The sequence below is a fragment of the Emys orbicularis genome, chromosome 7 (genome assembly GCF_028017835.1).
Source record: "Emys orbicularis isolate rEmyOrb1 chromosome 7, rEmyOrb1.hap1, whole genome shotgun sequence".
NCBI classification, from domain to species: Eukaryota; Metazoa; Chordata; order Testudines; family Emydidae; genus Emys; species Emys orbicularis.
In genome coordinates, this window is record NC_088689.1 from 108,370,102 (window position 1) to 108,652,807 (window position 282,706).

The 282,706-nt window shown below is 41.9% G+C and overlaps 2 protein-coding genes across 2 annotated transcripts; one reads left to right on the top strand and one right to left on the bottom strand.

Annotated features, from left to right (window-relative positions):
* Positions 1-57,555: 57,555 nt before the first annotated feature.
* Positions 57,556-234,535, bottom strand: EEFSEC (eukaryotic elongation factor, selenocysteine-tRNA specific). The gene is made up of 7 exons (XM_065408075.1): positions 234,229-234,535; positions 178,838-179,045; positions 173,039-173,135; positions 168,854-169,018; positions 132,862-133,503; positions 110,057-110,213; positions 57,556-58,551 (listed from the first exon to the last, which is right to left on the bottom strand). The coding sequence occupies exons 1-7, from the start codon at positions 234,533-234,535 to the stop codon at positions 58,367-58,369; spliced, it is 1,761 nt and encodes a 586-aa protein (XP_065264147.1). The 3' UTR covers positions 57,556-58,366.
* Positions 234,536-243,451: 8,916 nt separating this feature from the next.
* Positions 243,452-265,585, top strand: RUVBL1 (RuvB like AAA ATPase 1). The gene is made up of 11 exons (XM_065407997.1): positions 243,452-243,592; positions 244,797-244,883; positions 245,682-245,814; positions 249,718-249,869; positions 251,412-251,501; positions 252,382-252,531; positions 254,249-254,312; positions 258,311-258,509; positions 260,927-261,029; positions 264,535-264,626; positions 264,972-265,585. Exons 1-11 carry the CDS (start codon positions 243,452-243,454, stop codon positions 265,129-265,131), a joined length of 1,371 nt encoding a protein of 456 aa, XP_065264069.1. The 3' UTR covers positions 265,132-265,585.
* Positions 265,586-282,706: the final 17,121 nt, after the last annotated feature.

The window sequence follows — 282,706 nt, forward strand, 5'->3', positions numbered from 1 at the left end:
AGCATAAGCTTAATAGCAACAATAGCACAAAATGAAGTTACAGGCTAAAAGGGAAAGGTTGCCCTCCAACTTCCCATGCCAATGTGCCTCATTCATAGTAGCGTCATTCATAGTAGCCACAGCCAAAGACAAATGGAGGCCAGCTTGAGGCTGACTGAACGTTTGGCCCAGTGTGCGTGATGCATGCGGATAGCATGTGTGAGGGGATTCTGGGTGTAGGTGATTCTGGTGGGGAAATGTGGGTGCCAGTGCTGGTGTGGCAGGTGTAGAAGAGAGGTTATGGGCAAGTGTTTTATGCGGGTCATGCATGTGTAACATCTCTTTCCTTTGTAGGATGTTTTTCTTAGTCAGTCTTCAATACGTTTCGTGCACAGTATCAGTATCATCTCTGCGGATCATGTGGACGATGAACCAGCCTCCAAGGGAACTGGATTGGGCTATGTTCTACTCATTTCTGTTCACCAGATTTTGCACATGCAACTGACATTCTGCGCACATAAACCCCTCTGTGCATTCAATTGGGGTGCCTACTTTCATATGCACAGTCACAAGACTTTACTGCTTTGGTCAAACACAAGTTACTAGGATCAATAAAGGGGTAACTGGATGAAATTTAATGGCCTGTGATATAGAAGAGGTCAGAACAGATGATCTAATGGTCACTTCTGGCCTTAAAATCTATGCCTATATGCCATGCTGGGGCAAAAACAAAAACAAACAAACAAAAACAGAGGACAGGGCTGAACATTTGCCCTGAGGGTGATTTCAGAATTCACCCTAATGGGAAATAAGAGGGGGGCTTGATTATCCTTAAAACATGGTTGTGACAGGTTCCCCCCAGGATGCCACCTGGAACTGGGGTACCACTGAGCCCTCTGACCCACCAGCCTGGGCTCCCTCTCACACTGTGCTGTTGTGACAAGCTGAAAAGCCCTTCAAGCCTGCACTTTCACCAGCATTCACACAGGTAGGGACACACCCAGCTGCAGTTACATGCAGGCTCTCAAACCACCAGCCTCCCAGCCTAGGACCCCAGAGTAGTACCATCCTGCCCTGGTCAAATCTGGCCAGTATATGGGTTTAATACCCGGTCAGCCTCTCCCTCAATGTGAAGAGGACCATGCACACTTGTAGTAACCAAGCTGAGATTTTCCCCAGACACCTTAGTCAAATGCACACTGGTTTGGATTAAAACAAAATAAGTTTATTAACTACAAAAAGATAGATTCTAAGTGATTATAAGTGATAGCAAACAGATCAAAGCAGATTACCCAGTAAATAAACAAAACCACAAACTGAGATTAACATACTAGATAGGTAGGAGATAAATTAGCAAATTCTCACCTTGAGTGATAAACAGGCTGGCAGATTCTTAAGGCACAAGCTGCCTTTGCTTTGCAGCTTGGATTTCCCAGGTTTTCATACACAGGCTAGAAATCCCTTTAGCCTGGGACCGTCACTTCCCCCAGTTCAGTCTTTGTTCCTCAGGGTTTTCCAGGTGTGTTGTTGTAGGGAGAGTGACGTATCAGCATGGTATCATTGCCCCCTTTTATATCTTCTCCCCACTTGCTGGAAAGCTCTTTTGCTGTGACCTGGGTCAAATGGTTCCCATTGTGTAGAGCTATCTCTGAGAGGTTTCTATTGCACACAGTTCCTAGGGTAAGCCTTGTGCTCCTGTGCATTTCCTCAATAAGCCACTAACATTGTTTGGCCATTTTACTGTTGTACCTGAAAGGCTGCTTGTGGGTGTTTTCAACCTCACATGTTTCAGTAACACATACATAGCCAAACTTCATAACTTCACATACGACGATAGCACATACAATCCAATGAGATATTAATGTCTAGCAGATCAATACTTTTAGAATGAGACCTCACAAGGCATACTCTGTACAAAACATAACCTAATTACAGGATAGTGGTAAATAAAGGGGTGCCAGGGTGTCACAGTGGCATTGTCAGTTTATGGGAATCCCATTTCTCTCTATGCACGACACAAACAGAACATGAGATATAGTAGACACCAGGAACCCACCACGCCCATCCACTCTCCCACCAACTAGTCAATGTTTGGTGCCAGTGAGTACTGTAGTGGAATTTCTCCACTGCTGCTGCTATGTCTAGACTTGTAAGGCCTCGTGGGCCTGTTATTAAAATGGAGAGGAAGGTACCCAAGTTCCATTCCCAGCTCTGCCACATACTTCTTCCCTGTGTGACCTGGGAAAAGTCACCGAACTCCTCTGTGCCTCACTTCCTCAACCATAGAACAGGGACAGTACAACTTCTTTTGTCTGTCTTATCTCTTCAGTTTGTAAGCTCTTCAGGGCAGGGACTACATGTATGTACACAGGGATCCGGATCTCAGCTGGGGCTGCTGGGCACAACATACCCCAAATAATTAATAATAAAGTTCTGGCCATTCCAAACGCTGATCCACAACTGCTCACTTGTTTTCGTTGCGGGTTGGGATATTATTCTTCACTGCAGCCCATGTCTGTGGGGGAGGGAGGAGATTCCCTATAATTCAAAAAAAAAAAGTGCATAAAAGACAGTTTGAGTCCTTGTGGCTGTATATTTCCTTTAATTAGTTTATGCACAGTGCATTTGCATGGAGGATGCACAGCATGTGGATGGACTTAATTAGGAGAACAATGCGTTCCTTTTAAGATAATGACTTGAGGATTAGGAAAATTATTATTCCAGATCCATCCATGGGTCATTTGAGGTTCAATATCCGATGAACTTTTAAAATACATTAAGGTCAGCAGTTTGGATACAGTTAGTAAGTCACTTGATTTTACTGTTGCTTAAATAAGTAATTATAAATAGTGACTGCATCTGTCAACCAAATTACAAAACAGCTTGGGACATGATAGCATCAGAGAGAGACATACACATATGCTACTATACTCTGCAAAGAGACAGACCTGCCAAATTGATCTACTGGACCTGCCGGTAGATGTGCCATTTATTTGAACTTGCACCTGCACTTTCACAAGTACATCACCTGCTGCTATGGTGACCAGGGAGGAGAGAGATCACTTGGTCCTGTCCCCTCCACTGGACTTTCATCTCAGACGTGAAACTTCTCCTTTGTAGAGATGTTCAGTCCCGAGGTACTGAAAGACAATTAGAGAAGCCATTAGGAGGCTGTTTGATTGTCTACATGAAATGAGAGTTGGTCCATTTCCTAGTGAACAGGTGCCCTCTTTCCAAGGTACAAGTGCTAACCAGCAGCCTTGTTAGGAGACTCACTAGAGAGGACAAGGAATGAATGGGCACAAACTTACCTCTCCTTCCATCAGGTGAGCAACCTAGGTCAATACAGAATCACAATGGGAGGTGACAGAGCTCACCCTGCTGCTGCCCATGCTGCACCTGTTCTGGGGATGGACAGAGGACTTCAGTCCCTGGGCTTGTGGTGGCTAAAAGAATGCTGGGACCATGATTGGGCTGGTAAGGTCAAACAAGAATCCAGACGTGGAGTAACTACAAATGAGGGCAGTACCCAAACCTGAATAAAACAGTAAACGGTGCAAAATACATCATTAAAATAAAACCAGTGAAGCAAACACTGCAATAACCATCCAGACAAGCAAAACGGAGGCCACTCCGAAAGCCTCCCCCCAGCTTTACCACTATAGGTTTCTGTGGATGTCAGATGAAAGCGATTTTCCATTGTCTCCCCCTTAATATCACTCTGCTCTCATGGGCATGGGAGATCTTGTTTATAAAGGAACCCAGACGTCTCCCATTTCTCAGCATGCCCCAACCAGGGAAAGAGGCCCCTGGTATAATGACCATCTTTACAAAGACTGAATTTCCCAGCCTGCCTTGATCTACAGCTGAACTAGCAGTAGTCTGGGAGCAAGTCCTGTCCCCATCAAGCTCCAGGTAACAGCTTTCCCACCAGAGGTGAGCTCCCATGTGTGGGGTGACCCTTCTCCCTCAAACTCGCAGAGGAGCTGGATGTGAAGGCCATATCAAAAGATGACAGAAGTGGAAAATTCAGGGTACTTCTTTTGGCTTGCAGCACACGGTGACTAGAGCAGCTCTCCAAGTCTTGACCACAATGAGGAGCGTTGACCCCTCAGATGCTGTGAGAAGAGGGGAGAGAAGCCCTGTCCTGGGTCTTAAAAGCAGAGCTGAGAAAAACAGGAGCTGTTGACAAGCAGCACCACATTTGCCAGCGACCACACTCTCCCTGTCAGCGAGGGCCTCCCAGTCAGCTCTCAGCAGCATAAACCTTCACTTTAAAAGGAGAGAACTAATTTGGAAGGAGGACGAGGTTGGCTCTTTCGACGGCTTTAAATGGATCCTGTTTAACAAACATGGTAATTACACCCTGGGTATTGCTTCTCTTCACTTGCCCTGGAACGATAAGGAAGTTTTCTATTCAAATGCAATGAGTGTGAATTAAGCAGGGTGTTTCAGAAACACAGACAACAACGGCTTGGTGAAACCATTACACACAATATTACTGTTAAAGTTAAGTAAAGAGCAGTTCTGGAGGGAGGCAGACAGGGCTGCTTCCGCACATACCTCCCATTAAAAGCCTTTGGCTTGGAGCAGCCATCTATTAACATGCACACGAGTCTGCATTTCATATGCAGGGAAAAAATAGGAGAGAGAAAGAACTTCAAAGCAGTGTTTTGTGGTTTTAGGCAACTCTGCCCAAATCGTCCAACTAAGTGAAAGGAAATGACATCAGCCCGGACTGACCTACATCTTGGCATCGAGGAAGAGTCACATGGGTGAAAGGAAGAGGCTTTGGCTGGACCTAGAGGGTTCATAGGTTTGATGGAAGGGTGACGGGAGAGAATACTAACATCAGTGAATTTAGGCTCCATTGGCTTTTAGATGAGACACAGAACCCCAACCACCTGCAGCGGATGAAAAGAAGCACGGTAATTTCTGCATGAGCCAAAGCATCAGCCCTGGTTTCTCTGTGTGGCCGAATTCTGACTTGAGTAGTTATCAGCTAGCACCCTAAGTTCCCCTTGTTGTTTCAGTTGGAGATGCTGTCCCCTGCTTCATTCCCTGCACTGAACTAATGGGCAATAATGCTGGTGCAAAATGGCTGCCCCACTCTGGCCTACAGGTAGCTGCATTTCAGCAATGGGTAGTTGAACTCCATATATGGTGTATTACAGACTTATCTATATAGGTTTTCATACAGACGCATCCCTGTAGCACTCCCCTCTTAGAAAGGAAGGGGGAGTGACATAGGGTCTTCTCCAACTCACAGGAGGGGCAACAAGGCCTCCTTACCCTCAGGAGCAGCAGAGGTCCCCTGTAACCCCAAGAGAGGCAGGGATGGCAGCACATGGCTTCTCTTTACTTAGCCCAGCAGCCAGTGTTGATGGGTGGGGGATGCTCACTTCATTCTTTGACTCTGGTCACACAAAGACCCTGGTGGTATTGGTGTCCCTGGCGCCCCACAGAGCAGTGGGTCCCGGAGTTAACACCCTATGGAGGTCCCTGGAGGAGTTCACATATCTCAGAGTAATTGTTTCGGGTTCTCTGTAGACTCATGCAGAGAGTGCATCAATTACGCCCAATTCACATACACTTGTGAAAGGATGCCATGAGATCAACTAGTAACCACGAGTGAGTAGGGCCTCTGTCTTGTGACTCATCTAAAAATGGCACTTCCACCAACATAGCACCAAAACGCCATAAGTGGGCTATCATACAGTGGAAAGTGTACGACCTACTGAACACTCCCTGATGCAGCACCTGGTCCCAGCATTGCTTAACTTACATGATCCAATAACCTCACAGCCTGAGATAGGACAAGACGCAGAGATAACAGGCTAGCAGTCTGCACAGTATATTAATGTGTGTGTCTCGTTACTACTGGGGGACATCTGACAATATCATGCCAATTTTCTGCGAAGTGCAAAATTGGACAAAATTGGACCCATGGACAAACATGGGTTTGGGAATAACCAGGGACTGCTGCAGAGAGGCAGTTTGGTTGTGCCATCCATCACTTCTACTACCAGGAGCTGCGGCTTTGATTATTAACTGGGCCAGTCAGCTAGCTATTTAAATGATTCCCAAAAGTCATTAAAAGCCCAATCAGATATGCAGAGCCTGACTAGCGTAGGAATGCAGAGAGGGAATTATTTGCATAAACTATACTTTAGAGGAAAAACTCTATGTTTCCTCATGTTTCAGGCTACGAGGGTACCTGGATTTAATGGAGTATTTCAATAACCAGAGCCTGAGCAATGCTAGGCAGCACATTAAACATGGAATGGAATAAAAACCAAAATGTTAAACAAATCAATACAGGGAGGAGGAAAAGCACAGCCATCCCATACAATGCACTCCATAGCTGTCAGGCTGCAGCTGGGTTCTCAGTGAATCCCATCTCAGCAGCCAGAGTCCCTGCTGAAAAAGTTTCAGAGTAGCAGCCGTGTTAGTCGGTAGCAGCAAAAAGAACGAGGAGTCCTTGTGGCACCTTAGAGACTAACACATTTATTTGGGCATAAGCTTTCGTGCGCTAAAACCCACTTCATCGGATGCATGCAGTGGAGAATACAGTAGGAAGATATATATACACAGAGAACATGAAAAAATGGATGAAGAAGTGTAGCCAAGAGACTTACTTTACATACCATAGTAATCTCCTGTCCTTATTCATAGCTTGCAAAGGTGAGCTGATGAAACAAGTGAAGATGTGGATACACACAGCTGTCAGAATGTGTCTGCACCCAGCAAGGCACATGGCAAGCTCTGCTCAGAAACACATAGCCCTCTGATACACAACCATGCATATACTTAGAACACAAACATCTGCTTTAGCCCATATAGTGTGGGGAACAGAACTCACAACTTTCTGCTCTAAAAACACTGACTCTTCCCTTAGTTATCACGAGTAAAAAATCGTATGATCTTTTTTGTACACTGCAACTATTGGAGGGCAAGAACGCTAGAGAGTTAAGCAGGTTTGATTCCATTCAGTAGAGGGCAGTGCTGTGTGCACATACCCCAAAATGGTACATCATGACAGATCTGTCTTATTGGTGCATTTGTGGCAATCACAAAGGGGTCTTGACTTGATGCCTTCCATGCAGTACTCTAGGGTGAGCAGACAGCAAGTGTGAAAAATCGGGACGGGGGTCAGGGGTAATAGGAGCCTATATAAGAAAAAGACCCCTAAATCAGGACTGTCCCTATAAAATCGGGACATCTGGTCACCCTACGTACTCCAGCTGTCTCATGAACAATACCGTGTAAGGTCTTGAATCCTGGTGTGGAACTTGACCCCACAACTACAGCTGTCTACTGTCATGCAGGTTAGGTCATGGTGGATCAGGGGGCGGGAATTCTGACAAACTGTAAATCCCTCCCCAATACCCACAACTAGGAGTGCTGTAACAATTTGTACAGTGGGGTGCTGACAGCTATTGAACCAAACTGTAAACCCTGGATATGATGGAAACCACTTCAAGCCAGGGGGTGTTGCTGTATCCCCAGCACCCCTAGTTCCAGCACCTATGCCTACAACTCAACCATGGTTTCCCGAAAGTGGGCCAGAATTCACGACTAGAAAGCTGAGCTTAGTAACAGAATATGAAGGCAGGTGGACGTGACCTCTCGTCATCCTGTGTAGATCTCCACGAAGCACCTGCTGGGTTTAGAGGTGAGAGCTATCAGTTGACTCACACTGACTTTATGGCCTTATGGTTAAGACAGACGACCAGGAGCCTCCTAACCTGACTAGGAACCAGTAGCCAAGGTACCTTGGGGCTAGTCACTGAAGCTCTTTATGCCTCAGTTTCCCTGTCTGTAGAGAACGTATAACTGATCTATTTCACATGGGGGATGAGATTAGCTCACTCGTGTTTGTAAAGCACATGGAGATCCTCAGAGGGAAGGTGGTATAAGGAGGGCAAAGTATTATTATTATTGGAAACTCAGCTCCTCCTGGGCAGTTATTTAATTAAAACAATAACGCCACTGGGCAAGTGTCTAATGAGCCAGCTCTACACAGAATGTTTATATTCCTCTAAAAAGAACAATGCTTAAACTAGTGGCAAAATAATACTCCTTTCTCCTAGCCCGGCTCTCCGTGCAACCGCGAATCAGGCCACACAGTAGTTTGCTGACAAATTGGTTCATGTTATAAAGATAATGAAGGCATCAAATTACTTTGCACTCCTTCCCCCTGGAAGCAGTGAAGCTCTTGCAAAAAAGAGTGATTAAAGGGTTTTATTTGTGCGTGCGTGTCATTTGTGGAAATACAAGCCCCAGAGACCTATCAGCCAAGACACGGATGGCTCTAGCCACCGCTTCCTGGCAAGTTCAAATTGCTGCACCGACCTCACTGCTATGCTCTCATCAGTTTTTTATGGCAGGTGGCTATGGCGAGACCCCCCGTGCGTCCAGCAAAGTGTTGTCTTCCTCTACCTGGAACTTTATCACCATACTGTGCTGCCAGGCACCATGAGAGAGAGGCACTGAGATGTACCCATGGCTCTGTATGGTCTGACATTCGAAGTGTCACAGATGGAGATGAAGGCACCCTCAGAAAACCTTGTGCATAGGGCAGATGGGGAGAGGGAGCCAGTGAGTGGCCTTTACTACAGAGGGGCTCAGACTGCAAACTCTGGATCAGACCTGGATTTCCAAGACCCCAGCATCAGTGAGTGTTTGGATCTGGGGTTTTGGAACCATAAAAATGGAGACCACTCACAAAACTCAAATCCAGACCTACCATTAGCTCCTATTTCCATTCTACTCTGCTCAAGTTTTTGTCGTGTGTCCACCACTGAAATATCTGAGCAACTCCCAAGAGTTAAACGCCATTCAAGGTGACTTACATCAGTCAAATTTCCTCTCCACTCCATCCCATGAGGTACGTGGGATTGCATTTGTTCCTGAAGTGACAACAGACTATTAGCTGCTGTGTAGGAAAGCAAGGTCAATGACGCGGGATTGACATTTGAACCTGAGGGTGGAGAGCTCTGTGATTGTTCTGAGCTCCTATGCAAGTAAATGACAAAGCCTCAAGAGAGCCTCACATCCTGCTCACAAAGCTCCATCTTGGAAGCAGACGGTCCCATTGTTCCCAGGGAGCAGAGCTGTGACAGGCAGTCGAGGTTCTGGAGTGCAAGACAGCCTTATAGACATCCTGAACCCAAACCACTGGGGCCTTAAAAATAAGGATAGAAACCTTAAATCTGACTCCTTTGTCAAAGAGAGTCCAGAAGGACTCCTAGACTGACTGCAGGCTAACCTGACAACTATGGGCACATACTTCCTTGATTGATGGAGATTTCAACAGCATGGCAAGTTCTTCAAACTCCTTCCCCTCTACCTACACACACAAAATCTCCATCTTGCTTGGATCTTACTTCAGCCAAAATTCTTTCATTCATGGGCTGGTTTCAGCCAGACCCTGTCATAGCTGGGTGACAGTGGTGTTTATGTCAGATATGAAGAATAAACTGAATACTGTCTGCATATTTTTGGCCTTTGAGCCCATGGGTTGTGCATTTTTCCCCATTAGCTGCATGCAGATATTGAATAAAACAGGAGAGAAAACTGAACCCTCTAGAACGCCAAAGGTGAGAGCAGAAGAAAAGTTCCTTATCACAACCTTCTGGGAATGGCCCCGGAGGAAGGATTAAACCCATTTCTCTTTACCCCTGCCACATCTCTTAGGCCAGACACTGGAACTGATGTTGCAATGCATGCATGGAGGACCAATGCTGACATTCAAGCTTATCACTATCATTTCTAAATGCACGGAGGTGTGAGGATCTTACAGGAGGGCTTTTGGTTTGGCCCACTTGCAAAATTCAGACCTAGATGGTGGTGCAGACTTCAACCATCCCCTGTGTTTGGGGAGTTTTGAAGCTGGGGTTTGGTTTCAGACCTCTCATCATTAAAGGACTATGATTTTCAGAGACATGTCTGCTGGCTCAACACACAGAAAAGCATTGTGGCCCTTCTTGCTTCAAGTGCCATGAGTTTGGATCCTGAAAGAGACTTGCTTAAGACTGATGCCCCTGAGCTTCCTAATTGCCCGTTTCCCAGGTGGTCAACAGTGACTCTGCGCACACCAACCCCTAGGAACAAATACTAAGGTCTGACCCAGCAAAGCACTTAACCATATGCTTGATGTCAGTGGGACTACTCATGTACTTTGCTGGATTGTGGTATTTGTGGGCAACAGCTGTTTGGGAGTTTGCAATTGTCCCTTGCCTGTTCCTCCTGGGATACAGGGGGTGTAATTCCTTCCCAGGAGGTGACTACAGAAACCTAGGGGTAGAAGGATAATCAAGAGAGAAAACATTTCCTCCCAAACCAGTTATCAATCATTACATGATAATTCATCAATAATACATTCTGAGGTCAGATTTTAATATACTGGATCCAAACAGCTTTTTTAAAGCCCCTCCAGCCCCTGTGAGCTTCAACAAGCCCAGCAAAGCTCTTTAGTGATCGTAACAAATGTGTCAGGCTCTACCCTGCTATTGACTCACTTTCGGAAACGTAAGTTAAGCTTTAAATCTATATTTCATATATAATCAAGCAGACAAATCAGCCTTTTGATATAGAACCCAAACCAGCCGCCGTGTCTTTATCTTGGAAAGCAGCAGGGCCAACAAAGCGACCGCCAGGGAAGTGACAGTTCTTCTTTATTATCCTCCCTGGTAGTGCCCATCTCCTCATCTCCCCTATCAAACTTTCTGGGCCTTTTTGATAAAAAATAATTTGAGAGAGAGCTCTGCAGGAAGCGCGGGAAGGTTACAGATTGAGCAATTGCCCTTTGAACCCCTCCTTAAAAGGTGCACTGGAGAAAGCATCTGAAAACAGAGCACATGTTCGAGTCCTGCATGTGCAACATGAAAGGGACACTATCGGGTTAAATATCCCATGAAAAATTCCCTTCCCCTGGTGACTAACAATATTGCAGATCATTAGAACTGAAAGGGGTTGTTAGAGATCTCATTGACTTTGCACCATTTCTGCTGCGTGCTCCCCTCTCTCTCTCCCTCCCCCCCACTTCGCTCTTCTCCAGACAATAAAGCCAAACTGATCTGTTCCTAGTCAGTTTCACTTTAGGACTCCCATACACTAGCACACTTTTTAGTGAGAATTTTTGAAATAAAGGAGCCATGTTTAAATAACCTTTCCACAAAAGTGTCTCTCCTACTGATGCTCACCAACCACTCACTCTCTCCCGTGTACCCGTCAAATGTTTGTTCTCTGTCTTGTTTTGCTTTTGTCTGTATCGATCCGCGTGTAAGATCTTTGGCGGCGCAAATGTGTCTAACTATAAATGCAAAGCAAAACTAAAGGCACTGTCTTCTGACCCATCCAGAGTTTTGGTTCAGCCCATTATAGAGTTTGGGATCCAGATCTGAGCTTCCCCAAACTAGAGAGGGGTTTAATTTGGGGCTTTTGGCTTGGATCCATCCTATAGCCAGCTACAGAAATAAAGAAAATTATATCAAAACTAATGAAAGGTCAAATGGATTTATGTTTAACTTTCACCGTTTAGCCTGGTACGAATGCCCCACAAATCAATGCGTTTTTCTCTGGTATGAATATCCCACAAATCAACAAGAGACAGGAAATTTAAAGTTGAGGCCGGCACCGCCATCCATAATTCACGCTGTCATGGAGGAAGAATGGGCGGAAAAGACCCAAAGGGCAGATTCTAAGTATTTGGAAAAATTTGGGCAGAAGGGGTGATTCTAAAATTTCTGCCATAGTCACTGGCCACCTTATCCCACATGGACTCTGGCTATGTTACAGACCAATACTTCACTGTGCTCACTCACAATGGACTTTAGTCACAATTGCCAGGGTCCTGGAAACCAGATCAGCAGGAAGACAAAGGTTTTTATGTTTATCTGCTGCTTCTTATGCCAGTCTCCCATTACTGCAAGTTCCTTCCAAGCCATATGGCTGTCACTTTGGAAACTTTTTACCTTAAAGGTCTGATGTCAACTCAACGCCACACTCAATCACTGGGTACCAGAAACATAATGTTATAAGACTGTCATGTCCCCATCTCTGTATCACAATGTCATGATGAGAGCACATGAGAGAAGCTAGTTAGGGGTGATCTAATTAATGATCACAAGGTTTCATTCAGAAAAGCTGACTGCAAGGAGCTTAACCTGGTTTCTCCACTTAAGTTAACTCACAAAAATGTAACAGCTTCACCGCCATACTTGCCCCAAGCAATTCCCCAAACTTTATGTTCAGAAAGAGCAGGGTTTGTTCGGTTGTTGTTTTTTTAAAACATGTCTCTTGGTTCTGTCTGGGAGTTGAAGAGGAAATATCATGTAGAAGGATCATTTGACTGAATGGAAATAGCTAAACCACTTGCACAATGGACTGTTCTGGTGAGATTTCTCCAATTTGGATAAATCCCAAAAGAGATAAAGCCCTGGTCAGTATGAAAGTAGGAAGCTGAATACTGAGGCCAACGTTTTTCTACTTCAGTTTTTGGGTCCCCAGACCTCATTTTCAGAGGGCAGGTATAATATAGCAATTTTTTTTTTGCAAATCAGGCCCCTTTATGGTGTCTCAAGTAGGGCCCACAAAAATCACAGCCTAGAGAGAGGGCTCTTACAGAACACATTTGATCATAACCTTTTGCTCCTATTTCCATAGCCCTGCTATTTCAGCCCGGGGTACCCCTAGACAGCTCAGCCAGTGCACCTCAGTCCTGACTCCACAGCACATTCTACTCTTCCAGCCCCCTCGCTGTACCACCACTATTCCAGGCCATGTAGAGTCATGAAAAAAAGGCCACCAGTTGTCTTGAATGGTGCCCTGGTTTTGTGATGTGCCCAGCAGGGACTATTAGCGTATGAGACTGTGAATCTCACTTCAGCGGAGATTAAACAAAATAAAGGTTTGACCCCATGCCTCCTGACCATGCAAACAGAGGCCATCAGAAGAAAAGAAACTAGAACTAAAGGACACCTATTTGGTCTTGTTCACCCCTGGCCATTACAGGATTGTCCTGCACAGTGCTTCACCCAGGTCAGTCTATAATAGTATTTGTGCACCAGGCACAACATCACATTTTGTCCATCATTTACCCCTCTGGTGTGTATTGTTAAAAGTCATAAAGGCTGGTTAATTAGCCCCTCATGTCCCTCTTTGTAACCCATTGCCTGTCTGGTAGCAAGCAAGGCCAACTACACACACATGCACGTCCTCCCCTCTGCAAAAATAACAGAGAGGTTCCTCCTATGCAATTACAGCTGGGTGCCCCCTAATTCTGATCTCTTGAGCATTTAATGCTCTCTCTCTAGGGTCTACACAATCCTGCTCTAATTTTGCCAGAGGCCTTTGTATCAAAGGCCTGAGCTGTGTGAAAGGTGATTTAGCAGAGATGGAGTTGGTGATTATTTTCAAAGGAACTGCTGCGGCCCCACCACGAGGGACACTGCAGCGCCTAGATAGGGGGCCCTTATCATAGTTTCTATTCTGAGATAAGATTATGTTTCCTTTTTTCATCCTCCTTCCTGAATCTTCTTGATAACAATTGGGGGCCAGTATAATCAAGGAGGTTGAAATAACCAAAAGGGTCAGAAGGTGATGGTGGGGTGGACAAGGAACGGGGCCAGAAAAATGGGGAGGGGTCGGGGGGGGAGCTTACTGGTCTGGAAAGTTGGGTCAGTAACTAAAACAGAAATCAAGCTAGCAGAAACAGGGTTATTTTGATGGGAACAGCTGTTAAACTGCAACCAAACGAAAAGCACATGCAGCCAATGTTCTTGTGGTCGATCGTCAACAACAAAAACAAAGCAAATTGTTCACATGCCTGGGCCGCGGCCTAACCAAATTAGAGCAAAACCTGGACAAGGACAAGGTGGCATTCCACCTCACAACAATGGGCTAACCCTTTTGTGAACCTGTCCTTTCATTTTTTTTTTTTAAACAAAAATAATTTCTATGAGATAAACAATATCAAATTAGGTGAGGGGGAGATTTGAGGCAGAGAGGCAGTGAGACTCCACTATGGGTTTGAGTCGATTTGGATAAGCCGTCAAACTAAGAAACGGGAGGTGAGTGATGATCTCTCTGCCTCTCACAAAGAGGCAGGCCTGAACTGGGAAGCTCAGATCTGGGATCATGGGAGCAGTGGATTCAGCTTGGTGCTCCAGTTGAGCCGTTCATTAATACCCACTACATGTATAGTTTCTGTGTGGCCATATTATACCATATCCAGTAGTTGTGCCATCGTGGGCTGCAATCTCCTTAGCTTTCATAAACTAATCAGGATCAAGCTTGATCAGTATTTGGATGGGAGACTTCCAAAGAAAACCCAGTCTTGGCTATCCCATAGGCAGTACTCTTTCCTCTGAGTCAACACTGCACCAGTGCCCCAAACATTGTGTTAGAGAATGCTGGGCTTTTTGCGGGGAAGCCAGATTTCAGACCGGATGCAAATCCAACGTCTTAGTCATTTGTTGTCATTAAAGATCTCACTACATCTCTCTCAAGAGCAGGGGTGCTAATCCCAAGAACCTAGTCAAATTCAGCCTTGTGTAAGGAAGAGTCCACCTCTCTACAATTACCTCATGGACCTCATTTCCCCTCAAACAACCTTGTTGTGTAGGGCTGCTGTTGCTAACACTCCCATATGCCACCCCAGAGGTGGCTGCATGAGTGATCTCTATATATCCCAGGCCATTGTACAGCGTTTTTGGATCCTTTGTGCTGAAAGGCACCATGTAAATCCAAAGTCTTTAGAACAATACGGAAATCTCACCGGGGTGCCCTTCTCCAGCAACGGTTTGTAAAACAGGAGGACGAAACCCCAAGCTTCTCCTTCACTGCTCTGGCCTTGGCCCATGGCAGCTCTCTGGCCTGTGACAGCCCCCATTGAAATTTAGCATAGACGATTATGGGGGCTAGAACTGAGGCCTGTACTTCCATGGCCAAAAAACAGCATACACTGGGAATCCTCAACCTCACTACTGGGGAGGGGGGCTCAGCTCACTCTCAGGGGCTACACAGTTTGAGTGCATTGTCTGTAAGAATCCCCAGACCAAGGAAGGTTGCTGCCTAAATCACAAGTAAACCCTTACCTCTCTTCTACAGTATGTGCTCAAAAGAAAAGGCTTGTGACATGAGTGGGCTGGAGCGGAGGGTGGATTGTGAATGTTTGTCAGGCTACTTTTGGCCACTATTGCTCAAGTCCTCATTTTCTGCGTCGTCTCTCGAGACAGAGACAGACCAGTGAAATGGTGACCCAGCTCCTTCACAGAGAGACAGTCCACACAGAGCCACCAGAGAAGAACTCAGGTCCTCCAAGGCACCAGCGCGTGGAGTTCAAAGTCAGGCCTGTCTGACTGGAAGGCAGTGGATGGCAGCTTAGCACAGGGCTCTTGGTAATAAAGTCTATTTGAAGACTCTCAGTGAAAAGTGTGTTCCTAATAAAGGATAACATTTCATGGTCATTATGCGATACACTTAACTTTAAAAGGAACAAAAATGCTGAGAAAGTCATTTTCTGAAAAGGGCTCTCGGATTTCATTACTGTGGGTCAAGAGCCTGGGGAGAAGAATTAAAGAAAAACACGAACTTGTGCACAAATTAATTAAAGATATTTCCACTAATAAATTGTCCCTGTATCCCAAGGCAGAGCCTTCAGTTTGCGAAATGTGGTAATATTCAAGTTGTGGTTTTCTCCGCCAGGCGAACAGTTCAGCAACATTTAAAATCAAATGAACGGAGCCTTGTGATTCAGGGTTTGGGGGTTTACTTCCCCCCTTCTTCAGCCCATAGAAAATTTCTGGTATTTGAACATATTTCTAAGGAAGAAAGACAAATGCCCGTTAACCCCCGAGAGAATTAAACTGTTATGACCTTTTCTCCCCCCCCCCCATGCAGTCTGTTTCTCCAAGCAAGTTCTCTTTCCCTCCATTCCCACCAAAAATGTGAAAGATTCAGTTCCCTTGTGATGCAAGGATAGTGCCAATTGCTGTAACTTGAGTCAATCTGCACTACAAGTCTGGGGGTCAGCGGGAAAACAAACAAAGGAAAGAAAATAGAATTATTGAAAGCAGCATTGCTAGGACTGGGCGGCGGGCCGGAGACAGTCATATGTGGAGGGCCCCTGTTTAAGAAGGGACAGCTGAGCGGAGAGGGAGTGCACTTTAATAGTTAGAAAAGAAGGACTCCTAGTCAGAACACCTAGGTCTCGGTCCCTGTCCTGTCATTAACTTGCTGCGTGACTTTGGGAAAGTCCACGTCAACTCTTTGTACTACACTGGCCCCATTTATAAACTAGGGATAATGCTTACCCCACCTCATGGGGACTGACCCTAAAGCACTTTGAGATCCTCTGCTGAAGAGCAAGCATGATGGATACAAGGTACTGTGATTAGAAGCTGGGCTCTTTTTCTTTACTCATTTGTTTCTATAAAGAGGTGGGGCTGGATGGGTCAGGGGATTGGTACCTGGCTACAGAGCCTTCTGTCTATAGATCCCAGGTTCAGAGCAAATGAGAGTTGTTGCTATCATCGATGGCTGTTTGGTGGCTTGTGAAAGGAGTGAGGTGGGGCTCAAGGCCAGTTCCTAGCAGACAGGCATGCCCCACATTTGGCACTAATGTATCCTGTTAGCAGACTCAGCACAGGCAAGGGACTGAGTGGGCCACGGAGACTGAAATACTCTCTTATCCCGCAAAGAAGGGCCCCTTCCTGGTTGTTGGGGAATGGTCAACGTTTGTGCTGCCACTGCCCATGCTGTACCTGTTCTGTGGTGATCTAGAAACATTCCGTTTCCAGGGCTCTCAATCCAGTGTTTTTCACCAGGAGGAAAGTCACAGAGTACATGCAGATATTTAAAGGGCTTGTTTCAGTTTGGTATGTATTGACCTGATCCCATTTGGCCATCACTGGTTCTCACACGGATGAGAGGCTGAAAAGGAAGGAAACTGCTTCAAGCAGTTTTTTTTACCCCCTCCCCCCACTTACATTTCACAGGCACCTGAATCTGATCATGGCTTCCTCCGTCCAGTGTAAAGTTTAGTCTGAGAAAGCGCGCATACCACAATGAGTTGGGATAATATTAATGTATAGTATTCGAAGCCCCAGGGCCTGTATGTTTCATTAATTTCCTCCCCATTAAAGTAAAACGAGGATATCCTGTAGAGAATTGCAGTGAACCATTCAGACTGCAAAACTCGTCCTGACCCTGCTAAGAAAAACAGACAGAAGGGGAAGGAGCAGCTGATCACAATATACAGACACCCAAATGAAATACACTAGCTCCTAGCTCAGCTCTCTTTGCACTAGTACTACTGTGCAAATATTTAGCTTAACAGGATGTGAAGAGATGGACAGCAAGCATTACAAAAATCAGGTTTTTTTTTAATTGAAACATTTCCCGTAAATTCTTTGCAGAGTGGTAACCTTGGGTGAACTTTCACTCCAGGATCGAGTAGCCAAGAGGTTTGGGTTGCACACGAGTCATTCACATGGCTGCCTCTCTCTTTATGGTTGGGGCAAATATGCCAGCCAGCCAGCTCCATCTCAACTCAACCAACCCTACATGGCTTGGGTCCCAAGAGATTGCCTTTCTCCACTCATGGTCCATCATGGCAGATGATGTCTGCCAGGACACTCCAGGGAACAATCCATTGTTTTAACGGCTATAAATCTCACAAAAGGCCAGTCAGTTCTGGAATTTGCTTCCGTTGATAGCCTGGCACAATCCAGGGACTTTAAAGTGCAGTGCTGTGGCCTTCACAACATTTCTGTAGGCCTCCCACTTCTTTTCTGTCCCAGCAGCCAAACAGGTTGTCCATGGCCTCATCTCTCACCTAGACCTCTGCAATTTTCTCCTCCTTGTATGTCAGCAGGTACCCAAGTCACCCTCCCTCTCCTAGCCCTTGCTCCTAACATCGGAGTCAATCTACTGGGTTCACATTGTCCTGCACATCAAGTTCTAAACAAACACCTTCTTTGTGCTTCCCAGGCCCATCATCATGCAGCTTCCGCCTGCACGTCAGATTCGGTCTCTTTGCATTATCCCCTGCCCACCCTCCCTTCTCTGGAAGTGATACTCGCTTTGATCCCCTACATATCTTCCTCTCACAGAAGAGGGGGTCTCTGGGCTTTTGTTCACACACTGCGCCCCTTGTATTTGGTGCACGCTGCCCTGAACCTGTCCTCCAAGTTCCCTCCCTTCTCACATTCAAATCCCTCCTAAAAACTCACTTCTGCCATTTGGCCACCCAGAAGGGGAGGGAAGGTGCATAGGTTATTCAGGCTAACAGAATCACCAAGATGTGTGCACACCTTACTGAATAACCAGGTGGCCATCTTATCATCCCCTTGCCCAGCTCTGGCCCGTTTGTGACCTGAATTGGTGCCAGGAAAACTTTACAAGCTAGTCCAAGGGTACAAAATCCATTCAGCTGAAGCCCTCCCCCTAGCCAGTCCATCCATGGACTTTTTAGAGTCACAGCTTGATGGGGCTCCCTTTGAACCTTGTGTCCCTTGATTTGGCAGCCTCAGCTGACGCTGGCCCAAGTGCACCTTCCCTATTGCTCCAGGGTGCTCAGTGCGCACCAGAGAGAGAGGGACTGAAGAGATTTAAAAGGGGTCCCACGTCTGGCAAACTCTGAACAACACAGCAAAATTCAGGTAAGCTGCCCGCAGCCCTGCCTGCTTCTGCCTCTACTGGGACTACAGTAAATCATTTCAGGCAATTGTTGCCTACCTTGTTCTGCTAGTTTTTCCGTTCTATTTGCCCTACATTCTTGAAGTCCCATCTGATGTGTTCCAGGGCAAGGCAGGGGAAAGGGCAGAGAGTCTGGGAGCTATCTTTGCCGGGTGCCACTGCCAGCAAATCAGCCACGGCAGGAAACTGTGGACCCAGGCTGAAAAGGGCTAAAAGGCCCTTCCAAATGTAAGGGGACTGTTGCCCCCTTACTAGCATTCAGTGGGGGTTAGGGTGACCAGACAGCAAAATCAGGACAAGGAGTGGGGAGGTAATAGGAGCCTATATAAGAAAAAGACCCCAAAATCAGGACTGTCCCTATAAAATCGGGATATCTGGTCACCCTAGTGGGGGTGTTTTGGTTGGCTAGTTCCCAGTACTAAAAGATTGGGGAGAGGCCAATGCTCCAGGTCAGCCTCAGCCTCTGAGCCTGATTGACAGGGCGGGCAGGCTAATCAGGGAGTCAGGATGCCAGGGGGGTCCCGGCCTCCGTGTGAGCTGGAATTGCCTGGGCCAGACAGAGTGGGGCCGAGCTAAGGAGAGAGCAGGTGCCCAAGTTGAGCTGGGGAGCAGAGCCGTGCCAGATCCAGAGGGGCCAGAAAAACAGCCACAGAGCCAGCGACACAGCCCAGGGAGAGCAGATCCTGTGCTGGGAGCAGAGCTGCAGCCGCAGAGCCAGGTGTGGTGAGCAACTGGGGCCAGCCAAGGGGGGACCTTGGGCAAAGGGCCCAGTGCAGAAAGATACCCCCAGCCAAGGGTCCTTGCAGGCCAGACCAGGAGGGGGATCTTAACCCGACGGGGCAAAGCCCAGAGGTATGTGGCCACCACCATTGCAAGTGTTCAACCCGCAGCATAGCCAGGGCCTGAGGAGGAGACCTGGGACCTACAAGGGACAGACTGTGAAGTGCCCTGATGTCCAGAAACACTGTTTGTGATGTTCCCTGCCACAGAGCAGGGTGCTGTGTTTCCTTTAACCTTTCCCATTTTTCCTTATTCTTTTTTAAAAGTAATTGTTAATTAACAACTTGTATTTGCTTTAAATTGTATGAAATGATCAGTGGGTCAGGGAGGTGCCCAGTGCAGAGAGAGTACCCCGGAGTGGGGACATCCTAACCCCTGTCCGAGATGACCACAGCAGGATTGGGGGTCGAGCCCCCCAGGAATCCTGGGCCCAGCCTTGTCGGGGTTACGAGGACTCTGCCAGACAGGAGAGAGCAAGGGTAGTCCTCGAGGGCAAGGAGGTCTCTGGGTAAAGGAAGTGGGAGCGAGGACTCAGATCCTTTCACTAGCTCATTTCACTGGGGTAGTGCAGAAGCCAGGAAAGTTTCCCACAATAGCGGGACCATTCCCCCGCTTACACAAGGTTTCTCTTTGGCTAATTGGTTATTTGCATTAAATGTGTTCGTTGGGAGAAGCACGGCAGCTGGATGGGTCTAATCTAACCAGTCACATGAACCAAGAGCCACGTGCCAACAACAGCCGAGAATCAATTTTCTCACTAGGTGGCCACCACCAGAACTGCCTTGGTGGAGACCCAATTCTGATCCTCAGAAATAACTGTCACTTGCTTCTGAGTTAGCAGGAGAAAAGGGTACTGGGGAGGCTGGCAGCATGTCCAACCTCTGGAAATAAGGGGCAGCTCAGATACCTCTGCACTGGTCCCCTTCACGCTGTTAGCAGACCTGCACAGGCAGATTCCAGAGGGGACCCCCACCCTCAGCTGCAAAATGCAAGGTAAGTGGGAAAAGGGAATGGGCAATACTCAGCTGGACTGTGGAGGTCCCCTCCACCCCAGGTATGGGAGAATGTTTATTCACTGCCTTTTCCCTACTCACTATTTTTGCATCAGCGGGTCTACAGAGCAGCGAGTTACACCCAGGGCCAGCTCCAGCATTTCTGCCGCCCCAAGCAAAAAAAAAAAAAAAAAAAAAAGCCGCGATCGCAATCACGACCGGCGGCGGCAATTGGGGGAAAAAAAAAAAAGCCGCGATCGGCGGCGGCAGGTCCTTCGCTCCTAGAGGGAGTGAGGGACCTGCCGCCCCCGAATTGCCCCAGGTGCCGCCCCTCTCCCTTGGCCGCCCCAAGCACTTGCTTGTTAAGCTAGTGCCTGGAGCCGGCCCTGGTTACACCCCAGAGCAATGGTTATTGCTGAAGGTATTAGGACTTTGGTATCTGCTCAATGAGACGGCAGCTAAGGAGGACGACAAAATTATAGCCTTACAAGCCTAAACACTATGAGTGCTAGTTAAAATATTCCTTGTCCTACAAACCCCTTGGGATAAAAATCACAACTGACCTGGACCTGATGATCAAAACAGTTCAGTTAACTGCCCCCCAGAACCCTGAACTGAATCCCTCAGACCTTCACCCCCAAACCAAGCCCCCAGTCTTCACCCCAAAACTCTGACCAACCCGCCTCCCACCCCAGAGCTTCACCTGAACCTTGGCCCATTACTTTTTTATTTGTTTGAGGGTCAAAAATTACTCAGTTTAAATACAACAAAATTCCTCCATTGTCACAGCTACCTCTGAGCTTCCTGGCTTCAGTTTCTATCTCTTACTCCTTCCTGGCCTGCTCCCTACCCCTTCCCCTGCTTTCAGCTTCATGCTTCCCTTAGTTTGGACCTCCCTCCCTTTCCCCTTGGGCTAGACTCTCCCCACCTCGCATATACACACTTAATTCACATCCCCCACCCTGCTTAAAACTAGAGACGGGCCTGAACTGTGAAGTTCATATCTAGAGTTCCCAACGTTTCAGTGGATTCTGGACTGTGGTTTGGGCGTGTCTCTGCTTTAAATGCCCTAATTGCTAGAAGAATGTGGCCTCTGAGCATTACAGTAATATATATGATAATTAATAATGAAAGGGTCTCGGTATACGCCAGCGCTCACATTTGCACCGCTTAGATTGGAGCATGGACGTCATCCTCATATTCACCTGTAAACTGCCCAGCCCTCATTTGGGACTATCTAAATCATATTTTCTCTCTCTGCATAGAACTTTGCCTCCAGCCAACTCTGGGTTGGGGAGGGGGTCAGGACATGCTTGTGATATGAGACACCTTAGATACAACCGCCTGATGCTGCTAACATTTCTCAATAAAAAACAGCCCACGGCTCTTGATTTGAAAAAGGGGGAGGGAAGAAGGTGTGGGGGGGAAATTGTCTTAATTAAAATTCTCCCTTTCATCCCAGTAATTACATTCAAACAGGCAACAGCAGCATCGCCGCTTGTCACTGTGCCAAAAAAAAAAAAAATTTGATTTGATCGCCAGGACATCGTGTTGCATAGAAAATAAATTTAAAAAAAAAACCTGCCAGCAATTAAAAAAATGTAATTATTTCTGAAATGCTGCAAAGAAGGGAAAAAACAGAGAGAAAAGCGAGGAAGAGGAGGAGGACAAGGAAGGGGACCCACTGGCAGATAATGTGCAACTAAGGATGGAAACACCTGTAAGCAAGTGGAGATCTAGCAGGTATCAGCTCTGGCTGCATTCCATATCCATTAGCTACAGGAGGCTGCTTGGGTTTCGGGAAAGGAGAGTGTTAGCTCTGACAGCCGGTGAAAAGCTGATGAAAACGTACCAAAGGGGCAGTCACGGCGCTGCCATTTGATAAGGGGGGGGGGGGGGAGAACAGAGAGGAAAGGGAGAGAGAAAAAAGCCAGGAGTAAATCAGTCTAATTAATGGCTTTGCTCATTTATCGGGGGCAAATGCTAATTATTCTTTTTAATCACTTTTCTGCCGCAGTTGCTCACTTTCTCTCTCTCTTTTTTTTTTTTAATCCAGCTCTGCTTAGCGTGAGGGGCTGGTGGAAAAGGAATTGAAGCTCCAGGCCTATAAATAAGGAAACTACAGAGAGAGAGAGAGAGAGAGAGAGAGAGAGAGAGAGAGCGCTCCATTGAACACCATCAGATCTCTCCCCACTATGTGTCTCAGCAGTAATGGCAGTGCAAGGGGTGAGGACTTCAACTGACTCCTCGACCCTACCCCCATATGCTGTCCGCCCGCAGGGAAAACATTGCGCAGCATCACCTGTAGGGGGAGAGAGCAGGGGAAGTGTTCACCCCTGGAAAGCGGAGGCCCGAACCCTTTGTCAGGAGCAGACCTAAGCAAATGCTGCTAGACAGTGCTTGAGAGAACATCCCTTCGAACTCCAAACTGCTGCTCTAGTCAACCAGGTTTATGCCCCTTGTTATTCACTATCATTTGCATGAATGGGCTTTTGTTGAAGCAAATGTTTAGGGAATGGCTGCTCTTTCCAGGAAAATCCAGATTTACATGCATACAAGATCTGTGCATGGACATGAGTGTTTATCATTTCCCTGTTTAAAAGGCTCAGGCCAAGAGTGTCAAAAACAACGAGTGAGTTTGGATGTTCATCTGAAAACACCTTAAAGAGGCCTGATTTTCAAAAAGAGGGCACTCAGCCCTTTCTTAGATCCCTTTATGTTGGGCACCCAAAATCACTAATTACTCCTGAAAATCCTGTCCTCATTCACCAAGTGGTGAGCAAAAATGTACCAAATGACTTTGGTGACCAAGGAGACAATGAACAGAAGGACTGAACAATCCACAGAGAAGCCCCATAGACTCAAAGTGATTCAACAAAACCACCAAGCAAGTACTAATGAAGAACAAATCCACATGCAGAAGTCAAGGTCAATTTGCAAAATAATTACCAATAGAAAAAGGCTCAGTTCATGACAGATATTATTTGTAGCAAGTAATTTGAACAGCATTAGTCAGGAGAAAGAGACAGACTGGGAAGAACTGCCCTAGCTATGTAAAAGCTAATATTATTACAGATTGGACAGAACTGGTTTGGGGAGTGGGGTACAAACCAAGCTGCTCTACACACAAAACCCATAACAGCATGCAAAGTCCAATCTTGCCCTCTTCCTGGGGTTTGGTTTAATTTAAGAAAGAAAACAACAATAAGGTAACTAAGGTTCATCCTTCAGGACTGCTCAGCCCACAACTTAGATCCTCTCTCTGTAGAGAGCCCTTGTACTTGGGTGAGATAATAAGCCCCCAACTCCAGAGAGTCAGCAGAACCCACTTAACCCTTTCCCACCAGGCTAAACATCTGTTACCAAGGTGAAGTGTTTCAGGCAACCATGGGAATCCTCTTACAGGGGTATTCTGATTGCACAGCAGCATTCTTAGGTCACAGATTAAAGGTCTCACATAAGAAAGTAATTGAACAATCCAGTTACTGCACAATAAATCCCCTGAGTGTTAGAAGTGTGTCCATGATAGCTGCTCAACTTTCGTAAATGAGTCCTTAATCATTCATTGGTAATTAATTAGTAAATAATTGCAGCTAGATAACTGTCTGAAGAAATCTCAAAAGCTATTTTATATTAATTAAATACAGAAGTCTGAATTACACAACTTCTCACCAAACACATTCAGATTTTTAAATGTATTTTGTTTCAGCTTCTTTGAGTTCACTTTCTGCAAACATTCCAGTGACTGAGACTCACTGGTGAAAGTGTTCAAGGAAAGCACGTTTCAGAGTAGCAAGTAATTGCAAGAACTGGATTTGTAATTTGCACACTCAAGTGCTTCCACACTCATCTAGTGTAGGAACAGAAAGGACCCACTGTGACTTTTCTGACTAATCACAACTAAGAATATTCAAAACTCAAGAAGTCAACACACGGAGCCTGAGCTTCAACAAAAGATTAATCAAATAAATACAAACAACAGATACATACAAGTTGGGAGGGGTTGTGAGCACTTTGGAGGACAGGTTTAAAATTCAAAATGACCTTGACAAATTGGAGAATTTGTCTGAATTCAACCAGATGAAATTCAATAAAGACAAGTGCAAAGTACTTCACTTAGGAAGGACAAATCCAATGGGTAATTACAAAATGGGGAATAACTGTCGAGGTGGTAAAGAAAAGAAAAGACTCTGTGGGTTACAGCAGATCACAAACAGAATATGAGCTGTCAAAGTGCTGCAGCTGCAAAAAAGCCAAATAGGATTCTGGGGTGTCTGAACAGGGATGTTGTATGTAAGACACGGGAGGTAATTGTCCTACTCTACTTGGCACTGGTGAGGCCCCAGCCAATTCTGGGCACCACGCTTCAGGAAAGATGTGGACAAACTGGAGAGAGCAACAAAAGCTTCATTGGAAGCTTTTAAAATCAAGTTGGGCAGACACCTGTCAGGGATGGTCTAGGTTTACTTGGCCCTGTGACAGCGCAGGGGGTTGGACTTGCTGGCTTCTCAAGGTTCCCTTTCTAGAGGTGTTCTCTCATTCTCTCACGCGACAGAGGGTTGGTTTGAATCAGAGTTTCTCAGACCTGCAGAATCCTTTTGTGTATCCTGTCACAAAACACTTATATCCTCAAAGAACCAGGAACTTGACTTCAAGGTTGACACCACTCATAGCCCTTTCCAGGCAACTGTAACCAACATGACATTAACAAACTGGCACCCTAGCACCAATTTATACAGGTGTTTTATATAATGTCAGATAAGGATACTGCAGATGTATCTGACTATAGGAGTCACAGGGTTGCAACTGAAGGGGAAGTAGCTGGATGTCTGCAAGAGATGGCATTTCTGGTCACAATAGTCCTGATCTGGTCTAGTTTGCAAAACTATTCAGTTTGGGTCCTGATTAATGCTTAGATGGGTGACAACCTGCTTTTCTAGGCTTCATCCTTCTTTGTGATGGACATGGCTGTCCTAAATGAGTTTATGAGTTTTTTGGGAGACCTGGGTCTCAGTCCTTCCCTCCTGAAACAAAACAGTCATGCAGTTTCACCAGAAAAAGGAAAACATCATGCCAAGGTTGAAACAGAAGGTTAAAGGAAGTAATATTTGGTGGTGGTGGGTGTTGGAAGGCAAAATGAAAGAAGACGAGAGTTATAGGGTTGGATGAGACCTCTTCTGCAGCACTTACTCCTTATCACCTCAGCCCTGTCCTGCTCAGAGATGTTCAGGCCAGAAGGGACCGTCACCATCATCTAGTCTGACCTCTTGCACATCGCAGGCCACAGAACCCAGCCACTCCTGGACTAGACCCAGAGCCTCTGGCTGAGTTACTGAAGTCCTCAAATCTTGATTTAAAGACTTCAAGTTACAGACTGCACCATTTACTCTAGTTCAGACCAGCAAGTGACCCTTCCCCATGCTGCGGAAGAAGGCAACCCCCTCCTCCCCCCCAGGACTCTGCCAATCTGACCTGGGGGAAAATTCCTTCCCAACCCCAAATATGGTGATTAGTTAGACCCTGAGCATGTTAGCGCGACCCAGGGACCTGGGAAAGAACTCACTGTAGTAACTCAGAGCCCTCCCCATGTAGTGACTCATCTCCGGCCGTTGGTGAGATTTGCTGCCCCTACAGGAGCTTCCCTGCTCTGTGCTCCCTAGGTCAGGCTCTACTGCAGCACTGCATTAGCTCCCCTGCTGTGCTAAGGTATTTTTTCCTCCTTCACCCCATGCCTGCCTTGCAACATTACAGAAGCCTCACAGCTTTCCCCTTCTCTCCCTATGCTTTTCTCCACAGCACAGACCTGACCTACAGTGTTATATTTGCCTCCCCACCTTACAGCCTGGAGGGCTCCATACCCAATCTTGGGTCTGTGTTGCAGTATTAGACAAATGTCCCCTTCTGTGCTATGCCCTCGATCAGCAATGCAGAATTACAAAGGCTTCCCCACCTCCCTGTCATGACGTGCTGTGTAGCTTAGATGGCAGAAGCTCACAGGCAGGGAGAATAACGCGGGGGAAATATGCCTGGGGCTTGAGGGGGAAGAGAGGAGAATCAAGGGGGAGTACGATGTGACAATTGTAATTTAGAGGTACTACTTAAAAACAACCAGAAAACCATCAGTGACCCAGGAAAATGGTGCCGGAGCTCAGCGCTGGCTTGGGCTGCACGGATACTGTACTACGGACAGTAGTGAGATAATTTCGTCCAAATGTGCAAATATGCAAAACAGATCACGCAATGGGCTCAAGCTGAAACGCAGTCGGTAAAGTGACGTCCCAAACTCCCCTCTAGACTAAACGAACAGCAGGACTTTACTGCCCAAACTCCTCCAGCAGCTGGCACACGACTCATCTCCAGTCAGGGCAGGGGGGTGGGAATCCATGCTGCACTGCAACCTTTGGTCACATTTACCCGCCTCGACAAGGACTGGATTTGAGCAGAACTGGAGGGAGAAAGGGTTAGATTTTTCATCCCAACTGGCAGACAACGGCAAATTTCATTTCAACCGGTTGCCTCTTATACAGGCTGCGCACATTGTGTGCCTGTTTACAAACACACAATGTATATACAGTACATATATAAACCACCCGCGCGCCACATGCGGGGAGAGAGATTTAAAAAGAAAAATGTGTCTCTCCCCAGATACTGTAGGTTCCCCCAGCCTCTCATTTTATTCTGCTTTATCTATCAAAAATATATTAACCCAAAAGCCTGTTTCCATCAAAGTCTCGATTCCACGAACATTTAAAGATAAGCCTTATCTTATTACTGGTGCATTAACAACAGAAATCTAAAGGGCTACTGCCAATCATCTGCTTTTCTCTCCCCCCCCTCCCTTCTTCTCAGAAGCTGCTTTGCAGACAGCTTGGCTGGGACCTCACAGGAATTCAGGCAGCGCCAGACACACACACACACGCAAAGAAACCCTAAAGGCACAAAATACATGGTGGCGACCTCATGGGGATTCAGGCAGGGCCTGGCACACATCCCCATAACTCCCCCAAAGGCACCGAGAAGCTAAGAGAGCTTACAGGGATTCAGGCAGGCGTGCCCAAAGAGGCAGAGCGCGCCTGGCTGGAACCCCAGAGGGATACAGGCAGGACTGGGCACACATTCTCCTACAAGCACAGAAAGGGCAGCTGGGACCTCACAGGAATTCACATATACACACACCCTACTTCTATAGGGTATGCCCTTTTAACAGATGATCTCAAAGCACATTTCAAAAGGGAAGGATGAGGAGACAGCCACAGGGAGAGAAAGTTCATGCAGTTGATCAGGGGCTGAGAGTGAGGAATATAACCCTAGTCTGCTTTCATTGCATCTATTTTCTATTATTACCTTTTCCTCACTGCCCATATTTCTTCTTTTCCCCTGTATCTAAACCCCTTCCATGTCTTCTGTTTAAACAGTAAGAGTATTTTTTTTTATTAGAATGGTTGTCTAAAGTTGTGCACCATCCAAGTGTTTGGCAGGGATGTTTGGTTGAGTTTTTAAAAATTAAAATATTCTAGATATTGTAAGGAAAGTCCCTGCTGTAATGCAGGTGTCTTAAGGGGCAGAGCTAAGATTGTGGTGGGAATCCTTAAATCTGAATTCTCTGCTTTGTTCACAATTAAATTATCCACCTTAACTTTGCAGCAATGTGGCTTTTGCTGTTTAATTAGAAGTTTTAATTCTGCAAGGAGTGTCACTGGGAACCCAAGCCAAAAATAACACAGACCGTTCCAAAGGCCCTTTGAAAAGGTTTTATATAAAAACCAGAGCAAACAGCTGATCCAAGAGTGATAAATCTAGGGCTTCTGAAAAGAGTCTAGTGCACCCAGAGTGCAAGGAGTCAAGGCTACGGATGAACAAAAGGCATGATGCAGCCCATATCAAAACAAAACAAACAAACAGTGTCTCCGGGACAGGGCTGGACTCTGCACATAGAAGTTTCTGCTGGACACATTACTGGATACCTCTGCTAATGTATTGTGAAATGGTCACCATCAGGGAACGCAAGGCCCAGAAGCTGACCTCTTTAGTACTTGCTCTAATCTCAGTGTCTCCTGAGTTAGGTTGTTTGCCACCTATCTGGATAGCTCCAGGATTGCAGAAGCTTTGAAGTGCCTGTTTAATTTGGGCCAGCACACGTCATCCTGTAACACAGAGGTGGGCAAACTACGGCCCGCAGGACCATCCTGCCTGGCCCGTGAGCTCCTGGCCAGGGAGGCTAGCCCCTGGCCCCTTCCCTGCCGTTTCCTCTCCCCCGCAGCCATGCCGCCGCGTGGGCAGCGCTCTGGACGGCGGGGTTGTGCGCTCCTGCTGAGCAGCATGGCAGCATGTCTGGCTCCGGCCGGACGGCGCAGCTGCCAGACATGCTGCTCTGAGAGGCATGGTAAGGGGGCCGGGGGGTTGGATAAGGGGCAGGGGGTCCTGGGGGGCAGTCAGGGGACAGGGGGCGGTTGGATGGGGTGGAGGTTCTGGGGGGCAGTCAGGGGATGGGGGGGTTGGATAAGTGTGGGAGTCCCGGGGTGTGTGGATAGGGGTCAGGGGATGGGGAACAGGGGGGTTTGGATAGGCGTGGAGTCAGAGCAGTCAGGGGACTGGGAGCAGGGGGTTTGGATGGGGGTGGGGTCCTGGGGGCGGTTGGGGCGGGGAGTCCTGGGAGGGGGGGGTTAGGGGACAAGAAGTGGGGGGGGGGTTGGATGGGTCGGGGGTTCTGAGGGGGGCAGTCGGGGCAGGAAGTGGGAGGGGTCGGATGGGGGCGGGGGCCAGGCTGTTTGGGGAGGCACAGCCTTCCCTGCCCAGCCCTCCATACAGTTTTGCAATCCCAATGTGGCCCTCAGGCCAAAAAGTTTGCCCACCTCTGCTGTAACAAGACTGTGCTGTGACTGGGCATTGTGGCATTATGATGCAGCAAACACTACACCGAGATGAAACAAGGCAATCTTCACAATGGCGGCCATCATGTGGCCAACCAGACTTACCAACATTATATATCTGCTTTATTTTCAAGGAGGTAGGAAAGAGGTCACATAGGGCTTCACGCTTGTCTCTTTCCTGCCCAGCATACCACTGCAAACGTCAGGGATGGTTCAGGAGTTTTGGATCAAGCCCAAACTAAAATGAAACCTTCCAACCTCCAACATCTTTTGGAGACACTGCTACACCTCACACAGCATCTCTTACTGCTTGTTCTTCCCTGATTTCCTGAGATGCTCTGCTCTTCAAGCCATAATCTTAATGTAAGAGGGCAAGTCACAGAGATGCTAGAACTAGAACAGATATAATACACTAGGCCATCTTGTCTTTCCGCACCTCTGGCCAGTGGAAACTTGTTCCCCATTGTGCATATTTAAATACTTAGGGCAGTCTGATCATAACCTCCCAAATAACCAGCGCTTCCACCTTCTCTCTCTTCCACAGTCTGAGAGCACGTTGGTTGGAACCCATTACTGAGTCAGTGAAAAGCAGAGCAACCACAGCCTATGTCCGATTGAATTTTTACAGATGATGAAAAGGGCATCTATCCACACATGCCTTAAAAAAATCCAACAACATTAATCCCCAAAACAGGACTAAACTGCAGCCACACAAATCAGCATAACCCACTACCAGCAAACAAGACAACCCAAAGTTCAAACCCTGTCCCCCCTCCCACAATTCCACATTTGCAAATGCCTGTGAAAAGAGATGAACTGTGCAGCGTACCCTGAAGGACCTCAGACTCTGACTGATTTGGACTACCGTGGGGAGTGAATTCCAAAGCTATGGGGCCTCCAGAGGATGCCCTGGAAGCAACCCCTTCTCATGTGAGCCATTGGGGGCTTCAGCTTAAGCATCTCTGATCTCAGCTGTGGCAGCACTGCAAGGAGAAAGAAGGGTGGGGTGAGGGGGGGAGTGTCTTTGACGTAGGCAGATGCAAAGCATGTAGGGCTTTATAGCTCAAACCATCTGTAAAATGGGGGTAAACACTCACTGCTCTCAGGCACTGCTGCCAAGCATAAAGTCTGCAAAATGCTTCAAGCAGGAGGTGCTAGAGAAGGAAAAAATAGTTACCCTGGATGATCACACTTTGTTAACATCAGACCACCTCAGTTTAAGGTAAATTTGTTTACAGTTGACAACAAGACCCAGCCACCAGCCGGAAGCAGAATTCAAAATAGGCCGAGTTTTATGGCTGGGGGGAGAATGTAGAAATAAACTGTAGCACTTGAAAAAATATACTGTAGGGATGTGAAATTAACCAGTAAAACACTATAGATGTTTGTGTATGTTGGGTGTTTATTTTTCAATCAAGTGCACATGTCCAGATAACGACAGGATGTTTGAACTGTGCAAATCAGGTCTTTACTCGCTGCTTATATTAATATCATTCACTATCAGACCCTAGTGGAAGATAAATAGATTGAAGGGAGATGGGGAGGTATCTGAGTTCGACATCGCTTCCTCCTCATTCTGTTATTGATGCTTTAAGAAACAAAATCCACTGGCCTCATCATGAGGGGAGAGAGACAGACAGACAGATTCAAACAGACAATAGAAGGTGCAGAACTGAGTGATTCAGAAGCAGCCCCAAGATGCTTGGACATGGGCACTGTTGAGACTGTGGAAGAATTAAAGCAATTTCTTGTAGTCTGAAAATGACAAGCACACAAAGTAACTGAAGCTGCTCAGGCCAAAAGGGAGGAGATGATCCACTTACCTGTCAGGCATCATGCAGCATGCGTGCCAGAGAATCTTAAGGGGATTGCCGGGCTGCCAAATCCTTCCTAATGTTCACATCGCTGGACTTCTTCACCACTCAGACATCTTGGAAAACTCTGTGCCAGGTGGTAGCCATGGGCCAAGCACATAAAGCAGGGAGAGGGGGTTACAAGCAGAAAGGTGGATGCAAGCAGTAACAAACATTCTAAGGTCAATCAAGCAAAAGCACCTGTAATGTCTCCTCCTCCTGCCCCCTCCTTTAGATTGTTGGCCAGGACTCTAGAACAGGGGTGGACAAACTACGGCCCAAGGGCCGCATCCAGCCTTTCAGACGTTTTAATCCGGCCCTCAAGCTCCCGCTGGGGAACAGGGTCGGGAGCTTGCCCCACTCTGTGTGTGCTGTGGCTCCCAGAAGCAGCGTCATGTGGGGCAGCCTACGCGCCACCCCGCAGCTCCCATTGGCTGAGAACCACGACCAATGGGAGCTGCAGATGCGGCGCCTGCGGACAGGGCAGCATGCTGAGCCACCTGGCCGCGCCTCCACGTAGGAGCCAGAGGAGGGACATGCTGCTGCTTCTGGGAGCTGCTTGAGGTAAGCGCTGCTCCTAGCCTGCACCCCTGATCCCCTCCCGTGCCCCAACCCCCTGCCCCGGCCCGGAGCACTCTTCCGCCCTCTGAAACCCTTGGTCCCAGCCCAGAGCACTCTCCTGCACCCCAACCTCTCATCCTTAGCCCCATCCCGGAGCCCCCTCCTGCACCCTGAACTAATTTTTGGCCCCACCCCAGAGCCCTCACCCCCTCCTACAGCCCAACCACCAATTTCGTGAGCATTCATGGTCCGCCATACAATTTTCATATCCAGATGTGGCCCTTGGGCCAAAAAGTTTGCCCACCCCTGCTCTAGAACCACCAAAGGAAACACAAGTCCCCAAAGAATCCTTTTTAGGTGCCAAGTCCTCTCCCAGCCTGCACAGCGCCCACTGCAGGTGAGGACAGGACTTGGGAGTCGCCAAGTCTTCTGCTTTGGGTTATATTTTGCCATACAACTCATTCATAAAGCCACAGATCCTCCTGCTGAAGAGATGCAGACTACTGCTCAATTTGAAAGTCTCTCGTTGCGGATTATCCAGAGATCTGGGACACAACAAAACACCATGACAAAGGTGCCATGAACACTGAAGCTGGGTCTTAGGCTACAATCTATTAGCATTTCTTGTGGATTCTGCCTCCTCTTCCTCCTTTCTGTTTCTCATGCAATTGTAATTAAAGGACAATAGAAACATCCCCATGCAAAGGGAGCGGATGTTTGTGAAAGGATTGGGCACCATTTATCATCCTCACTCAGCCTGCTCCCCTTTCTGTTCACTCCACACAAGGACACCACATCTCTTTAGGAATGCTAGCAGCTAGATGCCCTATGGATTTGAGCTGGGATTCCCAAAAGTGCTCAGCATTGCCCTACATTCTGTTCGATCAAAGTCAAAGTAAAACTCCCATTCACTTCACGGAAGCAAAGTTAGGGCTATGCTGAGCACTTGTGAAAACCCATCCTAAAGATCTAAGTTACCTCCAAAAAGGTAGGACATTCCTGCCCTGCTTCTATTAAGTTGATTGGGGGCTAGTGGGGAATTCCACTGGTGTCAACTGTCTTCAAGCATGTCTCTTGTGCCACTCACTATAGGTCAAGAGATTTAGTCGATGTGATCTGTTGTGGGAGTGAGCTCCATAATCACGGGGGCTACACTAAGGCTTTTCAGCCCCCAAGCTGTCATTAGTTCAAACTTGGGCTCCAACAGTTGAAGTGCCTCTGTTGCATGTAGCTGACCAGGACAGGAGTGGATAGAGAACAGCCATTGAAACAACTCGGTCCTGATCCATTCAGGACTTAGGAGGACCAGAAATAGGCCTGACATTTGACTGGTACCTAATGTAGGGTGTAAAAGAAAAAGTTACAGTGTATTTGTGCTGCTCAGCTCTACTCACAAGCCTTTGTGACATAACAAACCACTGTCCTGATTGCAATTGGGAGATCCCCGTGACTAGAAACTCCATTGAAGGAACCAAGAAGCAGGAGGAGGCTGGTTAGGAAGGAGACACACAAAGTACCTTGGTAAATCAGCTGTGATTGAGGAAGAAACGAGATTATGCACAAGTCCCAAGGATATCCCCAAAACCTAGGGTTGCTTTAAAACAGCCCACATATGACCCAGACAGTCGTGCTAATGGATGGCAATCAAAGAGAAGCAATGACCCAGACTCTCAAAGAAAGTGGCAAATGACTATTAAATACTATCACTGGGTCAGTGTACAAAGCATGGCCTCGAGGTATCCAAGACACAGCAACTCACTGGCTGCCCCACGTGCTAAACTATTGATTATACACCCAGTATGTGGAACAAAGGGATAGCGTAGCAGTGAGCAGAACACAGGTGTAACTGCAGCTGAATTCTTGTTAGGTCCCCAGCCAGCCACCTCCCTCCCGCTAACAGAGACACATACAAGATTGATATTTGAATTTTAAACTCATAAGCCCCTTCATTTTATTCTACCGAGAGATGCGCCTTGGTCCATCAGAACTAACACAGCTATAATTTGGATAGTCTGAATATTTGCCAGCAAACTCCTCCTGGATCTAAACTCTTCGGGGTTGAAGGACATTTGAAAGGCCACTTGCCCTGGATTTGCAATAATCAACACACAGACACACAAACATGGCAGTTGTCCAATTGCTGGAATATTACTTCTATACAAGGATAAACTCAAAGCCTTTCAATTCTAAAATTTAGTCATGGATGTGGATTATTCAGGTTTCTTAGCAATTCAATTAATTAACAGCTCCCCACTAGAAACATATATAGTTCCTTTCTGTTTGGCAGCTACAGGGTTAAAGAATCAGATAAGGTAATGAACAGTCACCTGTCTTTCTGACAGAACAGGTCTGTTCATTTTAATGACAATCTTTACTGCAAGAGGGTGCGTGGGGGGAGGGGAGGGGAGAGGATTAATTCCTTTTCTTTTGTTTAAGACTTTGAAAGGAATTAATCCATGGACATAGCTGAAGGGGTGGGGGCAGCATAGGTTACTGCCCCCATGTCCTCCATGTTTGTAACTAGAGCAGCAATTCCCAGGGATTCTACAATGTAGACACTCATGGTTCCCTAATTTCTGATCATCAGCCAGGGCTGGGGAAAGAGCTATGCATGCTCATCCCCATCAGTACTCAAAGGTTAGCCCTGACCCAGGCTTAATGCATTGCTCTCAAACGAGTTTCCCACCGCTAGGCCCCTGAAAAGCAACCTTGTGTCTCCACTCCTCACCAGTACAACAGGTGCAGGGTACGAGCCAGGAGTCCTCGATTCAAGCTTTTTGTTTCAGTCTCATCATTTCCCATCGCGAGCCGGGTGGGGGGAGATAAAGGCCGTCAGTCTGTCTGCAGAACAGGCTGGCTCTGTTTGCCCTGCGCCCCGGCGAATAGAGGCTGCTGAGCTTTAATGGAGCACTCAGGTTTCCGTCGATGCCAGCTGCAGATAGAACGGCCCAGTGGCAAACAAATTCAGGTCCCCGGGGGCTGCTCAGATTCTCCCCTCATTTGTTAGTTTATGTGTAAAGTACAGTCAAGCTAATTCCTGCTTGCGTGGCTGGAAAGATACATTTTCCTGCTCTTTGGGTTCACTAAAAAAAAAAAAAAAAAAATGAACAAGTGCAGCAGGGCTAATGGAGTAAGAGCATTTCCCAGGGCTCAAGCAGCAGCAAACACCTTCCGCCGGGGATTCTCTGAGGAACACTCCATGCGAAGGTGAAGTTGTGCAGCTCTCTATAATAACCAAGAACCATTTGTTACACAAAGGGGCAGGAGCTGTCTTAATAGCTACATGTTCAGATGGGCTTAAATCCAATAGCTTCTTGTGGCATCAGCTGTTGGATTTATTATATGCTTAATAACGTGCCAGTAAAAAAGGAAGGCATGAGTGGTACTGGTAAGGGCATTATTTGCTTATAAAATATTAATGAAGCCATTTAAATTGGGGCTGTAGGCATCACGTCAGGGAAAAGGGTCAGACTCACCTTCACTTCAAATCCCAGCTTAGAATTCATGTGAAAATGATTCCCAGCAACACTGCACCACAGCTTTGCACGGAGATACCACATCTAGTTGAAATTGCAGGGGGAAATTTAAGTATGTAGACTGCAAAGGGTAGCTGAATTGAACTGCAATTGTATCTGTCTAGCTAGATACTTATGTGGCCCGTGTCACCACTGTATCTGAGTGCCTCAAAATCATGTAAATCCCTACGAGGCAACCACCCAAATCAACAAACCTTCATGCAGTTTAGCTGTAAAATGTGGATCCAGATCCAAGTTGTAAACCCCTCACCCCCACTTTAAAAAAATGTTCAGGGTTGTTTTGATTTAGGCTTGATAATAGAGACAGCAGAGATGAAATTCGGGTCCAGAATGGGGTTCAGATTCCAGTCTCCCCAGAATTTGGGGATGTTGGGTTTAGGGTTGTACTTAGTAAGAGGGACAGCCCACTAGAATGGCAAGGGGTGCTACTTGGATTTGATTTTTATGAGTTCAGGATGACAAGGCACTCCAAACTCCTACATATGACAGAGAATTTACAGGCAGGAGCCACGAGGTATTTACATTAGAGCATTCCCAACATGAACATTTAAGTATCAGTCCACTTTTCAATTGTGGTTTATTTTCTACATCACACTTCATTTTCTATTTGTTGCAAATAAATGAACACTGCGATCTCCAGTTCTCCAGGGTTCCTCAAAAGCAGCAGGCTTTAAATTGGGTGTTGTTTTCACAACCTTATGCCGTGTATGAAGACTTGTGTTGATGTCTGTGCCAGGCTCTCTCTATGATTTTGGACTTGCCTCAGTCACTGGGGATGGTGACAATCCCAATAACATAAGGTACCTGACAGCTCTTGCTTTAAATTACTCCTGTTACTACAAAGCAAAGCAAGGAAAAGAAGAGTCTGGAGAGTACATCAAGATTCCAGTCATTACCTTTCTCCACCTCAACTTTTCCAAAGGCCAACAGATTCCCTAGTCACTCAGAGAGAGGCTGCATTCTTGGATGAGTGATGGACGTATACTTGGGTCACTAAGTAAATTGTGACCAACCAGAGAATAATGAAGTTAAACAGCCTCAGGGGAAGGACTGTACCAAAAACTATCACTGAACTATACTTTAAAAAAGGGGAAATTTAAGGACAAGCATAAGGAAGTTAATCAAAAAGACCATAAAGTTAAAAAGGAGACAATTAAAATCCTTTGACTCAGTATGGAGACTACTTAAGCAAGCCATAGAGAGTCCCAGAATGCACGGCGTACCCCTATATGAACAATGAAAGTAAGACAGCAAGGGGGGGGGGGGGGGAAGAAACCAGTAGCAAGTTTCAAGGGATTATTAGAGCCAAATAAGTAGCCTTCAGAAATGGAAATACAATCCTATGAAAGGCAAGAGAAAGGAGCATAAATTATGTCAGGCAAAATGTAAGATGGAAATTAGGAGGGCTAAAGGTGAATTTGAGAAATAAGTAGCTAAAAACATAAAAACAAATAGCAAAAAATTATTTAAATTGGTCAGCAACAGGAAGCTGGGTGGATCAGCCAGACCACCAGGGAATAAAGGCAGCAATTTAACAAGGATAAGGAAATTATGGAGAAGTTAAATGATTTTGTTGCAGCAGTCTTCACCACTGAGGATGTTGGCGAGATACCTACCCAAGCCCTACTGTTTCAGGTAATAAGATAATATACTGTCAACAACTGAGGTGTGAAACCAAATTAAAGAATCAGAAGAGCAACAAGTCACCAAGAATCGATGGTCTATATCCAAGAGACAAAAGGAATGAGCTGCTAACAAAAATATGCACTCTCATTAAAATCAGCTACCATACTGGCAGATAAGAGGGTAGCAAACGTTGTGCCTATCTTTAAAAACAGGGCTATGGGTGATCCTAGGAATTACAGGCCAGCGAACCAGGTAAACTGGTTGAAGCAATAATCAAAACCAGAATAATAGAAAACTTAGATAAACCCAATATGAGGTGTGCCAAACCAGCAAAGTTTCTGCAAAGAAAAATTATCTCTCTCTAGTCTACTGGAATTCTTCCAGCATAGCTGCAAAATAATGGATAACTGAGGACCAGCTGACAATTTGGGCTTTCAAGTAGCATTTGACAAGTCCCTCACAAGAGGCTAACAAAATAAGTAGTCACAGGGTGAGAGGTATAGTCATGTCATGGATTAAAAACTGGCTAAGAGGCAGAAAACAAAGGGTAGGAATAAATGGTCTGGTTTCAATGTGATGAAAGGTTAACACTGGGTGCTCCAAGAGTCCATACTAGCATTGGTATTGCTTCTTAATTGATTGGAGTTTGGCAGAAACTTCCCCACTGAGAAGGTTTATTCCATAATTTTCCACTATGGGTTTTTTGGTACCTTTCATGGAAGCATCTGACACTGGCCCCTGACAGAGACCAGATACTGGTCTAGATGGACGACCACTGATCTGATCCTCTCTGGCAGTTCTTATCTTCCTGTGAATCTGCATTGAAGCAGTGGGAGGGAAGGCAAATGAAGAAAGAGAGCCTGAGGAACATGTAAAAGCACATCTATCCTCAAGGGATGTTCACACCCAACATGCATGTCATGTGCTATGCACTGTGTAATAGATGGCTGACATCAGCAGATCAAAGAGAACAAGAACTCCCCACGCAACTCTCTTCTAAATTGCTAGGCAGGACTGAAAGCTGGAATTGCAGCAAATATAGCAACTGACTCCAAAGATAGGAAGGGAGTCCTGTCCTGCCTGGCAGTAAAACGCAACAGCATTAATCAGACAAAGGGAAGGCTGATCCAGAGCCAGAGTGAAATCAACACTTCCCCCCCATCTGCCATTCAGTTCTGAAACCTGGTCTTTCCAATCTGAAGATTTCTATAGGTTTCATTTAAAATGGAGAGAGAAACCCAAGCACCTTGGAAGTGACAAGGGCCAGCCTGGAAGATGCATGTTATTTAGCAGAACGTTTCTGATGACCTGGCACAGCAAGCAAAAGATAGCTGCAGGCAGAAGGGTGCGAGCTAATCCCTGCCGTGTGGCTGCCCTGTAGAAACAGTTGATCCTTCTGCAATTCTGAACTGCCAGTCACAGCTTCAACATCTTAATACACAACATGTAGTAATTAAAATTTCCAATTAAGAAGAAAACTAACCAGCAAAACGAATGTTGTAAATCAGCAAGCTTTATGTACAAATTGAAGAAGGTTTTTGTTGCTCTTTAAAAGAGCACGTTATGTTAGCATTTGAAGTAAATGATTCTGGACAAAGCTATTGTGACATCCCTTGTATCCATTTTAGTAATGTGATACAAGTAATGGTCTCCCAACAAGTCTCCTTTGTTAGGGAGCATGGACTCCAATAAAGACCTCATCTCATCATCTGCCTATGAAATCAAACAAGAACCGAGCATAAATGGACAGATTCTTTATGCATTGTCCCAGCGAAAGGGGATGCCACTTCAGACTTGCTTCTACTTTCATCCCAGGAAAGAAAGAAAAAAGCTTTGAAGGAATCTGTAGGAACAACCCTTAAATTTGGCAACAGTGAACACGAACCTGGGCTTGAGTGTGACAGGTAAATGAAGGGACCCCTGCACAAAGGAGGGGGGATGGGACTTGAGGTCAGAAGACTCACTCCCAAATTCCCACCTGACCCATGGAGTAACTTTGGGCAACTCACTCAGCTAACACGGGTCTTTGCCTCCATTTCCCCATCTCTACAATGAGAATAGACTCAGCTGTAGAACATGGGTTTTGTGAAGTTAAATTCATATAAGTTTTGTAAAATACTCTGAGTTTCTTGGATGGAAAGTGCTATAGAAGGGCAAAACATTATCAGCATCTATATACTACAGTGGAAGAATCTTTAAAAACATGGAGAGAGTGCATGCCTGCTGGGAGGTCTTTCAAGTCTAATCACATAACAGATTGTGTTTAAAGGCATTTTTCACATTAAAGACGACTATTCTGCGCAAATGTTTGTGTCTAATATGTGTTTGTTATTAAAATAGCATTACTTTATTAGATATATAGGAGCTTGTGCATGTGCATGTGTGTAGGCAGGGTAATTTTCTTCAACTTTCAAAATTTTTGATGCTCATAAAAGCAAAGGATTCATAGCCCTGGCTAGTACCAGGCAGAGCAAAGTCAGATGCTCTCTAAGATTCTTCTACACAGCTCAGCCAATGTATTTCAATCCTACACTGCAGCTATCTCTGTTATTTCAATCTTGGGCCACAGCAGGTCTACAAATGCATCTCAGGCTAGACCTGCACCATCCTCATTTATCAGCTCTGCTATTGCACCTCATCCCTGACCTGCAAGCTCACTTATCCAGTCATTATTCTAGTCCTACACTTCTGCCTAAGGTTTCAGAGTGGTAGCCGTGTTAGTCTGCATCAGCAAAAACAACGAGGAGTCCTTGTGGCACCTTAGAGACTAACAAATTTATTTGGGCATAAGCTTTCGTGGGCTAAAAGCCACTTCATCAGATGCATGGAGTGGAAAATACAGTAGGAAGATATATATACATAGTACATGAAAAGATGGGGGTTGCCTTACCAATTCTAATGAGACAATTCAATTAAAGTGGGCTATTATCAACAGGAGGAAAAATCACATTTGTAGTGATAATCAGGGTAGCCCATTTCAAACAGTTGACAAGAAGGTGAGAGTAACAGTAGGGTTAGCGTTTTTGTTGTGTGGTACTCACCAGCAACTACACACCACAATGCCCCTCTGCCACGTACCTAGGCCAAACCGGACAGTCTCTACGCAAAAGAATAAATGGACACAAATCTGACATCAGGAATTATAACAGTCAAAAACCAGTAGGAGAACACTTCAACCTCCCTGGACACTCAATAACAGAGTTAAAAGTGGCAATTCTTCAACAACAAAAAACTTCAAAAACAGACTCCAACAAGAAACTGCAGAACTGGAATTAATTTGCAAACTGGACACCATCAAATTAGGCCTGAATAAAGACTGGGAGTGGATGGTTCATTACAAAAACTAAAAATTAATTTCCCCATGCTAATTTCCCCCTACTGTTACTCTCACCACCTTCTTGTCAACTGTTTGAAATGGGCCACCCTGATTACCACTACAAAAGTGATTTTTCCTCCTGTTGATAATAGCCCACTTTAATTGAATTGTCTCGTTAGAATTGGTAAGGCAACCCCCATCTTTTCATGTACTATGTATATATATCTTCCTACTGTATTTTCCACTCCATGCATCTGATGAAGTGGTTTTTAGCCCACAAAAGCTTATGCCCAAATAAATTTGTTAGTCTCTAAGGTGCCACAAGGACTCCTCGCTGTTTTTACTTCTGCCTCAGACTGCTAGTCATGCTGTGCTTTGGCAATTGGTGTGGTAGTTCTGGGGGATGGCACTAGACTGAGTCCAAATAATTCACTTGTTAAGATCGGCTGTAATAGAGATCAGATCTCTGGAGTTTAAAAGGCTACTGCAACAACTGAGGTATGTAGCACCCTGCGGTTCCCTCCTCCCACAAAGGTTGTTTTCCCTTGACAGAGTTTCTGGACTGCAACATTTTAGGGAAGGCAGAAATCATCTTAATAGCAGCTCAAAACCACTTAAATGCCTTTGAAGAGCGAGAACATTTTTAACAGAATAATTCTCTTTTGCGTAATAACAAACACATGAAACATGCTGGAGCTCTTCCAAATAAATATCCCTTCAAATCCATCCTGAATACTTAATTCTTTTGCTTCACCTCCCAAAGCCAACCTCTGCCTTTCCTGCCCTCTAACACGACATAGACTCTCTGCTGTCTAGTTTCTCCCTTGCACATTTATCAACAGCTTAAACTAATCTTAATTCACCAAAAAATTATATTTAAAAAGGAGCCGAGATGCTTGTATGACAAAATATGTCTCACATTTGGAGATGGATGGCAGGAGAGAGATCGCTTGATCATTACCTTTTAGGTTCACTCCCTCTGGGGCACCTGGCATTGGCCACTGTCGGTAGACAGGATACTGGGCTAGATGGACCTTTGGTCTGACCCAGTACGGCCATTCTTATGTTCTTATGATCCATCACTCTAACTTCCATCCTTCCCATACAGCCAGCCCTTGTGTTTCTCACCCTTCACTTTCCTTTGGCTAATTTAGGCCTCATTTCTATGAACTGCTGAGTACCTTCAGCTCCCACTGATTTCTGTGAGACTGGTAGTCTTAATTTGTTATGAGGTATCATACACACCTCCAGCACTATATAAATTATGAACAACAAACAGCATTGTTAATTCAACATCACATCACTCCAGTATTAGAACTCTGATGAGTCACTGCTTTAACTTTGATACATTGCCCTTACACGAAGTTGCGGCAGGGTACAATAATCAATGCAATTAACAGACACGCCCCCCCCCCCATCGCCTACATTTAGATACAAAGCAAAGGGTGGTGGGAAAAGCTTTCCATTCAGATCTCCCCTTCAGTCCAGTATTCACAAGCCTCTCATGAAGACACCACAAAACTGCATAAGTAGCTTCTTCAGAGAGCATCCAGGTACGGGACGTAAGCAGTGCAGGTCCCATTGCACTGAATTATTATTGTCTAGGGAGTTTAATTATTTTCCTATTCTTTTTAAATAAACTCTTCATTCTTTTCTAATCGTGTTAGAGAGATAAAGAAGAAACTGAATAGAGAAATGACGAGATGGCAACGTGGGCTCCATTTGCCTCGGAGATGGATAGGGGCATTATACAGAATAATCCCCAGGATGTGGCTTCTGATCTAATTAGACAAACATTAGCTCAGCTCAATATACAGTACCCACAGATGTACACAAGCTCAGGGAATGGACATGTCACCTGATCGGAACTTCTTCATCATCCCAGCGGGGATGTCGGAGAAGATTTTGACAGCACAGTACAGCTGCGACATGGAAACATAAGGACAAATTGCAACTCAATGATCCATTCCTGTTTGTTAATGATAGGCAATAAGGGCTGGAATGTAAAATTTGGACAGAGGGTCTCCCTGAGACCAAAAACAGTTGTATCCTAGAACCACGTTAACTGGGATACCAACCCCAATCATTGTGGTACTGATCATCCCAGCATTTGGGCTCTGGAAATGTTTAGTTCAAAAGTGCCAGAGCAGTAAGTAATATTGGTGAGCTAAAGATTAAGTTTCACAAAAACTGACAGCATATACCAATTTCCCCCCACCCCCACAAAAAAACAAAAACACACACATTCAGGACATGCAAAATTTACAGGCAGACTGCCATACAGATCAACACTTTTTCAAGGGTCTCACACACCTAACTCAGCCTCAAGAGGAAGTGACCTACTAGGTCCAGCAAGCATCTGGTTCAAAGCAGGTTATACACCAGTGGAACATTACTATGCCATCTTTTAGAAGAGATTTTTATGCTTTGTGTGATAGAGTACACATCTTAAACAGGGTCCTGATGTAAGCTGCTTGCCTTTTTGCAGGGGCATTATACTTAAACCTGAAGATTAAAATCTATTTCCTTTCCAAAAGACAATGGCTTCACAAATAATTGAAGCAGAGCTGAGGTTTCGTATACTCGCACTTTTGCTTTGGATACATGTGATATCTTCATATCAGGTCAAGGAAACAAAACCTCAAACTCAAGGCTCAGATGAGCAAATGAAGAAAGAATGGTTACTTACTCTAGAGTAACTGATTCCTTGAGATAGGTTGTCCACATAGAATCATAGGACTGGAAGGGACCTCGAGAGGTCATCTAGTCCAATCCACTGCACCCATGGCAGGACTAAATATTATCTAGACCATTCCTGACCGGTGTTTGTCTAATCTGCCCTTAAAAATCTCCAATGATGGAGATTCCACAACCTCCCTAGACAATTTATTCCAGTGCTTAACCACCCTGACAATTAGGAAGTTTTTCCTAATGTCCAACCTAAACCTCCCTGGCTGCAATTTAAGCACATTGCTTCTTGTCCTATCCTCAGAAGTTAAGAACAACAATTTTTCTCCCTCCTTCTTGTAACAACCTTTTATGTACTTGAAAACTGTTATGTCCCCTCTCAGTCTTCTCTTTTCCAGACTAAACAAACCCAGTTTTTTTCAATCTTCCCTCACAGGTCATGTTTTCTAGATCTTTAATCATTTTTGTTTCTCTTCTCTGGACTTCCACCAATTTGTCCACATCTTTCCTGAAATGTGGCGCCCAGAACTGGACACAATTCTCCAACTGAGGCCTAATCAGCACGGAGTAGAGCAAAAGAATTACTTCTCGTGTCTTACTTACAACACTCCTGCTAATACATCCCAGAATGCTGTTCGCTTTTTTTGTGACAGTGTTACACTCTTGACTCATACTGATGTGTATTCCACTTCTGGCGTGTATTCACCCCATGAGTGCAAAATGGGATTGTTTTGGCCAGCAGTTTCTTTTGGGGCAGTGCCTGTGCCCTGGATGACCCGTCTCCCCTATGAAAGGGAATAAAGGGCAGAGCGGGCCCGACTACCCCTCAGTTCCTCAGAAGCCAGGTGTTATGGGACTCAGTAGTAGTGAGGAAGGAGGATGGATCATAGAGTACACATGGATAACATATCTCGAAGTTACTGTACAGTAAGTCACTGCTCTTTCTTCTCTGAGTGTTTGTCCATATGTATTCCACTTCTAGTGACTCACAAGCAGTGATCTCATAGTCAGGAGGTATGTGCTCAGAGTCTATTTAAACAATGATCGCAGGACAGAAAGAAAGCGTAGAAGCGTATGTGAAAGAAAGCGTAGAATCAAATAAAGTAAAAATCTTAAATGAACCAAACTGTACCACAGAATCTCTATGGATAGAAATTCCATGCTTGATAATGAGAATATAGCAGTAGGGATATAATACAGACTACCTGACCAGGATGGTGATAGTGACTGTGAAATGCTCAGGGAGATTAGAGAGGCTATTTGTAGCGGGGTGGATACCCGCTCCTGCTTGGGAAGGGTTAAAGCCTGCCCTGCAGAGGGCTGGGGCTGTGGGAAAAGCTACCTAGTCTGATTGGGGAAGCAGCCGCAGCTGGGCCACTCCCCAATCAGAGCCCAGCTGGCCCTATAAAGAGGCTCAGAGCCAGGAGCTCAGCAGTCTCTCTCTTCCTTCAGAGAGAGAAGGGCCTGGCTGCAGGGAGCCAAGACAGAGTACCTAGGTGGAGCAGGGCTGGGGAAAGGCAGAGGAGCTGGGGAGCTCCAGCCTGGAAAGCCCCAGGCTGCAGCCTAGCATTGGGCCAAGGGGTACTGGGGTTTGCAGAGGGCAACCCAGGTGTAGGCCAAGGCAGCAGGTCCAAACCCTCCTTGCCAGTGATGAGTAGGCTGATACTGCAGTCTGCCCCAGGCGTGGGGCTAGACGATGACTGGCAGTAGCCTGATACTGAGGCGAGGTGGGGTTAGTGGGTGGGGGTTCCCCTGGGAGGGGAGATGCAGCAGGTGTGGGTACTACCAGGGGGCAGCACCCAGAGCAAGAGGCACCGGGGTCCTGGGAGGGACACGGGAGCCAGTACTGACAAGGCGGATCACCGGCCTGCAGAGGGCGCTCCGGGCTGGATGGAGCTGATTCCCCGGAGTAACCAGCAGGAGGCGCCGCAGGGGTGAGTCCGACCCCTTACACTATTAAAATAAAAAACTCAATAATAATGGGAGATTTCAACTATCCCCATATTGACTGGGTACATATCACCTCAGGAAGGGATGCAGAGAGAAAGTTTCTTGACACCTTGACTGCTTCTTGGAGCAGCTTGTCCTGGAACCCACAAGAGGAGAGGCGATTCTTGTTTTAGTCCTAAATGGAGCACAAGATCAGGTCCGAGAGGTGAATATAGTTGGAACACTTGGTAATAGTGACCATAATGTAATTAAATTTAACATCCTTGTGGCGTGGAAAACACCACAGCGGCCCAACACTGTAGCATTTGATTTCAGAAAGGGGAACTACACAAAATGAGGAGGTTAATTACACAGAAATTAAAAGGTACAGCACCAAAAGTAAAATCCCTGCAAGCTGCCTGGAAACTTTTTAAAAGACACCGTAATAGAGGCTCAACTTAAAAGTATACCCTAAATTAAAAAACATAGTAAGAGAACCAAAAAAGAGCCACCGTGGCTAAACAACAAAGTAAAAGAAAGAGTGAGAGGCAAAAAGGCATCCTTTAAAAAGTGGGAGTTAAATCCTAATGAGGAAAATAGAAAGGAGCATAAACTCTGGCAAATGAAGTGTAAAAATATAATTAGGAAGGCCAAAAAAGAATGAAGAACAGCTAGCCAAAGACTCAAAAAGTAATAGCAATTTTTTTTTAAGTACATCAGAAGCAGGAAGCCTGCTAAACAACCAGTGGGGCCAATGGACTATCGAGATGATAAAGAAGCACTCAAGGACAATAAGGCCATTGCAGAGAAACTAAATGAATTCTTTGCATCTGTCTTCAAGGTTGAGGATGTGAGGGAGATTCCCAAACCTGAGCCATTCTTTTTAGAGTAGCAGCTGTGTTAGTCTGTATCCGCAAAAAGAACAGGTGTACTTGTGGCACCTCAGAGACTAACAAATTTATCTGTAGGCCATGAAAGCTTATGCTCAAATAAATTTATTAGTCTCTCAGGTGCCACAAGTACTCCTATTCTTTTTAGGTGACAAATCTGAGGAACTGTCCCAAATTGAGGTATCATTAGAGGAGATTTTGGAACAAATTGATAAACAAAACCGTAATAAGTCACCAGGACCAGATGGTATTCACCCAAGAGTTCTGAAGGACCTCAAATGTGAAATTGCATTACTACTAACTGTAATCTGTAACCTATCATTTAAATCAGCTTCTGTACCAAATGACTGGAGGATAGCTAATGTGACGCCAATATTTAAAAAGGGCTCCAGAGGTGACCCCAGCAATTACAGGCCAGGAAGCCTAATTTCAGTACCGGGCAAACTGGTTGAAACAATAGTAAAGAACAAAATTGTCAGACACATAGATGAACATAATTTGTTGGGGAATAGTCAACATGATTTTTGTAAAGGGAAATCATGCCTCCCCAATCTACCAGAATTCTTTGAGAGGGTCAACAAGCATGTGGACAAAGGGGATCCAGTGGATATAGTGTATTTAGATTTTCAGAAAGCCTTTGACAAGGTCCCTCACCAAAGGCTCTTACGCAAAGTATAGAGGACTATAAGGTGGATAGAAAGCTGGCTAGATCGTCAGGCTCAACGGGTAGTGATCAATGGCTCCGTGTCCAGTTGGCAGCCGGTATAAAGCGGAGTACCCCAAGGGTCGGTCCTGGGGCCGGTTTTGTTCAATATCTTCATTAATGATCTGGAGGATGGCATGGACTGCACCCTCAGCAAGTGTGCAGATGACACTAAACTGGGAGGAGTGGTAGATACGCTGGAGGGTAGGGATAGGATACAGAGGGACCTAGACAAATTAGAGGATTGGGCCAAAAGAAATCTGATGAGGTTCAACAAGGACAAGTGCAGAGTCCTGCACTTAGGACGGAAGAATCCCATGCACTGCTACAGACTAGGGACCGAATGGCTAGGCAGCAGTTTTGCAGAAAAGGACCTAGGGGTTACAGTGGACGAGAAGCTGGATATGAGTCGAAAGTGGGCCCTTGTTGCCAAGAAGGCTAAAGGCATTTTGGGGTGTATAAGTAGGGGCATTGCCAGCAGATTGAGGGACGTGATCATTACCGACATTGGTGAGGCCTCATCTGGAATACTGTATCCAGTTTTGGGCTCCACACTACAAGAAGGATGTGGAATAATTGGGAAGAGTCCAGTGGAGGGCAACAAAAATGATTGGGGGCTGGAGCATATGAGTTATGAGGAGAGGCTGAGGGAACTGGGATTGTTTAGTCTGCAGAAGAGAAGAATGAGGGGGGATTTGATAGCTGCTTTCAACTACCTGAAAGGGGGTTCCAAAGAGGATGGATCTAGACTGTTCTCAGTGGTACCAGATAACAGAACAAGGAGTAATGGTCTCAAGTTGCAGTGGGGGAGGTTTAAGGTTGGATATTAGGAAAAAAACTTTTTCACTAGGAGGGTGATGAAGCACTAGAATGGGTTACCTAGGGGGGTGGTAGAAACTCCTTCCTTAGAGGTTTTTAAGGTCAGGCTTGACAAAGCCCTGGCTGGGATGATTTAGTTGGGGATTGGCCCTGCATTGAGCAGGGGGTTGGACTAGATGACGACCTGAGGTTCCCCCCTTCCAACCCTGATATTCTATGATTCCATGAAAGTAAGCTGCCATGGGATAAGAGGGAAGGTGCTCTCATGCATTGGTAACTGGTTAAAAGATAGGAAACAAAGGGTAGGAATAAATGGTCAGTTTTCAGAATGGAGAGAGGTAAATAGTAGTGTCCCCCAGGGGTCTGTACTGGGACCAGTCCTATTTAACCTATTCATAAATGATCTGGAAAAGGGGGTAAACAGTGAGGTGGCAAAATTTGCAGATGATACAAAACTACTCAAGATAGTTAAGTTCCAGGCAGGCTGCAAAGAGCTACAAAAGGACCTCTCAAAACTGGGTGACTGGGCAACAAAACGGCAGATGAAATTCAATGTTGATAAATGCAAAGTAATGCATATTGGAAAACATAATCCCAACTATACATATAAAATGATGGGGTCTAAATTAGCTGTTACCACTCAAGAAAGATCTCGGAGTCACTGTGGATAGTTCTCTGAAAACATCCACTCAATGTGCAGCGGCAGTCAAAAAAGCGAACAGAATGTTGGGAATAATTAAGAAAGGGATAGATAATAAGACAGAAAATATCATATTGTCTCTATATAAATCCATGGTATGCCCACATCCTGAATACTGAGTGCAGATGTGGTCGCCCCACCTCAAAAAAGATATATTGGACTTTAAAAAGGTTCAGAAAAGGGTAACAATTTTTTTTAGGGATATGGAACGGCTGCCGTATGAGGAGAGATTAATAAGATTGGGACTTTTCAGCTTGGAAAAGAGACGACTAAGGGGGGATATGATAGAGGTCTATAAAATCACTACTGGTGTGGAGAAAGTAAATAAGGAAGTGTTATTTACTCCTTCTCATAACCCAAGAACTAGGAGCTACCAAATGAAATTAATAGGCAGCAGGTTTAATACAACAAAAGGAAGTATTTTTTCATACAACGCACAGTCAACCTGTGGAACTCTTTGCCAGAGGATGTTGTGAAGACCAAGACTATAACAGGGTTAAAAAAAGAACTAGATAAATTCATGGAGGATAGGTCCATCAATGGCTATTAGCCGGGATGGGCAGGGATGGTGTCCCTAGCCTCTGTTTGCCAGAAGCTGGGAGCGGGCGACAGGGGATGGATCACTTGATGATTGCGTGTTCTGTTCATTCCCTCTGGGGCACCTGGCATTGGCCACTGTCGGGAGACGGGATACTGGGCTAGATGGACCTTTAGTCTGACCCAGTATGGCCATTTTATGTTCTTATGACAGCTTTGGGTGGATACAGGTTGACCTTTCACCCTGTCAGAAAACGCTAGAAACAGACTGGGAGAATTTCTGAAGGATCTTTTCCTGTTCATATAGCAGGAGAGGGCTCTGATGACCTCAAAAGTGTGATGTTTAACCTCTCCTTTATTACAATGAGGCACAGCAAAGAAAACCATAAGATGGACCACTTGGTTCAAAAATTTTGGCTGAGGTCTTAGTGGCATGTCCTTATGGACTACTGTATAAGGCGGCTCCGCTATGAGGGCTTAGATCTCTCCTACTTGTCAAGCTGAATTTATAGCCACTAAAAAGGCAATCTTCAAAGACGTACGTGTGTGTGTGTGTGTGTGTGTGTGTGTGTGTGTGTGTGTGTGTGTGTGTGTGTGTGTGTGACCCTATGATCCCCTCAATGCCTACTGGCAAAGGGTTCACTGTCATGTAACAGCAACTCCTATCAGGCCTGACAAATTCACTACACCTAACTCATTGCTGTTGTGGTATTTATCTATAAAGAATGCTGTGTAAGGTGCCAAAGGAAAACTTGTGTCATACTGGTCAGCATAATCATTGTGTGATGTATGTCTGGGTAACAATTAAGAAGTTGTGTATGCCGAAGAGATGTTTAAACCAAGCAATCCAGGCAGGGGTGATAAACAAGGTTTTCCTAGATGAAGGAATGTTGATTTACTTGTCTGCCTAGGCCTCTGACAAACTGAGAATTGTGCAAGTCAAAGCAAGCTTCATTTGCATAGTAAATCCACAGAGAGAACAAATTAGCAGAAGGATGAGAAAACAGCATCGGCAGCACAGTATCTGCACACCAGCAGGGGAGAAGGCCTTTGTCTGGGGGTACACATCAAAAGAATAAATTACAACTGTTACCTGGACTATAATAAGGGGAAAAGACACTGTGGTTGTCCATCGGTGAGGGACCAAAGAACAGAGGTTTTTGCATCAATGAAAGTTGGATCCTGGCCCCGGGGGATGGGGGGTGGGGAAGCTTGTGACACTGAGAGGAAGCTTTAGGTGAGAAACTGCCTTAGATAAGGATTGCAGCCTAAGCTAAGTTTTGGTCACCAGAACGCACTTTATACTTTTGTTGTGTTTGTAACCATTTGTTTCTATTATCTTTGTTTAGTATCACTTACATCTCTGTCCTTTATTAATAAACTTATTCTTGGTTTTACTGTAAGTTCATCCCAGTGTGATATGTAAAGTGTGAATTCGCTGCTGTATACTTTCTCTTTGGAGACAGCAGACTTGGTAATTCCTGTGAACGTCCAGTGACAGGGACTCAATACTGCAGAAGAATGGTCTTCCAGGAGGTTCGGGGACTATGGAGTATTAAGCATTACCTGCAAGGCAAAGAGGGCTGGCAGATTCCTAGGGAGTTTGGGTGGCTAACAAACTGGGATGACAGGGAGCTATCACTCAGTTTAACATCAACAAATCTCTCTTTTGCTAAGGCAGCAACATCACCCATAGTTCTGGATACCCAGAGAAAGTGTCAAAACATGGTATAGAGTAAAGGTTGCTAGATGTTCGAAGGGGGACCCAATAACCATGATAACACAGCACTGAAGTCGCAGAAGGGTGGGGTGTTTCTGACTGGAGGAAAGTCATGAATGAGTGCCTGAGAAATCTAGCAACTGTTGGGTATAAGAAGACTCTGACCTGTGACAGGAGGGTGAGGAGCAGATAATTGGACTCTTATCAAGCTCATGGATAGCTCAGAGTGTTTTAGGGCTAACAGGGATTCCAGGATAACTGCTATAGAGGTTTCTAAGAGAGGTATGTGTTTTTGTAGAGCCCAAATAAAGAACTATTTCCATTTAACGCCACAAGTTACTCTAGTGGAGTCTTACCTGCTACAAGCCTAAAGGTTACAGACTTCACCAGAGCAGGATCTGTCTGTGCAGGTTAGCCAGCCAGCTTCCAGGCTGTCAAGTGCAATAATAATTGGCCCAGGAGCAGGATCTCTCGCCCATTCTGAGTGATCATGTTGTGTTGACCTGGAAACGTGATAGGAGGTCAGTGTTGACAGGTTCATCAGAACTGAATACAAGAACTGCCTGGGTCACGCTGAGGCTGCCTTCTGCCCAAGTTTCCTTAGGCCTATTGGCATCAGCGCAATAGATGGGTAAACATACATAAGTACTGGTATTCAAGGGATGAGGAAGGTGTCTGACAGACAGCCTGGACTTGATCCCCCTCTGGAGTAAAATAACTGGCTCTTCTAGTTCTGGTCTACAGCAAAACAGCTCTGTTGTTGAATATTTCCTCTTGCAGAAGATGCTCTGCAGAACTGAGTCTGTGACAGACCACTTTTGATTGTCTGAGTACTGTCTATTGAGCCAATCCACTAGGGTGTTCTACACGCTTGGAAGATGCAGAGGCACTAGTATGATGTGACGATGAATGCACCAGTCCAATAGATGGATTGATTCCTGGAAGAGTGGAATTGATTGTGCCCCTGAAGCCTGAGTGAGGCTCTGACTGATGTGTTTTTGGGTAAAACTTGAGTTGACTGATAAGGGTGAATATAGTGTGGGGCCTATCCTGTAGGAGGTAAATTCTTGATGCTGTGGAATCCAGAACTGTTCTGACAAACTTTGAATAGGAGTGAGATTGGATTTCTCTCTGTTGATTCTGAGACTAAGTGAAGGAAAGAGACCCCGTTACTTGGATGGAATTGTTCATTTGTTGAGGTGATTGTCCCTGAGTTAGTCAGTCATCAAGGTACGGGTAGATATATATCCTTTGTCTCCTTAAGTGAACTGCCAAAACCACTAAACACTTGGTGAACACTCTTGGAGCTGTGGAGAGACCTAAGGGAAGCATTCCGTATTCATACAGTTACTTTCCCACCAGGAATTTGAGTTATTTTCTTTGGGCTGGGTGAACTGCCATATGGAAATAGGCATCCTGAAAACAAAGCCACAAATCAGTCTTGAGAATCAAATATGGGGATTATGAAAGCTAGGGTCACCATCGTGAACTCGAAACAATGGAAGAATTTGTTGAGATGTCAAAGATCCAGGATGGGGTGTCAACCACCTTTTCTTCTTTGGAATTAGGAAATAATTAGACTAAACCTCCTGCCCCAGAACTCCACGGGCACTTCTTTCATTGCTCCAAGTTACCGAAGGGAATCTCTCTCTCCTTCCTTAGCAATATTTTGTGAGAGGTGTCCCTGAATGGAAACAGGGAATGGGTAGGGAGGGACTGGAACTAGGTAGAATACTCCTTGTCTATAATCTCCAGGATGCATCAACTCCAAGGTTATCCAAATCCATTACCCCCCCCCCCCCAAATCCGCAAAAGGCAGTTGCCAAAAGGGGAGAAAGAGGAGGATAGATCCAGCATTTCTAGATGGCTCTTGACTGTGGCATCAGACCTGCTGACACAAAGTCAATGAAAAGTGTGTGGCAGGAAGGTCTCTTTCTCTGGAATCTGTCTCTCTTCCTCAGAAACTCTGATGATCTCTTCTGGCTATAGTAGTGGGAGAAAGGCCTGGAAACTACCCTAGAGAGAGGCAGCTTATACACTGCTTTCTCCTTGGGGCAGTGTATATAACCCCCGACAGTGCAGAGTCAGCTCCCGAGTCCTTTAAAGTGTGCAGGGCTTCATCAGTACTTGCACTAAAAAGGTCATAGCCTTCACAGCTCCCTGATGATCATTTGGACCTCTTTTGGTATTACAGAAGACTGCAACTGTGAAGCTCTGCGCATCATGATTGAGGTTGCCAAGGAACATGCTGCTATGTCTGAGGTGTGCAGATCAGCTTGCAGGGAGGTATGGGCCACTAGCTATCTCTCAACTACTAGAGACTTCAGCTTCTCTCTGTGCTCCTGAAGGAGCTTTTCTACACACTAATACCCTGTCCCAGTTTAGGAAGTTGTATTTATCAAGGTATGCTTGGTAGTTTGATAAGTGCATCTGCAACCTACTAGAGGAATAGGCTTCTTTGCATCCTTGTCCCGTAGTGTCATTTTGGTCCCTCCTGCTTAGACCTCTCATGAACTGCCACAACTGCAAATCCCAGGGTCAATTATAGAAACATTCGAACCCCTTCGAGGGAATCTAGCAGAACCTGTCTCCCTATTCTGATGTGGGTAACACTCAGGATAGACTCTGCCACAGGTCTTTAGCTGGCTCATTTATTGGTACTGCCATTCTCCCAGGAACAGAGAAATGCAGAATCTTTAATAGTTTGACACTCTTCCTACACTCTCTCTAATGGGATTTCCAGGATTTTGGCCATTCACCATCGTAGCTCCTAGAAGACATGGTAGTCAGCTGGTTGGGCTGGAATAGCAGGGGTGACAGCTTCACTGGGTGAAGAGGAGCATATTGCTGCTGGAATGAGCTGATCCTCTGCTTCTTGCAGACATCCTGCTCAATGTCTTGCTCCTGTTGCTGTAAAATGTGTTGCAGAAGTGGACCCTCTTGAGATGACTTATGAGGAGAGAGACTTGACTCTGAGGCAGGAGCAATGGAAGAAGTCTTCCTGCTGGGCTGCATGCCACAGGGAGCCCGGAATGGCCATGACTGCAATTTATATGGATATGGGATTGCAGGCCATGGAGGAGGTAACCAGAAAGAATGTTTGTCTCAAGACTCCCAATGCCTTCATTTATAGAAATGTCCCTGGGATTCCCTGACAGATCAACTTGGCTCACAGGGAGGGGAGCGTGACAACAGATAAGTGATATCTCCCTGCTTTGTCAGAAGCAGATGAAGAAAAGATGTATATTTCTTCCATAGGTGAAGTCACTCTTTCATATGTTCTCGGGACCTCTGAAATATTCTCCACTGGTACCAAGGTCATAGTTGCAGGTAGTACTGAGGGTAGGTGCTTCTTAGCGTTAGAGAGCAACGGTGACGCCGGTTGTTGGATTATCATTAAATAACTTGGTACGATAAATCTCTTCAGTACTGAAAACGTCAGAGCCAGAAGAATCTCCAGCACATCAGTTGAAGAGTGGTGGGTACTACAGGTTGTGAATGCTGCGGTGCCAATGTGTTGGTACCGGTAGAGGTACGGACAATGTCCTTAGATGGTTCTGTGGTTGTTCAATGACCAGCTAAGGTCAAGGCATCAGCAGAACTTGATCTGTGCCTTGAATTGCCTCTTGGTTAAGAAACATGAGTTGGAGCATATACATGGTAGGATTTCTGCTTTGATTTACCAGGTCTCAAGGAAAGAGACCTGTGTCTGCTGTCACATTGAGAAAGATGCTCTTTCCTAAGCCTTTCTCCAAAGATTGGGCAGAGGTGAGCTTAGATGCTCCTCCTGACTTGGTAGTTGAAGAACGTACCTTCCTTCAGAAAGAGCGAGCCTAGTAGCGAAGAGCAGGCCTGCGGCGTACTGGAGCACTTGGGGAGATAGTGTGATCGAGTTTGGTAGTCTTCTTTCCCTCAGGTTCAGAGGAGGACTTATGGAGCGTTCCAAGAGGAATATTTTAAGGTTGGATTCCCTCACTTTTTGTGTCCTCCAAGAAAAAGCACAACATATTGAGCACTGATCTGGCATATGTGCTGCACCAGAAGTAGTACTTAGAGTGACCATCATAGATAAGAATAGCTGCCTCACAAGAGGAACAGGATTTAATATTGGAAACTTGGGTTCCATCATCCCAGAGAAGCTCTGACACTTGGAACAATTGAAGGATGGTTAGGCACACTCTACCCTTGATGCCCATGGGTGGGATGGCATGGGGGCATTAGAGGTGCAGGTGCAGCCCAAATGGATACTGCTATTCAAAAGAATCCAATCTCATGCACATGGGGTATATGCACACCAGAAGTGGAATACATGTGGCCATTAGTCAAAGAACTGATTTTCCAATATTTTGCTTTAAAATTTATTCTGGGTCTTGGCTCCACACAGACTAATATTTACATAGATTTTTCCCATAGTGGAGTCTCTACTTTCCCTCTTCCAGGTTCAGTAGCTTAGAATATTGAGTTTATATTTATTTGAAAATTTTGAGTCTTAATGATTTCAGATCTTAAACTCATTTAACATTAACAGGGAACTGAAAGGCTTTTTATTTAAAAACCAAACAAAAAAGGAGATAAAAATACCTTAAAATACTATTAATAAAAATCAATTTCTCTGCGGTCTTTCATCCTTCATTTCACAAGATCCCACATTTCTTTACATAATGTAAATACAGGAACTGACCTCCCATCACTGAAATGCAGCCATCTCTGGAGTGGAACATGGCTACTGTAGGTGAATGCAGAGTCCTTACAAATTCCTGTAATGCTATGTTTTCACTTTTAGTCTGCCACCCTGTGATTACTCAATGTTACTACACTAATGTGCATGTAATGTGCTTAGTGCTAATAAAAATGAACAAACACATTGCTCAAAGGATCTCCATACTGCATCAATATGGATGTTTCTTTTTTCCTGCAGTCACCTAGCTGCACTAAATTAACACCACGGGCAAGGGGTGAAGAAAAAAAACCTGTACCCATGAATGTAATATGTTCAGGATTTTCTCAGCCTCTAACACAATCTCAGCAATTTCTTAAAACCTCCCTTTATTTAGTATTTGATTTTTGTGTTAGTTATAGCACACTGTCTCCTATAAAATGTACTAGTATGGTACATTCTGCAACATTTAACCCCTTTTCCCAGTTGTCATTCGTTAGCTTCAGAGCTTAATGACACAGAGTCAGTAGAGCACAATATGACCCTGTTAAAAAAATTTTAATGCCATTTTTACAAATTACAGCATAATGCACCGATTACCAGGATGAAAGCAAAGTCTCGGCGTATGTCTGGAGACCAAATAAAAGAACGTTTGAACATCTGTTCATCCTACAAATGCCTTTAAATGCTTTGATTTTCCCATAATCATTTTGTTCCACCATTTCACCCTTTTCTGAATGTGTATCCAACAGCCTCAGGACAGCAGCCAGAGATCTGCAGTAATAGCACATTATAATCAAAGTTCCTGGGCACACTTAAGTTTTCCTCTTAGAGTTACTAGGGGGGAAAAAACCCCAGTTCTCAGCATATACCACCAACTCTTGGTCCTATAAAATACTGTACTCTGCTAGATGAGCAAAGTGAAAGGACAACACACTCTTCAAAAGGGGTTTATAATACAGAATTATAAAGCACTAGAATACTGTTCAGCCAAAGAGAGGGTTATATTGACTCAGTAAGTATTCCTAATCTGTATGTTTTCAGATGGATCAAGTTCCAGAACAATTGATTGGCCCATTCAGACTGCCCTGAAGAATGCAAAGCGAATGGGTGGAAACAGAGAAGGAATTCAGAAAGTTAAACAGAAAATGCTATGTAACAATACATACCTTGCACTGATTGGCTGCCTTCCATCCAGGAGTATCAAAACGTCCTTTACAAACTGTACAGTCAAGAATCACTTACCCCTCACCAAAATGCTACCACCTCTGGTGTGGAATGCAGCAGCGAGCAACATTAGTACATAGCAGTTTAGGATAAAACACAAAAGACTATCATGTCCTACTGAAACTCACATGGGTATTTTAGGATTGGCAGTTAATAACCCAGTTTGGTATTTGTTGAGGACACCAGAGCCAAAACCTCTGCACTTGTAAACAAAACAAAACAAAAAAAACCCAAACAAAAACATTCTTAAACATACTACAAATTCTTTAGTAATTGCAAGTGATCAAAATTCCCCAAATTATACCAATAATTCTTAGATTAAGCGGATATAATACACAGGCATTCCCTCGGTGTCATCTATTTAACAGTTTTCTATAACACCCATCACCATAGTATCTAAGTGCTAAATGGGAGTGCAGTATTGAGTAAAGGATGCAATATGGGATTTGATAACGACTTAACAGAAAGAGAATGCAATAAATATTCTATGAAAGATTGTCTTGGGGGGTGTATATGAGAGAGGAGGGTGGGAGAGAGAGGACACATTTTCCTTATAGGAGGATACATTTTCCAGCAGGGCTGGCAGCACAAGTCATATTAAGCCGTAACTGGAGTTGCCTGTCTAATTCCTCATGGATCACACTGAAAGCGAACCCCATCATCTTAAAGGATGTGCTAAAGCTTTGGCTGGGACTCACTCACTCAGCAGAAACTGTTTGGGATTATTCCACAAAGCACTTCCTCTGATCTGATTTAAAGGGACACTGTGTCAAGCTAGTTTAGGCACCAAATTTGCCCTGCCTCAAGAATGTTTAGCGGGAAATGTTCTCTGGATATCAAGTTTTTTGCTCCTTCCAGTTCATCCCTGTCACCAAATAAATAAATCCTACAATATTTTGCTCTGCTGAAAAAAAGCCACCCAAGCCAGCAGAAAGGGCACAACCCCTATTCCCATTACTGGATGGCTGATCCATAATGCTTTGGCAAGCAAGAAGGTAAATGATCTATTATGGTTATTTGTTTAGCATTCTATGTGATCTAAAGAAATATGCTGGCTTGGTGCACGTGGCCCCATCTCATTCTCATGGCTGGTCCCAGCAACCACACCACTTACTGACAGCAAATAGTGTTACTCCTTTTGATCAAATGACAGGGGTGAATGTTTTGGTGTTGTAAATCCTTAGTTCAATCCCTGCTCAAGAGTGCAGCATCTGAATGGGTACAACCATTGTTAGTATCTGTGTTAGGGTGGCTTATGCTCTACAAGAAACAAAGAAGGGACACTGGAGAACTGTTATCCCCAGCTTTTATGAGGTTGGGGCAAGAAATCAGAAGTACCACCTATGAGAGCCTTTCTAAGCCCCTTAGAGATCTTCAGTTTAAAAGCCCTTATAACTGCAATATGGTATCTTAATTTAATGAAATAAAGCCAGTCACTATTTCCACAGGCAACTTTGTGTTTCATTCTCACAAAACAAGCACTTTGGTTACAAAAATGAAAGCAGTTCCAGCACATATTTTCTTAGCAATTATTCAGAACAGCTTAGCCTTCCAATTTCCTAAAGAATCAAATAAATAGCCAGCAGACTCACAAAAGCTGTGTGAAATATTGTAGAAAAGCAGTTCTGAACTGCCAGACTAGCAAACATAACAATACAGACCCTGAAATTATGTGCATATGAGGATGTTCTAACACTGTAGACTGTCAAGATATAAATCATTTATACAAAACTTCCATACCTGTCTCTCAGACAGCATCTCACATTATTAGATCTGAAAGAATCTAAAACATCTCTTTTAATTTTCACCATTTACATTGGGTATTTTTTGCCCCTCACTCAGCTTGGGGCGTGAAAGTAGACTGGTTAGTTTCATTTCCTGGTTCTCATAAAATTTCCCAAATGCTACTGGGTTTGGATTTTCCACCTTGCTGCAGAATGCTTAAAAGAAACTTAAAACATTTCATGAAAACATTTCTATCAACTGTAAAACACAACCGTACAAATTGGCAGGTGACACTTGCCAAGAGGGACAGCAGGGAGATTCAAATAGCAAAATCAGAACAAACAGATTCTGGAGGCCAAGCGTAGTCATGGGGATAGGAGGACTTTCCAGCTTCAATCCAGGTAGAAGGCGCCCTTATAGGATGTTACTGAGATAAAAAGCCTTTCAAAGTCCAAGGTTTTCAGACAAGAAATACGTTCCACCTGAATTCATTTTGGTGTGTAAGCCTTTTAAGGACACTTCAGACATCAGCTAGAAGGCCTCTTCCGCCTTCTCAAGATTGAATCATTTTCTTCTGTGTGTCAAAGACATATCTTTTAAAGAGAAGGTTGATAGTAACAGGCTGGGCTGAGTCAACCTTGCTGCTTTCATCCTCTTTGGCTGCATCTCCCTTCCCTGCCTTGGATTTCTTCTTGGAGGGGACAGTGAGAAACACCTTTGTATCTGACTTGAGTCCATCTGAAAAAATCAAGAACATACATGACAAAAAACTGCCTGTCAGCATTTCAATATTACAAGTGTACATCTGAAAACAATGAATACGTGAGTTCATCATTGCAATATACCTCATTTCAAGGATTTATTGGCTAAAACTAAAATTATGACAATCCTTCAAAAGTACAGTTCAGAATAGTTATTCCCTGCAATCCAATATAGTCTCCTGCATCCTCATTCCCAGATCCATGTTCTTTGCAAGCTCTAATACAGTTACCCCCCAAGCCATCTCCCTTCCAAAGTTCTGAAGGGATAAATAGTAATGGATTTTTAACAAATCAGATCAAATTGCCTGATCTAGGCCTTTAAAACTCTACAGACTTCCCTCTTTATCCTGAATGGATGCTTTCCAGCAACCTCTTCTTTCTTGTGAGTGGATTTGGGGACTAGCATTTTAAAAAAAATCAATAAGAGTCACATTTAACCTTGCTCTATTTCTGAGAAGCAAAACCAACTTGTCCAAAAAAATTCATATAGAAATCTCACAAGAACATAAGTGACAAATCAAAGATTAAAATCCTGAAAAAGTGTAGCTCCATAGGCACCAGAGGTCTTGAATACCTTTGGTCCATTACCTAGACTGGCCAAAAGTACACTGCTCAATACACCACAAGTAAAGCAGTGTTGTTTCTGGCCAAAGCACCATATATGTTAACCGGTTACAATTTTTTTTACGTGGCCAATCCTTAAGAGGATCAGAATTTGGGGGAGCACGACTGGAAGTTTAAACACTATGCTCGAAAAGGATTTAAATCTTTTGTGTTCAAACAGGAATATCTGCCCTTTTCTACCTAAACAGCAGGGGTTTTATTTACCATTTTTATGTTATTTTAACGGATCACATTGGTGACATTTCAGATAAGAGATACAAGGTAGCCAAGTCCAAATAAATGCTGCAAAACAGGGGAGATACTGCTCCTTGGAGACTGCTCTTGAAGCCTTTTCTTTCTTAAAGCAGATGACAGAGAACCTCTGAGAAGCATATTCAATGCCACCTATCTGCATACTCCAAAATGTAGCTCTCAGGCATTTGGCCAGTTTCAGTTCAGGTGTTTTTAACCTGTGGTGTCATGTAACCTTATCTCAAACACTTAATCAGCTTCTCCCACCTCATTCTGAAATTCAGAGACGGAGTCTCGTATCATGGCCTGACAAAAAGATTGAGATGCTTATGATTTACTGGAGACAGGAGGTCTACAAGCACATGTGATTTGCTCCATTACAGACACATCTAGTGGGTATTTACAGCTGATTGTGGGGACTCAGCACCAGAGCCACCTTCTCTTCTTGCTAAATCAGATAGTAAATTGCTCCAAGAGGCATTCACAATGTGCTGCAAAAGTGTGTGTGTGGGGGGGGGGGGGAAGGGGGGGGGGAGAGAGAAGAGGAATCACAACAGCAAGAGAATAGGAAATACGCAGGTCCTGCAGCAAAACCATTACACTGTCAGCTATTCCCCTTCAATTCCTGTAACGGAGGTTCTGAAAACACTGCCAAATCCTTGATACATAGCGCTCTAAGGGCTAGTCTACACTACCCGCCCGGATCGGCGGGTAGAAATCGATCTCTCAGGGATCGATTTATCGTGTCTCATCTAGACGGATAAATCGATCCCCGAATCGACGCGCATACTCCCACCTCGTCAGGAGGAGTAAGCGCCGTCGACAGGGGAGCCGCGGCGGTCGATTTGCCGCCGTCCTCACAGTGGGGTAAGTCAAAAAGGATACGTCCAATTCAGCTACGCTATTCGCGTAGCTGAATTTGCGTATCTTAAATCGACCCCCCCCCCCCAGTGTAGACCTAGCCTAACAGGCAGACCACTCAAATGCTCCACGTTGGGGGGAAGTGAGGACAATCAGGTGCTCTCTCCAAACACAAAGGGACGTGGGAGTATGGGAGAAAAGGAGCACATTATATAGGTACATAATTTAAAAAATACATAGCCTAGGGTTGGGGAAGTCAAATGTCAGCATTAACTTTGCATACATTCTACAAGACCTCCTGAAATGTATATGAATGACCAGTAAAAAGTTTTCTTCTTTTATCTTCAGATATTGGGATATAAAAAGCAACACTTATTTCATGTGAAAGTGACTAGGTTAGTTTCTCCCCAGCGGTTGAGAAGTTTAATGATAATTATCCTTGTATGTGGAAGATACAATTAATCAAGTTAGATAATATAGTAAAACCTGACCTCAAACACGTACTATATGCCTCCACTACGCCGTACAATTGTTTTTGTTGTTGCTGATTTTTATAAAACCCAAACCCAAGTGCTGTCCACATAAAACCTATTTTAAAAAGTTTTTACTTGCATTACGACCACCTTTCATCATTAAAAATGAAAGAATCTAATAATTTCATATAAAGTACCTTCTTTTACATTTGGAAAGTATCTAGCACATTTTGAATCCTGGAAACAACAGCAATAATAATAGAGATGGGAAAAAAACTATTAGCTGATCCAGTGTAGCTCCCTGCCTGTGCAGGATTTGTTCCCTATTGTACATTTCCACTCTTTTGACCGATCTCATTGCAAATGTCCCTAACTTACAGGGCTTCCTGTACTTCTCCAGGGAGACTGATTACTTTTCGGACTTCGCCCAGTTTAGACAAGGAAGCTATGCGGTTTAGCTTCACTTCGGTTACTAGTCAGTTTCCCTTTCTTGGTCTCATCACTAGTATTACGTTGCTGCTGCTGGAACACTGCTGCTATTAGGAAGATGTTTAAATCCAAATCATCTCAGAAAGGCCCATTTTCATTAATTACAAAAGATCATGAAATATTTCAAGCCATATTACTAGGTTGTGCAAGACACATTTTAATTTAAAAAAAAATATCTAATTTGGGGGGTTAAAACTTGACAACAGTGGCCAACATTTTCTATCTTGGGTGTCAGAAGCTAGCTACCTAATTCCATACTCAGGAACCCTTCCTCTTGGTTTATACAGAGTTTAGCACAATAATGCCCCCAATCCTGATTGGGGCCTCTGGGTGCAATCACAATATTTAACATTAAACAACCGGAATAGGTAACTGGCTTGAGTTTCAGAGGTGCGGTACAATCACCGTTCCAAACGGGCAGAGCATCCATAGCGCCCACACAAGCCACTGAGAGCCTGGGGTGCTCAGCACCTTTGAAAGTCAGGCCACTCATACAGGCCACTGCCTACATTGAAGCACCCACATTTGAAAATTTTGATTTCAAGTAAAGATGATGAAAAAATGAAAATGGAGCCACACAAAGTGTAATGAACTGCGGGGGGGGGGGGGGGGGGGTGTTAAAGCAACCTCCTCTCCAATCCATCCAGAAAAATTGAAAAAGAAAGAGGCAAGACTTGACCTCGCCTGCAGGCTCCACACCCATTCAGATTCAAACAAGGCATTATGTGCAAGAAGAGTTAGCAGGAGAGATGGAAGAATGTGGCAGTTCCTACAAGTGAAATCATGGGCTGCCAGCCAAATGCAGCTCAGGTATTATTAAACTTGCAAGGTATCTAAATTACTTAATCAGATCCCATGGCCCTCATTTTGCAAACAGATTAGGTGGCTGGCATCATACCCTGACAAATGGCAGTTGCTGTTTTTTTCACTCTGGTGCCAGGAGGTCTATGGCTGAAGAGGCTCTATGATACAAAGCAGCACAAAGGAGCAAGCAGAGGGAGACAGGCAGAGAGGCACAATCTAGGTTTCATCTACCTCCGTGGATTTCTCGCGTTACACACAATGCATACTTTACATTTTACAAAACCCAGGAAATGAAGGGAAATATATCTGTCACCGAAGAAGACATCAGCCCTTTAATAGCTGAAATGACGGATATTTTTAGATGAAACTCTAGTTTAACTTACTTACATTAGAGGTCTAATCTCTCCTGAACAATGACTATGTTAGCTTGAATACATAGTGAGAAATCTGTTCCATTAATTAAGTGCTGCCTGTACTAGGATTTGTAGCAAATGTTAATAGATTTTTTTCCTTCCTCTGTTGGACAATTACTTTATTTTGCCAAGTTGCTAATGGATTAAATTTAAAAGGTCTGTGTGTTAAAAAAGACTTTAGCTTCAAAGTTCTAACACGCACCTTGCCCACATTGCTGGGAAATACCTACATATTAATATTATTAATGGGCAGTCCTCAGAGGCATAGTAGATAGCTGAAAGCTTAGCAAATTCATTCCCACCCATCAACCTGCTTTCACCACTAAGTATATAACATAACTCTCCCAGCCAGACCTTATTTAAAATGTATTTATACTGTAGACTAACCTAGGTTAGAGAAGTAAATGTGAATATACAATAGCTCCTATTATTACTCTGTTGTAAATACCATGTCAGGACTCTCATACTAACTATAGGATTCTTCTATTTTAGCAAGGACTAAAGGATTCATCCCAGATTGTATATTTCACAATTCCAGAAAATGCAAACTTTGCATGCAAATGAAAAAAAAATCCCACCAGGAAAATTAATTTCAAAGCCTCAGAATGGCTTCATACAGCAGAAAGATAAAGATTTTTTGGAACAATTTTATATTTTCAACAATAAAATAGGTTTTGCCCTAATTTATGTTACATTAGTTTTAGTTTATAAAACATTATTATAACCCAGATTTTTACAATTGCACAGGCAAAAATTCTTGTCTAATTGCAGAAAATATGCAATCACAACAATTTGGTACACCGATAACATGCAAAGAAATTCTGGGCTTGTATTTCTTCTTCCTCTTCTCCTATCAAATACCTGATACTTAGTATCTACCCAGTCAGATCTGGCAATAATTCAAAGGCTGTGCCAAATGGAGTTTTAAGGTTCCCCTGATGCTTCATCATGGCATGATCATTTGCTTCTTCATACCTACCTGATCCCTCTAATAGGGTCTGATCCAAAGCCCAGTCACATCGATGGACCTTTTCTCATTATCTTCAATGATCTTTGGATCAGGCCTATAGGAAAGAGATGACTTCACTGCTCCTAGCCAGTAGCCAGGATAGCAGATGAGCATTTTCCCCCCAATACTGCTCTGCAAGTGGACCAATTAAGAGGTGCTGGCAAAACAGGAATCCTTCAGATTTCCCCTCTTCTTTGAGTTCAAATAGAAATACCATTAAGTAAAAACAAAACAAAAGTAATCCTCTCTTGCATACAAGAGTTCATGAACATTTTTCATATGTTCATTTATGATTTAGGTGCTGGCTAATATGAGTCAAACAGGTGGCAAACTCCTTCCAGAACTCTCATGTTGAGAAGATACGTGAGGAATGAATGCCAATTCCTCCATGCAAGTGATCCTCCCTCTGCCTCATCAGATCCTCTCTCCAGCTTGACCCACTGCCTAACTCAAATCAATTGCTTCACTTCCACTTGACTATATTCACTCCTCTATCTCCTATCCCCACTGTTGTATATTTTTAACCTACTAAGTGTAAAAGACAATTACTTGTTCCATAACTGGTGTTGTTGAGATGTGTTGCTCATCTCCGCTCTCTGTTAGGTGTGTGTGCTCGCCACATGCACCAGTGCCGGAAGTGGTATCCGTAGGGGACCGGCTCTGGCACCCTCGAGTGGCGCGCACATGCCATGGTATACGGGGCACCGCCGGCTCCCTCCACCCTCAGTTCCTTCTTCCAGAAATTCCTACAGTGGGGAAGGAGGGTGGGGCATGGAATGGACATGAGCAACACATCTTGAAGAACACAAATTCAAGTGCTTGCTCATGTCCATTCCATATTAGGTGACTCCCAAGCAGTACCAACCGAGGCAAGTAGGAGTTCATGGATGTGTAGATTGCAATGCAGCTCTGCCGAACCGAGCGTCAACTCTGGCCTCCTGAGTGATGGCGTAATGCGCTGTGAACATGTGAACTGAAGACCATGTCACGGCTCTGCAAATATCCTGGATGGGAATGTGCGCCAGGAAGGCTGCCGAGGATGCCTGGACTCTGGTCGAATGGGCCCTCACATTCGGCAGTGGTGGGACCTGTGCCAGCTTGTAACAAGTCCAGATTCAGGAGGTGATCCGGTTGGAAATCCTCTGTGAGGACACCAGAAGGCCCTTAATCCTGTCCGCTGTCATGATGAAGAGCTGGGTCGACCTGTGGAAGGGCTTGGTACACTTCAGGTAAAACGCCAGGACATGTCTGATGTCCAAGGCATGCAGCCTCCTTTCCTCACTAATAGTGTGTAGTTTGGGACAAAACACCAGGAGGAAGATGTCCTGATTGACATGGAAGGAAGATACCGCTTTCGGCAGAAAGGCCGGATGGGGTCGCAGTTGAACTTTGTCCTTGTAGAACACCATGTACGGTGGCTCTGATGTCAGGGCTTTAATCTCCGACACTTGTCTCGCCGATGTGATCGCCACAAGGAAAGCGACCTTCCATGACAAGTGGGAAAGGGAGCAGGAGCCCATAGGCTCAAAGGACGGGCCCGTGAGCCTAGAAAGAACCAAGTTAAGGTCCCATTGTGGGACAGGAGCCCAGACTGGCGGGAAAAGCCTCGCAAGGCCTCTCAGGAATCTGCTCGACGTGTCATGCGAAAAAACTGTCTGACCTTGGATCGGCGGGTGGAAAACGGAGATGGCCGCAAGGGCCAGCCCCTGGTTCTTAAGATGAAGCAGGTAATCTAAGATAGATTGTAAGGAGGAGTGTGATGGAGAAGTGCTACGCTCAGACGCCCAGTGGGAGAACCTCGTCCACTTGGCCAGGTAGGTTGCTCTGGGGGTACGGGGGGATACTGAGGCCGATCGCTTGTCTGAGGCCCCCATCACCGACCTGAGCCCTTGAGAAGGCTGAGTAAAGCTCCATGAGTACCAGGCAGCTGGCCAGTGGCCCTGGGTTAGATGGCGATACTGCCGACACCGAGGGTACCGCCGGTGCCGGGTTTTGGCCCGCTGGCAATGACCCCTGTCCAGTGCCGGAGCTTGAGCCCAAGTGGTTGCTCTCAGGCGACCACGAGCGAGTAGATCAGCTATCCCGGTCGCTGCAGTGCCGACTGCTGCACCTGGACAGGGAGCTCTCCACTCGGGATGAGTCCCTTCTGTGGGTCCTAGGAAAGCAGCGGCGTTCGGCGACGGCGTTACAATGATCTACGCCTCACGCTGCTTGACTGGTACCGGGATCTGGAGCGGATCGATCGCCAGGAAGACTTTCTCTCTGATCTTGGGAGACCAGCGAGGGTTTCGCCAAGCCTGCCTCTCTGCTTTCGAGGACTGGTTGCTCCATGCGCGTGAGCACTGGTGGGATGTCCCCCACGATGGGGAGCAGTGCCGCTGAGACGGGGACCTATTTAAAGGACTCAAGGTGGGTTTACTCCTAGACCGGGGTAACACCATAGCCAGTGTGGGCGGCACTGGTAGCGCCAGGATATCCTACACTGCTTGCAGGGCCTCGGGAGTCAACGGGACCTCTAGTTGGCAAAGGCCCCAGTCACTGTCCGGCCTGGCAGGCATGGGTTGGGGTGGGCTGGACCGCTTGACCTGAGCTCGTGCCCGACTCCTGGAAGGAGGTATCGAGCTGTCCTCCTCAGGCCCTGGCTCCCCTCCTGCCCTCTCCTTCCCCTTGCAGGATGTAGGAGATCTTCCTCTCCCAGTCTTCTTTAGCCGCTTGGCAGGTGCCAGGGAGGGGGAACGGCACCGGTCTGTCGACGGTGGGGTGCTGCATACTGATGCTGCAGTGCTCGGGGCAGATTCAGACCTTGACTGCTCCGGTGCCAGAGTTAGCGCTGACTCCACTAGGAGCGCCTTGAGACGAAAGTCTCTCTCCTTCTTAGTCCGAGGTTTGAATGACTTGCAGATATGGCACTTGTTGCTTATATGCGACTCTCAGAGACACCTTAAACAACTATTATGCGGATCGCTAATGGGCATTGATTTCTTGCAGCGATCGCATGGCTTAAAGCCTGGGGACCAGGGCATGCCCCATCCCTAGGCTAAGTCCCGTTCGGGGCCAACCAAGTAAAAACACTAACACACTAAGGGAAACTGTTAACTACGTACAACTGTTTTACAAGAAAAGTTCAAAATACTGGCTCCTTGCTCCTTCTTGTGGATCCCAGTCCACAGCTTCAAATAATCCTTTAGCCCATTCATTGCTCCATTTCTCCTATCTACATAGTCTATTGTCCTCCCGTGTTTTCTCTCCTTTTGTTTTGCTGTCTTCTGCTCCTCACCATTTTCTCTGACCCTGAAAAGGTCTTCTAAGGTGGACTTGGCTATTTCCCCTGAAGTCTAACCCGGTGGTTCTCAACCTGTGGTCTAAGACTTCCAAAGGGGTCCGCACCGCCTTTCAAAATTTTTAGGGGTCTGCAAATGAAAAAAGGTTGGGAACCCCTTCCCCCTCCAGCTTTCCTCTGCTTTCTGTTCTCTTTCCACCTAGCCATTTCTCTCTACCCCATTCCCTGCTCCAGCTTTCCCTCTTTCCTTTCCCTCCTCATTCCTACTCCAATCTCAGAGGTCTCCTTTACCTCCAGGAATGGCTCATCTCCTTTAGAAGACTAATGAAATGCTGAGTGACTGGAAAACTGTAAAAGGCTGAATGCTACATACTTTGGAGGAAAGTAGTAAAACAATGGAATAACTCCTGTGTGCCTAACCAGAGAAGGGAGTAACAGCCAAGGCACTGACTAATCACAATATTGTGAACAGGTGGAATGATATACATATGGGGCATGCCCTCTAACCCAGCCTAAAGAGAGGAAAATGTATACAGCTGAACTTCAAACCCCCCTCCCTGAAATAGGCCTGGGTGCCCCCTGAATTAAGTAACAGTTCCAATTCTTTACTGCAATGACAATTACAATGACACCTAGACCTGATATCACAAATTTCAATAGTTCCTTTCATGCTTAAAGATCCCAACATGTTTTATATACTGCATACTACCTATTACAGTTATTGGGGTCCCATAAATATTTCAGTATCAGTAATCTTTGCATTACTGGAACATAGCTGCCTCTGGATTGACGTGCAACAGGGTGGACAGCCAGCAGGCTCTACAATTGGGTGGGGTTGAAGAGTGTGAAATTTGAAACAAAGAGACAAGGGCAAACATTTACATTTATGTTCATGGGAATTTTAAATCTAATCAAATACCTGCACACATTAGAACAGTCTACTTTAATGTATTAGTAGGAACTACTACTAATGCTGCAACTGCACAAGTAACAGCAGTGGTGCAAGTGGTACTGTAGATATGCCTCGGGTGTTTTTACCACCATGTCATGGAAGTCTGCTCTAAGCCAGAGCACTGTCTACACTAATGGCTTAATACTAGTGCATCTGCACCATTACTAGCTGTTACTGGAATATGGGTATTACTTATTCTGGTGTAGGTGCATTTATCAGTGTTAGAGCCTATCCTTGATTTGTTGCTGGCATTTGCAAACATATTATCTGACTCCCTTCTGGAATTCACAGCATCACTTTTGTTAAGAGATTCAGGAGGATGAGAGACAGCTTTTTCTGTTTAGCAGATCTGCCAATATCACTTTGTGCTGTGGCCCCATAGATCTCACAAACTAAACAAGATAGGGCAAGAAAGGCCCTTGGATGGGAGACCTCCAAGGAAAGCACAGGAGCTGCAAAAAAGCATCCTGGTAATTTAGTGAGTGGCAATCTTCCCTCGGAATCAGTATTGAATGAATGCCACAGTATAGTACCAGGGTCTACATGCTGCTAGGCAGGACCTGTCTTTTGGAAACATAAAACCAAGGTCCTAACTGCCTGCGGTGATGAAAAATCTCACAGCACTTTTCACAAGAATAGGCTGCCCCAATGTCCTCACCAAATCATGACTTGGCTAATTATATTCTGCCTACAGCAGCTAAATTACTCCTGAAGTTCCAACTGGATACAGTATCACTACATGTCCCCAACTACTGTACAGTTTTGCTATGCACTGCTGAACAGCTGCTGTGTTCCACCGCTGAGCATGCTGCATTTCAGTGGTGAGTGAACTGAGAGCTTGTGTGCAGGCTTCTGGAATGAAAGGCATTATTATAAGAGTTGTTATACTGGAACTGGAATTACCAAGTGGATTTCATTATGGTCTTCTGATTATTAGGAAAGAGCTGCTCTTTCTTGATGAGGAAGAAAGAAGCTGTTTTAATTCGGGAGAATGACCTAGGTGAAGTTCAGGCCAAAGCTGTATTTGGAAAACTCTCACATAAAGCTGGACACAACCCTTTCATGCACGGTGCCAATTCTACACAATGGCTTGAACTGCACTCTCCGGCGGTCCTTAAAGGCACATTCTGTATCTTGGCTTTCACTGCTAGCAATCAAGAAAGAATTCAAGAAAACAAAACTGTTTCCCAAGCACTGTTTGCTGGTGCCATAATTAATATAATCAAACAATTCCACAAATTGCTTCCAATTGCTGGCGTCACTTTCATGTTCAGAACCAGACTTTCAAAGAAGGGCCCTTCTTGTCCTACACCCCTACAGAGGTAACTCTTGGTTCACACAGTGGTAACAAGGCCTCGCTAAATAATATAGGGTAATTTGTACTGTAATAGGTCCCTAAGGCACCATGGACACAATTTGAAATGCCATCTAATTTTTCTTTTTTAATTAAAAAGCAGTTACTATATTTAAATGACAACACAAAAAAAGTTCAGAGGGGACAATTTGAAGGTTCCCACAGCTTGCTGGGGGTCTTCTGAAGGTCAAGAAGAGTTTTATGGGCTCAATTGTACACAGTAGGACTATTTCTTTAATTAGCTCAGCGTCCCCTCTGCATAAAGTCAGCATTTTGATTCATACTGCTAAATGGAACTCAGGCCCTAGTACTGCAAGCCCCAGACCAGAAACATTTACAATATTTACTAACACCTCCATGATTTCTGGCTGCCCTTTTCTCCCGCCCCAACAGAGTCCTTAATTTACCACCTAGATCAAGCAGAGTGTATCAAGTGTGCATTCAGTGTGCCACTCATCCATAGGTTTACTGGTCCACCCCATAGCCAGCAAGCTGAATCTGCAGGATGATCGAAGTGTGCCAACTCAAACTTCCAAAATCAGTGTAGCATCATCATGATGCCCATCATCAAAATACAATACAAATGACAAGATCCAGCATCAAAATTGATTTGTCTAGAAGGATGTTTACATTCTGGTGACCTGTGTAAGCATGTGGAGTCTCTGCTGCCCGAAGCACTGAGATGGGACAGATTTTTCCATCTATCCGCTCCATTGTGCATTGGAATTTTGCTCCTTAAACCCTACATAAACCACTTGAACAAGCCACATGTTATCCACAGCCAGTGAGACAATCTAAACGCTCTCTACAAGGCCATCTGTGGCTGCCAAAATATATTCCAAAGGGCAGCCTTATCCTCAGTGCCCACCCAGCATCTTCTCCAGCCCAAACTCAGACCCCTGCTCTGAAACAACAAGTCAGAGCTCTTCTGTATTTCTCAGGCAGTTAAGCACACACTTTCAGAATATAAAACAGGGTCATGTTTTTTATACACTAAAAAAATCCATGGCCACCTCATACTTCACAACTGTCCGTGCGCTGCACGGTGTGCCTATTTGTTGACAGTGGGACACAGCTTGGATCCTCTTGTTCCAGAGGTAGGCCAGGTTAATTTTTGGGAACATGGAGAGGCAAAGAGGAGAGTTTATGATGTTTTATATCTGGCCCATTGACCATGCACTGTTTACTTGTCTATTCTTGTATTGTAAGCTCCTCAGAGCAAGAGCCATCCGTCTTGAGTGTTTGCACATGTTGAGCATTACTGGACTAAAATAAAATAACGAGGACAATACTATTAATGTGAAGGCTGAAGCTGCAGCTTGATGTCTACAGGGACTCTTGACAGAGTTTGACAATAGAGAAATTATTGGTTGACCAGCTCTAGCTTCACCATCATACTGGGAAACATCCCAAGTTATTAAGAACAGCCAGCCTGGGAACATAGTATTTAAAAAAAATGATTTTTCAGAGCAATTGGTCACTATTATTTCAACCGCTGATGTGCATTTGTTCCCACTCTCCATGGGCCTGCTTCGTGATCAGAACACTCCTGCTAAAGTAAGGCCGACCTTGTGTTGGTTTCCTTTAATCAAAGATCATTGCTGTCTCATATATCTCTAGCCAAAAGGATTTAATTAGCAAGATAAATATTGATAGTAAAACAATGACAATGAGCCACAACTTGAACTTTGCTGTTTGCTTAACTATACAGCACAGTCTTTCTTCAATTTAATAGATCTTGTGCACTCTTGTGATGGCTCTGGTGCTGGAACTGGTTTTGAAGCTTGAAAATCCATGCTACTTAAGGACCATGCATCAGTCATGGAGCTAAAAGTCTCCCCTCCCTCTCATCCCCACCCCCTGCACAAGTTCTGCCTCCGACATTGTCACAGTCCCATTGCTTGTCTTCGTTCAAGAAAATGAAAAGTGAACAAGAGCCAGAAAACGTTCTTTCTGGTTGAACTGTTCTTATGAATACAAGGAAGAGCAACTTCTGGCCAGAACACCAAGCACAGTTTAGGCAGGAGGGCAAGCTTATCACTCAATTCCAGTTCTGCCAATACACATCAATCCTGACTGGCATCACTCCTCCAGTTCTATTCTGCACACACAGCTCTGTCAACGTCCCACATTCTTGTCCCTTAACTCCCACTACTATTCCTAGCCCTGGGACCAGGCACATCTTTGCCACTGGATCTCAAACCATATCTAAGAGCCTGTCTCGCATAAACTAAAATCTACTTTCTAATGAGTGTATAGGCAAACTGAATTCAGTATGGTCAGGGATATTTGGGACAGTCTCTTAAAACAGGAGATTTACTTAATAACGAAGGACTCTTGCGCAGGTTTCACTATAGTAGGGTCTGTAATGTTTAAACTCTCATATCTGTAGGGAAGCAAGTTCCGAAGAGCATAACTTCCCATGTTCTGAAGAGCATAACTCAAATTTCCATGCAGATTAAGGGATACAGTATAATTCCAACCCAGTGCATGGGGACTTTATCTGTGAGAGTTCATAATTCTAAATCCTTGGTTGCACTGAGTTGGGACCATCTTTAACTCCTATGTGGGTGTTTTGAAGCTAAAGCACACACTGGTATGGGCCAACAGATGCCTCAGTTGACATAAGGTCAACCCCAGTACCATAAAGAAATCAATACCTCTGGTCTGCACTAGGATGAGCAGCAGTACAGCAGGAAATCTGGTTTGAATTCAACAAAAGGGGCTAAAATTTCATCAGGGAAGCCTAATGAAAAGCAAAAAAATACAAATACACAATCTTACACCAGCCTTTCAGAAATGCATACGAGGCAGAAAAAGTTCAGGTTAGCAGATCTGACACAGAACCAAAGGCAATTCATTACAAAGCTGCTCCAAATCAAAGTGCTAGATCCGTGGACCCATAATCCTCCCATCTTGCTTGCAACTCTTGATGTGGAGTAGGCACCACAGAAGCCAGTTAAGCTGACCCAAGTCAACTGACTTATACTGGGCATCTGCTACTTAGTGCTGGCCCAGAGTTTAAGTTGTGCGATATTCATCGTCCCATGGGCTGCCTTTTTAAAGCAATCCTGAACAATGGGACTTCAGAATAAAGACTAAAACAGTTATTTTAAAAAAAAACTTCTAGGCAAAGGCCTTTAATGCGATTAGTAAGGGGAGGAGGATAGGGTAGCAGCTTTTTCTTTTTTATGTTATGTATATTGTGTGTAAACAAATATGCAATTTGCTTTAAAAAGATAAGGTGATTAAATTTTTATCAGGCTTGTACTCTGTTGTCACCACAACAAAGAGAATTAGGAAGAGGAAAGAAAGGCCTTTTTATTTGAATTATGCTCTTACCAGAGGTTCTCCACAGCACAGCTGAAAAGCCACTCAATGTTCTCTAAACAGGCCCTTTGATTGCATTTTATTCAACTTGTTTGCATTTGGAGCAATCGAAAGGAAAAGAACGCTCCACATTTTGATGTCTTAATGTTCCTTAATACCTTCTTTAATTTATATTAAGCTTCTTAACTAGGGTGATGAATTCTTCAAAAACAATAAAGACCTAGTACAGAAATCTTTCACACACCATGAAAATTGAAATTATAATGTATTCACGGCTTTTTTTGTTACAAAAAAAAATATTTAGAAGAAAGATTTAAAGCATACACAAAAAAATCCTGAAAGTTGTATGAAAAATGACTTGATCCACAGAACTAGATGAAAGTTCAAACTAATTATTACAAGGAAAAGAAAATGGTTGGGGGGGAGGTGTGGAATGGAGAAAACTATAACAGAATGTTTTGTTACTATAAAGTTTTCAGTCTTAATATTCTATAAATTCCTTCTCTATCACTTTCTATAAAAAAGGACTCTGGAAATCTTTGTATTTTGGTTTTACACAGAATAAATTTGAATGTTTGCCATTCCTCTCTCTCCCCATTACTATTATTCGTAGTCTTATTTCCTAAAATGGCTTTTAAACTTTAAACTTCCACAATATATTTCCATCTATTTCTATCTTTTACAGAGGGCCAAAACCAACAATGCACATTTAATTAGTGGACTTAATAATGCCTCGAAATGCCAACATACGCAACAGTTTTGCGGCTGCCTGGGTAAAGTTTCACAGACTGAGTTGTCATTCACAGGTGGATCTCAGTCAGATGGGAGACCGGGTTTATGAGAAAAGCAAGGATAATGTAGTAAACATGGAACTAAAACAGGCCACCCAAAGGACAAGACTCAATGGATTTGTTCTTGCATGTACTGTACATTTTCCAATTATAGTTAAAGAAACATTCTAAAATTGCTTAGCCTACAACACTGATTATTTGCCCCATGCTGTAAGTCTTACCCCACAGGATCCCAATAATTAAAAAAAAAAACTTTACAGCAGCAATCCATCATAGTCCATATGTTCCTAACAAGAAACCATTAGGTTGGCATAATCTCAATTTAGCTCTTTTTCCACAATCGGTCTTACTGGCTTGCACTTGCACTTTTCTCAGTATTTGTTGAGAACTACAAATATATGTATTTGTGTGTGTGTGTGTGTGTGTGTGTATACACACACACACACACACAAATACACATATTATATATATATATATATACACACATATACACACACACATACACACACAAATACAAATACACGCACATACACATCAGCCTATTCATTGCTCCCACTCCACAAAGAAACCCCCCAAAACAAACAAACAAGCAAACAATTCATGGTATTGTCCTATTATAAGCCAAAACAATACCTAGATATTGCACTACACTGATTTGGTGCATTAGAAATACAGTAGGAGAGACGAACTTCCAAGATACTCCCTACCCCTGAAGTACATCAAATCACCCTAGAAATCCCTCTGAAAGAAGCATGTTTGAAAAGGAACACGGATTTGTTATTTTCTGTCGACATTCACTGATAGCTCACCTCCCTTGCGTGAGTTACACTTTTATGTTAGCTTCCAGGAAAGCTAAAATTAAAACCTTATGACAAAGCTTCCCCCACTTATTGAGTGCTTGTGAAAAAGCTCACTGAGCTGTTACAGCAGTCAACTGGTCACAGTAATGAAAACAACACTGGGTAGATTTAAAAATCTGTACACTGTATGTTTTTGCAATTTTAAAGTTAAACAATACTGACCTTAATCCAATAAAGTGGGATTGTACCATGCAATCTGTGTACTGTCTGGAGTAAAATGACACATCGCCCCTTCCTAAACTGAATCAGACACATGCAAGTACAATAGCATCAAACTCATGGCCCAGGGCTATATGTGGTCCATTGCAGCAAAACTTACAGCCATCCCTGAATGGCACTCCTGAAGTCAGAGTGAGTATTTATGAGAAGGCACAAAATAGCTTTTCAACCAGAGAAGGTGCCACAGGCCAACTCCTACCCTGGTATCCTGTCTGCTCCATATTTGTCTGGCAATCCTAATCTCTGTTTTTTCAGGAGACAGTAGAGAGGAGAGAGAAAGAGAGTGCACTATTAAAGCAAAAAGGTGTTCAAGCATAACAATCAGTTTTGAACCAATGAAGCCTACAGTACAAATCTGCCCAATTTTTCATTATTGAGTAAGCACATAATTTGCATGCACAATCATAGTAAGTGTGCACATAATCAACTAGTTAGAAATCTTAACTGGTTGCATGCAATTATGAAAGTTTGGGCCTATAAGTATCAGTGATGCATGAATTTTTATTAAAGGAATTTTGTTTAAGAAACCCATTCCAGGAAACTGATTCAATGAGTCATTGAAAGATCAAGGAATTTGCTCTATTTGCATCTCAGATAATTTAAAACCCAGAAGTCCACAGGCATCATGATGGTCCACAGATTTTACCGTGGCTGTGTGGTATTTTCCTAATACCTAATAGCTAATTTTCCTGCATTGTATTTTCAAAAAGTCAGCCACTCTGCTCCACCCTTCCAGCACACACCAGCTATCCAAGAATCCTTTCTTCATTCTTGCTTAATTCTCTTTGTGTACCCAGCAAATATTAGTTCAATCAATATTATAACCAGTGTTCTAATAAGAAAGAATCCGCAAAAGACAATGGAAATTTGCAATATTGGCCCCTTGATTGTTTGAAAACCTTTCCCACAATGCTGGTTCAGTATTGCCAATTTCAAATGTCCAAAAATCATGAGACTTAAAAGAAATAATAAATATTGGGTTCTTTTTTGCCTTCTGAATTTGGGATCCCTAGAGTTCACTTTTTCAACCTTTTCTTCACATCAGGGTAGAAATTTACCTTTTTTAAATTTTAATCAAAGGTGAGATTCTCACAGAGTAACATGACTCCAATAGTTGGGGCTTTAAGGAAAAATTACCTTATATTGTGAAACTCTTGATAAAATCTCAAGAGACAGCAACACTAAAGGTTGTGCTTCCTTCCCTTACCACATTGTTCCTGGCTCCTGGAGGCACTGACGGTTCCACAATTAGTTAAGCACAACATCAGAGAATACAGTACAATCTCCTTTATCGGATATTGAATTCGCAGAAGATTGGTCATGTTCTCCAAGGACAACTTCCACTAAGCATTGTTCCCAAAGCCAAATTATCTTTCACTTCCTGAAGTTTCCAAGTTCTAAAATACTTTAAGAAACAATGTCTGTAGTGTGTATAATTTGGGAGCACTGACTGTAAACTATTCAAGTTTCTAGCGTTATGGTACCAGGTATGAGAGGTCCATGCACAATAAAGGACCCATTCCTGCAATATTTCCATAACTGATGTCAATGAAAGTTCCCTGAATGGGAGGCCTGTGGATTTAGACCCCCATTTGTTAATTAGAGGAACAATGTAAAGGCTAATGCAATGGCACCGTCGAGTTCTAATGAATGAACCAGTGACCTTCTGAACCTCGCTTGGATTGAGAGAGTCTCTGGGCAGTTCCAAAACACAAGCTCAGTCAGAATGGCATTGCAAAAGACACAAATTAGACTGGTATTTTGAGTGAGCTCAGCTGAAGGTAGCACTGAAGGAGAGAGAAAATTAGATTATGGGGGATGTAACATGACCAGCCAAAATATACAAACATGTTAAAAATAAATTAGTCTCATTACCAAAACCACAAGGGCAGCATCTCACATGGCTCTCACTCAAATAATTTAAATCTTTGTTTATTTGATTAAGTTTGGGTCCTAGTATGATCCACTTCATGAGCAAGGGTTCCAATGTCTTAAGATTTATTTTCTTGCTGGATAATTCTCTAACATTTATCTTGTGCTAGCACTTTAATGGTTGTGGCACCCTAGCCTATTCAAAGTCAACAGATGAATACAGTCCAATATATCACCCAGAAACGCCCAACCTATCTGTCAGTCATCCCTGACATCATACACTCCCCGTGTGACAATTAGCTGCTGCCATTAAGTGTAGGGAAACTATTTGGCAGCGGCTGAGTTTCTAAGTTTTGGAAAGAAAAGAAATTCCAAACAAAATCTAGAAACCTGTTCTTAATTCAGTGAAAAAAATTGGGGTCTTGCACTTTCAGGAGAGGAGAATCATCAACGGGATGAAAACAGTTTCCATTACAACAGAATTAGACACCTCAGCAAAGTAACAAATATCTTTCCTACTTGCTCATTTATCTTTCGTTGGGAATGCTGCAGAGGGAATGTGTTCAGAGTGGCAGAAGTTGAGAGAAGAGTTACATCACTTATAAGCATTTCCCTTCAACTGGCCCAAGAAAGGAATGGTGCACACCCGTTCCAACATATTCTTGACTGAGTTTTGTCAGGATATGGGACCTCTGAGAAAGGGAAGAAAATGAAGGAGAAAAGTGAAGATTCCTGGCTTAAGCAATGTTCACATTCAAATTAATTTTTTAAAAACCTACTCCACGTTTTCCTCTTTTTTGGCTTCTCTCATTCACTGAATGATAGCGCTTCAGTCACCTTTATACTCCATAAAATCACCTAAAACACTACCAATAAAAAACACATTGTCCCTTCAAATATCAGCTTGTGGCTGTGTCCTCTATTTAGATCCCTGCCGTAGGGTTTTAATTCCCTCACCCCCGGTTTGGCTTAGTTGTCCTGATGTCTCCACTTATTGTTGAGGGCAGGGCTGATCAATTGTAGGCTCCTCTGCCTCCGAACTCAACCAAGGAGTGACTTATAATTCCAACAGCTATTGCTGATTTTGTAGCAGAACCTTGGGAATTTTGTGCATTTGAGGTCCATTCTCCCTCCATCCACTCTTCTGTAGAGGAAAGTGAAAGGGAGGAGAGTGGCTACTGACACAGCCCCGATTGATAAGAGCTTTCCCCCAGCAGATGCAACAACAAAGGAACTGCTATACTTGAGCAGGCCTGAGGTTCATCTACTCTTGTATCCTGTCTCTCGCAGTGGCCAGTACCAAATGTTTTGAAAGGAAGGTGTAAGAACCCTGCGCTAGACAGATGTGAAATAATCCACCCCTCACATTAGGTCTGATCTTGATCCTTAGGAGTTAGAGATTGGCTTAAGCCCTGAAGCGTGAAGTTTAATATTCCTTCCAAAATTGCATTAGTCATTAATTATGATACTCCTGGATATTCTTGATATTCTTTTTGAAACAACCTTTAATCCAGTGGAATACATCCAATCCCAGCCCAAAAAATCTTCCTTAGCTGACATTTGGCAACGAGAAGTGAGAGAGCCAACGTTTATTTGCATTGGTGGAGCAATATGACAGAACATCAACAGCCTACTACACTGCCATGCAAAGGCACCTGAAGTCAACTGTTGTCTCCCAGCTTCTTCTTCCCTAAACTGCAAGAGATTGCAGGAGTGCACTTAGATCCTGGGGGAAGGTACTGCTTCATGGCACTCATCAGTGACTCCTGCAGCTGTTGGAGAGGCAATGGTTCTAAAGTAGAGCACCAATCATCTCTCCTAAGCAGAAAGGTGGCAGGTGACTTGAGTAGCCATAAAGTCAGAGGAAATGGTGGACTCTGAGACTTTAACAAAAAATTCCAGGGGTAAACTCAAAGCCCATCAACATGGAAGGTCTCAGCCTTAGTTTATCTAAAGCATGAAAAGAACCCTATTTTAGCCTTCCAAGATTATAATGAAGGCACAAGATGCACTCACCGCTCCATACCACAATGATGATGAGAAAATATACATAAACTTTTGTTTATTAAAAAATATAATTCTCACTTTGGGTGACTGGAATTCTGCAAAGCTATTGGTCCTGGAACTACTTTCAATTATTTTATTAAAATCTACATTGTTAAAATTGTATTTCTAGAAAAACATGACACTAAGAACAGCAACGAGCGCCTGGATCGTTACAAGATATGGAGACCACAAAATACACTCCCTTGCCTATAAGTTGAAAAGAACTGGAGAAACAGACCTAAACAATATTGTCTGAGGACATTTTCTTGAGGAAAGAATGTGTGTAAGGGTGGGGCTGAGCTGTGGGAAATGAAGAAGGCAAGCGAGAGGTTAGTTTAACTATTAAAGGGAAAGGGGGAAATGAAAAAAGATTGCCTTCAATTCCTTGCCTCAAAAAAAATAAAATAAAATAAATGGTCCCCATCGCCTAAATACTTACGTCTGAAAAAATAAATACGATAATTTGACTTCTTCAATGGGTGTAAGAATACAAATCAGTTCATAGACAGCAATGAATGGTTCTTTTAATTACTATATTTGGCACATAATAAATATCTAAGATCGTTTCTGTAATGAGTAACTCAAGCAAGTGGCATGTAGCAAATGTGAGTTTTATATATGTTTCATGTTTACAGCAACTATTCTTTGAACCACTGTATATATTTTACAAAACAGGCAACAGATTTCATATGAGAAATACTTGTAAGATTCATGCTGGACTTGTGAATCACAAAGTATTCTGTTAATTTCATCAGTACAAAAAACCTCCTTAACATTAGAAGAACCTATAGGTCAGCTTTGCTGACTTTTAATGAAGGTTAGTTTGTGCTCTGTGCTCTGCAATCTAAAATTATAATGGTCAGACTGCACTATTCCCATCTTTTAATGAGTCCTATTTTAATACTCCAAATATATACTACCTAAATTTGTATACTCTTTAACAGTAGTTAATCTTCAATTAAAATACTTAGAGCAGAAACTAAGATAACTGGTTTAAAAGGTAAAAGCTTATTGACAAAAAACGGTATTCTTCATATTGCCTTTTTTAATTCTGCATATTAAAAATGCCATTTTTAGGAGTTGAGAAAAAAACTTCAAGAATAATGAAGGCTAACAAAAGACTGAAGAGCAGTAATTTAAAAAGCTCCATATGTAGCATCCTGATTACTGTATCAGTCCCATTTCCATAACGAAGGGAGGTCACTGAACTGCCGCCTGTCCTTTCTGGTGACAAAGAAAGGGCAAAGAGGACAGAATATTTTCAAAGCATCACCCTCAAGAACTAAAGGAAGAACAAGAAGTCTCCTGCAGTACAATATGGGGTGTCAATGTCTGCACTTTTCTGGAGTATGGTAACCCCAGCTCTGGTTGTCCCTGCACATGCACTTAATTTGGAAACAGCTGGGTTCAAAAGTTTATCCTCACTTTTTGACCGGCAAGGGTTTAGTGTGTGGGAGTGCATACGAGTGTATACATCATACCACACAAGCTGAGGATGGGCAGCCACAAGATACACTGTATGTGTGCGCATGTGTGCATGCAGGACACTTTGTATATTTACAAATGTTGTAACATGTATATATTATCCAATATACATCAGGCACATACCACGCATTGTGTAGGCATTCAACATACAGCCAGCCAAGGAAAGGTTGCATTTTAGAGTTCAGTAAGTCACTAGAGTCTGCATTTATTTGCAGTTACTTTTTTCAAAAGAAAACACATAATAGTCAGCATATGCTGCTAATTACAATACCACATATTTGGAAATCGCATATTTCCTGGAAAGTATGCCAGCACAACTTCTGTAGCTGACTAGACTAAGCATCATATCCATGTCTACTTTAAATATACCATAATGATGTATGAATTAGCAACAGATCAATCTATCAAGTTATTTACAACATGCACGGTATCTGAGCACCTTAGACTGACAGATGCAGAGAGATGCAAATGCAAGTACTATAGATATAATAGCTAATTAAAATAGCATTGTAGATGCAGTGGGGCTGGGTGATGTAAGGTACTAAGTAGGGCATGGTTCAGGGAGGACTAGGTAGGGATCACGGAATCTCGGAGGCTCAGAGAGCAGTAGTTTTACTTACAGCATGAGTGAGAACATTAGCAGTCACAGACCTGGCAAAAGAGTCAGATCTTGCAACTCCTTTATAAGTGTTGATGTTACCATCAACACTCCCAGCAAATCATTTTCTTGTACTGCTTTAAGGCAGTAGTGATATCTTAAGCTCTTGGACAGGAAGCCTACTATCCTGAATTCAGGTCTTGGAAAGTAAGCAAAGAACCAACCAATTTCCAATTATTTTGTTCTTTCTTTCTTTGACTTGTATAACAATTGTGTTATTTTGGAATCTGAAGCAGTTGGATTACAAAAGCTTTCCATTTTCCATTTGTAACACTGAAGGTTCTAAATAACATTGAACTTTTAATAATTTGTAACATGCAGTAAGTATAAATGGTGTTGTACTAAAAAACACACAGCACATATAAGGTATAAACAGAGGGTGATGGAATAATGGAGAAATGGAACCAGGACTCATTGTGACTGATAAAAGAAAAAATTGTGAATGAAAAAAGCACATTCTGTCATTGGTAAATTTGTACCACTTCACTCACACAGAGTTACACAGAAATGCATTATTATTCAGGGGTTTCAAATATAACAAGAAAGGGGGGGGGGGGAGGGACACTGAGAACACAAGGCAAATCAAACAACACATGTAGACGTTGCACAGATATAATGGTGTAGAAAAGTTGTTTAACAGAACAGCCCATACATTAGCTATTGAAAATGGGAGTTGAAACACAACTCAATGCCCTGGGGGAACATTCTGCACAAAGACATTACAGAAGGCAAATCTATGAAGACCAGACTACTTGACCGATGCCAAAATATGAGAGTCTCACTCTTCAAAAGTCTCAGGGATACAAAGTGAAGTTATCAGTCATAGCCATTGTGTATTTCAAACCCAAAAGTCCTAGCTAAGTGCAAGAGTTTCCCAGAGGAAATGTTTTACTTTTATATTAACTTCCAATCTGAACTCTCAAGAGTTGGAACACTTTAAAAAAAAACCAACAGGATTGTGTTTATGCCATTTCTGAAAGCTGAAAACAAATGGTAGAGCTTTGGAATAGGGGAATCAGAGTAATCCAAAAAACAGAATTATGTGGCTTGGTGGCAATGTAATAATTGCAATGCCCAATACTATAGCTGAAGGAAGCATTTCTAGAACTGTTAGCATAATACCAGCCAACAAGCAGTTTCAATGCTACCCAGTGGTAGTATGGGGAACAGCACTTTTAAGCATTCTCTGAAGAACAAAGATGATGCTGGCCTAATGGCGAGGAAGAGAGATGGTCATGATGCTTTTTGGGTGGTACCCAGACAAGAAGATAACATTGAGTCCTCACACTTCAGAGAGGCCACTGGGCTGAAAGCAGTGTGCAGGTGATTCCATCAGTTTGTGTCGAGGGTTAACAGGAAGTGGGAACACTGCATTTACACTCTCAACAGTGAGCCAGATTCTGTACTCATTTTTACTAGTGTAAAACTGGAGTAACTCCATTACCTTCAATGAAGTAACTTCAGATTTTCAATGAATCTGACCCATTAACTGCAGGGACATAACTAACTTTTTATCATTACAATGAGAGGGAATGGGTGCTATCGTTTAGCATCTCTTTCTCTGTGGTCCAATTTGCTCTCACTAAAGCAATGGACTGGGACTCAGAAGACCTGGGTTTAATTCTTGACTCTGCCACTGGTTTGCTGGGTGACCTTGAGCAATTCACAGGCACCTAGTGCCTTGGTTTCCCCATCTGCAAAATGGGGATGATACTGACCTCCTTTGTAAAATGCGTTGAGATCTATGGATAAAAGTATATAAGGGCTTATCTACAAGTGGAGTCGTGCACTCTACAGGAGTGTGATTTTTGAAATGCACTAATGTGGGTGTGCATTAACTGGCCTGTGCAGATGCTTCTGGTGTGCACTAAAGGTTCCCTACTGCCATCTTTAAAGCGTACACCAGCAGGGACTACATGGACCAATTAATACGCAGCACATTAGTGTGTTTTAGAAATCACCCTCCAAGGATGTATCACTCCACCATATAGACAAGCCCTAACAGTTAGATATTACAGTATACTCCCAATTATCTGAATAACATGGGGTACACAGATTTTATTTGGATAATTGGGTAATATTTGGATAATATTTAAATAATCGAGAGGACAGGAGCCATTCAGCAACAAGGTGGCCTACCCCGCAATCAGAGGCTTGTCCTCCCACTCATCCTTGCAGTCCTGGCTGGGGAAATCTGCTCTGCCCTGCTCGCTCACTCCCATAACAACAAGGCTACAGACGGCTTCCTGTGCTGGCACGAACCATTCACGAGCAGAGCGGCCTCCCTGCAACTGGGGGTTCCTCCTCCTCACAGTCCTGGCTGGGGGTCTCTGCTCTATTATCTGAACCTTCACATTATCCAAATCTCTTCCTTGTCCCCCAGCATGAGACATACGGAAGACAAGGAAGGGATTCCGACAAGGACGGGATTTCTGTAGTTCAGATAATAGGGTTTCAGATAAATAGGAGTATACTACATTACTATTACGATTACAAATCCATTTTTAAATGTGTAAAGTGTCATGGCTAGGGCAGGAACATGCGTCTCTGCGGTGCATTTTTATATTTAAATACATCAACACCAAACATAAGTAGAGTGATCTGGATTAATTTCTGATTTTGCTAATTTAAAAACTACTTAGCATTTTCTTGGAGGAGAATGGGATTTGGGAGTTTAATATTTCATCAAATATGCTTTTGTTAAGTGCTGTTGAACAGGAACATTGCTTAAGGTCACAACAAACTTTTAAGTCAAATCACAGGCAACTAAGGAGCTCCTGTCCTCTTTCCACGACCTCCATGTCTACCACAGAAGGCCAATTATTTTAGAACAAAATGTGAGAAGTACATTCTCTCCCCTAGAGCAATATTTGTTCATTGTTTCGCTTCCACAATATGAGTTCATGTCTGCAGTTCCCATGTTCCAAACAGAAAATGGTGCTTGATCAGTATCCCCATCACCACCACAATTTTTTTTTTTTCAAGTCGAAAGGCTTATTATGTCCTTCAGATGCCTTAGCCTATGGTCAAGGCCAAATTCAGGCTACGTATCAAAGAAAGTTTAGACATACAGAGTTCAAAGGTCTACTGTATTCATTAGTGTTTGGGGTTTGTACAACTTTCTCAATTTACCTGAACTCTGTCTTCCAAGGTTCCCTAAAAGTAATTCAGAATTGTTTCACCAGCTTACTTAACTTTCTATATTCTTGATATTATCAAGCAAAATGAAAATTCTTTATCTACTATCAACTTTTTCTCCTGAGTTCTAATCCTGGCTTAGACACTGACTCTTTCTGCAGCCTTGGGCAAGTTATTCAACCTCTCTGTGCCTCACTCTGAGAGAAATTTACCAGCCTGTTTCAGGTTTGCTATTTTGGGAAACATGCTGAAAGAAACTTTGGTATGTGCATTGATGTAAAATTTTGTATTTTCCCCCAGAGATTTTAAAGAAGAGGCTGAAATCTTGCCACTAGCTTTGTATTTGTTTATTTTAATCTTAATTTTAAAAAAATTACTAACAAAAATGGTATATAACACCAAACATCAACTACATAATATACAGAATTCCAGACGCACTGAGCATAAGCCCAGCCTCTCAACTACTCAGACCTCTATAGTGGGATGGTCAAAGTCTAGCCTAAATTATTTACAATTTTAAAAACTACACTTAAATCTACTTCTAATTTATGTCAATGTATTAGGTATGATATAATTTTATCACCATTAATACATTTATAGAAAAACAGCTTTTCCAAAAGAAAATAACTTCTTCATCTAAACTGTAATAGAATAATACAATTATACATGGAGAACTAGATGACTAAGGACTGAGAATGGGTAGGGCTACAATTATGTCACATCCATTTTTAGGTCAAGTCCCTAAGGTGCTGGCGTACAAGGTAGAAGTCTTGGAAATACAGAAAACAAAAGTCTCTGGCAATATTTTGTACCCAAAATAACCACGATTTTTCTCTTTTTAGCACAAACAAGAAGAACAGTGCATGTGCTATTGAACAGTGAGTGGTTTAGAAGAAAAGGTCCCAGACTGCAGATGGACTTGTCAATCTCACCCAAATGTTTTTTAAAAAGATGGTTGCTTGTTTGTTTTGTTTTTTAAAAATAGAGGTGGAACCCCATGATCCTTTGGGGAATTAAAGCTCCTACTGTCTGTTCTGGTTTGTTGTGTTGTCCTAAAGCTCCTGTTCTGCATTAGCCACCCATGCAGTCTAGATTTGTTTTCACTTTGGAGCTGTCAATGAAGTTTGGTGAATAGTTTCCCATCACACATCCAAATGCTCACAGAAATACCATCAGGTCAAAAATCCTGGCTATTCTTTAAAAATGTGAAAGTCATAAAAGAAATCCAGGACTTATGATGATTGTGACAAAACTCCCCCTCTGGCAATGGGTTGCATAATATCTACTGCTACTTTTGTTATTACTGCTGTTCTGTGCATGACAGAGAACTTCAGGCTCCAGCTCCACAGATCCAGAACCTAAGAACTACGTCACTGGTTCAGATTTAACCAAATCAGTAATGACCAAGTCTTTCTGATCGAGCTGTTCAGTAGCCTATGAGACGTGAGTCAAGCATCATAATTCAGCTCCTGGTAGGGAGATGCCAGATCACCGGGGTACCCACAAAAGTGACTGGAATTGACACTAAATTTGGCCTATTTGCTGGTAATTAGGAAAGGGCAAGGACTGACTCACCTAGGAAACTATATGTTGTCACTCCAAAGTGGTATCTACACTAGAATTTTCAGGCACATCAAATATGGTCCACTAGCATAGACAAGGTCAGCTGAGTTGAGTATGCCATGCTGTGTTGAAAAGGGGCTGAATGATACACATTGGCCCACTATGAGCTGCACAAATGAAGTGGACAAAAGCATCTCGTGGGACAAGGTTGAACCTGTGGATATTCAAGAGTGACCCCTAGTTGACACACAAAATAATCCTCCATCTGCCACAGGTAGGTTGTTCCATTCAACTGGAAAAGTCTGAAGCAACACAGGAGTCCAGTAATTGGCTCACTCCAGCTAAGCCCCAGCCTATAAAATACCACGAGTAGCTCAGTGACTCAGCACTAGGCAGAAGCTCAGAACTGCAGAGTACCAAGTCACCAGTTTCACTTCCTGGTTGGAAACAGCTGCTCTATTCATTCTGCAGAAAAAGGCTCCCCTTCCCAAAGAGATTTAGGAATGACAATGGTTTCCATAGACACTCCAATGTGACAATAGATTACTGCTGGGAAAATGTGTGATCAACACAATCTTATGATATACAGAGGTAGGTGTGTGTGTGTGTGTGTGTGTGTGTGTGTGTGTGTGTGTGTGTGTGTACACTATACATTCCTTCTAGCCCCTAAAATCACCCCGACAAGAAGCGGGAGAGTGTGTGGAAACTAGGATATGTGGAATAAGCGGCACAAAACATTGATCGGTGGGGGAAAAAACCTCTACATACAACTCTTGGACCCACTACATACCCCAAGTTGCTCCCTCAGGGCAGGCAGAGTGTACCCACTCTCTTGGCCCATGGAATAGCCAGGGGAGAGAAAGCCGATGATGAAATTCATGAAATCACTTCAGTTGCAAAACGATGAGATGAAAAAGAGTGGATGTTTGAACTGTTGCTCCCATTCGTCTCTGAGTTTCACATACAGCATTCCTTTGTATCACCCTGGCTGCAAGCCCACTGGTCTCACCACTGATTGCAGAGACACACTGTCATGATTTTATGTTTGTAGGAATACATTGAGACACAGCATGGAAATTGCCCCAGGACAAGCCCAAAGTGGCACCAATATATAGTAGGATTTTTAACTAGATATTTTAAGAGTAAAAATATGTATACGCACACAATTAAGATGCTAATAAATGAGACTGTCTCATATGATAATGGAAACTGGAATAAAATTATACTCATCTTCACCTTTTTTTCCCCATCATGATGACCAGACATGAAACATTGGGTCAAATGATCCTGAACAAGAGCTGGGGCGGAGAGAGGACTATTTAACAGTTGGTTCCATTATTGTTTCAAAAGTGAAGGAGGGTTAAAGGGCAATAGTTTAGTAATGAAGAAACTCCAAGGACCTAGAAAGCATGGCAGCCTCCAGAGGTGGATTTTGCCAAAAGACTATAAAAAAGCTACAAAGCTGCTATTAAGATCCAAACCCTAAAACAAGCCCATAAAGTCAGAAAATATTTATCTGGAAGGGTGGTAGCCCAATAAAAGTTTTATGAATGTTTTACAACTGCCCTGTCAAGAGGCTGGCCGCTCAGTCACCTCCCTCCCCTTCTAAAAAGCAACACATACAAAAAAACCTTGCCCATTGTGTCATGTTCCAAAGTGGGAATGACAAGGCTGTTTGGAAAATGGAACTACATCTCTCCCTCTCCCTCTCGTAAAAGCCAGCAGAATGTGCATTCCTTTGATCCCACTCCCACTGTGTGTTATGTATAGGCAGGGAGAGAGGGCAATGGCCAGTTTTCAGCCCCAAGAAGGAAATGGGAATCTCTATAAGATATCACCTGCCTCCACTATTTTTTTTGCCAGGCCTCCTTCTCCTGCCCACTAAGCTCTCCTACCTGTTTGGGAGAAGATTTACATGCACAAGTACTAGGGATGACTGGAACTCAGCAAAAGATAGTCAGATCTTATGAAAAGAAATATTTGATTTGCAGGGTACATTTTAAGATGTTCAGCACTGATGCTTGTGGGCACTGGAAGGTAAAGTTGATGGCAGGAGAACACAAAGCAGAAAAAGAAGCTTTTGGATGGACGACGTGGTATCCTGGGTGGATCATAAGGACTATTCATCCACCATGAGATTAGCAGAGGATCATACAGAATGGGCTACCCGGGTTGCAAACCTCCAGTAATGGAGATGCCTAAGAAGATGATGATGATGATGATGATAAGGACATTATCCCCATTTTACCAATTTAATAGTTCATTCATTACTTTTCACCTTCTAAGGACAAACCCACCGAAAATAATCCCACATAGTTTAGCGGTGGACAATGTGATCCAAGTGTAAGGAGTTACACTTTTTCATCTTTAATTTTCATGATTCTCATCTCTGGTAAAACATTTTAGGACCTTCTACTTTAAAAAATTCAAAGCAATACAGACAAACACTGTACATTTCAGTTACATTAAAGGGATATTTATTCCTTTCATTACACACTGAGAGAAATCTGGAAATTCAAAAAGGTAAGATGGCTGCTACTTCATCCTCCATCCATGCCACTATGTCTTCCCCATCAATCTCCTTCCTGACTCTCAAATCTCACCCCAAAACAATAGAGCAAAGGAAGGGGAACAATCACAATATGGTGAAATCAAACTAGTTAGGGATGGAAAAGACCCAGCACTTTATCAGCCCCCAGACAGTGAGAGATTGTTTGCTACAGTGATGTCTGCAGAACTTCATCAATCATTTTTAAATGACCTAACCAACCAGGCTTCCATCAATTCCCTTTGGATTCTTTTCCACGCTCTATCAGGTCTGACCATTGGGAAACATTTCCAGAAAATTAATCCCAACTTTAATTTGTTTAAGATCATCTTATTACTCCTAGGTATGGCCACCCTAAATGATTCTTCTCGTGCTGCATCAAGCAAAATGGATGCTGGATTTATTTTAAAAGATCATCTGGGTGGAAAAGCACCACCCACTCTTGTGACTGAGCAACTGACATTCAATGATGTAACACAGCTTAAACATGACTCCTCCCTGGCCTCTGGTGAAGTAGTATTACGGGGCCATTCCAGTGGATTGCTGGAAAGACAGATGTTTCCCATCAGCCATGTCATGTTTGTGTTAAATAACAGATATTTTTAACATATTGTGTTACTCCATCCATCTTAGTGAATTGCCCGTCTTGTAAAATTCTTTTAATTATGTTATTTTCTCTCCACTATCTTCATCATCTACAATTATTTATAGTATTATTGTCTTGGTTTCAAACACTAGTTATAAACATTGTTGCAACAGTTCCTAAATGGGGGTTTTATTTATTTATTTGTCTGTGTGTGCGCGCGCGCGCGCTCAAGAATAAAATAATTATTTGAAATGTTTCGACAGGGGTTTCTTGCTTTCACACACACCCCTCCCAAAAGGAAAATTTTAAGGTAATGTTGAGCAGATCAAGTTTGTTTTTCATTGGGGATCTCAAAGAATCAATCTTCCAGAGGATGGCACAGCTCCGTCCTGGGCCTGAAGCTCCGCCAGCCACTTATTTCTGGGGGAGCAGAGCAACCTCTGAGCCAGAGTTTGGCAGGAGTAAGTGCTCTGCTGGATTAAGTTTCAGCATAATGTTCTCGATAGGAATCAGAGCAGCATCCCTAAAGTGCACTGGGAGGCTAAAACGCCAACCATCAAGATGGATGGTTTGTTTTTATTTTTATAGAGATTTTCTAAACCTCAACTTTCACCCCTAACCCCCCTCTCTCTCCCTCCTCCCATTCCCAGCCACCTCCAAAGGCCCATCTGTCTGTTTCATTTAATAGAAACCTATATTTCCTAGCTAATGGATGCACTTGGCTAAGAAGAGATAATCTCTTTGTGTTCGCTTCAGTTGTCTCACTCCTGTTATCATATTAATACTGATTAAATATGAAACCCAACATTTAAGACAGACCGCACGCATTATTTAAAAGGGACAAAATCCCATGAATTTGGACTTGCACATGTTAATCTACATGGAACGTGGTCCCCACTGGAAAGACTCTCCTTCGTGTTTGGATGCCACCCATATTGATTTTCACAGGGCAGTACTGCTTTGTTGGAGCTGTCCTATGTGGGATCACAGAACATCAGAGGTTTCCTGAAATAGCTGTGGAGTTGATACAGCCCCTACATTAGGAGAGTGGTCCTGCTGTCATACCATTATAATTCAAGTAGAAGGGAAGTTTAAGGTCAATCCTTGGCTCTGTCAGGAACTTCCTGTGGGCACTTGGGGAAATCACAATATTTCTTTGTGACTCAGTTTCCCTATCTGAAAAAGATAATACCTATGTCAAAGTGGGGTCGTGAGGCAAATTCATTAATGCCTATAAGGTGCTTCACATCGCATTTTCAAATATCATCAAATAAGCAAAACTCATTCAACAAGTTTTAGGATTCAAGCTATTTTTTAAAATGGGCTACATTTTTTAAGAAGAGGGGGAAAGGCTCCAGTAATATCTCATGAGAAGGATAAGATTTTATCATAACACTGAAAGGAAAAAAGCCATCTTCAAATTCCTAAAAATAATGAGACATGCCCTACTCCAAGGAAAAATCAGAAGAAATTTTCAAGAAATCATCAATAAATTAATATGTCAAGTGTACCATCCTATACCTGATCGGAGAGGAACAGGGTGGGAGAGAACAGTTGTGGAGGAAATTCACTATTCAAAGATAAATTAACAAATTACTAGAATAATGTGTCTCTTCTGTTACAACTGCCTGTGAAAACTAGCAGCCAAGCAGGTGGTTGAGGAAGGAAACAAGTAATACTTAAACTTCACACACAACTTATTCTATTCCGGTTTTTATATTACATCCTTCACTGTGGTATTTAAATGTCCCATTCTTTTTACTCAGTTCTTTCTTTGAAAACTCTGTTGAATAGTATGTGCAAAATGTGACAAACCTTTAAAAATTATCTGCTGAGGTACATTATCTTTGGATTTTAATATTGTCTGTTTAAATACATGACAATCACCACTTTTTAAAAGAGTTATTAACACTGCCACCTATTTTTGTAGGACCTATTGTATTATCTTTATTGCTGTGTCACACCAAGTCTGCAGAGGGATGCAAGTTCATCAGAATTATTCCCAGAGCTGTGCTGACATCAAGTACATTGGTTTATGAATATGGAGGTAATCAATTCGAGCATTGTTAGCATCTGCTCCGTTACAAAACAAAAACAAAACCACCACACACATAAACAGACCAATATCCTCTACCCAAATATTTGCTAACTAAAGTTAGTCCCTTAAAGTAATTGGAAGTGTCCACTTAAACTATATCCACATTCCTTAGAGACTGAAGACTGGTCAGAGAGTTCCGGGCATCCCTATTCTTGTGGTACCTTTTCTGAAAAGGGATGCTACGTGTCCTGCACAACTTTGGAGGAGATGAGGTTACACTATGGTCAGGAAAGCTCCCTTGAGATGTCAAGAAGGCTAACCTAACCTTGTGAGATCCATATAAACAAACAACTGAACATGGAGAGCCTTGAACTGAGGGACTGCTGTTTACCTAACCCCTGAACTGCAAAAGACATCAATCCCTGCCTTATTAAAGAAATGCATACACTAGCTTGGCATGCCTGCTCGAGAACTCTCTCATATTCACAGCTTCTCAGGGGTTGAAGGAAGTTCTAACGGGCCCTGTCCCATAAATAAAATCCTTCTGGCGTGCGATAGCTAAATTGTATTAAGACAGGCTGAGACAGTTCCAGTTAGAAGCCACGGGTGGGGGGTGGAGTGAAGTGCCCTATATAAGTTCACTTAGTGGGTTTTTTCCCTTTTCCATTCCAAGTCAGCTCTAACTACCTGGTAAAATGAAACTAGCGGGGAACCCAAAACTTCCCTCCATCAGCAGTATAAATATAGTAGAGCTGTATCAAAAAACCAAACATGCCTACATAACCTGCGTGCATACAGTTTTAAATACAGAGAGATGGAGGCTACATCTACAGCAGGGATCGACAACCTTTGGCACCCGGCTCGCCAGGGTAAGCACCCTGGTGGGCCGGGCCAGTTTGTTTACCTGCTGCATCCACAGGTTCGGCCGATCACGGTTCCCACTGCCGCGGTTCGCCGCTCTAGGCCAATGGGGGCGGCGGGAAGTGGCGGCCAGCACATCCCTCGTCCTGCGCCTCTTCCCGCAGCCCCCATTGGCCTGGAGCAGCGAACCGCGGCCAGTGGGAGCCATGATCGGCCGAATCTGCCGACACGGCAGGTAAACAAACCGTCCTGGCCCGCCAGGGTGCTTACGCTGGCGAGCCACGTGCCAAAGGTTGCCGATCCCTGATCTACAGTATGGGGATTATAACAGCATAGCTATGGTGGTATAACCCTGTAGTATGGTAGCAAAAGAAACAAAACATTTCAACATAATTCAATTCTGCCTTTGCAGAAATGTTTCTGCAAGTGATTTGTTTACAGCACAGGGAGAAAACCATGTATCAAGCAAACAAGTTTTTCTAGTGGGGAAAAAGTCCCAAATTGAGAAATTACTGACCTAAAAAAAAGAGCCAGTTCCCATTTGAACTCCAGAAGAACTATAATCTATGTACATCTTCAGAGGAGAAACTTGTTAGAACACTTAATAGCAATGAGACATGAAAAAGAAAATCCACACTTCAGGATACCCAGCTCCCTTCTGTCAGCAGAAACTTTTGTGCTTTGGCACATTTCCAGTTCTTTAAAAATGTCCTCTCCCCTGCACTAATAGGGTTACCCTGCATCCATTCTAACTTCTCCACATTTATATCTCTCTTTGCATAGGCTGTATCACCATTACGCTAGGTTAAGAGAGAATTAATTATTCCTAATCATAGTGATTATGACTGGAGGAACACTATCAAAACTTCACAATAACAAAGACCAAATTTGTATTTTTTCTGGTAATATTTTTATTATAGTAGCAACCATAATGTGCTGGGTGCTGTACTGATAAATAGGAAGAGAATCCATACCGCAAAGAGTTTATGCTCTAAATAGACAAGACAAAGGGAGTATTCTTTTCCTTAATTTATAGCTGGAGAACTGAGGCAATGAGAGATTAACTGATTTACTCAAAATATATAAGAAATCTGTGGTGGAGCCAGGAATTAAATGAAAATCCCTGAATGCCCAGAATAAGAACATAAGAATTGCCACACTGGTTCAGACCAAAGGTCCATTTAGCCCAGTATCCTGTCTTCCGACAGTGGCCAATGCCAGGTGCCCCAGAGGTAATGAACAGAAGAGGTAATCATCAGGTGATCCATTTCCTGTTGCCCATTCCCAGCTTCTGGCAAACAGAGGCTGGGGACACAATCCGTGCCCATCCTAGCTAATAGCCATTGATGGACCTATCCTCCATGAATTTATCTAGTTCTTTCTTGAACCCTGTTATAGTCTTGGCCTTCACAACATTGACCTCAACCACAAGACCATTCCTCCTCATTTACATTCTAAAAAGACCAAAGCAGATGAAAGATGCGGCAACAGGTAAAGTGATGAAGGGGATGGTAGGCATCCAGCTCGTTTGTTCAGTATTTAATATTAGTTTTATTTATTTTATTAAAAGCAATTGTTTGGGGCTGAGGACAGGATTTGAAGCTAGCAAGAATGATTGACACAGAAAGAGATCATAGAATCATAGAATATTAGGGTTGGAAGGGACCTCAGGAGGTCATCTAGTCCAACCCCCTGCTCAAAGCAGGGCCAATCCCCAACTAAATCATCCCAGCCAGGGCTTTCTCAAGCCTGACCTTAAAAACTTAGTTGAAAGCAGCTACCAAATCTCCCCTCATTCTTCTCTTCTGCAGACTAAACAATCCCAGTTCCCTTAGCCTCTCCTCATAAGTCATGTGCTCCAGCCCCCTAATCATTTTTGTTGCCCTCCGCTGGACTTTTTCCAATTTTTCCACATCCTTCTTGTAGTGTGGAGCCCAAAACTGGACATAGTACTCCAGATGAGGCCTCCCCAATGCCGAATAGAGGGGAATGATCACCTCCCTCGATCTGCTGGCAATGTCCCTACTTATACAGCCCAAAATGCCATTAGCCTTCTTGGCAACAAGGGCACACTGCTGACTCATATCCCGCTTCTCGTCCACTGTAATCCCTAGGTCCTTTTCTGCAGAACTGCTGCCTAGCCATTCGGTCCCTAGTCTGTAGCAGTGCCTGGGATTCTTCCGTCCTAAGTGCAGGACTCTGCACTTGTCCTTGTCGAACCTCATCAGATTTCTTTTGGCCCAATCCTCTAATTTGTCTAGGTCCCTCTGTATCCTATCCTTACCCTCCAGCGTATCTACCACTCCTCCCAGTTTAGTGTCATCTGCAAATTTGCTGAGAGTGCAATCCACGCCATCCTCCAGATTATTAATGAAGATATTGAACAAAACCGGCCCCAGGACCGACCCTTGGGGCACTCCACTTGCTACCGGCTGCCAACTAGACCCGGAGCCACTGATCACTACCCATTGAGCCCAACGATTTAGCCAGCTTTCTATCCACCTTATAGTCCATAAGGTTGTGGGAGTAAGAAAAGTGAACGACCAAAGGGAGAGGGAAGTGTGAAGGTGGGAGGTGAAGAGAGATGGAAGTGTAATGCACAGGGAGAATGAAGTTGAGTAACTGAAAGGTGGCTAAGACTGAAAGCAGATTCCTGAAATTATCTAAAATGTTACTGTCCAGCAGTGCTTCTTGACAACCCATTCCAGAACAGATTAAAAAGGGGGATTATAAACGCAAAAGAGGCAAAAAAAACACATTATGTTAAAATCCACAGCACATTACTATGTGCAATAAGTACTCGTCTGGGACTCGAGATCCTATGACCAAGATTATAAACTCAGCCATTATATTAAGAAAATAATTTAATATCAGAATGGTTTGTTTGTTTTTGCCTTTTTGACAATAACCGTTATTCCATAGAAATATGGGCTATGCTTCCTGCAGCCATTTTTATAGCTGAAGTTTGGCTATTAATCACAACTGTTATACTGTAGTTATATACAGGAAATGCTTTAGTTACTAATGTACAATATTGTAACAGAAGATATACTGTAACAGAGAGCCAACAGTACAGGTCTATAGAAGCTCTGTTTATGATCTATTCTTTGTTAAGCATTGAAACCATGATGAGTTCTGTATAAGATACAATCTTTGTAATATAGGCCTGACACACAAGAGTACCTGTTAGGAAACAAACTATTTCCTGGTCCTATACAGACAGCCTGGGTCAAGGTTCCAAAGGTTAGTATCCCTGTCACATGACAGGGGTCAACGCCCATGAAGCAGCGATTACTGTTACAGTCAAGTATCAGAGGGGTAGCCGTGTTAGTCTGGATCTGTAAAAAGCAACCAAGAGTCCTGTGGCACCTTAAAGACTAACAGATATATTGGAGCATAAGCTTTCGTGGGTGAATACCCACTTCGTCAGATGCATGACTAACGAAGTGGGTATTCACCCACGAAAGCTTATGCTCCAATACATCAGTTAGTCTTTAAGGTGCCACAGGACTCTTTGTTGCTTGTTACAGTCAATGTTCCAAACAGCTTACAATTAAAATACCACAAAGAAATGTGCCCCAAGGAAGTCCTAATGACATACACCTCTAAAATGTGCCCAGACTTTAAAAAGACATCAGAATAAATGTTAGTGGGAAGGGAAGGTGAAATGGAGGAACAATCAAAGTCAAGGGAGCACAAAAGACTTCTTTACGGGAAGTAGAAATATTTAATTTCCATTGCTCACCAGGCCTATCCTTATGGCATTTAAATTCTGAATGCAATATCTGTATTGCTAAGCTTCTATTTAAACATTTTATAATCACCACTTCTACTTGTGCATATGTGTAAGTCACAGGTAATTTTTAAAAAAAATTATTGAACGTTACTAAAGAAAGTTCCTTCTTGGCCATCATCTGACCTAGGCCCCAGTCCAGCAATTGGATCCACATAAGTAGACCCTTGCACACACGTGTAACCCCACTGAAGCCAATGAGGCCCTGTGCAACCACAAGGGTCTTTCCTTCCCAACTATGCAGCATGTATACAAATGAGAGATGCTGAAGATTTTCAAGGCTGTTTAAGATAAGTTATAATTTTTATAATAAAGATTAGTTTTATGAGAAAAATATGTATTGTTAAATTTCTGTAGAATCCTTCTTTGCCCTATCATGATCTTTTAAGGAGCACTGAATGAGTTAAATATAGTATAAACTATATAGGATCTGATGCTGAATTATATTGAATATCACAGAATACCACAGAATCATAGGACTGGAAGGGACCATGAGAGGTCATCTAGTCCAGTCCCCTGCACTCATGGCAGGACTAAGTATTATCTAGATCAGTGGTCCCCAACCTTTTTCATCTGGCAGGCGCCAGACGACGAACCACGGAGGACAGTGGTGGCGGACAAGCATCCGCCAAAATGCCGCCGACAAGCGGCAACGTCAATAGGCATCGCCGCCGAAATGCTGCCGACAAGCAGCGTCATCCAGAGGCGTCGCCGCCGAAATGCTGCCGACAAGCAGCGGCATTTTGGTGGCAGTGCCGCCTCTGGATTTCACTGCTTGTCGGCGGCATTTCAGCGGATGCTCGTCCGCCAGCCAGTACACGGGCGCACTTAGACGCCCCGGCAGGCACCATGGTGCCCGCGGGCACCGCGTTGGGAACCCCTGATCTAGATCATCCCTGACAGGCATTTGTCTAACTTACTCTTAAAAATCTCTAATGATGGAGATTCCACAACCTCCCTAGGCAATTTATTCCAGTAATTAACCACCCTGACAGTTAGGAAGTTTTTCCTACTGTCCAACCTAAACTGTCCTTGCTGCAATTTAAGCCCACTGCTTCTTGTCCTATCCTCAGAGGTTAAGGAGAACAAGTTTTCTCCCTCCTCCTTGTAACAACCTTTTATGTACTTGAAAACTGTTATGTTCCCTCTCAGTCTTCTCCTCTCCAGACTAAACAAACCCAGTTTTTTCAGTCTTCTCTCATAGGTCATGTTTTCTAGACCTTTAATCATTTTTGTTGCGCTTCTCTGGATTTTCTTTTTGTCCACCTCTTTTCTGAAATATGGCCCCCAGAACTGGATACAATACTCCAGTTGAGGCTGTGACATTGTGCAGTCTATATGGTTTTATAAAAACTTTATAATAAGTCAATATAATGTAACTGGGATAGTTTTAGAGAAAATACGGTAATAAGTGAATGTAACGTAACTGGGATATGCTTCATGCAAAAGGTCTCTTGTAAGGTATCATTACAAAGCTTATAATCTACTGAGTATGATCATCTGATTTGTATAAATGTACCACTCTTGTATCTAAAACTAGAAATATAAAATGTAACTCTGAGGGCCTATTGTAATTATGTAAAGTGTGGGCCATTAATGATGGTTTGGAATCTTGATGACTCCCATTGTCTGCAGATGGCTGTTTACCTGTGAGTCTCCCTGTATATGTGTGTGCTGGCAAGTGAGTAATGAAGTCTTGCAGTGACATGTGATCATGTCACCTGAACTGGAATCCATCTTTAACCTGGTGCTTTTCCAGTGAGGGGGGGTGGAAACCCAGAGGGACAAAGGGTTCCCGCCTTATGCAAAACATATATAAAGGGGTGGAACAGAAGAGAGGGAGAGGAGCTGGAACAAGAGCTGTACCAGGGGAAAGAATTGTGCCCAGGCCTGGAAGGTGTCCAGTCTGAGAAAAACTTACTGAAGCATCTCTGAGGGTGAGATTATCTGTATTCAGTTTGATTAGGCATAGATTTGCGCATTTTATTTTATTTTGCTTGGTGACTTACTTTGTTCTGTCTGTTACTACTTGGAACCACTTAAATCCTACTGTCTGTATTTAATAAAATCACTTTTTATGTAGTAATTTACTCTGAGTATGTATTAATACCTGGGGGAGCAAACAACTGTGCATATCTCTCTATCAGTGTTATAGAGGGCGAACAATTTATGAGTTTGCCCTGCATAAGCTTTATGCGGGGTAAAACGGATTTATCTGGGTTTAGACCCCATTGGGAGTTGGGCATCTGAGTGCTAAAGACAAGCACACTTCTATGAGCTGTTTTCAGGTAAACTTGCAGCTTTGGGACAAGTAATTCAGACCCTGGGTCTGTGTTGGAGCCAGACTGGAGTGTCTCGCTCAGCAAGACAGGGTGCTGGAGTCCTGAGCTGGCAGGGAAAACAGGAGCAGAGGTAGTCTTTGCACATTAGGTGGCAGCTCCCAAGGGGGATTCTGTGATCCAACCCGTCACAGAGGCCTAATCAGCGCTGAGTAGAGTGGAAGAATTACTTCTCGTGTCTTGCTTATAACACTCTTGCTAATACATCCCAGAATGTTTGCCCCCACCCCCACCCTTTTTTTTTTTTTTTGCAATAGTGTTACGCTGTTGACTCATATTTACCTTGTGATCCACTATGATCCCTGGATCCCTTTCTGCAGTACTCCTTCCTAGGCACACTCATTTCCCATTTTGTATGTGTGTAACTGATTGTTCCTTCCTAAGTGAAGTACTTTGCATTTGTCCTTATTGAATTTCATCTGATTTACTTCAGACCATGTCTCCAGTTTGTCCAGATCATTTTGAATTTTAATCCTATCCTCCAAAGCACTTGCAGCGTCTCCCACCTTGGTATCGTCCGCAAACTTTATAAGTGTATTCTCTATGCCATTATCTAAATCATTGATGAAGATATTGAACAGAACTGGCCACAGAACTGATCCCTGCAGGACCCCACTCGTTATGCCCTTCCAGCTTGACTGAGAACCACTGATAACTACTCTCTGGGAACGGTTTTCCAACCAGTTATGCACCCACCTTACAGCAGCTCCATCTAGGTTGTATTTCCCTAGTTTGTTTATGAGACATTTCTGTGAGACAGTATCTAAAGTATGAAAATTCCTTTTCTTTCAATTGGATATTGTAAGAGGCACAGAAACCATTTTGTTTTTTTCATACAATCTAGCCAACTGCCTAGGCAATAAAATGAAGACACTGCTAACTGTTTACTTTTTTTTCTCTAAAATAGTAAATTCCACACAAGAAACTACAGAAGAGTGTTAAATTTGCAAAGTGAAACACCTGAAAGTCAGGAAATGCCAAAAGCAAGGTTGCATGTGCAACCTTCGTCTGCTCTTGTGCATATGTGTTAGTATATGGTTTTAATTACATAAATTATTTCTATGAATAAAATACACCTCTACCGCAATATAATGCGACCCGATAGAACACGAATTCGGATAGAAGAGGAACGCGGTAACCGTGCTCCGGGGGGGGGGGGGGGGGGGGGCTGCGCACTCCGGTGGATCAAAAGCAAGTTCGATATAACGCGGTTTCACCTATAACACGGTAAGATTTTTTTGGCTCCCGAAGACAGCGTTATATCGAGGTAGAGGTGTAGTAAATAAAATATATAATAATAATAATGTAGTGAATTAAAGAGAGGGTTCTGTAGAGCCGTATCACATCTAGTTCAAACTCTGTTTTCAATTACAGCAGTGTAAATCCAAAATAAATCCACTGAAGTCAATAATTATGTGCAGAATTTGTCCCTTTAGTGCACAGGATATATAGTTGAAATAAGAATGCCCACTTACCTTACCGGTTTTGAGCTAAATGCAAAATCGCTTCTTCTCCCATGCTTTCCTTTGATAGTGCTTTACTCTCACGATCACACTCCCATTTTCATATCTAAATACCCCCCACCCCAACCTGCCCTTGCCAACCAAGGAGGAGGAAAGAATTCATTGATGCCATTTTGGCTTTTCAGAGGTTGCTAACGGTACTATTATGATGTGTTTCAGAGTAGCAGCCGTGTTAGTCTGTATCCGCAAAAATAACAGGAGTACTTGTGGCACCTTAGAGACTAACAAATTTATGGCGGACTTAGAACAACGCTTCCTTAGCTCTCGTCCCCTAACGCCCCTACTCTACTTGCGCTACATTGATGACATCTTCATCATCTGGACCCATGGAAAAGAAGCCCTTGAGGAATTCCACCATGATTTCAATAATTTCCATCCCACCATCAACCTCAGCCTAGATCAATCCACACAAGCGGTCCATTTCCTGGACACTACTGTGCTAATAAGCGATGGTCACATAAATACCACCCTGTACCGGAAACCTACTGACCGCTACACTTACCTACATGCCTCCAGCTTCCATCCAGGACACACCACACGATCCATTGTCTACAGCCAAGCTCTAAGATATAACCGCATTTGCTCCAATCCCTCAGATAGAGACAAGCACCTACAAGATCTCTATCAAGCATTCTTAAAACTACAATACCCACCTGCTGAAGTGAAAAAACAGATTGACAGAGCCAGACGAGTACCCAGAAGTCACCTCCTACAAGACAGGGCCAACAAAGAAAATAACAGAACACCACTAGCTGTCACCTTCAGCCCCCAACTAAAACCTCTCCAGCGCATCATCAGAGATCTACAACCTATCCTGAAAGATGATCCTTTACTCTCACAGATCTTGGGAGACAGACCTGTCCTCGCTTACAGACAACCCCCCAACCTAAAGCAAATACTCACCAGCAACCACACATCACTGAACAAAAACACTGACCCAGGAACCTATCCTTGTAACAAAGCCCGATGCCAACTCTGTCCACATATCTATTCAAGTGACACCATCATAGGGCCTAATCACATCAGCTATACCATCAGTGGCTCGTTCACCTGCACATCTACCAATGTGATATATGCCATCATGTGCCAGCAATGCCCCTCTGCCATGTACATTGGCCAAACCGGACAGTCTCTACGCAAAAGAATTAATGGACACAAATCTGACATCAGGAATCATAATACTCAAAAACCAGTGGGAGAACACTTTAACCTGTCTGGCCATTCTTTGACAGACCTGCGGGTGGCTATCTTAAAACAGAAAAACTTCAAAAACAGACTCCAACGAGAGACTGCTGAGCTGGAATTGATATGCAAACTAGACACAATCAACTCAGGGGCTAAATAGGGATTGGGAATGGCTGAGCCATTACAAACATTGAATCTATCTCCCCTTGTAAGTATTTTCACACTTGCTTCTTATCAAACTGTCTGTACTGAACCATCTTGATTATCACTTCAAAAGTTTTTTTTCTCTTACTTAATTGGCCTCTCAGAGTTGGTAAGACAACTCCCACCTGTTCATGCTCTCTGTATGTGTGTGTATATATATCTCCTCAATATATGGTTCACTCTATATGCATCCGAAGAAGTGGGTTGTAGACCACGAAAGCTTATGCTCTAATAAATTTGTTAGTCTCTAAGGTGCCACAAGTACTCCTGTTATTATGATGTGGGTTATAAGTGCCTGAATAGGTAGATTAAAAAACCCAGGAGTCTTTACTGAGTCTCCTGCTCTAATCACTAGAGTTCGTCACCACATCAAATAAGTGTAGCTGGAAAGCCAAAGCTAGACTCAAACTGCAACATGTCTAAAAAAGGCTGCTGCCTCACTTCCTATTTCTAAATTCAGCTGATCTTTACTGTCTTAAGTGTTTCACTCTCTCTTCTAGCTTTGCCCAGTTTAATACAACCATCCTGCATTCTGAAAGCAGTTCACTAAACTGTTACCTGCAGAAACTTGTTAAATGAATAAAATTGTCATATACAATCTCTATTAATGAGTTTATTCCATCATCTGGTATTTGGTCAGAAAGGCTTTGCTGTTAGATAAAATGCAGTTTGCACAGCATTGAGAAATAGCTTCTCGGGGACAACCCAGTCCCCCATAGCCTCCACAAGCACGGAGGAACCTCTTGCAGCAAAATCAGCATGGTTCCGCTGTGCAAGTGAGGGGAAGAACCTAAAAGGGGTTGCACACCTCAGTGCATCAGAGCCCAGCTCTGGGCCTCCTCACACCCTGATGCACAGCAAAAACGGTTCAGCTGTTTCTGAAAATGAGATGAGGGGAAAATATATAGTTTTGCCCATATTAAAAAGATCTTACAACCATTTTGTGGGGAAGCTCTAGTGCTTTGGAGCAAGCACTTCACATACAGCAAGAGGGGTGGCGCCTTTGTGTCAGGGATATGTCCTTTGCTGTCCCAGTGAAAATCCACCAAAATTTGGCCAAGTTACAAGCCTTTGAATAATATCAGTTTACGTATTTTCAGTAGAGACTTGTTAAGATTTTGGAAGCTAAATTCCCTGAAGATTACATCTGCTCTGGGTATACTCTAGCCTTGGGCTGAGTGTACTTTTCCTGTAATTGTTCCTCCAGGCTGTTGCAGGCTGCTGTGGTGTTGGTCATCGGAACTAAGAGCAAGGATACTGTCTCTCTGTGCCCTCTGGACTCCCCCTGCTGGTGCCAGGCCTGAGGGAAAGAGAGATGGCAGCCACAGAGGGAGTACATTGGGACAAGGAGCCCTGGGGGACTGGAAGCTGGCCGGAGTCAGGAAGACAAATTGGGACTCACTGGACAGAGAAAGGGAGCCAAAGGGGGGAAGGAGACTTAGACTGGACAAGAAGTCTACTTGGAAGTTATTCTGTTAGTTCAAATAGCAGAAGTCTGTGCTATGAATCTTAAAATTTGGTTCGAGGATGAGTACATGCATATTTTAGCTTGTACCAATAGGATGCTTTCACTCTCTCGGGGAAAAAAGGGTGTTTCAGCGTGTTTTGCTCTTTGGCACCACCTAATGGCTATTGATGGAGCAGCAATTTTTTTCCAGAGACCACCGAGATTCCTAAGTCCAAGCTGAGTGCACCGACTACCACTGATATATAGGGGAGAGTAGGGGAGAAGGGTAAGAATTGTACACGATGATCCAGGACCAGTAGCGAGAGGAAATCTAGAGAGCCTCCAGTTAGACTGGCTAACTCTTTCTTGTAGGAAGGCGATTATCTTTATGGGGATGATTTATATGTTTTTGCTGGAGGTGGATAACACTGTGATGTCGGGGTTCCTTTCCCACAAAAAGGAGTATAAGGGGAGAAAGGAAGGTGGCTTTATCTAATTCTGTACAACTGTTCAAAGAAATGTCTGTTCACCTGCAGAAAAACCAGCAGGCATTCTGTAGCACACACTAGTCTACACAGTACCCAGCTTGTGGGCCTACCTAGGAGTTCGGTTGTTGGGCACATTTTTCAGAAGCACAGGTATGCACTCAATGAATACTATATGTCTCATGGTGCTTTATATTTCCACCCTCAATGTTCACTCAGTCCTAGAACAGCAAACTGCTAAGCAAACGTTCCAATTACAATCCAATACTTGAATAATGGTCCTAGAATCCTCACAAACCCTATTAACGTTAGCCCGCAATGACCAGCTGCCTGTCAAGCCAATCTTTAAAATCAATACATCACTCTTCAGTGCTCCAAGTTTAGCGAGAACCTACTGCACTTCACTCATTACTGTCAAGAGGTAAGATGTTCCAGATACTAGCACAGAAGAGGAGGAGCACCAGATAAAAAAATTACACATATTTGACTTCTGTTTTCAATCAAGAGGAAAGTGTATAAATCCTGGCTTTGTCCCAGCCAACAATACTCTCCAAGGTCAATAAATCTGGATATTCAGCTCTTCAAAGGTCAATGTGTGCTTACAAAGTAGGCTAGACTCTTTCTGGCCAGCTTCTCCATGTAAATGCAATCCAGACTTCTAGTTCCTTTGTGGTCAACAGGACTTTTACATTGCCACAGTTTAATCTGCTCAAGAGAGGATCATAAAGGGAAGTGATGCTTCCCTGGCAACAATCCTCTCTGAGCCTCTGTCCATACTACACTAGCCAACTTTCACAAAGAGGAAAGGAGATTTATGCTTGAAGTATCCCTTAAGGATTTTAGGTTTTTTGTTTGTTTTAGAGGGTAGGGGAAAGAGGACTTTGAAAGAACAAGCAGAACTAATCTTCAGCTTTTAAATAAAATGCAACTTACACAGATTTCTTGCCCTTGGGTTTTTGTGTTCTCCTCTCAACTGAAAAGCTACTCAGCCGCACCTGATGCTGACAGTGAAGGCAACCCATGAGGCTTAGTGGCTTGCAATTTTTTATTTTATTTTAATAAAAGGGGACCCAGATTGGGCAGGCATGGACATAAAAAGTGCTTGAATTCCATTTGCTTAGAGAGGAAGATTATCCTATTTTCATATAACAACACAAGAAAAGGATTCCAAAAGGTGGGATCCCCCACAAAAAGTAAGCATGCTGGCTAGTTTAAAGGCTCTCTAAAGCTATACTTACATGTTCTCATGGTGCCAGATATGTGGGGATGGAATAGGAAAAGGTCTATACAAGATGTGGATACCCAACCTGTTGTTGGGATACCAGGACGATAACATTGGACAACCTGGAAGGAAGCCTGGCTCAGCAACTTGGGGTGCTCTCCACTTACTTTTCTTCTATCTTTGTTTCTAATGGTCTTCATAAGATTGTAAATATGCACAATGTAAGATTAAGTATAAACAATGAAGGAAACCACTTTACTGTACTTATCTTTTTCTTACACTAATGTATATTGATTTTTCTATGATTTCAATTATATTTGTCTCTATTTAATTAAAGCTCAAAGTTTGCGCGTGTTTCACCAATATCATCTTAATTAACTCTAAGTATCCATCTGAATAAAGAACCTGTCACTTGTAACTAGTGCATGGTGCACACCAACAAATAATTTTATAATTGCAATATTCAATCAGGCTACAATTGCCAAACCAACTAAATGCAAGTACTCCAAAAGTACCAACTATTAATAGTGTATGGGAGTCTGGGAGACCTGCAAAGAAACCTCCTGATATTCTAAGTAGGCATAGCATAGAGTAGTCTAGATTTTCAGTAAGGATCCAGGGTGAATCTGTATGGTAGATAGACTATTTTTCCATTATAATTTTTCTGACTTTACATTATTCTAGTCTCTATTATTATTATTTAAATTCTTTCCACTCTGATCCCTCTGTCTCCTAAGAAGAATGTCAACCAAACAACTGACAGGTGTCCAACTTTCAAAAGCACAATGTTCATATGGGACTGAAATTAGGCAAAACATGGTTGTGCCCATCCTTAGTTCTTAGTCACGTCAACGACTTCTCTCTACTTGGTAGGCAATTTTATGAATCAGCGTGGGAGGTCCATTCAATGAATGTGTGGCACCCTCTGCTATCATAGGTGGCTACCGAAGTGTCACAATAGGAAGATAACATTTTTTATATGCAAGAGACCAGGGCAGAATGAAACCAGGAATCCTGCAACATCTAGCTTTGCACACCAGAATGTAAGATCTCTAGGACAAAGAACATCAGCTAGTTCTTATCACTCTTCCACATCATCCTCTACCAATACAACAGTATGACAGACAGCATTCTAGGAAAACACACATTCTGTCCTCTTAGCCAAAGAGCAAGCACAGAGCATTAGTCAATAGTGTGGGTATAAGTTAGATCTTTAACTTTTTATGCTATCCTCTAGGTGGTTTAACCCTTCTACTAAAGGTCTGGCTGCAGATGTGGAATATATTAGCTCGTTCATATGTGCCAATACTTGGAACTGGAAGATAAAAGGGAAAAAAAAAAACCCTTGGGAACAGAAGGCATGCCCACAAATAAATTTGGTTTTGTCTTCATCAGCTGTCAGAAAAGAGGAACACAATCACCCTGAATTGGTACAAGTAATATCAAAGAAAAAAGCCTGGTATTTCCATGCTTGTTTGTGTCTTCCTATGAAAAGTATGCATTTTATATATTTAAATCCACTTGACTCATATAAACTCTTGTGAATTTACTGAATATGCACTGCTTCTTTTGCATTAAGAAACAATGCAGCTTTTTAACAACACATATGTATAGTAATTTCTACTGTAATGAGAAGAGGGAAGAGAAGAACTGCAGTCAAATGTGCCACAGAGCAAGAGAAAGGATAAATTCTTTCCTAACAATTAGCTCAGAAATGAGAATGAACTATGCCTGTGATATCAAGCGTGCTCAAATTGGATAAAAAAAAGCCACCAAGTTTTAAGACCATTACATGTGACAATAACTTTATACCAAGCCAGAAACAATGGAATGGGCATATCTACAGCTAATCTACTGATTGATGACCTGAGCCACACCAACCCACATTATGAACTCACAAACTGAGTCTGAGTCTGACAGGGTCAGTCAGTATGTGGATGAGAAACCTCTAAAAAACAAAGCAAAACAAACCCCAAAGGGCAGGTGATTCACACTCCTTTGAGTTGCTTATTGATTCCATAACCCACCTAGGTCTGTACTGTTGGAATTACTGTCTTCCAGAGAACATGAACACAAGGTCATTAAAGATTCAATGACACTTTGCTAGAGTAGGGCAATTGGTTACATACTTTCTGCTAAATTTGTTCATAAGTTTCAACAAAGTTGCATCTGATGAAGTGGGTTCTAGCCCACGAAAGCTTATGCCCAAATAAATGTGTTAGCCTCTAAGGTGCCACAAGGACTCCTCATTGTTTTTGTTGATACAGACTAACACGGCTATCACTCTGCAACAAATACAGAATTCTTCACTTCCTTTCCACTAACTGAAGTGTAGTGTTACTGTGCACTGTTAGAACAGTTGCCATGTGTCACTCCCTTAATAGATGCATTTCAGTGGCAATTCTCTTCACACAAAGTGTATAATTTGCAAAGCACTCTGGGATAACTTTGCACTTATAATGTTGCTTATTTTTCAGAAGCCCACTAAATGTATCTTATAGAAAAGCACTGTACATAGTACACATTTTATGCATTTGAAGGACACTGCAGGATGGTTTGGAAAAATATAAGTGCCACCCTGTATACTTGTATCTCCTATCTCTTCCACAGTTAAACCATTACATTTACTTGCTGCAAAATCCATCCGCACAGAATAAAAAAAAAAATCTGTCAGCAAATGCATATCTATTTTTGCTTGAAATGCCATTACCACCAAGCAGGGATGCCATATCTTGCCATTCTGGGAATAAATTTTGTCCTGATATACTCTCAGAAATCAGAGATGCAAAAGTGTGTCTTGTTAAGAGTGTCTTGTTCTTATACCTCCCACCACCCTGGTTTTTCCTTAAAGAGCATTCACAAACATTTGGTCTAATCCAGGGGTCGGCAACCTTTCAGAAGTGGGGTGCCGAGTCTTCATTTAGTCACTCTAATTTAAGGTTTCGCGTGCCAGTAATACATTTTAATGTTTTTAGAAGGTCTCTTTCTCTAAGTCTATAATATATAACTAAACTACTGTTGTATGTAAAGTAAATAACGTTTTTAAAATGTTTAAGAAGCTTCATTTAAAATTAAATTAAAATGCAGAGCCCCCCGGACTGGTGGCCAGGACCCGGGCAGCGTGAGTGCCACTGAAAATCAGCTCGCGTGCCGCCTTCGGCACGCATGCCATAGGTTGCCTACCCCTGGTCTAATCTATATTTGAATAACTTGAGTGATCGAACATCCACCACTTCATCTGCAGGGATGATTCTATGGTCCCATAAATCTATGTTAAGAAACTTTTATTGATAGTCAAGCTTCATTTTCCTTTGCTTCATTTCATACTATTATTTTTAGTCCTACCTCCTTGGACCACCCGAAAAGATTCCTCTCCATCTTCAGTGTTTATGCGCTTCAAATATTTGTAGCTAATCATCTCTCCCACTTAGTCATCATTTAGCCAAGTTATATGTATTTCTTTTCATCTTCTTTCCCTTGCAAATCAATCCCTCCAGACCCTTAATCGTTTTTGTTGCTCGTTTGTGAATTCCATCCAATTTGCTGACAGCTTTCCAGAACTGAGCCACTCACAACTGCATGCAGTATTCTAGGTGTGCTCTTATCTAGAGGAAGGAAATAAATCCTCTTTGTAATTATATAGTGATGTTAATCCACAGACCCCAAAGCGATTTACCTCAGTAGATAATTAGTATCTGCATTTTACAAAGGGGGAAAGTGAGATACAGAGAAAGGAAGTATCTTGCCCAGTGTTGCACATAAAGTCAGTGGCAGAATCAAAAGAACAGGTGTCCTGATTCCCAATGACCTAGTCATTCCAACAGACAACAACTGCCCTTATCTCCCTCAATCTTCTCCCAGCTAGTTAAGCTACCAACCTCTGCTAGCTATATCTGAGATTTAACAACAAATCCCTGCACAACAAAACCAATCCAAAACAATCATAGGTTAACTATCCAACCAATCTGCCCATTTCCACAAATTACATTCCAGCAGTCAAGACTGGTTTTCAGTGATTCAGAAGTAACTGTTGTGCATGTCAGGTTGAAGCAGTTTTCATCTTGTAAGGTTTGCTTGTTTGTTTTTGGTTCAGATGTCTTTGTTAAGGAATCCTCAATAAACTAACTAAAGAACTTCAGAAAGGTTGAGAATAATTCTTTATGGAAGGAATCTATAGGGGGAAAAGTCTGTAAGGGAAAGCCAGGCTGAAGGCTGAGGGGGAGAAGAATCTGACCAGTTAAATTTAATAATAAAAAAAAAAAACTTGGAAAACCCATAAACAGGATGCAGACACATTAAAAAAGCAACACTGACCTAACACAGGAATGTGAACTGTAGTTGACTTAAACAGCATCATACCCATTAGCCCTCCCTACACACACAAATCTTGGAAACTCTTAAAGGAACCAAGTTATTTAAAACTTTCCAAACCATCTACTTTTCACTACACATACTTTTCACCTATGAGACTGCCTTGCTTTGGCCGCTGCCCCTTCTTTCTGGTTGGCAAAGCCCCCAAACTTGCTTCAGGATAAAGAAAAAAATAGCTATAATATTCTCCTTTGTCTTGTAAAAATATTAAATTCTAACATGACCGGAACACAAAGACTCATTGGAAGAAGAACAGGAACTGAGAGGATTCTCTGTTCTATGATCTGATCTACTGTTCAACTTCAGAAAATACCAGCAGGAGTAGATTGTAAGCACCTTGGAGCAGAGACTATTTCTTCCTACTTCTGTTCAGAACTCAGAACTCTGTTAATACACAATAAATAATTTAAATGTTTGCAGAAATGGGGAACACAGGGTGGTAGTCATTCCTCACACTCTTACTTCCTAAAGGATGGCACAGGCTCACTTGGCAAAGGGAACCTAACAGACTCCATCCTGTCCCATATGGGACTCGTTTTTTCTATCAAGAGTTTGATCAAATTATAGACACAATTTTTCTGTTATTTGATAAATGGTAATCACCACTGACAACACGTAACAGTGCTCACTAAATTTTAATGCCTGAATTCATCTCTAAGTTTCCATCTGCATCAGCAGTTTTATCAAAGAGGTCGATTATTGGACTCATTCCCACATGAGCAGCTGATCTGTCCACCACTCAGGCTACCCTTTGATCCAAAAAAAGGCTATTGAAAGAAGGCATCAGAACAGTGTTATTTACAAATACTTTACCTCGGTTTTCCTCTAGAGCTCTTTGGAAAGACCTATTCACACGTTTTTTTAACCTCCTACCTTAAGCAAACCTATGCTTGCAGCACTATTTTTGCCAACAACCCAATGCTGTGTGTTAGCAGGGTTTCAAGTTCCAAAAAGGGCAAAGTAAATTCATCTACCTCCATCGCAAATCATTTTTAAGTCTCCATTGTGTCTCCAACTAGCATCTCAGACCGATTGGCAGAGTTTCCCAACTGGTGGTTAAACTGGAATTGTGAGTGTCCAACACATGACCCCGCTCAAGACACAAATGGGGAGCCTTTTAGTCTAGTCACCACATTCACTAGGTAAGCCAAAAGGACAGAGCCTTCCACAGTCTAACCAAATAGGAGCTGCACTAAACTGGCTTTAGCTGTAAGTTGAGAGTAGGGTGACCAGAGAGCAAATGTGAAAAATCGAGACGGGGGTGAGGGGTAATAGGAACCTATATAAGAAAAAGACCCCAAAATCGGGACTGTCCCTATAAAATCGGGACATCTGGTCACCCTAGTTGAGGGGGAGAGTGGTCAGTCTTGAAAGAGGGACTGAAAATCAGGAGACTTCAAGTCTTTTCCCAGATCTGTCAATGAGTTGCTGTGTCCTTGTGGCAATGTCACTTAACTTCATGTTAGTTTCCCCATTTGTATAACAGAAGTAAGCAACACTTACCTCATTGGGGGTAGTAAGGATTAACTAGTTAACATTTGCAAAATACTCATAGATCTTTGGATTGAAGACACTAGAGAAATGCAAAGTATTACTATTATTAAGTCACTCTTATTTTACGATTTGAATTTTAAACGCAGCACTTATTGGTGTCATGACCCAGAACAACTTTTGTCATAGTAGTATGCTGCCAAATTAGGGAAGCAAAAATCACAGTGACAACACAAATAAATCATAATAAGCCATAATGCCCACCATCCAATGTTGTGAAATTAAAGGCAAAAAAAATCTTTGTTGTGATTCACCAAGGATTAAAATTACTGTAGCATAAAATAGTATAGAAGTAGAAGATGCAAAAGCAGTTACAGAAGGTACATATACATTCAAAAACTCTACAATCCACGTATCAAAAGAGATTGCCGTTTGTATTTCAAGGCAGGTTAGATAATAATACGCATAATATGGAGTATTGTTAAGGAAACTATATCCTGAATTTGTTGTATTTGATAAATAACTACAAGTAAAAATGAATGAGGAGACACTCTCTCTTGCTACGTTTTAATTCCACATCACTAATCTTTTGCTCAGTGTGATGCTACCGGAAACTTTACAATTAAACCCCAAAAGTACGTCCAATGTTGCTGAGCACTAAAGGGGAAGGGACTTCAAGCCCTGAGTTTGTTGATAGATAGCAGGGGTGGCTGCATCCCATAGAGTTTGATAACATAATGTCATGGCCTCTGCCACTTAATTACAGGAGGAGCAGCCCACTGAGAATAAAGGACCCACTAACTGTTGATACATCTGGATCTGAACTGATGCTGCAACTGGCTCCCTTTTGTGACAATTAGGATCAGCCCTCATTTGGACAAAGTTTCGATGTCTTCTACACTTGAGATTTCTGTTAGCCGAAGGGATGAGAACTTACTTGGAATTCGGATTTTAAATTTGCCACTCTGCCCAAAGCCACCCTCTATTACTCCATCCTCTCCTGTAGATAGTTTGACTTTTAGACCCACAAAAATCTGGATGTTGGTCTCCTTCTTAAACAACGAACGACCAATCACACTATAATCATCCAGCACCTGCAAAAGAAAAGAAATATGTATTTTATATATATAAACATATACACACACACACACATATATGTGAGCCTAAATCATAAAATAACAAGAACAATTATACATATATGGAATACATTATAATGTGGTGTGCTTTAAAGCTTTCATCAGCATGAATTTGGGATGGCCACAACTCTCAAATGGCATAGTATGTATATAAATACTTATTCTAAGTGAGCACAGGACTGATAGCCAGGATTCTAACCCCAACTCTTTTCCAAAACTGCAAGGGAACATCTATAAGTCATTTTCTGTGCCTCAGACTCACCTACTGTAAAAACAGGGGGAATAATACTCACGTGCCTCATATAAGTGATGTGAAGATTAATTAGTTAGCATCTATTTAGTGCTTTGAAATCTTTCCAGGAAAGGCAATGGAGAAGTGCAGTTGTTATTGAAGACCCTCACCACAAAGCAGTTTATTCCATCACTTACCCCAACATCACTTCTATAGCTACTCCACTTCCCTCAACATCAGTTCTGTACTCATGTCACCTTGGTTTCAGTCAAGCAGGTGATTACTCAGAATTCCTCAATACAACCCTTTAAATTTTTATTAGAGAATGTTTAAAAATAAACGGTACAAAAGATTTGAAGAGTCAGTTGTCGATCATTGGGGGAACATACAGAGTATGGGGGGGATGTTATGATGTCGGGGTTGGCAGCACACATAATACATACAGACTGTGATGTCTCCAATGGGGGGGTAAGCGGTGGGCGAGATCAAGACACAGTTGGTAAGCGGTGAGGGTCAATCATCCACATAGGGGGTACAAATAGTCATGGGTACAAGTAGGTGGGCTGGGTAATGGTGATGGGGCGACCCTCACGTGGTGGGATTCAGTTAGGTTGGGTAGGTTCGGGGTTCAGGGAAAAAGGCCCAGCGGGGGGGGGGGTTAATAGGTCCCTTCCCCCTTGCGGGTGGGCGAGGTCTCCCCGGCTCACTCTTGGCATTGGCGGTGGCCGGTGAGGTTGGGTGGGTTCAGGGCTCAAGGGATAAGGCCCATCGGGGGGGGGGGGGATATAGGCCCCTTTCCCCTTGCGGGTGGGCGAGGTCCCATCGGCTCACTCTCGTTATCGGCGGTGGCCGGTGGGGTTGGGCTGGTTCAGGGCTCGGGGGGGGGGGGGGGGGATATGGGTCCCTTCCCCCTTGCGGGTGGGCGAGGTCTCCCCGGCTCACTCACTGAGTTGGCGGTGGTCGGTGAGGTTGGGTGGGTTCGGGGCTCCGGGGGTAAGGTCCCGTAGGAGGGGGTTTAAAGGTCCCTTCCCCCTTGCGGGTGGGTGAAGTCTCCCTGGCTCATTCTCGGCATTGGAACTGGCCGGTGGGGTTGGGGCTCAGGGGGTAAGGTCCCTTCCCCCTTGTAGGTGGGTGAGGTCTCCCCGGCTCGCTCTCGGAATTGGCGGCGGCCGGTGAGGTTGGGTGGGTTCGGGGCTCAGGCCAAGTGGGGGGGGGGGGGAGGGTTAGTGAGTCCCTTCTCCCTTGCAGGTGGGCGAGGTCTGATCGGCTCACTCCTGGTATTGGCGGTGGCCGTTGATGTGTTCCGTGTAGATGTCCCGGGACCAACGGATAGTGTCTGAGACCATTAGGCGTCTCATGAGCCGTGCGTAGTGACGGCCCACTCCACAGGTCTTCAGCACTCGCTCGTTGCACGGGTCCCAGGCACCCAGGGCCCCGACAAGCAGAGCGTCTGTGTGTTCCTCGTAGCCCTTTGACCGCAGGGCGTCAGCCAGGGGGGCGTATTTTTCAAGCTTGCGGGCTCGGGCTACACGGAAGGCCGGGGTCCTGTTCTCGAACGGAATCGTTATGTCGACCAGGATGATCTTTTTACCAACCTCGTCCGTGACGACGATGTCTGGGTGCAGCGGGCTGTCGGTGCCGGGGACGGTGCGGTTAACGGTGACTTCCCCCAGGCGCGGGTCGATGGCCTTCACCAGGCGGTCCTGGACGGCGTTGTGCCGCAGTTGCCAGGCTCTGGCGTGGGGCTTGCAACTGCATAGGACGTGGGGCAGGGTTTCGGTGACGTACCCGCACTTCCTGCAGCGCTTGTCCCGGTTCCCGTGGCGGATGGCACCGTTGAGGGGGACGCAGTTCAGCTGGGCGCGGTGTATGAACCGCCAGTCGGCGAACCGGGTGAAGCTGCCTGTGGGGAGGAAGTGGTTGCTGGAGTCCCACTTGCTGGTTACTTCGAAGGCCTTACCCTGGTCCGTTTTTTTCTTCAGGGTGTCCACGTAGAGCGCGTGGACGGCGGCCTTCAGGGATCTCTCCAGCACGCCTCTGGCTCTGGGGGCGACGATGGTGTTGTCCTCCGTTCCGATCTGCGGTATCAGGACTCCCAGCTCCTGACGTTCCTCGTTCCATTCCCAGCGGCAGCCCAGTCGCTTCCCCAGCCGGCGTGTGGCATTGCGGGCGCGGGACCACAGCGAGGCGAGATCGCCCCTGTCCCGGGCGAAGTCGCCGTCCAGGGAGCCGCTCAGGAAGGTGGCCACATCTCGGTCGGAGGGAGGTCTGCCGATTCGTTTCTCGGTGGCGGCGTGCAGGGCGGTCGTTGCAACGTTCTTCACCTTGGTGTCCGGGCACGTCAGGAGGCGGAAGGCGTGCGTGATGACCGCGATGTCACATAGGTCTCCCATACGGGGGACGCCGGCACCACCGTGCCTGTGCTTGATGTAGATGAGCTCGTTGCTGGCTCTCCGGGGCAGGGACAGCCATTCCTTGACCAGCCGCTGGATGGTGTTGTCCGCCTTGTTGAGGGGCACCTTTGCCACGGCGGATCCTCTCAGGATGAAGGCGATGCGGGGGATCAGGAAGGTGTTGAGGGCGTTGATCTTCTGCCACGGCGCCAGCAGGGATGTGTCGATCTTGGTGGCGTCCTGCAGGATCTCCCGGATGGTGTCCTCGGGGGTCTGCCGGACGCGGAAGCCTGTCGGCGTGCCGAGGTGCTGGTACGCCTGCCCCTCCGCCAGGGGAACGACGGACTCGCCCTGGATGAGGAACTCTGTCATCAGTACCGGGTCCCTCTTGCTCCCGTCAACATGGAGGGACGCGCACTTCTTGGCATTGAAGCGGAGTCCCGTCCAGTCCGCGGCTCTCCCGAGCCCTCTCTACTAATGCCCTGGAGCCTCTCGGGGTCATCCGCGATCAGGACCAGGTCATCCGCGTAGGCGAAGACGCTCACCCTCTCGCCGTGCAGGTCGAAGCCGTCGGTGCCGTCGGAGATCGCCCGCAGGAGCGGCTCCATGGCGAGGTTGAAGACGATCGGGCTGAGGGGGCAACCCTGCTTCACGCCGCTGTGGATCGGTATCTCGGCGGTCTCCCCTTCTACCGAGCAGATGGTGGTGCTGCAGCCCTCGTATAGTTCCCGGATCAGGTGGAGAAAGGCCTCCGGCATCCCAAACTCCTGTAGTGTGTCGAAGATGTGGTGGTGGGGGATGGACCCGAAGGCGTTGGCCAGGTCGAGCCACACTATCGCGCACTGCTTCCGCGTTTTCCTGGTCGTCTGGATGACGGTCTGGAGCAAGAAGTTGTGCTCGTAGCACCCCTCCGATGGCATGAAGCCCTTCTGGGCGGGGCTGATGGCTCCCCCGGTCGTCGCCCACTCCGTGATCCTGGCTGCCAGACAGCTGGCGTATAGTTTGTACATGGTGGAGCAGAGGGAGATGGGTCTCCAGTTGCTGGGGTCGTCTCGCTCGCCCTTCTTGTGAATCAAGACGGTCATGGCCTTCTTCCAGGAGGTGGGAGATCGGCCAAATCGCTTGCACAAGTTGAAGATGCTGGATAGTACGAGGCAGCCAGGGTCCCGCTTCTTTAGGAGGCTGTAGGGGATGCTGTCTTTTCCAGGCGCAGTGTTCTTGGTTCTGGAGAGCCTGGCCGTCACCTCTTACTATATGTAGAAGTGAATTTTTAATCATGTTGATTTGTTAAACCAAAACTCATATGACAGTTGCACTGAATTTTAATTTCAAGGTTTGTAACCAAGTAGGAGGAGCCATTCCAAGTTTGGATTCTTAATTAAGTGATCAGGCACAAGAACCAGCAAGCTTGGTGGGTAGGGTGAGATAAACAACCCTCCCTAAGGCATTATGAAGCATAAGGTGCAGCCAACTGAGCCTAATTCCCAAGGTGTGAATATCTTTGGATGCTACTAACCCCTGGAGTTCCTGTACCTCCCTCACTGCAGTAACAAGAGTCTTTATTTGTGGGAAGGAATTAGGAAGCACTGCTTTGTTCCTTTATTACAGTGGAAGTTGCAGCTGGCTTCAGCAACTATTTCTTCATTGCACCTGAGTGGTCATTTTAGCCAAGCTATTCAGAAAAACGTTTTGAGAGCCACAAATTAGTCTGAATATTCCCTCAGTCCACAGTTTGATACTCCACAGCATTATGACCCATCAGTTACAAGCTACTCCGATTTCTTAGAAACTTCTGTTCCATGGGCAGACATTTGCCGAGCCTGAGGAATTACAAGCCACCAATGTTCTTTTTCATGTTTTTAAATTAAGATGCTTTTAAAAAAAAATACACTACTCTATTCTAGTTCCTGACATTTCTCAGGTGTCTAGTTAAGCAATCTAATACCACAGTCCTAAATTTTTAATTGTTTAAACACAAAAATGAGCAAGAACAATAGAACATCCCGGCGGGAAAAAAATCTAGAGTTCTTCAATACTGTAGCTCCTAACTTTTAAATGGTATGTGAAGTACTTTAGAATCACTTCAGTGGAGTGAATGAAATTTCTGAAGTAGGCATTTCAAAAGGTGACCACCACTATGCTACCTAGGCACTTCTCACTCTTTCATTTTGAATACAGAGGGTCTCTCATGCCCCAATGTGGAGGCTTCCATATACCAAACTTTCATTGTAATTGCCTTTAAAGGGGGAAGGGAGATCAGCTTTTAAAAAATGTAAAATGATTATTTTAATGCATTTTAAGAATATTCCAAAGTTATATTTCATTTAATTATTTAAATAATTGAATTATAGGGTGAAGATCGTGCTAGTGTGGTTTCGTTTTGACTTATTCAGTCTGGCAGGGCTGTCGGAACAGCTCGGAGTAATTCCTCTTTGTGAACAACGGTTAGATGCACTATTATATAGTTCTGTTAAAGGGAATGGAGTGATAACCTATAATTAATATATGGATATTGGAAAAAACACTAACAATTCTGAAAGTGTAGCATTCACTTATTACAACTGTCCTGAAATATACTTACCCTTTTAAAATAAGTCTATTCAAGTCCCACTCTTGCACTCACTTGAGTGATATGTTTGCAAGATAGGATCTTCAAATTGTAAGCGCTGGGGCAAGGACTCAGGCTTCCAGATATTTACAGTGCTGAGCAACAATATTTAATATTCCTCCTCTTCTTCTAGTTATTACAAATATTCAGCAGATAGCAAACACCTTTTATGAGAGGTCCCTAAAGCGCTTTACAAAAAACTAAGGCTATGTCTTCACTACCCGCCTGAATCGGCGGGTAGAAATCGATCTCTCGGGGATCGAATTATCGCGTCTCGTCGGGACGCGACAATCGATCCCCGAATCGACGCTTGTACTCCACCAGCGCAGGTAGGAGTAAGCGCCGTCGACGGGGGAGCCGCGGCGGTCGATTTGCCGCCGTCCTCACAGCGGGGTAAGTCGGCTCGGATACGTCTAATTCAGCTACGCTATTCGTGTAGCTGAATTTGCGTATCTTAAATCGACACACACACCCCAGTGAAGACGTAGCCTAAGTACCACAACATCTCTCTGAGATGGGAAAGCAATACCCTCCTTTTACAAATAGGAGAAATGAGGCATAGAGTGGGTCAGCAACTAGCTTAAAATCACATCAGTGGCAAAATGTGGAACAGTACCCCCTAAGGTCCTGACTCTCAGTCCCCCCACACTAACCATTAGACTGAAATTAGAAGAAATTAACTTCGCACTGATTTATCCTTGAAGACAGACAGACTTCTGAGAGGATGCCCAGCCTCAAGGTGAAAAGAATGCTGATCACACAATCAAATAAAATAGATGTGGAAAATAACACATCAGCTTTTGAAAGGTATTTGCTTAAAAATGAACAATCATTTTTCAAGTCCTGGATCAATTTTTGTAAAAAAAAAAATTAAGACTATTTTACAGCCTTTTTTTCTTTAAGAAGCTACAGAAATGCACGTTCTCTCCCACTGAAACTCAACACTTCCAATTACTTTAACAGCAATTTAGCTCCAATCACTAGATTTCACAGTAATCCCCTTTGAGTTCTCAGAACATCTACTATGGCAATCACTTTGCCTATTAGCTGAATAGCCTTTTGAGAGATCTCGCTCTCTTTTTTATGAAATATTAACTTAAAAAGCCGAATGCTGCAAAGACAGTAAGGGATATGTAGTCTGTTCTGAAGCAGCAGCAAGGGGCCTAGCAATGAGGGCAGACTAATTTTATTAACTTCAGGGAAACTTCAAAAAGCTTTAGGGCTTTAATGCCAGACAGAGACGACCCCAAAAGTCAGTTTAAGTGCTGCATAAACAAAGGATTAGGGCAAGAAAAAGCTGAAGGCTCCTTGCATTTCTTGTTTATATTGTCATATGACCTAGTGGGAGTGGGCGAGGGCTGCCTCTCTGACTTTAATCCCCCATAGTGTACAGTGGCGTTTCAGTTCACTGACCTACATTACGATAATATTTTTTTAAAATTTATGGGCAGAGGTGCAGCATCAAACTCACTTAAGGACTTAAAAAAAAAAGAAAAGAAAAGAAAAGAAAAGAAAAGAAAAGAAAAGGGGGGAAAAAAGAGAAAGAGACCAGAAGTGTTTCTGGCTGCTATATTCTCCCTCTCTTACTTCGGTTAGATCAGCAGCTTAGAAAGGGATTTCAAGTTCAAAGGGAACGTCTCTGTTACTCTTGTTTTATGGCTTAGTCCAGAGGACACAATAGCATTGATTTTATGAAATATCCCCTCCTTCTTCTTGGCTTTTGTGTTTGCAGAAAAAAGTAAATAGTACTTTATCATCATAGGTGAAGAGTGTGTGTGTGTGTGTGTCTCTCTCCCCCCCCCCACACACACAAACGCTCTCTCTCTAATACCAAGTACACACACACATAACCACACACACACACAACCACACACACAACCACAAACTCCTTGATCTAAACGCTACAATATTATTAACGCTGCAACTCTGTAGTTAAGGTTATGTGTGCAGGCATTCAGTGCAAACCCATAATTTAACTCCAGGAAAAATAATTGCTAGTTCCTCTCAAGAGGGGAATCTGGTAACTACACTGTCAAATCATCCTCATTTATAGGGTGACACAAACAAATTCACTGTCAGCTGAGCATCCTCTGAAACAACTCATCATGGACATTTGGAGGGCAAACACAGCCCATGCTCTTATCCCCCATCCCTAAAGAACCAAGGGGAGCAGGACAGAAATGGATGGAAGAAAGGACAAAGGGGGCTGTTGGAACGAGGGGAGGGAAATAATGAGAGAAAAGTTGGGACCAAGAGAAAGCGAGAGTGTGAAAACATTGAAGGTTCAGATAGGTAGAAGGAGACAGACATTTTTCTTTTCTGATTTAGTCTAACATGATTGAAAATGTGATAGAAAAGTAGTCTGAGGGTTTCACAGATCCTGGGAAAAGACTAAAGAAGGGATACACTGACAAGTTAGGAAAAATGGAGAATGAAAAATGAAAGGAAAAATAAATAAATGAGGCACTAAAAGTGGAAAGATTTATGATTAGAGTACATTTATTATTTTACAGAAAGTTCACTTTAGACAACATTGTAATCTTGAAGTTAGTGGCAGTTTGGCTGTTTCTTGCAAAAAGTTTCAGAACATGTTCCCAGCTCTGGAGCGGAAAGAGGACAGGGAAGATGCTCCCCACAGCAAGTGACCCTCTATGGATGCTACAGATCCTCCTCCTTTTCTTTTTTTTAAAAAGTTGACACATATGTATTGGAGGAAATAATCCTTCACTGGCCCTTGAGAGGATGGAGGAGATGGAATTGACAGAGATCTCCAGATATAAAGTCTAATTTTTTTATTCCCAAAATATGGTTTTGGTTTTATTATTGTGAACCAGAGGAATTACTCAGCAGAAAAAAAAAGTAATTTCAGTCAGCAAGGTCTTTACCTCATGAGTTAATGTCTATAACAAGGAACCAAAAATAAGTTAACTTAGGCAGAAAAGGAAACAAAACTCACAGCTTAAGGATCTAACCTGTTCTCTGAGCAATTTGTTTGGAGACCAACCTTTGCGAAAGTATTCTCCCCACTCTGTCTCCCAAGCAGACAGACAATTTAACCTCTCGAGTCCCCTTGTACCCTGCCACAGTTGTTTTAGTAAAGAGAAGAACACATAAAAATTGTGTTTTCAGGTGTCTCCCCTGTAACTCTGAGAAGATCCCCAACCTGAGGCATATTTTTCACATCCCATTCTTTGCATTCCACACCCTAGAGAAGACTAGCATCATGACACCCATCCTCCTGATTCTGTCCCAGTAAAGTTGGACAGGATTCCATTTGTTACCTAAACCAGCCTGAGGGGTTGAGTGCTACTGGGCGCTTCCTCCTAGGACAAGCACCTTGCCATGACAGCAGTCTGAGCTCATAAACTTTAAGGCCAGAAGAGACCATCATCATCATCTAGTCTTACCTCCTGCACATCACAGGCCACAGAACCCACCCACTCCTGGAATAGGCCCAGAACCTCTGGCTGAGTTACGGAACTCCTCAAATCTTGATTTAAAAGACTTCAAGTTACAGGAAATCCACCATTTACTCTAGTTCAAACCAACAAGTGACTCATGCCCCATGCTGCAGAGGAAGGTAACCCCCCCCCCCCCCCCCGGTCTCTGTCAATTTGACATGGGGGGGAATTCCTTCTTGACCCCAAATATGACAATCAGTTAAGATCCTGGGCATGTGAACAAAACTCACCAGACACACATCTGAGAAAGAATTCTCTGTAGTAACTCAGAGCCCTGAACCAGTGAGAAACAATGAAAATGGGGAATCAAATAAATAAGAGAAATAACGTGATAATTATTTAGATTGCTTTGAATTTTAAAAACCAACAAACAAATTGGGATCTCCATGGCACATAGAGAGCCCTATAGCACACTGGACCACTTATACTCCTTTGTAACGCAGGTTTTGTTCACCTCTACTTAAACTCAAGTCTTGAAAAGTCACAGAAAGCTACAGGTATTATGTTTCTGACATATCCTGGTTAAGAAAGATATTTTTTTTTACTCTTTGCAAAGAAAGTGGTCGAGGGCACAGCTTTATTAATCTTTTGCTGTTCCTCTTCTGCTAAAAAAAATGACATAAGAAGATATGGTAGGAGACCAGAAGGGGATATGGACTATTATTATCTGTATTACCATGGACCAGGACCCCATTGTCCTAGATGCCCTATGAACACAGAACAAAAAGATGGTCCCTACTACAAAAAGCTTACAAACTAAGTATAAAAGAAGAGACAACAGATGGATACAATAGAGGGGCGGGGGAGTACAAGGAAACTGAGACAATATTGGTCAGCATGATAGGCAGTGGTATCAGTGCATCAGCAGCCTAACTGTTGTCAAGTTTTTTTGTAGTCATCACAGCAAAGGAGAGTTGTGAGGAGGGATTTAGAGAAAGATAACGAGGTAGCTTTCTGGATGCTCACTGGAGCTCCTCTCAAGCATGAGGAGCAGCATGAGAGAAAGCATGAAGATGCTCATTTGAAAATTTAACAAATGGGTGATGGAAGCTGGCCTCATGGGCCTATCAGAGACAGGAGTCGACAATTCGATAGTGATGATAAGTAGGGTGGGAATGGGCCGTGAAGGGTTTTGAAAGTGAAGACTAGTAGGTTATGTTTGATGTGATAGAGAAGGGGGAGCTAGTGCAGGGATGCAAAGATGGGGATGACAGTTAAAATGATGGGTTAAGAGTGTTCTTTGCAGTAGCATTTTGAATGCATATGAAAGGGCAAAGATTACATTTGTCAAGGCCACAGAACTGGATGTTGCAGTAACTGAGCGATGAGACCTTGGGACATGTCTACACTTAAACCACTACAGCAGAGCCACAGCGCCGCGATAGCGCATCAGTGTAGACACTACCTATGCTGACAAGGGATTCTCCCATTGGTGCAGGCAATCCTCCTCCCCAAGAGGAAATGGAAGAATTCTTCCATCGACCTAGCACTGTCTACACCAGGGGTTAAGTTGGTATAGCTACATCTCTCTGGGGTGTGGATTTTTCCTGAGAGACGTAGCTATGCTGATGTAAATGTCTAGTGTAGACCAGGCCTATGAGAGCCTGGTTGAGTGTTTTAGAAGTGTGGCTGAATAGGAAAGGCCATATTTTAGGGCTTATCTACACGAACAATTAGACCAAAGCAAGCTGGGGTGTGAATCCACTTTGCACTAGCCTGCTACAGTCTAGTTAACAGCTCTTTTAGAAGAGGAAGTTACTCACCTTGTGCAGTAATGATGGTTCTTCGAGATGTGTCCCTATGGGTGCTCCACTGTAGGTGTATCTGTGTCCCTGTACCTCTAATAAGAGATTTTAGGTAGCAGTGTCTGTTCAGCCCGCACACGCGCTCTCCCTCCCATGTGGTCTGCCTCAAGGCTATCTAGCGCTGCGCAGGCGAACCGCCCTCAGTTCCTTCTCTACTGCAGAGCCCCTTGTCAAGAACTCCAAAGCAGAGGGGAGGAGGGTGGGTTACGGAGCACCCATAAGGACGCATCTTGAAGAATCGTTGTACTGCACAAAGTAATTAACTTCTTTTTCTTCTTCTTCTTCTTCTTTGAGTAGTGGCCCTATGGGTGCTCCACTGTAGGTGACTCCACAGCAGTATTCCCCCAGGGAGGGCTGAGGCTTAGGAGTGGAGTCTGTTGTTGATGATAACACTGTGGAGCCGAAGATGGCATCAGAGGTTGAGTCTCGGGTAATCGCATAGTGTTCTGCGAAAGTATGGGCAGAGGCCCAGGTTGCGGCCCTGCAGATTTCAGAGATGGGGGCATCTTTAACAAACGCGATCAAAGTGGGGACTGCGTCTATGGCTCCTAGGCATAGCAGGTGATCTATTTCCTGATGCAATAGTCTCTCGTGAGAAGGGTCCCCAAAGAGGGAAGGGCATGGACATGAAGTGGATGGAGTAGCCTTTGGAAACAATTTCCAAACCCACTGGTTGGAGGTGATGTTCTTCCAATGCTGGAAAAAATGACTCAGGCTCCCAAATGGGCATGGAATCAGCTATCTAGCAGCTGATCATGTCACAAGGAGTGGTCACTTGGGGCCTTGACCAAGGTGTCAAAATTGGTGTTTAGACGAGAGGTCAAGGGTTAAGAAGCCGATGACTTCCTCTTCTGCATCCTGGATTTCTTGCATGGTGGTTCGCACTAGGGCTGTGATGGAGGGAACTGGGGTGGTCAGGATCTGTGAGGTGGTTGTAAGGTTAATTTCCTCTGATGTCCCCATGTATAGATGCCCAGGGAGGATAGTGTGGCCCTCAAGTAGGGTGACCAGACAGCAAATGTGAAAAAATCGGGACAAGGGGTTGGGGGGTAATAGAAACCTATATAAGAAAAAGACTCAAAAATCAGGACTCTCCCTATAAAATCGGGACATCCGGTCACCCTACCCTCAAGTCCTTCAGGGTGTGCAGTGACGCATCCATCTTGTCGCTGAAGAATTTGGGCCCTTCGAATGGGAGGTCTTCAACCATCGTCTGCACTTCTTTTTGGCAATCCTGAGAGGTGTAACCAGGATGCCTGCCTTATTACCACTGCCATTGAGACTGAGTGGGCTGCTGTGTCAGGAGTGTCCAATGGGATTTATAGTGCTGTTCTTGCTACTAACTAGCTCTCTTTTGATGATGGCCTGAAATTGTTCCCTTTGTGCTTCCAGCAAGTGGCAATGAAAGCATCGAATTTGCCATAATTCATATTTGGCCATTGATTATTCATAATCGTATTTGACCATCAGGGCCTGGTAGTTTGAGACCCTGAACTGTAGTGTCACAGAGAAGTATGCCTTCCGCCCAAAGAAGTCTAGCCTCTTGCAGTCTCGATCATAAGGGGTGGATTTGGAATGATGTTGCCTTCCCCATGCATTAACCGCATCCATCACTATAGAAATAGGCTGAGGCTGTGTAAAGAGGAAGTCTGTCTCCTTAGGAGGCACGTAATACTTTTTATTGGCCCTTTTCTGTGTTGGTGCAACGGAGGCTGGTGTCTGCCATATGACCTTAGCTGGGTCCAGAAAAGTCTCGTTGATTGGGAAGGCGAGTCTAGAAGAGGAGGAAGTATGTAATGATGCAAGTCTTTCACCTCCTTAGGGAGAATTGGTAGCACATCCAACACACTCTTACTGAGGTCTTGGGATAGCTTAAAGTCATTATCCAGTGATGGAGGAGGGGACACCACCACTTTGTCTGGTGAGAAGGAGGAGAAGTTTGCTGGTGGGGTAGTTTGCATCTCTAGTCTGGCCTCCTGCTCCTTGAAAGTGTCTTCCTCTGGTTCTGCGGCCCTGGACACCAAAGTCGTAAGGGAATGTCTAGTGGATCCCCTATGGGAGGTACTCGATGCCCAAGAAATGTGGGGCCTGTGGACTGCTCACGGATCCCAGTATGGCCACTGGGAGGGAAAGGGATGGGTGGTGGTACACCGGGGTAGTGGCAGGGACAGGTGTAAGAGGAGGAGAAGGCAGGAAATAGAAAGAAGGCCAGGGTGGGGCAAATATCACCAGAATTAAGGGGAATGTGGATGAGGGACCTAGATTTGTGCTGGAGGGTGGGGGGAGATTGGGAAGAAGAAAAGAAGAGGAGTAGGCAGAGGTGGTGGGAAATGCAGAGGGATGAGGATAACCAGGAAAGGTAAATGGGGTGGAGGGAGGAGGAAGAGAAGAGATGCCTTGATGCAGAAGAGAGATGTGTAAGAGCCACGGGTGAGCAGCAGATGGACAAGATTACCAAAAATCTCCCACAAAAGGTTTAAAGGTATGCTCCCGGCCCTAAGGCTGAGCTGGCTGGGAAGACACCCCGCCATCATAAATGGGGCCTCACCAATAGCAGTCCCCAGGGGTGGTGAGGGGATGGGATCAGACTGAGATAACGGTACGTGCAGTTCCTTGCCCCAGTGTCGAGACCAAGCTGGCTCGGAAGGGCTCCCTGTCATAGCCAAGGCTACCCCCAACAGCAGCCCCCGTTAACTGTCTCAGTGGGTGGGCTGGCAGCTTATTGTCATCATAAAAGAAACCTGATTTCTGCACTGACATTGGCAACTTTTCACATGCTTTCTGGGTCAGTTAGTTGAGAAAGGGAACATGAGGTGACAATCTCTGTTTCCAAGGCAAGAAGAGGGCACTATCCAGGTCAATTTCCATCAGCCCCTAGCACTGCCGCACTGAGGGATGGGTTTGTTTGTACAGCACGTCACATGCTGTTCTAGAAAGATATTTCTACATACAGGATGCTTTTAAAACATTTTATAGTTATTCCTAAAACTTCTCTGGCCTCTCTGCATCATTTAGAGCCACTGAATATTAACTACCATACATACAGGTACCACTGACCACATCAGTAATCTTAGACAATAGGATTCTCTAACACAAAGATTTAAATTAATAATGTTTCATACAGCTATGGATTCTATGCTCATTTTATACACACAGAACATTTAAAAATGTTAAAAGTATGTTATTTAGGTTGCAAATCTGACACTCAAAAGTTAAGAAATGTCAGATGTCCATTCAACCTTAATTTTAACCTCCTGCTGGATATGCCCTATGATACATTCTTTAATTACATGATCACATACTATTTTCTCCACAGGTTGCCTGTCTTATTAAGCGCACAGGATGGAAGCCCAAGGTTGCATGGACATTTAAGATTTCATGGGCCACTGTAATTCTGGCATTTCCTAACTTTCAAGGGCTTTAATTTGCAACCTAAATAATGTTTTTGTAATATGCTTTTGTATTCAATGAATAAAATGCCTTATCAAATGCTTTACTCTCAAATTAATTCAGCCCCACATGCAACTCTGACACAACCTCAAAACTCAAGTGCAGCTGTCTATACCCTTGTAAGACCCCAAAACATGTCTGTATTTTAAATTTCTTATAAAAAATAACCATAGGTGCTACGCAAACCTTGTAAGATTCTACTGCCCAGTCATATGGAGCAAGTAATTTTTGTTGCGTGAGTAAATTATCAGTTTTTTCATAAGAGCCAGTGAGTTGATTTTGTGCCTCTGATGGTAAATTTCTCTCAAAAATTTACTAAGGCTGTGTTAATCCATATATTGTAAAACATCATTCTTCCCCTTTATCAATAATCATCACCACCATTTTCCTCTCTGGCATTATTTAACAAAGACGTCTTTTCAATTTAGAAGTTTATTACCCCCACTCGCCCAACCTTCACAAAACTCCTCTTGCTCAAAAACAGAAAAAGAGCCGACAAATAAAAACATCTTTTATATTTATATTTCACTGTGCATTTTTACCACTGAATGCACTATGCATTTTTTATTCACCTGATTGCCTTCATCTCTGTGTTATTACTGTATTTAGCATACCATCAGCAGCCAAGCAGAACCAAACAACTCCATGTTCAGACTTCAAAGCAGGTGAAACATTAATTGTGGCGTCTGCATGTTTACAGTAGATGGAGTGACGTCTACCAGTTCTCCCAGCAAGAGTCACAGAAGGTTCTGCAGACAGCTCAGGTCTCTGCTGCGCTTGTGCATCACCATATGGTTTGTTCTCATTACTTACTCTGTGTATACCCCATCTTCATGCCATATTAGTCATCTGGATTTATTCTCCAAAGAGTATCACTACCAGACTGATGCCCCCATTTGAATCTATCGCTCAACTGTATTCTAGTTGATCTCCAAAAGGAATATAGCATCCTGGACATTAGCCTTAATAAGACCATAAAAATCCTTAATTAGGAATAAGTAAGATGTGGGAATATTCAGAGGACACCTCCAAAGCATATTTCCCATGATTCTTGGGAGCACCACTCCCTTGAATCGCTTCCCTGCAAAAGATAATTATGGGAACAACACTGCTGTGGGAACAACATTGCTGTGGGAAACACTCTGTATGCCCAATGCAGAAAATGGTGCTGTGTCAAGCTGTTCTCTCATGATTGTCCATTCATTCCAGACAGCTCAGCTACTTTCTTTCCATACTGACTAATGGTGCCTTCAAACTAAGTCAAGTACTTCAGCATGCTGGGCATCAGGGCTGGGTAGGCAACACTGGATGTCACCCTGTCATTCGTGGGTAAATTCATTTTCCTTTGCTCACGTCCAGTTCTTCATATTTCCAACAGGCTCCCTGCTGAAGCATGTGGCTTAAATGCTGTAACATTTGAAACATCCACTGTCAATTAAATGTTGCTATTTTTATCAATTTAAAAATGTAAACACTTACATGGGGCAGTTTGTATGAAAATTAATACACATGAATCAAGTTTCAATCAGAAAGCACAAACTGCCATATGCATGATCTTTGCTTTTCAAAATACCTGGTCAAGAATAGACTTCTTACTGAAGGAACTATCCCTTTCTATATTGTGTACACTATTGCTATTCAACAAATTAACAATAAATTATAATATTTCCCCATTTCTATCTTCTGTGCTTCTTAAGACTTTGCACTGGATCCTATCAATCACCATGTTATCTGAGCACCACACCTCTTTAGAAAGGCCCTCAGGAGCTGTTAAATAAGGGATGCACACAGAAGCCTTCCAGGGATCCAAATGTCATTTTGAGGACATGTCTATTCAGGGAGTGAGACCCCATTGTATGGGTGCTGGCACAGCAGCAGTTTGCTGCTGTACCATTGTGGGGAGAGAAGAAGTTAAAAATCGTTGTTTCCTGCTCCATCCAGAGCCCAACGAAGTGCACTGCATTTCTGATGAAGTCCTAAGAATTCCTTCATCTTCTCCTCAAAGATCATATTTTTTCTGGCTGGGGACTGTTTCAAATCATGTCAACAAAGCTCAAACCTCCAAAAAAATAAAAAATAAAAAACCAACACAACCCTCCACCCCCTCAAAAAAAGGTGCTGCTTTCTCCTACTACTAGGGACTGAGCATGGACTGAGCATATTACCTACATGATCCCCTCAAGCCCCCAGCAATATGAAAGTACAAAGCATTAGCCAGCCAGCAACCAGCCAAACTCAGGAGCAGCACACATAGTGAATAAAATTGGAATCTTCCAGGACTATAATGTTACATAAAAGGCTGCAGGAAGCAAGTGCCACTCAATGCTTACCACCAAATGAACCAAGTCTAAAACAGAAAGAAATAATCAAGACGAAATTTATTTTCGCTAAACAAGTCTGAAATAGCAAGAGGTGCAGCTTGTGTTTTGCAAACAAGGTGGAGAGTTTTCCCCTTTTGTTTCTTCCACTGAGTTACTGATTTATGAGCGTCCTCCACAATGGACCCAGCAACCACCACCACAGGATAAATCCTGTTTGTGCAAACATTTTCAGAACAGACAGCATATCTGAGTCATGCAGGAAATCATAACTTGCTTCTACAGTTCACCTTTCACTCAAAACTCATTGCAATGAGCACCTATGTCCATGGAAACCCGTAAAGCAAAGAATGTGAGAGTTTTATCTCAAGGGCTAACTGTTTTGTGCATCAAATTGGAATTGGCTAGAATGACATTTGGGGGAAGGGGGGAGAGAAATCCCAGTAGAAAGGTATTCCGGTATTGGGACTCTGTACAGTTTGCCAGTCTCTCCAAGTGAGCGATATTACAGCAAGCAGATGCCATGGACAAAACGGACAAAATTATAGCAAGTATGACTAGCAGTTATATGACTGAATGGGAAGTCTGTTGGACTCGGGGCTTGGCTCTATCACTGTCACTGTGGGAGACTGAGCAAATTACCTCTCTATCCTTCAGTTTCCACATTTGTGAAATGGGATTACTACTTTCCTACCTCACAGGAAGGTTGCAAAAATGAATGCCAGTTTCCTCACACCATGACCTGCACAGCTGGCATTAGGAGAGGGGATGTCATCTGAAGTATCAGATAATTGGTGACAGTCACTGCCCATCTTGATGCCTCAAATATATCAGACTTGATGGACGAATTGTCTGATCCAGTATAGTAAATTCATGTTCATCCAAATATTCCATTAGGCACTGGTCATCACAGACTTACGAAAATAAGGAATCCAATCTCTCCCCGAGCTAGCACTAAAGCCATGGTTTCATTCCCTGTTGTTTCATTACAGGTTCCTGCATCTTTCTTCATACCAAATGACCCTGGCAATAACTGTGGCAAGATTTTCAGCTCCTGCTCCTACCTTTTTGTTTGTATAATTCACTTTGTTGTTGCCAACCCAGCTCTTTTGCCTGCTAAAGATGCCTTTGTCTGAAAGAACAGTCGGACAGCTTTACATGTATAGCAACAGTAGATCCTCCAGCAAAAGGGTCATTGTCCCTCCTTATATGTAGTCCTGCAGAAAAAGACACCGATCATAGAAACTGAACAAGACATCTTTTCACAGCATTTCTCCTGTCTCTTAGGCCTTATCTACGTGAGAAAGTTGCACCGATAAATTTAAATAATGTTTTAAACTGATTAAGTTCAACAAGTACAACCAACCTCAAGTCTAGACACACTTATTTCAGTTTAAGAGTAGTTTAGTTTGGTTTATATTAAACAGATTTCTAATCAATTTAAATTAAGCCGAAAAAACCTGGTTTAAACCAAAATAAGAGTGTCCACATGCCCTTTTGCACCAATTTAAGCAAATCAGATTAAAACCACACCATAAAGTTAACATGGTGCGATTTTCTGGTGTAGAAAAGGTCTGGGAGAGGCCATTATCTCAATGCTGATTAACTGAAAATTCTCCACTATGGCCACAAGTCTCTCGGACACCCATCGCCCATGCAGCTGAACATCAAAACACCACTGACTGACTCAGACAGGAGGTGGCCTTTTAGAAAAAGAAGTTACCAAAATATTCCTCTGAACTAGCTATAAGATATTACTGTGGTGAGTGCAGTACAGACCCTATAAGTATATAAATTACCAAGAGTGGGAGAAAGAATAGTTGAGGACACATTTCAGACATGTAACGTTTCGAGTTCACTCACTGATCACAGTAGAAAGTCTTTAACCCTTTCACTTCCAGAGCTCCAATGTACTTGCTATGTTCCTCCTGCTTGTGGCATTAAATTGACATGATACCAAATGATAGATAATGTAACCAGTACACTGAGCAGAACAAGAGCATTCAATACCTAGATTCGTATGCAATATTCACAACCCTGAAGCTGTTCAGCAGAGCCAGTAACATTATGCAGGGATTTAAAGAAACAGTGCATAAGCTAATTCAAAGGAGCACTTGGGGGGTGGGGGGAGGGGTTGGGTGGGGTTTTTTGTTTTGTTTTAACAGTGTTCTCTCATTTGATGATTTCATCCTTTTTGAAGTGGCCAGAATGCCTCTCCTCTGCTGTCAGATAGCTTAAAAGCTATGAGGAAGTGCCACTGTATCATTCATTAAAAATGAGTTTGAGGATGCTGGAGACTTAATTAATTTACAGTCTTACTATTTCATAAGTGCTCTGAAATTAATCAGAGTAGAAAAAAAAAGAGCAAAAGCATAAATACCTGATTTCTCCTGGGTTAACTGGTCATTAAACTGTTGGAGAATTTATTTTAATTCCAACAGCAAGCAGGGGGCTAGGGAGCATCCACATTAGATTAAATGAGTACAACATTTTACAAGTGGATACCACTGAATTCCAGTGGTTACAGGAATCGGTTTCCCCCCACTGAAACTGGAAAGCCAAACACTACATACCCCAGCCTTCCTCTCTCATTCCCAGCCCTTCCGGAAGTTATGAAGCCAATTTTCCCGAAGAGTATTCTCAGGAGGGAAAGTTAACTTCCCATAAAGGTAAAATTATTATTTTTGTGCCTCCCCAGAGAAGGCGAGGAGGGGGGCCACCAACTTCCTTGCTTTAGCAGAGAGAATGAGATTTTCCTGCATCAATGCCAAGAATAGACACCCTAAATTCAATGATCCTAATCTCTAGCTATCCATCAGCAGCAGGGTGGGACCAACTGATTCAGAATTTCTATTAACTAGAGACTTTGTATACTTAAAAAAAAAAAAAAAAAAAAAAAAAAGACACTGCACCACCAATTGGTTCCTGCGGCTCTCCACTCACCAAACCCTTTCATTCTATTCCCTCAATATGAAGCCGTAAGTACCTCCCCAGCAGACCCATGATAATTGGCACCGTCCTCTTCCCATCAACCCTCCAAAGGCCTGATGTACTCCTCTATCTTTACACTAAGCCTATACTATAGTAACATGCTCTGTCATATCTTTTTGGCATATACTGGGGGAAAATACTAACTCTGAATGAAACACTGTTCCACAGTAACCAGGATCAGAATGAATTTTTTATCTATATGCCATTTAGTATATACAGGCCTAACACAGATGACGAGTTGATGATTTTACAGTAGATCCTCACTTGTAGAACCAATTGGTGTTAGTAAAGAGAGTGATTAATGCCCCCATTTTCTACAGCTTTGGTGACATTTCCATGACTGGAAAAAGGTAAGACATCTGCCACCCATCCTAGCCCACAGTAGTGCTGTTTTAAAAGTTACAGGGATATCTGCTACAATTGACTAAGGATATCAGTTTCAGGAATTACTACGCTGGTCAAATAATTTTTAAAAAGTAGTCGCTTGTCTGTTATTTGCCAGGCAAGAGAAAAAATGAATAATTTGATTCATATTATTCAATTATTTACAGAGCTGGCCAGATAGTGGACTATATGGTAATAATTTTACAAATGATGGACAAAATTCAATAAAATTATTCATAAAAATTGTATGACCAGCACTAAAAATTGCAAGATACCAGTTAGTCAAAGCGTACCACAGATATTCATTGTAGCTTCTGTGAATATTACATAATAGTTCAAACTATTTACCAAAGTACTCACGATTCCCTCTGTAATGTAAGGGAAATAATAATAATACTGAGTAAAGAAAGTTAATCTGAATCCAGATTATTTCAGTTTAAAAACAACAACACAGTATGGGCCCCCCTAGTTTGCACCAACTCTTGTTCTCATTAGTCTTGCTAATTTCCACATTCAAGCAGAAAAGTCACAGACAAGCCAGGTTTCTCTGGCAGTTACCAATGCTACCAGCAGTAGGAGCTTTGCATACATTGAAAGTTCTAGCAGAGGTGAAGGAAGTAATTTTTAGAGTTGAGAAAAGGTGCCAGAGCGTCAATAGAGTATAAATGGAACAAGACAGAACAGAAAAACTGGTATTAAAATGTACAGATGAGACAGAAACATGATATATCAAATCCAAATTTCCCCAAAGTTGGGAAGGTAGGGTGCTCTAGTTTGGGACTGCCATGGAAAATTAGCTATTTGAGAGGAATGAAATGCACATAAACCTCCAGGTCAAGATTTTGAATAGTGACTAGTGATTTGGGGTTCCCAACTTGAGATGGCTCAAAAAGGACCTGATTTTCAGAAAGTGCTGAAAACTATATTCTCTGAAACCTACACTTCTTCGAGGAATATCAAGTTGGGCACCCAAAAACTGAGGCAACCAAAAAATCACTAGTCGTTTTTGAAAATCTTGACCTCCAGATTTAGCAGCGAAAGCATGGGGGAGAAGCAAAGTGTCCCTGGAAAGCAGCAGCTACAGCAAGGAAAATACTACAAAATACTTACTTTTACAGAGATATTTGATGTCTCAGGGCTTGTCTACACTACCGCTTAAGCTGATGTAAGCTTACGTCACTCAGGGGTGTGAAAAAGCCAACCCCCAAGTGATGCAAATTACATCGACCTAAGCGCCGTCCACACCAGCGCTAAATCGGTGGGAGAGCATAGCTTCTGCCTCTTGGTTGAGTTGGAGTAATTATGCCTACGGGAGAGCAATCTCCAGCTGGCATAACACGTCTTCACCAGACGCACTACAGCGGCATGGCTGCATCGGTGCAGCTGTAGCACGGTACTGTAGACTAGCCCTCAGAGAGAAAGGAGGAGGAGAGAATTACAGATGAGTAACAACTAATTGCTTGTCTGGATGTAATTAATAGTTAGTGCTTTAGAGAAGAACCTCATTAAATATGCACCTGTTGCAGATTACAAAGTAAATAAACAAAAAAAAAATCAAAAATTCTGTACCACAAAATGTACTGTGACATCTATTTTCATAAGTGTTTAGTTCTTCATATAAAAATATGGAAATGTACAGCATCTCACTATAGCAGTGTGCTAAGAAACGGGGCTGAGACTGCGCAGATTGTTTTGTTAGAATGATCAGGTTTTTGTATTACGAGAATAAAAATTAACAATTCTCTGCTATAGTAGAAGTTAACAATATAATAATGCTTAGCAATTATATCACATTTTACATTTTCAAAGCATCATGTAAACACTACCGGTTAACATTTAAATTAACATTGTTAATAAAAGGGTAAAGGATTAAAAATGTATATAATTACATTTCTAGAGCTCCTTTCACTACAAAGAATTCCAAAGTGTCTTACAGGCACTACACACAAATGGTTATCCACCCATTACTGAAATGCAGCCACAACTGAGGTAGACCACCAAAGCAATACAACAATAGTTTAATACAAAAAGTGAAGAAAAACAACATACTGGAAACCGAAGGGCTTGTAAAAATAGTCACAATGTAATGACCCAAATTAAATCTTAGTCAGGACAAATTTCTTGACTCTTGCAAAAAGTCCCATGTATTCTTTAATGATGGGTTGTATATGCACTGTGACATGGCTTACCATATGGTGTGTGTGACATGTGCATAATATATAATATTCAAGGCCCCATGTACTCAGTGACAGGCTTGATCTAAGTCCTGTGGCAGTGTTTCTGTATATTGTAGCACTCCAGTGCAGACAACAGGAGACTCTGTATGCTGAGATAAATTTTTATCACTGAGGTTTTTATTTAATTGAATATAAAAATTAATAACTCAATCAATAGTGTTCTTTAACCCGATATTAATTACTATTTATTTTACGCTGCCTCTACATTTTTAATATTCAATGTACTGCACAATTTTGGACTGAAACTATAGAATAACTGTACTGTACATGCCAGAGGAAGCAGAGGTTTTGGCAGCTGGGCAGAGGAGAGTTGGGGCTCCTGAGAAAGTATGGGAGGCCGTTTGAGTTTGCGGACAAACACACCAGCTAAATTGTTAAAATGATAAATTGTGAAACAGTTGATGTTGACAATGAAATTGAGACCATTAAATTTCTAACTTACATCCCTCCCCAAAGGGATGGTGCTGTTCACACCCTTCTCAAAAGCGATGGTTTCTGAATGACCTCAAGCTCAGACAGGAAATACTGGATCAGCTACGTACAATCTTTCACAGGTTTTCTTTGCAAACAAAAGGCCTACAAAACTAAATTTTTAAAAAACGGAAACAGGAATTATGGGGCATAATTTGGTGGAAAATTCCATAGCACCGTGGTATACTTGGGATCCAGATCACAACACAGACTAATTTTATTTTGGCTGCATAAAGTACTAAGAAATATAGCTTACCCTCTCCACTTGTCCTTCCTTATGCTTCAATTTATACACTTTCAGCTTTGGAAGAAAAGTCTCAACATAGTTCTTGTCTTCCATCCCTTGAAGCAATACCCCATGGAACGCCAACCTGCAGGTGTTTGCATGAATATCAGTATCCAGCTTGGAGCCAATCACAAGGCAAAATTTAGGACAAGTGACAGGTTTTTCAAACTCCAGTAAAGCCCATTGTTGCCTCGGAAGCTGCCCTTCTCCTGTTTGGTCATTTTCCTTGTTTTCCTCTGAAGATTTTGAGCCCTTGGATAAGTATTCCTCTTGATAAAGATATTCCTTTTCAAAATCAAAAGCATTCTCCAGGGGTTCTTTGCTGAAGTCAGCAGGGGCTGGGCTGAAAAACATCACTCTTCCCATGACTGTTTCATGACCAACTGTGATGTGAAACTTGGCTTTGGTCTGAAGAGCACCACGGAAATACTGGATTTTCTTCAAGGAGATGACAGCAGCATGTATGGTCTGGAGAGATTCTGGAGTACAGATTAGACCTCGTTCTAGCAGCTTGGGATCAAACTGGGTCACACAGACGCCTACTCTGTCACCCTGCATGGCATACGTTACAGGAGTATGGAACATCTGCATAGACTTGACTTTCTTTGTCACCTGTTTAGGAAGAAACAAAAATAAGAAAATTAACTGTATTTATATTTACCTGCATGGAATGAGCGCCAAATCACAGTGTATCAAGCCCTGGCTCTCTGCTAAAGATTCACATCGTCCAGAAGAGACTGAAATTTTTAAAATGGAAAGCAATCAGATTAAGAATATATTCACAAAATTATCTAAAATGAACCCTGATATGATTCTCCCAAAGAGAATTATTTTCATCTTCTAGAATGTAAAGTCATCAATGCTTGGACTATCTTGATGTGTGTGCCAACACTGCGGATATGGCTACCAGAAATCAGCAAACCAATGAAAATTTGGTAATGCATAAGTCATGGAATAGCTGATTTTTCATCTTTCTATTTATTATAAAAAAGTGGTACTCTAAGATATCATCAAGATGTGTAACAGCCACCTATGTAACTACATAATTTTATTTTCATTACCCTCTTTTTCCCTTACCCACCTCTTGTTTCTCACACTCATCTACTGAATCATATTAAATCAGATTGTAAGCTATTCGGGGGCAGGGGCCCTCTCTTAATATGTATTTGCACAGAGTTGAACACAGTGAGGTCTTAGACGGTTCCAGAACAATACAAACAATAAAAGCACACTGCCAGGCAATTTGTCTGCATTTATCCAATAATAAATATTAATGCACACATTCATGCATAAGAGTGTACAAAACCCCAAATCAGTTTGAAATAAAAATATACATTCAACTGGACTAACTGCAAAACAATTAAAATACGCCATAGCTCTAGTTTTAAATATTAACATTTATTCTAACATGCACATGGACTGCTCTAGAACCCTGTGCAGGTAAGGCAGTTTGCATGAGAATCTTATATTAACACATATGAGTAGCACTTGAAGACAGGCCCCTTTAAATAACCTCCAAAGTTTAACTGGAATCACTCTCAACTTAATTATAGTATATCCACATCCAAACTCTCTAACCAGATTTAAACATGTAATAAATAAATAATAGCAGCAATCATATTCTCTTCTATCCAAGTTTGTGTGTGTGTGTGTGCGCGTGACTGCTTTAGTAAAGGTTCATCATTCTTCACAGCTGGTATGAAGTATTATTACATCCATTTGACAGCTGGAGAAACTGAGGCACAGAGAGGTTACATGATTTGCCGAAGGTCATGACAGGCCAGTGGCAGAATCCAAAATGGAACACAAGCTACTATGGACCTTATTAGAGTTTGGAAAACCATTCACTTGTTCTGACTCAATCCCATGCACCAAGCACTACACAGTACTATCTCTCTAATTGATTATGGTATATTTTACTTTTATATTAACATAGACATGTATATGCATATGCATATTAATATCATATTTAGTATTTTTAACATTGTTCAATTTTTCCCCAAATCCACATCGAAAAGCTACAAAAGAAGGCAGTGAGACAAAGATTTGACTATATTTGGAAATAAATGTTTCTTCAACAAATATATGAAGATGCGCACTCCAAGAGTTTAATGCAAAAAGGTTCTGGAAGTTCCAGATTAAACGCTGCAGCTAAGACTTTCTTGAGTCTACAGCTTTAGTCCTCACATTAAAGAAGACATCCCTGGAAACATTTCTGAGAAATAAACGGTGGAGTTAGTTTTATTAAAAACATATTTCAAGTCATCTACAGCTGGAGGTGTTCCCCTTTACTCAGCTGATAACACCATCTTACTCACTGACATTCACACACAAAGGGGCTATCCCACTCACTGAGGGTTTTCCCTGAAATTGATAGAGGACACTATATACCTTTATGTTTTAGTTAGTCGTTACTGATGTCCTTCACTGCTAACGAGCCATTGAACCACTGCCACCTATGTCTCAGAGGTAGCATTTTTTTTCTGGTTCTAAGATTGACTGGCAGGAGTGGACACTCAGACGATGTTCAGCGGATTTCATTTAATGTCTAGTACTTAGCACAAACTCCAAATTACTAGTGGATCATGTAAACAAGAGTATCATTTATGAGATCACTAAAGCTGTCTGAAATATCAAATAATCCACAATTTAGGAAAATTCAAATGTAGAAAGAAAGAAAGAAAGAAAGAAAGAAAGAAAACCCTGCACAAAATAATCCAGCACAGACTTGTGTTTATTTAAAGTGAACTTGGTGATATTGGTCCAATAATTTACAAATTAGGCATGGTACCTGTTATACTTCATTTCCTTGATATTATTGAGCTTGGGGAGCTCATGATGGTGCCCACCATTTATAGATACAGTTTATTTACCATCTCGATATCTGCTTAAAAAATGTAAATAGAAAAAAAATCCCTATCTGAAGTTAATTAATAAGACATTAATAAACTTATGGTTGTATCAGTTATTTCAATTCAAAGTGTTCTCAAACAGAAGAAAAGAATGAAATAAGCTTTTTAAGATCAGTCTTGATTCGGCTTGATCAGGCCAAACCAGTTTAATTTAATAAGATTTTATTTTGGCCTACTCTTTGTGTTCTCCAAACCATTGTTTAAGAATATATTTTTCCAGTTTATGCATTAACCCAGTGTGTATCTGCCTCACACACTTACACAGACAGACAACAACAGATCTGGAATATCAATTAATTCTTTGCAAGGAACTCTATGGTTTTGACACAGTTTTAGATGCTGGAACACATATACAGTATAATAAAATAAACAATATTTCTCTCTTAGATACCACTCTTTGTCCTTAGAACGCCGAGTACTTAAAAGTTATCAGTCATTTTACCCTTTGTAGGGGGGTTACCTACCGAATATATCAGAACACAGCTCTAAATTTTGACTCTTCCAAAGTTTGTGCTCTGAAAAGTAGATTATCTTTCCTCCGTATATAATGGATTGTATAATTAATGTGGTGACCAAAATCAGTACAACAGACCTCCATTCTCATGATCTATTCCTGCATTTCTCCCCGTTCTCCTCCTCTCTGTAGAGCTGCAACAGAGATGTCAGCATTTTCTTGCTTTGTACCAAATGCTACTTTTCTATTCTCAGCATAAATACTATTGTCACTCATCTATCATACTCTGCCATATTTATGTGCCTAGTTTACTGCTCAACTGTGGCAAGCCCATCAATAAGCTACATCATCTTCCACCTGCCATTCTCACTGTCTTTTCTCTGATGGGACTCAGCAGATCTGGGTTCTATTTCCAGCTCTGTCACATACTTACTGTGTGACCTTGTTTGGGCAAGTCACTAAGGCTGAGATGTTCAAAGTAGTCTCGTGAAGTCATCTTCATTAACTTTAATGGAAGAGGTGTCTAAATTCCATACATTCCTTTGAAAATTGAGCTTGAATCTCTGCCTCAGCTCCCATCTCTACAATAGGGATACCATTTCCATTTTTCATTCTTTGTCCTGTCTACTTTGATTTCAAGTTCTTTGGGACAGGGACTGTCTATGAGTATGTACAGCACCTAGCACAATGGGGTATCAACCTTGGTTATATAATAAATAATAATTCCACCCCTGCAAAATACCAGTACTATACCCACCTAAGCAGTATAGTGGTCCATATTATTTCTATGGTACAAAAGTAAGAAACCCACCCGACTAGGATCTGTAGATGTTGTTTTTAAATGGAGAGAGAGAATTCTTCAGTTGCCTCAATGTGTCCTCTTTATTTCAGCTACCTAATGTCACACACTTAAGTTTCTGGATGTTCCAAAACTATAATCTTAGCAACACAAAAGTAGACCAAGTAGATAGACATAGTTATGGTGCCTGCTCTGGGTGCACAAGTGCAGATTGTGTACACACAAATCAGTTGCTGAGTGCCTAAAAGAGAGGTCACTTCTGCAAATGTGTCTAACAGTCTGTATTGCAAGAGTGCAACAGGTGAAAGCTACTTCCATAAAACTACTCAAAGAGCAAAAATCTTCCAGACAGCGTTCCAGACTGTGCAGTGACACCGAGAATCCATTCCTACACTTGAAATCTATACAAAGTATCTGTCTAGCCACTATCAGAAGCAATCATTCTTATGGGTCAGCTATACTGCTCCATACAACAACAAAAAAGTCACATTTTTTTTCAGTTGAATAAACAGGCCATGCTAACAGTGACGAGATTTTTCAAAACCAAAAGGAAAATAAAAACAATTCCCCATCAACCCAAGGCCTCATCAGTTACTAAAGTGAACTGAGCAACCCAATCCTTCTAAGTCCCATTCCATAGGCAGGGTTTCAATCTCAACCTTCGACTGGCAGCTAATCTTGTCTGGTGTCCTTATTAATTGTTTACTTCTATTGGAAAGTGCTGAGTAGAGTAAAGAGGGCTGGGGGCATTGCAGAGGAGAAGGAAGAATGACTCACATAGAGGAAAAGGGGAACTGTAGAAACTCAGACCAAAATAATGGAAAAGATGTAAGTCTTACAGCCCTAATTTTGTTTGGCCAAAATCGTCAGCTGCTGGGAAGTAAGAACCCTCTTAAAATAGGTCAGTCATGAGTGAAAAAAAAATATTAGGATACTATTCCTTTTTAAACAAAGCAAAAACAGAAAAAAAATATAGCAGACACAAGCTATTGGGAACCACCTAAATTATGTATGCTCTCACCCTTGGTTGGAGTCATATTCATACACAGAAAGGCCATTTGCAAGCTGCACGAAGATTAATATTGTTTGGGTGCACTGGATGCCTGGCTTCTAATCAAAAACAAAAGAAACAGCCCTTTTCAGACTAGGAAAAGTCAGTGTTGCAGCCCTTTTCAAATCAAATGTCACATCTATGCCTGTGTGTTTCACTGTACCACATAGGATGTGACAGGGAAGAGAGATCAGAGAGTATAAATATAAGCGAGAAACCCCTTCATTAAAAAGGCTAATGACCCTAACTGCTGTCTGCTGGAAACACTGTAAGTAGTGATATCAAAGCCCATGCTAAGCTCTACCTACTATTTTGCTTTCAAACATTTTTGTGCACAAGTCATGTGCATAGTATCCCTTCAGCCAAGCACCCCATACAATGTTATCTATCTAGCTGGGCTAACAGGAGAAGACCTAGCAATTATCTTCTATATCCTTCACCTATGCAAGCACTTGATAAGTTTTCACCTATCCCCCATCATTCCTGGCTGCTATCTGTACCCTCCTTTTCCCCTTACCCACCATCTCCCTCTTGTTCCCATCACAATCCTATTTACAAATGCCGAGGACAAGTAATGGTGGGAAAGATGGGCAGCAATGTATACAGTTACTGTCAGTTAAAAAACAAAACGGTTTTTGAAGATGTAAGTTCAGAGCAATGAGTCCACATAACAGAATTTGAAAATGGCACCTCATGTTACCAATTCATACTACCTTGGAAAGAAAAAGTCCTTCAATCTCTCATGTGGCAGCACAGCTCGAAGGCTTACGGTCTTCTACAGCAGTGGACAGAAAGAATGGACTTAAAAGAGCTAACCTGGTATTCTTCTATTCCTTTCATTTCCTATGTTCCTCGACACAAAAATAGCAATTGAAGCTTGTAAAGAGAATCGTATAACTACACAAATTTACGCACTGAAGCCACGATACATTAGAATCTTCTTCATTGTTTTATGATGAACATTCAGATTTTAAATATCCCATCTTTTAAAAAAAAAACCTAAGCATTTAAAAGGACATTGACTAGGACTTTTTGTATATTTTTTCCAGTCTTTGTAAAACTCTCTTACAAGTTCATCATCAGAAGCATCTTGCAGGGGATTCCAAATAGTACAGAGCAGAGTACTTTATTGATATTCTGGGCAGAGCATAAATATCAATAAAGTATTTTGTTCCATCTCACTCTTCTTCTTCCATATAGCTTGGGTAGGTAGCAACAACTACAAATTTATATCTAAGTTTGATAGCCAGCACATTGCCGCAGCAGTGAGCTGGTGAATGTCCTTCAAGCCGCCGGCAAAAGAACGAAGGGGACATTCAGATATGATGTGCTCTATGGTTTGTCACTGGTGACCACAGTCACATACAGGTGTTTGCCTCATTTTCCATTTAAAGAGGATTTGTCCACATCTCCCATGAGATGTCCTAATGCGATTCAATCTGCACCAGTCTTTCCGACATAAACCAAAACCCGGTGGTTCCTCAATAGGATCAACAACGAGCTGTTTGTTTTGAGCAGTCAAAGTGTTCCATGTGACTCTTCATTGAGCCTCAGCATCAAAGTTGGGTGTAAGGATCTTGATACGGTTCCATAGAGGGTTGCCGGATTTTAATCTCGTCTTTGGTGGGTTTTGCAGGCCATGGTGCAGTGCGATCCTCGTATTTGCATTGACATGATTAAGAAAGCAAGATGTGATTCGTAAGGTCCATGGACTGGAGCCCCATGATGTTCCGGCCAATCTTCTAATAAGCGCGACACAAGACCTGACCTTATCGCAGGTGTTCTCGAGATGTTGTTGAAAGGTCAAACTGCAGTCCAGGGTCAAGGCCAAGATACTTTGGATTAGCTTCGTTGCTGATGCTCTCACCACAGAACTGCACATCAAGTTTGGTATTAGCCATTTTATTGTTCAGAAGGAAAGCAGTTAGCATGGGGTTTTTTTGGATCAGGCCTAAGTTTCCAACATTGGAAATAATCAGCCATTGTGCTAGATCTCAGGTTAGGTTACAGTTGATGGTATGGAGGCTTGTATGCTCAACAGCTAGGACAATATCATCCGCATACATGAATTTCCTTGACTCCATTGCTGGTATATCCACAGTGTATAGATTAAAAAGTACTGGGGCCAGGACAAAGCCCTGAGGGATGCCCGAGTTAAGAGTTCTTGGTCTACTGATCTGGCCATTAAGGTGTACCTTAAAGCGGTGATCCCCAGTCATTGCCGCCAAGAGGTGGCATCTCACTCTGACCTGGACTGACAGAGACATTCTTCCATAGTTTAAAAATACCCTAACATTGTTTTGTTCAGGGACTGCAGTGAGTGGCTAAATCTCATCTCTCTGTTTTGTCTGGCCCTTAAAATACAAACCTGGAAAACACGGAAAAGGACCTGATAGGCACTTAAGATTGGGATTTTGTTTTCCTAACATATATTCAGTTTCCCTACATAAGGGATCTCCAGAAATTATAATATAGCTCTAGACTTTTACATATTGTGCTGGGCTTTATTACCACAGAAATTATGAAAGGAAAAGATCTAAAGAGCATCCAGTCCACCTTTCTACAAAGGAGATTGCATCATACATTTTGGAGTATTTTATCCAGCCTCCAGTGGTTTGAAAGTCCTGAGCAATAGAACTTTGAATTATAAATTGCAGACAATTTTTGGCAAAAATCAATGGAATTTGTTTGGGATTTTATTTGTTTTTCTATTCCCAACTTTAAACCTTTACAAAAAGCATGATATGTTTTTAAGCAACTTCAGCCTTATGATCTTCATGACAAAATCAGAGAGAAGAGAAGTAGGGGGGGAAAGGACAGTTCAATAGGTCCAATAAGTGGAAAGTTATTTTAATAGTCTCCCCTGGAATTCTAGATCTGTAGAAACATGAAGAAAAGGAATAATATTGGGTGTAACTTTAAAGTTAGCTTTGGCTGCATGCAAACAATATCTGTAAACATGGTTAACTTGGATACCATTATAATTGTTACTACAAACTTAGCTCATAAGGTCATTCACATTTTGTTTCTAAATGGTGGCACAGAGGGACTGATTGTATCTCTCACTTTGTAAATTAACAAGCATGTATTGAAATCTTACATCCCTTACAAAGAAAGGGTTTTTATTATTTTTTTAAATTTAGATTATCCCATTAACATTCCTAAAGCGTTATGTAGAGGTTTATAAAGGGGGTTAAAAAGGGGATTGGAAGAAACCCATGTATTAACATATAAATAAAAAACCCAAGGCAGAGAAACATTAAAAGCACCCAAACTGTTCAGCCCTTAAGATAAACAAATGTGTTCAATATAAGAAAAGAACCTGTTATTTGAAGACCAAAGGAAAAGCCCACTAAGATTTTCAAAGCAGTTTAACTAGAGACTAATAGGAAACAGGATAAAAAAAAAATCCACTAATGACTTTTTCCCCTGATATGTCAGAGCTTCTTTTCCTTTATTTATCCAACTTTCATTAAGTTATCAGTGTTCCATATGTCATAGCTTTTAGCTTCTCTAGATAAGAACCACAGGATCCTGCTACCTCCCAGTCCTGTGACTGCATCTTACTGATACTACAGATATAGCAACCCAACCCTCCTGTAACACAGGTGGAACCACAGAAGATACATTAAATAATAAATACTAATACATCAGATAAAAATCATTGGGTTATAAACATACCTAAAGTTCCTATGTATAAGAGTTAAAAACTACAAAAAGAAGATACCAATTTAACGCCCTGGGCTCCAATCAGAGGTGGAGTAAGGAACAGGCACTAAAGACCCCTGCCTAGAACAGCAGCAGCTCCTGGAGCTATCGGATTACATGAGGTACAACCGCATCTGCTCCAACCCCTCAGACAGAGACCAACACCTACAAGATCTTCACCAAGCGATCTCAAAACTACGATACCCACACAAGGAAATAAAGAAACAAATCAACAGAGCCAGACGTGTACCCAGAAGCCTCCTGCTACAAGACAGGCCCAAAAAAGAAACCAACAGAACTCCACTGGCCATCACCTACAGTCCTCAGCTTAAACCTCTCCAACGCATCATCAGTGATCTACAACCCATCCTGGACAACGATCCCTCACTTTCACAGACCTTGGGAGGCAGGCCAGTCCTCGCCCACAGACAACCCGCCAACCTGAGGCATATTCTCACCAGCAACCACGCACCGCACCATAACAACTCTAACTCAGGAACCAACCCATGCAACAAATCTCGATGCCAACTCTGCCCACATATCTACACCAGCAACACCATCACAGGACCTAACCAGATCAGCTACAACATCACCGGCTCATTCACCTGCACGTCCACCAATGTTATATATGCCATCATGTGCCAGCAATGCCCCTCTGCTATGTATATTGGCCAAACTGGACAGTCACTACGCAAGAGGATAAATGGACACAAGTCAGATATCAGGAATGGCAATATACAAAAACCTGTAGGAGAACACTTCAACCTCCCTGGCCACACTATAGCAGATGTAAAGGTAGCCATCTTACAGCAAAAAAACTTCAGGACCAGACTCCAAAGAGAAGCTGCTGAGCTCCAGTTCATTTGCAAATTTGACACCATCAGATCAGGATTAAACAAAGACTGTGAATGGCTATCCAACTACAGAAGCAGTTTCTCCTCCCTTGGTGTTCACACCTCAACTGCTAGCAGAGCACCTCACCCTCCCTGATTGAACTAACCTCGTTATCTCCATACTGATTTATACCTGCCTCTGGAAATTTCCATTACTTGCATCTGCAGAAGTGAGGTTCTTACCCACGAAAGCTTATGCTCCCAATACTTCTGTTAGTCTTAAAGGTGCCACAGGACCCTCTGTTGCTTTTTACAGATTCAGACTAACACAGCTACCCCTCTGATATTTGTTAGTAGTAGAAGGATGTTATCTTCTATGTGGACCTGCCACTAAAGAGGGATGGAAACAAATACTTTGCCAGTGGATGTCACAACTATTTGGTAGACAGCTGCTGACACTCAGGAATAATGGATTCCATTCCAAGTTCTGTAGGTGAGCGTATTTTAATGATTACAGCCTCTTCTTCCCTTGCCCCGTTCTGCTCCTATCTTCCCCTCCCCAGCTTCTGCTGGCATCCTCCCCACCTGACTCCTGCCCCTCTACTGCTCAACCTGGCTTCTGCCCTCTCCCACCGCTCCTGCCTCTCACCCCTCTCTTGCTCTTATCCATGTCCCCATCTTCTAGATTCTGCTCCTGTACCCTCTTCCCTCCTCAGTTCCTCCTCATCCCCTGCATTCTCTTTTCCTCATATCCTCTGTTTCCTTCTCTTCCTTCTCCATGCTGCCTGGAAGCACTGAGAACATAGGAGAGTAAGTGTCCCTGCTCTCAGTTCTGGTGCCTGGTGACAAAGCAACGTCTAGCAGACCCACGTTGAAGCCTGTTCCATTGCTCTGTGGGGACAGGGCGTGCACAGTCTGATCAGTACATAGAAGTTGGGAGGGAATGGTGCATACTCAGTGCAGACAGAATCTTTGGAGAATTTCTCTCTCAAACTTTAACGCTCTACTGATCACGTGCGAAGTGAGATTTTTCAGAACCTTGTGGGTTGGCCAAATTTGGGCAGATTTTCATGGGGACAGCAAAAGGCACATTCCTGACAGTAAGATCCTCCCCATCTGTCAAATTCCTCATCACTGTTCTAAAGCATAGAAGCACTAGAAGCACTAGACTTTCTCAGCTAAATGATTGTAAGAATGCTTTTTTAAACGGATTAAACATTTTCCCTTAAATTGTTATCGAACAGACAAACCATTTCAGGCGAAAAAAATTCACTCTGAGGCACACACCCAACACGGAAAATTTTAGCCCAGAGTCTTATAATAGAAAATGTCAGGCAACCTTAACTATAAGCAGTGCTACTTTCACCACCTATAATTTCTTTGTAATAGAATGCTTTGTTTTGATAATCTACAACGTCAGTAAAAGCAGCTGAGATTAGTATTTTTTAAAGTAATGTATATAAAGCCATTGTATTTAATCAGTGATCAGTATGGAGAGTTCCTCGTACTCTGTATTTATTAGAGCTGTATTATAAATAAACTTAACATTTAATACCAATTAAACCTCGATTTATCAAAATTGGTTTTCAAGCACATATTTCAAAATGTCCCCCCCAAAAAACACAAAGCCAATGCAGAATGGATGGGTAGAAAACAATGACTGTGGAATTTTGTTCTTCGAATGAAATAAACAGAATTCCTCTTTTTCAACTGGATATAGTTTTGGAACAAAAACAAGACTTTCATCTGAAGACTTCAAAGTGATGTACAAAAGAATATATCACAGCAAACACAGGGTTGAAAGGTTTATAAAGAAGAACTCTTCAACATGGATTTTTTCCTCCTTCCTCTTTAAAGGAGATTTTTGTTTACTACCAGTTTTTGAAAATAATCAAAAGGGAGAAACTACAAGCTAAAGAAGTAAAACTTTTATGTGTAAGCAACATTTGAAGCTTTGTAAAAAAGATGGTTTAGGTAGGATATGTGACATGTAGCCCAACGTGAGTAATATTATATCTCAAATAAAAATCAGCCCATGAATATACATAATCCAAAAGGTAATTCTCCCAATCTCTGAAATGTAATGGAGCCACTCTAGATCACTGAGGCATGAATATTTACCATATTCAGGCTTTACTGCTCTCGATCTGGGTTCAATTTTGCAAATTAAAATGAGGGCTGTGTGGATAGAGAGATTAAAGAAGAGCATCCCAAAGCCTGCCTGTTTCCTTGGTGTGGTAGCAGTGATCTGGTTACCCTTCTGTTAGGTTATTTCTTTTTACTTAATGGAGTAGGTCAGAACCAATTGAGAGTGGAGTGAGGAGGTCATTATTAGGTCATAACCTTGGAGTTAAAGGCTCACCAAGGAAAAACAAACACAGAGTGAACATAAAGCTGCATTTAAAAATAAAACCTATAATGAAAAATAATATTTTCAGGTCTTTTCACTTCTATTTTGACAGGTCAAGGTTCTTGTGCTCATTTCTTCTTCATGGGCCAAATTCCTCTATTCTTTCTTTAAAATAAACTTGCTATTAAAAGCTTTATATACATAAAAAGAAAAAAATTCTAAATAATTACAGAGCAATCAGGTTGGCTTCTGTAGCTGTGACAAATGTTAACATTTATCAGTGGCGATTTGTATGCAATTTAACAAAATACTGAAAATATAAATACTACACAGCATTATAGTATGATGCAGCATCAAATACAATATACATTACTATGCACACAGGTGGACATCGATACATATCAAATTATACAGTGTTACATCTGTTATGTTCTTTCTGCTAATTCCAGCTAAACCAAATGCTAGGTCTTTGCTAACTTAAAGTACTGGAAAAAGGCATCAAGAACTATTTATGGAAATGTATACTTTCTGCAATAAATACTGTTAGTTTATGGAAGTAAAAACAATTGGTATACAAAATCTTCCTTTATAGCTCTTTGCTTCTGAGTGATTTTTTTTTCAAGTGGCAAACTTGGAAGAATTGGATTGGAAAGTAAATTTTTCATCTGAGTAAGCAGTAATGTTCACGATTAGGAGATCATATAATGCAGATGGTGTAAATTAGCCATTTTTTAAATCTAGGCAGCGGAGCATGGAGTAAAGAACAAATGAATTTATCCCCTACCACCACTGCAAACACTTAACTGTAGAAAGCGCACAGAAGTACTGGAACAAAGTTTGACATAGCAACAAAAACAATTTACAAACGCACACATACCTGGTGGAAAAAATAGTCAGGCTTACAGTAGTAATTTTGCATGATTGCACGCACATGGGGGGAAAAAGAAAGCAACATATTCTGGGTAAAGAAGAAATAATAAGCTGCAATCTATAAAGAAGCTGGAAATAGCTGAAAGCCAAAATGTAATATTCATCTGCTAACAAAAACAGCATTTACCATGGGAAGGCAGGATGTGATGTCTTACGAAATACAACAAATTCACACTTTTTTGCCTGCGAGTTACATCCTGGTACCAAAGGGTTACTGTGCTTTGAAAACCCTCAACAGCAGCCTTAGTAAACGTTTAATATTTTTCTTTCTGCTTTCTTAAAGGCCCCAGATGTGCTCTTGCAGATCAAAAGAGACCAACTTATAAAGTTAAACAAAATCAAGGGCTTTTGTTCCGAGGCATCGTTGCTGAACTAATTATTCCTGGATGTTGTTTAATGAAATAGTGGTGCCATATATTAAAACAGTTAACAGGATGAGTTGCATGAGTTATAGGAAAGGTCTGATCTGGGATTATAAATTTAACTTTTTCTTCAAAGGAGATGAAACAAACTACTCACAACTCCCTAGCACTTTCTGTCACTGGAAGACTAAAATAGAGGCACCAAAATGTATGAAAGCTGGAACATAATTCTACATTTTTACCTTTCCCATTGATGATAGAGAACTAAAGAGGGGGAAATTCATAAACTCCCAAGATTTCTTCCCCTGACTCAAAGACCTTTTGCTTTGGTTCCGCATCCCCCAAACTGAGACTCTCTCAAAATGTCATTACAAACACGAGTCAGAATGACTGAAGCTATGGAAAAGTCCCAGGAGAAAACTATTTCTTTTTACACTAAAGGATTAGAAAAAAAAACTAGACAGGTTTTCTGTCCTCTTAAACAACCCATGGTATGTAGTTATTGCCCCATCAATAAGGATTTTTATTTTAATTACTCTATAAACAGATGGACAAGGAGATACGCATGCACAAAGCTTATTAGTACAGTTGGCCCTTTTAGAAAATATAGCAACGCTGAACCAGACATTTTTTAACTGAATTATTTTTGTGAAACGTTTTTATTCTGCCAGGTTTACATGACAGACAAAAAGAAAGCCACTAGAGTTCTCCCAGGGACTTCTAAAGATAGGAAGGGAACTGTTTAAAATGATGGCTTTCATATACCAAACAATAAACACTTCACTTCGCCAGTTACTGTCTCTTCTGTGTTTGTGTTTTACAGCCTGACACCAACCGACCCAACACTTGCCACGTAATTAACGGACCTAAAAGCTGGAGATGCATACACTGATCACACTAGACTGGATTAGCCCAAAATAAAAAGTTCAGGGGGTCTTGACCAAACTGCACCACAGCTAAACTGTGACAGCTGCTATGAATTTGTGTAAACAGTGCCCACACTTTTACTGAGAGAGGTCTAACACACAAAAACCTACAGTAGCCTATGAGATCATAAAGGTTCACCTAACAATGTCAGACTGTGTAACTGTATTGACTTGCTTGGAAGAAAAAATCCTCTCAGTTGTTTGCATAGACTTTTTTGATTAATTCACTAAAGTGGTCATCCCTCCCCCTGTCCCTCCATCCCCCCTCCTCACTCCCCCCCCAGTGAGTTGTGACTTCATTGCATCCAAAGTTATATCATATGGTGGGTAGGGAGGGGTCCTTAAAAACTTAAAAATCAGTTTGAGTGTAAAATAAATAGTTCATGCTATGTTGCACAGCATGTACATTCTGCCCATTACAGGAGCAACATACAAATGCTAGATGTGCAGCTCCACACTAGTATCTTAACACATCCTCTACTTGCCTAAATCTCTAAACAGTCATCAGAAGAACAAATTCTTCCATCCCCATCTTTTTCGGAATCCTGTTGATTTAATTTTTTAAGCCTCAATCTGACCAAGATTCATACAAATCAGAGCTGTGGCCAACCTGCTTCAGTATACTCAATGTTCTGTGCAAGACAGCACATTGCTTTCTTATTTAAAACAAAAACTGTCCTGTTTTCCAATATAAACTAAATGTTTTAAATTGAAATAAAATCCTTCTTCCCGCTTTTTCATGTTACGATGATGGACAGAGGGTATTTAGGATTAAACTGATCAGAGAATACAATGTATCATAGAATCAAAACAAATCAGAGATGGAAAACACCTAATACACCGCCTCATTCTGAAGAGGGAGTCAAATTCCATTTTGAATTATGGTTGGTGGACCAAGATATTCATTTAGGACTCCATACTCCACAGCAGAACTCTCACTGATGGCATAGAGAGGTTTGCAAAAAGATCAAGAGTGGAAAATATTTGGGGGAAGAGGGGGTTGTACACAATAGCATCCACTATGTGCTCGGCGCTTTCCAAATGCTTAAGGTTGGTCCCTACTCCAATGAGTTCTGAGGACGAAGCAGAAGAAAGAGACCTGGAAAAAGGGGGGGAAACAGTTGGCAATTTAGATAAAATGTGCATACAAATCAACTTGATTCATTATAAGTAGCAGAAGTGGGTCTTTAACAGAATAAATAACAGAATAACAACAGAAGTGGGTCTTTAAGAGGGACTTAAAGGCAGACAGGGTAGGGACGTGCAAATGGACTCAGGGAGCTCATACCATTGTTCAGGGGCTACCTTGAAGAAGTCATGAAGGTCCTTGTGTGAAAGTATGACCATGCGTGGATGAAGTTGAGAGCACTGACAGTGTATACAGAACGGGAAGAGTGGGGAGAGCACCGCAAAGCATGACAAGGAATAATAGGAGTGGCAGTATTAGGTAGAGTTTTAAAGTTGGTTTATGTAGATTCTAACATTCCGTCCCTTGTTATAACAAGAATAATTTTTCTGCCATTTGTTTCTCTCCCTTCCCTACCAATACCTTCTCTATTCTTCCCTTTGTATTTCCTTCCTTGCAGCAATTCCCAACTTTCCCCATCATGTAGACTTCACAACCATTCCCTTTTGCAGCATTCAATGATCAGCATTAAAATTGCTAACACTTACATTTCAAGTATCATAATTAGGCTTCTATGTTAACATTCCAAAGAGATTGTGGGAGAGAGAGCTGACATCTCCCAGAAACATTGCTTCAGGCTGTCTGCAGACTCAGACCTACAACATCGCATCAGTTATAGCTTCACAACCTAGAGGGCCAGTGACTTCTCTTTTTTCAATGAAAGCTAAGATTATGCAGAATCCCAATATGCCATGTAGGCCACTAAAATATATCAGGTAGGCTGAATCCAGTCCTCAGGACATTTCTGATCTAATCCATCACCTAACCAATGCAGAACTGTTCCTTACTCAGTACATTTTCTCATCCCTTGCATGTTTAAAACTACCCCGGACAAAAGTGATGGAGCTTCCACCATACCTTTTTAAGGTACCATTCCATGATCAAAAAGAACTAATTGCCAAGAAGTTTTTCAGTTTTATCCCATTGTCAATAGCTATTACAATCCTAAACAGTTCCTCTCCCTTTGCTTATACATTGATCTGGTTTACGTACTTGAAAAATGATGCAAAATGCATCACCATTTGTCTTTTAGTACATTACATTTGTTATAATTTTATGTATCATTTTTATATGAAAATTATTTAGAAAAAATGTCTGGCACAACAAACATTCTACAAAGGCAGGCACCTCTATGTAAGATGAGGTACAAAACTAAAGACACCCAACTAGCTTTGCTCACTCTGACAATTACACCGAAGGAAACGTAATATCAGAAAGTGCCTTTAAAAAAAAAAAAAAAGATAGCAATGTCAAAAGGCAACAGCAAGCAATTGAAAGCTTGCAACACTACAGAACTAATGAATTATTAGTGCCTCTCTCTTATGGTAGCTACATATAACAGACCCCACTGCAGCAGCCATCATATCTCTGAACTTTTCCTCATTAGTTGAAACAGTTCTCTTCTCAACAACCAAAATAGCATTTCTTCTAGTCTTTGATAGTGGGGCTTATCTCAGTGCAAACCAATGCTGAAGACAGACTGCCCATCCAAAAGTAGCCTTTACATGCAGTAGCAAGACCACTGAATATCCCAGCTAGATTCTGAGAAGTATTACTATTACAGGCATTTATATAAGTACCCATCACAATCATATCTGGGTACACTTGCATGGCTTGAAACGAGGAACAGTTTTAATATAGGGGACTTGACAATGTCGTTTGGGAAAATGTATTATATTATTGGAGACACTCGCAAGGAAGTCAGGAGTGAATGTGGCTCACAAAAAAAAAACCAAAAAAAAAACAACATTTTTTTTTAAAATCAAGATTTAGGCCAGGTCTACACTAGGAACTTTTGCTGGCATAGCACAGTTGATTAGAGAAGTGATTTTTGGTAAAACTTCTATACCAGCAAAAGCTGTTGTGTAGGCAAAGTCATACAGGCACAGAAGTGCTCTCGCCAGTATAGCTTATTTTACTCGCCAAACCAGTATAAACAATTCTGTTGAAAGCACTTTTTTGCCAGTACAGTTGCATCTAAACTAGAGGGGTTTTGCTGGCACAGCTACACTGGCAAAAAGTGTAAGTGCAGATTAGGCCTTAGATAAACAGACAATTAAGAATGGCTTTTCATTTGGCCAGAAAGCCATGTCTCCACAGCCTGCCCAAGTAGTCAGCTGCTCATAAAAATAAGGAGATCTAACTTCAAGCCTCATCAGGATTAAAAGACAGGTAAAAGTATGAAAGGAAAGGAACTAGTGTGTACACTGTTTTCCTCACAGGACTTAATGAGTTGAACTGGGGAGGGAGAATTAATACAACTTTGTCAGAGTTTAACTAAAATAGCTGCTGTTAGTCACCTTACAAGTTATTCTCCAACCTTACTCAAAGCCAAAAGAGAGTTGTGTGCGACTGGAGTGTTCCCTGTTCTGTTCATACAGTCATCAAATATTACATCCAAAGGGGATGCAAACAAGAGTGACACCTGTTTTTCTTCCTGAAAAATGTAGATATCACTTATTGCCTTCAGGATTTTTTATTTTATTTTATTAAACTGGCATAAACAATATACAGTTCGGAAATATACCCTTTATGTTTTCTCCTTTTAAAAAACATTTATTACTGTCAAATAACCCAAAAGATGTTAACACATTTAGTCAAAAATAGGATTTGCCAAACTCAATTAAACCATTACGTCTGGCATGCTGCCTATGGCAAAGGCCAACACCTGTTGCTTCAGAGGAAGATGCGACACCCCACTAATATACTTGACCAATTGTGCAACAATGTAAATGGGGTGGTAGCTGTGATATTCAAATCGCGTCCCTGAAGAATGGATTCCTATTGCTCTTACCTTAGCATAACTACAGACGTTACTGGTCATAAAATAACATTCTTTTCTGATATCATGGTGATCAGCACTACCAAAAAAAAAAAAAAAAAAAAAGAACCAGACAGATATAAATCCAGCCACATATTTGATTTTTTGATGTGCTAACTTGAACCCATAAGGTAAGAAAATTCAGAGTTTAATCTCAAGCTTTGTTACTCTCAGTTTTGCTGGGGGTCTTCAATACATCAGGGGGTGAAACAGTCATTCTGCATGTGCACACCTTTCGATTAAGAATGCCATAATGGAGCTTAGCATTATATTTGAATTTTCTGGCTCTTAAGAATTTCAGTACAAATTCTCTCAGCTAACCTAATGATTTTTGTGGTATAGTACACATTCAGCACAAGCCATGTTTCTACAAGTCTTTGGCTCCATCTGCTGACTTTTAACATTAGAAATAATTGACAAGGGCTCAAAACATTAATAGTTTTTGGAACATGTCAAACTTTTTTTTTTAAATCTTCCACATTTTTATAAGTGAGTTTCACAAAGTAAAACAACTTAATAACTGTCAAAAAAAGGTTGAAGGGTTGAAGCAACAGTGAAACAAACAGCTCTAAAAGGGAGGTATTTGAGGAAGTTTAGGGAAGAATAGTGGGTAAATGAACCGTACTTGGAAAGCTGGTTGAAATCTGGCTTAAGTAACTGGCATCTTACTGGCTCAATTTAATTCACAGAATCACCCCACAATTGAGTGCAAATGGCAACACGACTGGAATAATAATAGGAGTCACAGATCCATACTGTAGTGCATTGGCAGGGCTTGATGGAAGGTACTTTACTCAACACCTGCCAACTCTGGGTTCAGCTTTGGCCATTTTTCTCAAGCTCTCTGCTTCATGAAAACTACAACTTAACTATATTTATTGAAGACAAAGTCGTACAAATTGCTTTGGGGGCTCAGAAGCCCTAATATTTGTCTTCTCCAGCAGTGCAATATATTTTTCATTCCCACAGATTTCTGATCATTATCAGAGTGCTAGGAACTCAAATTAGATAGTATTTCCAAAGAAAAAGTACACATGAGAAATACATTTAATGTGCCCATAAAAATAATAAGGGAGAAGCCTCTGTCCCAAACTTTACTTTAGGTGCTTTCACAAACCTGAAAGGGAAGGTTTGTGAACTATTTTTACAGTACAAGTGAGAAACAGAACTTCAGTATAATACAGACCAACATTTTCTAACTTTGATGCCTGAAGTTAGGCAACTGAAACTATTATTAAATAGAAGAGGCCTGATTGTCAAGGTTCTGAGCACTCATGACTGTCAGTGACTTGAATGGGAAGTGGGTCAATCAGCAGCTCTCAAAATCAGGCCACTTTCATTTAGGAGACTAATTTTATGCACCCAAGTTGGTAAATTTTGACCATACATTTTAATCCTTTTTGCACCTTATATCTGTGCACTCTGAAAACACATTCCCATGATCATTTCTGAGGACACACACGCACACAAGAACACTCTTATACTGAATCATCTATGCAGGAATTGTTAAGATATGAGGGATCCTTATTCAACAAGCATCATGAATGACTGCTACACTGGGCTGCAAAAGTCTTAAAAGAGTGGTTTCCTTGACCCAGGTCCCCCCAGGAACCAAGAGGAGTTGGGTCTTTGTTGGGGGTGGAGGATAACCAAGATTAAACAGCATCTGATCCAGACCTTAAAGTTCTCCCTTTCTTATCACAAAATAAGCATAAAACTCATTACAGATTTGAGAGAAAAGCTCTTTTGAAAGTAAAATACATAAAACTTCTTATAAGTAACATTACATAAAATGTCAAAGGCATTGGATTGTAATTTTCTACACATTTCTTACAAAAATCCATCAAGTTTTTATGATCCACTCATCATGATAGGGAACTGCTTGTGTTTTTTATAAACAGGTGAAACAATTTAAATAAAATATGAAATAATATAAATTCTGCAAAGAGGTTCACAAGATGTTGCTAGTTGTGCATAAAATCCAAAGAAACTATACTAATCTGTGTTATTTCTCTTAAATGGGATACGTCCCTAAAATATCTATGAGTGAAAATGTTCTCAGATCAAGTGGGTTCAGAAATATATTTATGCAAAGTTTCACTTGGAGAAAATTTCCATTATAATCTGATTTTGGATTTAAACAAACTTTTACATCAGGGAAAACCTTAAAATATAATCACACAAACAAATTTAATAATCTTTAATGTAATTTTCATAAATACAAAAAAATTCACAAAAATAAACATGCATGCTTTAATGCATCATGCACACTTTTGACTATTACGTCTAGGGCACAAATGTATTCTCTGTCAGAGTCTATCTAGTCCTTCAGTGAAGTTAAAAAGCAGATATTCGTGACATCACAGCCACTGGAGTGACATCAAATAGGGGGTTAAAACTTCACTGCAGATTGGAGAAGAAAGAATCTAGACTGTAAGGGAGAATGATTTTGAAAAACAAAACCAAAAAGCAATAACCCAGAGCAGGTAAATACGCAAAATGCCACAGGATTTTAACACTGTGGTTCTAAAAGCAATGTTATATCAGACATAATGTACATCCTGGATGTTTTATGGTATGGACTGGAAGAGAGACAGAGAGAGAGACAGAGACAGCATGGGTGCGAATTAAGTGGCCCAAGACTTCCTCTTGTTAGTAGCAACACAACCTGAACTCCCTCCAAAACACCTCACTTTTTTCTTTACTTTCTACTCAATTCTGAATGGGCTTTTCTCTTCTTTTAAAAAAATGAATTAAAAACCAACATGTACTTTGCCCTTCTCTTAGTGTTTCTACTGGCACCCAACACCCTGGTATTTAGCACAGTATATTACTAATAAGTCAGTGGTCTGGCATCAGGAAAGTATTTTATATCCAATTTATTTGTCTGGGTTTATCTGCTGCTACCTCAACACAATCAGAAGTCCTCATCTCCTCAGCAAATTCATTTCCTTCTAAAAGTAACTTAATACCTAAAATAGAATAGGGTACTAATGGGACATCTGGAATCCCATCAACAGTTTCTGGTACTGAGCAGTTTTTGACAACCCTGGAATGGCATGTTAGTCTGAGACCCCAAGCCAACCTAAATTTTTGCATACGTACAAAATCCCTGGCACCTCCTCAGACAAGAACATAGCACTAAAGGGAGGAAAGATATGAGATACACGTTCTGACATATCTGAAGGCACATGGTTCTCTTTAAGGTTCCTTCTCCCTGGCACTGTTCTGTGCCATACTCCAGGATATTCACTGGAAATTTTTATTTTACAAAACTTATAGACTCCAATCCATTTACATTAAAGTCTCTAGTGTTGCCTTGTGACAGGAGTGTTGCTTCACAGGCACAATTGGTCATTTCTTCTGATCCTGGTAAAATACAATCTTCTTTCTATTTTCCTTTACACTCCTCATTCCTATGGTTTCACTTTGAGTGGCTGTGGTATATTTGCAGATTCCCTGTGTTCTAAAGACTTTAATTTATTGACTGCTACTCTCTACAAGAAGGACCAATCTCAACTGGAAAAACACTCCCCTTACTGTCTACTGAGAGCTTCATAGAATAAAATTGGATTGATTTGTAACAGTATATTTTCTTTTCCCATATCACTATTTAAGTAATCTGTTGTTGTCTCATGTATTAAGTAGATATTGTACATCAGGACAAAAATCCACCTCCAGTGTTGCTCATTACACCAGGTATATCACACACACAACTCATTGGGCTCTCAAAAGAACTTCAAAAAACCACAACTACTAGAGTGAAGAGCCAGCAGGGACATAGTTAGGGCCCTACCAAATTCACGGCCATGAAAAACACATCATGGACCATGAAATCTGGTCTTTTGTGTGCTTTTACCCTTACTGTACGGATTTCACGGGGAGACCAGCATTTCTCAAATTGGGGATCCTGACCCAAAAGGGAATCACAAGGTTATTTTAGGGGATTCGCGGTATTGCCACCCTTACTTCTGCACTGCCCTCAGAAGCTGGATGGCCAAAGAATGGCAGCTGTTTACCAGGCACCCATCTCTGAAGGCAGTGCCCCGCCAGCAGCAGCAGCAGTAAGGGTGGCAATACCATACCATGCCACCCTTACTTCTCCTCTGCTGCCTACAGAGCTGAGCGGCCAGAGAGTGGTGGCTGCTGACTGAGGGCCCAGCTCTGCAGGCAGCAGCATAGAAGTAAGGGTGGCAATACCATAACATGCCATCCTTACTTCTGCACTGCTGCAGGCAGTGGCTCTGCCTTCAGAGCTGGGCTCCCAGCCAGCAGCTGCCGCTCTCCAGCTGCTCAGCTCTGAAGGCAGCGCTGTCACCAGCAGTAGTGCAGAAGTAAGGATGGCAGTACCGCAACTCCCCCTACAATAACCTTGCGACCCACCCACAATTCCTTTTTGGGTCAGGATCCCTACAATTACAACACCATAAAATTTCATGTTTAAATAGCTGAAATCATGAAATTTACTATTTTAAAAATCCTATGACCGTGAAATTAACCAAAATGGACCGTGAATTTGGTGGGGCCTAGACATAGTTAAACAAATATCAGGCACCAGAGTAAAAAAATTAGAGGTCCCAATGTCTCATGAACAATTTGTTTAGAGACCATCCCATTTCTATTTCATTTTTCTGTATCTGTCTTCCCCATTGAAAAATAAGTACTCCTGACATCTGCTTGTAAACAGGATCTTCGTTTTCAAAGAGATAATTTGCTCCTGTTGTTGATTTTCACCATGTGAACACAGCAAGCAGAAAGGTCGTCTCTTATACCATTCTTTTGCATTGTCTATTGCAGGGGTAGGCAACCTATGGCACGCATGCCGAAGGCGGCACGCGAGCTGATTTTCAGTGGCACTCACACTGCCCGGGTCCTGGCCACCAGTTCGGGGGGCTCTGCATTTTAATTTAATTTTGAATCATAGAATATCAGGGTTAGAAGGGACCTCAGGAGGTCATCTAGTCCAACCCCCTGCTCAAAGCAGGACCAATGAAGAAATGAAGCTTCTTAAACATTTTAAAAACCTTATTTACTTTACATACAACAATAGGTTAGTTATATATTATAGACTTATAGAAAGAGACCTTCTAAAAACGTTAAAATGTATTACTGGCACGTGAATCCTTAAATTAGAGTGAATAAATGAAGACTCGGCACACCACTTCTGAAAGGTTGCCGACCCCTGGTCTATTGCATATCCTGTATTCAGAAGATATAAAAAAATCAGGTGGACCCAGATTCTAAAAATGGGCCCACTTTGTTCCATAAGTAAATATAAATATAAGATCAAAGACAGGGCTACTACCACGTTGGCAAAATTCACTAAATTTATATTACAAAATAAAGTAACTTACATATTTGTCCTGGATAAAGGCTAGTTGGCCATATAAAGTGTTAGGCATTTATTCCTATGACATCCCTTTCATTAGGATAAGAAAGAAAATCCAACTTTCTTTTGTGGTATATGTTTCTATGTGACTGTGAAGAGCTTGGGAGTTTGTAGTTTCAATTTCAGTCAGTTGTAATGGAAAATCTCTATCTAGGCATTTTATATAATGCTTATCTCTGTGCTATCTGGGCGAGCTTGCATATTATGCCAATGGGTATTTTAAACACAGGCACTCTAGTACTGCTTCTTCTTTCCTTACATCATAAGGAGGTACTAATAATTATTAATACAGTATTGTTACAGGAATGCTGAGGTGAATAAATTAATCTTGCATATTATTCTGACAATACATGTTACTGTCACAGACAGAAGATGACAGATTCATGTGATGAGCTGGAGGAGACTTTGGAAACAAAGCTAGTTTTCATGCAAATTTACCTAGCAATCACAAGAAAGAATAAAGTATATTTGAGCCCCTCTTATGGTCAAATACTAAAATTCATCTTAATAGCTCTGACTGAGCAAGTAGGAGCCTCAGCATTTGGATGATTTACTTTTCGCCAATTCCCAGATGTGAGAGGAGCTTTACACTATGTAGGATCAAGGGTCAACCAAGCAAAATGCTGTTTGTATTGCTTTGATTTTTAAAAGCGTGATCAAATGAAGATTTCTACATGGATGACCAAGGAAGAACAAAAGTGACATCCCCTTCCCTTATCCTGGTTACTGAAATGTTGCCAATGCCTTCAGCAGTTGAGCTTTACATATTAAAAACGTGATAGTAGCTCATTGCCCTACCAAACCCATTTGTATTAATGTTACAGCCACAGCAAGAATGTACTGTGAAAGATACATTTACTATATAGGTTACCTTTCAAATTACCATTCAACCATTTAAATAGGGTTTCTGCTCAAATGTTATGTGTACGTGCACGCGGGTCTGCTCTCAATTGAATTATATTGAGAACAATTCTACCTGATAAATAAAAAGCAGATCAAAAATAACATTTAGAAAGCAAAATATTTTTTTTTTAAAAAGCTAATGAACTGGCAGCAGTAATACTTAAGCAAACAAGCTTTGCAAACAGAAAACAGCTATCTTTTGCTTTCTAGTTACCATGAAGTTTAAATTGAAGGCACTTTGATAGAAGCTTGTAGCTCTTGTAACAGTGCCCAACAGTTGATAACTAACATGGTTTCAATCTAACGTTGGATTGTGGTTTCCCCAGTCCCAAGAAAATGACACTTAGTCATTTCCCCAGACAACAAATTCAATCTCCCCCTTGAGTGGGGAAAAAAATCCATTAAACAAATTTAGTTAGGTTCCTTCCTTGATGGCCTAGGAGCAGCAGCAGAGTGGGCCCAATCTATACATTTGCCAAGGGACAACGGGCATGCTAGATAGTCCAACAGACAGTTATACATACATGGAAATGGAGAACAGTCCCACAGAAAGGATTTTTTGAATCCTCTGAAAACAGATTCTAGACAATTGGAGACAGAAGGTCTATTAACTACCTGACCAGAAAATCCTATATATCACTTACCAACAACTCCAGCTGCAGACTACAATGTCAGAACAAGTTTCACAATACTAGCAGAGCCAGGTGTATTTCAGGCAAGACGCTGTACCACCTTGGCCCTTCCTCCCTCACACACATATACAAACAACTCTACTAAAGTAACTCCATTCTGATCTGAAACATTGCCTGCCTAGGGTTTTTATTCCATGTTCAACTTCACATCTCCTAATATACCAGGTCTCTTATACCTTTCCCAAGCAGAGACCAACATACTGCCAAATTGTTTCAAGTTGCACATTGGTCTCACCAACATGGAAAAATGTCCACCAGAGATTAAGTTTAGATGATCCCATTTTTCACTTTCAACTGGAACCCAATTGAAATTTGACCCCAGAACTCCAAAAGTCCAAAGCTATGGTAACGCTTTGCACCACCTAGCTCCAAAGACCACATTATTTTGGGTCAACTGCACCACAGAAGGGCTTCAAGATGTCAAATGAATTAATCTCAGAGTGTTAACCCAGCAGATAAAATGGAAGAAAGCAGATGGGGCATGGAAACACTGTTGATGTTAAAACCAATTCTGGAGAACTGTCCTCTCTCCAGCCAGAAAGCACCTATCCATGCACCAGAGCTCCTGAATAATTCTTTTATTATACTCTAAGAGGATAGAAGCATTGCAGAGATGAGGCACTTATCCCTAAACTGGGGGTAAGGAAGGAATTCACATCTTCTGAATAATCCTTTCTGGGCAAGGGGCTTTGAAGGAGTTTATGTCCAGTCTTCCTTGGCTGGAACTGGGTACCCAGAATATGTATCACCTAAAAAAATTGCAAATGAGTTTTCAAATTTAGCATTTGAAGAGTTAATTAAATGGCACTAGGCAAGCCACTTTCCCCTCATAAAGGATCACATTAAACACATATAAGCTCCAGATATGTAATGTATGGTTTGTATTAGCAATGCTCAGGTTGGCTGCTCTCCCTCTGGCTTTCTTCCCTTCTCCTCTACCAAGGGGGGGGGGGGGGGGGGGAATGAACATACTTATATACATCTAGCTCCCTCTCTTCTGTGTCTTTTCCCTTGTCCTGAATAAAATGAACCCTAAAATGAACCCTAGGTCAGAGCCCTAACCTATCCAAATCACACCTGTTCTGTAAGAACACTTCATACAAACCACAGCCAATAGGAACAGAAATGCTGTACTTTAGTTATTAGGTACAGATGTTGCAGAGAACAGACAAACATATAGAGGTTTTCCAGTGCCTATTCAAAGTCCAAGGCATTAATTTAAAATTGTTCTTTCAAAAATTAAAGAGAGACTATAGGAATGGCAACTACGTTAAGCTTGAAAAAAATGAACTGAAACATCTGAGATATTAAGATTCAGGATCACTAACATTAAATAAACGTAAAAAAATAGTGGAACTGATTTCTAAAGAAGCTGAGCACCTGCTGTTCCTACTAATATGAATGAGGTTTGTGGGTGCTCAGCATTTTGAAAGATCAGGCCAAATATATTTGAAGAGTCATTTGAAGGTCTTAAAGTCAGGTCCTTACTCCACTACTTAACCACACAAAATAGAGCTCATAAGCCCTTTTCACATTCAACAACTGATGGTATCCTAAGCACTGAAGTAGAATATTTACTATCACAGGCCAAATCATACACATTTTACTTATATAAGTAACCCCCCAGCACACATAAAAGCAAGCAGGATATGACCTTATGTGAGCAATTTTTTTTGGAAAGGGAGTGAAGGAAAACTCTCAGAAACCCTACCTCAGTAAGTGACCAATACAAATATTTAAGCTTAAGTGTATTTGTAATTTTAAAGTATATGTTTGAGTTACTGATCTGGGATTTAAAGATTACAAAAATAATAATTATATAAGCAGGATGGTCACCAAGACATAATTATATTCATCTACTAAATTCACCTCACTAAAATGTTTTTTTTGTTTTGTTTTGTTTTAAGATTTTCTGAATTATCCTATTTCTGTTTTATAGCATTTCAATTAAAAAAAGAAGGCTGGCTGAAATTTACATTAAAATGTTGTAATGATGGGTTATAGCAAAACTTAAAAGAAAAAAGAACCCCAGCAGGCTCTACAAACAAGGCATATCAAGAAAACATCATTTACCCTCTAAATAGGACATCTCAAACTAATTATACTTTTATTTTTTTATTAATAGTTTCATTTTTAAAACAGATTAAATAGCTTTTCTTATGCCCGTAAGCTCTTTGGGGCAGGTTGATATTCAACCGCACCTATCATATTGATGATCCTGATCAGGCTCTCTAGCAACTATGGTAATAAAAACATACAATTATAAAAGCTAGGCTAAGAGAACATTAAGGTTGCAAAGTCAAGCACTCAAAAGATAGGAAATGCCAGAATTAAGGTTGTCTGCACTTTGGCGGAAAGAATTAAAATTCAAAATGATCTTGACAAACTAGAAAAATGGTCTGCAAATAAATATGATGCAATTCAATAAGGGCAAATGCAAAGTACTACACTTAGGAAAGAATAATCAACTGCACAAATACAAAATGGGAAATGACTGTCTAGGAAGGAATACTGCAACAAGGATTTGGGGGTTATAGTGGATCTCAAACTAAATATGAGTCATCAATATAATACTGTTTCAAAACAAAGGAAAATCATTCTGGGATGTATTAGCAATAGTGTTGTTAGCAAGACACAAGGAGTACTCTAATCAGCACGTTTAAAGCCTCAACTGGAGTAATGTGTCCAGTTGAGATGTGGGAAAGATGTGGACAAACTAGAGAAAGTCCGGAGAGCAACAAAAACAATTAAAGGTCTAGAAAACAAGACCTATGAGGAAAGGTTGAACAAACTGGGTTTGTTTAGTCTGGAGAAGAGAAGACTGAGGGGGGACATGATAACAGTCTTCAGTACATAAAAGAATGTTATAAGAGAGCAGGGTGATAATTTGTTCTTCTTAACCACTGAGAGCAGGACAAGAAGTAATGGTCTTAAATTGAAGCAAGGGAGATTTAGGTCAGACATTAGGAAAAACTTCCTACCTGTAAGGATAGTTAAGCACCGGAACAAACTGCCTATGGAGGTTAAAACCTCCAATGGTGGAGAGTCCATAAAGAACAGGTTAGACAGATACCTGCCAGGGACGCTCAAGATAATACTTACTCCTGCCTCAGTGCAGTAGACTGGACTAGATGACCTATCAAGGTTCCTTCCAGACACACATTTCTATGATTCTGTGATTAATGTTTATGAAGCACTCAGATACTATACTAATGAGCACCACAGAAAAGCCCATGAAGAAATTCATCATTTCAGAGAAGGGTCTGAATAGTGTCCAGTTAAATAAGACTTACGGCTACACACTGATCCATGGAGGATAGAACAAAATATCAAACAGCTACTCATTCAGTGAGTACTGTCCAGCCTGTGCACTGAATGAGGCAGGAGTCCTGTAGAAAAATAGCATATGATCATGTAATTAAAGATTGTAATATAATGATTATGTACAAGGGAACAAATTACGGCTGCACAGGGAACTTTAATGTTGGCATTTCCTAACTTTTGAGTGCTTGGCTTTGCAATCATAACATCTTTTAACATAGTTTTTTGGATGTAATTCCTTAGTTTGGGGGTGGGGGGGGTTATGTTTGTTTGTTTTTTAAAGCCAACTGAAAACAGAAATCCCGTCATGTGGAATCATTCTGACACCCACGTGGATCATGAGCAGGGTTGGAATCTTTTAGATCCATTACAAAGACCTCTGTCACTTGAACTAAAGTAGTAAATATCAGCAATAGTCATCTTTCATTTGGCCCAGCCATGAGAGGGGGATGAGAGACACACTTTGCTAGTGGGTTTCACGGCTATTTGCTAACAGCAGAGGAATGGCGAGACTCAAGAACCTTGGTTTCCATCCCAGGTTCTGAAGGGGAATGTGTTCTAGTGATCACAGATCCTTCTGCCCCTGTCCCCTTCAATCTGTCCCAGTGCTGTCTCTTACACACCATTCCCCCCAGCTTCTCATCTCCCATCCCAGTCCCAGTGATTTTGCCCAGCCAGTTCCAATCTCCGCGAACCTGTCCAGCTCCCACCCCCCATCCCCATCCAGCCTCCTTGTCCAATCTCCCACCATCGCCCTACCATTTCCAGGCTCCTTGTCCCAATCTCTCCCAAAAGCTGTCAAGGGGACTCAAGAACATGTTTAAAATTAAGTACATGCTTAAATGCTTTCCTGAATCAAGGTCCTAGTTCTGGCCTCATGTGTGTTCCTCTGCATTATCTCACTGCTGTTGGTACAAGAGCTTTCTCATCAAATGGAACTACTCGGGTAGCAAGGGTTTACTCAATGCTTATAAGAAGAGTTATACGAGGAATAAGTAAAGTAATAAAGAAAAGAAAAGCACCAGTCTACTGTCAGCAAGAATATGTAATGTCTTGCTGAGTGTACACCGCTATTAAGAGAGGAGTCTGGGACATTTCTCCCTCACTTGCATTTATAGTAAAAGCAGCTCTCACTATTTAAACCCAGAACATACTTTTTTACATGGTTATCCCCACCCGGTTTTCTCAGTGTGCCCTATATCTTCTGGATGCTTTTTGTTTGTTTGTTTGTTTGTTTTTTAAAGAGACTCCAGACTTTCTAGTACTTCATACCAGGCACATTGTTGAGGTTTCACAAACAGAAAATAAAATGTTCTCATACTGGTGTACAAGCATCAGTTTATTGGTAAATAATTAAGTTGATCAGTTAATTAACATTTCAAAGCATTTCAAGATCCAGAGATGAAAAACACTACAGAATGGCAAAATATTATAAATTTAATACATACACTCTAAAGGAGGCACTAAGATCTAAGGTATTCAGTTTGCATTTACATTTATTCAGTTTGCATTTACATTCCTTGGCTAGTCACCAATAACCACATAAAATGGCAGTGGTTTAGCAAAGCAGACATTTAGCAGGACCTCACTATGGGCAGAGAAGATACATGCTGTGATTTCACAAGGAGCATAAATGTTACTGATTGGTTGAGACCAAACTCACTTTGCTTGGGACTAAAACTCTCTATGAATTCACCTCATCTTATCTCTTTGACCTTGTATCCACTTCCTGTACACTCCTTTGTCTACTCACTGCACTCCTGACTTGTCCTCCTCTCTGGTCCTTTGTGGGGGCTCTTCACAACTTAGAGGCAAAGGGAGAGAAAGTGGCTCACAATGCCTTATCTGGAACACCTTCCTGCCTCCAACCAACTTCACTTTAAAAGGGATATTAAAATAGTATCTTCCTTATCTTGACAAATTACCTTATCTATGTTACTTTCTCAGCATGATTTCCATTGAGCCTATAACTGTTGAATCTAAGCAAAAGCCTTAAGATTAATAACATTGAAAAAAATTAAAAACCAATATACTTTGCACAATTTTTCTGTATTCTTTTTGCATTTAGTTTAGCTTAGACATTGAAATTAGACTCCTCAGTGCTTTATAGTTCAGACTGCTCATAGTAATTTTCACTTTCTAATTCTCCTGAACTAACCTACTGCTACATGGGGAAGTTTAAATCCCCTCCAAAAAAGAAAAATATTTCTATTCCATTTAAATAATTATGAAATACAAAGCTAAAAGTTGGGCCTAAACTATTTGACAGTGTTCTTTCAAAAGACTGCTGGAGACAGCTGAGGTCCAAGGCCCAGAGACGGGAAAAAAAAGAGATGCGAGTTCTTTTGCTGGGTCTGCTCTTACTCACGTTTGACCCTGGGCAAGTAACAACCACAGCATGCCTCAGTTTTCCTATCAGTGCAGTGAGACTAAGGATACTCACCCACCTTTCTAAAAGCACTTCACAATTTATTAATTAAAATGTGCTAAACAAAAACTAAGGACTTGTCTACATCAACATTTAGGTTGCATGTGGCAGGCTAGTGGAGGGTAGAGTCACACACCAGCTTGCTGCAAACTAAATGAAATAGGCCTGCACACCAGTAGTTTTCAAACTTTTTTTCTGGCAAACCAGTTGAAGAAAATTGTTGATGCCCATGACCCATGGATGAGGGCTGTGGATGACGGCTTTGGGGTGTGGGAAGGGTTCAGGGCTGAGGCAGAGGGTTGAGGTGAGGGGGTGATGGCTGCAGGGTGGGGCCAGGAATGAGGGGTTCAGGATGTGGGAGGGAGCTCTGGGCTGGGGAAGGGGGTTGGGGTATGGGAGGGGGTCAGGGCTCTGGGATGGACTGTGCCCCGGAAGCGGTCAGTAGCAGGTCCGGCTCCTAGGCAGAAGTGTGCAAGTGGCTCCACGCGACTCTCGCCCACAGGCACCACGCGGAGCTGGTGCTCGGGGCGAGGGCAGCCTGCCTACGAGCCAGACCTGCTGCTGGCCGCTTCCGGGGTGCAGTGCGGTGTCGGAACAGGTAGGGACTAGCCTGCCTTAGCTGGGCAGCATCACCAACAGGACTTTTAATGGCTCGGTCAGCAGTGCTGACCAGAGCCGCCGCAACCCAGTGCCTTACATTCCGCAACCCAGTACTGGGTTGTGACCTGCAGTTTGAAAACCACTGCTGTACACAAGCCCTAAGTATTAGTAGTATTGAAATCTTGAATTTTTAACCATCTCTTCGCTTTAACCTAAATTCTCATAGTAAAGTATACTTAAAACAATATGTCAAAACATATGTTTTACTAACTAACATCAGTCCTAAAGTGAATGGATAATTACAAATAAGAACCTCACTACCCAGCCCCGGAACCTGTTTTTATAAAGGTAGTAGCAGAAATGTCACATTATATAAACAAATGCAGTTTGTAAACTGGGAGGAGGTGGAGATTTAAAGACCACTGGAGTAATCCCAAAGGATTCAGAATCAGAATTCTGCCAATATTATGTTTTCACAGCAGAAATCCTAGGTTCATGCTCTTCAAAGTGAATCAAATGCTATCAAACAAATGGTACTAAATTGCCTGGATAGAGAACAGTTTGCTGTGTCAAAGCTTTTTGCCAAACACATATATATAATTTTTCTCTTTGCGGTATAATCAACCCCAGATGGCAATTTACATAGGCACTTTAGTAGGTAAAGGAATCCGTACGCTGTTGGCATTCTCAGCCTCAATCAGAGAAAGCATTGGGCGTTCGAGAATGTCACTGTTTATTTTTAATTGCTGTGTCCCTCCTTTGTGCAAGTTCAAGCGGTCAGAGATGTCGAAGTCCATTAGTAGAATTAGAAAGTGATGCTACTTTATTTGGTGAGAGGGTTCCTCAAATTTAAAAAAACAGCTGGTTTGCAATGTCCCCAAATGCCCAGTGGGCACCAGCTGTCAATCTCAGTTATCACAGGGTCGGGGCAAAGAAAGGTCAGTAAGACTCATGAACCACAGTGTGTTGTGAAATGTGCTTCCTCCATTACCTTGTAGGCCTGAGAAAGGTTTCACCTTTAGTAGGTATGTCATAACTATAAAGGGAAGGGTAACAGCCCTCCTGTGTACAATACTATAAAATCCCTCCTGGCCAGAGACTCCAAAATCCTTTTACCTGTAAAGGGTTAAGAAGCTCAGGTAACCTGGCTGACACCTGACCCAAAGGACCAATAAGGGGACAAGATACTTTCAAATCTTGGTGGGGGGGAAGGCTTTTGTTTGTGCTCTTTGTTTTGGGGGGAGTTCGCTCTTGGGACTAAGAGGGACCAGACATCAATCCATGCTCTCCAAATCTTTCTGAACAAGTCTCTCATATTTCAGACTTGTAAGTACAGCCAGGCAAGGCATGTTAGTTTTATCTTTGTTTTCTCAACTTATAAATGTACCTTTTGCTAGGGTGTTTACCTCTGTTTGCTGTAACTTTGAACTTAAGACTAGAGGGGGTTCCTCTGGGCTCTTTAAGTTTGATTACCCTGTAAAGTTATTTTCCATCCTGATTTTACAGAGATGATTTTTACCTTTTTCTTTAATTAAAAGCCTTTTTTTTTTATATCTGATTGATTTTTCCTTGTTTTTAGATCCAAGGGGGTTGGATCTGGATCCACCAGGAGTTGGTGGGAGAAAGGAGGGGGGATAGTTAATTTCTCCTTGTTTTAAGATCCAAGGGGTTGGATCTGTGTTCACCAGGGAATTGGTGAAGAGTCTCTCAAGGCTACCCAGGGAAGGGAGTTAGCCCATTGGGAGTGGTGGCAGCGGACCAGATCTAAGCTGGTAGTTAAGCTTAGAAGTTTTCATGCAGGCCCCCACATCTGTACCCTAAAGTTCAGAGTGGGGAAGGAGCCTTGACAAGGTATACTAGCCCAACTCTGTGGGACAAGCAAGGCGTAGGATGAGTCGCCTCTCTTTTCTGTGCCTCAGTTCCCCTCTCTGTAAAATGGGAATAAAAAACATCACTGATTTACCTCATGAGCTGTCGGTGGTACAATATGAGTTCCAACACTGCCCATTACTTTACAGAACTAAGAAGAGACAGGTTCTGCCTTCATGTAGCTTTACCTAAGCAAGCTAGTAAGAGGATTAATTCATCAGTGTTTGTAAAATGCTGAGAAAGCCTACTATGCAAGTTGCTATATGCTGTAAATGCCAAGTGTTTTGTCTTCTCCTTCCCTAACTTCATTCCTCCCCACAATCTCACCAGAGTTGGTGCAAAAGCCACCTCCTCTGCAGCTCTTCATGTGTGGGAAAGAGTCCTTCCCCCTACATCGCTGCCAAACAGACTTCATCTCTTTCCAAATCTCATTTTAAATGATCTCTTACCTATTTCACCTAATAAATCTGAGGAAAATAATCTGCAATACATAAATTACTCAACACACTTTGCCTTTTTTTGTTTACATATTATCACAAACAGAGCACGTAATTCTCAAATGCATTCATCCAAAAATTTTCTGAAGATCCTTGAGCCAATAATTCTTGGCCTGTAGTTCATCCAAATTGCAAGTCTTACAAACAAATATATCAATGTGTATATTCAATTGTAAAATTTGTAATTTGAACTGTTCTTCAATCAGCACAGCACAAATTGCAAATTTTACAAAAAATATACAATTCAACATTCATTTTTGACGAATAGCCAAGCTATGTATTCATTCTTAGCAAGCATTTGTACTAGAAAAAGATTGTGCAGTAAAATATGCAAAGGAAATGTGAAAGGGTCACTAACAAATTAAGATTCATTTCTGAACATGAAGAAATAATTTGTGGAATTCTGTTCACTCAGCTCCCCCTCTTAATAGCTCACTCTCTCTGTGTTATTTACTACACCTCTACCCCGATATAACGCGACCCGATATAACACGAATTCGGCTATAACGCGGTAAAGTAGCACTCCAGGGGGCGGGGCTGCACGCTCCGGCGGATCAAAGCAAGTTCGATATAACGCGGTTTCACCTATAACGCGGTAAGATTTTTTGGCTCCCAAGGACAGCGTTATATCGGGGTAGAGGTGTATATCCCTATAACTCTATTGCACAACTCTGTTAGCAGAGACAGTTTGTAGGAAAGATACTACTTAAAGCAGTGCTCTGGTCTACCACTAAAGATCAGAACTCCTTGCCCAGTCCCTCACTGGACCAGAACGCCTGGGGAGAGCTGAGGAAACAGCATGCTCAGTCTGTGTGGGTGTGAGCTCCTCATAGCACTTCTGCAGTGACATCCTCTAACCTATGAGTTATGTTGATGACCTCCAAAAGGAGTCCCATCCAGGTTTCTTCAGCCAAAGGAAGGTTGTTGTTAGTGTGCAATTAGAAGGGTCTATTTAAATCAGCAGTTGCAGAATGCTTCTTAAATCCTGGCTCACTTCCCTTAGTTAACTATAAGACCAGAGGTAGAGCGTTCTAACCAACACCTGTGAATTGGACCTTCCCCCACTATACACATCAGGGGTGCCCAGTCTCTTTTCAGGGATAATATATTTCTAAGAAAAAAATGGCAATTAAATGCTCAGATTACACAGAAATCACAGAAATTTAAAGGGGCTTTTTTGGAAGGCCTTTTGACTTTCTAGAGGGTCTGTAAAATGTCAAACTGCAGCAAGCCACATGCTGTCACCCAGTAGTCCTCTCAGAATATGCTGACATCCAAGAAATCCATGGCACATGCAGAGATTTGTATGTCAAACACTTTCATGCCCTCTTATGGTCATTTTCTTATTTTCCTAGTTTCCTCGAATTTCAGGAAATGTACCCAGATTCTTATACAGCCCCAGTCGTTATGCTAGCCCATATCTAGAATGCAAGGCCCTCAATCAAAGAAAGGGGGGGGGGGAACAGTCCTGAGTCCTTAGCCATTTCATATCTAGGAAATCAGAATCAAATTTGCCCACTTGACATTGTATAGCTAATGCACTAACCTTGGCCTCCTCTCTGTCCCTTCCACATGACAGTAAAGTTGAGCAAGTAGAAATGGGGGGGAGGGCGCTCCACTCTTTTTGGCTGTCCAGTTTGTTTAAAACTTCTCTTTCCAGAGCCTCCTCTCTTTAAATTTCACCTTCAGGCTTCCATTTCCCTTGCAAATGACATTCTATAAGCCACTGGACAATGCCATGTTACAAGTTATACTGTATCCCAAATGACTGAGTTTCTACCATCCTTGCCTGCCCAGCCTGGGCTAAAGCAGCGCAACAGGAAAATAAAGAAGTTAACAAATAAATAGACAAACTAAGAAACAGAAAATAACATGCTGTTCCCTGTTGAGTCTCTCTCAGTCTCGTGGGGCTGGGGGACAGAGACACTCACCTTCAGGGCAGGAATCTCCACATTATCACCTAGGCTAACGGAGCCAGAAAGAACAGTCCCTGTCATCACTGTGCCTTGACCCTTGATGGAGAAACAGTGGTCGATGGCCATAAGGAAGGGTCCCGTGGGATCTCTTGTTGGCAGGTAAGCCTGAGACTTCAGGACCTGAAAGATAGATAAAAGACGTACCGTTTCTTGGTGAAATGTCATGACAGGCATGATGCAAAAAGAGATGATTGATTCAATAAACTTGTAGTTTTACTGACTTCAGGAGTCCCACAACAAGCTTGAAATAGACCAATGTCAAATAAACTGGTCACGTTACAGAAGAGATGTACACTTAGAAGCAACAGGAGGGGATTTATTTTCTGCCACAGAAAGATTTGGTGCTGCACATTCAGCTTGGTTAGCAAAACTGTGCTACAGATAAAACTCCTATGAAACTAAACAGAAACACTGTGGCAAAAGAGAATGAAAAACCCTGCACTCCTTAGCTTAAAAATAATTGCCAATGCCATTTTAAAGTGCATTTTACCACTCCAGCGTCTCAGATTTGAAGGAGGAGAGTTTGCTATATACGTAATCTTAAAATGCCTCAGAAAACTCATCCCTGCCTCTATCCCGTAAGAAATATTGTATTGGAACAAGACAAGAGAATTTCAATCAGACTGATTTAGGATTTATGTTGACATTTCTTGGAGGAATAAACGATTTTCATAGCTCGCTCGCTCTCTCAAAAGCGCCATCTTCATTAAGCTCAGGATAAGCTTACCCAGGCTAGGATTTCACTGCATTTTACTAACAAAATGTTTGTTAAAATACAACAGCAAGATGAAAAAACCTTAATTATTGTGGGCTGCAGTAGTGTGGCCAGTAGTGGTTCAGGGACCTGGTTCACATCTCAATCCTAGTCCCCAGTTGCGAGAATTATGGTAATATATACTGAATATGGTACACTGTCAGTGTCTGCTCAGAAAAAGGCATACGACTGGAACAGTGGGTCAAGACTGAGATGCTCTGGTAGAAGAATGGGAGATAGGTCCAGAACTAAAATAGCAGGGATGAAATACTGAGGAACAGTGGCAGTGTTTGCACAGAACTTGTGTACTCTTACAGTACTGGGATTCCCTTGAGCAGAAACTGAAAGTTGTGCTAAATTATACAGTTGTTTTGACATGTAGATATGTCTCCTAGCAACAAGGATTTAACATCAAACCCAATGTCTCGTTACCCAGTATTTGAACCCAGATATCCAGAGTGAGCAACCCAATGCACTGCACACCCCATACTCTGACATGATAAGAATCTAGTAACACACTAAAATAACAGTCCAGTTTATTGTAGATAGGGGTGGTAGATGCACCTATAAAGGTTGTCCGACACTTCCCATTATAGCACGATGTGTTCAGTTGCTTACAACTTTGTCAAATTAACTGTCTGGGCTGAAATTTTACATGCTGGGTGTCTGCCTCAGGCTGAATTTCTTTGGAAAGTTTCAGCTAAAACAGTTCAGCCATTTCCAAGAATTAGGTTAGGAAAAACTATACTGTTTTGCCATTTAAAAAAAACCTGGCAACATTTTCTTTGAAAAGTTTTAACATCCCCGACTTGGGAACAGGGACTTGTAATTTTGCAGGGGGTAGCCTATATGCCAGGGATGTGCCTTTTGTTGTCCATGTGAAAATCCATTCATATTTGGTCAAGTTATAAGCTTTGAAAATATCTCAGTTTGCACATGCTCAGTAGACTTTAGAGTTTAGCAGCTAAAATGACTCTTCCCCTCACAGCTCCTACATGTGCCCAGACTGCGCATGTGTCATCCCCACATTGTAAATGAGCACGCTCAAGCCTATACCTACGGAGGCAAAACTAGAGTCTCCTGTAATTGCAACTCCTTGCTAGGGTCCAGGCAGGCACCAGAACTGCCAGAAGGAAGCCTGTCTCTTCTGTACTATTAATAACACCCCCCTGGCACCCAGCCAGCATGGAGGAGAAAACCACCTGATCCAAACACAGAGGGGACAAAAACTGGGGTAGGGAGAGAGTAAAATAGATTGGAACATGTAACCTAATGAGACTAGAACTGGAAGGGTTGGGGGCACTAGGACATACTGGGTAAAGAGACTGGGATTGTGAACCAGTGAGGGAGGGAATTAGGCTGACCAGATAGCAAGTGTGAAAAATCAGAACAGGGGGTGGGGGGTAATAGGAGCCTATATAAGAAAAAGCCCCAAATATTGGGACTGTCCCTATAAAATCGGGACATCTGGTCAACCTAGAGGGAATGGGGCAGAAGAGTAAGGAAGAAGAGACAGTTATGAAAAGGAGCAAGAGGGTTGGGGAGAACTGGGCTTGGCTGAGAAAAAAGACTGGGACAGAGGGATGGGAAACAAACAGAGAGAAACTGGGGGAAGGATGAGATTGGGACTTGGCTGTAGAGAGCCTGGAGGGGGAGACTAAGACTAGCTGGGCAAGGAGACTGGAACTAGGATGAGAAGCCTGAGAAATTGAGCCCGGGAACACAAAGAGAACAGAACTGGAATGAGGAGCAAGGGGAAAGGAAGAGACAGGACTAGGACGGAAACAGGCACAGGTTAAAGGGGTTGGAGGAACTCAAGATTCCCAAGACTCACCATTCCTGCTGCTGTCAGCAAACAGCCAGGAAACCCACTGGCAAAGTGGGTGCCTTATTTCCACAGGGCTGGTCCACATAAGAAGATGACAACCTATTATTGCTATTAGTTACTCCATTAGCTCAAGTGGCAGAGATCTCTGAGATAGATCAAAGGGTTCCAAACACTGATGATGACCCATGTAGATGACAATATGATGCCATATAATGGAATTTGGGTTTTTTAGTTTGCTTTTTTAAAAACCTGGGAAAGCTCACAAAAAGTAATGTTAAAAAACATTATTCAGGTTGCAAAGTTGAGCACTCAAAAGTTAGAAAATGACAAAACTAAGGTTTCCTGTGCAGCCTTAATTCAGCCCCCTTCTGCATATCCATTATATATAGTCTTTAACTGCATGATCAAATATTTTTATAATAGGACCCCTGTCTCATTCAGTGCCATAGGAAGGACCATGCTGTGGGAATGAATTAGCATGGTGTAGTGAAGGAGGCTGTTGTCTGTATGTCCTCAACCTCATTTGTTGAGAAGTTGGAAAGTGGTCTGATTTGCAGAAGTATTGAACACTCACAGCTGCAACTCTACTCAGTGGAATGCTATGAACATATGAAATTATATATAATGCTAAGTACTACAAAAAATCAGTTATAGGCATCTCAAATTGGGCACCCAAAATCAGCAGACAATCTCTCTGAACCTCAGCTCCACATAAATATCATGGGAATAATACTACCCCCCTCATTTCACAAGGGTGTTGTGAAAATAAAATCATTAATGTTTGTGAAGCACTCAAATGCTATAGTGATGAGTGCCCTTGAAAAGTCCATGAGGAATGAATAATTCTGTAGTCAGAACAAAGTTTGAATAATGCCCAGTAAATAAGGCGCCACACATTGAACAATGACGAGAAAATAAAATACTCAAATGCTGCTCATTAACTGAGTACCATCCATCCTGCACACTGAACGAGGCAGTGCTCATGTGGGGAAAAAAACTGATCATGTAATTAATGACTGTATCATAATGCATCCACAGAAGGGAGCCAAACTAAGATTTTCCAAATTTCCTAACTTTTGAGTGATTGAGTTTACAACCTTAATGTTTTTTGTTTGTTTTTTTTAAACTTAGCTGTTTCTGTAATTATAAAAAGATACCCTCCATGGATTTGGCAGAATTTTAAAACTAATTTTACTCACTACTCGTAACAATCCCTCACAATTTTACAAGAAACTTCTTTGCTTACCCATAACAAAAATCTTCCACCACTGAACATGTACTAGTTTCTTAGTATGTGGCTGGTTACTGCCACTGGGACTGAGCATGTTAGTTCTTTACGGCAGTTCTTCACTGAAAAAATCTGATACAACAATTCACCTTTTGGATCAAGCAGCCTTGACTTGTCTGTTCAATTAGAATGGATTCCTAAAGAAGTGCTTAGAACTCCCCACATTAATATCACATAAATTCATTAGAATTAAATATTATTACAGAAACACCAAAGAACTTAAGAAACTGGGCCATAATTTACAGTGTTTTCCTTTTTCATTACATGTACCTCAATTAGTTCAGAAACACCTAGTGGATTCACAGTCTCTGGGGCTTCTGGTCCACCTGGCTTAGCTGCAACAGCAGCAATAGGACACCCTTGGAACCTAAAAGAGAAAAGGAGCGTCCCAACATAAGACCACAAGTCCCCTGAACATACAAATAGAACATGGTAATAATCTGACAATCCACATGAGGAAATTGCCTTGGATACTGATTTATGTAGTTCTGCAATAATGAATTATTGACTTCTTCTGAGAATGTACTATTTGTGCCTCTGAATTTACTACTGAACCTTTAACACTGTTAATTTTTCTTTGTTGTAGTTTCTGGTCTGACTTCCCTGGGGAATAAATACACCTCTACCCCGATATAACACGAATTCGGATATAATGCGGTAAAGCAGCCCTCCGGGGGGGGGGGGCTGCGCACTCCGGTGGATCAAAGCAAGTTCGATATAACGCGGTTTCACCTATAACGCGGTAAGGTTTTTTGGCTCCCGAGGACAGCGTTATATAGAGGTAGAGGTGTAATAAGATTACAGCTTGCCTCAGAAGGCTATAGTTTAAGCAGGGGTCCAACTGGGCCCGCTTGTAGAGGGCTCAGTAAGCTGGACCTTTTTTCCTGGAGGGTTCCCATCTTGTGCTCCAGATTGTAAACTTTCATTAAAAAAAAAATTTGTTTTAAAAATCCTCTAGCTGTCATAACTGCAAGGACAACCTTCAAAATGTGAATCAGATATAAAACAGCGCTGTGATGTCTGACTGAGTCTACAGACACCCTGAAACCATAGTGTTGAGATTTGCCTCTACTCATATCAGGGGATGTGAACTCTGAAGCCTAATGATTATAATGTAAATGTCAACAGTGTTAACAATTTAACTGGTGATCAAAGCATACCAGAAAGAAGAGGTGAGTGGTTGTTTAACAGGCACCTTGTTTTGCCATCTCCAGTGAGAAAAGCTTAAGAGAATACCACTACGTCATCCAACTCAATCCTGGAGTTTAAGACTTCCTTTTGTAACCAATTTTATTCTTCAGCCCTGTAATATATAGTTTTTTTAGCAGCTGAAAGAATCTGTAATATTATACCTTTTGTGAGATGCAAACTATTGGTTTATCTCATCTAATAACTCATTTTGACAATGAATTTTTTTTAAAAACTTCTGAAAGGAAACAAAATGAAAACCTGCCTTTGTAAGGACCAGGACCTTAAATAGGCTAGAGTCTTTTTAAAAAGCCAAAACAACCCCCACACAGTCACAATGGCCAGTAAAATAAGATGATAAAAGCAGAAGAGCAGGAAAAAACCTTCAAATACTGTAAGTGTTCAGTTCTCATAAATACTCAATTACTGTACAACAGAGACAGGTCACAAAATCAGAGTGTATGGGATTCCTTTTGCTCTCCTCCTCTCCCAACTTAAACTTTTAGATTTTCATCTCAAAAGGCAAGAACTAGGGGGGGAATGACAGCTCACTGATAAAGAGAGAAGGATCACTAAATGTGCTCCCTCTGCAGAAGTTATCAAACACTAATCCAGTATACAAGGTATTTTCTCTGTTTATTTGCCATAAGCCTGAGGCTCCCAGGGACAAAGGATGATAAAAATGTGCACTGAGAATTCCAGCCATTAACCATAAAACTTCTGGAAATTCAATTATTTTTATCCAAACACTTTTGGGCAATAAACAAATTAATGCTGAACCAGGTGTCTCATTCCTTCCACACGAACCCCATGTAACATAAGCTAGAGGCGTCGCATGCTGCTTTTAGAAATACATTTAAATACAAGGGGACCCTATTAGAACTACTTTACTCCACCACAAATAACTTATTGCAAGTGGTGTCTCAGTCTCCACCAAACAAAGAGAAAGGCTAGTGTGGACAAGGAACCCAGGCAAAAAAACTACACTAATTTTGATTTTCTGGTGTGAAATATTTTTGCTTTGATTGATTTTAGGTGCCAATCTGCAGAACGGTCAACTGTAAATGAGGCCAAATTCTGAAAGCACCAAACCCGCAGAAGGATGACAGAGCTACTCTTACCATCCCTATTCTCTTTCTCCATTGCACTGAAGTCATGTGGCAGCAGCCGTAATATGTTGCTGTCAGGGTCTATAGCACTGTCCCCTCTACAGTTGCAACCATACTAGCAACCACACTTTATATTTGGTTGTTGATACAGGGCTTCACCCATAGAATGGACAGAACCAATATTTTAGTAACTGAGGTTTCCCCCAGGAACTATAGATGAGTACGTAAGGAAAAGCAGGCTGCCAAACGGTCTCAGCGGTGTCCCATAAATAGGAGTCATTTGGAAATGCAAAACCAGCTTAAATTGCCTGTGTTTGATAGCACAGAGTTGATGATGGGAAAGAGGCTGTCAGGAAATTAAGTATGTCTGCTGCACAGTGGGGTTGGCACTTTAGGACAAGCCCAGGTCAGCAATCCTTTTAAAAATTCACCAACAACAGATCTGATGTCCGAATGCTGAATCTTTTTGTGCATGGGTGGGGAAGACAACAGACATCTGATATATGAGCATCCCTGGGATCCGTAGTTCAAATGACTTCAACTAAAACATTATGAAAGACCACCTATCTCCATGGGGAAACCAGAGCAGTTGAGATCAGCTGAGAGGACCTTTTCTTAAATAGCAAGGGGGTGGAGAGAGAGCATTTGCAGGCAAGAGGTTTCACTCTAGAACTCAGTTCCCCCTTAGTTTGATCAAATCAGCCAACTTTCAGAGTATGCTCTGCAAGGCCTATTTGTGTTCCCCAGCTCTTAAGAAAGGATTGGGTTAAGAGGGTATATGTGCATTCAGTGCAGGGAAGTTCTGTGAGAAGACACTCTAGTTTCCTTCCAATATATTTATAATTTTAGCTTTCTGAATATAGGTTTGACCACAACCGAACTCCACAGACAATTAGATGTTGACCCTCATACAATAGGTCACTAGAAAAGTAATTTTTCCTCTTTATTTGCAGTATGTTCTCAAACTTTAACCTATGACCAGAGTGCCATGCAGGAGTAATGATCTCCATTCAGACAAAATAAAATTAATCTTTATTTTGTCATTTTGCTAGCATTTGAATAGTTTGCGAAGATAAACTATTATAAATCATTACTTTCTCAAAATTTAACTTATTTGTACCAAATAGAACTGTTTCTCAGATAAGAAATATGTAAAAATTGAAATATTATTTTCATTTCTGTTACAAGATAAGAGATGTGCAGTGGGTCAACCTTTCTAGCAAGTAAATAAAATTGTAGAAAAACTATGAGATAAAATTAAACCTTTAGGTTTAAGTTGTTCATTTTTGCAGTCTGATGGCCACTTCGGCTGTGAATAACAAATCTGAATTCTTATGCAACAGTCATGTAAGTGTGATCATTTTATCTGATCAATGAATTTTATTAACAAAAAGGCACAGCTAAGAAAACCTCATATATATTTGGTGTGATCAGAGATGGGGATTAAAAAAGTTTAAGCAATCTCAGACCAAGTTACAGGTATCTGCACCCATAAAAAGTAATAAAAATGGAGAGTTTCTCAATCTACATGACAGGGGAAAACAAGTTGCTTTATATTCGTTTGCTCTCTATGAAGGAGAGTCACAAGTTGCAGAATTTTGTCTCTGTACTATATACACAAGAGGAAACTTCAGTCTAGTGACCTCTATGCTGTACTGATCAAAAGGAAACAGACTAAAGAACAGAGAAGTTGATTTTCAGATTGCTCAGCTGAATGGGGACACTATCCTACTATCAAAAATAAGTTAAATATGAGGCGACTTACACAACCAAGCTCTGCTGGCTCCTCTAGCACTGTTAAAATCCTCACTCTACTTCTGCTCTTATGCCTGCCATTGGGAACAAATGTGATTTAGCAGCTAGGTAAGTATGAGTCAGAATTCTTTCCACAGCATGACCTTGGACAAAACACTTCAGCCATCTGTGCTTCAATTTCCTTATCTATAAAAAGAAGATAGTACCTTGCAGCCTTGCCCCTAGGGGAGTTGAGAGGCTACAAAACACATGTTACTTAATTCAAAAGTATTATTTTTATTGTACCAAACTGATAATCCCAATCTCAAACACATCTTCCATATTCTCATTTAAGCCATCCATCACACTGTTCTTTTCCCATTAAGACCAATCACACTTCTCACCTTCAATTCAGGAAAGACCCTAACTTCTCCTTCCTCTCTCTGCAGCTGACAAGATTCCCGGAGTGCAGAAAGTGTTACAACCCCATAAGCCAAAGGGCAGATTTTTTTTTTAAACCAGGAGATTTTACCTCCGTTGTTTTATCTGAGCTGAATTCAAAGAGAGCCTTTAAATTGATTAACTACCTTAATTCTGGTTTGTTTCTCACAGCATTACACTGAAGACGACTCTACAATTAAAATTTAGGGCAAAGTAGCTTATGGTGCTCAGGGGTGTGAAAAATCCACACATCTGAGCAACGTAGTTATGCCGACCTGACCCCATTGTAGATGCAACTAGGTCAACAGATGAATGCGTCCATCAACGTAGCTACCATCACTCAAAGGCACCGTTGCCAACTTTCACGCAGTAAATAGGCACCCCAACTTTCACAATAAGCCAAAAATCAAGATAATCCCATTTCAAAACAAGGCCGAAACAAGCCAATCCCTAAGAATCCCAACACTCTATGTGACTAGATCCCCCCGGCGTGCAGTCTGGGACTGTGGGTGGGCCCGCTGTGCACCCCTGGCTCTCTCCCCACCTTGCCCCTGCTTGCTGGGAGCCAATAAAAAAAAAAAAAAAAGATGCAACAAGCTACAAGGCAAAAACTAGCCAACAAGCAACTCGCAAGTCAATTAAGCCAAAAACAAGCCCAATTTCTGTGCTTTTTCTCCGGGTTCGGCATGTCTGCTCAAAGGTTGTGTTCCTACAGCAACAGAAAAATCCCTTTTGTCATTGTAGTCTGAAGGTATGTCTACACTGCCCACGTTATAGCGCGGCCGCAGCAGCGTAGTCATGCTTTATCGCCCAAATGAGGGGTGGAAGCTTTATCACCGGTGGTATGGCTCCCAGAGATAAAGCGCTGCCTATACAGGCGCTTTTCAGCGCTAAAACTTTTGCCGCTCAGGGAGGTGTTTTTTCACACCCTTAAACAACTAAAGTTTTAGCGCTGAAAGTGGCAGTGTAGACACTATGGGGTTAGGCCAGCATAGCTACAGCACATTAGCTATGCTGCTATGGTCCCCTTATTGTTGACATGGCCTTAGGAACAAAGCAGCCACCATGAGATCTTTAATGATCACAGTGAGCAGCTGGAGCACACAGCAGGGGAAGTGCAGCAAATTAACCCAAAAGAATAGCACAGAACTCACAAAGTTCTTGTCTACACTGAAAAACTGAGGTGTGTCAACTAACACATGTTAAATGGCACATTTTAAAACACCACTTAGCACCTAGTGTAGATAGAAACAGTTGTATTTAAAAATATGTCAACTAGCTATGATCAATGCTAGGCACTTGAGCAACCACCCTCTGGAGTTGTCTCAAACTGGGCACCAAAAATCAGAGCAATGAAAAGTCACTTTTAAAAATCTTGCTCAGGGGTCAGATGCAAAATTTAAGATAGGGTTTTAATTTCTTGGGGCGAGGGAGGGGGGGACGACATACACCTCTATCCTTTTCTATGGATCCATACATGAGATCTCTTTATGCCTGTGTCTGATCTAACCAAGGTGTATGTGAAAGCATCTTTGAGAAGTATGTGGATGTACAATAAAAGTTTTCTTACATTAGAAGAACATCTTTGGTAACTTACTTTGTATTTTCCAGAGTCTTCTGCATTTTCTTCGTCATCTTCTCAATGGCAGCTTGTCTCTTCCCCTCTGGAAGAAGGTCTATTTTGTTCAGAACTACTACCATCTTCTGGCAGGCGATTTGCCCAATCACCAAGCACTCTGCTGACTGAGTCTGCATCCCTTTTGTCACATCTATGACGAGCATCATCAAATCAATAATCTGGGCACCTGGAAGAGAAGTCAACATCAGTATCATACCTGTATGAAAGAGTTAGAGACCTCTTTCTAAAGTGTGTTTCTGTAAACCCTGTCCATAATGTAGCGATACATACACTCACACAAATAAAACATGAAGCCAAGGTGAAAACGGAAAGCATGTTTTTGTTCAATGCCATTTGAAAACTCAAGGAATTGCAAGCTCCAGTATAATTACACAAAGAAATCCAAGGTTGTTAGACTAAAAAGTTTACCTTTTGCACCACAGTGACAGTCTCACATTAAGGACTTGGGCAATATATTTGTTATAGAACTGATCTTTGCTCTAGCACAAACATAAGACATACATCTCAGCTAATTCAGTAACACACTGTAAACCGAGATTAATATGCTACGAGATCATATATACACTGTTTACATTGGGTCACACACCACAGTGAGGGCAACGGGGTTAGACATTTCATGCTGCTGCAAAGGTAAACACATTTTACTACAGGAGTATAATGCTGAGTCTTCATTAGATCTTTCCATAATTACTAACATGATTATTTCTCAGTATCCTCTTTTGATTGTAATCTATGTTTCATTGTTTGTTTGAAGACAAAACCAAAGAGCTGAAACTCTTATTTGCAGAGCTATATTAACATTTTTAAGGGTACTGTTGCATAAAGAAGAAAATGAAGTCACAATGGTCTAGGCTCCATAAGAATCACAGTAAAAACAAAGTAGTAAAATTAAGTGTCAACATCACAGAACAAAACCACTAAGGAAAGAAATGTTTCACGCTCCTAAGTGTGTGCAAACAAATGGAAAGTTCAGAAATACTTGAGAGTACTCATTTAAAAGTGCAGAAAAAAATATCTGCCACCTTCCCCTCATGACATCTTTAAAGGTTTGAAATAAAAATACTAGCTTGGGACATTTAAACAGTGATATCAAGGGAGCTGCATGTGTGCTCAGCACCTTTGAAAATCAAACCACTTTTACATAGGTATTTAAGTATGGATTTAGAAGCCTAACTTTAGGTACCCAGGTTTGAAAATTTTGGTCTTAGTCTATAAAATGAATAAAAGAGGTTCAATGCAAGTGTGAAGGGAGAACACCAGCAAATAAACCAGTGATGGCCAAAAACTATTACAACTGTGACAAGGATAAACTGGGATCCTTCAAATAGGTTAATTTTCCCTTTTCAAGATCTCCTTTGGAGCTTTATTGAACAACATTCTGGGAAACATCAGCCAAAAGAGGGGTGTGCAGGATTCACTGTAAGAACATAAAAGAATGAAAAGGTGATGAAGAAATAACCCAACCCCTGCTGGAACAGTAAACTTGTTCGTTCCCTCTTCCACATGCTGACAATAATAGTTTTGTGTTTGGATGTTAAGAAGCAAAAAAGCAGAGGAGGGGAAGCTGAATGAGTGACATAATTTGACAAAGATTATGGTTACATAGTTTTCGGTGCTCTATGGCAGTGTTTTTCAACCACTGTTCCGCGGCACACTAGTGTGCCGCGAGATGTTGCCTGGTGTGCCGTGGGAAAAAAATATTAAACCATGCTTGAATGTCGGAACTGGTTACTAAAATTTTTGAATCCCACCACTGATGTTAAGGACTATAAATAGCTCCGGTGTCACTGTTACACTAACAGGAGGAGGACAGGAGGAGACATCGCAGTAGATCGCCGATGAGCAGAAGAGCGCCAATGGATCTGGATTTGGAGGAAACATGAGCAGAAGAGCGCTGACTGATGGATCTGGATGGAGACATGCGCAGAAGAGTGCTGAGTGTGACGGACAGCGGCTATCTGGAGGAGACAAGCGCAGTAAGTACTGAGTGACAGTGAGATACTGCAGTGATGGACAAGTTTTTGAAAAGGAAAGAACTGGACTCTGAACAAAATTTGGAGCCAGATGAGAGCCCAAGTATGAGTGGGGATCAAAAGAAAGCAAAGATGGTTAGCTCAAGCAAATTCTCTGGCACAAGGCAATATAGCGAAAGCTATATTTCATTTGGATTTACTTTCACCGGAGATGCAAACAAACCAACTCCACTGTGCGTGGTGTGTGGTGAAAAGCTAGCTAACAGTGCTATGGTCCCAAGCAAACTTAAACGCCATCTCCAAACGAAACACCCTTCGCTTCAAAACAAGAATGCGGACTATTTTGTTCGCCTGCGTGAAAACACGGAGAAACAGGCAACTTTCATGAGAAAAACCACAAAGGTAAATGAAAGAGCTCTTAAAGCTAGCTATCAAGTTGCTGAACTTATAGCCAAGTCAAAAAAGTCGCACACTGTGGCAGAGACATTAATACTTCCCGCCTGCAAAGCTATTGTAGAGGAGATGCTCGGACCTGAAGCAGCTAAGGAAATAGCCAAAGTCCCTCTCTCAGACAACACAATTTCCAGACGTATTAATGACATGTCTGCAGACATCGAAAGTGTGGTTTTGGAAAAGATCCGTATCAGTGAGAAATTTGCATTGCAACTTGACGAGTCTACTGATATCAGTGGACATGCTCAACTCTTGGCCAATGTGCGTTTTGTTGATGGTGATGCAATTAGAGAAAACTTCTTTTTTTGCAAGGCATTGCCAGAAAAAACAACAGGAGAAGAAATTTTTCGGGTCACATCAGAATACCTTGAACAAGGAGGACTTAAGTGGGAAAACTGCACAAGTGTCTGCACCGATGGAGCTGCAGCCATGGCTGCAGAAATTTTTCATATTTCTGTTTACTTACTATTTCATAATAAAGTAATTATAAAATACTTTCTTTGTGTTTATTTGATTCCTATTCAAGAGAATTACTTTATATATAGTCAATATAGGCACAGAGTTAAATTTTTTAACATTTTCTAATGGTGGTGTGCCTCGTGATTTTTTTCATGAAACAAGTGTGCCTTTGCCCAAAAAAAGGTTGAAAAACACTGCTCTATGGTAAGACTGGATAATCGTTTTTGACTGGTGTGCAGGAATAGCTGCATTAACAGGATACTTCAGAACAAGAGGGAGATTTAGGAAACATTCTGCCCTTTAAATTAGTGAGAGCTGAGCTTCGTCCTCTTCTGCTGGTGTCCAAAACTTGGCATAGAAGGAAGTGCTTTTCCAAAAATACTAACATTCAAACTGCCAAATGGTCATTTTAATCAATTCTAAATACATTAAAATAAGTTTTTAAAGTCACGTGATGTATATACTTTTCTGACGTTGAGGGAATTGATTAAACACCACAGTATATTGTCATTCTGCCTTGAATTAAAGCATGTACAGTACGTGCACTTCAGATCTCTGCAACAGCTGAACAAATACAGGCAGATTTCCCACATCCCCACTCCTTCACCGAGAGGAATGTAATTCACTTGGAGTCTAAATTTATCTAGAGTTCTCATGGCCTCATTTTTCCTCCAATTTTTATTAGTAGTATTATCACAAGTTCTAAATATTATTAAGTGAAGATTCCCATTATTGACTAAACTGGTTTTCAGATAGGGTTCTGATGGCTGGACAGCTCTGGACCATACTACGCACACATTCAGGACCCTTCTATCTCTTTCCTGCTAGGATATCGATACACATAACTGATCAGCAAACAGACAAAGATGTGCATCAATGCCACTCACATACTCAGAAGCTGTTTCAGAGGAGCATGTTGTAAATGAAGCACTAGAAAGCCATGTGCAATGGACCTTAATATAGCAAAGCTCAATCTAACAAGGTAAAGGTCTACAGCTGAACTAGTAGAGAGTTGCAGTGATCTACAAAACGTCTTTCAAGAATAACAAAATGCTAAAAGAAACTAACGTGACAAATCTAGCATCATTATTTACAGTACTCAGGATTCCAGTTTCTAGTGCTTCTAATATTTTCCTGAAACTTTTATTAAGAAATTGACATAATTGTTCCTTTTCTCTCTCCTCCCCCGACCCCCACTTTTTTGCTTAATCTTCACCATAGGCCATCACATGGAAACAGACAGACTTGTTTATAATTCCCATGAACTCAGGATAGGAAATCATTCTGAGAGTGGATTTCATGGGTGAGTGAGTGGGTGGGAATTGCAGCAGCAAAAATTAACAGTTATAAATGACTACTTTCAATCTATCAAAGCTTTTCATCTTGTAATACTGCACGAAGACTCCTTTTAAGCTACAGCAGGATCATTATCATAGCATTGTAGTTAGCACAGCATTTTCTCATGCAGTATCTCAATCATTTAAAAAATTGCATGAGGCAAGCTTAGCATATTGTTATCCCTCCAAATGCATTTTCTGTTTTTGTTATTGCAGAAGTTGTTTTACTCCTTTAAGCAGTTTTTAATTACACTATAAAATAGCATTAAACCGCATTTTTGAGGGAACGGGAGGGGGCTTGGAGGCACTAAACTCCATACCAAAATGGCTTAAATTTAATAAGAAGAAAAAGGATGCAGATAGATAGTTCTGAATGTGAACAAGTCTCAGTACTTTAAGTGAGGTAAAAATATTTTAAATTAGTTAATATTTGAACAATTAAAAACACTAGTTCTAAGCACACACAGCAGGGGGAGATTGGTTTGTTTTTACAACTGTAATGAAAGGATGTTTTGTACTAAGCTTTATTGCACACATACTCTTCCTACATTGCTGATACCTGTTCAATGAATGTGAATGAACCAACTTCTTGGCTGATTTTAACATTATTAGCTATCATTATATTTAAGATATGTAACCATTAACATAATGGTGGATGCACTGTATGCTTTAGCTCACCCTCTTCCAACTAATTACTATGACAAGGTAAATATGGGTCTCGAGAGACACTCTAGGCCAAATTTTGATCTCAGTTAGTCCAGATTTAAACCAGGGTAACTGAGATCAGAATCTTGCCTTTGAGAACGGTGGCTAATCTGACACCATATGTTCTACAATATCTAAGCCCACTGACAAAAGATAAAGATTGCACTGCAGCCTTCACGTGCAGTGTCTATACAAATGCTAATTTATGTTGCAGCCTTAATGGCATTTTATTGCAGTTTCTTTCAATAACTTTATTATAAGCAAACATTACATATGCCACTAATTGTGATATTTATGCATCTATTAGCACCTCCAGACAATTTTTTTAACATATGAAGCCCTTAAAATGTAAGGATCACTAGGGTTTCTGCTGAGGTTTATTTAAGAAACCAAAAGCAGCACCAAAGTCAAAATATGAAATTATTAAATAAAAATAATTGCATCAAATATAAACCAACAATTTTCATGGAAGGAGTAAGAAAAATAAATATGTAAATGTTGGCCAGATGACAGCTGAAGGGTGTAAACACCAAGGTACAAGAAGAATTGTTTAGGTTGACTATTGGGAAAAATCTAAATGATGAAATTTATTAGGTCCCTGTTGCACAACCTTTGCATCACAGAAGGTCAAAAGGCAACTAACCAGGAGTCCAAAGTCCACACGTGTATACAATATTTTTATATAAGATTTTAATGCACACAATTTTGTGTGCAGAGATAGATGCACACAATTTTTTTTCTGTTTAGAGAATGCTGTAAGTATAAACAGCACTTTAACTTCTTGATATCTAGCTTTATCCTGGAGGTGGCCACAATAAAGCTCTTTAGGACAGGGACTGTCTTTGCATTGCATACGTGAGCAGCACCTAGCACAATACAGCCCTAATTGGGATGCCTAGACACTACAACAATAAAAATAACAAACAATAATAATGATGAAATGATTGACAAGAGCAGTTCAGATAAGGGGAGCAGGTGCAGAATGTCTACTAGGAACAACTTAAAGGTAAAGATAAGAAACACAGAGAGAGAGGAGAGGAGAGATGAGGGATAAGTGAATAACCCAAGGAGACAGCTCCTATAGGGCATCCAAGAAATGACACATTGATCCAAGACTTCCTGATAAAAACAATTATACACTCATGGTAAAGATTTGTTAGTCTCATTATACTATCAGCTCTCTAGAGCAGGGACCTTGCCTTCTCTATGTTCTATACAGTGCTTAGCATGCTGACTGGGCTCAATTAATAAAATAAAGAAATAATGTTATATAATAATAGTAATAATGTATAACAGAAGGTATCCTGTGAACAAAGGACAGTTCACACATTTTGGCAGAGTACCTAGATAGAATGGCAAGCATCAACATCTTCATTGCAATCATGGAACAAAGGGGAAGATGAAGACCGCTCCAACACACTTATTTAGACTGCAGACTCCTCAAGGCATTGACCATGTCTTCATACGTCTTTGTACAGTCCTTAACACAATGTGGTTCCTAAGGCTGATGGGCCCATTGGGCACTATCATATTATAACTAATGAAATAATAAATAAATAAATAATAACAGTAGTTTTCCAATTTTCCCCACCCTTCAGATGACTTCAAAAGGGACAGATCTTCTCACTGACACACCTCTCTTCTCTATTCCCTAGTCCTCCTCTTCTTAATTCTCAAATTTGGTTTCATTCTGTAGAAGGGCTACTTAAACCACTTCAATCCATGGATCATAGCTGTAGAGCTACTGGAGTAGAGTAATCTGGAAAAGTCAGCTAAGATGCACAGGAGGTGAATATAATAGCCAGACTTCGCCTCATGAAAATCAGAAGCTCACTTGGAGCAAAAATGGCAAAGCTACTAACAGCATATACTGGAAAGAGGCAATCTCACTGAATTTCAGTATTGTTTTAAAAATATCTTACAGGTAATAAAGGAGATGTGAGAAACTAACAGCCTCATGTTTACAGGTTAAATGGTCTTCAAAACACCAAGCAACCAACTCACCACAATGTTGAATTTCAGTCAACAAAAAGAACTGAAACATTTATATGTTATTTTCTACTATATCTCAGGACTTCAGGAATAGGGAAACAACAAGTAAGGATGAACCTATATAAATGTACTACTATGTATATAATCTCACTTGAAGAAAGCTTTTAATTCAGGTATTGAAAACATCATCACTGCCATAGCAGTAAGGACATCAAAAACAATTACAGGAATAAACAAGGTGATGATATCTCACCCAAAACCAGAGTGGATAAAAATCAATGATTTAAAAAAAAAAATCGGATTTTTTTTTATTTAAATCGGATTTTTTGGATAAAATGCTTTTTGAGGAAAAACCCTATCTAAAGATAGTTTTAATTAAGATACATTATAGCTCAAAGATATCTCATCATGGAATAGGGATTATAAATTCTAATTCTATAGTATGAGACAATATATTCATGTAATGTTTAAGAAAAGTTTTGTAAATGAGTTCCAATAGTTCATGGATTAGAGACCCAATTTTATGAAGTTACAGGGGCTTCTGTATAGATTATTTAGGTTAATCTTTCTATCTACCCAATCAGACTCAGTGCTCAGTCTAGGAGATACCATCAGAGATGCTTAGTTTTGCAGTTCTCAAACCGTGGATTTGTGTCTCCAGAGATAACATGCTTGTTAACAGCAAAAATGTTTTTAAATAAATAATATATAGAGGTGAGAAATAACAGACCTCAACCCTATTGTCCCTCTGCAAACATCCCTTACCTCTCTCTAAAAGTGCAAAGTTTCAAATAGTTCAATGAATAGAAGATTGCTGGGGGCAGAATAGATCTGGACAAGGAGAAGAAGTCTGGAGACAAATGTGAGAAGGGAGGGACAGGCAGCAGAAACAAAAGTGAAACTGTTTGAGCAGCATATTCCAGAAGTCTTGAGGTCTTTCTGAGTGTAGCCTTCATTGACTTGAGATTTACCATACCATTCTCGCACTAGAAGGGAAGTCTTATAATGGCAGCAGGCTGTAAAAGAGACCCAGTTTTCGAATATTTTCATGTAGTTCCTCTACCTGTGGGTAAGACAGACATGCGTGCAAAATGCAAACGGTGAAACAAAGAAATGCAAGGCCTGGTTGCCCCAATGAAACAACATCATGAGAAGTGTTCCCTCTCAGGAGGAAGCTGCGTTGAAGATGATGAAAGGAACATGTCTGAACATGCAGGATCTTCAGGTTGGTAAACTTTTATTTCATACTTCTTTCTTAAGGACTGCCTGTCTTCCTTCTGGACTATTCTTGAATTCTCATGTTTGAGCAAAAAATATAGTTATTACTCTATGGTACTATCATTTTAGATGCAGTTGTGATAAAAAAATAAATAGCTGAAATAAGCAGATCTTCCTTTTACTATTTCACCTTTAAAGTAGTACTGAATGTCAGTGAATGCAATGAGTAATACTACATTAGCAGTATGATAATAATTAAATAACTGCATGGACTTATTTTGTTTAGGAGACTCCATCCTCAACATACAGGATTCTGAAGACTATCCACCTTCAAAATCACCACCATTTTCTACCGTTTCAGAGTTATCTGCCAATGATAGTGTTTCAGTCACATCATGTATGTCACATAGCCACAGTATATCACCTGTAGCAAAAAGAAAAAAAAATCTCCATCATCCAGGAACAACCATAGATAAGTTTGTGATATGAACCAGATTACAAAAAGAGGTAATTGATGAAAAAATTGCCCGGTTTGTTTATACAACAAACTCTCCTTTCCGTATGATTAAGACCAGGATACAGTCCACCCAACAGAACAGATGTCACAAGCAAATTGCTGGATAAAGTGTATGAAAGAGAAATTGAGCAGTGTGCAAAAGGTCTAGAGGGTAAATTGTTAACCTGAGTCTTGATGGGTGGAGCAATGTTCACAATGATCCTGTTGTATGTGCTTGTGTGACAACAGAAGAAGGGAATGTCTTCCTTATAGAAACAATTGATACATCAGGAAATGCACACACAGCAGAATACTTACAAGTAGCAGCAGTAAAAGCTATAACAAACTGAAAAAAAATCAAATGTCTAGTACGCAGCTTGGTCACAGACAATGCTGCAAATGTAGCCAAGATGAGAAGAAATTATTTAGAAGAGAGTCCCAAGATAATAACATATGGTTGCAGCGCTCATTTGATGCACCTCCTAGCTAAAGACTTCAGTGTTCCAGAAATAAAGACTGTTGTTGTTGAAACTGCAAAATACTTCCATAACAACCACTTTGCAGCAGCTGCTGTGAAAAAAGTGGGAGGAACCACGCTAACTCTCCCACAAGACGTGCGATAGAACATAGTAGTGGACTGTTTTGAGCACTGTCATAACTATAAAGGGAAGGGTAACAACCCTCCTGTGTACCATACTATAAAATCCCTTCTGGCCAGAGACACCAAAATCCTTTTACCTGTAAAGGGTTAAAAAGCTCAGGTAACCTGGCTGACACCTGACCCAAAGGACCAATAAGGGGACAAGATACTTTCAAATCTTAAGGGGAAAAGGCATTTGTTTGTGCTCTTTGTTTTGGAGTTGTTCGCTCTTGGGACTAAGAGGGACCAGACATCAATCCATGCTCTCCAAATCTTTCTGAACAAGTCTCTCATATTTCAAACTTGTAAGTAACAGCCAGGCAAGGCGTGTTAGTTCATCTTTGTTTTCTCACATTGTAAATGTTCCTTTTCCTAGAGGGTTTACCTCTGTTTGCTGTAATTTTAAACCTAAGGCTAGAGGGGGTTTCTCTGGGCTCTTTAAATCTAATTACCCTGTAAAGTTATTTTCCATCCTAATTTTACAAAAATAATTTTTACCTTTCTTTAATTAAAAGTCTTCTTTTTAAAAACCTAATTAATTTTTCCTTGTTTTAAAATCCAAAGGGGTTGAATCTAAACTCACCAGAAATTGGTGGGAGAAAAGAAGGGGAATGGTTAATTTCTCCTTGTTTTAAGATCCAAGGGTTTGGATCGGTGTTCACCAAAAAATTGGTAAAAAAAGTCTCTCAAGGCTACCCACGGAAGGGTTATAGTACTTGGGAGGGAAATATTCTGGGGGGGGAGGTAAACAAAGTTTCCCAAATAACTCAAATAATTTGGGTGGTGGCAGCAAAACCAAATCTAAGCCGGTAGTTAAACTTAAAGGTTCTCATGCAGGTCCCCACATCTGTACCCTAGAGTTCAGCGTGGGGAAGGAACCTTAACAAGCACTATATCAAGAACTGGCCTAATCTGATGACAGTTTGTGAACAAAATCGTTAAACAGATGGCAGTGTCACAGCCAAAGTTCTCAACATTGGGTTTAAGAGAAATGTTGAAAACATGCTGAGTACCCTGAAGCCTATTTCTGTAGCCTTGAACAAAATGCAGGGAAATAGCTGTTTTATTGCTGATGCTGTTGAAATTTGGAAGGAACTGAGCAAGATCTTTAAAAGATAAATATGCAATGACAGTCAAATTACAAGTATTAAAAAAATGAATGGGACAAGCACTATCTCCAGCTCATTTTCTTGCAAATATTCTCAATACTCTCTACAAGGGTCAAACCTTAACTGCTGAAGAAGAGGAGTTGGTTATGACATGGACATCCAGCAACCATCCCTCCATAATGCCAACTATAATACATTTCAGAGCTAAGAGTAAACCATTCAAGAAATATATGTTTGCTGATGATGTTTTAAAGAAAGACACACCAGTGAACTGGTGGAAGTCACTTAAGCACTTAGATTCAGAGACTGTTGAAGTGATAATCTCACTTATAACAGCAGAAGCTTCTTCTGCCGGTGTAGAAAGATTATTTTCTTCCTTTGGACTCATTCATTCCAAATTGAGAAATCATTTGGGACCTGAAAAGGCAGGAAAGCTTCTTTTTCTTTTCCAGATTATGAACAAACAGGAAAATGAAGGTGAAGACGACTGAGTTAGCTGCAGAAGCCAATATTTTAAGTTTCTCATGCTGACCTGGCTGACACAGTCGATTTAATTTTTGTGGGTTTTTTTAAAATATTTCATTTAACTATTTTAGTTAAAAACACTTTTAACAAAAACAAACCTGATTTTAAAAAACTTGAATGTTTAACTAAATTCAAAAATTCATATACTTGTTTTGATAAAATATTACATGTTTGCTGTTGAAGAAAAAAATCCAGAATACATAACGTTGTTGTTTTAGTTAAATAAAACCATTTAAATGTCTGTCTGGTGATGTTCTCCTCCTAATACAGCATGGCAAGAAAATCCTCCAAATATTAATGATTAACCTGTTGAATTGTAGTTCACCTCTCAATGACTTCATAAATATCTGCTTCAATTACCTCTGGTAAATGAAATAACCAAACAATCATTCATTTTCTGATAGAGCTGTAAAACTAATCTGAAAAGTTTTCAAAATAAATCACTTTAAAAATGTATAGTGTGTACCTTCTAAAAATGAAACCTACATCTATCTCTGAGTTGTGAAGAATATGTATTAAGGTTATAACAACAAGAATGCACTTTTATGTAGAAATCCATGATTAAATCAAGTCTTCCTGACTAGTGATTTAAATCACTTTGATTTAAATCAAATCCACCCTGCCCAAAACCTGCATGATTTGTTGAGAGAACATCTTCCACAGGCTCTGTGGGGAAAAGGAATAAGGAGTAACTGAACTGCTTTAGCTTTTCAGAGGATATTGTCCTACACAGAGAAGTGATCTAAAAGAGATCAGAGAGTTTTTCAAAACCACATATGCAGGCAAATGGGACTTGAAACGAATCTGAATGAAGCAGATACATGCAGAAGACCGAGACACATATATGGAAGCAGCAGTGACTATTACATCTATACTGAGGGTATCCATTATAAAATTAAGCCGAGGAAATCAAGAGATCCTCCTCCAGAACAAGTATGCAGCCTTCCATTTACTGTTTCATCCATTACTTTCTGAAAGAAATGCTGAAGCACATTCAGAAAGATATCAAAAAGGCTTCCTGAAGTAATTTCTCACTTAGCCTGAAAATGGTAAATCAACTAGAGTGTATCCTTCTGGTGATGACACACCGCTCAAAGACATGGCCCTCTAATAAGAAAAATGAAACAGAAGCTAGTTGTCACCTAAAGACATGGGGGGTGGGGGTGGCAAAAGATGGGAATTATGTTGCAAGATAAGAAACTGAACAAACGAGAACAATAAAATAAAGCAACAGACATTTACTAAGTCAGGAAAAATCACTGACAATGAAGATAACTAGTGAAAAAAGTCTCTGTGATGACAGCCAGAAATGAGAAAAAGCAACTAGGCTAACAAAGTATCAGAGAGGAAAAATAGTAAAACAGTGGAAACTAAATTTGGAGGCAACAGCATTCATCTATAATCAGCAGATTGACAGGAGACTAACTATTTAAAGATGCTCTTAAAATGAGGACTTCAGTTAGGGATAAAAATTATCTGATCCCCACTTTAAAAACCCAAGTCCAAGCCATCCTTAGCAAAGTAAAGTTACTTTAGAACTTTGGGGAAACCTGAATAGATGGCAAAAAAAAAGTAATAATTTATGACTGCCATTGCTTGGAGCTTGTAGAATGAGTACTTAGCCAAAGATATCAGCCAGGGAGACCCTGAAGCCAACAGTGTGTGTGTCCAGTCAACTAGAGACCAGATAGTAGAGTGGACTCCACAAGTCAGCAGAGACCTTTATCTAATAACTTGATTTATTTGTGCATCCCACACATTACCTAAGCTAAGACTCCCATCTGTCTAGTTCTTATATCTTGCCCATCATGATAGTATTTCAATGCCTTACCAGAAAGACATCCTCATGATGATCTATAGGCTGCAGCATTACTTGGTAAACCACAATAAAATTTCCACTAGCTGAGCTGGTAGAAGACGTGCTTAGCCCATATCAGACAGAAGCAACTCTATGTCACGTATGTCTCTTAACGGGACAATGTCAAGGTTAGTAAGCCAAATATATGACCTACTTTTAAAAATGACATTGTCTCCAAAAAATCTTGTGTTTTTTAGATTTTTTTTAAAAAGATTTGTGATCTTAAAAACCAAACTGAATTTCTCTCTTCCTATTTCTCTATTAATTTATTTTGTTTATTGTAATTTCTTTGGATGTATACTATGAATAAAAAGGAAATCCCATTCAGGGTTCTAAACACAAGAAACCAGAAAAGAAATAGAATTAAATAGTAATTTAACCTGGCAGCCAGCAGAATCCACCCCCAATAAAACACATTTTTAAACTAATTAAGTAAGTTTTAAAATAATACACTGGACTTGATTACAACCTTACTATAACTAAACAATGTGTTGTTGATTTTTTGTATTGTAGTGTAAAGAAAGTGGAAGGCTGAAGTCTAGTCCCTACAACTCCTGTATACTGGTGCCTTGCATTCCTAGGCAAAGGTGCTAGAGCAGAAATAAAACTAAATTTCTTAAATACACATTTGTTGTAGAATGCTGCAAAGATCCAGTCTATGGTAAACAGTCTCTGTTATGTGCACACAACCCATGGATCAGTCTTTATGACTTCTCTTGCAATACCGAGGGAAAAGCCCCTCTCTCACAAGAAGCAAATCCATCCAGGTTTTGACCACATACGCTGTTATGGATCTCCATATAAACAAACTCACAGATTAAGGCTCTGATCATACAGTTCATTGCATGCTGATGGTGCCTACTCAAAGACCCCAATGAAATCAATGGGGTTCTGTAAAGACACAGCTCTTCACTCATGCACAACTAATTGTGGGATCAGGACCTAAGAAAGTCAATTCTCTCCATTGCACGTCAGTTGTATGTCATTCTAAATAGGGTAGCAAGGGCAGGGTTATGTCTAGAAAAATCATTTAGGCCAGGGGTTCTCAAACTGGGGGTCAGGACCCTTCAGGGGGTCACGAGGTTATTACATAGGGTGTTGCGAGCAGTCAACCTCCACCCTAAACCCCGCTTCACCCCCAGCATTTATAATGGTGTTAAATATATTCTAAAAGTGTTTTTAATTTATAATGGGGGGGGGTCACACTCAGAGACTTGCTATGTGAAAGGGGTCACCAGTACAAAAGTTTGAGAACCCTGATTTAGGCCTTTCTTTTTAACCTCTCAATTCCAAGAGTTGATTACCATTTTATTACATACACAGTACACATTTTTAGAACAAGTGGATTATAAACTCTAGGCACTAACCTGACTTGCAATTTTAGTATGGGTGAAAAGGGTGAACCAAAAGGTATTTCCAGCTACTAATAGGGAAAATCTGAGCTTTTTTTTCCCCCAAATAAGTGAAAAACAAGAAAATTAGAGGTTTATTTTATTTTATTTTGGCAGGCAGCAACTTAATATGGCGCCAAATCAGATTTTTGCTACAATCTCTATCAATGTAAAGCTGCAGATGACTTGGCTCCAAACATAGTAAAAATGTCACTAATCTGCACTAATCTCCTGGGGAGGGGGGAAAAAGGAAAAGGGGCTGGGTCTGAGTGTGAACTAGTGATGAGATTTTGCATGCCACGTGAGCACAGAGCATAAGTATGGATTCTGACTCCATGCTTCTTTAAGCTACTGTATCCTTTTTTCTGTTTGTGGTAATCTTTTTAGCTGACTTTGCACAAACAGTACAACTCCTGTTCACAGGCAACGAAAGGAAGCAGAAAATGGAATTTGAAATGCTGAAATAAAATAATTGTAGGCCATGGGCTATAATTTGATTTCATGCTTACAAGGAAATGAAAGCGGACTTCCTTAAACACATTTTTTTTAAATATGCTTTTTACCATGTTAGGATTTCCTCTAGCATAGAAGAGAAAATAGGATTGCAGAAAATGTGCCGTTCTCAAGTATCATTGCTACTCAGGGGCAAAGCTCTGTTTTAATGTGCACTTCCCATTCTGGGGAAGAGGAAATTCTTCAATTAATAAACCGGGTGGACTGAGGCGAGTTTTTAAGGTTTAATCAATTTCATCTGCCCTTAGAATAAAAAGACTGACTATTCTACTATTTTTTCTCCCCTTTTCAAAAAATAATAAAATGAATGTTTTATTTTAAATTCTTTGAGGTTAGTATCTCCTGTTTCAGGAAATATTGTCTATTTCATGCAGCGAGTATGAAACTTCCCCCTCTCACCAACCCACCCTCATTTTTCTTTGTTAAGAATCCTTTTTCAAAAAACACTAAATTATTCTCTGTTTTCATATACAGTAACACCTGGGGAGATGCTATGAGTTATACAGGATTTTGGTAGGTACGTTGGGGGGAGGTGGTGGGGTTGGTGAGGAAGATGTTTTGCAGGATATGGAATCTTTCAGAAGCCAATGTTAAAGGGAGGGGGGACTGGAGTGCATGAATTACTCATGAAGAAACCCTCTGTAAAGCAATTCAAATCATGTACCAAAACGGATACCAGAGCTTTGGTTAGACAACACTTTGAAAAGAACAGGAACTCTCACTACAGTTCAAGGATCCCACCACTGTTTTCCAGGGCTGGCAGTCCAGATGGTTTATCAGCTGGAAGTCACAAACAGGGAACTGCCTGAGAGCCTTACACTCAGAAATTGATTTATATGAAGTTTCTAGGTACCCAGGGACAGCTCAACTTTGCAAAACATAGGGTCACATTGCCAATACACTGAAGGTTGCCCCAAATTTCTCTAAAGATGTATTAAAACTTACAAAATATAATACAATCATCCTTGATCAACAAACAGAGATTGCTTGTTGCCTGAATTTACCACCAATAAAAACTTGTGGTTGGATAAGCTCTTTCCTACCCCTACAGCTTTAAAGAGAGGGCAGTAGTTGTCTTAAGCCCTCACACTTCCAGGGAATCCACATCAGACCCACCAAATAGAGTGCTGCCCTCCGGTTACCCATCCATGTTCCTGGTTTACTCTGGGACCAGTTCCTGTCCTCCTGATCCATGTAGAGAGGTTTCCAGAAGCCAATACATATCAAAAATAGGTGTAACAAAAGATATAGTTGCTACAACCAAAGGGAATTTCAAGTAAGGAGCTGGTGGCCAGAGATGGGAGGACCTGTTCATGAGTGGTGAGAGAGCTAGCCAGAGCGCTGCAGATATTATTTTGCAGAAAGCTTCACAAAACAAGCCCAAGAGCTGGCACATATTTGAGGGTTTCGTGGGCTGTACAATGTGCACCTCTGCTCTAAAGACAAAAATGGAGACTAATATGGGACCCTTTGTGAATGCGTTCTCTCTTACTGTAAAGTTATCCAAAGCCCTTCTTGTTTAACATGCACATAGTAAATGTCAGCGGCTGAAGGCATATGGCACTGGGTAGATTCTGGGCTTTGTACAGATGCTTGTAAGGAACAGAATAGATCTCCTGAGGGGTTGCTATTGCTTTTGCAAAAGCACCTACAGGAATTCTTAAATAACTGTATACGGTTTTTATAAGATCATTTTTCAGTTCTGGTGGCTGACTTCAAGCCTACGGTGGTCTTGTCATAGTAACTAACCTTATAAGACAGAGAGATTGTTTTTGAAAGAGTTCAGGCCTGAAGGGTCATTTCAGGGGCACAAAAGCTATATCATCCACTACTAATCAAGAGTTACAGGTATGAACCACAGAACTGGAGTCTCATTTTCTAAGCCAGCATGGTCTGCACGAACTACAAAGGTCATGTGTTTAGATCCACAGAGGAGGATTACTGTTACACTGCTCAATTGTGACACCAATTGGCCAGTCAGAAGCAGCATGAACAGCACTCTAATGGGAACTCCAAAAGCACCAAGGTGTGATGGATTTGAAGCTGCTCTTTAATAATTCATTAATACTGTATGCTTACCTGGTTATTGGCATGTTTGCTGTATGAATACATTAGTTTAGTTTAACAGGAGGGGCTATTTGGAAAAACAAGCAGGAAAGGAAAGAATGGCTCATGATAAGCACTTAACCACAAACACTTGAGGGCTGTTAAGAGACAATGCCAGGAAAGGAAATGGCCCAGGAACACAAGAAAGCAAAGGAACTGTATAGTGGGGTTTTAAAAGGGACTCTCTCTCGAGAGAGAAGAGGTAGTTGTTTGATGGAACCAGACAGACAAAGGCACCTGCTGGGGTTGTCTGAAGAATTTAGGCTTGCATAGGATACCATCAGGGAATGGTAGGCCTTTAGGTAACAGACACATATGCAGTTTGTTGTTTTAAAATTCTTTCTTTAAATGCTTTGCTCCTACTGCAAAATAAACAAAGAGAAGAACTGCAGGTGCTTGAACTCAGACTGACCTGTTGGGTACGAATGCTTGATACACAGGGTGCTGTAGCCCAGGGCCCATTCTAAGAGCTAGTCTGCACTAGAAGCGCTACATCTGCGCAATTGCATCAGTGCAGCTGCACTGCTGTAGAGAGTCTGGTGAAGATGCTCTATGCCGACGGGGGAGAGCTCTCCTTTCGGCATAATTGTTCCACCTCCGCGAGAGGCAGAAGCTATGTCGGTGGGAGAGCATCTCCCACCAACATAACACCGGTGTGAACAGCGCTTAGGTTGCTGTAACTTGTGTCTCTCGGGGGGGGGGGGCGGTTTCACACCCCGAGCGACCTAAGTTATATCAACATAAGCAGTCGTGTAGACCTGCCCTAAGACTGGGAGAGAATTGTGGAGTTCACCATGAGATAGCTAAAGGCATGAAGCCTGACACCTGAGGGAGTGCATTCAGAGACAAGAAGGGGGAGAGACATGAAGCTAGTCCAGTAACCATGACATGAAGCTTTAAAATTAAACCTTAGACTTAATCTCTCGATTCACATTACTTTAGAACAGCAGTTCTCAAACTGTGGGTCAGGACCCCGTTTCAACGGGGTTGCCAGGGCTGGCGTTAGCCTTGCTGATGCCTGGCGCTGAGGATGAAGCTGAAGCCCGAGCCCCACTGCCCAGGGCCGAAGCCCGAGGGCTTCAGTTTACAGGACCCTTGCCTGGGGCTGAAACTCTTGGGATTCGGCTTTGGCCGGCTTGGGCTTCGGTCCTCCCTTCTGGGGTTGTATAGTAATTTTTGTTGTCAGAAGGGGGTTGCGGTACAATGAAGTTTGAGAACCCCTGCTTTAGAAGCCTCAGTGATGAGCAGCAGTCAAAAAAGCATTCAGAGCCCAGATAGATAACCCAGTGATGGCGGTTATCAAAGCTGTTAGGATTCCCAGTCCTGATACCTTTTGATCAGCAAAATCAATTGCGCATGCAAGTCTATCTAGGTACGTACATGGGCTCTAACACCAAAGTATCCAAGTACCCTCTAAGTATTAAAAAAATATATTGTATATCTTCCTTCTCAACCTGTATGAGCAATAGCTTATTTATTTTGTAGGATTTTCTTGTTTATGTCTGTTTGCATGTGAAGAACTTATGAAGGGAAGCTAAATTGGAGAACAGAATTTTGCATTTGTAAGTAAGGTCCACAGTCAATTTTAAGTCCTGTAGGAGTGAGTTTCACAGTCCAGGTTCTATAGCCTAAGGGGAAGAATAAAGGAAGTTACAGGACCATAGTCAGGGCTCCAACAAAAACGCAAAGCACCGTCTAGTAAGAGAAAAAAAGGTTTCTGTAATCAAAGAGGCTGACATCTATTTTATTTAGATTCTGCAAGTTAGTGCTTTCATCTTACTTTTTATCATAATGCTTAGTGTTATTTCATCTCTTTATTATAGAGAAGGGAGTCTTGCTGTAGAGAGGATGCAATGTATTGTAGAGTCTGAATTCTAAAGCTACCTGGCAAGGTTCAGGAAGCTGGCATTATGATAATCTGAAGAAACTCATAGATCATAAATGTGTTAAAAATTATGAATGGAAGGAGAACCAGGAAAGCTATTCACACTCATGAAAGGCTCCCCAAAAGAAGTCACCATCTAAAAAATGAAAAAACTAAAAGTAAACTCAGCAGAATTCCTTCATGAAAAGAGTAAAATTAGCATATTGAATAAGCTGCCAACTAAGGCCATTGAGGCAAGTCATGTAAATGACCTCAGGATACAATCAGACAGTTTTTCTGGGTAGGGAGAGAAAGAGAGGTTGAAGGATATAGAGCAGGTCACATTTCAGTTCAAAAGCAACAGGAAATAATTCCACCATGTAGTGGCACTGAAAACAGCTGCCCCAAAACCAGCATGCCAAGAAACTCTGAACTTTACTAAATGTGATACAGTAGCAGTTCTAGTTCTGTTTTAAAAAAAGCAAGGAGGTGAATTTGAAGGTTGAAGATAAGCCAAAGTAGACTTGTACTTGTTGGCTGTAGTGGACTTTTCTTCCCACCCTCACCCCACTCCTTCAATTCCATGCACAAATCGCTGTTCATGGTGCCTCAGTCTGTGTATCATGAGCCATGAATCAAATCCATTTTGATTTCTTGAAGGTGAAGTAGGAAGAAGTGTTTTTCAAAACAAAAATTTTAAATTACAGCAGAAATAGCCACCACAAAACTATAAAGCACAGCTGGAATTCTGATGAACTGAGCTCATGATGAAGAGGAGGGGCCAAATTTACAGGAACAAATCAAACACTGAATACTACAAATAGGATGCTCACAGATCATTACATTTTATAAAGACACATTTGGTGGCCCTTGAGACCAACCTTGCATGCTTGCTAAAGCAATTAAAACTCAATGTTTCCAAGTTATGTCTGGTGTCCACTTAGATTTATCAAAAACGATATATAACCTATTGCTTTTTTCTCAACACTGTCAAAAATAATACATGGCATAATATTTCTCATTTCCAGTGGAACTGTATTCTGTCTACGGGTCAAATCCTGCAGTCCTTATCAGGAGAAATGCTCACTGCCTTATCAGGCAAAACTCACCACAGTAAGCACTGCACACTCAGGCCCAATCCCTGTATCACTACTCAGGATGATTGTAACATGAATAACTTTTAGTTTAAAATGTTCTTGTGCACATGAATTAAGTCAGGAACCACTAGATTTTCTTAAACTATCTGTTCATATTGCTAATTTGTCTGCATTAGATTATTTGCAATACCCACTTAGAAGATCAAGAAATCATTTCTTTTTGTTGGCTTAGTCTTTTCTACTTCCTCCATCTTGTTTTTCTAATGGGATAGAAGCTAAGTGCAACTGCTTTTTGTTTACTTCTGCTTGTGCAAGAGCATCACTAATGAGGGGAACAGCAATATGCAAAGCTAAGAAAACAACATTCCTTAGTTAACGTATTCCTGTGTATTAGAGCAAAGGGATTTTTTTTTAAAGTGTCTCAGGCCAAGGTAGTGACTTTTTTTCCTCCACTACGATTGTTGGAATGGGAGATTTATTAAAAAAAGATATTTAAGCTTTGTGTAGCTTGAAAACTTGTCTCTCTCGCTAACAGAAGTTGGTCCAATAAAAGATATTATTTCACCCAACTTATCTCTCTAATATCCTGGGACCGACACGCCTACAAAAACACTGTATACTTAGACTCAAAGACTTTTCCACCTAGATATTTTTAACTCAGGGCAAAGTCACTTATCCTAATTTTTTGCTGTTGTAGAATAGTTGCATATTAACCAATTATCCAGAAAAGGTAGTAAATAGTCAGATGGCAAAATATGCAAAGAATATAAAATTATTTAGATTCGTAAAGACAAGAGAGGATTATGAGGAACTTCAGAGGGACCTAAGAGAGCTGAGTGACTGGGCAAAGTGATCGCAAATGAAATTCAGTATCGTCAAGGTAATGTACACTGGAAAAAATCATGTAAACTATTTGTGCACACTGGTTTCTAAATTAACTGTAATCACTAGGGAAAGAGATGTGTGGACAGTTCAATAAAAACCTCTGCACAATGTTCAGCAGCAGTCCAAAAATCAAACAAAATGAACAAAATGTAAGAATGTATGAGTGGTGAGACAGAAAATACTGAAAGTATTAAATAAATGGTACATCCTCAACTGTGGCACTCATTCCCACTAGACACTGAGGCCAATAATTTAGTGAAATGGGTTAGATATTTATATGAATAATAGAAACATTCACAGTTAAATTAAGCAAGATAAAACTTTTTAGACAGGATAAAACCACTCATACTTCAGGGCATAAACTAAACACTAACTGGTGGGGATTAGGAAGAAACCTACACTATGGTTGTTATTCTACAGTTGTCCATTATTGGGTTTCTTGCACCTTCCTCAGAGGTATGTGATTTTGGCCCCTGCCAGAGACAGGATACTGAACTAAATAAATCATTAGTTTGATCTAGTATTCCAATTCCTATGAGATACTCCAAGGGGCTCCTAGGCACTAGTGCTAGGGTGACCAGATAGCAAGTGTGAAAAATTGGGACAGGGGGTGGGGGTAATAGATGCCTATATAAGAAAAAGCCCCAAATATCAGGACTTTCCCTATAAAATCGGGACATCTGGTCACCCTAGCTAGTGCAATGCAAATAATAAATAATTAACAAGCTTTTATCAATCTCCAATGTCTACATTCACATTCAAGGCATGAAAAATTGTCTATAATTCTTTGTGCAGTTTGACCTGAGACAAACCATCTGTGGGGAGGTGGGGATTCGCAATAGATTTGCCTCCCTCTTCCCTTTAACAATAGGTTTTTTTTTTAAGCCCAGAAGCCTGGTTTTATGAAGTATATGGTGATCAACTGCAGTGTATTCAAGAGCTGTTTATTCCCACTGCAGCTGGATTGAAGGTGCAAAGAATGAACATATACTCCGATTTTGCCTTCGCCCATAGAAGATATTCCATATCCAGCATCCCCAAGAGTTTTCCTGTGACCTGTTGAATTGGTATTGAATATTCAAAATGCACTTTGATTAGTTCAAGTTTTGATCTTTTTGCTGGAAAATATATTGCTTTGGAGAATTAAATGTAATGCAGTATTTAAACTTGGGCCTTATACAGCTGAGCATAAATGGTCCCTGCAACTCAGTAAAGTTTTAATAATAAATTCTGAAATGAAACAGGTTGAAAAGACTAGATTTGAGAAACTTTATAGTCGAATTATATCAGCTTTCTGCATGAGTTTGCACAGGGCAAAAAAGGTAAGTTATAATCTGTATACCATCAGAGTGCTAAAATGCTTTACAGAGAGATACAAAAATAAGGTCCATGACCCAAATTGATTACAGTGTAGACAGACTATATAAATAGGCAGGCCAGAGACAATCAGGACCTAGGCATGTGTTTTCATGGTGGAAATGGATAAGGATGGATGGATGGATTTTGGAAGAAAATTCAGAGGGATTTCACAATGGCATTAATGTGGGGGGGGGGGGGAAGAGGAGTTACCAATGACACCAAGGTGCTAAGCCTAAGAAACAGGGAGGACACAAGAGTTTGCCAACAATAGAGAAGAGATCAGCATCCAAAAGAGATGTGAGAAACAATGGCCTTGAATTTAAAGCACTATACTGGCATGCATGAGACCAGGGTTCCCTTCCCAGCTCTTCCACAGACTTCATGTGTGACTCAGTTCATCATCTGTAAAATGGAGATAATACTTCCCCCTACCTTACAGAGATGTTGTAAGAATAAATTAAGTTAATGTTTCTGAGGTGCTCTGCTAATAATATGAGCAGCACCACAGAAAAGTCTATATATAGAGAAAATAAAAAGCCCCTGCATACAGCTACAACCATAACCCAACCCCAACCCCCTCCAGCAAGGTCTTGGTTTTGCTGTTGGTAGGTTACCTTGCTGAGAAGCTAGGATCTCAGGGCTGCAACCCAAAGAATGAACCTGTACTTCATAAAGAACTATAACCATTAAAGAAAGAGAAAAGAGGAGCTTTTAAGGTAAGTGAAATAATGGGCCCATCACTATTGATATTGTTTCTAAGGTCATTTTAGGGAAAGAAGGGAGTGGTATGTGAACTGGACAGCTTGTGTTTGCATGCACACATCTTCTCTCAAATCAACAGTTAGTTGTCTCTGCTAGTGACTTGTAATTCTGGCTGTTTCTACTTAACACCGTGTGTTTTTCATGACCAGGATAAGCGTAACAGAGGCTTTCCCCAATCTAAGATTTTTTTTTTTAAATGTGCATACCTCTATATCCATTTAAACCAACTATTATGAATCCATATAATTCCACTATGTGGACTCTGGGAGGGGAAGGGACAGGCACCTGCTTTACCCATGTAAAGAGGTTCAGAACATGGCATCCTCCACCAACGTATTTCATATGCTTTGTCTCTATTTTTACAGGAACTTCTAAAGAGAAGTTTACAAGCAGATTTTAAATTATATTGTGTCATACAGAGGGTTGATAAACTCAGTGCTTGAGCAATTGATTTTACCACAGAAAGTAGTGCCAAACTTCCTAAATGTCCTTACCATACAAAATTATTCATAACTTAAGTTCCCAAATATCTTAAGATGAAATGTATTGTGCCTAAAGATTAATTGACTTGTTGCTGTGGATTCAAGTAGTGCTATTACATAGCATCTACGCACAGCCTCCCTCCCGGTGCTTAAGCAAACTTTAAAAAAAAAGTTTGTAAATATGTAATGTAAAATGAAAGTGACTTGTATATTAAATGACAAGTAAACTCTTTTTATAGCTTTCGAGTTAGCACCTCCTCAAGTTTTCAGCATATGTTAAATGGTGCCAAGTTCCGCATCACCGAAAGGATGGCCAGCAAACTGGCAGCAGAAATTGAAAGTGGCTTTTGACTCATTCTGCCCCCACCTCCCCAAAAGTTCACCTCATAAATAAGTTTCAGGCAGTCAACATATGGACTTAAAGTTAGTGACACAGTATTAGCTACATGAATGAAAGATACTGTATTACGGTGCATTTAAAAGCATAAGTCTCATAATGCTATTTATAAATAGTAATTTGCATACAGTATGAAAATATGAACAGGTACACACTTTTAAAAGTATCTTAAGGAATCTGTTTAAAAGAGACTTGAAATCTATCTCCATGTCTCTACTGGACCCTTATTTTTTCTCCTTTTGCATACACTTTATACTGCCACACTCAAGGCCAACCACCTTCCAGTTAAGGAATGCATAGGACTCTTACGGAAAAATGTAACATAACTTGTTAACCCAAAGGATTCATTGTTGAGGCCCTCTCCTCTCTAGCCCCACATGGGTTCAAGCACATTGACTACACATCATTTCCAGCCCTTATTAGTTCAGGGGAAAGGAAACATGAACAAGGAACTGAATTCAGATTTCATGCAGGGTAATGTAGAGTATTTTCACTGGGCTGTCAAAAGTGAATTCTCCTAGAGAACTTTACAAGCTAGTTATCAGAGGCAAACATCTTCTATACAAGGGATTCCAAATCATTCACAACATTTCCTCAACTGAGGTCTCAGTTTCTATGTAAATGTGGGAAATATCAAACATTTGTTCAATTTGCCTCTTAAGCATCAACACAGAATTCACGGGCCACCTAGTATCTGACTTTGGAACAGACCAGCCCCAGGGCCGTGGTCCCCAAATTGGGAAGCCCTGCTTTGTATTAAAGTCCACAGCTATGCATCTTTTTAAAACCACAAAAAATATGTTGTCCCCAAGGAACAGTCATGAGAGGCCACTGGAAGATCCACACACAGTGCTCACAGATCTTTTTGATCAGAGGGCAGTTGAAATGGATTTTAAAAGACCAAAAATAATTAAGAGTTGATGTAAAAATAAAGATTTTTTTAAAAACCAAAATGATTGCTAGAGGCAAAGAGAAAAGCATTCTCTAGTTTTCTCCCCACCATCCACAACACTGAAAAAACATCAGTCAGGGTTATAAACATCTGTAATTGCCGGGGGAATGTACAATACTTTCAGAAACTCCAGGCCCACGTATCCTGTAGCTCTGCACTTCACAAACAAAAGGTTGGGGGAAGAATGAGGGGGTGGGATACAGGGAATAAAGGCTTAAAGATTAAAGTCACAGGCAGAGACAGACGGCTCCGTTTTTTAATAACTGAAAACACGAGTTGTGCCTGAATGTGCTCATTGTTTTATGGCGGGAGGGAGAGTCTACGCATGCAGGACTGGCTGGCGACAGAGCTGCCTTTCCATCAAAAATAAGATTTATGAAAAGAAAAAGACACCAGCCCAATACCCTAATTTCCCCTCTTGTAATGTTTAATGATGCAGTCAGGTAATTATCAACAAGTTACCCCACCTCCCCTTTCATAAAGTTGAGGAAACTTGTTATAGAAGAGCTATTCCTGATTTTGACAGCATAAAACACAAATGAAGAGGGCTTTCAAGGCCGTATGTTATGGAGAATATAATATTAATATATGCATACACCAACTTGCATAACATTTTAAATATCACACATGACGTATATACATTCCCATCTATCTACTTGCATACAATACTAATACATACGCATATATGAACATACATACCTGAATTATTTTTAATATATTTTTATAAGCACATTTTCATCAATAAAAAATGAATAAAATTAATAATATATTTTACTATACACACACAACTCTACTATAGGACACTAACAACTTAAGTTACATGTTCTACATAAATGGCTAAACCTAGTTTATTATTGACATCTTAAATTTTTAGAAGTGAAAAACATTTTAAAAATCCAATTTACTTAGTATTTATGTTCTCAGCTTGGACAATGACAATCAATGAAGTCCATTTCACTTTTGTTTAAAGTAATTTTCAATTTGAATTTTTAGTGTTGGGATGTTTGGATTTTAAGCACTGCAGTGGAGCACACATTTGTTTTGAAATGTAACTGGTTTTCACAACATTCAACTGTTTAGCCATGTCTTATGTCCCTATTACTTAAAATTATTATAAAAGGACCAAAACATATATTTTATATTTAAAGAAGTTTTGCAAAATCTACGAATACAGATATTTTTGTGACTTATTTCAATGAAAATATTTTTATTTTCTGTGTCTGGATTTAAATAGCATTTGAAAACCAGGAGGTGATTCCATTGTCCAACTGAGCAACTATACATGCAACAGGTAAACAAACAATAAATTAGATTCTTATAATTCCTTCAGTTTTATTAAAGTGCTAATAAAACAAGGTTTTTAAAATATACACCTCTACCCCGATATAACGCTGTCCTCGGGAGCCAAAAAATCTTACCGCGTTATAGGTGAAACCGCGTTATATCGAACTTGCTTTGATCCGCCGGAGTGCACAGTCCCTCCCCCCCCCCCCCCCCGCCCGGAGCACTGCTTTACCGCGTTGTATCCGAATCCGTGTTATATCGGGTCGCGTTATATCGGGGTAGAGGTGTATATATGATTTTTAAATTACCAGTGTCACTTAAGAAACAGTAGGGAATAGGGTGACCAGACAGCAAGTATGAAAAATCGGGACGGGGGTGGGGGGTTATAGGAGCCTATGTAAGAAAAAGCTCCAAAAATCGGGACATCTGGTCACCCTAGTAGGGAAGGAGATAATTTAATGAGACAACAAGCTCTTTCATCTAAAACCGTGAGACTCTCAGTCATAACTTCTTGAGAATGCCTGCAATGAAGTGGGGGGGAGAGAGAAGACACACTAGGAGGCTATGGAATGTAGTCTCCTAAGCAAGTATCAGGGGGTAGCCGTGTTAGTCTGTATCTACAAAAACAACAAGGAGTCTGGTGGCACCTTAAAGACTAACAGATCTGTTAGTCTTTAAGGTGCCACCAGACTCCTTGTTGTTCTCCTAGGCAAGCATTCCGTGCGGGGGAAGAACCAGTGGCCACAATATGTGGTACTTTGGCCAAGAAGGTCAGATCTGGAAATCCTCTGGCTATGAGGAAAGCCTTTTCCCCCTTCCTCTGTTGGTGCAACACTGGCACATCATGGGCCACTGGAGGTCTTGCTTAGATTAAAAATACTCTGTAGAGGTCTCATCTGTTTGATGAAGGAAAAATAGTCCATAGCAGAACAGAGGAGGAAGGAAAAACTGAAACATGAGCTCGTAAGCCTGGTACAGAGGATAAATACAGGCTTTGTTTTATTTTGTTCAAACCAAGTATGAATAAGAGACTCATCCCTGTATTGCAGTTGGGCGTCAAAATCGATTCTCTATGTAGTACAACGAACGGCTCTTACTTACATAAATATACTCTGCCCCCCCTTCCCAAAACCAGTATTTGCTGACTCTGAAATCTGATATTAAAGTGTGAGTGAAATCTATATGGCGACAGAGATTATCACTTTGTCCTAGCTAGAGATTATGGGAATTCAGCAATGAACATATTCCTAATTATCAATTAGCCATCTCAGAAGCAAATGTGAAAATATTCTTGTGTAGAGAGAATAAATCCTGCAGGTCTTATGTGTACATAATTTAATGAAATCAGTGGCTGTGTGGGGCGATTAATATTTCTAGGAGGGGAGCACTTAAATGTTTATATTTTTAAGCTAAAATATATCAATACAAATGTAACCAAGAATATCAGTACACCTGGGGATAAACCTTCCTCGTCAAGGATCATGTGGACATACATAACCCCAAGCACAGTTACCAATATATTAGTCAGAGTTTAACAATCCTGCACAAACTAAACTATACAAACATAAAAAACCCTTCAATTATGTTTGGAGGATGGGGCAGAAAATCTAATCATAGCCAGTAGAGGGAGGCAATGGTTATGGGAAGTTAGAGAGATCTCATGGGCCAAAAATACAAATTCTTTCTAACAAATCTGAAATTCACAAGTCAGGACTGAAGCTCCAAATTAATGTCTAGATCAAAACAGACAGTCTTCAAGAGGTAAAACAGCTAGTAGAAAAGTCACTCCCTAAGGCAGAAACCTTAGCTAACTCCGCTGTCTTTAAAAAGAGCTCAAGGGCAACCCAGCAAAAGACAGGGAGGGGGAAGCACAAAGTCTGGACTCTTGTTTCTTACTCTGAGAAAATGTGAAAATTTACTTTGTACAACCAAAATTGTACATGAAAGTTTAGAAACAGTCAATTAAATGTAACATTAAGGAATGAGATTCAAGGTCCAAGCGGAACACATTAGATACGCATTCCAAATAATGGATACAAGAGTTATTCTGCAAGGCAGAGTCTGTCAACCTCCAGTACACAAGATCAACAGCTTCTAATACATGGGCAACCCCGTCTTTGCCCAAGAGCCACATCGGCAACTTGCCAGGAAGCTGAACACCAAATCTAATCTGCAGATTGAGCCACCCACTTCTTTAATATGGAGGAGCAGCATATGAAGACTACAAATCCAAATACAATATGCTCAGTCTTCATCTGTGTGCATGGGATGTTCTGGCTAAAGATGGTACTGATCAAATCTCTCTCAGCCAAAGGAGGACACAACCTGACTGAGCTGAAGAATCACAAACAAGGAAGGAGATATTTACAAGAAATACTGGTGAATAAAGCGTTCCTGCTATGGTAGAATTAAACTTGTTGTATACTTGGTTACAGCTTCACTTCTACTCTTTGCCATGTGTAATGACAACCTAGGAGAACAACTAAGCAAGAACAACCAGTTCAGTTAAGAGACAGGTAGGCCAGAAGAAAAGCAATTATAGCAAGTTAAATATGTTCCATGTTGTACACAATCTCATATACTCTGCAGCATGATCAACCTACATTTTGATGAAAGCCCTTCTAATTCCTGTGGCAGAGTGATGCAGAATTCTGCAGCACGTTGATGTTTTTGCAGCAGTTTCAAATACATAAGAGTTTATTAATTAAATGTGAAAATTAAAATAGCTATGTTATTCCTTGTTCTCTATTTTGATGTTCAATTCAGTTTAACTCAGGATTTTTTTCAATTTCATGCAGCCCACAAATTATCAGTGTGCTGTAGAATTTAGCACTGATATCATATAAATACATTGCAGAAGTTGTTTCAGGAGCAGAAAAAAGGGGACAGAAGAAGCCTGAAGTTGTGGCAGCTGTGTAAAAGGCAGTTGGATCTCTCGGCACTCAGGAAAGCATGGAGGACAGTTTGGATTTTTGACACCCAGTAGGTGGATTTTTTTCCTTTAAATTTATGCATAACCAGTAAAAAGGAGCTTCTATCCCTAACTCCAGATGCCCTGACAATTATGAGATATAAAATAAACTTCTGCAATTCTCCCCTCACCCAACAGCCCAACAACAGAAAGCAACCATCAATATTTTTAACCACCCAGATTTCCACCACTATTAGCTACACAGGACTCAGAAACCTTCCCCCGCCCCAAATGCCAACGAGAGGAGAAGGGCCTTACAACATGCTCAAAGCATCAACAGATTCAGGTTGTTTTGGACCAAGGAGGAAACAAGTTACAAAATTACGTTGCCCTCTGGGGAGATGCCTTGCAAGCAGTCCTCTCTTCTTTTAAAGTCCAATCCAACCATCTTTCCTGTCATACTACTGCAGCAGTATGGCCTGGGAAAAGAGGCGGTATCTCATATAGATCTCAGAACACTAAGACTACTGGCACTTGGGAGAGGATACTTCTTCTCTCACTCCCTAGATTGTGTAGATGGGGTCTGGGCCAAGGTGACCATTTTTGAGAGCTTGAACTTTTATTGCCTTGCCCCATCACCTTACTTGCCGTCCCTACTCCCCCGTCCCCCATATCAACCACTGCATCAAAAAACAGACACACACTAGCTGCAAGTTTCTGTAAATTGAAATTGCAACGTTTTAGAATTAACATCTCCACCCCCATAGGCAGTTTACATCTCTCAAAACCATTCTTTCAAGTTCTCCATTTGCAAACTTAAAGGGACATCAACATACAGATTTAAACTCTATTCACTTTTATACGGTTTTCTTTGCACGTAGGAAGGCTAGAAATTTGATTTAATTGAAAAGAAAGACTACATTCACCACCCAAATTCTGTAGCAAGACCTGAATTTTATAATCACTTCTAAAGCCTTAGGGCTATGGCAGACACAAGGTCCTACTTACAGTATTTAGTAGTAAACCATAAAAAATAATCATCCTACATATTTTATCACTTCACTAGGACATTGCACTGTGTCAGAGAATCTTCTCCCAATAAATCATTATTGGGGGGGGAGGGATAGCTCAGTGGTTTGAGCATTGGCCTGCTAAACCCAGGGTTGTGAGTTCAATCCTTGAGCGGGCCACTTAGGGATCTGGGGCAAAATCAGTACCTGGTCCTGCTAGTGAAGGCAGGGGGCTGGACTCGATGACCTTTCGAGGTCCCTTCCAGTTCTATGAGATAGGTATATCTCCATATATTAACTATATGGCAGTATTTCAGACTTTCTGCAAGGACAAATGTGAAGGTTTGACAGTGTATTTATTTTTATTTAAATTTTTGCTGACTAGGATTGCCTCCTGAGATACACATCTCATTTCAGAACAGTTCCAAGGGGTCAAGAGTCATGTAAATTTCATATTCCAGTATTTCAGGACAAAAGAAACTATATAATGCTGCACACGCTATCTACATTGCCAACATCCTGGTATCGTAAGCTGTACAGTATTTGTGTTTCACAATACATTGTCCTCATAATTAATAAAAGCCCAAATGTAACAGAAAGGGTGAGGTTCATTGTAAAGGAGGAAATCGATGCAGAGCTGATTACTGAATAAAGCTACATTACAATACTTGCCAACATTAGAAGGGTTGGAATTTAAATTTAATGATATATAGTCTAGAAAAAAAGGTGATAAGGGACAGTTAGTTGTAACACTGAATAAATATTTAAAAGGCATTAATAGGAGAGAGGAAGCAGCAGCTTTCTATAGCGCGGGGAGGGGCTAAAAAAGCATAATTGTCTAAAAACTAAAAAAGTAAAGTCTTGTTAAGGACAATTTGGCAGTGGGATCAGCAGGCTAATAAGGTTGTGGTGTTGTCATAAGTAGTAATTTTCAGAAAAAAATGCTAATAGGATCCATGCTCAAATGCAAGGGGTGACAGTTATTCACCCATGACTTTTTTTTTTTTAAATATAGTGCCACTAGTGTGAACGGGTAGAGCCCTGCACGGATACAAAATTTATATCCGCATCCGATCCGCGATCTGCAAACACGGTCTGCAGATATCCACAGCCGTGAATGTGGATATCCACAGAAAAAGCAGATATCTGCAGATTTGCAGGGCTCTACATATAAAATTTGGATCCGCATCCATCCACGAATAGGTAAGGGCTGCAAAACTGGATGTTAGATTATTTATTTCTACAGTGTCGTAAGTGTGAACAGCACCTCGCAGACATATGTGAAACAAGGGACCTGCCCACAGGCTAAATTTAGACTGATTACCTCATATGCTAATGAAAAGGCTTTCATCCCAGAACTGTCAGCTGAACTTATTGCTTCAAGTTACATATGTTGGGAAACACAGACCACTCAAGGTCAACATACAAGAATCCTTCAATAAGCCAAAAAAACATTTTTCATACATATCCCTAACAAAAAAAATTAAACAGAAAATAATGTGAGGTGGTGACTTGACCTATAAAATTTAATAGTTTATTAAATCCCTACTCCACAAATCGAAAACCCTACAGAAACTATCTCGTTCACTATTAAATTCTACAGGTTTTTAGAATAATTTCTATAGAATTCTGTTTTATGCTTGTTAAATTTTATAACATTTTTCCATAATATGTGTATGAACAACATTGAACAAAATTAGAGGAAGTTACTTAAGTGCAATACTAAAGGGTCTGCGGGGGGGAAGGGTGTTTTATATGGTTCAGGTCCCAGTCCTAATTTATTTATGCCAGTCTGTTTCTGACTAGCAATATCTATTGGTTATATAAAATATCATTCAAAATCAAAATCCTCAACAAGGTCAGAATTGTGGCTTTGACTAAGAAAGATCTTTGACAGGAGAAAGTATTTCAGGACTTTCATCTCTCTCCCCACCTACTGTCTTCTACAAGTTGTACTTTTAGTTTATAATTAAGGATACTTCTCCTCCCCCAAATCTAAATTTGGGCACTAAAACACAGGTTGGCAACATCCCCAGAGAACAGAAAAGCTGCACAGAAGACAAAGTCTACTCAAAATACACATTGTTTCGCCAAGCACAAGTGATTGACTCTGAGGAATGCTGGCATTGCTCAAGTTATTTGATGGGAAAACAGTAAATAGACAAACCAAAGAGTACTAGATAAGCAGGGAAATAATATAGAGTGTAAACAAACAATACTCATTAAGCAAAGTGTTTTATACTTTAAATTTAGAACGTCAGCGTTTAAAACTGAGTAACACAAACACCAGAATGTTTCAAGACTTGGAGAACGCACCAACAGTGGACACATTCAGCCCCCCTAATCTATGAATCTTAAATATCAGAACTGGAAGTAAAGCACCCAAAACCCAACCAGTTATCCAGAAAACACACTTCACAGGCTAAAGTGACCCCCAAGATATTATTCCTCAGGTGAATTTGAAGAGAAAAAGTGTCCTCGAAAACAGGACAGATATAAATAAGAATCAAAACTACACCAAGAATGCCCAGAGGATACATACTTCACTCTTTATAAGAACCCACTCACAGATACTTTACTTCTGCAATATATTTGCATATCTTTGTTTAACTGTCACTTTTCATATTTCATTATTTTCCCCTTTTACAAAAACTCAGATTTACAGAGAACAATGAGATTCTAAATTAAACAAGTTTTGAGGCTAAACAGCTAAAATACTAGCCCAACAGATGGAAGGATTTTTTCATAGAATATAAAATTTCAAAGTAACACATTCGTTTTGTTTTAATACCTAAAAAGCTCTGATCAGGCCACCAAGTGATGGAGTCCACTGGCAATGAGTTAAAGAATAAGCGATGTAACAGTAATAATGCAACAGAACTATACTGGGGAAATTCTGAAATTGAAGACAGACAGGCAACTTATTTTAGGCACCGAAATTATTTTTTTGTTAAAATAGAAGCTTTCAAAAACTTTTATGTAACTGTTTTCATGAATGATGTTTAAAACATTTCAGCTGAGGCAGGTTTGTTTAGGCTTAAAGAGAACAGACGAAAATTCCCATATAACAACAGAACACCACTAGACTATAGTGCAGGGGTCGGCAACCTTTCAGAAGTGGTGTGCCGAGTCTTCATTTATTCACTCTAATTTAAGGTTTCGCGTGCCAGTAATACATTTAAACGTTTTTAGAAGGTCTCTTTGTATAAGTCGATAAGGTCCAAAGCTAGTGGATGTACAAAAATTAGACAGGTATTATTGTCACGGAGTCACGGGGCAATGCTCTGGAACTACTCCATACGAAGCCAGTCAGGACTCTGGGAGAGCCTCCTCTCTCTGAGCAGACTGTCTACAGGGCAAGAAGCTTACACAGCTTCGACCTTCCTGGGTCTGACCTCGGAGCATTCAGCATCCCCTGCCCCACCGTGCACTTCACACAGCAAGTCTGCCCTGGCGGGGCTCTTGGGGAAGCCAGAGGGTCCTGCTCCCCAACTCCGCAGTCAGACATAACTCTCAGCCAGCCAGTAAAACAAAAGGCTTATTAGATGACAGGAACACAGTCCAAAACAGAGCTTGTAGGTACAGAAACCGGACCCCTAAGTCAGGTCCATCTTGGGGCCAGGGAGGCCAGCCCCCGGGTCTGGGCCTCCCTCTCTTTCCCCAGCCAGCTCCAAACTGAAACCCCCTCCAGCCACTCCCTTGGCCTTTGTCTCTTTCCTGGGCCAGGAGGCCACCTGATCTCTTTGTTCTCCAACACCTTCAGTTGGCACCTTTGCAGGGGAGGGACCCAGGCCATCAGTTGCCAGGAGACAGCGTGTCAGCCATTCTCTGTGCAGACACCATCACACTGGCCCTCTAGGGCTCTGCAACAATCACACACCCTTATCCCACCACCTAGATACTTAAGAACTGCATAGGGGAAACTGAGGCACCCACACAGTATTCACAGAAAATATTAAGAACATTCCCACTTCGTCATAATTACCTAAATTAGATTTCTATTTTTTCCACATTTAACATAGTGGTGTCAGCAAAAGGTTAGGATTTTTAAAAATATATTTATTTTTATCTTACAGATTCATTAAGAAAAAAAATGCTAACCAAAAAAGAAAAAAACCCTCTGTCACAAGCCTGTTCAGTTGGTAACTGATTTGTTTTTAAAAAATAATACTCTTTGAAGCTGAGGAAAATAACCACAAAGAAAGTTATATGTACAACAGGAAGATTCATTTTTCTCCTTAAGGGCTGGCATTAGAGATTCTGCTGGGCCAAGTGAAACTGAATCACAGCACCCCATAGGAAGTCTGAGAAGAGAGATTTTAGCAAGGGTTTTACCAGCAAAATGACAGCATAGGAATTTCCACTTCTCACAAAAGATAGTAAAAGAAATCTATCCCCTCTGTGCCAGCATCAGGCAGGCAAAGAACCTATTAACATCACTGAAACAGAATAAACAGTTTTTGTGTGGTTAAACTTGTAAGCAGCTTGGCTATTTAAAATTTAAGGAAGCAAAAGTATGTCCCATCTTCCCACAAAAAAAGGATCATTATTCAAGACCATGAAACTACCGTACTTGCTTTGTGAACATGGGAATACACTGGATTGACTACAAACTTCCAACAACTTGTAAACTTCAACAACAGCCTGCCATACAGTTTTCTTGCACTGGTGGAGGAAGGTGTTTTGTATGTCCATAATGTTTAGCTGATCAAAGTAAAAAGTTCAAGATATTGACCTCAAGGTTTTTCAAAAGCTCCTTCTAGAATAAGTCTGGTACATTTTTGATTCTCTCCAAAGGAACAGGTGAGATTTTGATTAAAAAACCACTAACAAGGCAATGCTTTTCCTCCCCCATTTACTTGAATATTCTTGCATAATAATAAATTTCAGACAAAGAGATCTGCTGAAATTGCTAAGCATGGGCCAAATTCAATAAACCAACAACATTCCCTAGCTGCAAATTCTTCACTGAGATAAACGTATGTATAATTGAAGAGTACTGATCACTTTTTAATGAAATGCTGAAGCAACCAAGTGAGCACACAACCTTGAAGATGAAAGACCAAGCAGTGGTTTAAGCTCAGTTTTTTGGTCGCTGGGAGTTAGGGGGTTGTTAGGGATGTTACAGCTCAGACATTTAAAGTATTTCAAAATAAATACACTATCTCCATACAGCAGCAAAACAGACAAGTTCCTGAATTTATTTACTTTTGGAAAATTAGTCGGTTGATTATTTTATCTGCTGTGAGGCAAAGTAATGTTTGCCACCTATCTTTTACTATATTAGCTCCCGAGATTTCACCAAGATGGTTTACATATAATGTTCTATATCATATGACAAATTCTTATGGTTGTGCTATTTCAGCTAAATTACCTTGGCTGCTTTATGTGTGCGTGCGTGCGCATATGCAGTGCTCTGCATTTGACCCCTAAAATTTAGTTTAAGTAGTTTTGCAAACACCACCCCTACTCTTACCTCCTCCCCCAGCACAGTATCTCACATTTCTCATTCACTGAACACATTTTGTCTTCTTTTAAGTGGCAACTAGGCATATGGAAAGTTTAGCAGGGACTGGATAAGAAATAAATTCTATTCAGGTTTTTTTTTTAAATAGCGCAGAGTCTCCGCCAGTCACCACCCCCTCAAAAAAATCAAATCCAAAACATATAAGAGTTAAAGGCTGTCAACTCCATCCGCTTAGGAATCCTGGGAATTATTATAGCCCAATGTGTGAACACATACATTGGCAGCACACATTCTATGAAATTGTTTTCAAATAAGGGTGGGGGGTGTTTTGCCTTTTTTTTTTTATTTTATTTTATTTTTTTTTTAAGTTCAGTACATCCTAGGCACTACAATAATATAAATAAATAATAAAAACAGCAACACTATATTATGGACGAATGACAATCATTTCCTAAATTTCATTTTTCAAAATGCCACTGCATAAATCCAAAAAGGGGCTACAAAAAGACTTATTGCTATATATGCAAACTTTAAAAGGATACTGTCCACTTTTTAAAAATCAGTGTCTGCATTTTTTTTAACCTAAACGTTAACTGTAACAATCCTAAGCTTACACTTATTGAAAAATTAGAGAAAAATTGTTGTGTTTGTTCAATTTATTTCATTAATTTCACATAACTTTGTACATTATCTCAGAGTTTCCCCCATACAGCCAGCCAGCTTCCCTGGTTTGTGTGGGTCTTAATGTGACTGAAAATTAACAAAAGTTAGGAACAGAAGGGGACAGGTGCAGTAGCCAAAACAACTTTTATTTTTTTAAGTTGACTAGATTGCAAGAGAACAGTGCTCCTTTAAAAGCAAGTAAGGAAAATTAAAGCTGAATCTCCATATTCTAAGTCTGACCCAAGAACAATAGTATGCTTGGTTTTTTTTTTAAAGAGTCAAGAGCTACACTTTTGAAAATATGGTAAAACCTCAGAGTTACAAACTGACCAGGTAAAGGAAAGGGTAAGCACAATTACAGATAAACGGTTAAAGTGTTGATAACTCATCATTTTACTATAGGTCTTGTAATAATGCCCCAGTTCCTAGAGATGTGAATATAAGTGAATCTCAGCTTTTATTTAAAAACAAGTTTCTAGTCCTCATGGTTGCAGAGAAAAGCATGAAAATGCGACCCTAGTGTACTGTAAAGACTCAAAAACCAAACGGCAGACAAAAAATCCAAAACATTTTTTTTAACTTCTCATTTTGTGGGGCCTGACTCATGATTATTAAATGTTTGGCACTGGCAATATCACAGTTATGCAGATACTCAGGCATGTATACGTATATCATGATCATTGTAAGTGTTTATTTTCTTAGTGAAAACACAAAGATTTATGTTGTATTATCGGGGGAGAGTTTTTTTCATGCTTTAAAAAAAACCTTCAGCTACTTGGTGGCAGTGGAGGAGAGGAGAGTCTAATAAATCCAAAAACTACGATATTGTCAGACATGGGCCAAACTTGTGTGCCTAAAGTTAGCCACCTAAATAAGCGGTATTATTTTTAGAAATGTTAAGCACTTGTCACTCCCACTGAAATCAATGGAAGATACTGGAGCTCAGTGCCTTTGGGAAAAAATATCAAGTCACTTAAGTAAGTGTCTAAATACAGACTTGGGTACTTAGTTTTAAGTAGCCAAAAGTTTGGACGTTTTTACCTTAATCCCTAGTGAAATCTGTCAGTCAAAATCCTCTGACATGATCTAGAAATAATTTAAAAATCATATACTATTCAAGCATAGTATATGATTTCCCAGTAAATTTTCAGAGTATGCATATATCAAGAGAGCCATAGTTAGCTATGCATCAGGGGGTAGCTGTGTTAGTCTGTATCTACAAAAACAACAAGGAGTCTGGTGGCACCTTAAAGACTAACAGATTTATTTGGGCATAAGCTTTCGTGGGTAAAAACCTCACTTCTTCGGATGCATCCGAAGAAGTGAGGTTCACTTCTTCGGATGCATCCGAAGAAGTGAGGTTCACTTCTTCGGATGCATCCGAAGAAGTGAGGTTCACTTCTTCGGATGCATCCGAAGAAGTGAGGTTCACTTCTTCGGATGCATCCGAAGAAGTGAGGTTTTTACCCACGAAAGCTTATGCCCAAATAAATCTGTTAGTCTTTAAGGTGCCACCAGACTCCTTGTTGTTTTTATAGTTAGCTATGCATTACCAATATGTTGAATGTGATAGTTAGTTTAAAAAATGCAGTGTTTATCTGAATCGCAATTCACAAAACGAAATAAGTATTACACTGTTCTATGTGTAATCACAGACTTTCCCCCCATACTGTCATAAAAACAAGGAAATCAATGCAAAAAGTTAATCTTATTTGTAGTTTAAAAACAAAAAAAGTCAGAAAATTCAAAAATAAAGTTCCCAGAGTAACTGTTACTTAACTACACAGTATACATACATTAAGGCAGAAATGTAGTATAATTCAGGAGCTTATCCCACAAGGAGATGAGAACCTTCAATTCGCACTGACTTTGCAGGGTTGGGCTAATTAACTCTACAAAATACCATACTATGTGTGCTTAAGAAGACCAAATTATAGTTGCTGTAGGAAGCAAAACTTTTAATTTCTGACCACTGTTTAAATTCTTCACTGTAACAACGCATCAGAGATTTCTGTATCAATTATGGTTTAACATTAATGTACACATTCAAAACAGTAAAGTTATGCCATGTTTTCATTTACATATTTTCTCTACTCCCCAACTGCTGCCTCACAGAGGCACTGTCACTCTGGTACAATCTTGCAAAATACTGAAAACAAAGAGTTGACAGCACTCACATTTCACAAGAAGCACTTAGCACTTTGCAGTTATCAGGCCCTTGCTCTGGGCACTTTCTTGTAATACCACATTGATACCTGTTAAATACCCCATTACATAACTGTACCGCCTTGGGACATTACTCTTTCCACACTCCAGTCTCAACAAACCTATCTTGTTCCACATCCACTTGCTTCTTCCGCCACTTTTACTCACTGTGCTCTGATCATTTACTGTCACCACCTCTATCACTGATTATTATGGAATCAATAATCCAGTAACGGTTTATAGTGTATAACAGCATGTAAACCCCAAAGCAGACTGAGGCATGCCACTATTACTTTATATATACGATTTTTTTAAGCCACACTTTAACTCATTTCAACATACTAGAATGTGAAGGTGGATAACCACTGCCAGAACACCACACAGAATCCCCTAAAGTCAACCGCAGGTTCAGGTAATCGTGACCTCATTTTTACAACATAAATGCATAATTTCCGTACCGGTCTTTGATGACGGGACCACAGACTTGAAAAGAGGAAACAATTACAGTCATTAGAATTTCACCCAAGCATGAGATTTAATCTCAGGGCATGGACTTGACAATGGCTGTGAGGGTCTCAATGGAGACAAAATTGCTCTGTAGGGGGAAAAAAAACCACCAATGATGACATTAGTCAGCAAGAGAGACTGGGCTTTGTCTTCTGTCCAGCGTAAAAGCCAAGTACAAGGAATCCATTTTCCCTGCGCTCTCTTCTTAATCACAAAAAAAAAATACAATAATTTTGTTTCTTTCTTTGCAAAGCAGCTTTTACATACTTTGGAAACTTTCTTTCCAGTGCAATAATGCTGATTGCAGTAGCAGGAAGGGAGGGGGGGGGGGGCTTTTTATAACAAAACTAGACTTTAAGAATGAATACATATCTGGGACAAAAAGTTATTTCTCCCCTGCCCACCCAGCTCAATTTAATTTGAATGGTTTTATTAAAACCATCAATCTCTTACATTTCCATAGCTTTTTTTCATCTCAAAAGTTCTCAAAGCACTTTTCAAATTTTATACATGCAGGAATCACTTCACTATTGAAATATGGCCACCTGGTGCACAACACATTGCACAGCACTGGGAGAAGGAGAAACATTAAGCAAACAAATCAAGGTAAACTCCTGCTCTTATGAAAAAAGTGCCACAAGTCCACACAGAGCAGACCACAATCTCAGCTTTTATTTGTTAATTGCCAAACATGTGCTGGGCACCGCACAAACATAAAATGAAGGCAGTCTTTCGACTGAAAAGCCTACCATCTAAGAAAAAGAAGCCTGGATGTGCCAGGAAGTCCACAGAAAGGAATAACTTGGACTTTTTCCACAATGAGAAGAAGTGGATAAAAAGAAGAAAAAATAGTTTTGTACAAAAACAAAACATACCTCACAAACAGTAAACTGATGGAAACTCATCTTTTTCACAAAAAATTGATGGACAAGTTGACCCTCCTGAGATTAAAATGCAAGTATTTCAAATCTGATGCTTATACCCCTGAAAAACCCCTCTCCCCAAATACAAAAGGGTGCTCAACAGCACTGTTTTTAAAACTTTCCTCTTTCATCCATTCCTTTTCCTTCACTATTCACCCACTCTTCTTGGGTTGTGTCACATTCACACATATATATTAGTTTGTCTGGTCACAACCACCCTGATGCTGGCAATGCTGATAATTACAATCTAATGCAGAACTAGTCAGGTTGGGTTTGAAACAGAGATCATAATTCAAATTGGGAGCTGACACTAATCATTTGATGTTCACTTGAAGAGATTAGATAGGCTGTGCAAGAACATTTTGGTAGAAGTACTGATAAGAAGATGGGAAATAAGAATTATTGGTATTTACTCTGCCTGCAATGCTTATGGAAGCAAACTGTTTAAAGGGAGCACTTCAAAATGGCTATTTAATCTGAATTTTACAGAAAGCACTGAAAACATTTTCTAACAGAATGCACAGTATCTTTGCCATCATATCTATCCTATGGGTTGTTCAAATCTTTCTTTGCAGGAATTCTCACTCAGTTTTGCTCCATTATGAGCTGTGATCCACAGTACATAATGCATTCAAGAATCCAGCTGGAAATTACCACTGAAGAACATCTGTCCTTACTCTTCAGCTTGCCAGGCTTGCCTCAGGGATCCAAGATAGAAAACAACTCGCTGCCACACAAAAAGACAACTTTTTATTCTATTTATGGGCTTTAACTCCAATGGAAATTTGGAGTTTTGGTTTGTTTTCTTTGTTAGATGACATTTTTGGAAGACATGATGCACATCTTATTTATTGTACCATCTGTGATCTTGTTTAAAAAATAAGCACTTCTAACAAAGGATACCATGATCATACATGATTATTTGTAAGGTTAAAAAAAAAAAAAAAAAACACAGGAGGAAAGGAGAAATACACTCAGGAAAGTAGGCCCATGCCTTCTCCAAGTGAAACTAGTTGCACTTGTATGTAAAATCCCAACTTGTTTTCTAATAAAAGTACTGTATCATATAGCATATAACTATATCTAGCAGCTTCTAATTGAGGGCAGTCTCCAAATCAAGGAGATTTGTGCATGAATACAGCAGAAACTTGCTAATTCACAATGATGACTGGGAGACTATTGTGAATTACTAAATTGTACCATTTAGCAAATGAACACATTCACCACCACCAAAAATGCTACATTGAAAAATGTACTTTGTTAATTTGTTTTGATAACTGCAATTTTAATTATTAAAATATTTTATATTGTAAATAAAATGTACTAGATTTTAAGAAAGTAACAAGCTCTTAACATAAGACATCACTATATTGTTGTTTATCTTAACAGCACCTAATAGATAAAAATCTTGATCACTGCCCCAATCTGCCTACAAACTAATTTCAGAGCAGCAAAAAGGGGCAGGGGTGACAGATTATGTAGTTATTCAGTGAATGCTAGTACACAGCATGATGGAACAAAGAAATTTTGTTTTTTAGCACAACAGAATGAATGAACAAGTAGCAGACTTAGTTGGCAAGTCTACAGTGCTTGGTTATTAAATATTTCAAGTTTTGTATATTTGTGGCAAATAGCAAAGTGTGGTTTTGCTGTACATCAGCAATTACGTACACACACACAAAACAGCTCTTGATTAGTAGTAGCACATTTGACATGTAAACCAGAGAAAGTAGTTTAATAAAACCAATCTTGTTTAGAATTTACATTTAAGATGCAGGGAGAAGTACTTAAATGATAATAGAAATCACAACTTTAGAATCAAGTTGTGCAGTATATTGACATACATACACACACACACACACACACACACACACACACACATATATATATATATATATATATATATATATATATATATATATATATATATATATATATATATATATATACATACACATATATATATATATAAAAAACGAGCATTGCACAAGTAATCATATTTCTGATAGTGTTCCAACTATACCCAGAAAAGCATGTGATTACACAGTATAACTCCAAAGATCAAGAGTTGCTGAGCTTATCCTTCTTCATATCCATAAACCCATAAAAAATAAGGAAAATTCTGGATTTGCTCTCTACTATTACTTCCAAGTTAAAGCACAGAGTTTAGGATTTTGCTGGATCTGTAGCTCCTCGTAGGAAAACCATAAACTCCAAGTCTATAAACTAGCAGCAACAACAACAAAAAAAAGGGGGGGGGGGGAAGGGCACGGGGTAACAGACTTCAGACCATAAAACCTGCATGCACAAAAAAAAACTGGTCAGATAGTCAAACCAAGATATTTTATATACATACATTAAAATTAAAATGAAACAATAAAATTTATGTTCAAACACTGAAATTATGATACAAATGAAAACACCAGGCAAATTCCATGTCAAGGCCACTGCTCTATTTTTAAAATCTCCCACTATACCTATGAAACAGACAGGCCTCATGATTACCCCAACCTTCATGTTGCAATTGCTAGGCAACACAGGAGGAGTTTGGAATGGACTTAGGAGAAACAACATCCAATTTCCTCGCTTTTGCTTATTTGTTATATGACGGTAAGGTAAAAATGCAGGGGTGTGTGTGTGTTAATACCCAGTACCACGGTTCCCACATCTTTAATTTGTTTACAAGTTAAGTCAGATAGTATTTACATAAACGTAAAAAAACCCACACACAACATTTGACCCTTTATTTTGGGGGGGAGGGGGAGAGGGAAGAATCCTCACAATCACATTGCTTTTAATTGAAAAGCAGTTGTTTTGCCTCAGTTATAGATGCTACTTAGCCTCTGCCATGTAATGTACAAGACAACAGACCAAATTGCTTACTGTTTAAGAAGTACAAACACTATCAAGGTTGTAGACATCAAAATGTCTACAGAGACATCTAAAGAGGAATGAATCATTGAGGGGAGCAGGGAGAAGAGTTAGACCACGTTTGAGTTCTGAGTGACTATGGACCCTACGCATTGTCTCATTTTAAAATTGGGGTCACTACATTTAGGCTGACCCTATACATTTATCATAAAGATCCTGCATTGCAAGCAAACACTGCCCTCTTGTGCACTATAATGTCCAGTAGAAAAGGCTGCATTTTGTTTCTTTTTAAAAGCAAGCAACAGTTTTATACCAGCAACCTCCTTTATACATTCATATGTGTACTCAAAAACCAAACAAACCATACAATTTGTTTCATTAAAAAATTCAGTAAAGTTACTCCTCCAAGTTGTCATACAAATGTTAGGCACTAGCAGACTACTGTAAAATTATTTTTTTTAATCTAAATTTTAGTTTTGAGAGAGAAGGGATTTAGTTTAAAAAATAAAGTTGAAATTGTTTATTAGACAGTTTCAGAAGTGCAACTATATTGCACATGTAAGCATTTATAAGCATGCTGGATATAAGAACCTTAGCGTGCATTTTAGAAAACACTTGAAGTGCTAGCAACTAAGGGTATGTCTACACTACGGGATTAATCCGAATTTAGATAATTCGAATTTGGGAAACAGATTGTATAAATTCGATTGTATGCGGCCACACTAAGCACATTAATTCGGCGGTGTGCGTCCATGTACCGGGGCTAGCGTCGATTTCTGGAGCGTTGCACTGTGGGTAGCTATCCCATAGCTATCCCATAGTTCCCGCAGTCTCCCCTGCCCATTGGAATTCTGGGTTGAGATCCCAGTGCCTGATGGGACAAAAAACATTGTCGCAGGTGGTTCTGGGTACAGCCTCACCCCTCCCTCCCTCCCTCCCTGCATGAAAGCAACGGACGGCAGACAACCATTTCGCGCCATTTTTCCTGGGTGAACACTGCAGACTCCATACCACGGCAAGCATGGAGCCCGCTCAGCTCCAGACAGCAGTCATGAACATTGTAAACACTTCGCGCGTTCTCGTGGAGTTTATGCTGAGCCAGGACCAGAAAAACGAGGCGAGGAGGCGGCGGCGGCGGGAGCGCAGCGACCAGCGTGATGAGGACATGGACATGGACACAGAATTCTCTCAAACCGCGGGCCCCGATGCTTTGGAGATCATGTTGTTAATGGGGCAGGTTCTATCCATGGAACGCTGATTCTGGGCAAGGGAAACAAGCACAGACTGGTGGGACCGCATAGTGTTGCAGGTGTGGGATGATTCCCAGTGGCTGCGGAACTTTCGCATGCGTAAGGGCACTTTCATGGAACTTTGTGACTTGCTGTCCCCTGCCCTGAAACGCCAGAATACCAAGATGAGAGCAGCCCTCACAGTTGAGAAGCGAGTGGCGATAGCCCTGTGGAAGCTTGCAACGCCAGACAGCTACCGGTCAGTCGGGAATCAATTTGGAGTGGGCAAATCTACTGTGGGGGCTGCTGTGATGCAAGTAGCCAAAGCAATCATTGAGGTGCTGCTACGAAAGGTAGTGACTCTGGGAAATGTGCAGGTCATAGTGGATGGCTTTGCTGCAATGGGATTCCCTAACTGTGGTGGGGCGATAGATGGAACCCATATCCCTATCTTGGCACCACAGCACCAGGGTAGCCAGTACATAAACCGCAAGGGGTACTTTTCAATGGTGCTGCAAGCACTTGTGGATCACAAGGGACGTTTCACCAACATCAACGCGGGCTGGCCGGGAAGGGTTCATGATGCTCGCGTCTTCAGGAACACTATTCTGTTTAAAGGGCTGCAGCAAGGGACTTACTTCCCGGGCCAGAAAATAACCGTTGGGGATGTTGAAATGCCAATAGTTATTCTTGGGGACCCAGCCTACCCCTTAATGCCATGGCTCATGAAGCCATACACAGGCAGCCTGGACAGGAGTCAGGAGCTGTTTAACTACAGGCTGAGCAAGTGCAGAATGGTGGTAGAATGTGCATTTGGCCGTTTAAAAGGTCGCTGGCGATCGCTACTGACTCGCTCTGACCTCAGCCAAAGAAATCTCCCCATTGTTATTTCTGCTTGCTGTGTGCTCCACAATCTCTGTGAAAGTAAGGGGGAGACCTTTATGGCAGGGTGGGAGGCTGAGGCAAATCGCCTGGCTGCTGATTACGCGCAGCCAGACACCAGGGCGATTAGAAGAGCACACCAGGAAGCAGTGTGCATCAGAGAAGCTTTGAAAACCAGTTTCATGACTGGCCAAGCTACAGTGTGAAATTTCTGTTTGTTTCTCCTTCATGAAAACCCGCCCCCTTTATTGACTCATTCTCTGTAAGGAACCCACCCTCCCCCTTCCCCCAGCTTGCTTTCAAACCAAATAAAGTCACTATCATTTAAAAATCATTTATTCTTTATTCATAGATTATAAAAAGAGGGAGGGAACCCGGGTGGGGTTTGGGAGGAGGGAAGGAAAAGGCCATTAAAAAATGGTTAAAAAAATGACAGCCTTTTGCTTGGGCTGTCCACTGGGGTGGAATGGGAAGGTGTACGGAGCCTCCCCCCCGCATTCTTACACGTCTGGGTGAGGAGGCTGTGGAACATGGGGAGGAGGGTTATACAGGGGCTGTAGCGGCACTCTGTTATCCTGCTGCCGTTCCTGAAGCTCCACCAGACGCCGGAGCATGTCTGTTTGCTCACGCAGCAGCCCCAGCGTTGCATCCCGACTCCTCTGATCTTCCTGCCGCCACCTCTCATCTCGAGCGTCTCTCCTCTCCTCACGTTGGTCCCTCCTGTCCTCACGTTGGTCCCTCATGTCCTCACGTTGGTCCCTCATGTCCTCACGTTCACTGGCTTCTTTCCTATACTTTGAAACCGTGTCCTTCCATTCATTCAGATGAGCTCTGTCACTGCGGGTGGATTCCATGATTTCTGCAAACATGTCGTCTCGCGTCTTCTTCTTCCGACGCCTTATCTGTGATAGCCTTCGGGATGGAGGAGGGAGGCTTGAAGAATTTGCAGCTGCTGGAGGGAGGGAAAAAAGGAGAGAATTTTTTAAAAAGATACATTTTGCAGAACAATGCTTATACTCTTTCACGGTGACCAACACTATTCACATTACATAGCACATGTGATTTCTGTGCAAGGTCGCATTTTGCCTCTTAATATTGAGTGCCTGTGGCTTTGCTGCTAGAGATCACAGACGCAGGTCCGGGCAACAGAATTCGGCTTGCATGCAGCCATGGTAAGCCATTGTCTTTCGGCTTCTGCGCCCTCCTTTCCCACATACCAAGCAAAGCCCGTTGAGTGCTGCGGTTTTCCTGTTAACCTTCAGCAGCAGAAAACAAACTAACCCCCCCCCCCATCCAATTCTCTGGATGATCGCTTTATCCCTCCCCCCACCGCGTGGCAGGAACCAAACTAACACCCCCCACCCCGCCATGAATTCTCTGGGGTGATCGCTTTATCCCTCCCCCCACCGCGTGGCAGGAACCAAACTAACACCCCCCACCCCGCCATTAATTCTCTGGGATGATCGCTTTATCCCTCCCCCACCGCGTGGCAGGAACCAAACTAACACCCCCCACCCCGCCATGAATTCTCTGGGGTGATCGCTTTATCCCTCCCCCCACCGCGTGGCAGGAACCAAACTAACACCCCCAACCCCACCATGAATTCTCTGGGGTGATCGCTTTATCCCTCCCCCCACCGCGTGGCTGGTATCAGGGAAGATCCCTGCTAGCCAAACGCAAAAAGCTCTGGGCCAATCCCCCACCCCACCCCACCCCGCGCTCGCCTAACTGCAGGGAAGGATTTCTTTTCAGCCACAGGCAAACAGCCCAGTAGGAACAGCCACCTCTGTCCCCTTAATTAAATTCCCGTATTTCAACCAGGTTACCATGAGCGATATCACTCTCCTGAGGATTACACAGCAAGATAAAGAACGGATGTTGCTTGAATGCCAGCAAACACCGGGACCATACGCTGCCAGGCTTTGTCATGCAATGATACCAGATTACTTGCTGCAAGCATGGCGCGGTCAAGTGTCCTACCATGGAGGACGGAATAAGGCTGCACTGCCCAGAAACCTTGTGGCAAGGCTTTTGGAGTACCTCCAGGAGAGCTTCATGGAGATGTCCCTGGAGGATTTCCGCTCCATCCCCAGACACGTTAACAGACTTTTCCAGTAGCTGTACTGGCTGCGAATGCATCCCAAGTCCTCAGGGCAAAATAATCATTAAAAAACCTTGCTTTTAAAACAAGTTTTATATTTTAAAAGGTAAACTCACCTGAGGTCCCTTCCATGGGATCGTGGTCTTGGATACTGGCTTGGGAGGGTTCGGAGGGTACTTCAGTCAGGCTGAGAAAAAGATCCTGGCTGTTGGGGAGAACGGAGTGCTGGGTGCTCTCCGCAAGCTCGTCCTCCTCCTCCTCTTCCCCCTCCGCAGAATCCTCAGGTGTAGCTGATGAGATTATCCCAGCCTCGGAATCCACGGTCACAGGTGGGGTAGTCGTGGCGGCCCCCCCTAGAATTGCATGCAGCTCGGCGTAGAAGCGGCATGTCCGCGGCTCTGACCCGGAGCGACCGTTTGCCTCCTTTGTTTTTTGATAGACTTGTCTGAGCTCCTTGACTTTCACGCGGCACTGATCTGAGTCCCTATTGTGGCCTCTCTCCATCATGCCCTTGGAGATTTTTTCAAAAGTTTTGGCATTTCGTCTCTGTGAACGAAGTTCTGCTAGCACTGAATCCTCTCCCCATATAGCAATCAGATCCAGTACCTCCCGTACGGTCCATGCTGGTGCTCTTTTTCGATTATCGGCCTGCATGGTTACCTGTGCTGATGAGCTATCTGTGGTCACCTGTGCTCTCCACGCTGGGCAAACAGGAAATGAAATTCAAATGTTCGCGGGGCTTTTCCTGTCTACCTGGCCAGTGCATCCGAGGTCAGATTGCTGTCCAGAGCGGTCACAATGGTGCACTGTGGGATAGCTCCCGGAGGCCAATACCATCGAATTGCGGCCACACTACCCCTAATTCGAACTGACAAAATCGATTTTGGCGCTACTCCGCTCGTCGGGGTGGAGTACAGAAATCGATTTTAAGCGCCCTTTATTTCGAACTAAATGGCTCCGTTGTGTGGACGGGTGCAGGGTTAATTCGAATTAACGCTGCTAAATCCAAATTAAAGTCGTAGTGTATACCAGGCCTAAGAGAAATGTTTGAACCCTTTCAGACTAGTAGAATATTTCAAAAGTGCCAACCACTATGCAGCTTCAGAAAATAAATTACCTCTTCCTCACCCAGAGTCCTAGGTCTTCCATTTTTAATCTCCATTTTATACTTTCACACCACCCACTAGGCTCATTACAACCACCATCCTCTACTCAAGCTGGTGGCCAAGGGTCCTCCCAGAGTTTACCAGCACTGGTTGTTTAACTGACCAGAATGGTTGCTATTGAGCAATGAAAGGCACTCTTTTCACCAAGGAAGAACATGTTGCCCCCATAGCATTCTTAACCTCTACAAGTCCAAGGAGCAAAAGGCCTACATTCAAATTTAGGTCTCTCACATGGCTTGGGGAGAACTCTGCCATTAGGGTACTGCAGTAACACCCTCTGTAACACATATATGCAAATTTAATCAGAAATACTCATTTAGACAAGAGAAAGCTTTTACGGAAGCTACACAGAACTACTTTTCCTGTTCACTAACTGGACTTTTATGTGTCAGTATTCAAACATCCAATTTCATGATAACAGTCAGTGGAGGGTTACAATTAAGTACTGTTCCCCAATAGGCAGAGTTAAAAAATATGGTGGATGGATTGCAGCATATGCAAGTAGATTTATGACAACCTGCTCAGTAACTATAACAACTTATTACATGGACATTTGTACTATTATTATTTTTTAAAAAAAGTTAAAAACAACATTGAGTATGTATTCTTAAAAGGAACATCCTTCCCTCCCAAGCAGGCTCTAGTTCCCCTGACGGGGGTACCAGAGCCCACCTGTTTTCCCTCCTAAAATACTCCCACTGAAGGCCAATTGTTCCAGCCTCTATCATCTTGAGGAAGTACAACTGGATGGCTCTTTCAGGATACATCAGTGCCACACCTTAGGCCTGGTCCACACTACCCCCCCACTTCGGACTAAGGTACGCAAATTCAGCTACGTTAATAACGTAGCTGAATTCGAAGTACCTTATTCCGAACTTACCGCGGGTCCAGACGCTGCAGGCAGGCTCCCCCGTCGATGCCGCGTACTCCTCTCGCCGAGCTGGAGTACCGGCGTCGACGGCGAGCACTTCCGGGATCGATCCGGGATCGATTTATCGCGTCTAGACAAGATGCGATAAATCGATCCCAGAACATCGATTGCCTGCCGTCGGACCCGGAGGTAAGTGTAGACGTACCCTTACTCTGCCAAAGAGCAGTCTGCTAAAGTGGATGCTGTAGAGCAGCAAAGGCTCGCCTTCCTTTCTTGGTCCTCATCCCCATAGGGACTGAGCATCTTTTGCTATCTTTGCAGCCCATACGGTCTCCGCTCCCTATGGAGCAAGGGTGAGAACAGTAGGACCAGAGATCAAATCTCTGATGATAGCAGTCTTGCAAAATTCTACTTGTCCACTAATCTGCAGTAAAACAGGTATCAATTTTATCATCAAAGATGAGCAAGTAGGTTTTGTACTAAAAAGTCAGCATATTTTCATTGCAATTTTGCAAGGTTGATGGGCCCTATAAGCTTATGTGCATAGATATTAATTATATCTTACAACAAACTAATCAAAACAAACATTTTGTAACAACAACAACAAGTACTGCTGTATTAATCTTACAAATAATCTCTAGCTGACCAAATTTGAACCTTGGTATTATGCCCATGTTTCCCTTGATCTCCCTAGACTGTTTTCATTGTAGTCATTTGCATCTGCAAGACATGCTTTTGCTATGCTCATTTCCCCCTCCCCAAGCTCTTGTGGGAGTTCAGAAGTCCTGGCCCCTTCAATGTATCAGGTATGAATTAATACCCTTCCTTAAGAGAACACAGCAGCAAAGTGGAAACAGACACTTGCAAGGCAGCCTTCTTTGAAAGGAACTGCTGGGACAAATGGTGACAATGAAGCTCTGGTTATGAAGTAAACAGGTCAAAGGTTCAGACAGGCATAAGGATTATGAAACTACAAGTTTGTCAAAAATTCCCCTGCAGGTTTAGACAACCAGGGTCAAGCAGTAACTTTCCAATTAAAACCCTATAAGACTACTCTGTCCTTTGAACTTCAGAGGGAAAAAAACAACAAAATCTATTTTTTAAATGTTCTTTGAGAAGCCATCTCAGTTCATTCAAAATCAAGTAGATAAAGGGCATCCGAAAACTACTTATCTAAAATAAACAATTCAATATCCCTCACTGTATGCATGCAGGGTTGAAGGGGAGCTAGGGTGAGGTAATCATGTTCTTCTGTATTAGTGTGCTGACCCTTTGTAGGGCATGAAATTAACCAACAGCAAGTAAGAAATCTGCTACTGGTTAAACTACTTCGCTACGCAAAGTGGTCTTAAAATGAAATATGGGGATTGAATTTCTTCTGGAAGATTAACTTCTATAACCTCTCTGCAGGTTTCCCCTACTGCTGAACTCATTCGAAAAACCATTCAGCACCCTACTGGATCTATAGGCCTTTTAGAGTACAACACACACGTATGAGCCCCACTCCTTTGAGGAAGATAATGACAGCTTCATGAAAATCTATAAAGCTCATTGTCAATACCAAAACAAAACCTCAAGACAAGCAGCAGCATTACACAGACTCGCCCACATTGAGTAAAATCCCTCAACAGCCTAAACTTGTGTATCAAGATTCAAAAAACACTCTGTACCCCACCACCACATGTCTGTCAAGTGCCATAGCCTCACTATTGAGCATGAGCTGGTCAAGAAGAGAGAATTACTCCTGGAATTACCCTCTCACTCCAGTCACAGGGCCCTTTTGCTATGTGTGAACCTGGCAAGGAAATAGATGCTGCAACTGTAGACAGAAACAATGTGTAAAATGGCAGGGAATTGCTCAATTACCTATGTGAGATGGAATTTTAGTCATGTAATTTTGTGATGCAAGCTAAAGAATGCACCTCAAGACTAAGTTTTTCAGGGCTTTGATTCTTTGTTTAGTAACCTTCATCTACTGCAAATTACCCTATATGCTTTTCCAATGCTACATGAATAATAAAGAGACCGTTATCAAGCATCTTTACCACTAAATGGCCAAACAGCAGCGGTGGCCTTGGTTATATGACAAGCAACCTTCCCACTACAGGAAAAAAAAGTGGAACTATGCAAGTCAGACTTATTGTACGCAAAAATCAGTTTTAACCATGTTCATGTACTATTTTCAAAAGTAAAGGCTAAGTAGTGGTTGTATAATGACTGAGCAAGTAATTGTAGCAGCCATTCTGTGCTCAACAACTGAAAGGCAGCCTGAGACTTTACTGCCCATAGGGGAGCCCTGACAAGCATATCACTTGTCTCCCTTCTCTATCATATATGACACCCACAAGAAGCATGTCAAAGACATTTTTAAAATATATTTAAACTGTGCACTTTAATATATACTGAATCCAGTGCATATGTCTTCACAGAGTAATAACATGACCACATTGCTGTAACCCACCCAACATCCTCAAACTATTGTATTTGTTGCCTTTTAGTTCCACCATTGTCTGAAATTAGATAGTAATTTTTTTTCAGTGCAGAGATTATTTCTTATTTATAATGTGAGGCACCTAGCACACAAGTGGGCACTGGAAGATAAGTTAGAACAGTTGCAGCTGCACTGTACAGGAGAATAATGAAACTACCGGTAAGTGAAATCCATGGTCTATTCCTCAGCATGCAGTTACTCAGAATGCCTTACCACTTCACTGCTGGGGTCTATGGTCTGAGAACAAACTGATATTGTTGGGGCATAAGTAAAATTAAGAACTAAAAAGTAATTAAGAAGTTTAACTGGAAAAAGTTGTATCCACCATTTCATTCCAACCTTGACTACAACCTTCCAGCTAAAACCTTAAAAATGCATCATGGCTGGAACTAATATTTTCTATTCCTAGCATGTAGGTAAAATATTCTTTGATTTAAAACTCGATATGTTTTGCTCTCAAGGGCAAGCTCTATAAGAAGAAAGATGCAACCGCACAGAATGAAATATGACTTCCATCTTCCATTTCTCTTCTTATTTGGTTACTGCTCAAATATTCTGCATTCATTTAAACCAAGGTTTCATCTCCAACGACGCTTCTTTTATGTTGTCATGAAAAGTATTTGCAAGGTCAACAATGCCCTGCATAACAGGAGGAATAGGCAAGAATACAGAATTCAGCCATGAAAGCCTCCTTTCAAATAATTAGCGAGATTCATCCTTTAAAATCATGTTGTGTTGTTTCAATCAGCCCTTTAAAGAGGAGCTGCCACCCAGAGAAAACTTTCAAATAGAATATATTAAATAATAAAACAAATAATACTTTGGGCCTACATAACACCTTTCATCTAGGAATCTCTAAGTAGTTTACAAACATTAAGCTTCACAACCTCCTTGTGAGTTTATTGTCTATAGAATGGATATAACAATATCTATATCTATTTACCTGTCCTATGTCTGATGTATTTAAAGATATTTGCATTTAAACTGGTCTTTTCTCCTCCTACCTAATCCTACAGTGAGGTCAATTTTTAAAATATATGATGTTTTATACAGCACTCGCACAAAAGTACCTTAGTGTTTCCAACTCTCGTAATTTTATAACAAGCCTCACAATAGTCAATGTTTTACTTAAAGCCTGGAGTCCCACACTTACAAAAGAATCTCAGCTTTATTTAAAAAAAAATAAAAATAAGAAAGTTACTATGCTCCATGGTTGCAGGGGAAAGATTGAACACTAAAGGCACAAAAAAATAGAAGGCAGATAAAAACAATCAAAAATGTATTTTTTTTTTAAATCTCAGGATTTGGTGGCCTGATTTCTGAACAGCTGGAAATGGCAATACTAGTACTTATGGACTGAACCATTTTAAACATTAATTACTAAATAAATCAGATGTTATTTGGGCCCTGATCCACTAGGGCTATGCACAGGTTCACTAGCACAGGTCAGATTACAGAAATTGTAATTGTTATATCTGGCCAGTATTGACAGTCGGGAGCAATCACTGTTTCTTTTAAAAACCAATAGAAAAGAAACAAATGATAACTCCAAGCTATTGATTAATAGGTAAGGGAGTGTGATTTTTAAACACTACACAGATTATGAAAACTATTTTTTCTAGTCCCTCCTAAGTATTCCTCATGAGATAATAGTTCCAGAGAAAGATTGGCTCTCTCAGATCTTAGTAGTTTCCCCACAGAGAGCAAAGCCTAAATGAAAGTTTGTACACAGAGACCTTAACAAGAACTGTCCTGTTCACAAGAACAAACTTAGTTCCCTATAAAGTAAATAATCAGTACTTCTGTAAATTATCAGGCACCTTTGCTGTGAAACAAAGCACAACTGTAGGCTAAATGCAGCTAATTGTCACCCTCTCCCTGTAACTGCAGAATAACAAAACAGCTGAACTGAACTGCAGAGGGTTTTACTGGTGATGAACTCAAGCAATAAATAATTTCTATTCATCTATCCAGGATGATACACATACAAGTAGGTATTATGGTTGTGTGCATCACTGGCACCATTTGCAAGTAGCAGATCTGTCAAAAAAGTGTTTTTCCAGTGGAATATATGAAATCAGTTGAAAGATTCCCATTCCAGCCCCCAGGAAACAGGTGACGACATCGTAAAACTGCCCCACTAACCGGTTTTCTGTCTGGCAATTTGAAAAGAGACTAAGGACAGAAAAGGCATGAAATGTACTAATCTCCCCTCTAAAGAAGGTCCCTATAGGTTAGCAATAAGAATCACTGACTGGGTCATTGTGAGATAAGCTAGCACTATGGCTGCTCATGTTGTACCTTATACCCATAGAATAGTAGTCTTCAGGGCTGGCACCTTTCATGAGCAATTAAATCACTTTTTTAAAGTGTATATGTTTGTTTTTAGGGGGTTCCTTTTTTCATATACTAGCAACACCATGCCACATAACTGTATGGTTCCTCAGGGCAGAATATTTCTTTCCTGTGCCAATTTCTTTTAAAAGTTTTGTGTATCAAGGAGCATCAACTTAAACTACATATCTAGGTAACATGAAACAAGAGATTTATATACACCAATATTTACAAATATTAAAGGAACAACAACAATATACAAGAAAATATGGAAACAGTTAAACAATACATGCAAAAATAAACCTAATACTAATCTAAATCTCACAAGAACTTCTCTCGATAAGTGTTTGGGTTTACAATAAGCTGGACCTTTGAGCAATTTAAACCACAAACTTCTAAATCAATGAAGTAAAAGCATATTGAAGAAAATCTGAAGTTCTACAAGGGTTAGAAGATGCAGTGATCTCAAATTCCTTCACTTCAGAGTTCACACACTGAACTGAAGTCAAAATCCCATCTTCCTCAGACTAAGTTCCCCTTCCAACACTTTCCTGACCATCCTTCAAGTCTCATCCTAAAGCCTGTCCCCCAAATAATACAAAAGATTGGATCAGAAGTTACCATAATGACTGCTGACACCACTACTTGTTTTCAATAATGCAGAAACATTTAGTTTTTAATTTTAAAACTAAATAAGTATCTATGCAAATTAACAGAAACTCTTAGGCTCAAGCATAATTTGCCGGTGAAGGCCTCAATGCCTACAAGGATCGCCCGTTTTACAGCAGGAAAAAATCTTTATACAAGCTCTAAACATGATTTAAGACCTGTTCATATGGTGGAAGATTCACTCCCTGCCCCCCCCAAAATGTGAATTTATTTAAAAACGTGCTGCTGGAATGTCAGGTCAGCCTCCTTTACTTCAAATTTGCTTTCAAGGAAAACATTTTAAAAGAACTGAAATGTACACAGTACTTCTAACGCTATAGTCTCACAAACGTTAAGAACATCTCAATCTAGGTAGGAGTTTTGCATCTAAATTTCTAGCAAGTGTGTATATGAACACTTCAGCAGCAGCACTGCCAACCTCTGACAATTTAAATGAGGGAGAGTTCAAGAAATTTGAGAGAGAAATTGTAACTATGTCCATTAATATTGTCACATCCTCTCCATCAATAAAGAAATGTTTAAAAAACAAATGCATTACTATATGCAAAACTGACTGGTTTACATAGAGTTTTTGTATCAATAAAAATATTTTGGTGATGGGTGTGAATTTTTACGGAAAGTTATATCAATATGAGCCCTGGTGTGGATGTAGTTATATCAGTGTGAGGTTGTCTCTAGCATAGCTTATTCCTTTTCCACTACAGGAATAAGCTCTCTTGACTCCACACAGGGTAGTGCTACACTTTTGCTAGCATAGTAACGTTGGTTGGGGGTGTAACTTTTCATGACATTGTCATACTGGCAAAAGCCCTAGTACAGAAAGTTATAACAACAAAAAAGTTCTTTTGCTGGTACTGTACAAATCATGTCTCCACTAGAAGGATTTGGCAACTGTATAGATCGTTTTAACCCTTCCCTCCCCTGGCAGGAGGCAACTTCCAGCTCTTCAACCCTCTCACCGCACACAAGACAAACTTTACTTCTTTACATTTCAAACCTCCCCACCCCACCCGCTCTCTGCATCCTCGGAAATGATACCCACATGTACACAGGGGAGGCGAGACCCCCAAACAGACTCCCCCCCGATTCACTTCTCTCTAGAGAGCAGATCCCCTGACATGGGCGGGGGAGAAGCCCCCGCCCCTCCAGAGTCACAAATCTCTCTCAGGGGCCTGTCGCCCCCCCCCCTTACCGCCAATGATGGTCCGGATGAGGGAGGCGTGTCCCGGACAGTCCACCAGGGTGAGCTGGAGCTCGCCGGGGCCGGCGCCCAGGTGCGGCGGCAGCGGGGTGCGGAGGCAGGAGAAGCCCAGGTCCAGGGTGATGCCCCGAGCTCGGCTCTGCGGGGCCCGGTCGAAGGCGGCGGTGGAACTGGTGGTGCTGAGCGCCCGGGCCAACGCTGTCTTGCCGCTGTCGATGTGCCCCAGGACCCCCACGTTCACATTCAGCCTCCTGGGGGCGCTGGGCCCCGGGGCAGCGACAGCAGCGGAACCGGCCATGGCTCCCCGTTCCCTTCGCACACCGCCGGTCCCGGTCCCAATAGCGCCCCCGCGGCAACACGGATTCCGCGGCGACCGTTCCGGGCTATCTCCGCGTTCCGCCCTCTCCGGGGAGAAAGGGAACGTCTAGCACCCGGGCGGGGTTGGGGGTCACCCACATTAGTCATATAACAAGGCCTGGGGGTGGTTCAGGACATGTCCCGCAGAGGGAGCCCAGGGATTGTTCTTTGCTAAAGCTGACAGTGGGCTGTGTTCTGTACTAGACCCAGAAAACCTGGCTGCTGCCTCACAGAGTTTGCAATCAAAACCAAACAAATCCCAGAAGAACTCATGGGGAACCTCAGATACACTGTAAGTATTACACCTACAGCACCTATTCTGTAGCTGTGCAGAATCATACCCACTACATGTCGACACACATTGCACACAATACCCACCTCTATATACACAGATCCACACAATACATACAGCAGCATGTACACATACACACAACATAGTACAAATCTGAAGGGATGTTAGGAGGGTGCTACAATAAACAAAATCAGACTCATGGTTATTGGTGTAAACAACATGCATAAAAAAAACAACCCAAACAAAAGTAAAAGGTCCAGGACTCATCCATATTCACTATATTCATTTGTTTGTACGTTAAATCCCCATCATCAACCTTTCATATTTGTCTCTTGAATTATTAGTCCTCCACAGCAGGAATTGTCTCTTCATGTTTTTACAGCGCCAAGCACACTGCTGGACTCTTTGACACTACCATTATATAAATGCTTATTAATAACAACATTGACATCCTCTACTCCAGGGGCTGCCCAAATGCCTCAAGCAACTGTATGAGTTTATTCAGTTTCTTCTCTGTATTAGATAGTACCACTACCTCCCACTCAATTGTTCATGCTCTAACCTGCAGTGGTGACTGAGTTGCATTCATAAAGTTTGGAGCAAGCTCTACTATAGTGTTTTAGAATGTATAAAACTGAATGGGAGGCGAGTCATGCTAGTGCACCAAGACCCATCAGAGAAACTCATTGTTAAGGTACAGAAGGGAAGTTAAGAATATCAGCTACCAATACCTCCAGGGAATTATTTATAATATTCCCTTGGGTGCTGAAATTCTTTCATAATTTAAATTTTATTTCATCGTACACCATGCTCACTTGTTACTACAGGACTGTTGATGGGTACTGAGCTGCACACTTTGGTTTGCTATCTAAACTATTTTTAAGGAATCTCTCACTGTGATGTATCTAAGAGCCTCAGGCTGATGACATTTAATGCTGGTTGGGATTTTTTTAGAATAAAATATGGATAGATTTGTTTTGGGGGGAAAATCCACATTTAAAAAAAAAAGTCAATTTTTGAGCAAATCAATCTCACCAGACTCCTTTTATTCTGTATTACTAATTTCTGGATTTTTACAAAGGTTCCTAGTGGAAAAGAATTTTATATAGAATGTATTTTAATTAACTGGTTAGAAACATACCTGTAAGCAGTCAAGAGTAAGCAGTGATGAGAAGTTGCCCGTACAGCGCTTCACAAGAGAAAATAAACTTCCCGCAGGAAGGAAAAGGGCTGGATAAGCATCCAAAATACAGCATGTCAAAGAGAAGAGACAAATGTATCCCTTGTGTAAGTCCGTGACAGAGATACCCCTTGGCAAGGGGTCCTCTGTTCTTCTTTGCAAACATTTCTCACCTCAGCCCTGACAAACGCACTACACCAAACACATCATACAGAATATTTATTCACAAAGTAACATGTAAGGAATCTACAGAAAGCTCACAACTTGTCAAGACTCACTCATTGCAAGATGTGTATATGGGTAATATTTAAGGAATATTGTATTTATACTGAAAGTATGCTTTATGGACTTGGAGTAGAAATTAGTCACCAGGACGTAGTATGTCTCGGGGATAGGGTGACCAGACAGCAAGTGTGAAAAATCGGGACGGGGTAGGGGGTAATAGGAGTCTATATAAGAAAAAGCCCCAAATATCCGGACTGTCCCTATAAAATCGGGACATCTGGTCACCCTACTCGGGGATGATCCATTGGAGCAAGGAGTTGTCCCCCTCCCTAGTCAGCGGTGAGGTAATGTGAGGTTCTATTGTTTACCCTTGCCACAACCCAGACAATGGAAAACCATCAAAGAATTGCAAACACTCACAACACCTTGGAGATGAAAAGGAACATTACAGAAGGCAGGAGATCACCCTGGCTATGAATAAAGACAAAAGATTGTTTCGGTATAAGAGTGTAGCGAAAGGTATTCTGTATTCATTCACTGAGAAAACCCATTAGGGAGCAAAGTGCTTTCATGAATGTGTGGATCCTGGTTCTTGTGAAATCAGTCATCTCTGCAACAGACTGAATTTAGGGAGAAAGCCTACCTTAGTATATTGGAAAGGTAACTTGATGAGTGTGGACGCACATTCATGTTTTATAAACAGTTGTTTCCACCACTTCCTCTCATGTCTAGTTAAATCTTTATTTTCTCTTTTGTTTTATTAGAAGTGCTCATAAATGCTTTGTGGTTTATGGGAGCAATGGTTTAAGGAAAAACTGGGGTACACTGCACTGTTGGGTGAAGAGGATCTGGAATCTCTGTGAACAGCCATTGTCAGGGGCTGGATATCACAGGAGAACGATTCAAAGGGAGTTGGGGATTGGGATGCACCTCTTATTAATCTGCAAGGCCAAGTTAGGGCTTGCACAGCCCACAGGAGAGTGACTGAATGGCTGAACAGGTGATGGTGTTAGGAAGCTGACATCCAGCTACCACACAAAAAACTCCCTCTCACTGGAGACAAGGGGTAACAAGCTGACTCACAGTATTGGATATCCTGAGAACTGTCAAAAAGTCCTTTGGCTTCAGAGGAGTTACAGAAGGCATGTTGGTACCAGTATGTTTAACATAAAAAAAAAAAAATCCACAAATGTATTTCCAGAGGACAGGGTATCTGAATCATGTAATGACTGAAAATTAGAAGTATGTTAATGTTTTGAAATGATAGAAGATGGCAACAAATTGAATAAATCCATCAACTTTAGGACTATATGTCAAAGACATCTCATCTCACAAGTTTCTAAGTAAATTGGCCTTACATGATATACTGCTATTACCTGCATGTTAAGGGGTTTTTCCAATATTCTGCACATTTTTTCCAAGAGAAGCAATATCAGTTACATTTAAACTTCCTTATGCAATAATACATATTGTTAATAATAATACTTAGCAGTTAATAGTGCTTTATATGTTCAAAGTGATGTAAAACATTAACTGATTAATTAATTAATTAAGTCTTACAACAGCATTATGTCCATATTACAGATGGGAAAACTGAGGAAAATATGTGAAGTGACTTGCCCAAGGTCATATACGGCAAGGCTGAGATTTGAATTTAGAATTTTGACTCACGACTGTATGTTTATTATTCCAGAGCACATTGCCTCATATTTTTAATCTTATATATTTCCTTTCTCTTATGATGCTTTACAAAATTAGGTAAAAATCATCCCTGTTTTATGGGCACAAAGAATTTAAGTGATTTGCCAAGGTCATACAATGATTCAGTGGCAGAGTCGGGAATAGAAGCTGGTCCCAGTTCCCTGCTCGATTTATGAGAGGCCATCGCCTCCCTAGAGAAAATAAAGGCAGTTAGCCTGGTTATTCAGTATACTCAAAGGAATGGTCCTGGCTCCCACTGCCATCAATGAGAGTTTTGACAAGGGAGCTGGATTAGGCATAATATGTCACATTTCTAACCAAGTGCCCAAGCTTTGAATTGTTTTATGTCAAATCATCATTCTTCAGAACTCACATACACTTTACTACCCTGAACTCCTCAACTAATCAATACATACATTCATACACACACACACAAATAACTGCAAATGTATGTCTATCCCCATAAGGATACAAGAAAATGCCTGTATAATTCACATAGATGTATTACTAGATCACATTACACACCATTCATATTATAAATATACTGTATAATTCATTTTAGTATTAATGATAAGACTTCTGTGGATTTACAATTTTAATTTACTTATTATGCAAGAAAAATGCATTTCTGTTTATTCTTCAACTTTTATAATCTTAAAGATGACTTGCAAAGGAAAAAACATGGATTTGTGCTCCCTTTTATTTCCTCGAGATGTATAAACAAGGCTTGAAACTTTCCAGGGGTTTAGTTTGTTTGTTTGTTTGTTTGTTAGGGGAGGCAGTGTTTTCTTCCATTTGTTTTTACATAAGAAATTTAAGTTATCAGGATATTATGCTACAATGCTCAGAGTTATGCTAAATGCCTCACAGTACTTACACACTGCATGAGGTTCCTGCCTCAAACAGTTTGCAGAATTGGGGCCTTTGACCATAAAGTGCCTCAAAGAGGTAGATCCCTTTGCAGGATGAGGGTCTAAAATAAAACCTATTTTTCCTAGATAATTAGTACATTTATGATGTCACAGATACCAAGGATGTGAAACCTGGTGAATTGAGAAGGGAATGATTTTTATTCAGATTATTTTAAAAAATGACTTTTTCTCCCTTTTGGTTTTACTACCTCAAATCCCTTAGAAAGAGTTAGAAGAAAAGATACCTGTGTTAAAGATTCAACAGCCTCCTTTGATGAAGGGTTCAAGAAACTCCCAATCCAATTCTCTCCAAAAGAGACCTCTAGCAATATGGTAAACAAGACTTTATATTCCTGATATTTCTAAGGTAAGAAAATAAACTTCCAGGCTTCTCTACACAATATAAAGAAACAAACGATGGCATAAAGTCATTTTTGCCCCCCTCAGTATAATATCCCCTTTTCTATGCTGAATTCTTGCTTCAGAATTGTTCATTTTGTTTGCTAAAGTTTTCCAAGACTCATGGGATAGAGGGCAGGAAGTCAGACTTTTGGGAAGGGCTAAAAATGTAAAGGTCATTCTCCTCTCTCACATACACACACACATTCTTCCTCTCCAAAAATAATACACTATTTGACAGTTTCAGGATTTGGCATGCCCCACTGAAATTTGAAAACTTATGTGAAACTAGGCCAGGTCCTGTAACCTCAAACATTTAGTCTAAGAAAACAGCTCTGAAGTCTCCAGCTCCCACCTCAAGTATCACATGACATCTGTACCAAAGAGGAGACCTATAGGAGGGCTGGGGGTGGAGGGCAGAAGAGAAACTGGAGTGAAATGAGTTTCTTAAACTTGGGGAATAACAATTCAGACTATGTGAACGGCAGGTATTATTTTTCTGGTTAAATGGTTAGTGAAATATTGGATTATGCTCAAAGCGTTTATAATGTGAGAGGTACCGCAAGGTCTCAAAACCGTCTCAAATTCTGCTAAAAAATACCATTGGTATAGAGGAAAGAGATGAATGACTCATGCTTAACATCTAGAGTGAATTTAACCTCCCCCACTTTCTCCTAAAATAAATGCCTTGGCCAGCCAAGGTCAAGAAAATCGTGTTAAGTTCAAGCTCAATATTTCTCATGTTGATGTATCATAACAACACATGCTCATTCACATCAGACATCAATTACAACAGATCCCCTAAGCTGTTTAAGTTCAGCCTTAAGAATTTACTGTAGTACCACTTCTACTCTGCCCTTTCTGGGGAACATACAATTAATCCTGTGTGGTCTGACGAGCTGTGACTCTTTGGTTAGGGGTTTTCCCCCCATATAAATTGTCTCCACTTTAAAAAGAACAAGTACAGTGCAATACTCAAAACAAAGACATCACAAAATGAAATAAGACAGGCCAATCCCTTCTCATCTTGTGGAGGAGAGTAATCCTGTTTAAATCATAGGTCTGTTCAGATGAGCAAGAGGTGGAAGAGTTAGCTACACCAAGCAAAAAACTGTGGTGGTCACTTGACCTAAATTTCGCTGCATATGGCAAAAACCAAGATGACTTTAATTAATGTACTCTCTACAGGTAGAGATTGAAATTCAATCCTCAGTGTAGGATGGAGTTTTATCCACTGAACACAGCAGGGCATAGCAACCAATACTCCTGTGTTCTATTCTCAGATCTGCCATTGACTCACTATTGCCTTAGGCAAACCATTTAACCTCTCTGTGTGTCCAAATACAAAAGAGAGATAATAATGCCTATCTTACAGGGGAGTTGAGAACCTTAATTATTGTTTAAAAAGCTTCTCAAGATCCTACAAAAGTAGACTATTGCTATCCACCCTCTGGCTCCATATTAAAAGATTAATGGTGATTTTCCCCAAAAAATGTTTGTGCACTACCACAGAGAAATAAGTTAGTGATTGTCAGGTGTGATACAATAGATTACTCAAACTATCCCCTGCAGTTTCAGAAGGGATGTCAGGTTTTATATGTTGATTGGGCAGATTTTAATACAAGCTAAAAAATTGATATATGGTTCACTCACTGGTTCTTTCTGGTTTCTCCATTGATAAGATTTTACCCGTACCCTTGACTTCCTGTTAGTTATGTCATTGTCTTTAAAACTCTTAGAGAACTTGATGATTGTTTTCCCAGAACTGCAAGATGCTTGAAACAGGACTACACCAGCTAATAACTTTTTACTCCTGGGGGAATTCTGCACCACTGCACATGCGCAGAATTTATGTCCCCCCACAGATTTCTTTGCTTCCCCACAGAAAAATGATTTTCTGAGGGGGAAGCAGGGGGAAGCCACAAGAGTGGTCATGCAAACCTCTCCAGCAGTATGTTTTGGGTGCCCAGGGCAGTTGGCAGAGAAGTAAATCACTGTGGGGCAGGACTGGGGAAGACCCGGCTGGTGGCTCCTACCCTGTGCCAGGCTCAGCTAGTCTGGCTGGGCTGGGCTGGGGAGGATGGGACTGCCTCTTCTCCTGCACAGGATCCAGGGCTGGGTCAGACCCACCCCCAGATTTCTCCCCAGGCTGCAGGAAGCTCTGCAAACTCCCCCCCACCCCAATCACTCCTCAGCTGCAGGGAGACAGATCACTGTACAGGGAACTGCTCCCCCATCCACTCAACCCCTGTGCATCCAGACCCCCTCATACCCAGACCCTCCTGCTGAGCCTCACCCCCCTGCTCCCAGAACTCCCTGCCCCCCAACAAGCCCCACTCTCCCTGCACCTGGATCACCCTGACGAGTCACCCGGATCCCCAGCCCACCGAGCCCCAACCAGCTGCACCTGGGAGCCCCCACCTCACTAAGCCCCACTCCCCTAGGATCTGGACCCCCATACTGAACCCCCTACACCCAGACCCCCATGCAGAGCTCTATCCCTCCCCACATCCAGACCCTCCCCGACACCCCCACTCAGCTCCAACCACCTTCACCTGGACCCCACTGCATTACTTGTAAAAGGGGAGGGGAAAGCTGAACTGGAGCTATCCCTTTATTTACCAGGTAATGTCCCTGCACATCATCATACAATTTAAAATATTACAAATTTCTCTAGTGTTTAGTATTTTAAATATACAGAACACCATAGTAGTTTAATATTATAAAGTTTTCCCATTTTTCTAGTATTTTAAATGTAGTTTAAATACTCAAACTGCTGCAATAAATAGTAGCAGACTATAACAGGATAGTTATATTTTAGGACCCTGCATAGGAATGCAAAGTTCTTTTGCTGAGTCATCCTACATAAAAATGCAGGGTACTTATTATAAAGTTAGAGTGACGGGACATCTTGTTAGGTACAGCCAGAATACAAAACGTATATAGAATATAGCTCTGCACAGCAAAGTGAGGTAGAGGAAATTCCAGGGACACTCCAAAAACAGCCATATGCAAGGTGGAGGGAATCTCATTTTGGTTATGAATAATGCCAAACCCCATAAAGGGGATATGCTTATGTATATACTATGTATATTGTTCAGAGCCAAATCAGAACTCAGCTGCTTACACAAACACTTCGTATGGAAAAATTACTGTTCCATGTACATGGTTAATACAAAACATTATAAAATGTTAATGAAGGAAATTGCAAGACAGCTGGAAGATAAAAGGTTTATTTTGCTACCTCTATTAGAAGTATTTAGAGCATTATTTCTTTAAAAGGGAAGTGTTAGCTAAAAGGGAAGTGTTAGTGGGACCAAAGTATAGGTTTTTAAGAAGTGTTTTCTTCAAGCTATCACTGTTTCACTGATGGTTACACCCTTTTCCAGACCAGTGTAAAATCAATGGGCCAACTGAGCCCAGAGGCAAGAGACCCCATGCCTCTCCCATACCTGCACAGAGAGTCATTTACCAGTCAGTTCCAGCAAAACAATCAGGCTCAATCAGCGGCAGCCCATGTACGAGACAGGGCTGCATGCTTTGGGAGATCTCTAGAGCAAGCAAATGCTTGTGCCCTTTGCCATGTTGACACAGCCACTGTCTCGGAAAATAAACCTAGTTATTGCTATTCATTAGAAACAAGCAGTCCTCGCTGCCCTCCATTTGCCAGAGGCACATGAGGCTGTAACCTGAGCAGCCCAAGATTCCCTAGGCACCTGACCTGGGAGGAGAGTCTCCCAAGCATGGGAATCACCCTAGCTGTGGTTAATACACCTCCGCCCAGGGCCCCACGCGGATCCTGTAATTCCTTCCCCCAGCCTCTGTCACCCTTGGCTTGGGTCCCACAGAGGCTGCCTTATCCCGGCCCAGTAGCTCCAGAGCAAGCGGGCGAAGCCGGAACCTCTACTAAAAGCACAAGTGGAAGTGGATGGGCGGGCTTTCAAGCCTTCGCAGTAACAGACACATGCCCTCTCCAATAAGCAGCGAGCTCGTGCAGCGCTGGCCAATGGCAAGGTAGAGGGCGGGATTAGCTGACCAGGCGCCGGGAGCCTTGGTAACGCGCGGGCCGCATGTTCCCGGGGCCTGTCTGGAGAGGAGGGAGCTGCAGCCCGGTGTCTGCCCCGCACCCCCGAGCCCGTTGCCGCCGGGATGAAGATCGAGGAGGTGAAGAGCACTTCGAAGACGCAGCGCATCGCCGCGCACAGCCACGTGAAGGGGCTGGGGCTGGATGAGAGCGGCGCGGCCAAGCCGGCGGGGGCCGGGCTGGTGGGGCAGGAGAACGCCCGAGAGGTGAGAGTCCCCGACCCACGGGAGGCGCGGGGTGCCCAGAAGCGGCGAGGCCGTTGGGGGGCGCTGCTGTTTGCACATCCCACCCCCTCTCTGAGGGCCCCATCCCTTAACCGAGCTGGCGCCAAAACAGCCACCTGGGAGCTGAAATATCCGGCCCAGCTGCTTCGTGGGCCCCCTCCCCGGCCACTTGGAGGGGCCAGAGTCCAGCTGCTTAAATCTTTGTCTCTCCTGTTGGCCCTTTCGTAAAACTCCAGTTACCTGCGCCCTGCAGGCCTCCTTAGTCTAACCTCAGCTATGGCAGCTCACCCTTATAGCACCACGCATCCACAGATGTCAAAGCACTTTACAACAGAAGATTGGTGTCATCATCTGTTTCGTATGATGGGGAAACTGAGGCACGGAGCAGCAAAGTGAACTCACCCAAGGTCACACAGCAGCTCATTAACTTGGGTGGAACCCAGATCCGCTAACTCTCAGGCCCGTGTCTTATCCACTGGACCACACTCTCGTGTATCTCTCTTTATACCCTAAAGCAGGGGTCGGCAACCTTTCAGAAGTGGGGTGCCGAGTCTTCATTTATTCACTCTAATTTAAGGTTTCGCATGCCAGTCATACATTTTAACGTTTTTAGAAGGTCTCTTTCTATAAGTCTATAATATATAACTCAACTATTGTTGTATATAAAGTAAATAAGGTTTTTAAAATGTTTAAGAAGCTTCATTTAAAATTAAATTAAAATGTAGAGCCCCCAGGACTGGTGGCCAGGACCCAGGGAGTGTGAGTGCCACTGAAAATCAGCTTGCGTGCCACCTTTGGCATGCATGCCGTAGGTTGCCTACCCCTGCCCTAAAGATTTAAGAGCCACTCCATTCTCAAATACTTACAGGTACATGTAAGAAGTTTGTGTTTACAGTAAAGTGTCAGAACTCCTAGGTTCCATTTGTACATCTGCCACAGATTTTCAGTGATCTGGGGAAATCACTTCTTGTGTCTTGGCCTGAGTTTCCCCATCTATTATTGAGATCATACTTAATCTTAATGGTGTTATTAGTACTAATTCTTATAAAGCACTGTGGGTTCCTCTGGAATGAAAAGTGGTCTGGCAGTGTAAAAGTATTATTGTGTCTACCTGTAAAGGAACATTCTCAAACAGTTTAATCTTTGTGTTCTGATAAATATCTAAATTAATTTCTTTAATTTATAGGCTTGTGGTGTTATAGTGGAATTGATCAAAAGCAAGAAAATGGCTGGTAGAGCTGTGCTGTTGGCAGGACCTCCTGGAACTGGCAAGGTATTGTCTTTCTTCTCAGTACCTTCTATCTTAAATAGAGTGGTGTCAAATATTTCCTAGTAATAATTTCAGCAGGTTCCTTCTCCAGCTACTGAAGCTTTTTTTAAGTTTAAACTTGAGCCAGAGTTGAGCTAGCATTGATCCTTGCTCCAAATTGTATTTTGCCATCTTATGAGCATGCAGTGGCAGTATCTCATTCTAGTGCCAATAGTGTAAAAACCACTGTGTACATGAGTGAATGAAAATGTAATATGAAGTATGTGGTTTTCAAAGAAAGGTCTTCTTAAACATATACATTTGGGATTTTAAAAGCATTTTAACTTTTGTTCCTTGCACTTTACAAGACTTACCATCTTTCATACTGGATGTTAAAAAGACACTGCCCAATACTACTAAACTGTTTTATGACTAGCTTAAAAGTGTTTCTTGGCAATGCTTTATAATCCTTGGATAAAAGCCATGATGTAAGGGAAAAGTGCTGTAGTTGTATATGAGAAAGTAGAGTGGATAAGAACATAGGACCTGGGAGTCAGGATTCCTAGGTTCCACTTCTCATTCTTCCATTGTCTCATTGGAGCCACTTGTAGTACTCTATTTATAAAATTGAGCACTGTGAGGCTTAAAAGAATATTTTTAAAGCACTTGCAGATTCTTGGACAAAAGGTGATATAATGAGCAAAGTATTTTAACCTTCTGGAGTGGTAATCCTCTTTTCCACAAGATCTTTTAATCATTATACATTTATTTCTCATGAGAATTTTTAAGTGTGTAATAGTTCAGTCTCTTGAATTTTTATAGACTGCTTTGGCTCTAGCTATTGCTCAAGAGTTGGGAAGCAAGGTTCCGTTTTGTCCTATGGTTGGAAGTGAGGTATACTCCACCGAGATCAAGAAGACCGAAGTCCTGATGGAAAATTTCAGAAGAGCAATAGGTAAGTGTTAAAATAGAAGAGTAAAGTGCTTATGTTTGGGTTTTTAAAAAAAGAGAAAAAAAAATCTGAACAACAGCACACTAGCTTTTTCCAGTAGTTCTGGTGAGGGGCCGTGTTTTCATGCTCCAGTTTTCAATGTTCTTTTTAGCCCTGTTTCATTTGGTCTTGTTCCTCATCTTAGCTGAGTCAGTATGGGTTTTCTGCACTATGAAACTTAATGCAGTGCTCATGTCTTTGTCACCTCAGTTATTCCAGTCCATCTCCCTCCCAAGGCTGTGGCAGGAGGGAAACTTTTTTCCATTCTCTTGCCTTGTCCTCCAGGATCTTCTCCTGTTCCTGCATATTGTTGCTGGACAAAGTTAGAAAAAAATTCTCTTTAGAATCTGTCAACATGAGTCTTGGGTCTGGAGGGTTTTGTAGAGAGAGAAATGCTCCTCTCTTTCTCTTGACAACATTCTCAATCCCTGCTAGTCAAGAACTTAAACCTAAGTCTCCTACATATCAGTACTTTGCCTGACATTTTATTCTAAGTGAGCACAAGAAAATGTTCCATGCTAGTAAGATGAGTATCTTATTAAGTGGTAAATGCATTCTAGAATTAAAGACGAAATTAACTTGAATTGTCTGGGTTTCATTTTATCTGAAAGAACAAAGTTAAATTTGCAACAAAAGATCATTGAGTCTTTAAATTAATCTTGTATTACTTCTATATGATTGCTTCTGACAACTGATAAAGTAAGTCAAAAATGGCCCTTGCATGCATTTGGATTACATAAAGATAGCCTAATTGTTTTCACTCTGAACACAGTATCAGTTAATTTCCCTGGCTTCTATGTAGTGATTCACTGTGGATTTCAGCTAGGTATTTGGTGAAGAATCTCTCTCAAGCCTGCAACCAAACAAAAGTGTCCCATTGATTTCTGGCGATTTTCAGTAGTCTGATCTGTAAGTTACCGTTAGGTTGGCAGGGCTTGCGAGGAGGGAGATCGGAGATGAGAGAGAGCAGTCTACAATATTTCCTTGATGTGATGAAATTCCTTGTCAGAGCTTTGGAAACTTGAACCAGCAGATGAAACCTGTGTCATCCATATTGTCATTCCTAGAGATCGCACTAATTTAACTCCCTCTAGTTAACAGCCGACCATATTGTTGGTGCTTCACATTCCCTGAAGGTCAGCACAGGGATGCTTCTAAACAAAGAGTCGTGCTAGTGAAAGACTGAGATTCTTCTATTCCCTTCTGTTGAATTCCAAGTCAGATTTACCTAATGCAAGTTATTGTAAAACATTCCTTTGGGGAGATTTGTTCCTTTTAACACCAATTACAAAAAATCCAAACATATTTTAAAGGACTAATGACCCCCTGTTTTACATGAATTAAACACTTTCCAATCATGCTCAGATCTAATTTTTGGAAAGTTTTACTTTCACTGTCATAAAAAGGAATTTCTAGTGCGTATTTTCAGAAAAGGGTTTTGTTTTCTAATTGGAATAACCCCAATGCAAGGCATGTGATGATTGTAAGATAACACTTCTTGTGTGTAGGAGCAACTTGTCTCAAGCCTCACTGTGGTCCTGATGCTTACAGTGTGGGGTTTTATGTGATTCTTCACATAGCAGGTCACAATATGTGTGGCCTGTTATACATCTCATGCATAGTACTTTCAGTTGGTTTAGCCACCACAGTATTATTGAAATGATTCTGACTAACAGTCAGATACCGAGTCTCATTCACAGGGTTTCTTATTCTTGGATACAGCAAGCGTCTGCTGTGTTTGGGAACAGTACCCATACGGACAACCACTAGTGCATCAGATTCTCCAGTTGTTCTGGGCCCTGCTCATTGACACACGTTCTAACAATGTACCCAGTGTGGTTCCCATCTCTTGTTTAGATTGTTTTCTTTGCCATATTGAAGGTGCTCTCTGTCAGAATTATTATTGTCAGGATTCCTTAATACTAGACTTATTATCAGGGTCTGACATGTGCTTGGTGTTCAGGACTCATCAAGACAGGCAGTCTCTGCTGTGGAGAGCTTATGGTTCATAAGAGACATAAAAAGACAAGATGTACTGGGACTAGAAGATTATAGGGCAATTCTGTCCTCTGATTTAAAAAAAAAAAAAATGTAGCACGGATGTTAATCCTGTATAGAGCTTATTAGCATTTGGCAAAGATGTTGACAGAAAATGTTAAAGTATAGTTACAGTCAAAAATCTCTCTTATAAGGAATAAATATACTGTTTAAGCAGTGGCTATTTTGTCTCCAACCTATAACTGCTTGCTTACACGGCAAACAAGATTTTTCTCCTCTTAGTACTATTAAGCCAATAAATATAGAACCCCATAAGTTCCTTTTTAGAATCATGCATCTGAATATAACCACAGGAAATGCCTCCATTAGAGAGCTCTTTGACCTAGATCATCTTCATATCTAAACTCCAAATTTGCCTCTTGCCTAAAATAAACCTTGCTCCTACTACATCAAATTAAAATCTCTAACAACTAAGGAGCAATAATAAACTATTCATTCCATTGGCTAGCGCAACCACCATTAGCTGTAAACCTCTGTGATATGCTATCTTCCCTGCATCATTTCATGTCACTTAAATAATAAGGTGTTCAAAGCAGAGACTTGTTAATTTCTCTGTTAAGGCACACCCAAGACACTATATAGAAATGTTAAATTTCTGAAATTATATTCCACATGATGTGTATTGCAGGGTATTCAACAACAAAGGTAAACTAACAATTCCACTGAAAATTATCAAACTCTTTATTTATAATTCACATTTATGTGTCTTACTTTAAAAATCCCATTCTTAATACGAGACCAGTAGGGGGAGATAGACCCATATTATTTTTGTCAAAATTATTCCCACCCCCCCCCCCCCCCCCAATCAGCAACTCAAGATTACTAATGAAGTATCTGGTCCATGTATTTATTTCAAAGCAAAATGAAAAGCTACAAAACAAGGGAACTTTTATAGGGTTCTGGTGACCTCCAGTCCTGTACAGAATGAGTTCCCTTGTGTCTCAATACAGTCCACTTTTTATTTTTGGGATGGTGTATGAACCTCATAACATATCTATTTTACAGTGCCTGTTAAGGAGTGGATTCTTTGAACTTTCGTGTAGTTGGAACCTTTGCATAATTGTGGTGGTGATATTTTATGGTCAGATTATCCTAAGAATAAAACTCTCTCTGCCCCATATTTAGAAACCTAAAATATAAATTAAAGATTTAATTATAGATGGCCATAGAGGGAGTAATAGATACTATGGTAATGGGAGTCCTAGAGAAGTACACAGACTAGAAAAGTCTGCATATCTCTAAAGGGTCTCTCCTATCAGAAATGCAGGAATAGTTTGTATTTTGCACACCACCAGAGGTCTCTTTAATTATATATCTGGTCCATCTTTGGCTATAATACAGTACATTAATTTAAAAAACAAACACTTTAAATACTAAACCTTAACCTCTGTCGGAATCCCTTTGAAATAAATTAGTTAACATACTTTTTTATCTTTAACTTTGTTACTAGAATCTCTAAAGTTACATGAAGGCATTGGTTTTTAAAATCTCAGTGTCCCTAATACCATCATTGTTGGTCAGGATTTTGGCTTAAATTGCATGAATGTCCTTAGCTTTCCGATTAAGTTACCTGGGGATATTTCTCTCCTACTAATATAAAAAAAAACAACAGGGTATTAATTTTATTTTCTAGTTTCCAAAGTAGAGAATAACCATGAAGTACATTGTAGTATGTAAGCACCCTCGATGCTCTCAAGTTTATAGACATTGGCCAGAATGACTTCTAGATGGTGAATAAGAGTCAAGAATAATTAAATGTAAATGGCCACTTATTTATACAGTGCAACTCATGTAAACTATTTCTTGTAGGATTGAGGATAAAAGAGACCAAGGAAGTTTATGAAGGTGAAGTCACAGAATTAACTCCATGTGAGACTGAGAACCCGATGGGTGGATATGGCAAAACCATTAGCCATGTAATTATAGGACTCAAAACAGCAAAAGGAACGAAGCAGCTGAAGGTATATATCATAAATTCTCCAGCATTTCATTCAGTGTCCCAGATATGCATCCTTTCACCTTTGTTCCCATCTTACCTAATTTTGTGATCTCTAGCCCGGTACCAAATAAAGTTTAAAAATAGCCCATTTCTTCCCCCGTCACCTGTGTACTGGTAGTGAACAAATTGACCTGTTCATATTATATAGAACTATTAGACTCTTGGGTCTCTTACTAGTAATTTAAAGACTTAACTTCAGGTAACCTTCTGTGTTCAGCTACAGGGGGATTTGTTGATCCAGGGATCTTCTAAAAGTGCCATTTCCCCCTAACTTTCCCCACCAAACACACACCTTCAGACAGCTCAAAGTATAGCTCAGACTGCAAGAGATGCCTGAGTGTGCCACTTTGATAGCATTACCAGCCCCATGGAACAAAGGACTGAACTCAGGAGCCAAATGCCTCTCCAAGGCAGTACATTTTGCTGGTGTGTGATGCTGAGCCTGACCCCAACTACAGCTCCATATTTATCATAACAATTAAATACATAAGGAAGCACTTTTTTTTTTTTAAACTAGTACTCCACCTGAATATTGGAAGATAGGTTCTTGAAATCTTGCCTGTATTAGTGTAAATTATTTCATATGTTCCTTGCCTCCTTTTTATGTTAAGGAGGAAGGTCCAGTGGTCCTAGGTCAGACCCTGACTCCCTTTGTTTCCGTAGACAAGTCACTTAATCTGTACCTCAGTTTTCCTTCCCTATACAGTATATAAAATGCGGATAAGAGAATTTACAGCAGCATCTCTGCTGTTTAGCACGTATTGTCTTTTATTTGTTCATTTTGAAGATGCAAAATAAGAGAATCCTTAGTGGAAGTAAATGAACCATCCACCCAAGAAAAACAAAAGCACATGCCATGTTCTGGCTTCCATCTTGCTAGTAACTGCATGTAGGAAAGAGAACAAAAGGAGGTCAGACTAGATAATCGCGATGGTCCCTTCTGACCCTAAAGTCTGAGTCTATAGTAAAAGGGTCACATCACTCCATAAAAACATAAAAGACATTGAGTGGTCGACAGGTGCAGTCTATTCCAGAACCAACAGCTAGCCCTTTATAAGGCTAGACTAGCAGCCAAGAAAAGCACTGCACCCCGAGAACAAAGAGTATATCAGTATGAAATGTAAAGGCATCCTCTTCCTGATATATACCAGCATCCTCACAACTTGGCATAATGCAATTTGTTAAATAACATTAATTCATCAGAAGAACAAATTAGGCAAGAAAAGTTTAAATACCCTCTATACCCTAACAGTAAATATGACTTAGTCTCAAAGCCTCTTCCTCAAATAGCAGGGGAAGTGAATAAGGAAATTTTACAATACCCTTTGTGCATCCTGTTCTAGGTCTTGCCCTAAAGATTGAATTGAGCCTCAGAACTTCCAACTTTGTGAAATCTTAACTCATTTTGTCCGACTGTCTAACAAGCTTTGGTTTAAATCTCTTGTTTCATGCTCATTCTGCAATACAATGGAACTGTCTAATCTCCCATGTTGTTTGTCTCCAGTTGGACCCCAGCATCTTTGAAAGTTTACAGAAGGAGCGAGTGGAAGCCGGGGATGTGATTTATATTGAAGCGAACAGTGGAGCTGTCAAGGTAAAGCCAAAACATGACTTGACTGTTATCCTGCTTTGTGTACTCGGAGAATTTCCAGTGTCCCTTGGCCAAAGGCCCTGTGACCTATTAACCAGGCTGGATAAGACTGTTAAAGAAAGGTCCGGGACTTTGCTGCTGTGGAGGGAGACATTCCTCCTGCCTCAAGACAGGGTAGTCATCCAGTTCACAATTAAGGTCATCTTGGCAAGGAAGCCATCTCTGCAGCTGCCTGGGATGAGCTTTCATTCCTTTAACCTTTAAGACCAAGACATCTTTTCATAAGGGAGGGGGAAAAACCCAAACAACTTTAGTCATTCTCAAACTGAAATATGCAGTGTATTTAATCTTTCTTTTATCTCTCTGATATTTACTCCACAAGATGTATGCATGTAGAAGGGAATACTGCATTAGTTAGCATTCTTTTTATATCTGATTTAAAATGTAGTGTACAGTGATACTTGCTGTTTAATGGATGAGCATAATATTTCATATCGTATAATAAATCACCCACCTACAAAGAGGTCTTGAACAGTTCTCCCAATCTCTAGTTAATCTGCTGGATTTGTCCTTTAGCAGAAATCGCATACAGTTAAAGGAAGAGCAGAGGGAGGTGGAATATTCTCAGTGGGAAAATATCAGGTGTTTTTTAACAGGGTTTTTGAGCCTTGATCAGTAGATAGGATATGCACGTTGCTAAGCGGGGAACAAGGCATATTCTGAAGTGTCAACCAAAGCTTGTCAGGACTGGAATTGTGAACCAAGCCCTTTATCAACTGTATGTCACTCAAAGTCTTAGTATCATTGCCAACTGTATACCTGTGTTTCTCTTCCCCCTCTGCCTCTCTTCTCCTCCTCCACTCCCCCCCACCCTTTTCCACAGAGGCAAGGCAGGTGTGATACTTATGCCACAGAATTTGACCTTGAAGCTGAAGAGTATGTCCCCTTGCCAAAGGGCGATGTACACAAGAAAAAAGAAATTATTCAGGATGTCACCCTGCATGACCTGGATGTGGCCAATGCTAGACCTCAGGTACTTGACTCTAGAGACTAAATCTGTGCAAAAAACTGTTTCTTAGCCTGAGGATGGGTACCAGACTAACCCAATGTCATGTGGGGAAAGGGTGAGAAGCAGTGAGGATAGGGAATGCTGCAGGCCGTGGGATCCACTCACTCCACTGAAAACATGCCACTATTGAAAAAACAGTAGGTAGCACCTTGAAACCCATCTTCTCTCCCTTCCCCTGTAGTTCCTGGCCACAGAACCAGCTCCATAAAGGTTCAGGGAGCAATTTGCTTGCTCAACCTTTCTGTATCTGCTCTTGAAATTCTTGGCAGCAAGAGTACATTTCCCAGCCCCATAGACACATTGGTAGATGCTCTTCATCCCATCCAGCAAGTAGCTTTCTGGTGAGTGAGGGAATAGCCAGGGGGCACAAAAAACAAGAAAAGATGAGAAAATGAACAAAGAACAGAAAGAAAAAAGAATAGCAGCAAATGAAAAAGGGGGCAAAGCAAAAGAGGTGCAAGACTGAGCAACTGGAGAAAAAGGTGCCAGAGCATAGTACCAGGGAATACCAGGAGAAGGGGGTACCAGCCCAATACATCACAAGGATGGCTTCCTCCAAAGACATTGAGGAACCACTTAAGCTAAAGCATAATCTGTGCTGAAAAAACCCCAACTAACCAAAAAACCTACGGGCTGAAGCTAATAGGAGGTCTTTATAGGGAGCTGTTCCCATCACCACGTAAAGAGTAGGTTACCTTCCATCCTCAATACTTAAAGATATGAGCTGGCAGCAGCCAGCAGGTCCACATTGTTTTTATTTATTAAAATGTTCTGAATACAGATAAACTTCCTTTGTTCTGTATTTGTTTCATCGCCCATGAAATGGGAACTGCGAACACGTTGATAAATGATCTTTGCTTGTCTGACTTCAGTGTAATTTCTGTAAGTGCCCCTGTATCTTTTAGAAACGTTTAGTATTAATATACTCCCCAGTTACTTGCAGCAGCACCTTAAGCGTTCTACAGTAGCAAACTTTTTGTATAGGGAGTGTTTTTTCCTCTTCCCCAGTATTGGGAGGTCACCACTTTGTCAAGTGGTGTTGTATATGGACAGTGACTTTTTAAAAAAAAATACAAATACTTATAGGTTCTGTATGTGAAGGGACACTCTCAAGGTTGACACTCACAATTTGACACTCCAGCTCCTTGATCTGCTTGTTTCAAAATATAAACAAAAAAACCCCACCAGATTCACCCTACAAAAATAAGGGATGTAAAGGTCTTAAAATCCCAACACAACCATCCATCTGTTGGAAAGTTGAACACTCACAGTCCGAACAGGCAGCTCTAGCCTTTCTGCTCTCTGATCAGTTCCATTTTTGTGAGGAGTGAAATTGATGATGCTGTAGGAAAGGGTGTTAAACTTTGAGCTCTTTTGCTGTTCTCTCTAAAGTCCAAACCTAAAAAGGAAGTGAAGAGGCATTATTTTAACTAAAAGAGGATAAATTTGGAATCCCAAGGCAGTGAAGTGATAATGGGTTGGACAGTTGGATTAGAAACAGAATCATCCATTGTTAGAGCTAAAATATTACAAAGGACCCGAAATAAATGATTATTCAAGTTTTGTATCCTAAAGGTGTAAAACCCTACCTTCTATAATAGCCTGGTCCATATCAAACCTGGTGCACTGAGCAACAGCACAGGAAGGAGAAATTGTTGATTTCTAACTTTGCTTTTTCCAGGGTGGGCAGGACATTCTTTCCATGATGGGACAATTGATGAAGCCTAAAAAAACTGAAATCACAGGTATAAAAACTGCTTGCACCACATCTTTACCCTCAACATAAGCTATACATATGCCTTCTAGACAAGGAGTTGAAAGAATTGAATTTATGTAGCACCTCTAATAGTGAATGTATTTCAAAATACTTCAGAAACTAACCTGTTAGGTGCCAGCAGTGCAGTGACTGGAATCAAATGCAACATCATTATACAAATAATAATATCCCATATGTTGCTTAAGATATTGGAGCCCATTTTATTGAGGGGGAAAGTTAGTCAGGACACTAGGATTATCCCCCTATTCTTTCAAAATGGTGCCACTTGATATGGTAGGGGACCCAAACATTCCATGAAGGAACAAACCAATACAATTACAGAACTAAATTCTTCTTTCACCTTGGAGTGTGCTACCTTTTCTCATATTATGCAACTGTACAATAGTTTTGCAAAGTAGCAAAATGGCTGTGAAAGGATCACTGTTGAGTGGTTCAGTGTGGCATTGACTCACCTATAGCGACAGCCCAAGGACTTTAATATGGCTGCTGTAAGTGGAACTGATTCTGTACCTACCTACAAATCACAGAAGGAAAAATACCTACAGTAAAAATCTTTTGTCCTTTTTGCTTTGAAAGAAAAGGTGCTTCAACAAGTGTCTTATTTAAATTCAGATCAAAGTCTGTTTCAGTACTAAAGTTGAATGATGCTCTTTTGAAGTATTCCATCTCTTGCAGTGATCACCTTCCATGGTCTAAAGTCAGACTGTATCTCTGTAATATCTTGCACAGCTTTGAGATCCATATGTTCAAAAAGCTAAAGAATTATATTTTTGCTTGTATTCAAATGTTGTGTTAAAATAAACCAGCAGTATTTAGCTTTCCTTCCAGTCATGCTTGGAAACATTGTCAGAGTTCCTCACAAGCTATGCAAGTAGGAGAATTATCCTAGTTGAAAGTACTAAGTACTCAGCATTCAAGCAGATGATGATGCTTATACTTATGTGAAAAACAGAATTCTTCTCTCTCTCTCTCTCACAGTTTGATGCCTCAGGGTATCATGTGTTTTAACTGTGGAATGTATAAATGGGAGATAGAAAACAATGGGTGTTGTAGAAACATTGAAATTGGGAAGCGAGCAATTTTATACTGGATCAGACCTGAGGTCAGTCTCATCCAGTATCCTGTCTGACAGTGGCCAGTACCAGATCTCAATGCAAGAATCCTGTAGTAGGCAGATGTGGGATAATCTGCCCTGACCAGCCTATCGTTGCTGATCTCTTATAGTTAGTGATTGGCTTAATCCCTGAAGTGTGAAATTTCATATTCCTTCTAAAAAATACTGAGTTAAAATTAATGCTAAATTTTTAGATCTATGTACGCGTCCTGCCCTTTTTGAATCTTGCTATGTTCTTAGCCTCAAGAACTTCATGTGGCAATGAGTTTCATAGCCTAATCACGTGTTGTGTGGCGATATGGTATATTATTTTTGAATTTGCCACCTTTAATTTCATTGACTGTCTTGTATTACAATACAGGTAGAACAAAAGTTCCCAGTCTAATGTCCCCTGTTATTCATCTCTGTAGGTAATCAATCAGTCTTTTTAATCTCTCTTCACATGAGATTTCCCTGCCCTTAATCATTCTCATCACACTTTTGACCCCTGTCTTAATTTTGCAATATCCTTTTTGAGAAAGGATGACCAATACTCCACATTATTTCAGATGAGGCTGCAGCATTGATTTATATAATGACTTAACAATATTTTCTGTATTGATCTCCATCCCATCCCTTGTGCATTCTACATCTTGTTTTGTTTTGTTTTCACAGAAGATTGGGCAGAGATCTTTGATCTGTCCATGACACCACCCAAGTCCCTTTCCTGAGTTGATAAAAGTGAATTCAAAACTTTAAAGCATAATGTAGTTCAAATTTTTCCCTACAATGTTCATTGCTTTGCATTTATGGACATTGAACTTTTCTTACCATCATGTTGCCCATTCTCCTAGCTTGGTTAGGTCCTCGGAAGTTCCTCCTAGTCCTCTCTAGGCTTTGTCATCTGCAAATGTTGCTGCCTCATTACTCACCACCCCCTCTCCAGATCATTAATTATTTTAAATGCTGAACCTAGTACAAAAGTTTAACCTTTTGCCATGATGAACACTGACCATTTAACCTTATTCTTTGGTTTGTGTGTCCTAGCCAGTTTTTGATTCTTGACAATACTTTGCCTGTCACCCCATGGCTAATTGGCTTCTTTAGTAGCCTCTTGTGCGGGATCATGTCAAAGGCTTTTTGGTGGGTAATCAGCTGAACTTGAGCCCTAGTGTGACCCTCTGGCAAAAAGGACTGATGTGATCCTTGGATGCATAAACTGGAATCTCAAGTAGTGGTAGAGAGGTTATTTTATCTCTGTATTTGGAACTGGTACGACTGCTGCTGGAGTATTGTGTCCAGTCCTAGTGCCTATAAATCAAGAAGAATATTGATAATTTGGAGAGGGTTCAGAGAAGAGTCACAGGAACGGTCAAAGGATTAGAAAACATTATAATGATAGACTCAAGGAGCTCAGTCTGGTTAGCTTAGCAAAGAGAAGATTGAGTGGTGACTTGAACACAGTCAATACGCACTGACACGGAGACAAATACTTGATAATGGGTCCTTCAGTCTAGCAGACAAAGATATAACAAGATCCAACAGCTGTAAGTTGAAGCTAGACAAATACAGACTAGAAATAAGGCATTTCTTAAAACAGTGAGAGTAGTTTATCATTGGAGCAATTTACCTGGGATTGTGGTGGATTCTCCATCACTGACAATTTTGAAATCAATTTTTTTCTAAAATCTGCTCTAGGAATTATTTTGGGAAGTTCTATGGTGTGCGGTATGCAGGAGGGCAGACTAGATGATCACAGTGGTCCCTGCTGTTCTAGAATCCATCAATAGAGAAAAAGACGTGTAAGATTAGTGGGACGTGATTTTCTGTTGCAGAATCCATGCTGTGTTTTAATTTTGGTTTTCAAGTTGCTTTTTACACCATTGATGAGGGGTTGTACAAAATGGCCAGCTTTGTATACAAGTTCCAAGAACTGAAAGTGAGAAACAGTAACTCCCCCAGAACGTGAGCTCTACATCATAGTTTCATCTCTCTCTTATGCGTATGAGAAAATATGGGACCTTGGCTCAGTCTGACTCTCATACCACAGAGACTGCATCACAGTGACTCACCCATTCCTGATAGGATATCAGTTTAGAACACAGGTGGGCAAACTATGGCCCGCGGGCCACATCCGGCCTGTGGGACCTTTCTGCCTGGCCCCTGAGCTCCTGGACCAGGAGGCTAGCCCCCGGCCCCTCCCCTACTGTCCCCCCACCCCTGCAGCCTCAGCGCGCCGCACCACCGGCACAACGCTCTGGGCGGCTGGGCAGCGCAGTTGCAGAGCTGCGGCCTGACCCAGTGCTATGGGCGGTGCGGCTGTAACGCCGCCAGCCACCGGTGCTCTGTGCTGTGCGGTAAGGGGGCAGGGAGGGTTGGATAGAGGGCAGTGGAGTTCAGGGGTGTGGATAGGGGTCGGGGCGGTCAGAGGGCGGGGAACAGGGGGGTTGGATGGGGCAGGGGTCCCGGGGGGGGGGGGCAGTCAGGAATGAGTGGGGGTTGGATGGGGCGGCAGGGGGCAGTCGGGGTGGGAGGTCCAGGGGTGGTCAGGGGACAGGGAGCAGGGGGTGGTGGATGGGGCAGGAGTCCCGGGGGGGCTGTCAGAGGGCGAGAAGCGGGGGGGGAGGGGTCAGATAGGAGGTGGGGACCGGGCCACGCCTGGCTGTTTGGGGGGAGACAGCGTCCCCTAACCATCGCTCCATACAATTTTGGAAACCCGATGTGGCCCTCAGGCCAAAAAGTTTTCCCACCCCTGGTTTAGAATCAAGATGCTAGGAAAGTGGCATCCCCCACTTAAGCGTCTTAGAGTCCTTCACATAGATGCAGAGAGCACTAACAGAACAACTAAAATGGTTTTCTTTCCGGTCTCTTAGACAAGCTTCGAGGAGAGATAAACAAGGTGGTGAATAAATACATTGATCAAGGCATTGCAGAGCTGGTCCCAGGTGTGCTCTTTGTAGATGAGGTTCACATGCTGGATATTGAATGTTTCACATATCTGCATCGAGCACTAGAATCTTCTATTGCTCCCATCGTCATCTTTGCTTCCAACCGAGGAAACTGCATTATCAGGTACGCTTTTTTAAAACTGAATTCTGCATGGTTCACCTCTGTCCATAAGACTTAGCATTAGCTGTCTCCATACCAAGAACTATGATCTTTGAATGCTTTCATCTTTGGTGCTGACATCCCTCTGATGATCATCTGGATGGATCATGAGCCACATCCAATGCTCAAGGGCTGCACCCTGGGGAAAGAAAGATGACTGGGTTAGAGAATTGGGTGGAAGTATTGTTTCTTCATCTCATGTTTCCAGGGACTCACCTTTCGATCCCTTCCACAGCTGCCACTGGCAAGTTTGTTTCCTTGTTCTACTGTAACTGCCCTCTTCTTTGGCTTCCTTTAACATACACATCTCCTGCCTGTCCCCCCCATCTACATTAAAAACACTGCTGCTAAGATCATCTTCTTGGACCTTATTTCCCCCTGTCCTCTTTGAGTTTTTTCTCTGGCTCTCGCTCCTCCACTGCAACAACTTTTAGCTTCTTGTTCTCACCTTTAAAGCCCTTCTCAGCTTACTCCCTCCCCCACTTTCCACTTTTCTGTCTTATTACATTGACTAGGCCTCTTGTGCTCCTCCAACAATACCAGCCAGTCCATCTCTCTCACAAGCGCACTCACACTTTTTTCCATGGCTCCCCTTATGTATCACATATTCACTCACACTCTGAAATAGTCAATAAAATCACTCTATTTTCCCTCGGATCCCTCCAAGATCCACTTCTACCATGTTGCCTGTGGTAAATTGCTAGCTGATAATCTTTAGATAAGTTGCCAGTAGGGATTGATACTGATTTTGTTTTAATTGATTGAACCTGCAAACTCTGCACATAGCTACTCTGTGTAATCAGATAATCTCACCCTTGTCCTCCCTTCCCCAGTCCCCTCTGTTTGGTACACCCACTTGATGCATCTGGTCTTCAACTGGAAAGCTCTTTCGAGGAGGAACCATATATTTTTGTGTGATGTTCAGAACCTAGCACACTGACCTCTGGACACTACAGTATTACAAATATTAAAATAAACTCTGCAAAGAACAGCAGCCCTGGAGCGGGAGACCTAGAGAAATGGTACCACCATATGGCTTTTGGAATCACATAGGTGATTCTTACCCTATGTTTGAACAGTTGTTACTAACACGGTTAAAGCATGGCTTCCCTCACCAGGGATTAGGTAAGGATTGGTATTGTATCTCCTTTGGACCCTGCAAAATACAAGGAAGACCTGTTTAAAGAATTGAACTTCCCAAGCACCAGGACACAACTGAAGATACTGTTAAATAATTGACCTGGTAGTAGGGTACATTGGTGCCGCTATCTGTCACATGGGAAATGGGAGGTCACAAAATTAATGCCTTTCCTCTGGCCTTAAAAACAGGTCATAGATTACTGCCGCAATACCTGAAAATCCATTGGCTTTAGCATTTAACAGATCATACTACTATCCCAAGTATTTTAAGTTGCTTTCCCATTTATATCTGCCTGCAGATGGCCCTTAACAGGATCAAGAGGTGTATCTAGTCATTTGTATAATACAATTGGCTCTGTATCCTAATATGTCTAGGAATAGCTTCGTATGAAAGCAGAGTGCCATCTACTGGAGAACATAGTGGGAGATGTTTTCAAAAATTTACTTTCTTGTTGACCCTTTGCATAGCTTCCTGTGGGGGGTCGTGAGCAGAGCCTGAAGCACTCAAATACTGGCACTGAGTTTGGAAATTGAAAGGTCGTCATAGTTAGCAAAGGAGTTGGTAGGTCTAGAATCCTAGGTGTCACTTTTCCCTGCTAAAAGAAGAGTTCTAGGGACTATACTGTACGCTTAATGCACAGTCTTGCCCTTGTACCTCTCAGTCTGCTGGATCACTAATGTGGAATATAAACAACTACAATACTAGGTGAGAGGAATAAAGAAGATAGTGTGGAAAACTGAGTAATGATGGCAGGTTTAAGCAAAGAAGATGCTCTCAATGTTCAGTACTGCATATAATTTCTGCTTTATTGCTTAAATACTACAGCAAAAATAATTTGCTCCTTGCTGGAATATGTACAATATACTTTGGAATATCAGACAGGTGTAGTATGTATGTTCTTTAGGGACTGACTAGCACTATGAGAACAAGCTTTAAAGAAGCTGGCACCAGCTAATTCCCACCTCTCAGCATTACTATGTGAAGTCATTAAGAGTGCAGGGGAAGGAATATTTTCATTTTAGGCTGTTCCAGGTTTAGCGTACGAACTCCGGAGTCTGTTTTCCCTTGTCATGTACGTAGTTCCCGTTAGTGTGTCTTGTGTGAGTGTGCTTGGTGGGGAAAATAAACCCTTTTGTCCACAGGTTGTTTTATAATGGCCTGACTTAGGTGCCAATATCTAAAGCAAGCCCATGTATTGAACTCTGAATGAGGAGTCTGACCTCTTGTGTATCTCTTCCAGAGGCACAGAGGATATAGTGTCCCCTCACGGAATACCACTGGACCTTCTAGATAGGGTGATGATTATTCGAACCATGCTGTATACGCCTCAGGAAATGAAACAGGTAAGGGCTATATTAAATACTTCTTTAAAAGTCTCTGAAATTCCAGCCTATAGAGGTAAGAACTCTAGCACTTGTCTGCGTGTGATGTTACATTGTAGCTATTTGATCTCAGCTTGGACAGCAGGGTTTACTCCCAGAACCATCTCTGTGCCATGAAGTCTCCTATGGACATGGTGACTAACTTGCCTTTCTGGGTTGGTTTTTTGGTGTGGTGGTTTTTTTTTTTTTAACTGGTTGACCAGTATGATGAACTAGAGTGGTGGTCTGAATTTTGCCCACAAAAGGGCTGCATTGGTAAACTGGCTGGGGCTTGAAAGGCAAACCTTATCTCACAAGAAAAGAAGTGGATTGCTGTTGCCCTGATCTCTAATATAGAGGTCCTGTCTACACAATCTATAGGTTCCAACGTGCAGTGCTTTTTTGCTTAATATGAAATGGAGCATTATGGATTGGGACCTTTGGTCTCTGCAGGCTGCACCTCTATGTTAAAGATGAGGGCGATTGTGTTGTAGAACTCTATAGGCGACTCCTGCCCTAGATGTACTTTTTGTTTCTTTATCCTACTTCTGTCTCTAAACTTCACAAAACCACAGGGTACCTTTTTTTCCCCCACACTCCTAGGTGGAATTCTGGAGTGCAGGAAGAGTTGTAGTGATACATTACTTAATGCCTCAAGACTTTCCTGTGGGCCAACACAATGTATTGTATATCGATTATAATCCTTGGGTGCCATTATGATGCATCGTGTCAAAGATCCTCCTCATTAGCGTCTCAATAGCGTGAACTGACATGATACAGGAGCCATTACAGTTTATCATGTCAATTCTTTGTATTATTTAGGAGATAGTGTCAATGGCAGGGAGCGTTGTCACAAGATAATGGGCTCATGCTGCTGGATAAGTGCCAAGGTGAAGCTGAGGCATTTATCGAACATAAATGTAGAGGCAAAACCTCATTTCATTTGGTGTGAGGAGGCTTTTGTGAATTGCTGTTTCGAGGCATGCTCAGGATGGTTTTTGTGCACCTGAAAGGACCGCTGAAGCACTGTAGTGCAGATTACAATGGTAATGGCCAGATGGTACAGTAATACAATTGGGTTTTGTCTGTCTATAAAGCCAGTTTTAAAGTTCTGACTTGCTCTCAAAGCCTGGAGATTCAGTGAGGGTTGCCACTCTGTCCTGGATTTCTTCCTATGGTGCTTACGTTGTCCTAGGATGTGTTACGGTAGCGGCAGCATGTATTTTGCATTACCTTTTGTTGAGTTGAACTATATTAAAATGTTAATATTTGACTTTGATCAAATAGAAACTGGTGTGTGCTGTGCCATCACATTGGACACCCTCAAACTATCCCTGTAGCCTATTAAATGATTAAAGATCTAATTTATGAACTGTCCACTCTCAAAAGTCTAGAGCAGGAACTGTGTGATTGTCATGCCCTGCTTGTGTGGGGGGGAAAGACCGCAATATTGCTGTTCCCAAAGGCATATACAGAATCTTGCTGATTATGCCCAATAAACCATGGCACTGAGTGTTTAATGTGTCCATAATTAGACAATTCTGCCTTAATGACTGACCTCCACCTCAGGAGGTTGGGAGCTGGAGCAACTGAGTTTCATTCATGACCAAATAGAGCTGTTTAAGTTTTTTAAAAAAAATTGTACAAGCCTTGGGTGGGGGGGAAATCACTTTGTTTTTAAATTAATTTTTATATGGGTGTGCTCCCCTTTTTGTTTTTTGCTAAGAAAAAGCAGTTTTCAGAGGCAATGTGCTTTTTTTTTTTTTTTTTTTTTTTTTTTAAGAAAAAAATACTTTTTGCCCTTGCAGGGGGTCACATGAAAACTTTGAGCTCATTCTGAGGATAATTTTCATTACTCAAAAGAAATAATTTTGAAAATTGTGAAACTTCACTTTTGACCGATTCAAAAATGGGTCTGTTGCAAAACTTTCACTTGTGCCTTGGTAGTTTATAGTAGATGTAAAATGCTTCTTAAATTTCTGTTGAGTGATGTAAGTTAGTAGCTCGTATACAAATTCCATTATCCAGCTTTAGTCTGAGAGCAAAGGAATCCCAAATATCTTAATCCTACAGTGATGTGGAAGAAACTTGCTTTACAATAAAACACCAGCCCCCATTTAATATGAAACTCATATGTATATTCACACCTGTACTTGCATAATTGGGACTTCTGTTGTTGAACTCTCTCACCCAAACGCTTCTTCCATTTTACAGCAGTTTTATATGTATTTGCTGGGTTTAGTGTCCTGATCTTATGTTCGTGTCACTGAGCAGCACCTCTCACAAGCTAACAAGTTATAAAAGTTGCTTTTTAATATGGCATTAACTCACACTTCAAGGTGTATTATTTCTGGAGAGGGTCAGTGTAGCAATAGCTGGAAGCATGGAAAAGTGAAGTTGGTTTTACAATATTTTTTTTAAATCTCAAATCTAACATTAATTGGTAACATTCTAAAAGCTGCTTCAAAATGTAATGTTTTTAGAGCAACTTTCTGCTGTGTCAAACCCCTCTCTCTTTCTTACTCTCTCTCTTCCCCCACTCCTGACTCCCCCGCTGCATTTTATGGCTTTAATTTAAACGAGTGCTTCTTGATATCTTGTTTACAAAGCTGCCAAAGTGAAAAATACCTGTATTATATGAGGCTCGCAGTTCCAGAGTTATCTCAGCACTACAACACAACATCATTATCCAGTCTGCCCCTTATCACTCAGCTGGTAATACGGACTGCTGGGAGACTTGTGCCACTTTTGTTACAGCTTTATACACAGGCTTATTGGCGATATCTTGCTCTCCAACTTTACAAAGATCTTCAAACTGGTACAAGCTTGTGACTGTTCTTGAAAGATTAGATTCTTCTTAGTGATTTTAGGGAGGGGCAGGTGAACCTTATAAAGTAACTTTTTGATTTATTTTACCATCTTACTTATCAAGCGAATAAAAAGTGTATGGTGTGGAGTGAGCAGCTGAGGGGAAAGCAGGGTTTTTCAGAGGGTTTGTAGGAGTGTGCTATATAGCAGTGACTTCGAGTATGCATGATTGAGATTGGGGCCTCTGTGTACCCAGGATTCAGACTGCCATTGTCAATAACTATGTGGTTGTAGTGATTTTCCTATGTAAGCTTTATACTAGGCTTCTAATTACTGAATAGGCTTAACCAGCCTTGCAAAATCATCATGAAACTTTACCAACCCATGCAGTCCCTCCCCTGCCCTTTACAATGATGATTAATGATGTCCAGAGGTATTCAGGATGATTTAGGATTTTGCAGGGGGTGGGAGGGGGGTATTTTTTGTTTTAAAGGATACGGTGTATGTTTGAAACGAAAATCACATTTTTGTTTCGTGTCTCATCTCTAAACAGGATATCCTGTCTGCCATTGTGTGTGTGTATATATATATATATAAAATTAATAAGCATGGTATCTGCTACTGTCCAGACTGTTACATGATTGCTGCAGCTTCACTTCTCCACCTTATATCCCAACAGATCATAAAACTTCGAGCCCAGATAGAGGGAATTAATATTAGTGAGGAAGCCCTAAACCATTTAGGGGAAATTGGTAACAAGACAACCTTAAGGTAAGTAGAGCCCATCGGAATTTTCTCACACCCTGCAAGGATTGGATATGAAAGTACTCTGGGATAGTAAACAACACACTTCCCAGGGTAAGAGTGAGCCTTAGTTTTTGGACAGTGACCTCTAGCCCCTTAGGAATGGCTTTTAACACTATCCAAAAGTGATAGTCCTCCCATTTCTCCTACTGGGAGGTGCACTGGGCACTTCCTGGAATCCCACTGCTCTTTTGCACCTCTGGTACAGAGCTGTTTGGTAGGAATCTGACAAGTTTACTTGTACCCTTTTAGGAGTTTGTGGTGACGTACTGGATTTTAACAGTTAATTCAGCCTATCCTCTTTGATCACAGGTATGCTGTGCAGTTACTGACACCAGCTAACCTACTAGCCAAGATTAATGGGAAAGACAGCATTGAGAAGGAGCACATTGAAGAAATAAATGAACTTTTCTATGATGCCAAATCATCTGCAAAAATCTTGGCTGATCAACAAGAAAAGTACATGAAATAAAGCAGCTTGTTGCACATCGTATGCTTTGGAGTAACTTAACTCTTCCAAGGGTTGGCTTAATTATTGAAAGAGAAATGGGCAAGAGAAATATTAATGGTTAATCTCCATTGGGACTGAAAAGTATTTAAATGGTAAGATACTTCAAGACATGAAGCTAACAGCCCAATTTTCCTACTTTGCTGGCAAGCAATAAGATGCTCCCTGATGCCTGTAACATTTTATTGTCCCTTCTACTGAGTGTATAGGAAATGGCTACACAGACCTATCATTTTTGCTTGTCCTTTAGATTTGGTTACAAAAATGCTCTAGGCTCAGGAAAAGCCTCTTGATTTCTTTGAAGCCGATGCTTAAGAATAGTCTGTTTTCTTTATGAACTTTGTTTTAAATTTGTTTGAACGAGTTCTTCCTGCTAAAAATTTTGAAGTGATGTTTCTCTGAAGTGCTTTTTAATAAAATATTTCAAGTAATGCCTGTTGTGCGTCTTTCATTCTGTATGCTGATCTGCCTGAAGAAATGGCCTCTCATTTCTTCTGACTTTTAAGGTAAGGATGAGTGAAAGAAAAATAAAACAGAATGTATATCTTGTTTGCTGCTTCATGACATAATTGTTTATCAGGAATCTGATGTCTTTGGGGGTGGGGGGGTTTTAGACACTGCTTTGGAGGAACCAGAGATGTGTAGTGGAAGCTCTCTTGGCCCTGAACAAAACCCTGGATCCTGTGAAGAGGCAAGGTATAATCTCTTTAACAAAGATCTCTTATTCCAGTTGTTAAGGGTTTTTTTTGGTTGTAACTCAATTGTTTTAAAACAGCCTGACTAAAAATCAGTTCCCTTACCAAGGAATATTCTGATGTGTCCTCCTACTAAGTCTCTAGTCAACCATATTTTCTCCCAGGAATATAAGGGTACACAAGACACTAATTTCTAACAAGAGGAAGAATTATCCAATGATTCGGGTGCTAGCTTGAAACTCAGTGGACCTGTGTTTAATTCTCTGCTCTGTCTTAAACTTCCTGCCTGATTATAGGCAAGTCACTGACTCTGTGCCTCAGTTCTCCATTTGTAAAGTGCAGATAACACTTAAGGGTGTTGTGAGGGCAAATGCAGTAAAGATCAAAGCTCTCAAGTATTATAGTAATAAGTACTTAAGATAAATAGAATGGGGAAAATTTAGAAAATTTTAAAGCAAGCAAAAAACAGTACTTTTTTGTGTGTGCAAGTTTGCCCTTTAAAATATGGATTTTGCCACTTCATGTGCATTTGTTCAAATGTGTGGTTTACTCTGACATAGGGGAAGCTTGCTCAGCAGAGAACATGTCCGCTATTGCACCTCATTTGAGCCTTTAAGCAGAGATTACCAGTTGTGCTATACATGTAATAGTTTCACAGTGGGAAAAAATAGGCCAAGTCAACCAGACTTCTCAGATTTCACCCAATTCAAACTTAAACCCACAGTTGTGAAAGTGAGAAATTGTTTTACTGCCTACCATCCAACAAATAACCCACTAATAAATCCTACATTAACCCTTTGCTGAAAGTCAGGATTTCCCTGTACAATTGTCAAATATAATACCAGTGGGATTCTTCCTGAAAATGGCAATATCCAAGGCCCTATTTTTAAAAAACAAAACGCAAAACAAAAAAACCCATTAGTCTAGCTTCCTTGAGAATTTCTTCTATTTTTAAGTGTTCTAGGTCTTGCAGGAGAACCTAAGATTAGTAGTACCTTCAGAACAGTTGGAGTTTCCGGTTCAAATCCATACAGACTAATACAATACATACAGTAGTTCAGTAACACAGTGGGTAATAGGAACTTTTACATGGATTAGAACTTTATCCATACGTGACAGTCTGGTATTGTGCACTGCCAATTCCTGAAGAGGTTTAAACTAGTTTCTAAACGAAAAGTAACCTCCCATGATTATCAAAGTCATGTACTTCAATTTTGTTGAGACAAATTACTGTTCCTCTTTCCATTTTTCCCTAGGTGTGCATGTATGCATTTTGTTTCACAGCTTACAGTTGCCAGGGCAGGCTTAGAAGCTTCCTTGTGAAGTTGTCTTGCACTTTAAATCTAAAACCAGTCAGGCATTGCCTCACTCTTCTCTCTTCTGGCAAGAAATTCCATAGCTAAGCTCCTGCCACTGGGAAGCCTCTGCCCCCAGCACCTGATAGTCTAAAGCTACATCTCCTATAGTCTCATCCCTGTGGTGAAGCACTGTTGTGGAAGATGAAGAATCTTTGGCATAGTCATGTCCCCACCTATAAAGGGGCTTTGGAGCTCAAGACTAGGACTCTGAATTCTGTTCTGTCTCTGCTACAAGGAGTGGACGGGCATTTACTGAAGACAAGTTGCTCAGGGTGAAAAGAGGTTGAATGGTTTGGATTTAATACCTCTAACAAATGAGGGGTATATGCAGCTACAGATATTGTCAAATTAAGATTTCTGTCAGGGCCTGTAAGCCCTCATACAAAAAATTCCCATTTTATTTTACTCATCATGGAGGAACCTATCCCATCCTTTAAAATAGAATACTTTGTCATACAACCCTAATAATATTTTGTGCTGTAAGTAATCTGCCTTTAATCCTTTATATCTAAAGTTAAAGGATAGTGGCTGAGATTTGCAATAGAAGATGGTGGGAGTGTTCTACGGTAAACCAAAAAGTAGTAATCCGAAATGACTTCTACTGACTGCAATCATCAAAATGCCGCATCTCGGCCATCATAGTAACTTCCACAACAATTTGGATGTAAAACATAGGATTATCATGGCTGCAGGTTTGAGCAGCTGGGTTTGGAGTAGTTTTACTAATGAATTTCCTGTAATTTAGGGCCTAGGGAAAGTTCTAGCAAATGAAACTGCCTTGTGGTCAAAAGTACACTTGACAGTTTGCCCCTATTTGGAAGACCCTCTTTATGGCAGTGGTAAAAGTAACTATTCCGTAGGAATACAGGTGGTGTTTGTTCATAAAGTTTTCAGAAATATCTGATGTTTCCTTGTGTGAACAGGTCAAGGACTGGCTAAAACCAGCCCTGAATAATGCTGAACTTCAAGGATGTTCTAAATCCAGATCAGAACTTGATGGCAGTTCACTGATAAATTTTGCTGTCCTCTCAACATGGCATCAAGAGCCCTACGGATGTATTGGAGGTTGATGCCTAATGGGAACCCTGACACCATCTCCTGTGTTATATTTCTAGGAAACAGAGCTCAGGTCAGAATTCATCTTGACTTGCAGACTGATCATTCTTAACTTATAAAACACCCCTTACTATAAAATATTCAAGCTGCAAAACTGTGAAGGAAAATCATTTACTACAACTTTTAAAACAGGCATTCTCTCAGCCTGAATTAATAGTCCACCAGTCCTTAAACATCAGGCAAAAATCCTGAAAAGAGGAGACACAAACCTTTGCACCACACCCTAAAAACCAACAGCTTCAGGCTCTGTTGGACTAGCTGAGGAATTTAGCTCCGCACCTGATTTCTACTGCTGGTGGTACATGTCATTGATGATTGACTCCGTGAAAAATTGGCACAAATAAAGCTTTTTTAAGATCTTGTTTTCTTGCAAATGTCCTTAAATATGTAAGTGGGAGAAGAAAGTAGCAGTTTTAGGAGAAATAGGAATCATTACCGTATCACACAAGATCACCAGACCTGACAAGTGAACTATGTAGTCCAGTATCCTGTCTGACTAGATGTTTCAGAGGAAGAAGATGCAAGAATCCTTGTAATGGACAGTTATGGGATTGCCTACAACACCTTTTCAGTAAAGCTCTTATTACCAATTGCTACACAGCCAGTAAAGTCCCTCAATTACAAATAAAACCTGGATACATTCTGCATCTGATAATGACATTAAACATTAGAATGACATCAAATAAGCCTGTATCTTTTCTCTTACTATGCGCAAATTCTGGAAAACTATCTCCATACAGTGGCATCTCTCTTCTAGCCAGAAAGTATTTGGGAAAGACATAAGCCTGAGATAAAAGGGAAGATCTTTGCACGCTAAATGGTAAGTGAATGTTTATCTGGCCTATTAGGTGATGTCCACCAGACTTATTGGTGTCAAAGCTTTGCTCATGAAAATAGTCTTCATATTACTAATAAAAATAGTTCTATTGAAAGAATAATTGTAGCAGATACAAAGCTGTTGAAGAGTTTAACAAAATAAAAATTGATAATCAAAACAAGATTGTTTTGTATTAGGGAGGAGGGATGATCTAGCAAAAAATAAAACCCAACCTGCTGTGGGGGGGAGTGTTATTAAATGTGCAAAAACAAAACATTATTTTAATTCTATTCTTCCCATTTCCCAGAAGGGCTGCACTTACTGCATTAATCTTCCGAGCGAAGTTTTTACGACCGATTGCCTGCAGACTATGAGAAGTTTCTCCATCCATTACACACAGGGAAACGGGTCCTGCTGGGTAGGAAAATATTTGTTACATCTTATCAGGGTGACACATAATCTAACAACAATTACAGCAGGCCCATATTTTGTCCTATTTCGGTTTCAATGTGAAAAATAGTTCTATATTAAACCTAGGATAGGGGGTGGGGTGGCTATAGTAACCTGTTGAATATTATAAGCTCTGCAGCTGTGATTTCCTTTCAGACACAGAATAGTGCCACAATGGGATCCTGCTCGGAGCAAGTGAATACACATAAATCCAGCATACGTGCCTCCTATGCAAATGACACAATGTGTATGTCACTGGGAAGCGAACTTGAAAGATGATCCCCTCCTTACACATACTGAGTTTTGAAATTGCCTTCTTCCCATGTCTTATATTTTCTTTAACGTAAATGCTCCCCTAGCCAGGTCAGATCAGCCTCCTTGCTTCCCCCTATTTCCCCCACATCCCAAGGTCAACTGCATCTGAGAGCTTTCTTAGCCACTTTAAATAAAAAGCCTTTTAAAAAGTGGACTTCCCCATTCCCAAGCTTTGTTGTGCCTTAAAAAGACAACACAAAAATATATTTTCTCAAATTTTGCTCAATATTTCCTATTTGGTACAGAACAAGTTATAAAAATCTGAACAGATTACAGTAGTCTCTCATCCCACCCAGCCTTTCTACACGATTATTTTACATCATACTTCAAAACACTTTATGGACATTAATTCATTTTCATTTCACTCTGGTAAGGTAAATCAGTAATATCCCTATTTTATATGATGGGGAAAGTTTTGGAGCAGAGAGGTTAAATTAATCGGGCACAGCCACACATAAAATCAGTATCAGAAGCAGAATTAGAACGCAGGAGTTCCTGACTCACAGCCCTGTGCTCAGATGTGATAATTTTGTTGATAAATGCAAAGTAATGCACATTGGAAAAACAATCCCAATTACACACACAAAAGGATGGAGTCTAAATTAGCTGTTACCACTCAGGAAAGAGATCTTGGAGTCATTGTGGATAGTTCTCTGAAAATATCTGCTCAATGTGCAGCGATGGTCAAAAAAGCTAATAATGTTAGGAACGGGATAGATAATAAGACAGAAAATATCATAATGCCACTACAGAAATTCATGGTACACCCACCCATGCAATTCTGATCACCCCATCTCACAAAAAGATGTATTAGACTTGAAAAAAGTACAGAGAAATGCCTAATCATATTTTGTTGCCTATGGAACAGCTTCCATAGGAGAAGATATTAAAAAGACTGGGAATGTTCATATCAGACAAGAGACAACTTAGGGGAGATATGATAGAGGTCTATAAAATCAGGAATGGTGTGGCGAAAGCAAAAAAGGAAGTGTTATTTACCCCTTCACATAACACTTGAACCAGGGATCCTCCAATGAAATAAATAGGCAGCAGGACCCAAGATGGACAATTGTCCTGACCCAGTATAGCCATTCTTATGTGACCTATATGAAATGTGTTTTATTTCAGTTTTCTAAAATATCTTCTGCTCTGAGCATCTATTCCAAACATTAAAAACCACAAAATAAAGGGCTGCCCATAAATATACCACCTCAAACCATTCCTTCCTCAACAGCATTAGAGAACACAGAAGAAAAAGTTCTATAGAAAAGAGGGGAGGGGAAAAATACAGCTGTCCCCATTGCTTGTATGCACATACACACCAGTCCACTGTGAATATTATTATATTTGTATGAAGGGCACTATATAAATAATGAGGTATACAACATTTCCTTAGGGACCTGCTACACTGCTGAGGACATGGGGGTGTTACTTCAATCCCACCTTATGGTTACTGTGTCCTCACAGCTCTGGCAAAATAGACTGCTTTCTTTTGGAAAATATGCATCTACAATTACCCCTATATATAGTGCGCAAAACTCATTGGGATCCTTCAGGATGAAAGCCACTCTATTAAAGAGTTAAGATGGTGATGTTATTCCTTCCACCTTCTGACAAATTTTTCCTTAGGTTCAAAGCCATTACTAGCCGTGGCTAACTTCATTTTAAACTTAAGCAGGACTTTGCCCCTGTGAGCAGTTTGACAATTACATTCTGTGTTGAATTTCTCAAATGTTCCCCCCCTTTCACACCTCCAGGTGCATTTACATCCCTTTGTCAAGAAATCCCAAACACAAAAATGAAAAAATAAATCCAGGTTTACAGAAAGAACAGACTGGAAACAATGTCTTCAAGCCAACTCCAGCTAATTAAAGCGGACACTAAACTAATTAACTTCACAGCCTGTTGGCAGTGGGTACAGTTTATATTTTGTCACTGGAGAAGTTAATAGGAGGGGGAACATTTAGAAATATAGAACCATGTCTCTCCCATTTCCTGCTGTGATAAACTTGTTAGTTACCCTTAGCCCGCCTAGAGGAAGGCTGGTGTAGACCACAGGCCTCTGCCTTGCCCTGGTAACTCCTGGCAATTCAAAACACCCTCTTGTCCACCACACATATCTAGCCTGGGGGAGCTTCAAGCAAACAAAATGTTCTCCTGGCTGTGTGTAATATTTCTATACATTTAAGCGGAACAAATGGATGAGGTTGGCTCCATGTTGGTTCTGGGAGTCGGCTATGAATAGACACTTTGGGCTCAATGCATCATCCGTATTGCCTTAGCTGACTGGTAGCCTGGGAGTCTATGCATTATTTTACATGTTTTAATCGTGCATGTCCAAGCAAATGACTAGCCCCGTGCAAAGAAGGAGTACTAACATTCCAGGAGTTGATGAGGTTATTAAGCAAGACACACCCCTCCCCAAATAGCATCCGCTAGCTCTTGGAATAATGCAGGTTTCACCCCCACACAGCTCTGCTGACGCACCTCAGTCGTGACTAACAGACCCATTTTCTGCAGTGTTCATTGTTCCATCTTTTAAAAAGTGGTGGCAAACGTCACTTATCAATTAACACGTTCTTTCTATTTTATTGGATACATGTAATAAAAGTGATTCTGCTTCCACAGAGATCAATGACTTTCACAGGAGCATGACTAGATCCAACACAGTGGTTGAGACTGTGTCTAACATTATTAGATGACAAAATATTCTAGACCCACTTGGGAAAGTGAGGACATTGTACTTCCCCCTGGATCAAAACAAAACCAGAAGCTTTAAGAACATAAAGATAATTGAACTTTATCTTCCAAACTACTGCAGGAAAGCGCATGTGTTTAAGCCAACATTTTCAAAACTGTCCACTAGTTTTGTATGCCTCAATTTTTGGGTTACCCGATTTTCAGAGGTGCCAAGCACTCATTGTTAATATTTTAGTTTGTATCACACTAGCACCTTGAGCCCCCAATCAAGATTAGAGCCCCATTATGGTAGGCACTGGACACATACGTAACGGGAGACAATTCCTGCCCTGAAGCATTTCCAGTGTAAATAGCCAAGACAGTTCCTACTGATTTCAGCTGGAATTCTGGGTGCTTCGCACTTCTTGGGCCTGACTTTCCAGTTCCAAGTTGGGCACTCAAAATCCAAAGGATGCAAAATTAAAAGCCATCTTTGACTTGGGCTATGTTGTCTGAAGCATCTAGGTTTCAAGTTTTCAGACAGAGCAATGTTTCCTCAACACCAGGCCTAGTGCTGGAAGTAGGGGTGCTACCACACCCTTTGGCTTGAAGTGGTTTCCATCATATCCAGGGTTTACGGTTTGGTTCAATGGAACTCAGTTCCCCCACTGTACAAATTGTTCCAGCGTCCCTGACTCCAGCTGCATGTCCCGGAACTGGTACTTCAGGCTTTTTTAAAGGCTCACCAATAAGTCAGTCACTCACGCTCTCTTTTTATATTTATATATATGTGCTCTAACCCAGGATGGCATTTGGGCAGCTCTTCTGACATGAACCCCTGGGGTTTGGAGCAGTTTAAGCTCTATGCTAAGTTAGTTGACCTCCTGTGGAATGGCAGGCAGGGGACAGGTACAGCAAGGCTCTTAATCTGGTAAACTGCTACAGTGGCACTAAAAGTTGGGCACAAATTTCTTGTTAGCAGAGGTAGCGTAGCTCAGACATCTACAGCATAGGAGGAAAGCATCAACTATAGCTGCTTCCTTTTCAGTCTCATGAAAACTATGGAGGGCAGGTACCACAGCACAACTCAGCAGTTAATGGCAATTTCAGACTGTGGCTCACAGCCACAACAGTCCTGCGGATGCAGCTGCTCCACCTTTTGGTTCACAGTTTGTGCATGTGCACACTCTTAGGCACCAGTGCTACAGTAATGGGAGAAGTAGTTCTTTTCTTACCTCCCTATTGTAGTTCTGCCATTCTCCATGCAAACCCCAAGGAAGTTGATAAGTGGGAGAAGAGGGGAAATCTTATTAGATTATGCAAATCCATAGCCCAGACCCAAAGCTTTTCTTCCCCTTGGGAAGTACTGAGCCTCTTGCTTCCAAAGTCCATCCTGAGAACGCAGAGCAGAAAGCTTGTTAGTCTAGCAGTGCTGCTGAACCAGAGAGGGATCCATTAGCCCTGGTGCTGAGTGTGGTATAAGACTTACGAGTTACCTTTTCCCAGGATTTGAAACCACCTCTGTTATCCCACATATACTGAGGTCCCTAAACTGCAGCCTTGGACAGTTCCTACTTCTTGTTTTCAAAGCTTATAGATTATATGCAATCTATATCCTTCACCCACCCTCCCTGCCTGCCACACAGTGCAGCAGCTGCGGTGTTTGTGGACAGCTCCAGCAATCAAAAACAGTCTAGGTTGTGGGGGAGAAATCATGTAACAGGTTGTTTTCACATGGGGTGTTATTTTGTCTCTATGGTGCTTTCGTTAAGATGTCATAGGAGCTTATATATTAAGAATATAGTCTGGCGGTTAGAGCAGGGGACTGGAGTCAAGATTCCTGGGTCCTATATCCAGCTATGCCCCTAAGGTTTTGTTTACACCGCAAATTCTGTCACGCTGCATAGTCCCCCCGCCCCCCAACTGTTTTATAACAGGTTTTAATCTCTGAGAAATCAGACCAAGTTAGTTATACAGTACCATGTTAATGGAATGGTGCTCCAGCCTTCAGGCTTACAACACAATTCCTGTGACAGGGCATCATCCCAGAGCAAACTCCCTCATGGCCTGGGGTGGTCCTGCAGCCAACCTGTCTTAATTTCCTTTCTGGTTCTCCTAGTAACTTAGTCACAGCCCAGAATACTTACAGTAACATTCCCCTTCCTGGGGTCTCATGTATTATGTTTTTTTATATAGTCTCCTTTGGCCCTTCAGATCCAACCCCTTCCCTCTTGTGGGTTCCAATTCACCCTTGTTCCAGGGCTTCAGTTTTCTGCTTCCCCTCCAGTTTTCTCTGAGCCAGGGAGCTTTGCCAGTCCCACTGCAGCCCTTGGCCTCTCTGGAGAATCTGTCCCACAGGTCACCTCCTGCCCTGATCCTTGGACTCACAACCTTGGTTAAGAGATTCCACAGCCTTCCCTCATGGGGCTGTGCCATGATTCAGGCAGGCTGCCCCTGCTCACTAGAATCTGGGTTCCAGCCCTGCTCCATGGAGCTTCCCTTGCTCCTTAGACTCACACAGGTCTTCCCCTTGGTTCCAGGGTCCCACAACCCTCCTTCTTAGGGATAGGCTGTAATTCAGGCAGGCTTCTGTAGCCTACCAATCTCTCTTCTAGTTCTGGGTTCCCCACCCAGGGACCCCTCCTTCATACTCAATGCTCCCCTGAAATTCTCCTCTCCCAGTTATCTGCCCTCTCCCCTCTGGGCAGTCACCTAATAGCTGGTTTTTATCATGTTCAGGAGGTAGCTACCTGATTAACATCTGGCCCCCCAGTCCCTGGCCTTTCTGCTGTTCCATTGAATGCCTGTTTCCTTAAAAGGGCCACATCAGGGAACAGGGCTTGGCTGTTCCCAGTTCCCACTACTCCTTAAATGGGGCAGAGCGCCCTATTACAAAATTTTTAACATGAGTACAGTGTGATTTGGTCCCATCTATGCAGGCAAAATAAATAAATCCAGCTGCATTATAGCACGTTTGTGCCCTAACACAGTTGTAATTGTAGGGTAGATGAGAAGTGACCATGGGCAAGACATACCCAGGGAGGGTCGGGTGTGTATGTCTATGCTGCAGCTGGAATTGTGCCTCCCAGCCCAGGTAGACAGACTCATACCAGCTTTGCTCAGACTAGCGCACTAAAAATAGCAGTATGGACACTGGGGCATGGGCTCAGGTTATCTGCCCCAGTCTACGTCTGCTCCCCAGGTCCAAGCTTGGGTGACTACACTGCTATTTTTAGTGTGCTAGCTCAAGGGAAGCCAGCATGAATCTGTCTAGGCTGGGAAGCCCACTCCCAGCTGCAGGGTAGCCATAACCTCTGTGTCTAAGGTTAGACTTTTGGTGATATGGGGACTGAGTCTTGCCCTGTAGGAGGCCCAGAACATTGCCTTTATTAAAAGGTTCAAACCCACACAACTCAAATCCTCATGCTTTTGAAACAATGTTCACTGAGGATAGGAGTTTCCCTCTTCCAAGGAAACCAGTGCCAGCCAGACACTGTGCATGTAAGCCCCAGCCCCATGTTAAAGGACCATAGTAATGACCATGGAGATCCTGTAGTAACAGACATCGTGTTGTGCCCGGTAATCACAGCACAAGGAGGCTGACAATGGTGCTTCAGGCTAAACGTAGACCTGCTGACCATATATCTTCATTTAGCAGCCCTAGCTTCTCCTGAACAGAATTGCTTCACGTTGCTAGAGAACTGCAAATTGCTATCACTCCTTTCCCCTTCAGACTGCATGGTAAAGGTGTGTTTGCTAAGTTAGGGTGGCTTCTGAATGAAGATTTAACATACTTGGAACAAAATGCATGCACATTACACCAAAATCATGCATGCTAGATGGGACAGAACAACACACCCATGAGGTGTGTGGGTTACACTATCATTCCTCTGAGGTCACTGAGAAGACAATCAAACATGATAGTGGTTTCTGGGATGTGCAAGTTTCCATACGAGAGACACGAGTCAACTATAAAAGGGCAACCTCCTTTCCTCCCTGTACATCCCCCTCAGCTGCCAGGCACTCTCCTTTCAATGCAGGTCATCCAAGAGGATGCTCTGAACTGTTTCAAAGGCCAGCAAGGCTCAATGAGACCACCTCTAGGCCTATCCTTCTGGTATAATGGCATGGAGATTATTAGTAGATGCCAAGACCAGAAGAGTCCACTGTGATAAACAAGACTAATCTCCTGTATAGCACAGGCCATAGAACTTCCCCCCCAAAAAATTCGTAGAGCAGATCTGTTAGAAAAACATCCAATCTTGCTTTATAAATGGCCAGCGATGAAGAATCCACCACAACCCTGGGTAAATTGTTCCAATGGTTAATTACCCTCACTGTTTAAAATGTACAACTTATCTCCAGTCTGAATTGGTCTAGTTTCATCTTCATGTTATACCCCTCTCTGCTAGATTGACAAGCCTATTATCAAATATTTGTTCCCCATGTAGGTAATTATAGACTATAATCAAGTCACCCCTTAACCCTCTTTGGTAAACTAAATAGACTTAAGGAGCTCAGTGTATCCTATAAGTCATGTTTTCTAATCCTTTGATAGTCTCATGGCTCTTCTCTAAACCCTCTCCAATTTATCAACATCCTTTTTGAATTGTGGACACCAGCACTGGATGTGGTATTGCAGCAGCAAACATGACAAACACAGAGGTAAAATAACCTCTTTACTCCTACTCAAGATTCCCATTTATGCATCCAAAGATCACATTAGTCCTTTCGGCCACAACCTTGCACTGGGAGCTCATCTGCAGCTGATTATCCACCATGAGCCCCAAATCTTCTTCAGACTCACTGCTTCCCAGGATCAAGTCTCCCATCCTGTAATTATGGCTACATTCTTTTGTTCTCAGATGTATACATATTGTTTGCTTGCACCCATCTTACCAAGCAATCCATCTCTCTCTCTCTCTCTGAGTGACCTGCCCTCTTCATTATTTACTACTCCCCCAATTTGTGTGACATCTGCAAACTTTATCGGTGACGATTTTATGTTTTCTTCCAGGTCATTGAGAAAATTGTTAAATATCAGAGCCAAGAACCACTCCCTGTGTGAACCCACTAGAAACGCACCCACTTGACGATGATTGGTCAGTTACAATTACAGTTTGACACCTGTCAGTTAGCCAGCTTTTAATCCATTTAATCGGTGCCATGTTAATTTCATATTGTTCTAGGGTTTTTTTTAAATTGGCCTGGCCCTTTACCTCAAGAAGTTGAAGCACAGGCACTAAGACTGTAGAGTGGAACAGGCCAGTTTTACATCTGTCATGAAGCTTTCATAGCTGGCATTGCCAGCTCAGGGACAGGGATGAGAGAGCTCCCCAAATGGAGAATCAGACGTACATGATGGAAATTTGTTATAACAGCTTGGGGGCTGGAGAGGGTCAGGTACTTGCTTTCTGGGCTACTCCTGGTTTGAATGGAAAGTCAAACTGGAGTACAGCCCCGCGATGGAGCTCTGTTGCTAGTCATTTCCGCCTCACCTAGGAGTTGCCATATCACATGGGAGTCTCTATATACCACGGGGGCATCCTGGAACATATTAATGCTAAAGATCAGCTGATTCCTCATGAAAAAAGCTTCCATAAAATGTTTAGCCTGGAAGCACTTGAGTTCCTATCTTGTACATACTCTGTACTTCTACAAAGAGTGTGGTCTAGGGGTAACAACCAGTGACCAGGAATCAGGACAGAACTGCTAGATTCAATTCCTGGCTCTTCCACTGACTTGCAGCGTGGTCTTGAACAAGTACATCACTCAGGCCAAAGTTTTCATGAGCGTCCACTACACTGGGGCACTCAGAGTCTGATTTTCAGAAATACTGGGTTCTCTTTGACTTCAGAGTTGTAGGTGTTCAGCACCTCTGAAAAAAAATCAAGCCCTAGCTGTCTCAAGTTGGACACCCCTAAGCTGGGGCACCTGAAAGTCGTGGAAACCTGAAAAACTAAATGCAACTTAGGAGCTTAAGGGCCAGAGATCCTCAAAAGGTATATAAGTGCTTGTAAAAGAATGACTCACCTGCTGACGAGACTCATCGTGCCTGGGCACAGTCTTGCAGGACCGTCTCTTCAATCACTGCCTTCTGGTGGCCATTCAGGCCCTGTAGTGGTCTGGTTCTTTTAGTGATTCAGCCCTTCAGACCAGTCATGTGTAGTCAGTGGGACTAGTGTCCCAATGTCCACCACAATACTAGTCATCAGTACAGCATCTTCCACCCCTCCTGGGCTCTTCTTCAACCCTGCTCTTCTTTCAGGGTAGCTGGTGCCCAGGCTTCTCCCCAGCAGAACTCAAAAAAACCCTCAAATCAGCCCAAACAACTAAAGCCACTCTGAGCTTGAGCTTTTAGTCCTTCTGGGTTCTCCCCAGCTCCCTTTTCCTCTTCCAGAACACTAGCCCTTAGGATTACCTCCCCGGAGCCTCACCCCTAATGTCAGGGCCCACCACAGGACTAACTCTACTTCTGGAGCTTCCTTATGGTTCCTTTTCCAGCAACAGAGAAGAGGAACCTAAATTTCTTCTCTCCTGGGTCTCTTCCTATCTTTCTGACCTCACTCCTTTAGATGACCCAGCTCCTCCCCAGCTGGCTCTGATAACTACTTGGCCCTAACACATCCTCCAGGGGCAAGCAAGTAGGCTAATTGAGCTCTGAAGCTTCTGTTAACCTTTTGTTAACCAATGTGGGGTTTATGCACCCATCATAGTAACTCCCATTGGTTTCAATGAGACTTAGGTGCCTAAATACCTTTGAGGATCTAGGCTTAAGTCACTTTTGAAAATGGGAGTTTGACCTCTTAGACACTTGAACATTTTACTCTTAAAATTAGGTTAGAGACAGTCTATCTAATCAGCAAAGTGGGTATATACTGCCTTCACACTGGTGTGTAAAGATTCATTCATTAATGTTCATGAAATGCTCAGAAATGCCTGGATGGAAGGCACTGGAGAATTTCCCAGGATTATTATCTCCTTCTCTTATGATTAATTACCAAGGATATTTGCATGGAAACAGGATCTTCATTTCTCTGCCTTTGCCATTTTACCTCTATTTCTCTTTTTTCTATATGTATCTGTGGCTCTTTAAGGAGTGTCTTCTCCACCAACCCTTACTCCTGATATATGGTGTATGTAACTCCCATTACTGTCTGCAGAAGTTATGTATGTTCATAGGAGGTGGATGAAAGTAATCCCCCTCTGACGTTTGGAAATAGCACACAGCAGAACAGCTTCTAGGCATATTCTATGTAACCCCCCCTGTCATTAGAGCTCCTTCCCTAGGGCACCCTGTAGGCTCTAGGCAGGGCCCCAGCACTCACCCAGGCTGCTGCTCTGTGATGGTCATTTGGTTTTCCCACTCCACTTCCAGTCCTAAGAGGCTCAGCCCTCTGGCTAGGCCCTAGGTAGTCCACCCCTTCCCTGAAGGTCAGTGAACAGACAAAGGGGAATCAACATAAATTAATCATCCCAAAGTTGGGTTAGGCTCTCCTCCCTCAGAAGAGCACTCATCAGTCTATGGTTATAAATTGAATCCACACGTAGTAGAGAGGAACAGTTCCCTCTCAAAGTGAGTCAAGATGTAGCCTAATCCACAGTACCTTTCCCCCTGAAGGAGCCCAACGTACATTACAGACCAGGCCGCAGATACATCCACCACCAGAGATGCATGGATCACTCACCTCCCCACTGGAATGCCGCCACCATACACCCGTTTTCAGAAGGGAGGGTGGTGAAGACTAATTCTGGCTACATCTGCAGGATAGAATTATTATCCAGAGCAAGTTATGGTCATCTCAACTACAAGGAAATCATCTGTGGACTCACAGCCCCAGAGTTCCCTGGGACAGTGGGAAAAGGGTACAGGTTCCGCCATCAGTTATACTGTAGTGAATCCATTGAGTGCAGTGGAGCTGCTCTGGTTTTACACCACTGTAAGAGCAAAATCTGGCCCGTTTCCTGTTGGGATGTTTCCCAGTCACTCCAGGCATGACCCTCTCTCAGTGGTGCAGAAGGAAGCAGGTTTCCAAAGTTGATACTCCTTGGGGGGGCGGGAGGAGGGGCCAGCTGCCCCCACCATGGGTGCATGGAAATGTTGAAGAGTCAGGAACATGACAGGATATTTAAGTCCAAAGCGCCCCCTATGTATTGATGGCACTGTCACTCCGAGCAGCAAGCATCACCTCCAGCTTCACTTTTTGATTAATGTTCTTCCAAACTTTCCTTGGCTCCCCGTGCTCCCACTTTCTGTCACACTTCTCATTACGGATGTATCTTTGCATCAAGGAAAGCGGGAGGAAAAATTGTTCTTTCAGGGTGACAGCTGAGAGAGGGCTATATTATTAAAGGTACCAATCATAGGTGCCGAGCTATCATCGCACGATGAATGCACTTGTCAGGAGACCGAGGCAGCCGGGGGAGAGAGGGAGGGAGGTGGCGGGACAGCAGCACTCGCTTTCTCTCTCTTTTTTTTTTTCCCTCACCCCCGCTCTCTCGCTTTCTCTCTCTCTCTCCTTTAATGTTGGCCACCTCTGCTTGCCTGAACTTGGACCTTCAGCGGCGACAATTTCTCTGGCCTCGACAGCACGATTAATTTCTCCTGCCCTCTGCGGGGCCTCCGAGTGCTGTGGAAGTCCAGCTGGCCTGCTGCTGATAAGATGTATCTTTTGATTTGTTTTGTCTTTGATTGCCTTTTCTGTCACCTACAATGGCTGGCCGCCTAGAGACCTCCACATTGCCTGACTGACGGATCTATTTATCTATAGGCTGCTCCCCAGCTTCTCCTCCCCCCTCCACCTCCGCCTCCTCCTTCCCACCCCCACTCCCCCCTTTTGCAAACCACCACCTTGTACCACTGAAGTCCCAGCCTAATAGAAGCCGTGAAGGCTCATCCACCATAAAATACATCTGCCATCCTCCTTCTCTCCAAGATAAAAGCCTGTCAGTGTTACTTTCCAATTCCAGGCAGCTTGATTAATGGTGAAAAGCCACTGCAAGATCGACTTCTGGTTTTTACAAGCGCTGTCAGCCGGCCCAGGGTTATGCGAAACACACACTCGTACAAAACAAAACAAAATGAGAAAAGGTTGGGTAGGGAGGAGGGGGGCAAGTGTAACCAAATCATATTAGGCTCAAGACTAAATAAAATAGGAACCTGGAGCCATCAAATTGCTGTCACCCGGGTGCAGAAATACGTGCTGCAGCTCATTGTACCAAGGCAAATTATGGCAATAATAAATCATTGTTGAAGGAAGATTGTTGATAATTTTTTTTTTTGGATGGTGGCATTCAATAGGGGCACTGGGACACCTGCCACTGGGCTCGGAGCAAAAGCTGGAGCACGTTATTACTCTGTCATTCACACCACCACCACCCTGTAGGAATCACAGGGAGTGGGACTAGAATAAAAAGTCTGGAGAGAGAGACATTCAAAATTATTTGATGTGAAAAGTGTTCTGAACAGAAAAAGAGGCCGATGAAAAGAATCTCAGCATCATTTGCAATACTTATTTTTAATTAATAATATTTTATAGTCAGACAGCGTCTTCCATCCCAGTATTGCTTCACTAGACACAGGGATCATGTCACCTGCCACTGAAATGTAGCTATGTCTGGAGCGGAATGTAGCAACTGTTTAACAGGGCACAGCAATGCTGCACAACAGTTTTGAAAAGAAAGTGAAGAATCCTATCTCCATCTGAAACCACAGGGGGATTTAGGGAGGAAGAATGAAATGATCTAGACTGGAATTTCAGCAGAACATCCACCCTCTTACGACCCATCCTCTTAGAACAAGTGACATGGGCGCTTTAACAGCCACAAGTGATCAGGGCCCTGGTTTTGTATCTTAGGTGAAAGATGGCACCTCCAGCAATATAGTACCCTTACCAACATGCTGGGGCATTGGTTCAGTTCTGACGCAGAGGGAAGAGTGCACCTTACCAAATCACTTACCTAGAGCTTTGGTGAAGTCTCCTTTCCAAGTGTTGACCAAGTCCAAACCTGCTTAGCTTATGAGATCTGACTGCATCACACTCAAAGGTGGAATGACTGCAAACCACCTACCACCTCTTCTATCCGCTCCAACGCTCAGCATTCAGAAC

Bases quoted from the DNA above. Each gene is read 5' to 3' on its own strand.
- RUVBL1 (XM_065407997.1), top strand. From the start codon at position 243,452: ATGAAGATCGAGGAGGTGAAGAGCACTTCGAAGACGCAGCGCATCGCC. The intron at 245,815-249,717 runs GTAAGTGTTAAA...TATTTCTTGTAG, and splicing joins AAATTTCAGAAGAGCAATAG to GATTGAGGATAAAAGAGACC. The intron at 251,502-252,381 runs GTAAAGCCAAAA...CCTTTTCCACAG, and splicing joins CGAACAGTGGAGCTGTCAAG to AGGCAAGGCAGGTGTGATAC.
- EEFSEC (XM_065408075.1), bottom strand. From the start codon at position 234,535: ATGGCCGGTTCCGCTGCTGTCGCTGCCCCGGGGCCCAGCGCCCCCAGG. The intron at 179,046-234,228 runs GTAAGGGGGGGG...CTTCTCTTCCAG, and splicing joins CATCCGGACCATCATTGGCG to GTGCCCAGATTATTGATTTG. The intron at 58,552-110,056 runs GTAAGTTCTCAT...TGATTTTTTCAG, and splicing joins ATTTAAAATCCGAATTCCAA to ATGGACTCAAGTCAGATACA.